A 288,358-nucleotide genomic window follows, 5' to 3' on the forward strand; every position below is an offset into this window, starting at 1 on the left:
TGTAATCCATAGGATGTTATGCTAGTGATGGAGAGTGACTTCCAAGATGAAGTCATAAAAGATAGTGTGACTTCTGCCCTGCTCTTTCTTGGATCACTCTCTCCAGAGAAAGCCAGCTACCATGCTGTGAGGACACTCAAGCAGCGCTATAAAGAGGTCTACATGGTGAGAAGCTAAAGCCTTCTGAGCAGCTAGCTGTATGAGTCCATTTTGGAAGTGGATCCTCCAGCCTCCAGACCAACATCTTGACTGCCATTTCACAAAAAATCTAATACCATTGACCTTATCTCATGCATTGCAGGCTGTCTGGTTACTCAGCTGCCTCTCTGACTGGCTGTGAGCTCCTAGAATCCTGAGCCTTGAACTTGGTCATTAAACTCTGTCCCAACACAGCAGACAGATGAAAGGCTCAAAGAGAGTGCGTTGGATGAATGATGACTGCCTTCTACCCAAATGAATGAATGTTGGAGTGAAAGTGTGAGGGAGATTCCCAGGGTTCTTAAGTCAAAAAGCAGAGACTTCATCTAAGGGTCTTTCTGAAAAACCAGACCTAGGTCTCATAATAGCAACATCCAAGGGACAGACTACTTTCACTTGGACAGACTGCCAACACCGCCCCCCCACCCCACCTCCACCAACCTCCGCCCCAAATAATGGACAGAGGGGAGGAGTCTTCAAGTGTCACTGCAAGAAGAAATGTCACTTTGGGTAACTGTGCGTGGCAAAGCAGGATTAGAGCAAGGAGATAATAACTACCCTATTAACACCTCACTTCATCTTACTCTTCCAACCGTTTTCTGAGGGATTCAGAGATAGGACTGTAGTTTCATTTTGTTGAAGAGAAAACTGAGAATTAGAGAAAGAGAGCAATGAGCCCAAATTCACATGGAAAGGAAATAATCCTTGTATTTCAAACAGAATTGTTACAAGACTCTCCAATGTCCTTCTCAAAAGACTCTTGTCTCCTGAGACTCGGCCCAAGCCTGCACTCACCGAAGACTCCTAGGCAGAGATAAAGTAAAAAGTAGTTTCTTTCTTGCTGAGAACACTTTCAGCCTATTTGCAAAGAAATCCCAACAAACCAAGTGTGAAGGGAGAGGGGTGCAAGACTTGTGAAATGGAAGGGAAAGGATTGAAGAAGTTTCTGGACGGCAGAATTCAGCTATAGTTCATTAGAGTCCTTTCCTCCTCTTGGAAGCCAGCTTGGGATGATGTTCTGAGCCTGAAATTCCCGATCCTTTTCGCTGAGTTCATTATGAATGTTGGGGAGTGATGTGTTGGGGGAGCAGTGTTGTGGGAGGGAGGAGGGCATTGTTTGGATTTCGCCAGTTGACATCACTTATGCCCCCTTCTCTATGCTTGTGATGCACTTTATACAGGCTTCTATCATGTGTCTTAACAACCCACCTCTGTCTAAATCTTAAGAACTCTTTTCTGGGATATTTGACAAAGAATGAATGATTTCTGCAGTTTCTCAGGAACCATCTGATCAACATTAATAATTGAGATGAGGATGAAAGAAGAGAATATTGAATGTCAGTATTTACAAATGCTTCTGCCTCCTCTCTTTACCCTCTCACCAGGAGAGTAACAGAAGCTGAGAGGAGACTGGACTGCTTTTCAGGAAAAAGAATGGGAGCAGGGAAGGAGGAGAAGGGAAATCAGTAGAGGTTGAGGATGTGAAGAGATGGAGACTGTCAAATGAACTGTCACCCGAAACAGTGGAACTGTAGGAGCAGAGCTTTGTACGAAGGATTTTCAGAAAATAGCTGTATGTTTTGTGATATAATTCCTCTCTGTTTTCAAGGATATTTCGCAAAGATTTATACTACTTTTCAATGCTTTTCAGAAGTTGCATTTCTTTAATGCATCACTAACCTAATTTCGTCCTCAAAGCAATAAGATACATTTAAGTAGTAATACTTTCTTTTTCTTTTTTTGGTGACACCACACTGCTTGCAGGATCTTAGTTCCTTGACAAGGGATTGGATCCAGGTCACAGCACTGTAAGCACCAAGTCCTAACCTCTGAACCACCAGGGATGTCTCATAACACTTTTGATATTATTACTACTAATTGCAACTACTCTTTATTGAATGCCTAGAAAATGCCAGGTCTAGACATTCTGTAGAATGATCACAGAGAATCACTCATTCACTGCATTTAAATTTTTTTCTAATTGACTGCAAATAATTTCATATGGTTATCGATTCATACATAGAGAATTGCCCTTATACTCTATTCCTGGAGTCATAAACTCACATGTCTATGGGGATCAGAATTGATATTGACCATGGGAGTCAAGTGATCTAAAGGAGGAACAGAGACTGATGAGATGGAGATTTCATGCCCCTAGGAGGGAACTTCTGCTTAGTCTTAGTCAATTTTATCCTGAGAAAATGTGGTCTCATTGTTACTGGACTTTGTGTAATTTTTCCCAGAGAAGCTAGAAATGCCTTTTGTATATTCCTGATTTTTAAATGTTGTGTTCTTTGAAACATGTAAATATAAATCTTTAGGGTAACTACCTTATGTCCCCTATTAAAATAGGCCAAAGAACAAAATAAAATTAGTGTCATTGATAAGAAAAGCTTAAGCCACTTGGTTCTTGAGAAAAAATGGAGGCCAGAATGAGGACAGGGTTTATGCAAAGTTTCCATAGAAACTTGGTTTCTTTATTACCCAGTTTGTGTACTTTAAGTCTGTACTTTTATAACTGAACCCTGGTTTTCCCTAAAGGAACTGTGATTCTAGATAAGAATAATATAGTGAAATCATGAAGCAAGCACTCAAATTTAAAAGATAGGCTGTATTCCAGCTGCTGCTAAGTCACTTCAGTTGTGTCCGACTCTGTGCGACCCCATAGACGGCAGCCCACCAGGCTCTGCCGTCCCTGGCGTTCTCCAGGCAAGAATACTGGAGTGGGTTGCCATTTCCTTCTCCAATGCATGAAAGTGAAAAGGGAAAGTGAAGTCTCTCAGTCGTGTGTCCCACTCTTCGCGACCCCGTGGACTGCAGCCTACCAGGCTCCTCCGTCCATGGGATTTTCCAGGCAAGAGTACTGGAGTGGGTTGCCATTGCCTTCTCCTAAATCAAATGCTACATACCATCATTATCAACAAAGGGAGAATAAGGTTTAAATTAACTGACTCTTGCGATCCCATGGACTGTAGCCTGTCAGGATCCTCTGTCCATGGGATTTTCTAGGCAAGAATACTGGAGTGGTTTGCCACTTCCTTCTCCAGCTAGGGGAGACAATCAGATCTGTTCTAGGCTTCTCTCCATTTCCAACTACAGTGATTTCTGGGACTAGATCCTATTGGTAGTCCAGAGGCGAAATCCATTTCTTAATCCTTCCGCCTGCATGGTGCACTCTAGCTGAGTTCTGTGTCCTCAGGTTAGAGAAGAGAGTAAGAATGGAGAAAAAGAGTGGGGGTGGGAGAAAGAGAGGGAGGTGTAGAGTCTCAGGCTCAAATGATGTCAGAGTAAGGAGGAACCTTGGATAGCAGTCCAGTCCAATTTTCAAAAATCCTTTATTTTTTTTAATATTGTGAAATTAAGATATTCTCTTCTGCCTTCATTTATAGATGAAAGAACAAGCTCATAAAGCGGCTATGAACGTCATAGTGAAGTGCAGGGACAGCTTTCACAGAGACAGATGCTAGGATTGAACCAGATTATCACCAATAGAAAGGGAAGAGGCTGGAATGTTGGGAAGTTTCATTCAAGTATCTCTTTTTATGTCTGGTAAGAGACTGGAAAGAAAAAGACAAGGACTGTGTTTAAGTATATGTGTGTGCTCAGGCTCAGCCACTTCAGTTTTGTCCGACTCTTGGTAACCCTATGGACTATAGCTCACCAGACTCCTCTCTCCACATGGTTCTCCAGGCAAGAATACTACAGTGAGTTGCCACGCCCTCCTCCAGGGGATCTTCCAGACTTACTATGATTCTGTGCTCAGAGTTCTATATTGCTATTTTACTTAAGTATTTTGGTATAGTTATTCTCATATTACAAATAAGGAAATTGGGGGTCAGAGGGGTAATTAACTTACCCAGTGTCACACTACGAGAAATGTGGAGTAAGTATCAATAGAACTCAGGTCTCTCTGACCCTCAAGTTTCAATCCCATGTCCACTTAACCTCTATGCAGTAATAGTTTATGAAAAGAATGATGATATTTTCATTATGACGACTGTATTTTTCCTTTTTTCTTTTTCTTTTTTACAACTTTGCAAACTTGCTTTCTATTTACAACTACTACAAAATATTGGCTATATTCCCTGTGTTGTACCTTACATCCTTGAGCCTATTTTACATCCAGCACTTTGTACCTCCCACTCTCTTACCCCTATATTGCCCCTTTCTACCCATCTCCATGGGCTTCCCAGGTGGCCCTAGTAGTAAAGAACCCAATACAGGAAATGCAACGGATTCAGTTCCATCCCTGGGTCAGGAAGATCCCCTGCAGGAGGGCAACACACTCCAGTATTCTTGCCTGGAGAATCCCATGGACAGAGGAGCCTGGCAGGATATGGTCCATAGGGTCGCAAAGAGTTGGACACATCTAAACTGACTTAGCACGCATCCCTCCCCACCCTAACCACTAGTTTGCTCTCCATGTCTGTGAATCTGCTTCTTTTTTGTTATATTCACTAGTTTGCTGTTATTTTTTTAAATTCCATATTTAAGTGATATCATATAGCATTTGTCTTTGTCTTATTTCAGGTTAAGCGTGTATTAATTACATAATTTTCCAATTTTTATTCTGAAGTGGGAGAATGGGAAATAAGTACCTACCGTGCTGCAGCCCATGGAGTCACAGAGTCAGACACAACTGAGCAACTGAACAACAACAACAACAACCCACTGACGAACTACAAAGAAAGAGAAAAGAGTCCTACTGCTCAGACACAGTGGCACCATATTTTGGTAACCAATGAAGAAAACCCAACAGAATTGGGTTCTAAGGCTATCTTCCACCATAATCTAGTCATTTGACTTGGTCTTGGTTTTCTCATATGTGGAATGGTACAAAGAAAGGATTAGGTCAAATGAATTATGAGTTTCCTTCCAACCCTACGGTCTATATTTCTAAGGCTAGATAGAGGTGCCCAGTGGGAAGATGTTTTTAAATCAGCAAGAAAGCTAACAAGCAAAAAAAAAGAAAAAAAAGAGAGTAGAAGACAGGTAGACTACAGAGAATATCTAATCTAGTATCTAAAACATTGAAAAGAGGTATCTAGTCTGTAGAAATGAGCCTTTGCTCCAGTGAGATAAGCCATGGCATCTTTGGCCAGTTCTGATGGCTAGAATTCCTTATAATGAGTCGAGGTTGCTTTCTTAGTCCTAGCTGTGCCATCGGGACCACACAGCCTATTTCAAATACACTTCCCCGAGTTAGTGCTACAAAATTGGAAAATAATGAGTATATCCCCTGAGTTATCTCTTCTCCAGGTTAAATATCCTCTGGACTGCCATTTGTCTTTCAACACACAAGGTGTCAAGTCCCTTGACCCAGGCTTATTCATTCAACAAACATTAGTCAAGCAATACACATGTGCCAGATTCTATGGGTTGTTGCTGTTGCTGAGTCACTAAGTTGTGTCCAGACTCTTTGCAGCTGCATGGACTATAGCCCGCCAGCATCTATATCCATGGGACTTCCCAGTCAAGAATACTGGAGTGGTTTGCCATTTCCTTTTCCAGGGGATCTTCACAACCTGGGGACCGATCTAGTACCTCTTGCATTGACAGTTGGATTCTTTACCTCTGAGCCACCATGGAAGTGTAACTTAGAATACAGAAGAGTGGCTTAGAGTAACTTAGAATGCAGAAGGTGAATAAGATGTAGTCCCAGTACTCAAGCGGCTTAAATACGGACCCAGTTCGCAGAATCCCTGAAAATTTACATCAGTAACATCAAAGATCACTGATCACAAGCTGGCATAATGAGTATAGTAATAATGAAAAATTTTGAAGTATTACAAGAATTACCAAAATAGATACTAACTGAGCTGTTGGAAAAATGGCCCCAATAGATTTCCTCAATGTACAGTTGCCACAAGCCTTCAATTTGTAAAAAAAAAAAAAAAAAGAAAAGAAAACTTCAGTGTCTGCAGTGCACAATAAAGTGAAGTCCAATAAAATAAGCCATGCCTGTATTATCTGATGGGAATGACAGACAAACAGAGAACCTCCTAAACCATTGTACCAACCCTAGTAGAAAGTGTGCAAGTCTAGGGGGAGTCCAAGAGGAAATAGTTCCGCCTAGGAGGTCAGGAAGGCTTGAGGAGGAGGTAAGAATTCTAAAGCCTCCATAGGTCCATGCATAAATCATTTTATCTTCCTCTCATCCAAGGACTTTACCTCCTTCTGTCTTCTTTTCTTGGCATTTCTCTAACACATCCTGTTGGAGTGTTATGTTTCAAGAAAAAAATTTAAAAATATATTCATCTGCCACCTTAGAAATGTTTTCATAAGAAAAAAATTTAGCAGCTTGTGACAAGAATGACTATTTCAGCACATAAAGTCTGAGATAATTTCACCAGCTCCCATTCTTCTGACAGTCCATCCAACCTGGCTTCCTCTCTTTCATCATTTACTTTTTCTTCCTGTCTCTTTCAGTCTTTCTCTCAATCTCCCTTTCAAGGCATTTTTATATTCTCATGGTTCTTCCTCACAACACAGCCCTTTTTTTAAAGAAATAAACTAAAAGGGGCTTAGCAAGGGGAACAAGCTCGGAAGTCACAGAAGTAGGATTTGAACCTATCTCCTCTGGTAAATATTCATATTTAGTTATGAGAAATAAGTCACAAGATTTCTACCTAACCCTTTGCTAATCCATTACATTTGAAAATATAATCGTTTCCATAACACACCAAAACTCAGACTTAACTCTCCTTTCTAGTTGCCCTCTAACTTTCTTGAATAGAATATCTTCTCCTAACTGCTTTTAACCTGTTTCTACTAAAGATACCTATGTCCAAACATTCCATCATCACTTTCACATCAAAAACTCAATACTGAGGAGGTAGATTTGTAAAAGTACTTTATTTTATCTTGGAGGGATGTAGCATGGTATAATAATCACAATATTTCCTAAACTTTAGTAATTTGTATACTTCTTTCATGATTTTTATCACATTCTTATACCAGTTGAACATCTTTTTAAAAATAATTCATTCACCTTTAAACTTAAATTTTTTGTTAATATTTATTTGTTTATATTTATTTATTTTATTTATTTGGATGTGCCAGTTCTTAGTTGCAGCATGAGAGATCTTCAATCTTCGTTGTGGCATGAGAATTCTTAGTTGTGGCATATGGGGTCTAGGTCCCTGACCAGGGATCAAACCTGAGCCCCCTGCATTGGGAGCCAGAGTCTTAGCCACTGGAACCCCTGGGAAATTCCTCAACTTAAATTTTAAAAGAAGCTTTAGATTACTATATAATATCCCTATCCATAAAATCAAAGTGCCTTTTATGTTTCCTAAACATTAAAATAAAGGCATAACTATTAGTATCTTTAAATATTTGTATTGAACTACTTCAAATAATCTCAGGAGCACATTGGTGAAACCAGGGCTGTGGCCATTTACATCATGGTCATGTCAGAGCTGTTCAGGGCACAGCCTGTGGCTGTACACATTAACCCTGAGTAAACCTTCAGTTCAGTTCAGTTCAGTTCAGTCGCTCAGTCGTGTCCGACTCTGCGACCCCGTGAATCACAGCACACCAGGCCTCCCTGTCCATCACCAACTCCCGGAGTTAAGAGCATCGAGTCGGTGATGCCATCCAGCCATCTCATCCTCTGTCATTCCCTTCTCCTCCTGCCCCCAATCCCTCCCAGCATCAGGGTCTTTTCCAATGAGTCAGTTCTTCGCATGAGGTGGCCAAAGTATTGGAGTTTCAGCCTCAGTATCAGTCCTTCCAATCGACACCCAGGACTGGTCTCCTTTAGGATGGACTGGTTGGATCTCCTTGCAGTCCAAAGGACTCTCAAGAGTCTTCTCCAACACCACAGTTCAAAAGCAATCCAAAAGTTCAATTCTTTGGCACTCAGCTTTCTTCACAGTCCAACTCTCACATCCATACATGACCACTGGAAAAACCATAGCCTTGACTAGACGGACCTTTGTTGGCAAAGTAATGTCTCTGCTTTTTAATATGCTATCTAGGTTGGTCATAACTTCTCTTCTAAGGAGTAAGTGTCTTTTAATTTCATGGCTGCAGTCACCATCTGCAGTGATTTTGGAGCCCCCCAAAATAAAGTCTGACACTGTTTCCACTGTTTCCCATCTATTTCCCATGAAATGATGGGAACTTTAAAAATAGTGGAAAATAAAGTGGGTATTTGGTGGGAGCCTGTAAACCTGTGCTCCAGCTGTGCACTGCCACTGATTTGCTGTGTGACTGCAAGCAATCCTCCCACCTCTCCGGACTCCAGCTTCCAGATCTAAAAAATAAGGTGGTTGAATTGGAAGAGCTATAAAATCCTCTTTTAGTCACTATGATCCTTTTTTGGATATCATTCTGTGGCTTTTAATCCCAAAGGAAAGCCTTGCTATTATTGTAATCCATTCAGATACAAATGAGTACTTATTAATAGATACTGAGGAAAATAATTTTCTTTGTCCTTTGCTCTGGAGGCAAGATCAGGTAAATCTTCCAAGATAGGATTCATGTTGGGCAAGAGGACAGCTCCAGGCAAAACTGTGGATTTGACATTATTGTTCAGAATCAGATATTATCACTATGGTTGCTATTTGTGAACTTTCCCCCCTCTAGACTAGAGAGTAAACTCTTTGAAGGCAAGGGTTGGAATCCTCACAGTACATTAATGTGGTAGGATCTCAGTGAATGTTTGAATATGGGAACAGAAAGGAAAGGAGAGAGGGGAGAAATTCGAGGGAAAGCAAGGAGATGGGACTGAAGGGCTTACCATTTAATTTCTCAGAATAAGGGAACTACCCTTACTCAGAATATTCTGAGAAAAGGTAGTCTCAGAATACCCTTTTATTTCTCAGATTTATTTCTCTAAATCATTTTGGTTCAATATGGGAGTGACACCTACATGTGAAGGGAATTTTTTCACTATTCCTGTTTCCTGTCTTAATTTTCAATGATGCATTGTTTCATACAGTGGAAATATCATGTAGGATGTTTTTCTAATACTTCACCATAGTTAAGACTATTTTGAGATTTCCCTTATGTATCTTTCTTTTCCCTAACGTACCTTTGACCTATTATTCATAAATGCACCCTATATAAATGATTTAAATGCAATGCTAATGCTTATATATTTCTGCTAATTCTTTCATCTATTACAGAAATATTTTTGAATCCCTACTATGTGTCAGAAACCATGCTAGATATTGTTGAAAATATGATGATGAATAAGAAATTGTTCATGACTTTAAAGGTTTCATAGGCTATTTTGGGAGACAGGTAAATTAGAACAGTCCCTTGACACTTGTGATTTACTATTCTTTGTTTCAGCTATTCAATTCACAAACAGCCTCAAAGATTCATGACATGAATTTAATTGTATTGAGAATAATTATTCTGATATTATGGGCTGTTGAAAGGATTAACTGAGATAATGCATTTTTAAACACCTAGGATGAATTTAAATCAAGAGCACTGTAAAAATATTGTATAAGAGGGACTCAGTTGGCTAGCCAAGCCAAACAGAGGGTAAGTAACTGGGATGAGTTGCAAGGAGGAGGGAATCTGGGCAGAATATCCCATTCTCCAAGTCTGGGTGAGAGATAACATTGCTAATAACCAAGAAAAATATGGTAGACCATGAAAAAAAATATTAATCGATCATAGGAACTGTAAAACATAAGTCATGGTCCAACTTCCTATGTGGCACTATCTTTAAAAATCACAAAGTACTTATCAAGGTTGAAAAGAAGAAGCATGAGCACATGGTGTAAATACAGTAAAGATCATTCCTCCTGCCATCTCCACCTAGGTGAAGTTTTGCTTCTCTGTCTGCATAAATATAGTTGTTCATATCAATACTTGCACAACTTTGCATCACTTAGAACACATATTTATAACTCTTCCTAACAATATTTGTAAACTCTGATGACATTATTGAAATTGTCAAAAGGAAAAAATTTTTTTTCTGTTTTTGTTTGCTCTCTGGCTTTCTTTCATTAGCAATGTTCTGAGCAACCTCTGTTCTCTGTCCATTTCTTTCTTTCTCTTTTTGCCCTGTTTTTTTCTTGCTGTTGCTTCTCTCTTGCTTCATCAGAATTGTTTAGTGAGTTGGTCAGATAGAATTGGTGTCTCAGAGACTGGAAAAAACAACCGTGTCCTAGTGTGCTTGAAGGTTCAGGACCTTGGACAGCAACACAAATGCCCTCCCCATTTAAACATTCTCCTCATACTCTGCGTATACACTTAATAACGAGCAGGAATCATAACGGTGTGTGTCAGGGGCCTGTTATAAGACTCAATTAGGTAAGTGTTATCTTAGCAGAGTAAAGAAAGTGCTGCAGGAGAACCAAAGAGGGAGAGATTTAACCTTCTTAAAGAATTTGGAAAAGTTTCATATAGAAAGGTGACACCATATTGGAACCTCAGAGAATAAAAGTCATAATATACAGCTGTTGGAACTAAAATGAATCTCAGTTGTCCTTTTATACAATTTTGGTTTTTAAAAAAGTTTTTCTTAGTGTAGCAATAGAACTGGCTGCATACAACAGAAAACCTAAATAAATAGCTTAAAAGCAAGGTAGAAGTTTGTAAGAGAAGTCAACAGTCAATACAGAGCTGATATGGAGACTTCACAGTCATTAGGAACCCAAGATCTTTATGTCTTTCTCTTCCACGTCCTTAGTGGATTCAGTTCTGAAGGCGAACTCAGGACCCAAGATGGCAGTTCAAACTTCAGCCATTTTCTAGGCAGAAAAAAAAGAAGAGGGTGATAATGTTATTGCCCTGTTATCTAAGTTAGCCTCTTTTAAGGTGATATCCTAGAAGTTCACCTGCAACTTCCATTCGCATCTCACTGGTCATCCCTAGCCACAAGAGAGATTGGACAATGTAATATTTTCGGTGGACATATTAAAGTCCATAACAAAATTAGAATTTTGTCAGTAAGGGAGAAGAGGAGAGGAAATATGAGATAGGCAATCTTCAGTCTCTGACACATTTAGTAAACTCCATAAGGGACCTTGGGGGTCATGTTCCCTGTATCCCAGAGCCTAGCACAGTAAATGAAAATGTGCATGAATAAATTTCATTTGGGGAAAATTGTGAGGCCTCTAGTTCTTCACGGAAGGTTCTCCTCACTGCACTCTATTTCTCAGAATTTCCACTCACTCGTCCTGGTTCCTCTCTGAGTCATCCTGAGCAGGTTGACCTTTTCCTTTCATGACAAGCATTTAGAAATCTGGAGACACTTCTCATGTCCTGTCCTCTTCCCCCATATCTTTACTTTGCCAGGACCATTTCTCATAAGACATGACTCCTGGATTCTCCCTTTTAATTTTTTTTTAACATAATTTTTAGCAATTCTTTACCTTTTTTGTTTTGTTTGAATTTTTGTTTGTTTTTGGCTGCTCTAAGTCTTCCTTGCATGCGGTACATGGTTTCTCTGTTGCAGCATGAGGGATCTTTAGTTGTGGCCTAATCAGGGATTGAACCTGGTTGCCTGCATTGGGACCTCAGAGTCTTAACAACTGGACCACTACGCAAGTCCCTCAGTTTGTTTTTATGGCAGTTTTGTCCCAGCCTGAAGCCAGGAATGAATGAATCCATTACAACCATGGGCAAGACTTAATTTCAGGTACTGTCTGGGCTCCAAATTGACCGACATGAGGCCTTATAAATTATGCTATTAAATTTCCTTGCAATTAAAACTCTTACAAAATAGATGGGGGAAAAAGAGAGACACATGAAAAGTGAAACACCATCAAGAGTAAAAGCTGTTACTTGATATTCATAAGCTATTATCTCCCTGTGTCTTCTACAAACAGTGCCTGGCACGGTGGAGGTTTGCCTTTTGGTTCCAGCCCCAGACGCTGCTTCCCTGTTTCCTTGGGAGTTGGACATCCAGGTCATGTACCCCTATTTCTCCTCTCTTCAAAGTCTTGGGTCTCTCTGATCAAAATACTATTCACACACTGTACCATGGGGCTTGCATTCTCTACCCCGCAGAATCAGTGGGGGCTTTTATAGAAGATACAGCCTCTAACCCAAGGCCTCAAATTTGCCTGATCTCCCATTAAACATCCCACCCAGCTTTGAGTCCAGTTTATCGTTCTGCTTCTGAATTTCTGGGTTAACTTTGCTTCACATATTTTATGAATATATACACTCATTCATGTAACTACCACAGACCAGGACATAGAATATTTATTGCTCCCTAGAAGTTTCCTCTGTGGGCTTCCCTGGTGGCTCAGCAGTAAAGAATCCACCTGCAATGCAGGAGACATAGGAGATGAAGGTTTGATCCCTGGGTGGGGAATACCCCTCAAAGAGGAAATGGAAACCCATTCCAGTATTCTTGCTGGGAAGTCCCACAGACAGAGGAGACTAGCAGGCTACAGACCATAGGGACGCAAAGAATTGGACACAACTGAGCATGAGCACAAATAGGCTCCTTTGTACTTCCTTCTACTCAATACCCACTCCTCAACAATTGGCACTACTCTGGGTAGTTTTGCTAGCTTTTGAACTTCAGATCAGTGGAATTAGCCTGTAGGTGCTTTTCTGCTTCACCATTATGTCAGAGAGATTCATCTGTGTCATGTGTAACAGTGTTTTGCTCTTTTCCATTGCTGTGTCCACTGTGGCAAATGATTCAAAGATTTCAATTTGAATCTAAGGCTTCCCTGGTGGCTCAGTAGTAAAGAATCCACCTGTCAATTCGGGAGACATGGGTTTGATCCCTGATCCGGGAAGATCCCACATGCTGCAGAGCAACTAAGCCTGTGTGCTACAACTGCTGAGCCTGTGCTCTAGAGCCCAGGAGCCACAACTTCTGAGCCCACGTGCCACAATTACTAAAGTCTGCTTGCCTAGAGCCCATGCTCTGCAACAAGAGACACCATCACAATGAGAAGCCCACACTAGAGAGAAGCTCCCACTCACCACAACTAGAAAAAAGCCCACGCAGCAACAAAGATCCAGCACAGCCAAAAATAAATGAATAAAATAAAATAATTTTTTTCTGAGTCTAGAATGTGGTCAAGATCGAGAACCACGGCTCTAGAGTCAGGAAAAAAACAAGATTGGACTCCTATCTCCACAACCTGGTTTTGTTCCTGAAATGTCCCATCATCAGATGCTCTTTGGGCTCGACTAGAAATTTAGCTTCACTCAGCTACACTCACTTGGCATCAGATTAATTTACAATGGGCCTGGATCAGAAACAGCATGCGGACAAGACAGCACCTGGTACTTCTCTTTATCAGGAGTTCCTGCAGTTATCCAGTAATCCAGCCCCCTGGGCCAAAGGAGACAAAAATCACATCAGTGAATGTTGTGACAACTTTAGCTTAGAAATGCCCTTGCCCCTGGACTGTCCTGGTAATCCAGTGGTTAAGAGTCTGCCTGCCATTGCAGGGGACACAGGTTCAATCCCTGCTCTGGGAAGATTCCACATTCAATGGGCAGCTAAGCCTATGCATCACAACTACTGAGCCTGTGCTCTAGAGCCCGAGAGATGTAACTGCTGAGCTCACATGACACAACTTCTGATGCCCACGTGCCCAAGAGCCCGTGCTTGGCAACAAGATGAGCCACTGCAACGAGAAACCCACACACAAGTGAAGAGTAGCCCCTGCTTGCCGCAACCAGAGAAAGCCTAGGCGCAGCAAAAAGACCCAGTGCAGTCAAAAATAATAAATAAATAGATAATCTATTTAAAAAAAAAGAAAGAAAGAAACACCCTGTCCCAAATAGGAATCAATATCTTGTGTCCCACAGGCATAACTTTCAGGTTCTCTGTGGGAGATGAACCTAGCTACAAGAGTCACTGTGCTTAGGGAGGCCCAAAGCCTTGGCTTCACATCAGGTACTTATATATCCTGGCCCAGATGCATTTTACCAACCAGGGGTTATTTTTACCATAATCAATGCTGCCTAATACTATAGCTTACATTTCACCTTTATTACATTTCCAGGGGGATAGAGCTATAAAGTTAGCCCAAATTGGTCCTAAGAGAAGGAGAAAGTAAATTCTCTATTCATACCCCACTTTAGCTAACATATTAACCCTTATAGAAAACCCAGCAAGTTCAGATTAGGTCTGAAAATGTCCTCTTTCCTTGAGTTTAAAACAGTATCTGGCATATAAAGGTGCTTAATAGATGTTTGTCAATGAGTAAATTAATGATAAATAACAACAAACTGCCTGACTAAATAATAAAACTACTTGACTTCTGTGTTATATTGGGCAAGTCTTACTTTCTGTTAAACCCTTGCTACCTCATTTGTAAAATGAGAATAATAATATTTCTCATCTCTATAAGATTGCCATAAGGATTAAATCAGTGAAGTATAGAAAAGATATTACAAACAGCTACATTTAAACTTTATTATTATCGATGGCGAGAGGAAGCTTAGGGAGAGCAAGGGATTTGCACCGCATCATAAATGGTGGCAGAACCGCTTAGGTTTCCTGACTCCCAGCCCAGTGCCTGTCTGTAGTACCACAAGGCTCCTTATCCAGTTTATGTGTAAAAAATCATAAATCACAAACCAAGAGAAAAAACATCTGTGAAAGTCCACTTTGCAGACTTAGCACCCATCCTTTACAGAACACAGTCCATTAAGGGTACTTCGCCTAGTGTTAAGGGTGAAATCAAAATTTTTCTCAAGGGCATGAGAGGTGAAAATTATGTTCTTAGCTTGCTGCTTATGTTCTTCGCTTGTTGTTCTTAGCAGACAAACAGCAAACAGAACCTCTAAGCATTCATTCTTGAAAGTTCTGGTTCCTTTTTCCTTTCCAACAACCACTGCAGGGAGGGGAATATGAAAAGCAATATGATCAGAATGCAATGAAGGAACAAATCTCACTAGGAGTCAAATACCATTGTTTAAAAAAAAAAAAAAAAAAAAAGCTACCATGGCAGAAGCCCAAAAATCAGAGGCTTCCCCCAGTGTTCTTTGAATCCGTTTTTTTTAAGCTGTTAAAAACAGCCTTAAAATAAACCTGCCATCTTGTGAGGACAGGAAGAAGGTTGCCGGTCTTTCCACCACCATCTGCAGGGCTAGCTCAGCTTTAGACTTCCTTGAGCCACACTCCCCCGCTTCTAGCCTGTTCGTCACAACACATCAGGGTGAGGTTGGTTGTAGTCTTTTTCCCTAACTTAGCAAAATTTAGTTACAGTTAAAATTTGAGGTGAACCAAGAAGAGACCATAGAGGTTGTAACCCATTTCACAATGCATTTTTTTCTTATAATTTCACTTTCTCTAATACAGTTGACCTGGGAGCAACACAGGAGTTAGGAGTGCCCACCCACCACACAACTGAAAATCCCTCTATAACTTATAGTCAGTGCTCCTTACCTGGGGTTCCTTCATACCAGGGGCTCCTTCATACTCCCAATTACTTCATAACTGATTCAACTAACCACTCATTCAACAAACAGTGAATCTGATGCAACTAACCATGCATTCAACAAACAGTGGATCCTACAGTATTTGAGAAAAAATATGTCATAAGATCTGTGCGGAGAAGGCAATGGCGACCCACTCCAGTACTCTTGCCTGGAAAATCCCATGGGTGGAGGACCCTGATAGGCTCAGTCCATGGGGTCGCTAAGAGTTGGACACGACTGAGGGACTTCACTTTCACTCTTCATTTTCATGCAGTGGAGAAGGACACAGCAACCCACTCCAGTGTTCTTGCCTGGAGAATCCCAGGGACGGAGGAGCCTGGTGGGCTGCAGTCTATGGGGTCGCACAGAGTCGGACACGACTGAAGTGACTTAGCAGCAGCAGCAGCAGCAAGATCTGTGCAGCTCAAACCTGTGTTGTTCAAATGTCAACTGTAAGTTCTAATGCTGTGCTTGATCTATTTTTATTTATCAGTCTGAGTTTGGGTCAGGTTAGTCAGTAGGTTCAGGGCTCAGGCCACATCTGACCTTAGAGGTTGGTCTGCTACTGGGGTCATGGCTCAGACTGTGATTGGTATCAGGATTCACTGCATAGCTGAGATGAGGCTCAGTCTGTGCTGGGCTATGAGTATAGTCTGTGATTAGGGAAGAGACCTGTCCGTGATCAACATTAGGGCTCAGACTGTACCAGCATTAGGTCTCAGCCTGTGGCAGAGATCAGATTTGTTTGTGGTAACCACTATGATTCAACCCACAGAGGGGCTTATAGCAGGAGAGGGCTCTCTTCCAGGAAAGAAGGCCTGGACGCATTGATCAGGAGTCAGAAAAGTCCACTGAGGGGTGGTTAGACCAGGTGACTGAGCAGAAAGGGAACCAGAGAACTGAGGCTGGGAGGGTGAGGCGAGATCAAGATAGAGTCAGTGACCCGCATCAAAATAGCTTATATTAAAAGAACTGATGATATCAAGTGTTGGGGAGGATGTGGAACACCTAAAAATTCTCATATTACTGGTAAGAGTATAAGCTGTACAACACCCAACAGCTGTTCGTCAGTATATATAAAGTTAGGTGTGTGTATACCCTGTGGTTCAGCACTTTCATTCCTGGAATGAACAAACAGCTGCTACCTACCATGTGGATAGGTCTCACAAAACAGTGTCAAGCAAAAGAAGCTAGACACTAAAGAGCAGAAATTTTATGAGTTCATTTGTGTGAAGTTCAAAAACAGACAAAATTAATCTATGGTGGCTAGGAGCCAGAATAGGGGTTACATTTAGGGGGTGGGATGAGCAGGAGGCGCCTTCTAGAAAGGTGGTATGGTGTTTATTTTGAACTGGGATGGTACACAGTTGAACATATTTAAAAATTCACTGCGATGAACATTTAATATGTGCACATTTTATCCCACGTGAGTTATTTCTCATCGTGAGAAAAAGAAACAATATGGAAGTGTGACTGGTAAAGACTAGTTGGGGAGTTAACTTCACAGTCCTGACTCTTCTGCCATGATAATTGTGATGTTACTGCCATGGTTTCTGGAGCCTGGGAGTTGGGCCTTAGGGGTTTGAGGAATGGCAGGGTGCAGCCCTTAAAGCAACCAGTTCAGTTTAGTCGCTCAGTCGTGTCTGATTCTTTGCAACCCGTGGACTGTAGCACATCAGGCTTCCCCGTCCATCACTAACTCGTGGAGACTGCTCAAACTCATGTCCATTGAGTCGGTGATGTCATCCAACCATCTCATCCTCTGTTGTCCCATTTTCTTCCTGGTATATAAACAGTCACAGACTTGGTATCAGGAGCCCTGAGTTTGGATCTTAACACTCTGCTCAGTATCTAACCCAGGAGGAAGCACTGGTGTGTGGTAATTGGTCCTGAGGTGAGTTACAAATTATTCATTGATAATTATAAATCACTGAAGCTTTTAGTAATTTTCTCTTAATTCATTTGAATTCATAATACATGTATTTGGTTAAAAAACAAATTAAATTTTATAGAAGAGTATACAGTGAAAAGTCCATTTTCCTCTCATCCCTGAGTCCAAACACTGGTCCCTCATTCCTCCTTTTGAGAGGCAACTACTGTCATCAGTTTTTAAAATACCCTTCCAGAGATAGCCTATGCATATTCATGAATGATTTCCTTGAAGAAAATTAGAGCAGTTTCAAGGTATGCATATAATAACATTGCTTTGCATACTGAATATTTTCAAAATGAAATTAGGTTTTCATTATAAAAATAATACAGAATCATTTAAAAATTATATAAAGTAAAAGTGAATGCTCCCTCCATTCACTCTGCCCACTTTTTTACTCCTCAATTACAGAGTTAACCACTGCGAACTCTCCTATATGGACTCACTGATAACTTGATACATGTGTAAACATACATAGAATATTATAGTAAGTGGTAAATTTACAATCTGATTTTTTCATCAATAAGGTATCAAAGATATAGTTCCACATGAATTGCATATAGCTCTCATTACCCTTCTTTTAAGGCTGTGTGACATAAAATACTTTATAATAGGCGAGAAAGGGATAAAGATATGGCAAGAATTACAGTGGGAAGTGTGTGCACCTGAAAGCATCATCTCTCAAAATGTCCCGGAAGAGAAAAAGTTAAAAGCAGCTGATTTATTCCATCTTAGTCTCAGTTTCTCATCTGCAAAATGGGGACAACAATGGAGCCCTGACTGTCTCACAAGACTGTGACAAAGATCACACAGGGAGAGAATGAATGCAGACTGCTTTGAAACCTGAAAGGTGCTGTGTAGACATGCTGCTGCTGCTGCTGCTGCTGCTGCTAAGTCACTTCAGTCGTGTCCGACTCTGTGCGACCCTGTAGACGGCAGCCCACCAGGCTCCCCCGTCCCTGGGATTCTCCAGGCAAGAACGCTGGAAGACTGTTACTCCTGGAAGAGAGAAGGAATGGTAGTTCCAGGGTCTAAAGTCTACACCCAGCACTACTAAAAATTGTTTTCCTGCCTTTCTTCACCAAATGAACTGTCCATGTTTGCATAATTGTGAACATTTATTGAGTTCTTACTTTGCCAGACATTCTTCTAAGATACAATTACAAATATATGTAAATATATATATTGGGCTTTGCAGGTGGCTCACTGGGGAAAGAATCCACCTACAATGCAAGAGACACAGAAGACTCAGATTTGATCCCTGGGCCAGGAAATCTCTTGTAGCAGGGCATGGCAACCCACTCCAGTACTCTTGCCTGGAAAATTCCATGGACAGAGGATCTTAGCGGGCTACAGTCCATAGGGTCGAATAGAGTCAGACATGAATGAAGCAACTTAGCATGCACGCACGCGTGATATATATTGTGAGATAGATACTCTTATTATCTTCATTTGACTATCAGGCAATCGAGGCTGACATGGTTGGCAAATGGCACTCTTATTGTGCCAAGTGAAAGTCACTCAATCGTGTCCCACTCTTTGTAACCCCATGGACTGCATAGCCCATGGAATTCTTCAGGCCAGAATACTGGAGTGGGTAGCCGTACCCTTCTCCAGGGGATCTTCCCAACCCAGAGATCGAACCCCAATCTCCCGCATTGCAAGCTGAGCCACCAGGGAAGAAGACCAAAAGCGCACGTCTCAAACTGTGTGCTATTCACTTTGGAGGCTTATCCATGCTTCAACTACATAATTAGGTTGAGACTTAGACAGGGAATATGACTATGCACTGAAGAAAGAAGGGGCTCATTCCACTGGTACTAAAAAATAAAAAGCAACTACGGACTCAAAATCTCGAGTCTCATAGGTAGTCACACAGGTGGTTACACTGCTACTTGCTCTGAAACCCTTCATGATTCCTCTCTGCTAAATAAAAGCCAAGTTCCTCAGCTTGGTGTTCCACCTCTTCCTTAGCTCAGTCAAGTAACCTTTCTAGGTCTTTGTTTTATAAGACAGGAACTTCTAAGCCCATCGTTGACACCTGTCTGGGGAAGTCACGAGAGGTTGAATTGTGTCCCCTAAGAAAATGTATGTTGAAGTCGTAACCCCCCAAACCTCAGAATGTGACTTTGTTTGGGAATAGCATTGTTGCAGATGTAATTCATTGCGATGAAGTCATAGAAAAGTAGGGTGGACTCCTAGCCCAATATAACTGATGTCCTTGTAAGAAGATGACCACATGAAGAGACAGTCGGAGAATGCCATGTGACCACGAAGGCAGAGGTTGGAGTTATTGAGTTGCAAGCCAAGGAATGCCAAAGATTGGCAGGAAAGGTGGCGTTAGATGTAAAGAAACTCCCTGCCAATGTAGGAGACACAAGAGATTCAGGTTCGATACCTATGTTGGGAAAATTCCCTGGAGGAAGGCATGGCAACCCACTCCAGTACTCTTGCCTGGAGAATCTCATGGTGAGAGGAGCCTGGCAGGTTACAGTCTGTAGGGTTGCAAAGAAGTGAAGCAACTTAGCATGCACTCACACATCAGGAACTAGGAAAATGCAAGGAAGGGTGCCCTTACAGGTTTTGCAGGGAGAGTGGTCCATCTAATACCTTGATTTGGGACTTCTAGCCTCCAGAACAGTGAGACAATACTTTTCTGATTGTAATACAGAAATGGTTTGTAATACTTTTTACCACAGCTCCAGTCAGCTATTGCAAGCCTCAGCCTTTTTACCCCCTGATACTGCATCAGGCCAAGATGTGTCAGGCCTTCTTTTTTCCTGTCGCATTCCTGTTCTCTCAGTCAGCCATAGCATCCTCGGCGGTTTGCTTGTATAACACAATCACACCCATGACATTCCCCATCTCTTCTGGTAGCAGCACACCAATGGTCTGTTTACTTCCCAACACACTCTGTGCAGGGCCAGTTGGGTCCCCTGCCCCCTGCTTCTTTCTGGCTCAGGGCCAGCCCAGCCCCTCTGGGGAGACAGGAGATTGAAGCCCCCTCCTGCGTTGCCTAGGCAACAGTGCCGTCTGAGTGCCCTGGAGCCAGGCAGCTGTGGCTGCAGGGAAGGGAGGGACCAAGGGAAGGGGGAAGGGAGAGAAGAGGACTACCGGAAAGACCCAAGGAGAGTCCTTAAAAGTGGCTCTAGTATAAACCCAGAAGGTAAAATTAAAACTGCCTCACCAGTATTATAAAGCAACAGGCAAGACCTGAGCTGGAGAGGAAAGACTATACTCAGAGCATTCTAGAAGGAGCTCAGTTCTGTGGGTCTTTCAATCCCAAACTCCATTCAAACCTATGCTTGAGACCTTTTGACAGCATGAGAGATCAAAAGATAACAACATTCAGGCAAATGGGGACTGGCAATTTGCACACCAAGGGCAAGTCTTCTGTAAATTGCCTTAAGATGCACAGTAAATGAAGAAAAAGATGAATGCGATTTTTAGTTCACCATAAGTAATGACTGCTGTATTCAGAAGAACAGGCAAGGTGCTGGTTAGTTGGGGAGGGAATACAGGGAGGAACAAGAAGTTTTACTTGCCCTCAAGCAACACATCGTCCTTCCTTCAATCATTCCTGCAAGGATGGACTTCTATAGTTGCATGCTGGAACATTTGAAGGCAATTTTTCTTATTCCATGGGGTTAGGTTGGGTTTCTAGGGAACCTAAGCAATCACGTTAATACATTGCCCTGGCCACAAATTGGTTCAGGGGTGGGCACATACCCAATCTTAGCCAGTGACGAGTAGTGAGTGTTGGTGGGATTGCTGAGAGGAACACATGATTTCTCTTCTGTACTAGGAGCCGGCATTACCATCTTGCCCCCACATGGAATCTTGCATGAAGCCAACCGGTGGCTCTCGACAGAGGATGCGATGGTTGGACGGCATCACCAACTCGAAGGACATGAGTTTGAGCAAGCTCCAGAAGTTGGTGATGGACAGGGAAGCCTGGTGTGCTGCAGTCCATGGGGTAGCAAACAGTCAGACATGACTGTGTGACTGAACTGACTGAACTGAACATGGTGCCAAGCACCATGAGAGATGGAGAAATATTGGGAGCTGGTGACACCATTTGAGCCCCCAACTCAAGCCAATAAATTCTGCATGTTTCTTAAATGTGGTGTCTGTTACTTCCAATTCAAAAAGTTCAATAAAAGATAAATTAGGAACCCTTTTAACTGATTGACCAGCCTGACCAATGTTTCTCATTCCCTACGTAAAATACACTGATTTGTGTCCTTGTATATTGAACACTCAGAGCCAATAGACTGTTCTGGTACTTTGTTCCCCAAACTGTTTATGTTAGCTATATTTATTACTGAAATTATGTTATTTAATTAACTATTAAGTAACTGCAGAAGCACAATGCTAAAGAAAAGACTTCCTGGTTGTATGAAAACTAATTTATAAAATGCTTTGGAAAGACTTGATATAAAGTGAGTATTTCAAAATTGCTTTGGGGTTAGATATGGATACACACATAGTTAAAAACGAAACAATAAAAATAAGGATGAGTTTTACACTCCACTTTGGAAGGGTCTTTAGTTCTTTTCCCTCTGAAGAGCCCAGTGCTGGACATAATGGATGATACATACTGGATGAGAAAGAAACCATTAATTGTCTCATAAGAAGCCTTGCAGTTTTGACCTGGGACACTTGGAATATTAACTCTAGGGGTAGCCAGGCGCTATGTAAGAAGCGGATCTATCCTGAGACCAACTAGCTATTAGGAAGCCCAGGCTAGCCACACTGAGAGAAAGAGAGACACCCTGCTAACCCCCAGCTGTTTCAGCCATCTCAGATTAGGGACCAGATGAGTAAGGAAGCCATCTTGGATATCTATCCTAATTGAACTTTCAGATGACTCTAGCCCTAGCTAGAATCTGACTGCAACCTTAAAAGAGATCCCGAGGAAGAAACACCCAACTGAACCCTGTCCACCCACAGAACCATGAGAAATAATAACTTACTATTTTAAACCATTTAATACAAAGTGGGTTTGTTATATAGCAACAGATAACCAGGCTTTTGTGGATGAAAGGAGAGAGTTACAAGAAAAAGGTGGCTTCCAATGTCAAATACCATAAAGAGATCATGGAGGGTGAGAAAAGACCATTGTGGTTAGCAATTGAGAAGTCACCGTTGTCTTTCAAGCATTTCAGTTTCAACAGAATGGTGGGAGCAGCAGGCAAATTGGAACTGTTCTAGGGCAAGTGAGTGGAAGGAAACTGATACAAAGGTAGATTGGTCTTTTTTCTTTTTTCCTTTTTCTAATAGTTTCACATTCACTGATGATCCTTGCCTGAATCAATTATCTTATTGGAGATTGCAAAATGGTGATTTTCTAATTTTATCAGTCCTACATTTATTAGTTGACATTGTTCTATAAAAAAGAGTTTTCCCTCATCAGTTGGGACTGAGCCTAATTTCTTCCAAAAATGGCAGATTAAACGCTTCATTCTTTCTCTTTAATTATCAATTTCCTGACAAAGGAGTTGGTGTTATAGTATTTCCATTGGTGGCAAATGGATTTTTTTCCTCCTTTCTCTCTTTGAGTATCATTATGAATTCATGTGTGGACTCATGTATCACATTTATTCAATGTGTTACAATCAATTACAAAGTAAATTAGCCTTCAAAGAAGCAATGGAGGATAGGGCTAAGGACGTGGTAAGAAAACTCCTGGAAGTACACAGTGGTTAAAAAATACACACACACACGCACCATTTATCCTTATCAATAATCAAAAAATGAAAATCAAAGGTATATAAAGGAGGAAAAAACTATAAAATATTCAATTCTGCTACTGACTACATAACACCTCCCAAATTCTCACAGGTCCCAATAATGGCATATAAAGGTATTCATATAAGTATCAGGTGGCTCAGCGGTAAAGAATCCGTCTGCCAGTGCAGTGGACACAGGAGACGTGGGTTCAAATCCTGGGTCGGGAAGATCCTCTGGAGGAGGAAATGGCAACCCAGTCCATTATTCTTGCCTGGAGAATCCCATGGACAGAGGAGCCTTGTGGACTACAGTCCATGGGGTCACAAACAGTCAGACATGACTGAGCCCACATGGAAGGAAAATCTGAAGATATTCACAGCAGTATTGTTTTTGGTTGTGGGGAGTTGGGAGATAATTTGCATGTCCATAACTGAAATTCTGGGCAAAATGTGGTGGATGGAGTATAATGCAGTAATGATAAGCAGTGGACTAGATCATAAAAACATATTACTGCAAGGAAGAAAAAAAAGGAAAAAATTATACTATTACTTATATAAGGAAAAAACATATGTGTCTAAAACAATGATACACATTACAAATAGACATCTTGAGACAAAAGGAGGTACACTAAACAGACTGGAATGATTTCCTATGGAGAGAAAGGGGGATGAGATTGGAAAATATGGAAAAAAGAGAATAATAAATAAAGCAATGTGAGAGGCTTTGCAAGTGAAGAATAGGATTGAGTCAACCCCCTCCATTTAAGTAAAAATAAATAAAAGACTATATAAACAAATTGCCACTACAATCATTCTGGAAAGTGAAATTTTAAAAACATTGACCTAACAATTCTACTTTTAGAAAACTAGCCTAAGAAAATAGAAACTAACACATATTCATGTTAAAACAGTGAGAAAAATACTCGACATGTATTCTTTTGCTCTCGCCCATACCTTGCAATACACATCCCCAGGTGCTTCAGGGCAACCTCAGAGGTGTTTCACAGGTGTTTGTCTTGTGTCTGTGAACAAGAATAGTCATGTGGTATTCATATTTAAATTCATCATCTCATGCTCAAGCCTTTTCCACTTGGTGTTGCTATTTCCACTGCCTTTGCTGGATATGGTTATGACTGTCACTGTCACTCATCTGGAATCCTTCAGCTGCTAAAGCTGCAGAATGTTATCCTGCATTGTAGCCAAGACTGTCTTGCTCTTCTCTTTGTTTTACGTACTATTAGAAGTCCATCACTTCCAGGAAATAACTCTTTCATTATTTTCTTACCATCTCCCTCCTCTGTTGATATCCCCACCCCAAACTTTTGCAAACCAAGTTGGAAAACAAATACAAGTAATAGACATGCTGGCCTTGAAAGTGAAATGGAAAATTCAAATCAAAACCACAGTGAGATACCGCTTCACATCCATTAGGATGGCTAGGCTAATATAAGAAAGATAAAACGGAAAATAACAAGTGTCAATGAGGATGTAGAGAAATTGGAAACTTTGCGCATTGCTGATGGGAATGTAAAATGGTGTAGCCACTGTAGAAAACAGTTTGGTGGTTCCTCAAAGAGTTAAATATAGAATTACCATATGACGCAGCAATTCCACTCTAACGTGGAATTCAACAGAATGGAAAGTAGGGACTCAGCAAACACTTGTACATCAATGTTCATAGCAATATTATTCACAATAGCCAAAGGTGAAAGCAATATAAATATCCACTGATGGATGAATGCATAAAGAAAACATGAAGTATACATACAATATAGTATTATTCAGCTTTAAAAAGAAATGAAATTCTGATACATCCTATAGCAGGATTGAACTGTGAAACATTACACTAAGTGGAATAAGCCAGACCCCAAAGGACAAATATTGTATGAGGTATTTAGAATAGGTAAATTCATAGAGACAGAAAGTAGAATAGAGGTACCAGGGACTGGGGGAAGGGAGAATTGGAGAGTTACTCTTTAATAGATGCAGAGATCCTGCTTGGGATGATGGGAAAGTTCTGGAAATGGATAGTGGTGATGTTTGAAAAATAATGTGAATGTAGTTGCTATGAACTGAATTATGCATTCCCCTATTCGTATATTGAAGTCCTAACCTTTCAATGAGATAGCATTTGTAGACGGGGCCTTGGGGAGATTTTAGGTTTTGAGGTCTTGAGGGTAGGACCCTCAAGATGAGATTAATGTCCTTATAAAAAGGGATACAGGGGCTTCCCTGGTGGCTCAGCGGTAAAGAATCTGCCTGTCAGCAGTGGAGAAACAGATACAGAGAACAGACTCATGGACATAGGGTCAGGCGGGGGGTGGGGGCGGGCGGCGCGGAGGAAAGGGTGAGATGTATGGAGACAGTAACATGGAAACTTATATTACCATATGTAAAGGAGATAGCCAATGGGAATTTGCTTTGTGACTCAGGGAACTCAAACAGGGGCTTTGTATCAACCTAGAGGGGTGGGATGGGGAGGGAGATGGGAGGGAGGGTCAAGAGGGAGGGGACATATGTACACCTTTGGCTGATTCATCTTGATGTTTGACAGAAAACAACAAAATTCTGTAAAGCAATTATCCTTCAATTAAAATAATAATAATAAAAGAATCCGCCTGCCAGTGCAGGAGGTGCAGGTTCAATCCCTAGGTTGGGAAGATCCCCTGGAGGAGGAAATGGCAACCTACTCCAGTATTCTTGCCTGGGAAATCCCATGGACAGAAGGACCTGGCAGGCTACAGTCCATGGGGTTGCAAAGAGCTGGACATGACTGAGTGACTGACCAATAGCAACAACAAGAAGGGACAACAGGGAGTTTACTCTCTTTCTCTCCCCACCATGTAAGGACACAGTGGGAAGTCAGCCATCTACAAGCTACGAAGGGAGCTCTCACCAGAAACTGATCATGACGGCATGTAGATCTTGGATGTTTAGCCTCCAGAATTGTGAGAAAATAAGTTTCTATTGTTTGAACCACCCGCCTGGTATTTTTTAAAGGATTTTTAAAGAGGATTTATTTAGTTAGTTCTTGGCCATGATGGATCTTCGTTGCTGCATTTGGGCTTTCTCCAGTGGCGGAGAGTAGGGCTGCTCTTCGTTGTGGTGCTTGGGCTTCTCATTGTGGTGGCTTCTCTTGTTGCAGAGCATGAGCTCTAGGCACACGGACTCCAGTACTTTTGGCTCATGGACTTAGGTGCTCTAAGGCATGTGGGATCCTGGACCAGGAATCGAACTGGTGTCCCTCGTATTCCAAGGTGGATTCTTAACCACTGGATCACCATGGAAGCCCTGAGCCTGTGGTATTTTGTAATGGCAGCTCAAACTAAGATATTAATAGTAGCTAATGCCACTGAATTGTACACCTGAAAATTATTAAAACGATAAACATGCTAGTAAAGTCACGCTCAAAATTCTCCAAGCCAGGCTTCAGCAATACGTGAACCGTGAACTCCCTGATGTTCAAGCTGGTTTCAGAAAAGGCAGAGGAACCAGAGATCAAATTGCCAACATCCGCTGGATCATGGAAAAAGCAAGAGAGTTCCAGAAAAACATCTACTTCTGCTTTATTGACTATGCCAAAGCCTTTGACTGTGTGGATCACAATAAACTGTGCAAAGTTCTGAAAGAGATGGGAATACAAGACCACCTAACCTGCCTCTTGAGAACTCTGTATGCAGGTCAGGAAGCAACAGTTAGAACTGGACATGGCACAACAGACTGGTTCCAAATAGAAAAAGGAGTACGTCAAGGCTGTACATTGTCACCCTGCTTATTTAACTTATATGCAGACTACATCATGAGAAATGCTGGATTGGAAGAAACACAAGCTGGAATCAAGATTGCCGGGAGAAATATCGATAAACTCAGATATGCAGATGACACCACCCTTATGGCAGAAAGTGAAGAGGAGCTAAAAGCCTCTTGATGAAAGTGAAAGAGGAGAGTGAAGAAGTTGGCTTAAAGCTCAACATTCAGAAAACGAAGATCATGGCATCCAGTCCCATCACTTCATGGGAAACAGATGGGGAAACAGTGGAAACAGTGTCAGACTTTATTTTTTTGGGCTCCAAAATCATTGCAGATGGTGACTGCAACCATGAAATTAAAAGACGCTTACTCCTTGGAAGAAAAGTTATGACCAACCTAGATAGCATATTCAAAAGCAGACATTACTTTGCCAACTAAGGTCCTGTCTAGTCAAGGCTATGGTTTTTCCTGTGGTCATGTATGGATGTGAGAGTTGGACTGTGAAGAAGGCTGAGCGCCGAAGAATTGATGCTTTTGAACTGTGGTGTTGGAGAAGACTCTTGAGAGTCCCCTGGACTGCAAGGAGATCCAACCAGTCCATTCTGAAGGAGATCAGCCCTGGGATTTCTTTGGAAGGAATGATGCTAAAGCTGAAACTCTGATACTTTGGCCACCTCATGAGAAGAGTTGACTCATTGGAAAAGACTCTGATGCTGGGAGGGATTGGGGGCAGGAGGAGAAGGGGACGACCGAGGATGAGATGGCTGGATGGCATCACCAACTCGATGGACGTGAGTCTGAGTGAACTCCGGGAGTTGCTGATGGACAGGATGGCCTGGCGTTCTGCAATTCATGGGGTCACAAAGAGTCGGACACGACTGAGCAACTGAACTGAAGTGAAAGTTACATATATATATATATATATATTTTTTTTTTACCATAATAAAACAAAATGGAAATAAAAAGTGAAAAGGGCAATTCTGCTATCTTGCCTCTCTTTGTAAGTTTCTGGGTACCAATCTTAGAAGGACTTTAGTAATAGTATAGTAGTGAGTCTAGATAAATTTCCTCAGCCCTTCTGCCTTATATGAATAGGAGAATGAGGGTTAGAAAAATAAACTGATTTAACCAAGTTTATAGTTCTCTGTTCCCCATCCAGGACTCCCCACCTTCAGGAATGGCACCACTCTCACCCAGTTGCCCAAGCCAAAAATCTCTGTCATCTTTGATTCTCTTTCACCTTTTTCAACAGCTATCTATGTCTTGATGAATTTACCACCTTTGCTGTTGCTGTTGCTGAGTCGCTTCAGTCGTTTCCGACTCTGTGCGACCCCATAGACGGCAGCCCACCAGGCTCCCCCATCTCTGGGTTTCTCCAGGCAAGAACACTGGAGTGGGTTGCCATTTCCTTCTCCAATGCAGGAAAGTGAAAAGTGAAAGTGAAGTCGCTTAGTCGCTTCGGACTCTTAGCGACCCCATGGACCCCATGGACCGTAGCCTACCAGGCTCCTTCGCCCATGGGATTTCCCAGGCGAGAGTACTGGAGTGGGTTGCCATCACCTTCTCCGTTACCACCATAATATCTCTCTATTCCTATCATCTCTGCCTCAGTTTGGGTCACTTTCATCTTTTGTCCGATAGGATAACTTTTTAGTTGGTTTTATCACCTCTCTTCTTATTCCCTTCCAACCTATTTTGTACACAGCAGCCAGAGTCTTTCCAAAATTGAATTTGATCACGTCACTCTCACTAAACCCTTCAATAAGTGAATTGAAGTCGCTCAGTCATGTCCAACTCTTTGCAACCCCATAGACTGTAGCCTATCAGGCTCCTCCGTCCATGGGATTTTCCAGGCAAGAGTACTGGAGTGGATTGCCATTTCCTTCTCCAGGGGATCTTCCCGACCCAGGAATCGAACCCAGGTCTCCTGAATTGCGGGCAGACACTTTACCGTCTGAGCCACCAGGGAAGCCTGATTATTAAATGAAGTTGCTCAGTCATGTCCAACTCTTTGCAAGTCCATGGACTGTAGCCTACTAGGCTCCTCTGTCCATGGGATTTTCCAGGCAATAGTACTGGAGTGGATTGCCATTTCCTCTTCTAGAGGATCTTCCCAACCCAGGGATCGAACCTGTGTCTCCCGCATTGTAGACAGATGCTTTACCGTCTCTTTAGTTACTTGGGTTAAGTTCAGATGCATTCAAGATTTTTTATGGTCTTCTGGCCTCCTGTTAATTCTCTTGTCTGATCTCTCTCAACTCTCTACCAGGCTGTGTTCCAGCCCTATAAAACTTGTGGTTTCCTGAATACATCATACTCATCTCCTTTCCCGATCATTGCTGGAGGACAGAAATTTTCAGAGATAAAGGTCACAGAACACATGGATGTCATCCATTTTCTTTTGCATCCCTTAACTGGCAAGATGAGGAGGCCCAGGGCCTAGCCTGGCCTTCTCCCTTGTTTCTTCTTGGCCTGCAATGAAGCCTCAATGGGTGCCTTTGATTACTGGGTTAAACTGCTTTCCTGCCTTTTTTCTTCTAGGGATAGTGTACAAAACATTTGACCAGCTGAAGTTGTAAGAGTTGCAACTGGAGCTTGGGCTTTGGAGTGGAAATAGGCCTGATTTCATGCAAGGCTGTGAGATCTATCAAAGGTGATAAGAGAAACTTCCCTGGAGGTCCACTGGCTAAGAATCAGTTCCCCGACTGGGTAACTAAGATCCCACGTGCCTTGGAACAACTAAGCCCAGGTGCCACAATGACTGAGTCCCCACTTCACAACAAGAGAGTCCATGTGGCATGATGAAAGATTCAAAGATCCCTCATGCAATAACTAAGACCCAATGCAGCCAAATAAATACACATTTTTAAAAAACTATTAAAAAAAAAAGAGACAGAGATAAGAATGCTATAGCTTACGGGCATTCTACAGTAGACATTGAGACCAAACCCAGCTAGTAATACGTTACCTGCCTCCTGGATGACCAGAAAGTTAAGGATGGGATTCAGATAATACTAAGTCCTTGAGCTAATTGTAACTTTAACATCTTCCCAGTCCACTTTCCTCCAATCTGCTCCACCTGGTAAATTCCTACTCATCCTTACATACTTTACTTCTAAGAATGTGTCTCATCAACCTCCAAGGAGACTGTAAACTCTTTGAAGGCCTGGACTGTATCTTTATCCTTACGTCTTTAGAGTCTAGCATTTGTCATGATTGTATAAATGAAAAGATCACACACTTCATTAAGTGTTAGGGTGGAATTCGAAATGTCTGTTGCCAAAGATTCATCTGCACTTCTCTCACCCAGCCAGCCGCCACTGTAGCACTGCGCCTTGTCAACTTGCAGCTCTCTCTCTCCCTGCTCAGTCCCCAGTTGGTGGCTGCATGTGAAGAAAGGCTGAGGACAACACAGAAATGATCTATTCAGCAGTTTAGCTGCACCCTCACCCGCATGGCTGTACTTAGAGGCACTCCTAGTACATGACTGAGATTATTTTGCTCCCCTATGGCTTTGATAGGAAAGTCAGAGAAACATGAAAGGAAAATGGGTTCAGTAACTAACATCACATCCAAGAAGAGGAGGGAGCAAGGGGGCATGAATCTGCGGAATTCTTCTCTAATAAAAAAAAGCTCTCAGCACAACTCAAAAGCCTTTCTGCACCGCACAGCCTCTCCTTTTGAGACTAGGCCCAGCCGAGTTGGATGGCTTCCTGCAAGTCTTTTAACAACAAGGGCGTTTAAAGTAGGAAAGAGGAAGAGAAAGTCAGAAAAGGGGCGAGGGGCCAGGGCTGAGCCAGATTTTTGGCTTCTGTTCATAATTCAAGATGGGTCTCTAGATTCAAAGAAGGCAGCACACCTCTATCCGTTTCGTTTCTGCGTCTGCTACCCTCTCTGGGTCCGCAGAGACTGATTCATCACTGAAATACACAGCCGAAGAAGAGAAGGGAGAGTTTCTGTCCTAAGTGTCTGAAAACGAAAAACTTTGAGAAAACACCCAACAGAGAGAGAGGAGAGGAGGCTGTGCTCTAGTGTGGGAAGAGGTGGAGGAAGGAGGCCAAGGCGGCACAACCCACGGAATGGGAGCCTGCGGGCGGGCGCGCTGGCGGGCAGCAGCTACCCGGGCCAAGCCCCGGGCAAACTCGCAGGAGCCAACGCCGGCGCCAGAGGCAGCCGCGACGGAGCCCAGGTGCACCCGGGCCTGGGTCGCTAGAGGCCTGGCCCCGGAGGCCCGCGGCCGCGCCCCGGAGGCGGACCGGGGGCGGAGCAGCCCCCGAAGCTGGGCTCTCCCGGCAGGCGGCCCTCAGCCTCCCCGCCTCAGCGAGCGGCAGCGGCAGAGGATGCCCCACGGCGCCGCCCGCCCAGCCCCAGAGCTTTGGTCTGCGGAGAAGCCCGCCGCCCATTGGCGGCTGCCGCGCTGCGTCCCCGCCCCCCTCCGCGTCCCCGCCCCCTCCGCCGCCGCTGCCGCTTCCCGGCTCCTCCTCCTCCCCCTCCGGGAGCCGCCTCTGTCGCCGCCACCGCCACTGCCGCTGCCGGCCGGGGCCCAGCCAGTGCCTGCCGCGCCGGAGTCGAGTCGCAGCCGGAGCCGCTGCCCGCGGCCCCGCCATGAGCGGAAGCGCCGCCGCCGCGGTCGCCGCCGCAGCCGCCTCAGCAACCGCGGCCGCCGCGCACTTCCAGCCTCAGTCGTCGTCTCCCAGGCCGGGCCCCGCCGAGCTCGGGCCCCCGCGCCGCCTGCGCGCCCCACCGCCCCGGCTCGAGCCCCCTGCCGCCGGCCGCCTCAGCCCTCCGGGCCACGGGCCTCTCCGGCCGGGCGCCCAGGGTGGCGGCGCCTGCGGCCGAGCGCCGGGAGCAGGTACGGGGTCCAGGAACGGGCCAGGCGGGGAGGGGCGTGGGTTGATCCCGGGGATGGGGGTGGGCAGAGGCGTGCGGTCCAGCAGCCCGGCCCCACGGAGGGGGTGGAGCGTTGTCCGGGTCAGGTTTGTCCGGCCCCGGAGCCCCTGGGAGTCCTGCGTCCTCGCTGTGCCGAGCGGCTCACAAAGCGTTTTCCCACCCAGTTGCTAACCGCCCCCTTCCTCCCCCCCGCCCCCCGAAGAGTGGGCAGGGCAGGACCTCTCCAGCTCTCCGCTGGGCGGAGGAGGAAACTGAGGCTTAGTGGGGGAAGTGACTTGCCCAAGGTCACATAGCCGGCGAGAGTCGTAGCCTGGCTGGGACCCAGGGCCCCTCTGGGCTGGCCCGGGCCCCGAGTAGGGGGCGCTGGAAGGAGGAAGAGCCCCCAGCCCCGAAGAACTGAGGTTGATCGCGGAGGAGGGGGCGCTAGGTCCATCCCCAGGCACGCCCACCCGGCGCTTTGGGGCTAGTTTAGGAGGAAGCATCTGTTGCGGGCTGGGACCGCGGAGCGGCGGCGGATTTGGGGGCTTGGTGGTGTGCTGGGATTTCGATTTGGGGATCCGCAGAAGGAGAGACTCCTGTGAGGTTGTGCTCTCGGGGAAGAGGGCTTTCTTGAGTGAGTGGGTCAGAGCTTCGGAAACTTCTGATCGCGGGGACCATTTGGTCTCTGCCAGGCCACCTTCCCCACCACTGCACGGATTAAACCAATCCAGCTGGAATTAATAGGAGGGAGGCCTGCTTGCTTTTGTGGAGACGCTGGTAAGGTGTCTTTTCCACGAAACGGCCCGAGTTTCGTTCATGCCCCAAACAAGTGTATATATGACCCTCGTAAAGGCGTTTCTGCTACAGAAAAACCAAGTGAGGTTTTCCCTGGTGGTCTGGACTTGTCACACTTGGGTAACCCTCAGAGAAAGAACAGCTGTCCTGGGCATGAAAAGGGGGAAGGAAGTGAGAGGATCGGGACTAGGTACACCCGCCTGCCTGGTATGGCACTGGGCCGTGTACCCCTTGGGATTCCCGTTTTTCTTTCGAGTAGGTTGTTTTTATTGTAGATACATCTTGGAAAGGAACTTGGGGTTCTAGAGGTGACAAAGATAGAGGAGGGTCCCGTGGAGCGAGAAAATGGAAGCTGTGGAATAGGGGGAACGGAGAGGGTATTTTGTCATTGTGGGGGAAGGGAGATGAAAGGGTTGCTGAAGGGAGGGAGACAGTGTCTAGTGTCGAGAAAAAGATTGGACTGTTTCAGAGAGGGAGCCAAAGGTATAGAGCTTGAAAGGAGTCCTAGAGGAGGATGGTGTCTTACAGGGTTGAGTAATAGGTATTGGTCGGCAATCACTTCGTTTTCTTTTGAGTAAAGACTGTTGTAAGTACTTTTACATAAATGTTTTAGCTGTTCTGCTCCCCACCCCCATTCTCTGTCGGCTTCTAAGGCAGGCCCATAGTATTGTCTTGGAAGTAAGGCTTGACAAAAGAGGGAAGGGAAAGGCTAATTAGCAAATGCATTAATTAGGGCCCTTTGTCCAGGATGATTCCTTGTTTAAGTCAGCTGTTTTCTTGTTGCCCTCCTGCACCTCAGTTTTCCAGTTGTAGTGGCTGTCGGCAAGGTTCTTTGGGAACAGCTCCCCTGATTCAGATAAGATGGTTACATTTTTTTAGAAAACTGAGAAAAACCTATTTGACAGATACACATAAAAGCATGAAAATTTACTTGTCAAAAACTTAAAATCAGGGAAATGCAAATTGAAACATCATTGAGATGCCATTTCACACTTATCAGATTGGTAAAAATTAAATGCTGTGATAATAAAATATTAGGTTATGAGGAAATCATCTATATACTGCTAGTGGGAATGTAAATAGATACAGCCATCATGGAGAGTAACATGATGTCTGGTTGAAGGAGGGCAGTCAAACCTATTTACCTAAAATGCCCATTTCTGGGTATATACTTTAAGAAATCTTTGCACACTTGTCCAAGAAAATAAGAAGAATGTTCATTGCTGCTTAAATGTCCACCAACAGGGAAATACATAAATTGTTAGATAGTCCCACACAATTGAGTATTATAGCACTGTGAAAAATAAACTGTAGCCGCATGCATTAAAATGGTTGAATCTTAACATAATATGGAGTGGGCGAGCAAGTAACAGAAGAGTTATTAGAGAAATGTTTCCACTTGCGTAAAATCTGAAAACATGCACAGTAATATTTTCTGTGTCTGTGTGCGCTCAGTCGTGTCCAACTCTGCGACCCCATGGACTGCAGCCTGCCAGGCTGCTCTGTCCATGGGAGGAATACTGGAGTGAGTTGCCTCATCCTCCTCCAGGAGATCTTCCCAACCCAAGAATTGAACCGGTGTCTTTTGCATTGGCAAGCGGATTCTTTATCACTGAGCCACCTGGGAAGCTCCCTGTATGTGTGTACATATGTAGTAATAGTATAAAAACATTCATGGTAGCAACACCAAATTCAGAGAAGTGGTTATTTCATAAGAGTGGATAAGGAATGGAATTGGTCAGGAGTACACAGAGGGACACACAGAGGGCTTTAATTATATCTAGTATTCTGTTATTAAATCTGAATCAGACAATTGCAGATTAAGATTTGCTTATCTTCAATGTAGGGTACAGGGATATTCATTATATTATTTTAAATTTTTTTTCAGATGTTTGAAATATTTCTCACATGCAAAACAATTTCTTGTTTACATAGCACAGGGGTTTTGTGCCATAATAATGAAAGTCTGGCTGCAGGCTCTAGCCCTGCGCAGCCAGTTAGGCATGCTGGCTGGTGATCTTTTTCTCACCCCTTTTTGACCTGCAAAGCTTAGATTTGTGATGGATGACTTTTATTTTGGAACAGCCGATAAGGCACGTGGAGGATTTCCCAGTCTTTCTAAACTTTCTGGGTAGACCTAGGTCAGCAGTTTGAGCTTTGTCAGAATATGAGTGTGCCAGGACATTTTCATCCATCAGATGTAGGGAGGGACCCAGAAATCTGATTCTGAACATGTTCCCTTGTAGATTCTGATGCACACTGGAGTTTGAGACCACTGCCTTAGGTTTCTTCTGACTCTGGGCTGTGGTCTTTCTCAGCTTTGCCCAGTCTATCCCCTGGACTGTCTTCTGTTGCTGCTCCTGCATGACTGGGACTAATTTGGACTCATGAGATATTTAGCTCTTTTGCAGGGCATAAAAGAATGATAGGGTTGGAAGCCATTGGATATTAAACCCTTCATAATCTGGGTTGTCTATTCCTCTTACTTTCATGCAGGTATCCAAGAGGCCCACCACCTACTAGGGCTCTTTATTGGGTTTTACAAACTTTAACCACACGTATCACTATATATAGTTTTATAGTTAGTGCAGAGGCAAAATAGTGTCTGACTGAGAAGGAAAACTAGCAAATTGGAGAAAGTATGCCCCCAGAGGTAAATGTATGTGATCTTGTCTTTCTCTGTAGATAATAGTGATTGAGTGTTTTAACTTAGCACATTCATTTGAAGTTCAGTTATTTGAACCTGTAGTCAAAGATTAGGGGCTTTAGGAACAACTCATTATTGCTCTGGACAGAAGAGTTTCCTTTCTCCCAAATTTGCTACTTTTCCTTCTTTCTAGACCCTTTTCCTCTAGTCCTAGTATGTTTATGAATGAATTTATATTAACGTGTGAGGATTTCTGGTGATGGAATATGTGAAATGCCTGTTTGCCATTGGTGAGGTTCTTTCTGGAAACCTATTTTAGAGGTGCAGTTTTGCCCCAGGTACGCTTTTGTAGGGCTGCTGATATAGGGTTGTATAACTTACGCTCAGCCCAGGACACTTGTTTTGTTTCTCAAGTGGGAGTACAAACCCATTTTGTGCTCCTCTTACCAAGATGCACATGTGTGGAACTGTCCCCTTAGTTGGACACCCTTTTCTAATCTTCATAAAGGTGCTCTCTGAACTAGCATGGCCCTGTGGCTTTGGAACTGTTGTTCAAGCTGTTACCTGTCTATACTCATCACAGGCTCTGCGGATAGGGCTGGTCACTGTTGGTCCTGGCTCTCTGCAAGAGTTTTCTTCTTGTGAACTTCTCATGGGAAGGGACTTACCACTGCCTCTTCATTACCAAGCTCAGTTGAACCAAAGAGGTCAGCTCAAAATTGTAAAATTTGTTATGGGTGTAGAGAAATGTGTACAGAATAAACAGTTTGAAAAATACCATTATTTGTGGAAAGACAATGAGAAAGAAATCATTGAAAAGACAGAAGCATCTGGTAAGCGAAGGAGAGAAAGTAGCTGTGTACCACGTTTGCTCTTGCATTCATATAGTGCTCATTTTGAGGGGAAATTCAATGCTATTTTTTTCTCTTCCTATTTCTCTCTACACTAGCATTCCTGAATTTCTTAGGACCTGAGGCTTTTTAGCCAGTTTGGAAAATATTTACCCATTTGTATTTTCCATTAAGTGGTTGTTTACGTTTCCTGCTGTTTCATTTTTTCTTGGAGAGAGAGGAAGGGGGAGTGCTGAACCAAGGACAAGACTGGACTTCCTACTGCTTCTGCAAATAATGGCAGTGTGTTTTTCAGAGCAGTTGTCATGGAAGAGTGCTGTTCTGCGGGCTCGAGAGGTACAATTTGAAATGGTTTCTGTTGCTGTTTTTATTATTATTTTTAAACGTGATCGAGGCTAATGGATAGAGGGTACCATTGTGCTTTTGCTGCTGTCTTAAAGAAAATTGTTAAAAAATGTATGCAAATAAAACTGAAAATGTTTAACAAAAGTAGTCTTCTGTCCATACAAGGAGAATAAACAATTCTTACCCGAAGCAGTTTCAGGTTTTTTTTTTTTTTTTCCTGTTTTTATTTTAAATGGATATTAGTGCTATTCTAGGGACTGCTTTGGCAGTTAACCAGAGTGATGTTGGGCAGATGGAGGAGAATGGTGGGATTATTGTGTTAGCCTTTAACAGCAGCTCCTTCCAGTCATGATATGGAAAGCTATCACTGCATTGTCAGCTTTTGTAATAAAATATGCATAGAAATGAGGGAGAGTGTGTAAGTTTTGATATGACCATTTGACCCTGTTGATAGAAGTGAAGAAATGATAAGAAGAAGTACATACATGGAAGAGAGAGCTGCAAGCAGTCAAGTAATAGAATATTTTGTAGTGCTTCTGGGATGTTCCTTGAGTCGAAAGTTACCTGTCAGTATCTGTTCTGCCTCAGCACCTTTGATTTCAATGTTTGCAGATGGTGCTCACTGATCTTCAGTTAAAGTCTGTTTTATTGTTACAGAGCTGGAAAGTGAGTGGTTTTGAAGACTTAGACTGAAGTAGTAGGGTGGGCATCATTTCATAATCACTTTTGCAATTAGGAGATAGGACTCATAATTAACAAAAATATTTTTGCTTGGCTTTTGGGCTACCTTTTTTTTTTTTTTTTTCATTTTAATAGATTTGTCTTCCTGTGTAGATTTCTGTTGATGCCTGAATACATGTTTGAATGAGCATTTGTTGGGTGGTTGCCAGTGATTCATGGGATGGTGGTGTCACTGTCAGAGACTTCATTACCTGAAGTACTGAGAATCACTGTCAGAGACTTCATTACCTGAAGTACTGAGAACAGCACAAAGGAGGATATTTCAGCCACAGCTTTCTTTTCTCCTGCTTTTCATGCTTCCTCCTGGGCTTGGTGGTGATCTCTCTGTCTGTCAGGATAGGCCCGGTCCTTTACTCTCCTCATGGGAGGGGTACAGAGGCTTTGCAGAACCTTTGGGCTGGACACCCATGAGTAAAACCCCTCAAACAATATTGAACCAGACCCGAGGGCCACCAGAATGGCCCCAGCTCCTCTTCTTTCCTTGCTGCTTATGTTGCCACCACCGACCCTTTGTTGTGGAGCCTGGAAGGTGCCCCCCTTCATCCCTAATTATACAAAAAGGCTTTGTGCTTGGAGGATGTTTTAAAGGAAGGATCACTGTAACTATAATTCCCTAAGCACAGCCAAGTAATGGGGGCATGCAGGGTAAAGATGGTATCCAAGTACTTGTTGGTAGGGAGAAGTCAGGAGGGGGTTAAAATCATCTGGAGACAGTACCAAAATGATGGATAATGGAGTGTTGTTGGTAATGCTGATGGGAATGTGTTTAAGTGAATACTTTTCAGGGTTTTAAATTCTAATACTTGCAAGATACTTGAAGCTTTAAAAAGCACAAGACAGCCAGAACTTTTTTCCCCCTAGTCTAAAATTGCAACTGAAAAGTACTTTAGAAGAAGGTATGTAGAAATCCAGGCCTACTTTGCTTTATGTTTGTGTTGCCAGAATGATTGATTGCCCAGGAAAGCCAAATAGATAACTTACTTACTATCCAGGGGGACTCTTGCTAATCTGTTTGTTTTTAAGTTTCTAAAAGTTAGCACTGACTGACATTTTGGGAAGCTGATTTTCCGCTACCACCACCAGAAAAAAAAAAAAAATCAATTAATATAGGGATATGTGCTTAGTAGGTCTTCCTTTGTGGCTTAGTGGTAAAGAATTGCCTGCCAGTGCAGGAGATGTGGGTCTGATCTCTGGGTTGGGAAGATCCCCTGGAGGAGGAGATGGCAACCCACTCCAGTATTCTTGCCTTGGAAATTTCACAGACAGAGGGCCTGGTGGGCTACAGTCCATGGGGTCACCAAAGAGTCTGACACACCTTAGCGACTAAACAACAAAATGTGCTTAGTAACCTCTTACATCAACCATCCTGTCATGGTACGCTTCTGAGCTCTGTTGGCAATCAGTCTTCTGGAGAACCCTGTTTACTATGTTAGCTATTAGTGTATTTCTTTAACTAGTTTCTTATACTTCTTTCTTTCTCCTCCTCCCTCCCTCCCTCTCTTTCTCTTCTCCTTCCCCATTTTTATTGACAAATAAAATTGTGCGTATTTAAACTGTGCAACATGATGGTTTGGTATTTGTCTGCATGGTGAAATGATTACAATGATCAGGTTAATTAACACATTCATTACCTCACATAGGTACCTTTTTTTTTTTGGTGAGAATGCTTAAGATCTATTCTCTTAGCAAATTTCAGGCAAAGTACTATTAACTGTAGTCACCATACCGTACATTAGAGCCTCAGAGCTTACCTATCTTAATAACTAAAGGCTTGTGCCCTTCAGCCAGCATCTCATTTCCTCCACTCCTAAGGCCCTGGTAACCACCATTCTACTCTTTGTTTCTATCAGTTTGACTTTTTAAATTTAAAAACAACAACAACAACAAAAAATAAAAACAAATATTTTTAATTCTGCAAATAAGTGAAATCTTATGGTATTTGTCTTTCTCTGTTTGGCTTATTTCACTTTACATTATTTCTTCCAGTTATATCTATGTTTTTGCAAATGGAAGGATTTCCTTCTTTCTTATGGCTGAATAATATTCCATTGCATCCATTTACCCAACTTCTTCATCCATTCATTCATTCATCAGACACTTGGGGTCCTTATCTTAGCTATTGTGAATAATGCTGTGATGAACATGGGAGTACAGACATCTTGAGGAAATCTGCCTTAAATTTATTATCACTTAAGAATACTGGGTAGTCCATACAAAGATATTGCCCAAATAATCCTTAAAAACACTGTACCTATTTAACAGCTAAATTTTGTGAGATTTGAAAATATACAGGGTTCCATTTTATCTACTTTTAATGAAATGTAAGGTTGATTTCTTCCACCCACCACCAGTTTTAGGTACATAAATTGCTCAGCAGTGACTTATAGTTTACCACTGTTACTCAGTTACTTCATTTGCTTCATTGATAATACATATTTCTTACAGTATATATGCAAATAGCCTCTGATGGTTTACTTCACTGCTCTCTGGTGGCCAGTAAAAGTAATGATAAAACATTTATTGAATGCCTACTATATACCAGGCACAGTGAGAATTTCAGATTTGATTCAGATATGCCACAGTTTAGCAGTAGACTCTGACTGTGTGTTAGCTGACCAAACAAATTTTTTGATCTGCTAACCCCTAATAAGAGGGCAGGGAACATCAAAATTGCATAAATAATAGTGATATGATATAATCATGATAATTAATATTGCTAAAGCACAGATCTAATCAAATCACAAACTTAAGTGATGGCCTTATAAGAAAAAGAAATATTTTTTGGTTTTGCATTTGAGGCCAGCATAATTGGGTCTTCATTATTCCAGTTGCTGCTGTTCTTCATGGATATTCTACAGGGAAGTTTAATACCCTGTTGTCCATATATTTGTGTATCACTTTTTCACCTCTATTCCTTTGTTGCTTCAGCTTGGAATGCCTGTCTTCCTCCAGTTTTTCCAAATCATACTAGTTTTTTAATATCTAGTGGTCATTTACTGGGTGCTTATTATGTGCAAGGCTCTGTTCTAAGTGGTTTACCTGGATTAATTCATTTAATTTTCACTACAGTCCTCTAAGATTGATGTTTTTATTATCCTTATTGTGCAGATGAAGAAACAAGATTGATATAAGCAAAGGTGATTACTCTCTTGGCCACTAAAGGGAATTTGCAGTCCCGTTTTACCTTTGCTCTTCCTGAGAAATATGCCCCTCCCCCCCTTTTTAAGTTCTAAATTTTTGTGTTGGGATTATTTATTATAATTAATTTCCTTTTCAGTCATTTATTACTTTCCCACATAACATGGAGTAGGAGTACGTACATTGGAGTGGGTTCACTTCAGATCAGGCATGTTTAAATTGCTTCTTAGAAAATCTCCCGTGTTCTGTGATTCTGAACACTGGCTTTAACTTGGTGCTTGTTTGGTCACTTAAGCAGATACAAAACTTTTCATGGAGAAGTTTGGCCCTACTCAGAATCCCACCTTTTTGTGGGATTTCCCTCTCTGAAATTAGTACAAGAATGGATGTTAGACTTCTTTTTAACCTTCTTAATTTCCATAATAAACTTTGATTTGTCACAAGCTAAACCATTCTAAACCATTCAGTGGTATAGAATATGAATATTTCAGGTGTCAGCTGGAGAGCCTGGTGCTGTGTTGATGCTGTCTGACAGAGTAGATTATATGGGGAAGATAATGTAGGATGGTGCGGTGTGGTTAAGTCCTGTCCAGCTCTTGCAACCCCGGGGACTGTAGCCTGCCAGGCTTCTCTGTCCATGGGATTCTCCAGGCAAGAATACTGGAGTGATTTGCCATTTCCTTCTCCACTGGATCTTCCTGACCCAGGAATAGAACCCTGGTCTCCTGCATTGCAGTAGATTCTTTACCTACTGAGCTATGAGGGAAGCCCTAATGTAAGATGCTGCTGCTGCTCAGTCGCTTCAGTCGTGTCCGACTCTGTGTGACCCCATAGACGGCAGCCCACCAGGCTCCACTGTCCTTGGGATTCTCCAGGCAAGAACACTGGTGTGGGTTGCCATTTCCTTCTCCACTAATGTAAGATAGTGGTTCCCAAATGAACTACTTAACTTAGTTGGTATGCTTGTTAAAAATATTCTTTAGGTGGCCTACACTTGGAATGTGAGATTAAATTTTTTTCAAGCAGTTACAGCGTTTCTAATATTATTTCATCTGTACTGTGGGCTTAATAGGCACTGGTGAGCCATCCATTTAGAAAATGTTCTGTGGGAAGGTGGGATTCTGAGGTCACAACCAGGTAGGATAGTTACAGACATTTGGAACATGTCATTTTTTTTTTTTTTCTCATGTCATGTTTTTGAGTTGAGCACTGCCAACTCAGTCTTTTTCTTCTACTTCATTTATGGATACCTGGAAAGGAAAATGAATTCTCCTTTCAAATTACTAAGCAATATGAAAATTCATAGGCGTAAGATAGTGTTTCTATTGTTGAAAATCACTTAGTCATGTCTGACTGACTCTTTGTGACCCCATGGACTGTAGCCCACCAGGCTCCTCTGGCCATGGAATTCTCCAGGCAAGAATACTGGAGTGGGTTGCCATTTTAAGGCAGAATAAAAGCTAATTAAATCCAGATAATTGAGGAATTTCCACCCACTTTCTGGTTTGCATTTCTTTCAGAAACTTAGCGTCAGAACATCTCAGAACATAGTTACAGTATGTTTGGGGTTCTAATGAAAGACATTGTTGACTGTCTTTGCCATATATGAGGAGTATGAGTCATGATATCTTGTGATCTGATCATCCAATGTTTCTTTTAAAAACTGCATATATTGTTGAAAACAGAGATTACTATTCCATGATATTTTTAAGTTTTAACTTTAAATAAAAGCTACCATTGTGTGCTTAACAGCAACAACAACAAATAAACCCAAAACTAACAAAGGCAACAAGTCAAAAGATATGCTTTCTTAAAGTGAATCTGTGTAGAATGCATGAGGTTATTAATATCTGTGAAATTAAAACTAAAGTACGAATTTGACTCTAGAATATTGTATATTCTTTGAGTCTAGCTTTTGGTAGAACAGTCTTTAAAAAAAAAAAGAATTCTCTCTCAGTTGACATAAATGGTATCAACAAACATCTGTGTGAGGTGGGGGTAGAAATCAAACTAGTTTTACCATACCAAAATCTTTTTATAGCACTTTTGAGATGTAAGCATGTTTCCTTTCAAAATAGAATTGTTTGATAGAATAGTTATATAATTTTTCCTGATCCTGTGTAATTAAAAACCCAAGGCCCAAATTCAATTCAAGAAACTTCCTTTCTATGGAAGAAGAATTATCAAGTTGAAAAGGGGCTTTAGAAATTTTGATTCTGAGATTTCTCTAAGATGGGAGAGGCCAGTCAAATTGGGTTTCAGCCCCACAGAATTGACCGTGTGACTTCCTAGGTCTGACGAGGTGGGGACTGTGTTACATTGGGGTGGGGCTTAAGCCTGGTAGGAACTAGAAGTGAAACTGGAAGTGCCTTAAAAAAAGCAGATCGTTGTGTTAGCCCGAGTTTGGCTGCCATAAACAGTGAGACAGAATGATTCTCAAGCACAAATGTATATGTAGTTACTTTGGCAGATTTCCTGAGAGAGTCAACATGTTTGCCTGTGACTCAGGACAGACCTGAGACTCAGTGGAGGAAAATGAGAGAAGAGCAAAGAAGAAGCTGAGTGAAATAGGGGCTTTAGGGTGCAGGTTTTGCAAGAAACTTTCTGAACCTTTGAGGGTGGCAGCAGGAAATTAAAGGTGGAATTCTGGGGACATTTTCCCTCCCTACAAGCTCTGTGGAGGTGGAGGCTGCAGCATGGAATGGAAGGTAGATAAATTTGTAAATGTTGATGACGTTATCCTTGTTACAGCAGAAAAGGTATATCCCTCCACCCTGTGCTTGTTTTGAAAGGATGGATTCCCACTGTATAGTATTAGTGATACAAGCAAAGGTTAGCTAGTCATATAATTTTATTATGCCTGGGGTTAACATTAACTTATTGACATTATTAATATGTTGTTAACAATGTTATTAACATTAACATTCACTTATTTTAAAAGAAAAACGAGAACTTAACAATATAATATTGACTCTTAAGAGCAATACATTTCCAGGGTGGTTTAATGGTAGTTATGTGTTATCCATCACGCACCAGAGATGACACTGCTAACATGCTCTACCTAACTAGAGCATGCTGTGCTGATGGTTTTCCCACAGGAGTGGTAGATTTAAATTCACAGAGGTTAAAAACCACTGCTCTTTCTGCTGGCCTCCCTGCTTCTCATCCCCAGAAACCACTGTTAGATACCTTGTGTGCAGATAGGTGCAGGTAATATGGATGAGGGTTAGGTTTATGACCCAGGACACTTTAATTTACTTATGCATCATGCTGGGATCTAGTTAAAAAGCAATTCCTAGCAAGGGCACAGGTGATGGAGTAGTGGAACTCAAACTTTAGCCTGCGTAGCAGTCATATGGAAGGCTGGTTAAAAGGAAGATTACTGGACCCCACTTCCTGATTCACTGGAATCAGAAACTAGGGAGGGTGTTTCAAACAAATTCCTAGGTGATGCTAATGCAGCTGTTGGAGGGGGTTTGTGGTTATTTTGAGAGCCATTGAGGATGAGTATAAATAACCCTGAGGAGACTCAAACTGTTCCTCTTGGTTTCTTGAGTATTATTTTATACTGAACTGAAAATGGTGACGGAAAAAAGGTTGCAGAAAGTAGTAGAGTAATTAATACTCTTCATGTTAAGCAAATAACGCTTCATAAAACAATTCTACATGTTTTGTTGTGGTGACTATGTGTCTCTCTGTCTAGAAAAAAGTCAGTGACAGACCCCATCAAAATGATGAGAATAAAGATGATTACTTTCGGAGAAGGATCCAGGATTAATGGAGGGTGGGATTTTAACTTTCTGTGTAAGGTTTTCATTTTTTAATGATGATATTGTACTTCTATTTATGTAGTTAATTTTACAGAAAGGTAAAATAAATCTGGGCCAGATACCTTGCATTTACTTCTTCAGGCCTGTCCTTCACCCATTTCCCCATGGCTCTTTGCCACAGAGAGTTCCCAGATCTTCTGGTTTCTGGTTGGGTTCAGCCTTAAGAGGAGATTGAAAAGGAGGAGAAGAATGAGGTCAGAAGGTTTATTCTCTCTCCTCTCAGAATAGTTGGTCTTGTATTACCTGGGTTCTGGTACTGTGTCCTGTCTTTTTTGGGGGCTGGAGCAATAATTGTTCTATTGCTAGCAGGTTCCTGTTCCTCCCCTGTGCTATCTATAGGCCCAACCTCCCAACTTCATAATTATTCCTTTTATAAACAGACCCCCTTCAGATTATCCTAATTTGAGTTTGCCATCTCTGCACTGTTAGGGTAATAACTGATAGACTCTCCCCTGTTATTCCTCTCCTTACTATAATCCCAGAGGTAGTATCAGTGCGATTTTGATGTGTGTTTCTTTCCAGATATTTGCTATACACAGCGTGGCTCTCAAACAAATGAGTAAATAAAACACAAGGGATCATATTATACTCCCTGTTCTTTACATTGGTGGTTTTTTTTTTAACATCATACTATATATAGTGTGATTATCTTTCTACATCAGTGTAATCTATCTCATTTTTAATAACTGTGCAATACTCCATTGTGCTTGATAATGGATGTACCGCAATGTAATCAGGTCCTTATATATTTAACATGACATTTTAAATTGTATACTGAATTTTCCTTAATACTTTAAATCTGTTTCTCACTCTCTTCTGTTGATCTGTCAGTATTCTGGCACCAATATTGCATGTTTTACTTATTGTGGTTTTATATGGGTATTGGCTTTGTCGGGCAACTCCTTGTAGTATTCTTATTTTGGAAAAAGACCTTTGCCTTTCATTACATGCTTTTCCCTCATCCAGGTATATTTTTTAAATGTTTTTGTCAGAGTTACTACAAAGTTTCCACTGGTGCACAAATTGGAAAAGCATTAAGTTTATTAAGTTGGAAATAATTGATCTCATTACACTGTTGTGCCTTTTCATCCATTAATATGATTTTCCACCCCCAATTTTTTTTTTGATGGTTCTGTGGCTTTACTGAACTACCAGCAGTTAGTTCTCATCCACATTGTAGATTTTTGAAAGTGGTAACAGGCACATAGGTACTGACATGTAGACTTGTTTGGTGAATCTTCATTATGTTTTCTGGACAACTGCACATGGGTCAGGTATGGGACGTTCTTTTTCCCTTTGGCCTAAACAGCTTTGTTGAGCCTAGTGTCCGTGCATGCATTTGGGGTTCTCATCTCCTTCGTGGAAAATTGCTGGATTTCTTTTGAGTGCCTGAGGGGCATGCTTCTTGAAACCTGCTTCAGGGATGCTGCCTGCAAATGTTGATAGTATATTATCTGGTCACCACCTTGGTGATGCTGACCCACCCTTTTTTGTGGGAGGGGTTGGAAAAGAAGTTTCCAATAATTAAAAAAAAGTATTTTTATTATAAGTTTGTCAAATGCCATTAGTGGAGTTTTGTAGTTTAATTCGCATGTCATTTCCATAGTATTTTATATTCTTCCTGCTTTTGACAGTAGGGTGTTTTTCATCATATTTTTTGAGGTTTGCTGATGTTACGGAAAGCTGTTAATTTTGTGTATTTATTTAAAAACCTGCCAATTTCTTGAGCTCTTTTAGCCATTTTAATAATTTTTCATAGGTTTTTCTTGGGCATTCCAATTGGACAACTCTGTTATTGGCAAACTTGCTAATTTAGACTCCTCTTCAATACTTCCCTCTGTTATTTTTCTTTGTCATTTCAACTGGCTAGACTGTAACATCCAGAAAATGTCATGTACTTGATTGTTGTCTAATGAGGCTGCCTCAGATGTGTTTCACTGTTCATTGTGGGGTTGACTATGGGTCTGAAACCTAGCAAGTTAAAGAAGTAGTATTTTTATTTATTATAAGTTTGTCTAATGCTTGCCAAACCTGTTGTCTACCTTTAGAGGTTATGTCTTCTTTTTATTTATTTATGCACTGAATTAACATTAATCCATTTTTATTTTTATTTTACTTTCAATTTTTCTATAATCCATTTTTAGTATGGAATTATCTGTAAATTTCTGAAATGGATCTCATAGTACTTGATTGACTTGTTCATATTTAAGGCTTTGGTTTATATTCAAGGAAGAAAAGGTTTGTAAATTTCCTTCCTTGTATCATCCTTGATATCAGGAGTTTGGAAGCATGGACAACCAGCCTTTTAGGAGGAGGGGCAGTAACCATTTTCATCTTGTTTTTTAAGCTTATTCCATTCAGTTTTCGGTTTTTGTTTTATTGTGTGTGTGGTAGGGAGGTAGTCAATTTTGATAAAAAATTTTTTAAGAAAAATTCTTTTCAAGCTTTGAAAAAGTATGAATGAATTCATTGTTGTTTTTTTAGAATTTTCTCTGTAAGTGATTTTGTGAGCTGTATTTTGTTCTGTTTTGATTGGATTAAAATCTCCTGACGTATTTCCTCATCTGTAAAATAGGTGTAATATAGGTATAATGAAAATGGGCCCATGTATGTGCCAACTATATACTAAGCAATCAAATGATGGTTGCTGTTATTTTTTTAAAAAATGATTAACTTTTAGTCTTGGATCTATTCTATATTTTTGTATACTGATTGAGGAATTTCTGTTCTTTATTAAATTCTTTTTGTATACCTTAAAATATTTCTTTAAATGTATGGGCTTCCTTGGTGGCTGAATCAGTAAAGAATCTTCCTGTAGTGCAGGAGACCTGGGTCCAATCCCAGGGTGGGGAGGATCCGCTGGAGAAGGAAATAGCAACCACTTCAGTATTTTAGCCTGGAAAATCCCATGGATAGAGGAACCTGGCAGGCTATAATCTATGGGGTCTTGGAGTCGGATACAACTTAGAGACTAAACTGCCACGATACATGTATTGTCTTCTAATTATAAAAATGCAGATTGCAAAAAATTCAAATGTTACAGAAATATGTATTAAGAGAAAATAAAGTCCCTTTATTTGAATTATTCAGGGATTAATGAGAATGGCTTGTTGTATATAATCGGTGTGTGTGTGTTTACTGTGCACATACATATATGTGTATGTGTGTAAATGTATTTAAAAATGGGGCCATCCTATATATATATTGTTCTGAAACTTGTTTCTGCTTTATATCTTGGATCTCTTTCCAAGTCAGTATTTATAGGTCTAGTTGTTCTTTGAGAAAAGCTTTATTTGACATGTGATAATATGCATAAAACATGCACATTTTGTAAGTTTACCACTTAGTGAGTCATCACAGTGTGAATACACTTGTGTAACCAATAGTCAGGTCATGAAATAATGTTATTACAGGGACCCCCAGGCACCTTCCATTGGGCTCCCTATCTCATTGTTCATACAATTTAACAGGCTTGTTGAAATATAACTCATATATCATGCAATTCACCCATACTAATTATACAATTCAATGGCTTCTGATATTTTGGTATATTCATAATTGTGCAGCCATCACCATTGTCTGATTCTAGAATCTTCTCATTCCCTGAAAAGAAACCATGTACCCATTGGCAGTCACTCTTCATTTTCTCCCACCTCAAGCCTAGGAAACAGCTATCTTCTTTTTCTATAGATTTGCCTATTCTGGACCTTTTATAGTGGAATCATACAATATATAGTCTTTTATGACTGGCTGCTTTCATTTAGCATAGTGTTTTCAGGTTCATCCATATTGTAACATATATCAAAGCTTCATTCCTTTTCATGACCAAATAATATTCACTGTATGTATGTACTGCATGTTATTCATCCACTTGTCAATTAATGGACATTTGGGTTGCATTCATTTCTGGACTGTTATGAGTAATGCTGCTGTGAATATTTGCATACTAGATTTTTTGTGTTTACGTTGGTTTATATTTCTTTTAGGTACACAGACTCACAGACAGACAGACACACACACACACACACACACACACACACACCCCAGGAGTGAAATTACTGGGTCAGACTGTAACTATGTTTAACATTTTGAGGAACTGCAAACTATTTTCCAAGGTGGTTGTACCATTTCATTTTACTAGCAATGTATGAGAGTCCTGACTTCATATTCTCATCAGAATCTGTTACGTCTTTTTTATTATAATCATCCTACTGGGGGAGCATTGGTAGTTCATTGTGGTTTTGATTTGCATTTCCCTAGTGATTAATAATATTGAGCATCTTTTCATGCATTATTGATCCATGTAGATTTTAGAAAAAGCTTTGAAACTTTTTCTAATTGTCAGAGGCAGAGCTTAGTAGTATCTTTAGTGTCCTCATACTTTTTATATAAGCATTTCAGTACATCTTTATTTCTCTACTCTCTTTACTGTTTCTTTATAATCCATAGTTTTATTTGTTTGTATATATTGCATATTTTCTTTTGAGAATGATTTTTTAAATGTTTCAGTGTAATTATATAGCCAGATTTAGAATAGAATTTTACATTGTTTTCCTGTTGCTTTCCTTTCTTAGCTATACAGTAACTGTAAATCAATTGATGGATGAATACTGTAGTTTCCAGGATCCATGTTTTCATAAATTATGTATAGGATTACATGAATTGATGACCTTTGTTGTTGTTCAGTCTCTTAATTTGTGTCCAAGTCTTTGTGATTCCATGGACTATAGCACGCCAGGCTTCCCTGTCCTTCACCATCTCCTGGAGTTTGTTCAAACTCATGTCCATCGAGTTGGTGATGCCATCCAACCATCTCATCCTCTGTTGTCCCCTTCTCCTCCTGCCTTCAGTCTTTCCCAGCATCAGGGTCTTTTCCAATGAGTCAGTTCTTCGTATCAGGTGGCCGAAGTATTGGAGCTTCAGCATCAGTCCTTCCAATGAGTATTCAGGACTGATTTCCTTTAGGATTGAGTGGTTTGATCTCCTTGCAGTTCAAAGGACTCTCAAGAGTCTTCTCCAGCACCACAGTTCAAAGGCATCAATTCTTCAGCACTTAGTTTTCTTTATGGTCCAACTCTCACATCCGTACATGGCTACTGGAAGAACCATAGCTTTGACTATACTATCTTATTGGCAAACTGATGTCTTTGCTTTTTAATATGCTGTCTAGGTTTGTCATAGCTTTCCTTCCAAGAAACAAGCATCTTGTAATTTCGTGGCTGTAGCCACAGTCCACAGGGATTTTGGAGCCCAAGAAAATAAAATCCATCACTGCTTCCATTTTTTTCCCCATCTATTTGCCATGAAGTGATGGGACCAGATTCTATGATCTTAGTTTTTTGAATGTTGAGTTTTAAGCCAGCTTTTTTCACTCTCCTTTTTCACTTTCATCAAGAGGCTCTTTAGTTCTTCACTTTTCTGCCATTAGAGTGGTATCATCTGCATATCTGAGGTTGTTGGTATTTCTCCTGGGAGTCTTGATTCCACCTTGTGATTCATCCAGCCTGGCATTTCACGTGATGTACTCTGCATATAAGTTAATTAAACAGGGTTGCAATATACAGCCTTGTCGTACTCCTTTCCCAATTTTGAGCTAGTCTATTTTTCCTTGCAAGGTTGTGACTGTTGCTTCTTGACCCGCATACAGGTTTCTCAGGAGACAGGTAGGATGGTCTGGTATTCCCATCTCTTTAAGAATTTTTCAGTTTGCTGTGATCCATACAGACAAGGGCTTGGTGTAGTCGATGAAGCAGGTGTTTTTCTGTAATTCCCTTTATTTCTCTAAGATCCAACGAATGTGGGCAGTTTGACCTCTGGTTCCTCTGCCTTTTCTAAAACCCAGCTTGTACATCTGGAAGTTATTGATTCGCATACTGCTGAAGCCTAGCTTGAAGGATTTTGAGCATAACCTTATTAGCATGTGAAATGAGTATAGTTGTGGGTAGTTTGAACATAGTTTGGCACTGCCCTTCTTTGGGACTAGAATAAAAACTGAACTTTTCCAGACCTGTGGCCACTGCTAAGTTTTCCAAATTTGCTGACATATGAAGTGCAGCACTTTAACTGCATCATCTTTTAGTATTTGAAATAGCTCAGCTGGAATTCCACCACTTCCACTCGTCTTGTTTGTGGTAATGCTTCCTAATGCCCACTTGACTTCAGACTCCAGGATGTCAAGCTCTAGGTGAGTGACCACACTATCATGGTTATCTGGGTCATTAAGATTTTTTTTGTGTGTGTAGTTCTTCTGTGTATTCTTGCCACCCCTTTTTAATCTCTTCTGATTCTGTTAGGTCCTTGCTCTTCCTGTCCTTTATTGTGCCCATCCTGGCATGAAATGTTCCCTTGATATCTCCAATTTTCTTGAAGATATCACTAGTCCTTCCCATTCTATTGTTTTCCTCTACTTCTTTGCATTGTTCATTGAAGAAGGCCCTTACCTCTCCTTGCTATTCTGTGGAACTCTGCATTCAGTTGGATATATCTTTCTCTTTCTCCCTTGCTTTTTGCTCTCTTCTTTCATCAGCTATGTGTGAAGCCTCCTCAGGCGACCGCTTTGCCTTCTTGCATTTCTTTTGCTTTGTGATGGTTTTGGTCCCTGCCTCCTGTAGAATATTACAGACCTCTGTCCATAGTTCTTCAGGCACTCTGTCTACCAGTTCTAATCCCTTGAATTTATTTGTCATCTCCACTGTACAATTATAAGGGATTTGATTTAGGTTATACCTGAATGGCCTAGTGGTTTTCTCTACTTTCTTTGATTTAAGCCTGAATTTTGCAATAAGGAGCTGATGATCTGAGCCATAGTCAGCTCCAGGTCTTGTTTTTGCTGACTGTATAGAGCTTCTCCATCTTCGGCTGCAAAGAATATAATCAGTCTGATTTTGGTATTGACACACAGACATTTGGTGATGTCTGTGTGTAGAGTTGTTTCTTGTGTTGATGGAAAAGGATGTTTGCTATGACCAGTGTGTTCTCTTGGCAGAACTTTGTTAACCTTTGCTCTGCTTCATTTTGTACTCCAGGGCCAAACTTGCCTGTTACTTGCCTGTTCAAGGTATCTCTTGAATTCCTATTTTGCATTCCAATCCCTTGTGATGGAAGGGACATCTTTTTTTGGTGTTAGTTCTAGAAGGTCTTGTAGGTCTTCAAAGAACCGTTCAACTTAAGCTTCTTTGGCATCAGTGATTGGGGCATAGACTTGGATTACTGTGATGTTGAATGGTTTGCCTTGGAAACCAGATAATTCAGTTATTTTTGAGAATGCGTCCAAGTACTGCACTTTGAACTCTTTTGTTGACTGTAAGGGCTATTCCATTTCTTCTAAGGGATTCTTGCCCAAGTAGTAGATATAAGGGGTCATGTGAATTAAATTTGCCCCATTCCGGTCCATTTTCGTCTGATTCCAAAGATGTCGATGTTCACTCTAGCCATCTCCTACTTGACCACATCTAATTTACCTTCATTCATGGGCCTAACATTCCAGGTTCCTATGTGATATTGTTCTTCACAGCATCGAACTTTACTTTTATCACCAGACACATCCACAGCTGAACACCGTTTCCACTTTGGCCTAGCTGCTTCCTTCTTTCTAGAGCTGTTAGTAACTGCCTTCTGCTCATCCCCAGTAACATACTGGACACCTTCTGATCTGGGGGTGGCTCATCTTCCACTGTCATATCTTTCTGCCTTGTCATGGTTTTCACGGTGTTCTCAGGACAAGAAGACTGGAGTGGTTCGCTCCTTCGGTGGGTCACGTTTTGTCGGAATTCTCCACTGAGACCTGTCCATCTTGGGTGGCCCTGCATGGCGTGGCATATAGCTTCAGTGAGTTACACAAGCCCCTTTGCCATGACAGGAATGTGATCTGTGAAGCAGTGATGATCTTAATGACTGATTCAGACGTTTTAAAGGTATGGTTCAGTTCAGTTCAGTCGCTCAGTCGTGTCCGACTCCTTGTGACCCCCATGGACTGGAGCACGCCAGGCCTCTCTGTCCATCACCAACTCCTGAAGTTTACCCAAACTCATGCCCATTGAGTCGGTGATGCCATCCAACCATCTTATCCTCTGTCGTCCCCTTTTCCTCCCTCCTTCAATCTTTCCCAGCATCACGGTCTTTTCAAATGAGTCAGCTCTTCCCATCAGATGGCCAGAGTATTGGAGTTTCAGCTTCAGCATCAGTCCTTCCAATGAATATTCAGGACTGATCTCCTTTAGGATGGACTGATTGGATCTCCTTGCTGTCCAAGGGACTCTCAAGAGTTTTCTCCAACACCACACTTCAAAAGCATCAGTTCTTCAGCACTCAGCTGAAGCACTCCAACTCTCACATCCATATATGACTACTGGAAAAACCATAACCTTGACTAGACAGACCTTTGTTGGCAAAGAAATGTCTCTGCTTTAAGGTTTTCATTTCCTTGTTGTAACTCGGAGCTTTTTGTTTGTTCTTAATTCATCAGGAGTTTCAAGGTAATATTTTTAGTCAGTTACCCTTCCAGGGAGAACAGCCTAAGATAGGAGGTTTGCAGAGAAAAATGATATAGTCTGTTTCTTCATTATCAGCGAGATGAATAGAGAAACCAGATGGACAGACTAGAGAGCATGGTTCCATTATTTGGAAGAATCAACTAATCCCAGAGCATCATACCTACTTGCCTTTGTTCAAATATAATATGTATGTATCTCCATATTTGTGTGATTCATCAGTACCACTCTTGCCTCTATGGCTCCTTTTCTGAGTTATTACAAATAGTTTATATCCAGTGTATTTTGCCTTAGCCAGAAGTTCATATTGAGAACAGTTCATATTCAAATCTAAATGGAAATACTCCTTGAAGAGTCTATAAGGGATGGCCCACAGGATGATATTACAGTGAGTTTTCCAAGGCATAGGGACTAGTATTCAATTTTATGGGCTCAGAAACTAGGCTTTTTTTGGCATGTCTCCAGGTGATCAGACTTACACTGTCCAAGTAACAAAAGGCTTATATCCAAACTGAAAGCACAAGTTTATTAATTTGTAAAGTGAAAGGGCCTTTTTAACAGCTTGGTGGTGATGGTTTATTCGCTAAGTTGTGTCCGACTGCTTGCAACCTCATAGACTGTGGCCTGTCAGGCTCCTTTGTCCATGGGGTTCTCCAGGCAAGAATACTGCAGTGGCTTGTCATTTCCTTCTCCAGGGGATCTTCTCAACCCAAGAATCGAACCCAGGTTTCCTGCATTGCAGGCAGATTCTGACTGATTACTGACTGAGCTACAATGCAACAGATAAATATGAGTTTCTACTGTGTACCAGGCCTACTTACTGGGTATACAGTAGTGAACAGAAACAGTTAAAACTTCTGCTCTTAAGATGAAGCTTGCATTCTGACGATGTGAGACAGACATTAATAAACACATAATATGTCATAGAAATGGTAAGTTCTAAGAAGATAAATGGAGGAGGGTAAGGAAAGATGAGCAAAGAAGGAAAGGATTGAGTGCTGTTTGAGTCCATTGGCCAAAGAAGGCCAGAGGAGTGCTTGCTGTCAAGGGGCAGAAGGGAATTCTGAGCGGCTAGAGAAGAAGGGTGACAGGAAGTGGGATGGTGGTCTTCTAGGCCATTATAAAGACTTTCTTTTTGGCTTTTGTTCTGAGTGAGATGAGATCACTGAGCAGAGGAATGATGAATGATGTGACCTTCTTTTTAGCTGTGTTTCTGGCTGCTGTGCTGAGGAGTGTAGGGAGGTTAAGGATTGAAGGAGGAAAAGCAGTTAAAAGGCTGTTTTGGTTGAGCAGAAGGTGAGGCGGTTTGCCTGCTTCTTGGTTGCAGCTAGGAAGTCAGCCCTTGTCTATGTAACTATTTTTCCTACTTTTTGAAACTGCTCTTGCCAAGATCAGTGATAGTGAGTTGATAAACCAATGGACATTCAGGTCACATCTCACTGTGTGTCTTATCAGAATTCTCCATAGAATTCTCCCTCTTTCTTGAATCATTATCTCTTGACTTCTTGGATAACCATGGTTTTCCTCTCACTTTTGTGTGTAATTTTTGTTAGCCCCTTCCCCTCAGTCGCTGCAGGTTTGAGTTGCTTAAGGTTTGGTTTTGTACCCTCATCTCTTCTGTTCTCTCTTGATGATATAATTTGTTCCCAAAGATTTTATATATCATTTATATGCTGAGAATTTCCAAATTTATATTTTACAAGGAACTCATATTTTACATGTCAAAATCTAAACTTATTATCCAGCCAGAACTGAAGAGAAACTGATCTTCCCCTGACTCCCCATTTTCCCTCTTAGATAATGACATCCAATTGCTTAACCTGGGAACCTAAGAGTCATTTCAGGCACCTTTGTTTCCCCCCGCCGTACCCCCTGCCCCCCATCCTTCACCGAGTCCTTTTCAACTCACCTCCAAAGTGTTTCTTGTAGCTTTCCATTTCTCTCCATAGAGTCCATCTCGCCTTTTCCCTTTCATTTGGTCCTCACACTTCTCTGGCTTTCCTCCCATTTTCTCTGCACAGCAGCCAGAGAGCTTTTAAAAGAATAGGCCGCACGGTTACTTAAAACAATTCATTGGCTTCCTGTTGCACTTGAACTTGTCCAGTTTTTCCTTTCCCTCTCACAAGCTGTTTTCTCTGCATAGACTTCTCATTCTGCCCTTTGCTTGGTTCCTCCTCATCCGTTAGCACTCAGCTTTCCTCTGAGGCCTTCCTTGGCTATCCTGTTCAAAGGAGGTTCTACTTCTCTGCTCTCTCATTACACTGTTTTTTCTTCTATAGCACTTAACCACAATTTACAATTACTCATTCATGGGTTTACATATGTGGCCCAGATACTTGTCCCTCTAAGTCTGGTGGAAGAGGTGGGTTTGTAGTTGCATTCAGAAGAAGCTGCAAATAATTTTTCACTTTGTCCTAGGTGAGTTCCCAGAAGCCCATTCTCTGATCTTCCTTTCTATGACGTCCCCCCCAATCCCCAAGAGTGGGGAGATCTTTGACAGCTGGTGTTCAAGCCTTGGTTGTCTTGTTCCTGGGTCCATCCAATAAGGTGGTTTTGATCATCATGTTCTTCACAAATGAACATTTATAGGACAGACCAAGACCTTCCTCTTATTTGGCTATCTCTCCTGATTGAACTTTGGTATATCCCAGAGTACTTCCTTCTGATCACCAGTTTGGCATTGGGAACAATGGAAGGAATGAAGGGTATCAGGTCGCCTTATCCTTCCCCCCAACCCCTTTAGAAATTGTCTTCCCTACTAGGCTGCAAGCAGCATAAGAGTTACTCTCTCCTGTTTTCACCATCATGATGTACCCAGCGCTTATGTAGTGCTTGGCACTTGGTAGCACTTATTGGCACATATTCTCTGTATAGGATATGCACAGAATGGAAGTAGAGCAAAAACAGGTAGCTCCTTTTGTGAGAATTTCATCTAAGTGATAGGAGGCTTGATGGAAAATCTTCCTCTTATCAGTAAATGCCTCTGGTATCCGGAATATTTGTCCGTGTCCTCTCCTCTCTGTCTGTCTCCTGGGCAGGGCTGGACATGACAAGAGTGGTTTTAGAATCTGTTTCTCATTGCTGATTGCCACCTTCAGGTAGCCTTTTGTTTCTTTATATGTGTTCATGTCACTGATTAAGTTAGTTCTTCTCCCAGTCCATTAAGTGTTCTGGGCCTAGGAAAAACCTATTTCTTACCACTGCATTTTGGAGAAGGAAATGGCAACCGACTCCAGTACTTTTGCCTGGAAAATTCCATGGATGGAGGAGCCTGGTAGGTAGGGTACAGTCCGTAGGGTTGCAACGAGTCGGACACAACTGAGCGACTTCACTTTCTTTCTGTAGTTCATTTTGGAGAAGGAAATGGCAACCCACTCCAGCGTTCTTGCCTGGAGAATCCCATGGACGGAGGGGCCTGGTGGGCTACAGTCTATGGGGTTGCAAAGAGTCGGACACGACTAAGCAAGTAACACACATACACGCACGCACACCACTGCATTTTAATTTACTTCACCATCTGAATCAACCCAGTTCTTGTCGTAGTGAGTAGTGTGGGGCAGGCACTTGGACCCCCATACTTTGTTGCTACTCTATTTAATTTTACTCCAGTATGTGTGTGTACTTGATAATTTGACTAAACCAGTAGAGATGGAAGAAAGTTCTTTTTATTCCTGAATTTTCTGTTTGGTTCCTTAAGCTTTGAGTTAGTTTCTTCCTACTTCTGGTCACTTATGCTGGAAAAGTAAACTATGAGGTTTACAGCTAATACAACCTATTCTTCCTTTCTTCCCTCATTTATTTAGAGGTGTCATGTCTTATTTATTTTGGTTTGTAATGTCATGTAAGTTTCATGTGTATAGCATTATATTTCTACTAATATATATACTATGGCATACCACCAAAAATTTAGTTTCCATCCATCATCATACAGTTGATACCCTTTGTCCCTTTCACCCTTCATCCCACTCCTTCCTCTCTGCTAATCGCTAAGAACAACCTATGTTTAATACTCTCCAGTACCTTCTATGGAGAAGGCAGTGGCACCCCACTCCAGTGCTCTTGCCTGGAAAATCCCATGGACAGAGGAGCCTGGTAGGCTGCAGTCCATGGGGTCGCTAAGAGTCGGACTCTACTGAGCGACTTCACTTTCACTTTTCACTTTCCTGCATTGGAGAAGGAAATGGCAACCCACTCCAGTGTTCTTGCCTGGAGAATCCCAGGGACGGGGGAGCCTGGTGGGCTGCCGTCTCTAGGGTCACACAGAGTCGGATACGACTGAAGCGACTTAGCAGCAGTAGCAGCAGCAGTACCTTCTATGTTTGTCAGACACCTGTATGGAGTTGTGGAGAAGGTGTACAGATAATTAATGGTGTGTGCTTATATCAAACAGTTATGCTGTGTCTTTACATAGGATAATTGATATTTCTAATGTATTTATTCATATTACAATTTTTAATTTTCAGTGTCATTTTGTAGGCAGTTGATCATGATCTTAAGAAACCACAAGAAAAATGGTTTTTTAATTACATGTGTGATCTTTAATTGAAAGCATTGGTTTTGGCCTTGAATATAGTTTTCATGTATTAAGAGACATGATTTCAGTGAATGAATGGAATTTCTCTTCCTTGTAAGTTAAAAAATATTTTTTTGCATGAAGATAAAAAATTTTTCCTCTGAAGTGTTGGATAGCAGTAGCCTAAAAACACATAGGTATAAAAGAGTACTTGTGCTGGCTTTACCAATCACTGGAGAATCCTGTGTTTACAGATTTCCTGACTGAATAATTCTGTTTTCTTTTGAAAGAACTGTGAAATCAGTTAAAACTCATTCTTAGCATTTTACATGGTAGTGGAAGATGAATATGAAAATAAAAATTTCAAAAATTCACAAACCTCTGAAGTGAACAATTTTTGTTTAGTGGTCGTGGAAGGAAAGGATTTCTGTGTAAGCAGCATAGAGTATTTAGAGTTAATGTTTTATGTGATCTGTATGTGATGGAGTATGTATACGTACTCTCTAATACACTCGCATATACTCTTCGCTTCCTCCTTCCTTCCCTCTCTCATATACATCCAAGATGTTAAATATAAAGTAATTCTTTATTCTTGGGAAACTCTTAAGAGGGTTTGTGATCACAACTTAATAAAATGATGATAATAGATTTATTCTCATAATACTAAGTATTCAAAATACCAAATGAGGACAGTATTCCATTCCCGATGTTTGACAAAGAGGTTTTATTTTGGGGCCATGACAGTGAAAATGCCAAATCCTAACCACTAGACCACTGGGGAGCTTCCTGTTTGGTTTATACAGCCCCTCCATGTTCTGGGAGAAAGCAAATACCTGTAATCAAGCTGGTCTTATCTTAATACAAGTTCCCCCAGCAGAAGTCAGGTTTTAGGATTTTGTCGTCTTATTCCTAGAAGGACTAGTGTCTCTGAATTTAAAGAATTTGGGTAAAATTTGTCCCTCTCAATGGTTTTGTCAGCTTGTGCCTTATCATATGATAATCTTGGAGAATGTGAATATTCATATAAGTAGCGCAGAAAGCACTTGGACTAGAAATCAGCAGTTCTGACTATTACTGTCTTTATGCCTCTAAATAATCCTGCGACCTTGCTGGGTCACTCCATCTTCCTGGGCTTTACTTATCTGTAAAACAGGAAGATTGAACTCTTATTGCTAAGATTCCCTTACCTTATAATACTAAAATACATCCATCATTAAATAGATCAACACAGTGGTCAAAACAGCCCAGTCTGTTGGTCTTCATACCTGGCACAATGTGGATATAGCTGTTCAGGACACATGGAGGTGTGGGGCATTTGAGCTAGCCAGGAGCAGAAGCAATGGGCATTTGTTAGATTGACTGAGTTCAGTAGGCGGGGAGCTGAATTGCTGGAAGAGGCCAAGAGAAACCCTCAGCTCAGAAGGGAAGGCAGTTTCCCTTGCAAGTCAGAGCTTAGGATAGGTCATTGAAGAGAAAACCCAAGAGCCTGGCATTCAGGAAGGGAAATGTCTAATTCTCCTTTGATTCTACAGCAGCAGACATCAGAAGTTGAAAATTGATGTTAGTGATGCTTGTGTATCCTGACAACTTTTAAATTAGTTTTAATGTTTTGCAAAGCAGAAGAATGCATATTATATTTTGAAATAATATCAGTAAATATGGTTGAAAAAAATTGTTTTAACTCAGCCGAATATCAAGAAAATTTACCCAGGTGTAGCTTCTACTCTATACTGATGTTAGAAAATTAAAAATTCCTGGGTTGACTTTTCTGTGATCTGATCAACTGGCAATTTTGGAAAGAAAGCAAGAATTAAGGAAAATGAGTGCAAGTTTAAATTGACTTGTTTGCCTCCTAGCTTCATTCCTCTGGAGATGATTAAGAGCCTCTTTTTAATTTGTGCTTATTATTAAAGAAACAAAATCTTCTTAATTGAGATTAAAGTCCAGTTTTGCACTTGCAGTTTCTCATAAATTTATTTCTGCATATATGTGGAAGTTGAATACTAATACGTTTGATTTTTCATATTTGTAGCAAAGAGGCTTCGTTGGTTATAACACAAAGTTTTTGTTAACTAGTATAAAGATGTAACCTTGGAAATCTGTCTAAGATTTAATATTAATGCATAATCAATACTTAGGTATAAAATATTTTCCCAGGTTTTAAGAATACCTGGGAAATATATATGTATAAAAATATATGTAACAGATATATTTTGTTTTCAAGGGTTAAAAAAGGTGTGAAATCTCTATATTTGTAATATTATAGGCACACTTTTTATATTTATTATAGTAAGTTTCAAACGTGTATAGATTTAGAGAGACTAGTGTAACGAATCCCTGTATAACCATCACCTGGTTTCAACAGCTACCAGACTGACAGTTTTATTTCATCTACACTTCCGCTTACTCCCCCTGTACCTGACTTGGATTATTTTGAAACCGTTCCCCATCTTGAGCAGCCATGATTCTCTCTTGCCACCTGGTGGCAGCATACCATAGTTTGAAAGTTATTAAGGCTTTTGAGGTTATAATTATAAAAAACAAAGGATAGGAGAACGAGGAACTATTGCTTAATGGTTATAGGATTTCTGTTTGTGGTAGTGACAAAGTTTTGGAAGTAGATAGTGGTGATGGTTGCACAACACTATGAATATAACTTCTCCCACTGAATTCTACACTAAAAAATGGTTAAAATGGTAAATTTTATATCATGTATATTTCACTATAATACAGAAAAAACAAAAAAGGGGGAGATAACCTCATGACTGTATTTGCTAGCATATAAATACATAAAGGGATCCAGTAGTATGGTTCTTGTGAAAAGAACTAGTATGTGTTTGTTATGCTGTCTTCTTTTTGAGGAGAAAGACCTAGTGAGCTTCCAGAATTTGAATAGCAAAACCATGATAAGTAACACACAGAATTCGAACTCCTTGGATATAGTGAGGGGTCTGGAAGCTTCTTCCATCTAGTTGAACAACTTCCCCCACTCCCACCCCATTATATGGCCCAAAATGTTTTAAACCATGGCAGATCTCTGAATAGTTCCTTTATGAACCCAAACCATTATTCATTAGAGTTAAAAGTATTTGTAGAGATCAGGTATTGGGTGTTTTAAGCGGTTTACTGTTTAGGTCTAGTTCAACCTGAGATAATCATACACTAAAAATTTTTATGGGAGGAAGGTATGGATGTAGGTGCTTTCTGGAGAACATTGCAGATGATAAGAAAACATGTTTAGTATTCTAGATGCTCTTTTTTAAACATGTGTAAATAAATTCCAGAGAGATTGGCTGGAACACTGCCTCACAGCTAGTCAGTCAGTGGTAGGGCTGGGCTCTTTGTGGTTTACCATCACTACTTTATAGCACGTCAAGAGCAAGATAGTGTTCATTCTGCTTTTTCCCTTTTCTTGTGTTCTTTTTCCTGATAATTGAGAGGTTTGGTTATTGAAGCCAATTTTTTGGTAACCAGAAAACTAGGTCAACTAGAAGATGCAGTTTTTCTGAGAAGTCTGCTTGGAGAGGTTTTACTATATTTGATCATTGCAGTTAGCATTTGCATAATACTTTGATACAGTTTATCGCAATAAACACACATTTAGGAGCTGCAGAGAGGTTTGGGGTAGTGAATCACTGACCTTAGTTGGCTTTAAGACCTGTTCTGCCCTTGCTCTGGCGTTAGCTCTCTGTATGCCTCAAGCCAAGTGATGCTCAGTGGAACTGGTAGAGGAGGATTTTTTTTTTACTTGTCACATCTCGCGGCTTGCAGGATCTTAGTTCCCCAGCCAGGAAGTAAACCCATGATCCTTGCAGTGGAAGCACAGATTCTTAGCCACTAGACCACCAGGGAATTTCCTAGATTTGATGAGCTTTAAAGGCTCCTTTCAGCAGTGCAATCCAGAGCTGTTAAGCTGAATGTGGGCTTCAGTATTGCAGTGAAGAATCACTCTCTTCCATGCTTTTAGTTAAAAAGAATTCACAGGGTAGAAGCAGCTACTTTAGGATGCTCATGACAGTAATTATGCACATAGCGAAAACAAACCCAGTTTTGAAGTTAACATGAATAAATTTTTGTTAAGGGCTCAATACAGTTATTAAATTTTTTGAATGTTGAAATCTTGGGCTTCTTCTTGGTGGAGGTCCTAAGGTTACTGGGTTTGAAAGAAAACAGAAGGTAAAAAAGGTAGTTGGCAAGACCATTTCCTTTCTGGGTTGACATTTCTGTTCCTTATACAATAGTTTTAAATCTCAAGCATGCTAAGAGGGCTCAAAACTTCAGAGTCTGTAAAGTACTTGTATTTTCTTTGCTTCTCTAGGGGCTTATTCCTTTCCTTGGTTATCTATTTCAACAGGTCATTGGTTACTCAACCTTACATCACATTACCAAATGCCCACACATCTAGGGCTAATTATTAGTAGTTATTACTACTTAATAATGATTGCCTGTGGCTCAGATGGTAAAGAATCTGCCTGAAGTGCAGAACACTTGGGTTTGATCCCTGGGTTGGGAAGATCCACTGGAGAAGGGAATGGTTACCCACTTCCAGTATTCTTGCCTGGAGAATTCCAAGGACAGAGTAGTAGCCTGGCGGTCTACAGTCTGTGGGGTAATAAAGAGTCAGACATGACTGAGCAACTGATCACAATAATAACTTACTTAGTAGTTATTACTAATTTAGCCAAAGGGGGGGAGATTTACATCTCTCCTTGGTGTCCCAGGTGGCACAGTGGTAAAGAATCCGCCTGCCAATGCAGGAAACACAGGAGACTTGGGTTCAATCCCTGGGTCAGGAAGATCCCCTGGAGAAGGAAATGGCAACCCACTCCAGTATTCTTGGTCTGGAAAATTTCATGGACAGAGGAGCCTGTTGGGCTACAGTCCATGGGGTCGCAAAGAGTCAGCTACGACTGAATGACTGAGCACAGAGATAGCAGAATTTGTCTTCTGAATTCAGATCGAGTATCGTGTCTTTCCATTCAGAAGTGTTTCTTTAATATTTATTATGTGCCCAGCACTGTGTTGGACTTAGTGTAGCAGAACATTAAGTCCTGGCTTCTGTTCTTAAGCAGTTCTTGGTCTAGAAGGAGAAGCAAATGTTGTGATGTGTTTTGACATGTTATGCGGGGGTCTGTGCAGCACAAGGGTATCTAGATCATGCTGTTCAGGCACCATGATGAGACTCTAGAGTCAAAATTTTTAACCAGACATGGTCACAAGAGCTTAATCTGTTTAATGTCCATGTATTTAAACTTAATCGTTTTTAGATTGCATTTTTATTTTAATGCAAAGAAATACAGTCGTTTCCAAACCATGTCCTTGTTCCAAATTTTCTTAACAAGAAGCATAAGAAAAAAAAGCATTTCATATAAACTGTTATATTGGACTTACATTGTTCTCAACTCTTGAGAAATTGCTGGGAAAATCTCACTGTGTTTATGAGCCCTTTATATTAACTCCTTGCCCTCAAACTCCAGGAAAAGAAAATAACACTTCATGTGATAAAAATCAGCATAACATTGCCAGAGCCTGTGCTCGAAGGGCCAGAGGTCCTGCCTGGAGGCTGTTAGCGTTATTAGGGCTCTGCAGGGCTGGCTTACTGAGAAACTCCCCGACCTGAGTGAGGTCCAGTTGTGCATGTGGGCCACACAGAACAGCGTGTGAGTTTTTAGTGCATCGTAGACTTTCCTATGCAAGAGCCAAAACTTTGTGGAGAGGGGAAGAAGAAAAACAAGGGCTAGATGAGAGGCAGAATGAGTGTAGGACTAGACAAAGCAAGTCGTAAATGATGGTTGTGTAGGATTGGCTCTCGTGTGCTGCTTCAAGGTGATGCGTTTCGAGCCCAGATGAGAGTTGAAAGGGAGGATTTCAATACATCTTTTCCTAGGCTGTCACTTCAGGAGACATGTTAGAGCTGTGAGTTGTTTCTGTAGAGGAACATGTTCACTGCTGGTGTTGGTTTTGCTGTTTTGTGGCAGTCCTCGAGTGCAGCTGATGCTCAGAAGTATTGAGTTGGAAACCTGGATTAAGGAGCTGTAGCTTTGCTTTCCGGAGAAGGCAATGGCAACCCACTCCAGTACTCTTGCCTGGAAAATCCCGTGGATGGAGGAGCCTGGTAGGCTGCGGTCCATGGGGTCACGAAGAGTTGGACACGACTGAGCGACTTCACTTTCACTTTTTACTTTTATGCACTGGAGAAGGAAGTGGCAACCCACTCCAGAGTTCTTGCCTGGAGAATCCCAAGGATGGAGGAGCCGGGTGGGCTGCCGTCTGTGGGGTCGCACACAGTTGGACACGACTGAAGTAACTTAGCAGCAGCAGCAGCAGCAGCAGCAGCTTGGCTTTCAGACAGCCGTGTGCTTCCGTGCTTTAGGAGACTCATTCATCTGGTTCTGTCTCTCACCCTCCCCAGGTATTTTCTGGTCTGTGGTTTGACTTCCTGCCTTAGCGTGAACTGTTCGCTTACACTTTGTCTCATCCCAACTCCATAATTTATTTGTAAGTGTCTCTATACCAGTGTTATAGCCTCCATTGCTTTGATACATATGGCAGCCAGTTATCCAATCTCAAATTGTGTACGTGGCTGACAAAGATTTCTCAATTTATAAAAACCATTAATATGAAAGAGAATGGAACAAATGATGATTAAGTTCATTTAGTTATACAACTAACAAGTTAACAGTTATTAGAAAGCAAAAATTACATGAAATCATATTCTCTCGAAGTTGGAGACATGGCCATGAAATCAACTTGTCTTAATATGACCATTGTCTCTTTCGCTGACCTTGTTCAATTTCTCTGCCACTTTCAGATTTTCTCAAAGAGCATCTCACAATTAATTTCTTCCCACCTGGAATTTATCGTTGTTGTTCTTTGCTTCTATTGAAGATTCTTGTTGTTAGGTTGTCTTTGAGTGTCCCTAAGTCACATTGTTTGTGGGTCTCTGTCATTCAAGGGGGGGAGCATCATCAGAACATGCTGCCCCGCGGTGAGGAGGAGTGAGATGGTCCACCCTTGTGTCAGGTGCTGAACCCTGGTGAGGCCCCGTGTAATGCTGAGTCAGCCAGTGTACTTTAGGAGATTTGAGCCTTTGTGGTCTGTGCAGAATCTGCTGAGGCCTAAGGGATACTGCAAGATTTTTTGAACTATCCATTCTGTGAGTTCTCAAAAATGACATTTTACTGAAGTATTTTGCTGCAAAGTAGCTAGCTGCCAGTTTATTGTCTCTTCCAGGCCTTTATTTCGTCAGTAACTTTCTAGTGAATTGAATTCTTTAGATACTTTTCAGCCTTGATTTTTAGTTGGAATTCCTCTTTGTCACTATTGAAATCCTTCTGCCTTTGCTTCAGTGACCTGTTCTGTCCTGATCATTCAGTCTTTCCTTTTAGGTGCTTTGGTGGCTTTTTCTTTGTTCATGCCTCAAATCAGCAATGGCAAACTGGCAATCTGTGGTTCAGATCTGGTTTGCTGACATGTTTTATTTAGTCCTTAAAGTGTTTTGAAAATGTTTATAGTAGTTGCCAATAATAAAAGGGTAATATTCTATATTAAGAATCTGAATGTAGCTTTTTTCAGGGAAATGAGCTGGCTGCTCTGGGTGGCCAGTCCCTTGTGGCAGTGTTCGTGAGGTCACTGGGAGGGGCGTGTGTCTGCTTCAGGGGCTGTGGCTCCATGCAGTGCACGACACTCATTTGTTCATTGCCTAGTCTCTGTACATTTGCATTTGCAGCTCACGTTCCGCAGCATCTGAAATCTGTTGTCTTCTCTCCATGTGCTGTCCCTGAGCACCTCTGCCTCATCGGCCGCAAAAGCCAGGTGGACGAGTCTGTTTGCCATCTTAAGGAATGGTTTTTCAGTTCAGTTTGTGCCTGCTTTGCGTTATAATCACGTTATTTTTGTTGTTTTCAGGTCTATAAGGTTTGATAGCTTGAAATAATTTTCCAGTTCTATATATTAATTGAAACCTTTTATCTGCTTGTAAGCAAGTAAGTAAAGTCGCTCAGTCGTGTCTGACTCTTTGCGACCCCATGGACTGTAGCCTACCAGGCTCCTCCCTCCATGGGATTCTCCAGGCAAGAGTACTGGAGTGGGTTGCCATTTCCTTCTCCAGGGGATCTTCCCAACCCAGGGATCGAACTCAGGTCTCCCGCATTCCAGGCAGACACTTTAACCTCTGAGCCACCAGGGAAGTCCTTATCTGCTTGTAGTGATTCCTAATTGCCATTCAAGAGTTCTATGTCCCAACAACTGGGTGGATGCTTTATTGTGCATAAAAATGATACAAAGATTGAGTCGCTTTGCTTTGACTTTTTTAATGTATGTATATAGTAGCATTGTCATTTTTCTTACTGTTGCGACTTTCATACCTTTGCTCTAACACCTTCGTGTGGCAACCTGTCTTTGAGGGTTATGCCACACTGTCCTTTATTCCTCTTTGTGATCATCCACTGAGACTCCGGGCACTGACGTTCCTCTCATCCCACTCCCCTCAGTTCATGAGGGATTTTGTCATCTGGTTCATAGTGTTGCTCTCCTCACGCTGAATCTTACTGCCTCTGTGGCTGTGGACAATCCGTTTAACATGCTGCCCTCTAGGAGCTTAAAATCTACTTGGAGATAATATACATAGTATGTAAAAACAGTAAAAGTCTTACATAAAAATAACATTTTAAGGCATCTACACAAGAAGTGGCATAGGTCTTTGTTTGATAAATTGCTGATAAAGTTATGTAAGCAGTTTTTTGAAGGGTTGAAGTCTCTTTCAGCCTGGACTCGTGTTTCTGTGCAGAGGTATTTCACCCCATGTAATTCCCTTGGTGGGTCTTTTTCTGGGGAGGAGTAGCTGATCTCATTAGAGAATATGGGCAAGGAACTAGTCAGGGCCTACCTCTCATTCTCTCTCCTCTCCCCTTTGCTGAACAGCCAGCCACTGGTAGCCTGTTCCTCTGACTTTTCAATAAGCAGACCTCCCTGTGGGGAAACCTGTGGTTTTCTATGACTGTGATGGAGCCAGTAAATTAGTTCAATTCAGTAGTGAAGTTTTAGGAAGACATTGTTGCTATGCCTTTAAGTTGCATTTTAAAACATGGGCTTTACGTGTAATAAAACCGACAGTTTGATCTCCATCTGTTTGGCTTTTCTGTCTTTATTTCTTAATTATTCCAGAAGTGGGTAGGATAGGTAGCTGGGAGGAAGGGATTTTATTTAATGATCCCTTAAACCACTGTGGTAACAATTGCTAAAATGTTCTTAGGGAACATGATTCTAGCTTTCTTGAGGTTTGAGTTGAGTATTGAGAGAGAACAGAATTCAGGTGGGATTTTGTTGTTGTTTTATCGTTTTATTTATGTACTTTTGGCTGTGTGGGCTCTTCTCTAGTTGCGGTGAGCGAGGGCTGCTCTCTAGTTGTGGTGTGCGGGCTTCTCGTTAGGTGCTTCTCTTGTTGTGGAGGATGGGCTCTGGAGCACAAGTCCTTCCGGAGTTGCGGTTCCTGGGCTCTAGAGCACAGGCTCGGTAGTTGCGGTGCACGGCTTAGTTGTCCCACAGCATGTGGGATCTTCCTGGGTCAGGGATCAAACCCGTGTCTCCTGTATTGGCAGGCAGATTCTTTACTACTGAGCTACTAGGGAAGCCCTCTGGTAGGATTTTGGAAGTGTGTTGACTTGAGAAAATGCAGGGAGATAAAGGTGAGTTCAAAGAACAGGAAGTTGATAGCTGGCTTGAGCAAAAGGCTTCAAAAGATGTTGGTAGTGATGATTGGCCAGGACAGATTGTATAGGACTTGGAATGCCTGATTGAGAAATTTGACTTTTAAATCTTTTAAGTAGCAGAAAGCAATTGATGGATCCTGTGTAGGGGAATGATAATGTTAAAGTGACACATTAGGAAAGAATTTTTTGAATTGATGTTTCAATATAATATAATACATAAAAGAATATATTATCATTAGTATCTAAGAGCCGGCTAACATTCAGTGGTAACACGTAATGTTCACTGTAAATCATTTTGGAAGCACAAATGATTTAATATACTAGGGAATAATCTTTTTTGAAGATAGTCATTCCTTAAGTAGCTGTGATTTCTTTGAACAGAAGGCTGCTTTACAAGTTGATTTAGATGGACTTGGTGTCATCTTTTAGTGTTAGAATTAACTTCCCAAAGCAAGCCTTTTTGAAGGAGGTGTACCTTTTTTTTTTTTTTTTAACTGAGGGATGTTTTTATTAATGTGTGTTGGACTGTTTGTAGTCTCTGGCAAAATAAAATGAGATGAGAAAAATAGTTTTGGAATCTGTCCAAGGTAATGTAATTCAGTATTAAGAAAGATTTGGCAGAGTAACCCTGAACAGGTAAAAAGCCTGCTAAATGAAATTACATAAATTACATCCTTACTTAGCAGCTGACATTCATGGAGTGGTTGGGTGCATGGCATAAATAAATGGCTGAGGTCACAATAGGTGCCTACCAATGTGGGCAAAGACCGTTTTGTAACCTCAACAGTACCGTGTGAAATAGAGAAGGGTGCTCCTTTTCCGCTGAGCTTTCTGTTTTTCATTATTTCTTCTGCTGCTTTCTCCTCTGCCCACTCCAGCACTTCATTCCCCTACTTCCTAGCCACTGTTGTGGTTATAGGGGCCATGCCCAGCTTTGCCTTGGCTGTGTTAGATTCGCTGGCAGATGAAACCAAAAATAAGTCTGTCTGTGGGATTTTCAGGACTGTCAGACCATGAGCTACTTTAGGAAGATAGGGTAGAAAGGTTAAATCAGTATCTGGGGTGCTTTGTGTGAGTAATTTTTATTTTGATTATACAGGTAATACTTTTTTCTTTTATTATTGGTTTTCAATTATGCAAGTAGTGCTTGAAGATGCAGACAATATAAAATATGTAAATACCTCCAGTCCCATTATCCTTTTCATGAATAACTACTGTTAACAGTTTGTATATATTCCTGGATAAATGGGACCTTTTTGTATGTGTTTATTGTTTTGCACCTTGCTTTTTTTCACTTTATGTATATTTGTGGTCTTTCTATGTCAGTAACTTTCATGAGGTCTGCATAATAAGTAGATCATAGGAAGGAATAGCAATGATTTATTTAGCCACTTTCATATTGATGAATGCTGGTAAGATTTTCCCAGTTACAGGCTATGCCAGTTTTTGGAGGTTTTCTTTGATATGTTTTAACAATAACCACTTATTAACTTTTTAGTGCCAGACAATGCGAAGTTTTCTATATACGTCATGTAAACTTTGCAATAACCTATATCATAGGTGTTACACCCCTTTCCAGATAAGGAAAAAAATTAAAGCTCACTTGGCCAAGGTCTCATGGTCCATGAATGGAAGAACAGGGGTTAAAACCCAAGCCTGTCCCAACACAAAACCTTGCTTCTTTTCTACTTTTCATTTCTAAGACTATATTAACAAGTAAAAAAAATGTTTTTCCAACAGTGCTGATGTTAGACTTAGCTTGAATATAATTTTTGTGTTCTAATTTAAAATTCATTTTTTGTTTATTTGTAGTTTTCCTCTCTGTTGCTTTTCATGCATAGCTCTGTTCTGCATAGATTTGAAATATGGCAATATGAAGTGGCCCTTGTGACTCATTATATCTGTTTCTTTCACTTTGTGGGTTAGAGAATAACAGTATACTGTGTAGCAGTATTCACAACTGAGAGAAATGTGTAGTGATAATTTTTTTTTCAATTCAAGTATAGTTAATTTACAATGCTGTGTTAATTACTACTCTACAGCAAAAGGATTCAGTTATATATACATTCTTTTTTGAAATTCTCTTCCCTTATGGTTTATGATAGAATATTGAATATAGTTCTCTGTGCTATACAGTAGGACTTAATATTGTTGATTCTTTCTGGATATAAAAGCTCACATCTGCTAACCTCAACCTCCCACTCCATCCCTTCCCCAAGTCCCTCCCCCTTGGCAACTACTAGTCTTTTCTCTATGTCTGTGATTCCATTCCTGCTTCATAGACAGGTTCGTTTGTGTCTCAGCTTAGAGTCCACACGTGAGTGATATCACATGGTATTTGTCTTTCTCTTTCTGACTTATTTCACTTAGTATGATAAACTGTAGTTGCATCCATGTTGCTGCAAATGGCGTTATTTTGTTCTTTTATTATGGCTGAGTAGTATTTCATTGTATATATGTACCATATCTTCTTTATCCATTCATCTGTTGATGGACATTTAAGTTGTTTCCATGTCTTGGCTATTGTGAATAGTGCTGCTATGAATGAAGGGATGAGCAGAACACGTAAGTAGACATTTCTCCAAACAGGAAATACGCATGGCCAATAGGCACATGAAAAGATGCTCAGCATCGCTAATTATTGTTCAGTCGCTCAGTCGTGTCCGACTCTTTGCGACCCCATGGACTGTAGCACGTCTTGCTTCTGTGTCCTTCACTATCTCCCGGAGTTTGTTCAAACTCATGTCCATCATGAGTTGATGATGCCATCCAGCCATCTCATCCTCTGTCGCCCCCTTCTCCTCCTGCCGTCAATCTCTCCCAGCATCAGGGTCTTTACTATACCTGTGGCTGATTCATGTTGAGGTTTGACAGAAACAGCAAAATTCTGTGAAGCAATTATCCTTCAGTAATAAATAAAAAACTACTATATGGCCAGAATGAGGTGCCCCCTTACACCAGTCAGAATGGCCATCATTAAGTCTATAAATAACAAATGTTGGAGAGGGTGTGGAGAAAAGGGGATGCAACAGTTCCCCCTCCTGTTAGTGGGAATGTAAGTTGGTGCAGCCACTCAGGAAGACAGTATGGAGGCTCCTCAGAAAACTAAAAATAGAATTACCAGGTGATCCAGCAGTTCCACTCCTGAGCATATATCCAGACAAAACTCTAATTTAAAAATTCTAAAAGACACATGCACCTGATAATAATTCTTAAGCTTCTGATTTCTGCATTATGAAGCTTTTTGCCTTGGGTATCGCTTTGCCCTTCCCTGGAGATGCTCAACATTGCTAATGACTGTTGTTCTAATAATTATCATACTAAGAGAGCAAGAGAGGGCATCTCTCCCCAAGCAGGGGAAGATGTCAGGCCTCATACCTAGCCAGTTGAATAGAAAGAACTTTTTTCCTTCCAGTTAGGAATGGCGTTGACAGTTCCCCCCCTTCCCTACCTCTTTGACTTTGTGGAAGTAAATGTATCCGAGAATGAGTGTGGTTTCCTATCTCCAGGCCTTTGCCCTAGCTGAATGAAAGCTTTGTACTGTACTGTTCTGTATTGACTGTCTTGGAACTCTTCCTGCTTGTAAGTGGATTGGGATGAAGTATGGAGAGAGGAATCTTGAATACTTGGTTTAGAGCAGTGAATCTAATTGAGAATTATGGACTGCTTTGAAGATCTGTTTTAAAAAAAAAAACAACACTCACTGGATTGCCTTTGCACTTAAGGTCTGAGGTTAACCATCTTGACAAGCTATTTTAGGCTTTGTTTTCCCTTCGTGGGTTGAAAGTTGACTGCAGCTAGGACCCATGTTTTTGATGCTTTTACCCTCCTTCCAGCACCAAGCTCAGTCTGACAGCGGCATTAATTGGCTTATCACTCGTCAGATGATAAGTGGACACTGTTTTTTAGGTTGTTGCCCTTAGAAAGCTTTGAATTTGAGTGGAAAAGTTTAGTTACCCAGATGGAGGATAAACATTTTACAACCAAGGATGTGTGAATAATTTTAGGAGAGATAGCAACAGTAACTGACCCAAGTTTAGGTAGATTTTCCTCTGAGTTGGTTTTATGTACTGGCATTTATATTTGGTCTCAGTAACATATATGACCATCTGCTACTGGGTGAGAAATGGCATCTTGGGTAGTAAGGTTGACAGGTGAATTCTCTCATTCTTCTTGCCTTACTCAGCTGAAATGCCAGGAGAGGGAGGGAAGGGCTGGCCATGTGCCACTGCAGCCTGAGTGGCCTTTTAAGTAGCCACTCCTATCCTATTTGCTTCTTCAGTGTTCATCTGTGTAGGGGCAGCAAAAAGGGAAGAGGAAGAGCCTGACTTTTCGCTCCTCTGGTGGTAGAAACTGCTTTCTCTCAGAACTAGCAAGTCAGGAAACAGACTTCAAAGATTAGTGACCCAGGTTGCCATGGTAAGGCTGAAAGATGGATGGCTATTCATTTTTATAATATTTATTCTTATGTTCCCATTCTTTAGAGCTAATCTTACTGTGTCTTTTCCTGCTATTGATTGTGCTTCTGTAAATTAGAATATTTCCCAAACATTATAGAAGAAAAAAAATGGATGTAAATGAATCTAAGATGATTTTTTATCTATCGTTACTATTTTAATAATGGGCAGTCATCTTTTAGAAAAGGAACCGAGTGGTTTAACTCTTTCCAAATTGAATTGAGCATTCTTTTCATTTGGATTACCAGTTTAATGTCAGCTTTCCCATGGAGATCGTTTGGTGCATCCCCAGATACTTTACAGTGAACTTAACACAGGTTTTTACTTTTCTACTCACTCTTAACATTTTGGTACCTTCCTCATAAAAACAAAACAGAACACCCTGCTACCAGTCGGGAGCAAGAAACGCCTAATTTTAGTGGAAGATTCACCTACAAAACGTTATTACACAATTATGAATATACACACAGAAGGCTGTCTTTAGCATTAAGAGCTGACAGCATTATATGGGAAGCTTAATATTTAAATGAGTTGTTTTGTGATTTGAAACAGGTCTTTTTTTTTTTAAAGGCAATTCAGAGAAGTTTTTGAATTTTAGTTGATTTACAGTGTTGGGCTAATTTCTACTGTGTAGCTTATACACATATATACATTCTTTTGTATATTCTTTTCCATTATGGTTTGTCCCAGGAGATTGGATATAGTTCTCTGTGTTTAACCATAGGCCCTTGTTGTTTGTCCATTCTCTATATTAAACTTCGCATCTACTAACCCCAGACTCCTAGCCCATCCCTTTCCTACCCCTTTCCACCTTGGCAGGTCTGTTCTCTGTGTCTGTGAGCCTATTTCTGAAACAGGTGATATTTTTTAAGAACTAAAAACCTGGAAGCCCCAGTATATAAGAAAACACAGAAACCTAGCAAGAAATGAGGTTATATTTGTTGCCTAGAAAACTCTACTCTCCTTGGGAGAGCTTACTTATTTCTGAAATTTCTATGACTTATCATTTTGATCCAAACACAAAATGTGACATAACTGTGTTGGAGGACTGGATGAGATAGGAAGTGGAACAGGAGGAATGGAAGAGTTTAGTTGTCTGATAGTACTGTGACTGAAATTAAATAGTGAAAGTGTTAGTCGCTCAGTTGTGTCCAGCTCTTTATGACCCCATGGACTGTAGCCCTCTTGGCTCCCCTGTCCATGGAATTGTGCAGACAAGAATACTGGAGTGGATTGCCATTTCCTTCTACTGGGCATCTTCCTGACCCAGTGATTGAACCCAGGTCTCCTACACTGCAGGCGTGTTCTTTACGGTCTGAGCCACCCGTTCAGTTCAGTCACTCAGTCGTGTCTGACAAGGAAGCCCTATAAATAACATAAAATTTGATAGCCAAGCAATAGTCATATATGCATATTATGTAGGAAAATTGAGGTCAGTACTGGAGGGAATGCCTAAAAGATTTGATCATGCTTGCCTCTGGGAGGGGAGACTAGAGACTGGGGTGGGGTTGATAGTAGAGTTTTATTTTCATCATAAACCACTTCATTCTTTTTTATTTTTTAAACTTAATACATGACTAAGCTTACATTTACAAGATGACATTTCACAGAATTGACTGGGAAATGCGTCTTTATTTGTTAAAATATAAGATAAGTGAAAGGCAGAGAGAGACCTTTACTTATATATACCATGTCCCTAGTGCCTAGGATAGATCTGACACAGTGGGGTTTGATAAATATTTATTGAATGAATAAAGCAATTGCAGAAATGAAACTTCTGGAGTATGAATGAGATTAGAACCTGCAGGAGAGAAGGCAAATGCTGTCTGCTGAGCTGTAAACTCCATAGAGCAAGGGAGTTTTTTGCTTGCTTTTTGCTGTGTCTTATACATGGGTGTCTGCTACAGAGTAGGTACTCAGCAGATGCTCAGGGCTTGCTTTAAAATGGATTATTCAAGAATTATAGCCTTGAGGGCTAGAAGTAAGGGTACTTCCCTCAGCTTGTGTCTTGTTGCATCTATTCAGTTGAAGCATACTCCTTCCCTCACTTGATGGATCCTTTGTTAGGCATAAAATCAGAGCTAATCAATTGTGCAAAGTCTTTGTATTCAGTAAACTTTTTTAGTAGCGCTTTCTATGACCAAAACTTGGCATTAGGTTCTGCAGAGGTTATAAAGATGAATAAGGCTCAGTCTCTTGACTCCAAAGAAAATATAATCCAGAAGGGAAATTGAATTTCTATGCATTTAACTGTTATATACAAAACGTATTATGAGGCCTGAGCAGCTTGTGTGGGAGAAAGGATGATGATTCAGGAAGGCTTCCTTTCCTTTCTCTCCCCGTCTATTCCTACCACCCTGACTTTCACTCTTTTATTTCATTTCTACCTAACTTTGTTTCTGCGTTTACTTAGTGCCTGCCATGAGCCAGGAATTGTGCTCCATGCTAGAATATGAAAAGATAAATTAAGGATCTTATGGTCTGATTGGAGAGACACGTAACCAAAAAATGACAGTATGATCAGTGCAATCGAAGAGTTCTAGTGAAAAATTAAGGAATTAGGCAGTGTTTCACAGGCACATCAGCAGCCTTGGTTTGAATAGAAGTGTTATTCATAGCACCGTTTCTTGAATTCCTATGTGCCAGGCACTGTGCTGTGAGCATTTTCATATATTTAACCTTAGTAATGATCCTCAGAACAACTCTGAAGTAGATGTAAGTAGATATAACTATTCCCACTTTAGAGCTGAGGAAGGCATGTAATATGTTGAATGACTTGCCTTAGATCACGTATTCAGTAGATGACTAAACTGTATCTAGGTCTGACCCCAAAGTTCATTCTATTCAAGAAAGAAATAGAAATGTGTAATGATGTTAGCCACTTTAGAAAACAGTTCCTTAAAAGGCTGAGAAGAGGTCCCTGTGACCCAACAGTTCCACTCAAGAGAAGTAAAGCAAACATCAATGCAAAAATGAATGGCATAACAGCACTATCGACAATAGTACCGAAGTGGAAACAACCCAGATGTCCAGCAGTTGATGAATGGTTATCCACACACTGGAGTATTATTTTGTCATAAAAAGGAAATGAATTGATACATGTTATAACATGGGTGAACCTTGCAAAAGAACATTAAGCTAAGTGAAAGAAGTCAGTTATTGTACAAAAGCCACATTTTATGAGTTCTTTTATATGAAGTATCCAGGATAGGCACATACACAAGCTAGACTGGTGATTGTCCGGGGTTCATGGAAGGGAAAAATGAGGTGTAATGGCCTTAGGTTTCTTTTTAGAGTAATGAAAATGTTCCAGAATTGATTGTGATGATGGTTGCACAACTTTGTAAATATACTTAAAAAAAAAAAACAGCCTTTGGGACTTGCACTGCAGGGGCCTGGGGTTCAATCCCTGGTTGGAAACTAAGATCCTGCCTGCTGGGACTTCCCTGATGGTTCAGTGGTTAAGACGTTGCCTTGAAATGCAGGGTAAGTGGGTTCGAACCCTGGTCAGAGAACTAAGATCCCACATGCAGTGGAGCAAATGAACCCTCAAGCCACAGCTAGAGAATCCATGCACTACAACAAAAGAGCCTGAATGCTGCAACTAAAATCTGACACAATCAAATAAGTATTTTTTAAAAAAAGATCCTGCATGTCATGTGGTACAGCCAAAAAAAACCCCAACTTTTAAACTTTATACTTTAAATAGATTAATTGCATAGTATGTGAATTATATCTCAACAGAATTGTTTAAAACAAAATATCTTGGAACTCTGAAATTGAGTTTTCTGCTCTTGGTAGCTAGAAGTATCATTAAGATCTTATTGTAAAAGTAAGTAAGCAACTGAGTCACTTACAGAGTAAAACTGGCTTTTTCTTCACATGTCATTTATCAAAATTAACCTTACATTAAAATTACCTTACATTACCTGGGCTTCCCAGATGACACGAGTGATAAAGAACCTGCCTGCCAATGCAGGAGACGTAAGAGATGTGGGTTCCATCCCTAGGTAGGGAAGATTCCCTGGAGGAAGGCATGGCAACCCACTCCAGTTTTCTTACCTGGAGAGTCCCATGGACAGAGGAGCCTGGTGGGCTACAGTCCATAGGGTCACAAGGAATCAGACATGACTGAAGCGACTTAGCAAGCACACAGTTTATATTAGTAATGTCTTAGAGTGTATTAGTTAGTAGAGTTTGTCTGATAAGCTTTTTTTTTCTGTTTTGGTGGTCCTTTGTTCTTTTTTATTTTCTTATTTCTGTTTGACTGTGCTGAGTCTTCGTTGCTGCTCAGGCTTACTCTCTAGTTCCGAGAGTGAGGGCTGTTCTCTGGTGTCAGTGCATGGGCTTCCCATTGCAGCGGCTTCTCTTGCTGTGGAGCACGGGTTCTAGGGCGCGCAGGCTTCACTAGCTGCGGTTCCTGGGTGCCGGAGCACAGGCTTGATAGTTGCGGTGCAGGGGCTTAGCTGCTCTGCGGCGTGTGGGATCTTCTGGATCAGGGATTGAGCCCATATCTCCTGCATTGGCAAGTGAGTTCTTTACCACTGAGTCACCAGAGAAGCCCTGTCTAGTAAGTTTTAAATAAGTTTTCTAAAAATAGTGCAGTCTGTTCTGCAAGTTCATTTGGAGAAAACTTGAAACATTAAGGATAGATGAGTAAGTAAAGTTGGATTTTAACAACTGGGTGATACTAAATCTTTGGAGCGGATATCTTTTGGAAGTTATTAGTTGGTTGTTAAAACCTGGAACCTTTGTGACACTTTTCTTTGCAGCTGTGCTGTAGACTCTGGTCTCCCAGTACCAGTTGTGAAGGCTACTGCAAGTGATATGACTAAAACCCAGCAAGATCATGTTCTAGAGTGTAGCAGTCTCCAGGCCAAGGATTGGATATGGCTCAATATGTTTTCCTGTCCTACTATAAAATCAGTCACTTTTACTCTTTTGCCAGAGTAAAAGGAGAAGAGCCCTAAAAAAAGCAGTATATGGGAGCAGACCCAAAAAATCAGACTCAAGTGCTGAGAGGATCTTTTAGACAGTAATTACATTGACAGTAAGTCACAGTGACACTTTTCTCTGCAGCTGTGCTGTAGACTCTGGTTTCCCAGTACCAGTTGTGAAGGCTACTGCAAGTGATATGACTAAAACCCAGCAAGATCATGTTCTAGAGTGTAGCAGTCTCCAGGCTATTGGCAAAGTGCTGGGGCTGGCTTTTATAAAGTCTACCTCTCTCTCAGTATAGAGTGAACAAGACGTAGCTTAGGGTTTTGTTTTGTTTTGTTTTGTTTTTAATTGAGTTTAAATGCTTTTTAGTATCTATGCCAATTATTTGAATTGTGGTGGTTGGTAGGCTAATTAAGTTTTCAGAAGACTGATTTGGAAGGGTTGTTAATACCTCAGAAAACAGGACCAAATTTCAGAATAATTAAGTTGTATAGAATACCAACTATGTGAAGGACCTGTACCGGTGTCCTAAAGAATCTAGAAGCTGTGTAAGACCTAGCATCTTTTATCTAAATTTCACTGCCTCCTTGTGAGAACTTACAAATCCATCTGCCACAATCAAAGAATGAATTCTGCCTTGCTATCCTGTCTTCGGATTATCAAGGAGATTCTGTCAGGACATGACTTCCATCATAGCCCACTTCTGACCCAAGTTAATCACTTGACATCCTTGGGATGTATGGGAAATAACTGTTCCAAGCCTCGATCATAACCTTGTGTACTTAAGTGAAAGTTACTCAGTCGTGTCCGACCTTTTGTGACCCCATGGACTGTATAGTCTACGGAGTTCTCCAGGTCAGAATACTGGAGTGGGTAGCCTTTCCCTTCTCTAAGGGACCTTCCCAACCCAGAGGTTGAACCCAGGTCTCCCGCATTGCGGGGGGATTCTTTACCAGCTGAGCCACCAGGGAAGCCTTTGTGTATTTAATTGGTGTAATAAAAGCCCTGGTTAGATCACTGAAACATGAGGTTCAGTCCTTACCTGCCCATTGTTAGCCTCAGGCCAGGCCAGGTCAGTGATTCTATGTCTGTACTCCTAGTTCTTGGTATGTTAGAGAGACATCACCTTTGAGGAGTTTCATGAATGCGGCAGGCAGGCACTCATAGGTTGGTCTCAGCGGCTTTCTCCAAGGTATTTTTGTCACAAGTCATTATGGATTTGGGCTAGAACTTAATAACAAAATGAGTGGAGTAAAAATATCCCTGCCTGCACGTAGACTAACAGTTGCATCTTAGCAGAGATGCAACAATTGCCACCAAGATCATTTTGTAGACAGGGTCTCAAAGGAGAGTGAAGGTAAAGGGTAGTTCAACTCAAGAATCCTGCTTGTAGTCATGGGGGTGCTGTTGGAGCCCCCTGTATTGCATGGCTCCACTGTATGTCTTGTGGGAGCTTAGCTCCCCAACCAGAGATCCAACCTGTGTCTCCTGAAGTGGAAGTGCAGAGTCCTAACCACTGACCGCCAGAGAATTCCATCTTTTTTTTTTTTTTTTTTGAGTCTTTTTTTCTTGAATTTGTTTGTTCTATTTGGTCTAGTATTCCTAGGGATACTTGAAGCTAGGCCCCCCTTTTTAACAGATATCATGGAAAATCAGAATATATGGATGAACAAAGATAAGAAAAAATTTCCTCCTGTCACCCAAGGACTATCATTGTTATATCATAGTGTGTATTCTTCTGAATGTTTCCTTCATATATCTGTGTATCCATGTATTTGCTTAACCGCCATGAAATCATACTATTCATATTCTTCTTTACTCTGCTTCTTTTAAACATTTTTATTTCAGTAAATTTTCATCTCATCTAATTTTACCTTATTCAGATTTTTCCAATTATCTCCCAAATACCTTTTTAACTGGTTTATTTAAACTAATATGCAGTTTGGTATGCACATTGTATCTGATTATTTCCTTTAATTTCTTTTAATCTAGCACAGTTCCTATCTTTTCTTTTTCCTTTTAGAATAATAATAACACTGACTTACTGAGAACTCCTGCAGAACCAACTTTTGGATGAGCTGATTGCTTCCTGTGATGTCTATCCCCTGTGTTTCCTGTAAACTGGCAATCACATCCAATAGTTTGATGGAGCCAAGGAAAGTATTTTTTGCTTGATTACCAAGCAGAGGTGATGTCTGAATTTCACAGTGTATCACATCAGAAGTCACATCTGGTTGGCCCACTGTCAATGATGCTAAGATGGGTGATTGGATTAAGGTGATGGGATTTTATCTCTTTATGGTGTCCTTAGGTTCTCCCTGCAATGACAGATAGTGTTTCTTTGGCAGTTTACAAACTCCCATCAGCCATTCACCTAACGATTTTAGCCCTTGGTGATCCTTGCTGGAATCAACTACTGTTTTGTGCAAAGTGATGTTTTCTAATTTTGAAATTCCTTCTTTATGTGTCGGCACTCTTCTATAATATAGAACTAGGGCTGTTCATTTAGTCCAAAAGGTAGGATAAATGCATGCTTTTTAAAAAGGTACTATTAAGGAACTCCTAGATTTTCATGAATATGAAGTGTTTGGGTTAGTTACAGTCTTTTCTTATTTTTGTGTTTTTTTTTTTTTTTTTCAGTACTTAAACTGATACTTTGGCCAGTGGGAGCTGCTGCTTTTGATCCTGTAGAACAGGACTCAGAAAGCAGGTGGTACTTTGGTTGGTTCTGTTGCTCTTGCCATTGTCCACTTTTGTAGCTCAAAACCTTCACTTTTAAACACCTAAATCTTTGGAAATTCCTTGGTGATCTAGTGGTTAGGATTCTGCGCTCTTACTGCCAAGGGCCCAGGTTCAATCCCTGGTCAGGGAACCAAGATCCTGCAAGCTGTGTAGTGTGGCAAACAAACAAAAGCACAGAAATCTTTGTTTATGAGGTGACAACTGCTAGCTATTGAGTCTAGGCAATGCTTAAGAGAGGCCCACTTCATACTGCTAGATTAACACACTACCATTACAGTGCATTGAGGAATGATTTGAACTGTTCAGAATGCAGCATTCTCATGACAGCTTAAAGATCCCTAACCATTTTTAAAGAGCTGCGCACATTTTGCCCAGGCCTCTGCAGTTCAGTTTTGTGGTTTAATGCCTCTTCTTTTTTATACTCAGATTTCAAGGAATCTGCATGTATCTCAATGTTTTTTCTGCTGATGTTTATTTAAGAAGATTATATGTTTGTTTCGCAAACTTAATACATTTTTCTCTTCAAAGCAATGTGCTGAAGAGTTTCAGTTACATTCCAACTATCCTTGAGAGAAGATGACATTTGGAAAACCATGCTACATGACAGCAAAGGAGATGTGAGTTCTAGATGGGCCTGGCATTAGGAGACAATATTGCTGCGTATAAAGAACTGTTAATGGTCTTGTTTGACAATGTTTAAAGTATATAGTGGTGATGATTGACAGTGTTTCAAGTATATAACATACTAGCATGATAATTTGCTACAAGTGTGTATTTATTGTGTTTTTAGCTCCCTTTTAGGAAAGAAAAAGCAGTAGGAGATATGATCAGAAAGATCTAGGATACCCAGGTCATATGAGGCCTTGTAGATGAAGGAGTAAGGACTTTGGATTTTATTTTGAGTGGGAGAAGTAACCAAGGGTTTCAGAGGAGGAGTGACATGATCCATCTGAACCTCGAAAAGCGTCATTCATGCTACAACATGGAGAACAGACTTGGGAGGGGGTAGGAAAAGTTCATGGGGAAAGGCAGAACTAAGGAGACTAGTCAGGACACTATCACATTCGTCCAGGTGTTAGCTTAGGTAGCAGCGATGAATGATGCTGAGTAGTTATAGTTCAGGCATATTTTTGAAATGGGACCAACAGGATTTGCCAGATCATCAAATGTGGGATGTGAATTAAAGAGAGAAGTTGAGGGAGATGCCAGTGGTTTTGACCAGAGATGCTGGTGAATAGTTGTGCCATGTCCTAAAACTGGAGGTAGGCTTAGAGGACAAGATCAAGAGCTCAGTTTTAGACATGTTATGTTTGAGATGATGCTTAGATATCTAAGTGATATCAAATAGGTAGCAGGGTATAGAAGTCTGGATTTCCTTGGGGTGGGAGGGGGGAGAGCTTGGAAGTTAAAATTTTGGTGTCATCAGCCATGGGACTAGTTGGGATCACTAAAGGAGTGAATATAGATAGAAAAGAGAAGTCTGAGGACTTACCCTTGGGACATTCCAACCTTTATAAATTGGGGAGATGAGAATTGAGCAAAGGGGACACAGTCAGTGATGTAGGAAGCTTTCCTGAGGCCAAGTGAAGAAAGGGTTTCACGAAAGAGAGTAGGGTCAGCTGTTAACCTTCTAGAAGTCTTACACTTTTGTGTTTTACATTTAGGTCTGTGCTCCATTTTGTGAAAAATATGGTCAGTGTCTAGGTTCTTTTTTTTTTCCCTTTGGTATGTGGATGTCTGTTCATTTACTTTTAATGCTCTCTTTTGGAGGAGGTTTCTAAGTTGCTAAATTAGGTATCTTAACCTTCATTTTTCCAGGTTCATGGAGTCCAACTTTTTGACGATGATCCCAAATGGTGGTCTCCCCCACAGTTGTTAGATGGTATTATGTGAACTATTTCCAGCACAGTTTCGTTCTTCTTAGACTATGTCCAGCAGAAACACACATAACATCATACCTTAAATACAAGGGTTTTGCATAACGATAAGACAGGTGTCTGTTTTGGTACCTAATTGAAAGGTATCTAATGTATGCTTATATTTCATCAGTTCTTAGGATTCTTTTCACCAGTCTAATTTTAGTATTGCATGGTATTAGACTAATAGGAGACAGAAAGTATAATTTTTACCAATTTCTGGAGACACATCTACCAAATCTTTGACAGAATAGTTTGTTGTGACTAAATTTGTCATTCTGTATTCTCCCAGGAGATTTTAGTATTTGGAGATATTGTTGTGTATATATATTCTTTCTTCCAAATCATGGTTGTTGACTATTAAATATGTTAACTGTTATTATTAGTACCCGTGGGAACTCTATGGTTTATATTATTCTTATCCGTAATTGAACCTTTTTGGCAACTGGACCTTCTCCCACCTTATCCTTCCCAGAATTGTCATCCAGTGGCAAAAACTTGTTAAGCTTATTAATGTTTCTTTCTTTCTTTTTTTTTTTAATTGGAGGATAATTTCTTTACAATGTTGTGTTGGTGTCTGCTGTACAACAATGCAAATCAGTCATAACTCTCTCTATATGTATCCCCTCCCTCTTGAGACTCCCTCATACCCCCAATAAGTTTATTTCTGAAAAATAGAAATTGATAATAAATATTTGCAAATGCTTTTTCAGCATCTTTTGATGTGATCAAACTTTCTAAGATTGATTCTTATGCTAATACTTTGTTGATAGATTTTGTTGAATTAATTAAGGAATCAGGCTTTTCTAAGACAGACGAGCAGATCATGGTGACATACTTACTATATCATATGCAGTCAGTGTGCTCCAATATATACGCTTAACTATGTTCAGCATTTTTATTCTTGTGTTTGAGGTTAATTTGTTTTCTTATTTTAATCCTGTTTGTATTTTATAATCAGTATCATATAAAATGGGAGACAGTGGTTTATATTAGGAAGTTAGGAATGTCACTGGGATTATTGAATCTGTACATTTGAAGAAATTATGTTACATTTATCTAGTAAGGACTTTTTTGGCCATACTGCGCTTGTGGGATCTTAGATCCTTGGCCAGGGACTGAGCCTGGGCCCCTGGCACTGAAAGTGCTGAGTCCTAACCACTGTGCCACGAGGGAATTCCCTTAAGACTTTTTATCCTTTATAACTTTTAATAATTTTCTCTGTTATTGCCAATTATATTCTCATTTTCTTTTATGAATATATAAGGCTAATATATGATAAAAGTCTGTCTTTAAAGTCTAAAGAGTTATTTCAGTAAGTGCAAAATAAAAATTTTTAGTATTAAGAAAATGTGTCAGAGTTTAGTTGGTAGCATTCTTTCTCAAGGATGTGGAATACTAGGACATCTGAAATGATGACATTGTCAGTTTTATAAAATATGGTACCTATCAGTGTAACGTCCACAGGAATGACAGTGGGGTATCTTCTTAGGTTCAGCTAAACACTTGCACATTCAGACTGCTAAAGCCACAGTAGTTCTCACTTGGCAACACTATTCAGAAGGATATAGGACAGAAACTGTAACTCGTCTGTTAGATAAACTGTCAGACAGTGGGAGTCCATGCAGCAGTTCATTCTTTCTGAAGTACTCTTCTCACAGCTGAGGCTCCAAGGGATAAGATCCACGTGGGGTGGTGCAGGGAACTCCGTGGGCATGGTTTCCAGGGTCTTTTGCCAGGGACATACGTGCCTAATTAATTACATATCGCCACATTCAGAAGTTCAAGAACATGGCTTCCTACATTCCGTCTGCTTCCAGTCCAGATGCCGTTTACTAATTTGGTAGTTTCTGTCATAAACACTGTTGCCAGATAACATAGGTGGCGTGCTATCTTAATCAGGTTCACAAGCATTAACCCAAGGTTAAATTCTTACATATTAGGAGAAGGGGTTTTGCTCATTTTGGTCCACAGTCATGCTTGCTGATTTTTTCACTTATGCCTTCTTGTTTTATACAGTATCATCTTTTCTTACTCCAAGATTATTTTTTAAATTGGCATTTTCTTTTAAAATTGGTTTTATATAGATCTTGAGTCATCATTTTCTGTATGGTGAGGTAGAAACTAAAACTTTTTTCAGATGGCTCGTCAGTTGTTCCAGTCATTTATTGCATGGTCATCTGTTTTCCTATTGGTTAGAAATGTCACTGTTGTCATAGAGCAGTTACTAGGAGATAGTTCTTCAAGTTAACAAATGGTTGGGTATATTAAAAATGTATATTTTTTAAAGTAATAAAAACCTGCTTATAATTGTGTGATTGTGTATTAGATTGTGTTACTTGTATGCTGAGAATTTATAGTGTCAGTTTTTTTCCTTAAAGCAAGTATATGTAGTCTAAAAATCAGTATTCTTTTTTCTAAACAGAAGTTTGCCTTATTGAAGGCTGTTTTGCTTATTTAGATGGCCTTACTCAGAAAATTAACCACTCAGTGTAGTGGAAAGTGGTGAATTAAGGGTTTGAATAATGGGGTTCTGATTTCAGACCTGCTGTTTCACTGACTGCTCCTTTGTGCAAGTCAGCCTGTCTATGTTTTGTTTTGCTCAAACTGCTCGAATAACAATCCCTATCCTGCCTGTTTCCGAGTATTGTTGAGAATTAGATGGGATGATAGATATAAAAGCACATGTAATTGGTAAAGCAGGTTAAATGTAAGGAATTATTGCATCTTAACTTTTCCTCCCTTTCTCTTGTAGGTAGTGTTGGTGCTTCTTTTCAGTGCCAGTCCATCCATCACGACCACATTTGTCATGATGACAGTGACAAGGTGAGGTCCGTGTTGATGTCTACAATGTTGAAAATGCATGCTGCCCTGTATCACTGAATTCACTTGCATAACTCGGGATGTAGAGGCAGGAGAGTGTGACTTGGGGGGCACAGTGTTGAGATACAGAGGGCCTTTCTGGTTTGTTGCTGCGTTGTTAGACTGCTCCAGAAAACTTGCAGGTAATTCCAGGAGGTGGGCTGGACTCCTGATAACCCTTCCATTTCCTTACCCCCATTCCTGTCTCTGTCACTGCACTTCCTCTTTTCCTGAACAGCCTGGATGGATTATCTTAATATCCGAACAGGTGTTTCCAAAACTGATAACTATCTCAGCAATTTGTGTGTGTTTCCAATTTGAAATATCTTCCACATTCCAGTTTGGTCTGTTTTGTAGTTGACTATATTATGGCTTCTTCTTATACTTACTTTTTTTTTTTTTTTCACTCCGTTTCCAAAGCCCAATTTAAATATTGAGGATTGAGAATGGAACCTGTCTGATTCATGCCAAAAAAACCTGCTTTAGGCTTGTTTTGTTTATTTTTAAATCAGGTCCAGTCTTTTGGTATTTTGCTTCTGTTCTTTTATCTCTAAAGAAACTGATCTTTGGGGGCTTTTCAGTACTCACGAGCACCCATGATGGCCCAGGCCTTGACGTGGATACTAACGTGGGCTTGGTGTCTGGAACCTCTGGCTGCTGATATTGGAAGGGCTTAAATTCAGTCTTTTCCATCATCAGTTTCCAGTGGTTTCCCTCCCATTTCCTGTGTCTTGTGTACAGGAATGTATCGCTCCCTTGGTAGTTTCCCCAGGCAGACCAATCCAAGTGATGTTTTTCTCTGCTGTTTTAATCAAGATCCTCCTCCCTCATCCTGTTGGAGCTTGATCAAGAAGTTGGTTGAACATTGTGATTTTCCAAATGGCCTTTGTTCTGTGTGTTGATCTCTCTATGAGCTTTGCTCAGTCAGATTTTGGTCTGTTTATGGAGAGAGTGGTATACTTTTAGTATTCCAGATTCTCTCTTATTATGATAGTAATCCAGAGGCATGGGGTTAACTTTTAACTTCTTTCAGAAGCAAGCCTCTGAAAGAGACTTCCAGACTATATAGTTAGCTCCCTAAAATGTAGTATATCACAGATTTTAGAAATAAGCGTCTGAAAATAAGACCAATGATAGAGACAAAAGGCAAAGTCACTTTAGGTCAGTAATACTATGAGCCATTGTGTTACATAATTGTAAAGATGTGTGGGGTTTACATTTTCTTTCCCCTACTCAGTATGATATGCCTGTATCCATGGTTCACTTGCAGTGGAGAAGCCAGGTTTAGAGTCTAGAGATGAGATTTCTGTCCACCTCTGCCACATGTTGTCTACTTTAAAATGATTTTCTTCCTAATTTCTGAACCTTTGTATGACTGATTTTGTGCTTTTAGGATGGGGTCTCTCCTGAAATACATGGGGAAAGGGAAGAGAAATTTGAGGGATTTTGTCACTTGACCAGCCTATCAAAGAACTGTCAGAAACTGCTCTGCTCTCCTCTCTCTCCTGTCTACCATGCATATATTTATGATTGTCTCCCAGAGGGAAATGGGGAGAATGGATCAGGATCTCTTGAATATATTTATAATTTATTCAACTGAGTCAGTCAGCAAATAATATTTGTTGATTGGCAGCTATGTTTCTAGGCACTTAGGGAATACATCAGGATATAAAACAAATAAAGATTGCTGTTTTTTCATGAATGTGCAGTCTGACTGGAAGGGGGACAGGCAATTAAACTTAATATGTTGTACAGTATGTTACAGTAAGCACAGTGGGTTGCAGAAAATGTACAGCAGAATAAGTGGGATGAGGACCACCAAGAATTGGATGGTACAGATTGCAGCTTTGAATAGGATCGTTAGACATCATTCTGGGAAGGAGAGTGGTAGATAGGATAAGAATCAGATCATTATGTTTGTAGCAGCTTCTGACTTCTTTCTTTCTATAATAAATGGATATTGGTTTTGCAAAGCAGCAATGAAATGTGCTCCCTGATACATGCCACCTGGATTATGTATTCTTTTCTCTCTCTCTCTCTGAAAATTGACAGGATTATAGAGCACAGCTAATTCAACCCTGTTTTTAAAATAAACTTGGAAGCTGTAATCCCAGCAGAGAAAAGACTCCCATTCCAGGGAGTCACCCTGGAGTGCTGGGGCTAGACCAGTTCTTCTATCCTTGATATAAGCCATGTAAAATAATTGGTTATTTCTGAACACATTTTCAAAACACATTGATGCTTACTATCCTCACTTAACTTTCAGGCATGGTTCATTTCTCAGATTTGGAAACAAAAGTTGATGTTTTTAAAAGTTGTCTGAATTTTAACTAATGCATGTGTGATGGAGGTGAAACCAAGGAGTAAAAGGGCCATTTGTTGTACGTCCCTTCTATAGCCTTGCAAGTGGCAAGCCCTCAAATTCCATGATTGAGCTTGTTTTCCAACTTAAGTTTCTCTGCTGCTGTACCTCAGCTTGACAGAGCTGGAAGGAGCTGACTGCAGCTCTGAGGTTTACTGTTGAATACTGTGAGTTACAGACTTTCATGTTCAGTTTATATTGGGCATAACAATTCACACAAAGCCCTCTAGGAATATTTTTATATTCATTTGTAATGTCATATCCCATAACTTCCAAGTAGCAAACATCAATTATATATTTGAGTACCTACTGTTTTAGGCATTGGAGACAAGTACAGTGAACAAAACAGACAGGAGTCCGTGCTCTTAAGGAGCTTGCTTTCTCTGTAAATGGTTAGGGAGATGCCAGAACATAATTAAAGGTACTGTTAGTTCATTTGTGTTATGAATAATAATAAATCAGGTAAGGGATATAGAAGTATTTGGAGAAGATTGCCTTCCAAACACCCTTTGAAATAGGGACTGTTTTATTCCCATTTGTAGGTGAGGAATGTGAGACAGATTAAGTAATTTGCCCAAGATCACCCAGTTAGTAAGTAGTAAACAGGGATTCAGACCCAAGCTCCTTAATTCCAGTGTCTGTATTTGACCAACTAAAGAAATCTGTTCCTAACGTCGTTTTACATTCTCAACTCTGACAGGCTCAGAGAAAAACATATCTTCTAGTGAAGGCCCTGGAGAACCACAGTGAACCAAGTCAGTTGGCAGGCAGTTTGGGCCTGTCGGCTTGTTCTTGTCCAGCTCTTTTGACATCCGACAGGATTCATGACTGTTTGTTTCTCCAGGCCTCTCTAACCTGACAGCCCTGCTTCACACTCAGAAACCCCCTCACACTGTGTGCTGCTCTATTGCACTGGTCAGATGTGATGGTGACGACAGAGTTCTTTAAAAGTATAAAGAATAGGGGAAGTATGTGATTGTGATAGCATATGTGTGTCTCACTTAGGTATTGAAATTGACCTAACTCAGCTAATGTACCTGAGATACGTGGGATTAAGTAGTCATCTTCACGGTGAGAACAAGCCTGGCATGGGGGGATAGGTCTGTCCTGAGGATGAGGTAAAACATTGAGTAGTCTGATAAGAGGAGACTTCAGGTGAGAGGAATTCATTTGTAGCCTCAATGGTACACTTTTCCTGCGTGGCCTGGCAGTATGTCTGGGAAAGCTGGCCATTTGAGAGAAGGAAATGGGAGAGTTCTTTCAAAACTGCATGTATGTAAATGGCTGGTCAGAGCAGAAGTCCCTTCTGGACAAAACTTCCTTGTGCTGGCCTTGAGTCCTTTGGTCACGGAAGAAGGCACCAATCCGATTTGTGTACAGTCATCCTACACACACCGCTTTCAGAAAGGTGAGAGATGTGCTGTTCTCTTTCATGATTGCATACTTCCTTTTATCTTTTAAATATTCAGTTTTCTTTAGATACGTGGTGATTAAAAAAAATACGCGGCACTATGTTCAATCCCTCTCCCCAGAAGTTCGTAGCGATTGGAATTTTAGTATTAACAGGGTTTTTAAAGTTATATAGAGTGTTTTTCATCCTTGCAAACAGTGGTTTTTTAGGATATTCAAAGAGTTGTTCCTCTGTCTCCACCGTCTAATTTTAGAACACTTAGCATCACTACCCCCCAAGAAACCCATACCCTTTAGCAGTCAGTCCCCATTATTCCTTCCCCTCAGCCCCTGGCAACCACTAATCTTTCTGTCTCTGTGGATTTGCCTGTTTTGCACATTTCATATAAATAGAATTACCAAAAAATGTGGCCTTTTGTGTCTGGCTTCTTTCACTTAGCGTGATGACTTCATGCTTTGTCTATGTTGCAGCATGATTCAGCACTCCATTCCTTTTTATGGGTAAGTAATATTCCATTGCGTGGAGCTAGCACATTTTGTCTGTCAGTTCCCTAGTTAGTGGATATTTGTTTCTGTGTTTTGGTTATTATGAATAACACTTTTATGAACATTTGCCTGTAAGTATGTTTTTGTTTTTACATGATTTTAACATTTTGAGGAGCGGTCAAACTCTTCCAAAGTGGCTGAACCATTTTGCATTCCAACAAATGCCTGAAGGTTTCAGTTTCTCCACATACTTGCCAATACTCCTTTTTCTTGATTGTCTTTTAAACTACAGCCACTCTAGAGGGTGTGAAGTAGCATCTCATTGTGGTTTTAATTTTCATTTCTCTAGTGACTAACTATGCTGAGCATCTTTTTATATGTTTATTGGCCATTCTTAAATGTCTTCTGGTCAGTTAAAAAATGTCAGTTAAAAGTCTTTTTATTGTTCTTGCCCCTTGTGCTTTAAAACAAAAGAGAGAAAAACAAAACCAAATCTCCCTGTGCCCCATATTATTTAGTTACACGTGTTTATTAGGGAAATAGAAATACATTGTTATAAGTAGATAGATACACCATCTTTCAGTAGATAACGCTCTTAACATGCTTTTTTTTTCCTTTAAATGTTTCTTTGCATTCTTTGCACAGTTAAAACTAAACTGCACTGATTATCTATGGTTGTATAATTAATTATCCTAAAACTTAGTGGTGCAAAGCATATCTCTTAGTTTCTTTCATGGCTCTTGGGCTTTCTGTGTTCAGCTAGGTGGCTCTTGCATGGAATTTCTCATGCATTTGCTGTCAGATGGTGGCTAAGGCTGGGGTCATCTCAATGTCTTCACTCACATGTCTGATGGTTGATGCTGATTGTTAGGTGGGACTTCAGCTGGGGTCCTCAGCATGAGCACCTGTAGGTATCATGGGCTTCCTCACAGTATGGCAGCTTGATTCTAAGAGTGACCAAGAGAACGAGGCAGGTGCTGTATGGCCCTTTATGCCTAACTTCAGAAGTCATAAAGCTTCACTTCTACCATAGTCACAGACCTGCCCAAATTTAAAAGGAGGGAGAATTGATCCCACCACTGGGGAAGAATGTCTACATAATGAGAGAATGAAGGGTGGGAGAACTTATGGTCCTCTTGAAAAGTATAATCTGCACATTATATACACATGAAATATCAATTGGCTGCATAATGTTGCACTGTAAGGATACATGGTAATTTATTTAACTTGTCTATAACTGTGGAGCTTTAGGTCATTTTTTAAAAATTGTGCATTTATTCAGTTTAGTTCAGTTGCTCAGTCGTGTCCGACTCTTTGCGACCCCATGAACCGCAGCACGCCCAGCCTCCCTGTCCATCACCAACTCCCGGAGTCCACCGAAACCCATGTCCATTGAGTCGGTGGTGCCATCCAACTATCTCATCCTCTGTCGTCCCCTTCTCCTCCTGCTCTCAATCTTTCCCAGCATCAGGTCTTTTCAAATGAGGCAGCTCTCCGTATCAGGTGGCCAAAGTATTGGAGTTTCAGCTTCAACATCAGTCCCTCCAATGAACATCCAGGACTGATCTCCTTTAGGATGGACTGGTTGAATCTCCTTGGAGTCCAAGGGACTCTCAAGAGTCTTCTCCAACACCACAGTTCAAAAGCATCAGTTCTTTGGTGCTCAGCTTTCTTTATAGTCCAGCTCTCACACCCATACATGACTACTGGAAAAACCATAGCTTTGACTAGACAGACCTTAGTTGGCAAAGTAATGTCTCTGCTTTTTAATATGCTGTCTAGGTTGGTCATAACTTTCCTTCTAAGAAGAATGTGTCTTTTAATTTCATGGCTACAATCACCATCTGCAGTGATTTTGGAGCCCCCCAAAATAAACTCTGACACTGTTTCCCCATCTTTTTGCCAGGAATTGATGGGACCAGATGTCATGATCTTAGTTTTCTGAATGTTGAGCTTTAAGCCAACTTTCTCACTTTCCTCTTTCACTTTCATCAAGAGGCTCTTTAGTTCTTCTTCACTTTGTGCCATAAGGTGGTGTCATCTGCATATCTGAGGTTATTGATATTTCTCCTGGCAGTCTTGATTCCAGCTTGTGCTTCTTCCAGCCCAGCGTTTCTCATGATGTATTCTGCATAGAAGTTAAATAAGCAGGGTGACAATGTACAGCCTTGATGTACTCCTTTTCCTATTTGGAACCAGTCTGTTGTTCCATGTCCAGTTCTAACTGTTCCTTCCTGACCTGCATACAGGTTTCTCAAGAGGCAGGTTAGGTGGTCTGGTATTCCCATCTCTTTCAAATTTTCCACAGTTTATTGTGACCCACACAGTCAAAGGCTTTGGCATAGTGAATAAAGCAGAAATAGATGTTTTTGGAACTTTCTTGCTTTTTCGATGATTCAGCGGATGTTGTCAATTTGATCTCTGGTTTCTCTGCCTTTTCTAAAACCAGCTTGAACATCTGGAAGTTCACGTATTGCTGAAGCCTGGCTTGCAGAATTTTGAGCATTACTTTACTAGCCTGTGAGATGAGTGCAATTGTGTGGTAGTTTGAGCATTCTTTGGCATTGCCTTTCTTTGGGATTGGAATGAAAACTGGCCTTTTCCAGCCCTATGGCCACTGCTGAGTTTTCCAAATTTGCTGGCATATTGAGTGCAGCACTTTGACAGCATCATCTTTCAGGATTTGAAACAGCTCAATTGGAATTCCATCACCTCCACTAGCTTTGTTTGTAGTTATGCTTCCTAAGGCCCACTTGACTTCACATTCCAGGATGTCCAGCTCTAGGTGAGTGTGAGTGATCACACCTTCGTGATTATCTCGGTGGTGAAGATCTTTTTTGTACAGTTCTTCCATGTATTCTTGCCACCTCTTCTTAATATCTTCTGCTTGTTAGGTCCATACCATTTCTGTCCTTTATTGAGCCCATCTTTGCATGAAATGTTCCCTTGGTATCTCTAATTTTCTTGAGATCTGTAGTCTTTCCCATTCTGTTGTTTTCCTCAATTTCTTTGCATTGATTGCTGAGGAAGACTTTCTTATCTCTCCCTGCTATTCTTTGGAACTCTGCATTTAAATGGGTATATCTTTCCTTTTCTCCTGTGGCTTTTGCCTCTCTCCTTTTCACAGCTATATGTAAGGCCTCCTCAGACAGCCATTTTGCCTTTTTGCATTTCTTTTTCTTGGGGATGGTCTTGTTCCCTGTCTCCTGTACAATGTCATGAACCTACGTCCATAGTTCATCAGGCGCTCTATCAGATCTAGTCCCTTAAATCTATTTGTCACTTCCACTGTATAAGCATAAGGGATTTGATTTAGGTCATACCTGAATGGTCTAGTGATCTTCCCCACTTTCTTCAATTTAAGTCTGAATTTGGCAATAAGGAGTTTATGATCTGAGCCACAGTCAGCTCCTAGTCTTGTGTTTGCTGACTGTATAGAGCTTCTCCATCTTTGGCTGCAAAGGATATATAATCAGTCTGATTTCGGTGTTGACCATCTAGTGATGTCCATGTGCAGAGTCTTCTCGTGTGTTGTTGGAAGAGGATGTTTGCTATGACCAGTGCATTCTCTTGGGAGAACTCTGTTTATTCATTTAGCAAACATTTATAAGTGCCTACTGTATGCCAGGCATACCTGCGTCAACAGAGTACCATGGTGAAAAGACTGACAAAGAAGGTCCTTCTTCGTAGGGCGCTCTTTGTGGAAGGAGCAGAAAATGAACCGTATATTTAAACAAGTAAATAATCAGATACTGTAAAGTACTGTGCAATTAGTTGAGCAGTTGGCTATTCTAGTTAGGTATTGCTGCTGCTGCTGCTAAGTCGCTTCAGTCGTGTCCTTCTCTGTGCGACTCTAGAGACAGCAGCCCACCAGGCTCCCCCGTCCCTGGGATTCTTCAGGCAAGATCACTGGAGTGGGTTGCCATTCCTTCTCCAATGCGTGAAAGTGAAGTCGCTCAGTTGTGTCCAACTCCTAGCGACCCCATGGACTGCAGCCCACCAGGCTCTGCCGTCCATGGGGTTTTCCAGGCAAGAGTACTGCAGTGGGTTGCCACTACCTTCTCTGAGTTAGGTATTAGGGAAGGCCTTTAAGAAGGTGACACTTAGGCTAAGATCTGACAGATGGGAAAGAACAAATCAAGAAAATCTGGGCCATAGAACATTCTAGGGAATGGAAACAGCTAGTGTAAAAGTCCTGATAGAAACAAACAGAAGGAGAGCTGATGTGCTCCAGCAAGGCGCATGAGGGTAGAAGTGGTTGAGATGAGGTTGAAGGGATGGGTACAGATGAAACTAGTGGATCTTGGTGAGCCAGGGAAAGAAGTGTAGATTTTATTTTGCCTATATGGGAAGCCTTTGGAAGGTTTTAAGCAAAGGAGTGACATTATATATTCTTTTACAGTATCCCTTTTGCTGCTGTGATAAGAATTTTTAAAAATTATTGTAAAATCTGCAACACAAAATTTACCTTCTTAACCATTCATTTAGGTGTACAGCTCAGCAGTGTTAAGTACATTCACATTGTGCAGCCAATCCCTAGAACTCTTTTACATTGCAAAATGAAAGCTATATTCATTACACAATAACTTACTCTTCTCCTCCTAAGCTCTGGCAATCACTCTTCGACTTTGTCTCTTAATTTGAGTGCTGTATGTCCCTAATATAAGTGAAGTGATATAATAGTTGTCTTTTTGTGACTGACGTAGCATAATGTTGTCAACATTCATCCATGTTGTAGCATGCTTCAGAACTTCCTTCCTTTTAAGGGCTGAATAATATTCCGCTGTATGTGTATAGCACATTTTTAAAATTCATCCATGGATGGCCACTTGGGTTACTTCCATGTTTTGGCTATTGTGAATAATGCTGCTAGGACCCTAGGTGTACAGATACCTCTTTTAGACTCTGTTTTCAACTCTTTGGGGTATGTGCCTAGAAGTGGAATTGCTGGATCTTTTTTCCCGCTATTTTTAATGTTTTGGCGAACCGCTATTCCATTTCCTGAAGTGACTGCACCATTTTACATTCCCACCAAGAGTGTACAAGGATCCCAGTTTGTCCACATCCTTGTCAACATTTTTCTGTTTTTGTTTTTTGTTTAATAGTAGCCTCCTAATGAGTGTGAGGTAGTATCTCATTTTGATTTGCATTTTCCTCCTGACTAGTGATGTTGAACATATTTTCATGTGCTTATTGGACATTTGAACTTCTTTGGAAAAACACCTATTTCAATCCTTCATCAATTTTATTATCAGGTTTTGGTTTTTGCTTGGTTGTAGTTCTTTATGTATGTGTGCTTGTGTGCTAAATCGCTTCAGTCGTGTCCAGCTCTGCAACCCTGCGGACTGTAGCCTGCCAGGCTGCTCTGTCCATGGGATTCTCCAGGCGAGAACTCTGGAGTGGGTTGCCATGCCCTCCTCCAGGGCATCTTCCCAACCCAGGGATCAAACCTACCTCTGTTACGTCTCCTGCATTGGCAGCAGGTTCTTCACCACTAGCGCCACCTATAGTTCTTTATATATTCTGGATATTAACCTCTTATCAGATATGACTTGAAAATATTTTCTCCTATTCTATAGGTTCCCTTTTCACTCTGTTGCACTGATGTTTTTATTTTGAAGTAATCCAAATTTATCTGTTTTTTTCTCTTGTTACCTATGAGTTTCAGAATGGGATCTTCCTTATATGTATTCTAAGATTATACTGGTTTTCTTTTGTTGGAATAAGGAAAAGGGACTTCCTGGTCATCCAGTGGTTAAGATTCCGCACTTCCAATGCAGGAATCATGGATTGGATCCGTGGTTGAAGAACTAAGATCCTGAATGCTGCAGGGTGGCCAGAAAACAAACAACAAAAGATTTAAGGAAAAGGCAGAAAATCTGATGAGAAATTCATAATTACTAAAGAAATATGATTTCCAAGTTCAGTTGGCTAACGAGCAAATTCTACCAAACATTTAAAGAAGGCACATCACCAATCTTATAGAAACTCTTGTAGAGAACAGAAAAAGAATACTCCAGGATTCATTTTCTGAGGCTAGCATAATATCTGTGACAAGACTTGATAAGGATGTTACAAAGATGAAAAGTAACAGCTAATCTCACTTAAGAACACAGATGTAAAGATTGCAAGCAAAATATTAGCAAAGCAAATCCAACAGTGTATAAAAAGAGTAGCACAATATGGTGATGGTTTCATAGGAATGTAAAATCGGTTTAACCTCCAAAAAGCAATGTAATTCACCCAGCAACAGAAATTCTGTGATTATCTAACAGATACAGAAAATTTTGATAAAATTAAATATCCATTTTAGGGTAAACTTTTAACAAATTTAAAATAAAATAAACCTCCCTTGATTTGCTAAAGGGATCTACCAAAAACCTACTGCCAACATCATACCTAAAGGTGAAATGTTGGAAGCTTTCTAGTTTTGGAATAAGACAAAAATGCATGTTCTCACTGTATCTATTCAGCATTGTACCGGGAGTCCTAGCCAGTGCAGTAAGACAAGATAAGAGGAAAACACGTTGAAAAGATAGAAATTGAATGGTTATCTTGTGCCAATGGGATTATATGTGTAGGAAAGGCAAAAAAAATTAAGAAAACTATTAGAATTAATAATTATGTATAAAACTTAGAATAAACCCAAGAACAAATGTGCAAGATCTTTCCAGAAATCTGTGAAGCATTATTGAAAAAATTAACAACTCAGGTAAATAAATGATGCATCTTACTTGCAGTTTGAAGATTTAATAATATAAAGATATCAATACCATCTAATTCATCTAATTCATCTCGAGATCAATGTGAAAGTCGCTCAGTCGTGTCCTACTCTTTGTGACCCCATGGACTATACAGTCCATGGAATTCTCCAGGCCAGAATACTAGAGTGGGTACCCTTTCTCTTCTCCAGGGGATCTTCCTAACCCAGAGCGATATCTGCATGGCAGGTGGATTCTTTACCAGCTGAGCCACAAGGGAAAGCCCAATAAAAAATTCTCAGCAGTTATTTCCATGTATTAGAATGTTAGGACACCAGGGTAGACCAATGACCACACGCATTTGAAGTAACTGCAATATTTTCCTCTTTGGTAAGCAACATATATTGGTATATTTTTATTTTAGAAGTTGAGGGGACTTAAATGACCTAGATAACCCAGGAGGAACTTTTTAGTAGTCATTTACGGTTTTCACTTCTGTCATGAAAACCAATTTTTTAAAAAACCAATTTTAAAGGGCAGTCTTGGAGTCAGAATTCTCAAAAAGCGCTTACTACAAGCAACTACTTTTCCTGCAAGTGCTATACTGTTCCCTAGCCACATGTGGCTGTTTATGCAATCCTGGTTAATTCATTAGTTGCACTAGCCCCATTTCAAGTCCTCATTCAGTGGCCATGTATATGTAGATAATGGCTACCTTTTGGATGCTGCTGCAGATGTTGAACATTTCTATCATTGCAGAAAAATCCACTGGACACCTCTCCAACAAGGTTCCCTACCTTTTTGTACAGACTCCAAGTAAAATTTTAGGTGGACCAGGGAAGAGCAACTGCTCCAGTATAATTTACTCCCTACCACGCTAGGTGGTCGGTTGCCCACCTTACACCTTAACCCATTCATTGGGTGTTTTCTGGTTTAGAAAATCAGTTAGAAAAAAAAATTGCAGTACAAATTTCAAACTATTTGACCTTGAGATGTGGGAGCATTGTTTACCAGTGGACAGACTTCCTAGATCAAGTCCTCATACCCGGGTTAAGTAAGATCTCAACCATTTAAGAAGGGTTTTCAAGAGTTTGCCTGACAAAGGATTGGCTGAAGCCCAGGGGAAATGCATATACATTTAAGGATTAGGAACCCTGAAGGACTGTAATAGGTTTTTGCCACTGAGATTCAACACTTAAGGAACCTGACTCTTACAATTGGGCAACTTCCGGATGGTAATTTCCCTCCTTGTCCCCACCCCCCTCCTTTTTTCTTTCTTTTTTTCCTGTACTTCCCCCTCTCATTACATACCTGTATACAGTTAAACAAGAAAAGCTGTTTCAGGGTAGTCTGTATTATGTAAGGAAGCTTGTATGACAGATTCTGTTGGAAGATCTGTAATGCCAGGTGAATCCACAGCAGGAGACAGAGGTTAGAAGTGGATTACATTGGATGCACCTAAAGGTGTGGTTGGGATTTATGCGTCTGTACTATGAAATGAGAGGCGGGGACCTTAAAAGTTTTGATGTAAAGCCTTCCAAATTGCCTTGCTTTGGAAGACTGGCAGAGAGGGCTTTGAGGGGGAAGAGTGGCTAGATAACAGGGCTACATAATAGGGGTGTGGGGCTGGGGGAGGGGATGTGTTCATGGGGGCCTATTATCTCATTCTAGCTTTTCTCTGGAGAAGGCAATGGCACCCCACTCCAGTACTCTTGCTTGGAAAATCCCATGGACAGAGGAGCCTGGTAGGCTGCAGTTCATGGGGTCGCTAAGAGTCGGACACGACTGAGCGACTTCACTTTCGCTTTTCACTTTCATGCATTGGAGAAGGAAATGGCAACCCACTCCAGTGTTCTTGCCTGGAGAATCCCAGGGACAGGGGAGCCTGGTGGGCTGCCGTCTATGGGGTCGCACAGAGTCGGACACGACTGAAGCGACTTAGCGGCAGCAGCAGCAGCAGCAGCAGCAGCAGCAGCTTTTCTTTGTTAGGAGTTGTAAAAGCCTATGATATGATTACTGGAACTTTGAGTTCAGCAGTTGCTAAGTACCTGCTGCTGTGTTTCATGCTGTAGGTTTGGACTTTAGGGTTATAGTCAGAACAGTCTGATCGCTGAGTCTGACACGGGAGACAAATGTATTCAAATAATTGCCATTTTGTGTTATTCATACATAGAGGTTCAGAGGATCCTGGAACATCATTTTAGTCTGGTTCCCTAATTTTCTACCGGAAGCAGCTTTGACCCAGGGTAGACTGGTTTGAGTAATGCCAAAAGAACTAGAACCTGGTTTTTTTTGATGATTGGCCTGAAATATGGTCCCTATCTATCCTTGAAGACATATAATTCCTATCTACTTGAAACCCACTTCTTTGGTGATGTCCCCTTGACCTCCCTCTTTCCTTCGATATCACTTAAACTATTTTGTCCTTGTATTTACTGGGCTTTATGGAAGATCTTACATCCTCTTTTAGATCACGAATGTGGGATTATCAGGACAGGCACCATGCCAGCTTCTGTCTCCGTACCTGTCTCATTTCCTGTTCTCAGCACAATATAAATGTCAGGTTTAATTGAGCCTTACAGTAGGACAAATTAAGGTTGACTCTGGCTCTCCAGAGATACATTGGACAAAGACACCAGGACAAATCACCTGTCTCTACATCAATAAAAATTCCTAACATTTAGGCCACATGGATACATATACTGTATTTGGAATCTGAATGAAGTCAGGTACAATTTGATGGCTAAGTTTTGGAGGCGCTAGGCACGCACTTGCAACAACATTCTGGGAGAAATTGTGTACTATTTGGGAGGCTCGGCCCGCCGGCTGCCCCGCGTAGCGGCGGCCTTTCTGTGCGCCGGGGGGGGGGGGGGGGGGGGGGCGGCGGGACGGGGCGGGGCTGCGCAGGGGCGCTGCGCGACGGCTCTGTTGCCGGAACTAGTCCGAGTCGCGCGCCGGGACGCGCGCAGCCCGCCCCGCCCCCTCCCCGCGGGTGGAAACAAAAGGGTATCCGCGCGCAGAGACCAGCCGAGGGGGAGAGGGGCGGAGCGTCTGGAGGTCTTGCACCCTGGGCTCGCTAGGTTCGTTCCTGCGAGGGGTCGGAGTGGGCAGGTGGGCGACCCAGAGCCGAGTGTGGGAGGGCCGCGTGCTCGCGCATCTTGCGGCCTGGCGCCGGGGGGCGTCGCCTGCGCGCGCAGCGGAGCGTAGTGCGCCGGCGCGCGGCGAGTCCTGTCTTCGAGCACCGGGGCGGGGCGTGGCGGGGCGGGGCCCCTCGTGCAGCGGTGCGGGGCCGTGCGGCGGCCCGGGCGGTTAGGGCGCGGGGGCGGAGAGGATGGAGCCCCCGAGGCGTTAGCCGACTCTGTCAGCTCTGGGAGTGCAGCCGTAGTTTTGTGGCGCGGCCCGTGTGATGGTGCCGGGAGGAAGGAAGCGCCGTGATAGCGCCTGGGTCGGAGTTCGGGTTCCGGGGTTGAGAAGGCCCGGGAACGGAAGATCTGGCGAGCTGGCCGCTGGCTGGGCGAGCGGTCACAATAGGAGGCGGCGGCCCAGCGAGGAGCCGCGGGAGTAGCCCCGCAGGGCGGAGCCTCCCCTCGCAGGTACTGGCTGCCGCAGCCGTTGATTCCCGCGCGAGGGCGGGACTGACCGAGCCTCGGGCGGTTAGGAGCCTGCGGGGCCGCGCTAGGGATGTGGTTGCTTGATGTTCAGCGGGGCGCGGCCGGGCCGCCCGGCGCTCTTTGTTCCCCGGGCAGCGACGAGGAGGTGTGGGCACAGCCCGGGGGAGCGCCAGCCCACCGCCGACTGGTGATGGCCTGGCTCTTTTGCTCCCTCCCTGTTTGCCCAGGCGCAGGTGAAATGATGTCACTCAGGAGAACGCAGAACCCGGTCCGAAGGGTCCTCTCTCGCGTCCTTCTGCAGCCGCGGGTTTCTGAACAGGGTGCGTTTTGTTCTAGGGGATGGAAGTTCTTCCTTTCAGGGCTGAAGAATGAAAGAGGTTGGTTTTGAGCCGAGAGTTTTTCAAATTATTGAGGGATAAAGGGAATAAAGTTTTCATTTGCGTGTGTAGGACTTGTAAGACCGTGCTGTTTATTTGTGCTGCAAAAATGATGTATTAAGTTGGGTGTGTTAATTTTGCACTGTAAATAGAAACAAAATGTAATCTTTAATTGCCTTTTCTGATTTCTTACGAGGCGCACTTAACACAGGAAGGTTTAAGTGTATGCAACTCATTCACAATGGTTTATTACCTAAAATTGCAAGACTTTTTGGATCCTGTTTGGCCTTGATTGCAGGTACTGTTAACACAATTACCGCAGAATTCCTGTAAATAGCTCCCAGCCTTGGTAACTGGGCTTAAAGTTTTTTTTTTTAATCCATTCCCTCAGTTTTTAAGAAATCAAAACAATGAGCATCTAGAGACAGTTGGGATCAAATTAAAATTGTTTCTGTCTTCCATTAGGAAGAAATTTTGGGCTTCCTACATAAGTAACAATACAAGACCAAATATAGGGATCAGATTATTTGCATTGCAGCAGGCATGTGCTTGTAATAAAAAGATTAAATGAATTTTTAAGTAGAAATTGTATCCAGCTCTTGCTCGCTCATAAAAGTATTCGTGTAATATATTTGACTTTTTGAAGATCTGTTGAGCCTTGAATCTGTTAATTATAGGGGTTCAATTTTAAGTTGATATCTATAATTTTCTTTAAGGCTTGTTTCTAAAAGACTTGGTGGCCTTTAGAAGCTGTAGTTGAATAAATTTTGCCGGAAATGAGCTGTGTGGGCCTCAGGTTCTTATCTGTAAAATAGGAGTTGGATTTAAATTATCTCTGTTGTCCCTCCAGTTCTGATACCTTCTGTGACTCTGAAAGGTAGTGTGTTCCTATACTTGTTGAATTTCATATACTCATCCTATTTTTATAGTTAAAGTAAGTTGGAAGTTATTAATTTGAATAAATATTGAGGATTTTCTATACTAAAGTAACCTGATTTTTGAGGAGTGGATGGACAGAGGGTGACACAGTTAGATATACTTGAATATGTTAGCATCATAATGTGGAGTGTAGGCCTATTGTGTCTCTGCCAACTGCTTTGGATGAGGCTTAGTTACATCACTGGCCTGTTTTTATTTGTGCTCATTTTTTACTTTTCCCTGCAAGGCTGAGAGTGAGAAAAATGAGTGAGAAATCCTCAGATAAAAGTCTCTGAAATAATCGATCAGCATGGGAAGATGATTGATCTTTGCCTTCTACTTCAGTCTATCCCATCTCTTTCTCGCTATGCTGCCCCAGTTTTGTTTAAGCCAGCACCATTTTGTAATTCATTTTGCTGGTAAGGCAGCTCTTAATTAGGCCTGTGATTGTTGTGCAGTGTCTAGGTCTGCTTACTAGTTTTCTAGTTGTTTTTCTACTAACCGCATATATCAGACATCCGTTTTCATGTTGTCTTGCTTAAATCATAGCTTGCTTACTTTATTCTCTGGACAGAGTATATAGATTGTAAACACACGTTTGAACTCTGTAGTTGTAGTCTAGTTCATTTGTTCAACAAATGTGAAATTCTTAACATCACATTGTCTATCTGGAAATCAGGCAAATGCTTGAACTCTATAATAATAAACAAGTAAGAAATTGGAGCAAGTAGACAAAGAGGGGCCATATACACAGCCTTGTCTTTCCCCCTGCTCTAATGTCATTTCATGTTCCTTTTTAAAGGATCTGAACACTTTTCCTTCTCCCCTCTAAGTTAGGGGACCCTGTTACCCTCATTTATTTCTGCTGAATTTACCCCTTAGTAGACTGAATCTCTTTGAGGGCGAGAAATATTTCTTTTGTTTTCTTAGTATCTAGCATATGATAGATATGCAATAAATATTTGAATTATTATTTTTATTTAGTAAGACTTATGAAGAGCTCAGTCATACTTCATCTTTTTGAATGTTTATGTGGGTAAGTTTTTAATGATTTGGACTGTTCCTGGTTTAGGTATTTTCCAAATCCATATAATTCTTAGAAATAAATCTTGAAGAGATGGTTTAGAACACTTTACGAAGCGACAACAACTTTGAGGTTACCAGCTTAAGTAAAATGGTTTAGAAACACTTGCTTAAGGGGAGAATAATCCTTGTGCTGGTAAATCCTGGATTGTGAAAGTGAATGAAAGAAAAACTTAATAGTAGAATGTATAACTCTTATTTTTCCTAACGTTTATGTTCACCAGTTCAGTACATGGAGTGGTTAGAGACTTCCTTAGTTGCACCTTCTTCACCCCTCCCCATTAATTTGTGTGACTAAGGGGTGAGAAAGAAGGGTGGAGCCTTTCAGCTATTTTCACCAACCCTGATTTTGCTCTGCTCCCCTAAAGACATGGATCCAATTTGTTGTTGCCCTGACTCAAGAATGGGAATAATAATTTTTTTTTTTTGAAAGTATCCCAGTGCTGGAAAGTAATGATCCTTCTCAGGTAAGTAGTACCAGTTCTTAAATGGTTTAACAACTGCATAATAACACATACCATAAACTGACTTAACAAATACTTACTTGTTAAATGTTTAGATTACTTCTAGTTCCCTTTGAAATTGTTGCTTTGATGTGATCAACATACTTATGCATATAACTTTTCTCGTATTTTGGAATATAACCTGAGAATTTACCAGATGAAAGAACAGTGATTTGAACTGTTAAATAAAATCTCCCTGATTACTTTCCAGGAGAGTAGCATTTGCCATCGTGGAAGCAGTGAAAATATTTGGATTTTTATATAATTTGGATTTGACCTCTTCATTTTTTAGGTACCCAGACTTTGACCAAAAGGAGTAAGGGACTTGTTGGAGTCAACAACCAAGCACCTAACTCATCATCTTTTGTTCTTTCCTTTTTCCTGTTAGCCTATGATTTTACTGCCTTTGAGCAGTTGGTATGCAACTTGTAACAGTGAACAGTTGTGTGTGTTTTTTTTTTTTTTTCTGGAGAGTACTGACCATTTTGGAGAAGAAGGTTTGGCCTTTTGAGCAATTTATTTTGTGGAAAGTACACATTATTTAATACTGGCCTAGAGGTCATCATACACTTGTATAATCTCTACTTTTATGAGAAAAATGTAAATGAACGAAGAAGGAAGCTGTCATCAGAAGTGATTTTTGCCTGTGGCTGATTCACATTGTTGTATGGGCAGAAGCCAACACAATATTGTAAAGCAGTTATCTTCCAATTAAAAAAAAAAAATACCATACGAGATTTTGTTAGTTTTAAAGGAGTCATACATAGTAAGCTTCTAGCACAGTAATCAACCAACATAAACATCCATGGTAGCTTTTTTTTTTTTAAGTGATTTTGGAGGAAGCTGATTCTGGGACTATGTGGACCTAAGTCCTGTGTTATTTTTAACACAATAACTACTGTAATTTACCACAGTGATGATAATAATAGTACACTCTCTTAACACTGAGGTTAAGTTGTTGGTAGTATGGCTACCAGGCTGGGGAAAGGCCACATTAAATAGAAGATGGCCTTAAAATAGTAATGTGTTGTTGCTTAAAAGGTTAAAGTGTTTTTTGTAATTTCAGTCTTATAAAACAGGAAACAGTTATGCTGGATGAACTAATCATATTGTTATATGTAACATTAAAAATGCAAAGTGTGTGGAGTTACAGGCTCAATCCCATCTCAGGGATGTTTCATGGCGGGACTTCTAAAATACGGTTGCATCCTGAGAGAAGGCTGAAGTTACCATGTCTTTGTAGTGCTCGGCAGTTGGTATGTTAGGGGAAAATAGAACTGTGTTGATTTTCAGATACTGTATAACCTGACTAATTTTAACTGAGGGAGAGTTAGGGAAGTAGTAGAAGTCAGAAACAATTTCCAAGGAAACATTAATTTTTAAGTACTTAAAATAGCTTTAAGTAAATAGGCATTGTGGAATAGTTGCTAGTTACTAATCCAACTAGATAGATTACAAAGAAGAATGTTACTTTAAAAATTCTGCAATTAGAAGGTGGTTTAGTGGGTTGAGTCTGAGTCTTAGAACCAGATTATGGCTCTGGTATTTATGTTTCACTTTAAGCAAGCAAGTTGGTTAACCCTAACTTGTACCATATAAAGATCAGAAAGCCCAGTTTGATTCCTGGTGTGAAGTTTACTATTACCGAATTGAGGTTTTAAAAACTGCTGTATTGCTTAGGTTGTTGGTTTTTTTTTTTTAAGTTTTAATTTATGTCTTTCATAATCAAATTAATACAGAATTTTTTTCCAGAATTCTGGAGAAGAAACTTTGCTTGAGTATGGTACCCAGTTTTTATTCTGTTATGTACATGTTTGTTGTGCTGGTTTTCTGTTGTGTGTAACAGATTGCCACAAGTTTAGTAGTGTAAAGCAAATCTTGTTGCCGTACAGTTTCTGTGGATCAAAGTCCTGGTATGGGTTAGCTCTAGAGCCTCTGTCAAGGTCTTATTTGGCTGGGCTCTGATTTTATTAGGGACTTAATGTCCTCTTCCAAGCTCATTGTTGTTGTTATAACGTGGTTCTTGTGATTATAGGACTGAGGCCCCCCTGTTTTCTTTGAGGGGATCTTGATCTTAGCTAGCTATCAACTGATGACCACTTTTAGCTTGTAGCTGCCCTCAGCTGTCTACCATTCACATGCCTTCTCAGCACATAGCAACTTTGTCTGTAGGGTTGGCAGGAGAATCTCTTTAGGAAGTGCTCAACTTCTCTTTTGAGAGCTTTCTCTGATTAACTCAGGCCTACCCAGGATAACCTCCCCTTTGATTAACTTAAAATTCACAGGAATCTTAATTATATCTGAAAATCCTTTCACTTACGTGAAGGGGTTTGTATAATTTAGATCATGTAACTGAACCCAATCAGGGGAATGAAATTCACTGTGTTTACAGTCCTCCCCACATACCATGCAGGGTTGGAGGTACACCCTGGAGGTGGCAATCTTGGAGGCCGTCTTAGAATTCCCTCTTCCCTTCTCTCTCCTTTTCTCTCCCCTTTCCCCTCTCCCCTTATGTCTGCAAGGACCAGGGTTTGCCAGTTCTTTTATGTATTAACTGAAATTTGTTTTCCCAGCCAGCTTTTGTACTAGCAGTTTGTAAGCGTGCTGCTCACACTTTTTAAGTTTGTAAGACTGCTTAAGTGATAGTTGATGGTATGTCAGCTTATTAAAACACTCTTCAGATGTACTTATTGTGCAGATTATAAACTTGTAGAAAGAACATGAAGCCTGCATAAAGGAACAGGCCATTTTGAGAGAGAATTTCTTTAAAGTGGTAAAAGCACTCCTTAGATTGAATGAAGTCAGGAATGTGAAAAATACTTGTTCCTGTGAAATATTTTCTTACTCCTGCCCTCAGATAAACCCATGGCTCCTACCTCTGTTTTTTTTTTTTTTAAACAAAAATAAGCTCCTTGCGGGTGGGATCCTTGTTTTCTTTTCTGACATAATTCTTTGCTTATAGGAGGCAGTCAGTAAATATTCCTTGATTCAGTCATTCCTGCTTCATCACATTGGTAAAGGACATTAACACATGCATGTTTATAGTACAGAGGTGAGCTTTAGTTCATGTCCAAAGCATTTTGTGGAGCAGTGCTAATAAATTCTAAAATTACTGCCTTCAGTCCTCGGAAGGTCTTTGGAAGTAGTTATTTTCTTAACAACAGGCCTAGCTATCTGTTGATCAGGCTCATAGCAAGCCAGAAAGAAAAATTTCTAAAGGGGCTGACAAAGTTTATTATAGCAGCATTATTCATATAATTAGCCTGCCACTTTATGATCTGTCTATTCCTTCCTCTCTGGCTACTTCCTTACTGACCAGTTACGCTGATCATTTCGTAGTTTTCTTGACAACACAGTTTCTTACCAATTACCTCTCCATTGCACTAAAATGGACCATTACCACAGAAAGGTACTTTTTCATACTGTATGGTGATTTGCTTTTCTTTTTATTGCATATACTTCTTGAAGGTAGAAAATCATGACTGTGTTTTTGTTTAGTGCCTGTTAACAGGATAGACACTTACATGTAAGGGAATGATTGTAGCAATGAAACGAAAAACAAGACAGCCTTAAAGCACATGGTCTTTAGGGGCAAGCAGGTCCACAAACCTTAATCCCAAAAGGCAGTTCACTCCACAGCACAGTGGAGTTGTGATACTCATGTCTGATCAGAAATGGTACAGGTCAAGTATATTTACATATGAGTTTAGGGCATTAACTCACAGTCTAGTCAAGCATTTAAAACATGCAGGCATTTACTTTGAGGCTTATGATCTTGTCCTTTATTCATTAAGTAGGTTCCTAGGTTTGTGTTGAATAAAGCTGAGGTCTCCACAATATAAATCTTGTTTTTTATACCTGTGATCGCTATAGAAATTTGGCCATAGATGTTCTAAAATCTCTCTCCCCTTGCCTGATAATTTGGAAGGTTAACTAAAAAAGAGAATGAAAAATTAATCATAGCCAGGTTAGACACTAATCTTTCTGTACTTAAGTGATTTTTACTTCTGGTTTTCTTGACGTGAAATCTTATCTGTCATTTAAGATTTCAGAATTAATGCCAGCAAGAAAGATATTGATAGGTACTACATGGGAAACATAGGAAGGACTTGGCATTCTTGAGCCAAGTGCTGTTTTGCCTTTAAAGAAAGTTTTTATGAGAGATCCATTGCCAGAGGCAGTCTTTGTCTTCCTTTTGTTTGTTTTGATGTTTAAGATTAATTTTTTATTTCTTTTGCTCTGCTAACAAAATCATCAAATACCTAGAAAATCCAGACTGTCCTTCATAGGCATGATTCTCCACATTGGTGCAGCTAGCCATGAACTATCCTTTTCTTCTCCCTCTTTTTCCCAGATATCTCCCGGGGCCAATTCAGCACCTCTACCTGGCCATCCTAACAAGGTGATTTGTGAAAGGGTGAGACTTCAGAGCCTGTTCCCTCTCCTCCCAAGTGATCAGAACACTACCGTTCAAGAGGATGCTCACTTCAAAGCTTTCTTCCAGGTTCTTATATATTTACCCTTTGCCTTCATAGGGCTGAAAGTCACAAGATACATAACTAGGTTGTCTCTAGGAAGGCTTGAACCAACATTCTTGGTATCTTCCTACTTCTTATTTTCTGTTGTTTGTGGGAATAAGTATTCTTCTTAGAGGACATCTTTAACTATCAGCCAGCTTTTCTGAAGAATGTTTGTCTTCTCTTGAGCTGCTGTTACTATTTGACCACTTAATATTCTTGTGTTTTAATCTTTTGGTCTCAATCAAGTGTCCTAATAGGTCAAGTTCTGTAGGAAAGTAGAAGACATTACAGAATATGTGAAATTGTATAGAGAAAGAAAAATAGAAGCATGTAAGATATTTTTTAAAGCCATCACTGCTTTGATAGTAATGCACATTACAGACTTTGATAGATAATGCATATTTCAAAGAGAAAATATGGTAACTTGCCTTCTATGACTTTTGATATCTGTGGGTAAATGTGTTTAAAATTTCATTACATATGAAATGAAAACAAATTAAGGTATAAATGGATTTAAACTATCATTAGGTTATTAACAAGATTAGGAGGATGTGCTCACAGAAATCATTGACTACTGTATTTAAAATCCATTACTCCCCGAGATTCAGTAACGGAAGTCATCATTACCAGAAAGGAGACTTAAGTTACAGAATTGCTTCTGGATACTAGGGTTGTGGGCCAAGACATGTAATTGTACATGCTGAGGTAGTGAGAGTTGCTGATGAAAGCTAGGACTTCTGGATAGAGCCGGCTTACTTTCTGTTCAGGTGGGAGTGGTGGGCTGGGACTTGAAACTGCTTCTGGAAGAGAAGTGCTTGTGACACATTGGAGGGGTAGGGTTTGGAAGCTGATGCAGATGCGGGCGGGGATATAGGTGACCCAGGGCTCTTCAGGCTGCTAGTCCTTGTTGATACTGTGCGGCAGGTTCTCTGCTTCGCGTGTATGGTCTCCTTTTGTTTTTAGCCATCATTATAAAGTTCATCTGGATGGTTTTCTAGATGAAGAAATAGCCTCAGAGAATCTCACTGAGATGCCCGATTTATATATCTAGTTACTAACAGAATAGAGACTCAAATCCAACTTCAGTTATTTCTTATCTCTATCATACCACCTCATGGGTATTTCTGTCAACACAGTTCACTGTATGTTAAAAGATGTCGTTTATTGAATTGCATGACATAGTGACTGCTGTCTTGAATACGGCATTAGCTGCAAGAACTTGATCTTTAGTAGTAACTAATGAAATTGACTTCATACCTTCACTACTGCCTCCAGTAAACAGTTATTTGACACTTTCTGTGTTCTCTGTACTTCCTCTGAGTCTTTAAGCATTAAGGTAACATTAACTAAACTCAAAGAATAGCTGCCAAATGCAGTAGATTAAAACTGTATTTTGAAAATAAAACCAGAAGTTTAGCCAGTTCTACTTGAGTGTTAGCAGAAAAGTGAAAGGTATTATTTTTTTATTTATAGTCCTAATTTAACTTAAACCTTACTTTGCTCTAACTTAAAAATCAGGCCCTCAGTTTACTTTGCTCCCATGAGACTGGAGATTTTCTTTGTCCACTTATTACCCCTACTGCCACTGTTCCACGTGAAGCAAAGTAAATCCTTCTCACATCCCCTTTGAGATATTGTCAGGTACTTTCAACTAATTCTGACACCAAAATAGAGTGTGGTTTCCTAGTTGCAGTTATGGTTCTCATCATTATAAAACCTAGTTGCCATATAAAAAGGAGAGCCTGTGCAGCCGTATCCTGTCCTGAGAGCCGCTGCCTTAACTAACGCATTGTTTTCTCACAGCTTTGCTTCAAGCTGTTTTCCCTCCCAGCTCTTTCTACTTTTAATTTCCCTTTTTACTCCATCCATTCCAAACAGAATCACCTTACCTTTTCCATTTTTCCCCCTAAAATACCCCCTCTACTTCATATTTTAGCTGAAACTATTCTCTTTTGTAAGGACATCATTTCTCCTATAGCCTTCTCTAGGAGTTAAAGAAATGATTGGCTTTTTGTGCTTCAAGCGTGGAATTGGATGTGTAACGAGTAAGTAGGATGGTCACAGAGGTGAAGGCAAGTGTTAACACTCTCCTGGATCCTTGTTTGTAACCATCAGTCTTTGAACAAAAAGCTCATCCTATTTTTGATCTCTTTTTTGGACCTTTTATTTTCACTACTTAACCGAGTTTGTATCACTATCCTTGTTTATTACTTTTCCACTCTGCTCTTTTTTTGCTTATTTTTCTAGTCAAAATATTTCAAATTTTACATGCTTTTAAATTTTTTAAATTATGAAATATTTCACATATGCGTGTTGTAAAGTATGAAGATGTATGTATAATTTTCAAAAATCTACCATCCAGCTTAAGAAATAACCTATTAACCAATATTTTTGAACATTTCTATAAAAATGATGGTTTTGTTTTTCTTGCTTTGAATTTTTTTTTTTACCAAAATGGTTTAAGAAGCACATTTACATCTCTATAAAAATAAGCCTATATTTAAAATTAGCATCAAAGTGTTTCTTGTCGTTTTTTAAATTAAAATTAAGGCATAATTATAGTGGAATTCACCTTTTTGGGGTACAGCTCTCTGAGTTTTGACAAAAGCATACAGATGTGGAACCAATACAATCAAGATATGCTAGTTTCAGTACCCACCCCCACCCCCCCAAAATTCTGTCACATCTGTTTGCCATTCAACCCCCTACAGTTTTAAAATTAGCAGTTTCATATAACACAGGGAGCTCGACTCTGTGCTCTGTGAGGTGGGATGGAGGGGGATGGGAGGAGGTTCAAGAAGGAGGGGATATATGTATACATATAGTTGATGCACTTCATTGTACAGCAGAAATTAACATAGTAAAGCAGTTACAATCCAACAAAAGTAAAACGAGCAGTTACTGTACTACCAACCAATGCAGTGATTGTGAGCGAAGATCGTATGCTTTTATTAAAAAGTCGGGTGCATTGTGGAGAACGTGAATTTCAGATGTGGCACAGCCCTTGATTTCAGGAATGTGTGTGTATATATGTGTGTGTGTATTTAACGTATATATGTTATTTTTAATATCCTTTTCCATTATGGTTTATCATAGGATAGTGAATATAGTTATCTGTGCTATACGGTAGGAGCTTGTTTATCCATTCTGTATATAAAAACTTACACCAGCTCACCCCAGCCTCCCATTTCATCCTCCAGCCCTCTCCCCCTTGGCAACCACAAGTCTGTTCTCTGTGCCTGTGGGTCTATTTCTGTTTTGTAGATAGGTTTGTTTGTGTCGTACTTTAGATTCCACATATAAGTGGTATCATATGGTATTTGTCTTTCTCTGACTTTACTTATTATGGTAATCTCTAGTTGCACCCGTGTTACTGCAAATTGCATTATTATTATTAATCTGAGTAGTATTCCATTTTATTTATATATTATATATATATATATATATATATAAATCGTATCTTCCTGATTCATTTGTCTGTCAGTGGACATTTAAGTTGTTTCCATGTCTTGGCTATTGTCTGTAGTGTTCCTATGAACATAGGGGTGAATGTATCATCTTAAGAATTTTGCTGGATATAGGCCTATATGCCTCAGAGTGGAATTGCTGGATTGTATGGTAATTTTAGTTTTCTGAGGAAACTCAATATTGTGTTTTCAGTAGTGGCTGTACCAACTTAGAGTCCCACCAATACTGTAAGAGTTTCCCTTTTCTCAGGTGTGCATCTTAATACAGCTAGATAACAACTTTAATCTGTATATTTACTGAAGTTAGGTGATTGAAATTTGTTGATTTATACAAATAAATACATTGTTTCTGAAAGAGAAGACTAATTATTGTAAAAATGTCTATCAACAAGTTCATTGACATAATAAAAATTTCAGCCAAAAAATAAAATTTTTATTTTAGAACTTTACAATTATCCTTAAATTCATAAGGAAAATTAACAAAGGAAGCACAGGAACATTTCCCAAAATTGTCATAAAGGGAAATATACCATAATGATACTAAATCATATTGTAAAGAAATAGTTCCATGTTGTTTAAATACAGTGGCTATTTTTCAACCCTCATTCTATATGACCTCTTAATTAGGTTGGTGAAAAAGTAATTGAGGTTTTGGACTGTGAATTTTAAATCATTGTAACTAGGCTCAAACACATCTTTATTGATGAAAATAGGAATCATTACAATCAACAGATTTTTGCCAACGAGAAATAAGTTTGTTTATTCCCATAGCATGAAGATCTGTGCCTTGGGATTCGACTGACTCTTGGAAAGCATTTTCTGCCTCCTCCTGGTTGTGGAAGCATTTTCCCTGCAAAAAGATGTTGAGATGCTTGAAGGACGTGGCAGTCAGTTGACGAGAAGTCAGGTGAATATGGTGGATGAGGCAAAGCTTCGTAGTCCCAATTCATTCAGCTTTTGAAGTGTCGCTTGTAAGATGTGCGATCAGATGTTGTGGAGAAGAGTTGGGCCTGTTCTGTTGACGAGTGTTGGCTGTGGGCATTGCAGTTTTCAGTGCATCTCATTGATTTGCTGAGCATACTTCTCAAATGTAACAGTTTCACCAGGATTCAGAAAGCTATCATGGATCAGATGGCAGCAGACCACCAAACATTGACCATGACCTTTTTTGGTGCAAGTTTGGCTTTGGGAAGTGCTTTGGAGCTTCTTGGTCCAACCACTGAGCTGGTTGTATAAAACCCGCTTTCTGTCACACATCACAATATGATGAAAAATGATTTGTTGTGGTGGTGTAGAATAAGAGAAGACGACTCTTTCAAACAATATTTTTGATTTTTCAATCAGCTCATGAGGCATCACCGCCCACTTACCAAGGTTTTTCACCTTTTCAGTTTGCTTCAAATGCCAAACAACTGTAGAATGGTTGATGTTGAGTTCTTTGGCAACTTCTCGACTTCCCTGGTGGCTCAGACGGTAAAAGCATCTGCCTACAATGCAGGAGACCCAGGTTCGATCCCTGGGTTGGGAAGATCCACTGGAGAAGGAAATGGCAACCCACTCCAGTGTTCTTGCCTGGAAAATCCCATGGACAGAGGAGCCTGGCAGGCTACAGTCCACAGGTCACAGAGTCGGACACGACTGAGTGACTTCACTTCACTTCATGTAGCTGTAAGAGAATCAGCTTCAGTGATCCTCTGAATTGGTCGTTGTCAACTTGCAACTTCCATTGTGCTCGTTATCGTCAAGGCTCTCATCTCCTTTGCAGAACAAGAACCACCACTGCACTGTGTGTTCGTTAGCAGTTCCTGGGCCAAATGTGTTGATGTTGTGCATTGTCTCTGCTACTTTACGACCCATTTTGAACTTGAATAAGAAAATCGCTCCAATTTGCTTTTTGTCTAACATCATTTCCCTAGTCTGAAATAAATATAAACAGCAAGTTACAAGTTATTAGCAAAAAATTTAGAAATATTGATATATTTAAAATGATATATAACATAACCACATTTATTTAAGAATGTGTCTCAGTATTAAACAAAAGTGCAGCATTGCAGTTACTGTTGCATCAACTATTAGGTTGATGCAGTTCCTTTTGCATCAACCTAATAGTTGACTCCTTGAAACTCCATTCCGCTGGCTTTTACCTTCACACTCCATGCTCCTTTCATCAGCTACTCAACATAAAATGTTGGAGCTTCTTAGGGTTTAGCATTGGACCTCTTTTTCACTATATAAATCATTGATATTTTGAGCAGTTTGTCACTGCCTGCAACTTCTTTGACATACCATCTATCTGTTATACCAGAAACTCCTGAATTAACATTTCTAATTTGAGCTTCAGTTGTCTGCACAACTCCATGTGGATAATTCAGAGAGATCCCTTGATTTCAGGTTGTTCTTAATAGCTTTTCTGTTTTTGTTGGTTTCATATTTATGCTTCAGATTATTTTATTTATCCTTGTTTATAGCTTCTATGGAAGTAAATACAGCATTTGAACACAGTACATTTACAGCATCAAGATAAATCAGTTTGTGAACCAGTGGTGTTTTGTGTAATTAAAAATTAAGAAAAATCTAGGACTTCGGTTGTTAATAATTATTCAGAAGTTAGCCACAACAGGCCTCCCTAAACTCAGGAAGCCGCTGCTGGCCTAGTAGTTATGGCCAATGATACAGTAATTTAATATTTTCACACAGTATTTTATCCTCTTCATTATGGTGGGGACCGCATTAGTTATACCACTAGAGTACCTTTGTAAGCACTCATTGCACTCACAGTCATTCTGTTCTTTGGCCTTTTATGGGGGGGGGGGGGGAAACTTGGGCCATATCAGAAGCAAAGTCCTGATTTTTTTTTTTTAAATGTCTGCTGCAGTAACTTTTGAAAACAACAGTAAAAGCCTCCCTCTCCCCCATATCTTTAAGTAAAATAACATTCCAGGAGGATGGAATGGTTTAGAGTGGTTATGAAGTTGGATTTTGTTCTGAAACATTTTGAGCTGAGAACTATCAAAGCTGTACTAAGAAAATTAAAGTCCTGTGTGAATCATGCAAGACAGGACTGTGTATACCTTGTGTAGTTCGAAGGCAGTATTTCACTGACTTGTCTTTGGTACATCTTCACTAATAGAAACACATTTTACATAAATTTGCATGTGGTTTAAGTCAGGACTTCGGTTTGTGGAGAGTTAAGTGAGAATGTGTAGGGATGATTTTTAAAACATATTGTGTGGTTCAAATGTCAAGTTATTCATCTCCAGCGTTCCCCCTGCTTACTGTTTACAGAAAGGGGATTGTCTTTGGGTTTATTCTTCACTAGTTGCTTTATGTAGCGTGAGTGTTTCAGTTTTCTAATTGCTTTCACGTGTCTCAGTCTTCTAAGGAACCTCCGTACTGTATGCTCCATAGTGGCTGTATCAACTTCCATTCCCACCAACGGTGCAAGAGGGTTCCCCTTTCTCCACAACCTCTTGAGCATTTGTTGTTTATAGATTTTTAAATGATGGCTATCGTCATGTCTTTTATTTTTAATTAATAGAATTCAGTGAGTGTTTTTTCTGCATGCTTGCATGCTAAGTCGCTTCAGTCTTGTCTGACTTTTTGTGACCCCCGTGGACAGTAGTCCACCAGTCTCATCTGTCCATCGGATTCTCTAGGCAAGAATACTGGAATGGGCTGCCATGCCCTCCTCCCAGGGATCTTCCCTACCCAGGGATCTAACCCGCGTCTCTTGAGTCTCAAGCATTGGCAGGTGGGTTCTTTACCACTAGCACCACATGTGGAATGAGAAATTTAGTCTTTTGTCAAAAATGTAAGGCAAGTAGAGAAAGTCTGGAAGTTTAAAAGAGGGTTGGAAACTCATAAATCATGCTGTACTTACTTACTTGTGAGTCTGAGATAAAAGAGGGTTGGAAACTCATAAATCATGCTGTACTTACTTACTTGTGAGTCTGAGATGAATGGTGGTCCTAATTAAGGCCCAGGTGGATAGAGGACCAGGTTTCTGGAGATGTTACCTCTTGATTCTAGCTGCCCCCTTGTTCCCTTGAGAAGGAAGTCCTCAGGGCTCACTAGTAGTTGCTGAAGTCGGAGGCACCTTTCAATCACCATTTTAAATCTGAAACTTGGAACCTGGTTCTGCGTTGTGGAAGGTTTCCATTATCTTCCAAAGCTTCCTGATTGAGATATATAAATATATTTTATGTGTGTTTATATATGTACATATGCACGTGTGTTTGTGTGTATTTTTCCCCCCCATGGCATTGAGCATTTTAACAATTTCTGATTTGTTATTTTTGAAACCATGCAATACTTTCTTATGGGTTTTTTTCACTTCTAATAAGAATGTTTGGTTATAGAGATTTGGGGTTAGATAGATGTAATCCTCTATGCATTTTATTAGATGCTAAATACTGAGTTAGAGTTTCAAAGAGTACTCAAATTGATAAGGAATATGAAACAACATTGCATGTAATAAACTCTTTAATAATTCCCTGTCCCTAAATATCAATTTGTGGTTTCCTGTTACTTTGACTGAAAAAGTAAGGCTTATTACCATAGTGAATGAGCTCACTTCCATGTTATTTCCTAGTCTTTATCTCTTATACACTGAGAACCTTTTACAACAGAAAGAGAAGGGATGGGAGATTTTCTCAGTCATCTCCATTCTTAAAAGTAATAGCTTTGTTGTAAAATAAGAATATGCTAACACACAACTTGAACATCACTGAAAATATGATAGCCCAAGTTTTTTAAGGTTATTTTTGTGAATCTGTAGCATTCTTCTCAGTATCAATAATCTGAAATATGCAGATGACATCACCCTTAGGGCAGAAAGCAAAGAAGAATTAAAGAGCCTCTTGATGGAGGTGAAAGAGGAGAGTGAAAAAGCTGGCTTAAAACTCAGTATTCAAAAAACTACGATCATGGCATTCAGTCCCATCACTTCATGGTAAATACATAGGGAAACAATGAAAACAGTGAGAGACTTTGTTGTACGTGGGCTCCAAAATCACCATAGATGGTGACTGCAGCCATGAAATTAAAAGACGTTTTGCTCCTTGGAAGCAAAGCTATGACTAACCTCAACTGCTAATATGCTAATTAGACAGCATATTTAAAAGCAGAGACATTACTTTGCCAACAGAGGTCCGTCTAGTCAAAGCTATGATTTTTCCAGTAGTCATGTGTGGATGTGAGAGTTGGACTGTGAAGAAAGCTGAGCCCCGAAGAATTGATGCTTTTGAACTGTAGTGTTGAAGAAGACTCTTGGGAGTCCCTTGGACTGCAAGGAGATCCAACCAGTCCATCCTAAAGGAGATCAGTCCTGGGTGTTCCTTGGAAGGACTGATGTTGAAGCTGAAACTCCAATACTTTGGCCACCTGATGGGAAGAACTGCCTCATTTGAAAAGACCCTGATGCTGGGAAAGATTGAAGGCCGGAGGAGAAGGGAATGACAGAGAATGAGATGGTTGGATGGCATCATTGACGCAATGGACATGAGTTTGGGTAAACTCCAGGAGTTGGTGATGGGCAGGGAGGCCTGGTTTGCTGCAGTCCATGGGGTTGCAAAGAGTTAGACACGACTGAGCAACTGAACTGTGGTTGGAGAAGACTCTTGGGAGTCCCTTGGAGAACAAGGAGATCAAACCAGTCAATCCTAAAAGAAATCCTGAATATTCATTGGAAGGACGGATGGCTGAAGCTGAAATTCCAGTACTTTGGCCACCTGATGCAAAGAGCCAACTCATTAGAAAAACCCTGATGCTGGGAAAGATTGAAGGCAGGAGCAGAAGGGGATAACAGAGGACGAGATGTTGGATGGCATCACCGACTCAATGGACACGAGTTTGAGTGAGTTCTGGGACATGCAACAGTCCACAGGGTCACAAAGAGTCAAACACAACTGAACAACAACATTCTCCTCCATTTGGGCAATGGATTTTTAGAATTCAGAGTTCCATGTCTTAGTTTGCGTTAAGCTTTGAGGTACAGGTTATACATATGAGGGATCAGATAGTAAAGAATCTGCCTGCAATGCAGAAGACCCAGATTCAATCCCTGGGTTGGGAAGATCCCCTGGTGAAGGGAATAGCAACCTACTCCAGTATTCTTGCCTGGAGAATTCCATGGATAGAGGAGCCCGGGGGCTACAGTCCATGGGGTTGCAAAGAGTTGAACACAACTGAGCTACTGACACTTTCACCTTTTATATATATTGAAAGCCAGTGATGATACATCACTAGTATTTTGTACCTTAAAAAGTCAATGTTAATGAAGTCTGTTTTATGAAATTTGGCTATCACTTACTTCTAACATGTGCAGTTCATGTTTGAGTTTGTGAAGTCTTAGTTGTTTTGTCATTTTGTTTTAATCAGAATATCTAAATTTCAACGGTTATTTTTCGATTTTTAGGATTATCAAAACATAGCTTATTAAAATCAGGGGTTAAAACAAGTATACTTTTAATAGCATCATTAAGGATAGGGTTTCCCTGAAAGCTCAGTTGGTAAAGAATCCACCTGCAACGCAGGAGACCCCGGTTCAATTCCTGGGTTGGGAAGATCCTCTGGAGAAGGGATAGGCTACCCGCTCCAGTATCCTTGGGCTCCCTTGTGTCTTAGCTGGTAAAGAGTTTGCCTGCAATGCGGGAGACCTGAGTTCTATCCCTGAGTTGGGAAGATCCTCTGGAGAAGGGAAAGGCTACCCACCCAATATTCTGGCCTGGAGAATTCCATATATAGTCCATGGGGTCACAAAGAGTTGGACATGACTGAGCGACTTTCACTTAAGTATAGGAAGAAATAAGGTTAGTGTGGTGAGGAAAATTACAAGAAACTTGTATATGGTTCTGAAAACTTTCTATTTTTGTTATAATGACAAATTTGAATTATATAGGTTGGAAATGGCATGATTTTGTGAATATGTCAGCTAAATAATTTAGAATGATCCAAAGCAGTTTGCTTCATTCCTATCAGTTTAATTAATTGTTTTATATGCTTTATATCTTAAAATCTAATGTTGTAGTATGTAGCCTCAGGTATTCTTTAGCTAATATTAACATGATTTTTGTCTAGCAGCAGGTGCCAATCAGAAGTGCTCTAGGGACTTCCCCTGGTGAGCCAGTGGTTAAACCCCTTCACCTCCAATGCAGGAGGTGTGGTTTTGATCCCTGGTCAGGGAACTAAGATCCCACATCCTCACGGCACAGTTCCCTGCCCCAAAGTGCTGTGATACCCAAATAGAATTTGCATGAGTAGACTGGAGACAGGAGAGGCTCTTATTAGAAAACACATGGCCCTCATCAGACTTTGTTAACTTGCAATTTTGACAGTTTTGGTGAGACTCAATCGGAAGATTGAGTTATGTGAGGAATCCTGGAGAGTTAATAATTCAGTTAAGTTATCCATACCAATTTTGTAGATAGTAAGCAAGAAAGCTTGAGACTATGTTTCAACATTGACAGGTATAAGTTTTGAATTATCCACCTCTCCCATGATCTACCTGAAATGTCTTTCCCTAAGATACCCTTTTACGATATTTTAGTTAAGAACTGATGAAATAAATCGATTGACTGTTTTTTAATGTTTTAAGTAAATCTTACTTTGTCCACATAATTGCTTTAAAGAATAAATGTAATCACCTTAAACAGTGGGAATAAGGAGGTAGACAAGTGTGATTTAGAATCAAATCACAGGCCTACTTAAATTATACCTTCTCTTAAATGGATCTCTCAGCTGCAAACTAATGTCTAAAAGAGTAACAAGTAACTGATGGGAAGGCATAGTAGAATTTCAGTTAAAATTGGAGTTTCAAAGAGGTGGTCAGGTACCATTTGTTGTTTTTGGTTACTAAGTTCTGTCCAACTCTTTTGCAACCCCATGGATTGTAGCTCACCAGGTTCCTCTGTCCATGGGATTTCCCAGGTAAGAATACTGGGGTGAGTTGCCATCTCCTTCTCCAGGGGATCTTCTAGACCCAGGGGATCTTCTCAACCCAGGAAACAAACCTGCATCTCCTGCATTGGCAGGTGGCTTCTTTACCACTGAGCCACCTGGGATGCTCAGTCAAGTACAATACAAATTGCTGATTACCCTATCGTGTATGTTTGTTCTTACCTGATTGGTTTTATGATGAATTTAAATAAAGAATTATGTTTTCATTTGATCTTTCTTTCCTACCCCACCCCTCACATCTTTTAAAAAGATATTTAATTCAAGTTAATAGTGTATCTCTTCCCTCCTTTACACTCGGAGGTAAACGTACTTAAACATCTATGCATGTAAATAGTAATGCAAAAATCCTTTAAAACTCTTATTCTGTTGATTGATTTTGTTGCATTGGCAGAGTGAAGATAGTCCAAGTCCCAAGAGACAGCGCCTCTCTCATTCAGTCTTCGATTACACATCAGCGTCACCAGCTCCCTCACCACCAATGCGACCATGGGAGATGACATCAAATAGGCAGCCCCCTTCAGTTCGACCAAGCCAACATCACTTCTCAGGGGAACGATGCAACACACCTGCACGCAACAGAAGAAGGTGAGTTGGTCATATTACTTACTAAATTTTTGGTCATTGGTAGAATATTTTTAAACATCAGCAAGCATTTTTTCTGTAGGCATTTTATAAATATATCAACACTTTTGTCTCTGTACACTCGCACACAAACAACATTACAAGTACATTACATTACATCATGAGAATTCATTTAGCTTGGGATTAACAGATGTAGAAATTGTATAATAAGAGGCTAAAGTGATTTACTTAAAATCAATCCATACCATTATATATGAATTCAACTACCTCAAGGTTTAAGACATTTTGTGTGCTGACCTTCAATCCATATTACCAAAAAATACATTTTATAATTTACAGCAGTACTCCAAAATCCCTGTAGATGATGACTGCAGCCATGAAATTAAAAGATGCTTACTCCTTGCAAGAAAAGCTATGACAAACCTAGACAGTGTATTAAAAAGCAGAGACATTATTTTGCCAACAAGTCTGTATAGTCAAAGCTATTGTTTTTCCAGTAGTCACGTATGGATGTGAGAGTTGGACCATAAAGAAGGCTGAGCACCGAAGAATTGATGCTTTTGAATTGTGGTGCTGGAGAATACTAAGGAGAGGCCCTTGGACAGCAAGGGATCAAATCAGTCAATTCTAAAGGAGAAGAGTCCTGAATATTCACTGGAAGGACTGATGCTGAAGCTCTAATACTTTGACCACCTGATGCAAAGAGCCAGCTCATTGGAAAAGACACTGATGCTGGGAAAGATTGAAGGCAGGAGGAGAAGGGGACAACAGAGAATGAGATGGTTAGATGGCATCACTGACTCAATGAACAACCGTTTGAGCAAATTCCAGGAGATGTTGAAGGATAGGGAAGCCTGTTGTGCTGCAGTCCATGGGGTTACAAAAAGTCGGAACTGAACAGCAACAACAGTGGAAATATGGAAGTCTTAGGAATGAGCAGTCTCTTCTTCACTCCATTATTATCCATTCCATTCTTACAAATGAATAACCTCTCTCCACAGATACTCCTTTTGTATTCTCTAAGGCAGCTGTAGCTTCATTAAGTTTCTTTTTAAATTGCGGACCCTGTGATATGAGGCGTGACTGCAGTTTAGTACAACTTTCAGTCCTCTCTTCTCTGTGGGACTTGGCTCTTGCTTTTTCTTCTCCAGGGAATATGTTTCCTGAGCTGCTTCCTGTTAAGTAGTGGCCTGAGGTCATACCTTTCCTCTTCCAAGGAAAGAGAGCATCCTTGAAGTGAGACAGCTGTTTATATTTCCAGGATGTTGATAATCTAAGAAGTACTGATGATCTCAAAGTAGTAAGGTGTTATGGACTGAATATGTTTCCTGAATATCCATAGGCTGACGCCTTAACCCACAGTGTGGATGAATTTGGAGATGGGGCCTCTAAGGAAGTAATTAAGGCTAATTGAAATCAATCAGGACAGGTCCTTGATCCAAGAGGATTAGTGTCCTTACAAAACTCCAGGGAGAGAGCTTTCACCAGAAAGCATGCTGGCACTTTGATCTTGGACATTAAGTCTCTAGAACTTGAGAAAATAAATTTCTGTTGTTTAAGCCAGTCTGTGATATGTTGTTAGGGCAGCCTTAGGACACTTAATTTTGGCTCAGATGGTAAAGAATCTTCCTGTAATGTGGGAGACCCGGGTTTGATCCCTGAATTGTGAAGATCCCCTAGAGTAGGGAATAGCTACCCATTTCAGTATTCTTGCTTGGAGAATTCCATGGACAGAGGAGTCTGACGGGCTATAGTCAATGGGGTTGAACGAGTCGGACACAACTGAGTGACCAGCAGACAGGTAACTTAATACTGAAGAGATCTTAAAAACCCATCATTCATTGTTCCAGATCAGACAGGATAAACCTGTTCCTGAGGTATATTCTGTTGAGACCATTAAACTTTCACATTTCTGGTGCATTATTATCCAATTAAATGGGAATGTTTAAGTAAAATAATGTTATGCCAACCAGGTAAAATATTTCATAGCTGTTAAATTAAATAACATGAGGAAATAACGTCTGAGTACCTGCTGTAATATTTCCTACTCTTTTATGGTGAAATGTGCCATACATTCAGGAGAACTTGTAAAACAAGTATACATTTAAAAAGGATAACGCACAAGTGTGCCCTACACTTAGGTTAAACTAGAACATCAAAATCCCTCCTTCCTGGAAGATAAACCCTTTCCTGTGATTTGTTGTAACTCCCTTGGTACATGTTTTTAATACATTCTAAAACACTGTAAATACATTCTAAAAACACAGTTTTGCGTTTTGTAAGTGTATTCTTTGTTTACTAAGCAGTCTTTTTTAATGTGGGGAGTAGTAGTTCACTTATTGTGATATAATCTTCCATTGAATTAATGTGCCGTAATTTATGTACCCGCCTACTGTTGGGTAATAGTTTGGGTAATGAAGAGAGTTCTTTTAGGACCCTTTGTGTACACAACTCCTAGTGTGCATGTGCAAGCATTTCATTAAGATAAAAGCCTAAGAGTACAATCGTAGGTCATCAAATGTGTTCTGGACCAGAAAGGGCATGACAGTATCTGTTGCTGGATGGCAGAAGCTAGTTTTCAGGTTGAAAAGAAGCATCAATCTCCATGTTCGTCGAACACGAAGGAGAAATAGGGAGCACTTACCTAGAAAACAAGCTACAAATTCATTATGCCCAGCATTGTGTGTTATTTGTTACTTCCTTCTCACTTTAGTACTATACTTATGCTGCTGCTGCTAAGTCACTTCAGTCGTGTCTTACTCTGTGCGACCCCACAGCTGGCAGCCCACCAGGCTCCTCCATCCCTGGGATTCTCCAGGCAAGAGTACTGGAGTGGGTTGCCATTTCCTTCTCCAATACATGCATGCCTGCTAAGTTGCTTCAATCGTGTTCGACTCTGTGCAACCCTATGGACAGCAGGCCACCAGGCTCCTCCGTCCATAAGATTCTCCAGGCAAGAATACTGGAGTGGGTTGCCCTTTCCTTCTCCTTAGTACTTATAGGCTAGCTATTAGTTTAACTGTCAGTTTTTCTGCCAAAAGTAGGGTTTATAAGCAGATGCAGTATTCAGCAACAATCTGATACAATTTCAGATACAAAGATGAGCACACTGGGAAGTTAGCAAACATTTGAAGAAAGCCAACAAAGTGAAAGAATGTCTCTGAAACTCAAAGAAAGAACTTGAAGTAACAGTTAATAAAATAACTAAAACAGTTAAGAAACAAGTGGAAACAGTGTCAGACTTTTATTTTGGGGGGGCTCCAAAATCACTGCAGATGGTGACTGCAGCCATGAAATTAAAAGACGCTTACTCCTTGGAAGAAAAGTTATGACCAACCTAGATAGCATATTGAAAAGCAGAGACATTACTTGGCCAACAAAGGTCCATCTAGTCAAGGCTATGGTTTCTCCAGTGGTCATGTATGGATGTGAGAGTTGGACTGTGAAGAAAGCTGAGCACTGAAGAATTGATGCTTTTGAACTGTGGTGTTGGAGAAGATTCCTGCGAGTCCCTTGGACTGCAAGGAGATCCAACCAGTCCATTCTAAGGGAGATCAGCCCTGGGTGTTCTTTGGAAGGAATGATTCTGAAGCTGAAACTCCAGTACTTTGGCCACCTCATGCGAAGAGTTGACTCATTGGAAAAGACCCTGATGCTGGGAGGGATTGGGGGCAGTAGGAGAAGGGGACGACAGAGGATGAGATGGCTGGATGGCATCACCGACTCAATGGACGTGAGTTTGAGTGAACTCCGGGAGTTGGTGATGGATAGGGAGGCCTGGTGTGCTGCGATTCATGGGGTCGCAAAGAGTCGGACATGACTGAGCGACTGAACTGAACTGAAGTGTAACATGAGAGAAGTACAAGAGATTGTATCCCTAAAAATCAACTGGAAATCTTAGTTGGTAAAATTAATGAACAGGCAGAAAAAGCATCTTGGTCCCTGGAAGATCAAGTAAAGAGCTTTCCCAGAATGTAATGTGAAAAGGGAAAAATGGAAAAATGGGAAAGAAACTTAAATATATTGACAGTCATCAGTTCTAAATACATCTAATCATATTTCCAGATGGAAACAATAGAAGGGAACAGTTTTTACAGAAATAGTATAAAAATCATTTTCAAGAATTAAAGAATGGGTGTTGAGCAAGATCTTGGTGAAATTCAAGAATGTGCAGAAACATTCAGAGAGAAAGTTGAGCAATAAAAGATCTTCCCTGAATCATAACACCTTGATCAAGAAGGATTTATCCCAGCGTTGCAAGGATTTTTCAAAATTTGCAATTGAGTCTGTGATATACCACATTAGCAAATGGAAGAATAAAAACCATCTAATCACCTCAGTAGATATAGAGAGACAGCTTTTGATAAAATTTGACACCATTTATGATTTTAAAACTTTTCAGAAAGTAGGCATAGAGGGAACATACCTCAATGTGATAAAGGTCGTGTATGACAAATCCACAGTTAATGTCATACTCAACAATGAAAAGCTGAAAGCCTTCCCTCCAAGGTCAGGCATAAGACAAAAATGTCCACTCTTGCCACTTTTGTTTAGTATGGTTTTGGACATCCTATCCAAAGCAGTTAGATGGAAAAAAGAAATAAAAGAATCTAAATTGGAAAGGAAGAAATAAAACCATCACTGTTTGCAGGTGATATAATACTATACATAGAAAATCCTAAAGAAGCCACCAGGAAACTGGTTACTAGACCTCATCAATGAATTCAGTAAACTTGCAGGATACAGAATTAATATACTGAAGTTGGTTGCATTTCTACACATGAGCAACAAACTATCAGGAAGAGAAATTAAGGAAATAATCTAACTTACCATTGCATCAAAAACAATAAAATATCTAAGAATGAACCTGCCTAAGGAGGTAGAAAATCTTGTACTTGGAAAACTCTTAAGACACTGATGGAAAAAATAGTAGGTGACAAAAACAGATAGAAAGATATACCATGTTCTTGGATTGGAAGTATTAATATTGTTAAAAGGACTGTACTGCGCAAGGCAGTCTACAGATTCAGTGCAATCTCTGTCAAAATACCAATGACATTTTTCACAGAACTAGAACAAATAATTTTAAAATTTCTATGGAAACACAAAATACCCAAATAGCCAAAAAAATCTTGAGAAGAAACAACAGAGCTGGAAGAATCAGTTACTCCCTAACTTTCAGATTATATTGCAAAGCTATAAGCATCAAAAAAAACATGGTACTGGCATAAAAAGAGAAACATAGATAACTGGAACAGGATAGAAAACCCAGAAATAAACCCGCCTACTATGGTCAATCTATGACCAAGGAGACAAGAATATATAGTGGAGAAAAAAGCCTCTTCGGTGATGTTAAAAATGTTGGACAGGTACATGGGAAAAAATGAAATTAGAACATTCCCAAACACCATATAAAGAAATAAACTTAATATGGATTAAAGACTTAAATGTAAGACCAGATAACTATAAAAACTCCTAGAGGAAAACATGGCAAACTCTTTGACATAAATTGCAACAGTACTTTTTTGGACCTGGTTCCTAAAGCAAAGAAAATAAAATCAAAAATAAGCAATTGAGACTTAATCTAACTTAAAAGCTTTTGCACAGCAGAGGAAATCATCAGCAAAATGAAAAGACAGCATACTGAATGGGAAAAGGTATATGCAAATAATAGAACTGAAAAGGAGTTAACTGTCATACATATATAAACAGCTCATAACAGAAAAACAATTTGATTTTAAAAATAGGCAGAAGACCTGAATAGACGTATTTCCAGAGAGGAAATGTAATGGGCCACAGGCACCTGGAAAGATACTCAGTATCACTAATCATCAGGTTAATGCAAATTAAAACCACTGTGAGATAGCATCTCACCCCTGTTAGAACAGCTATTATCAAAAAGAACATAAAAAGCAAATGTAAGCGAGGCTATGGAAAAAAGAGAACCCTTGCACACTGTGGTTGGGAATGTAAATTCGTGTACCCATTGTGGAAAATAGTATAGATGTTTCTCAACGAAACTAAAAATAGAACTACCATATGATCCAGCAGTTCCACTCCTGGGTACATATTTTTAAAAAAGAAACTAATTCAGAAAGATATGCACCTTGATGTTCATAGTAGCACTGTTTACAATTGCCGAGGTATAGAAACAGCCTAAGCGTGTAACAACAGATGATGGATAAAGAATACGTAGGAGAAGGCAATGGCAACCCACTCCAATACTCTTGCCTGGAAAATCCCATGGACAGAGGAGCCTGGTGGGCTGCAGTCCATGGGGTCGTGAAGAGTCAGACACGACCGAGCGACTTCACTTTCACTTTTCACTTTTCATGCGTTGGAGAAGGAAATGGCAACCCACTGCAGTGTTCTTGCCTGGAGAATCCCAGGGATGGAGGAGCCTGGTGGGCTGCCGTCTGTGGGGTCGCGGAGAGTCGGACACGACTGAAGTGACTTAGCAGCAGCAGCAGTAGAATACTGCTCACCCATATAAAGGCTGAAGTTCTGCCATTTGCAAGCAGAATGGATGGACTTGGCATCATGCTAAGTGAAATAAGTCAAGAGAAAGACAAATACTGTATGTTATCACTTATATGTGAAATCTAGAAAGTACAACAAACTAGTGAATGTAGCAGAAAACAGATTCACAGATAAAACAAGCTAACGGTTAACCAGTAGGGAGAGGGAAAAAAGGTGAGGACCAATACAGGAATAGGGGATTAAGAGGTGCAAACCATTAAGTATAAAATAAGCTACAAGAATATATTGTACAACACGGGCAACATAGCCAATATTTTTTAATGATTGTAAAGAGAGTATAGCCTTTTAAAATTGTGAGACACTATGTTGTATATTTCTAACTTATATAATATTGTATGGCAACTATACTTCTGATTAAAACAGAAAACCTTTTTGAAAGAATTATTAAAAACTGTATTCTATCTAGGAAGTAGAAGAATAAATGCAGAAAGGATGATTTAATATGATTTGGTTAGGGAAGGAAAAAAGACATTGCTAAGTCTGAATAAAAGTCTCTTTAAAAAAAGATGAAAATTTTTTTTTAAAAATCTGAACATAAAATGGGGACAGAGCAGAGAGAAGTAAAAATGTGCAATCCAGATTTTTTTTTTTAAATGTAAGTATGTGTTTAAAAATATAAGTGTAGTCACTGGAAGAATAAAACTGGCATATATAGCTTTCACACAATGAAACAGCTGAACAGCATATAGTCTAGAAAACTCAGTCCAGCAAGGTATGTAAGTGAGCCGGGAGGGAATAGCCTTGTGCTGTTTACGAATGATATGCCTGAAACAAAGTGACAAAGTAGCATCTATCACTGATACAAAAGTCAACTGAGAAATATTTGTCCATCTGTTATCACTGTTTCTTATTTCTAGATTTTTAAATAATTATGGTTACTAAATGTTCTACCACAAAGTCATATATATAACATTTAATTAGAGGAAATTCAGGAAAGATAGGGACCAAAATTGTCAAGGAATTTACATTTCAGCACGAGGACTTGGGTCTTAATTTGTGTGAGTTTTGAGTTTCTGAAATTATGTTTGAGTAGGGAAGTAAGAGCAAGAAGCAACAATGGAATCAAATAATAATAAAAGGGGCCCTTAAAGTTTTTGAACAGGATGAGTGTTTTTCGGGAGATGATCTGGGCATGTATTTTGTATTTTGATTTTAAAGTGCAGATTTTTTCACATCATAATATCTACATTGATGATATGAAGTGAAGTGTTAGTTGCTCAGTCGTGTCCGACTCTTTTCAAGCTCATGGACAGTGGCCTGCCAGGCTCCTCTGTCCATGGAATTCTCCAGGCAAGAATACTGGAATGGGTTGCCATTCCCTTCTCCAGGGAATCTTCTTGACTCAAGGATTGAACCCGTCTCCCACATTGCAGGGAAATTCTTTACCACCTGAGCCATCAGGGAAGCCTGTAGCATAGTCTAATTGGCAGCTCTCTCCCTTTTTTTAGTGATACATTAAACGGTCCTTTAAAATAGTTGTACAGATACAGATATGTGCATATACGTAGATAAATTTTTTTGTTCTTTTCTCTTAGGCTAGAAACAGTCTCGCAGTTAGCACACCTAGCTTTTAAATACCATTCTACAGTTAAAGGAACCAAGACTCTTTGGAGTCTTTTTTGGAGAACTGGTTAATTCCAGAGTCGGTGTAGGGAAAATACTAGATGAGCCTAGAGCATATTGTGGTCCATATATTAAGGAAGTGCTCAAAAGCATAAAGACAATAGTAGAAGGTCACAGGAGCCCAAATGCTCCCATTGAACAGAGTTAAAATAATTTGAACAACAAAATAAAATGACTGTGGATTATCACCTAAAGAATAAAATAAATGTCCATTAGCCCCTACTCATAAATAACTAAGTGAGAGAGAAGGAGCAACTCTTCTTTATAGAACTGCAGTTGATATATATGGAAGAAATGAAGGGAGTAGAAAATCACCATTAGAATATCATAATAGAGTGATTGCTGAAGATCCATTCATGCAATTTAAAGTTATATGCAAACTTTTAGCAAAAGCAGAATATTTGCATGAATCAGAGTATCTCCCCAAGAAAATAAAATCTATCACTGCTTCCATTTTCCCCTTCTGTTTGTTTGCCATGAAGTGATGGGACTGGATGCCATGATCTTAGTTTTTTTATTGTTGAGTTTCAAGCCAGCCATTTTACTCTCCTCTTTTACCTTTTCAGTTCCTTTTCACTTGTTGCTATTAGAGTGGTATCATCTGCATATCTAAGGTTGTTGATATTTCTCCTGGCAACCAACGCCATGGACCGTAAGAAAATAGTGTCTTGGCAGAAACCTGTTTAGCCAAGTGATTGGTAATACATACGTAAGCATGCGTGATGCATATCAGTGTCATGGGGCCCTTTGTACAGTGCACTGAAAAGGGCCTGTCCACCCTGTGATATCCTTTCCAGTAATATGTAAGCCATGCAAGTCATGAGAAAACATCAGACAAGCCTGGGTTAAAGGGCATTCTGCAGAGTAAGTGTGTCTTCAGAGGTATCAAGGTCGTGGAAGACTGAGCTGCGTGGATTGGAGAAGACTAAAGAAGCATGACCACTCTGCAGTAATGGGATCCTGTATCGGATTCTGAAACAGTAAGGGAACATTGTTAGAAAACTTGGGTGAAATCTGAATACATTCTGTTGTTTAATAGTATGATACCAAGGTTCATTTCTTAATTTTGATAATTTTTTTTTCTAATGGAAGATAGTAACATGAGGGAAAGCTGGGTAAGGGTTATGCAAAGACTATATGAAAAGTATCTCAAAATAAAACATTAAAGTAAATTCTAAGGTAGATGGCACCTGAAAATCAATGAAATATAGTTTGTCGGTTTTGAAGCAGAAATGCAAAAAGGTTATGCTGAACATAAAGATAGAGGAAGCAATGAATGGAGCAGGAACCTTGAGGGTTAGTATTAAGAGCACTGGAGAAATTGATACTACAAAAGAGGGTCCCTTGTTCTTTTTAAGATTGGGCAGTTGAGAGAAGAAACAGATTTAGAGGTGCAGAGTACAACAATTAAGGGAAAGGTGACCTGTCCTCAGTAAAGACTGCTGGGATGGCTGTGTGCAGCTGTGTCTAGAGGGGGGCTGCTTTGCCTCTTGTGCCTGACGTGGAGTACATTTTTATTGAGGCCTGCTGTTGTTTCAAATTGCTACCCATGCTGAGCCCTTATAAAAAGCAGTGGAGCTGAATTGTGGAATTAAGGGATGTGGAAAATAGAAGTCTACTTATGGTAACAACTGTTACTTGTGTTTAACTATGTAGATGACAAGTGCATAGAGAGTGAAAGTGATTTCTTTCAGTAGCCAGTTCAATTCAGTCACTCAGTTGTGTCCGACTCTTTGCGACCCCATGGAGCACAGCACGCCAGGCCTCCCTGTCCATCACCAACTCCCAGAGTTCACTCAAACTCATGTCCATCGAGTCGGTGATGCCATCCAGCCATCTCATCCTCTGTTGTCCCCTTCTCCTCCTGTCCCCAATCCCTCCCAGCATCAGGGTCTTTTCCAGTGAGTCAGCTCTTCGCATGAGGTGGCCAAAGTATTGGAGTTTCAGCTTCAGCATCAGTCCTTCCAATGAACACCCAGGACTGATCTCCTTTAGGATGGACCGGTTGGATCTCCTTGCAGTCCAAGGGACTCTCAAGAGTCTTCTCCAACACCATGGTTCAAAAGCATCATTCTTCGGTGCTCAGCTTTCTTCACAGTCCATGACCACTGGAAAAACCATAGCCTTGACTAGACGGACCTTTGTTGGCAAAGTAATGTCTCTGCTTTTCAATATGCTATCTAGGTTGGTCATAACTTTCCTTCCAAGGAGTAAGTGTCTTTTAATTTCATGGCTGCAGTCACCATCTACAGTGATTTTTGAGCCCCCCAAAATAAAGTCTGACACTGTAGCCAAATTCTACCTAAAAATTCTGTATATCACTAGAGTATTTATGCTGACACTATCTCATAGTCATTTTCATTCTCAGTATTTATTGTTACTCAGTTATTTGCAATTGTAAATAGATTAAATGTTTTTTAGTTATTACTCATTTTTTTAAATTGTCATTTTGGGCATGTGGGAACTGTCTTTTCTATATGCCTTAGCCAGTAGACAAATATAAAATGCCCATTAGGCATAACTGGGATTACTGCCAAGATACATGCAGATTAAAATTTGTTTTATAATGTTTATAAAATAAAAGGGACAAATAGTAGGTTAAAAATAGTAGGTTAAATCATAAGAACTTACTGATATTTGTCTATAAAAAGGGCAATTTTATATAATTAAACCCCCACCCCCAAAATGACAGTGATTGGCTATTGATTTCTAAATAACTCTCAGAGCTGATTATTAATTTTGTTTTCTTCTGTTATTTTTTTTAAAAAACATGCATTCTATTTTGTGTTTAGAGCTGGTGATGAAACACAGCAATTCTTTAATACTATACTGCTAATGGATTACAAAGAGAGACAGTGCAGAATCCTGATGGATCACAGCAGTAAACATTATAACAACCTCTTTGACATTTTTACTATATTACAGTCCTCCTGTCAGGCGTCAGAGAGGAAGAAGGGATCGTCAGTCTCGACTTAATTCCATTAGTCAAGATGAAAATTATCACCATCTCCCTTATGCACAGCAGCAAGCAATAGAAGAACCTCGAGCCTTCCACCCTCCGAATGTATCTCCCCGTCTGTTACACCCTGCTGCTCATCCACCCCAGCAGAATGCAGTAATGGTTGACATACATGATCAGGTATAGTAACAGAATATCCAGATACAGATGCTCAAAGTTGGTAGCAGTTTATTTAGGTTGGTTATTTTTTGTTGTAGATTACTTTTACCTGAAAGGAAATAGTTTTACCTAAAATGAATCTATTTTGGATAAGTTCATCATTCTTCATTGAAGATTAAAATTTACTACACAGCTTCCTTAATGTTGAACTTAAAAAAAATTAAGATCAGGGTTATAAAAGCTCAGAATGATTCATTGTAATAATTGATTTGAAATGACTGATAGAGAATTTAATAGCAATGTCAGTCGGTCAGCTAGTGGTTTGAGGATATACTCCTGTTTTCTGCTTCCTTCCAGTTTCTTCTAGAGTAATCCAGTAGGCAAGACAGTTGGGTGCAGCTTTGCTTACAAGTTTTCCTAGGTCTCCACTGAGATGACAAGTACTGAGCTTTCTTTCCCTTTGTTCCTGCCAGGAACTGAGGAACTAGCTGAGAAGAGGGTTTGCCAGACCAAAAATTGACCAAAATTGTATGATTTTCTGAGGTCAGAGATACAAATCTAGACATATTCTTACAAAGTTCCTGGATTTTAAGGGTTAGGGAAAAAAAAAATCTTTCAAGTTTATAGACAGCAGAAATTACAATGGAAAGAAACTCAGACTAGCATTCAGTTTTTCTTTTTTTAAAAAAAATTACAGCACTGGAAGATAAAAAACAATGAAACTACCATATAGTGACAATTGAAAGAAAATACGATCTTGCACATACTGTGTAAAAGAAACCGGTCACAGAAAGCCCCAGTTTGTATAATTTCTTTTATATGAAATGTCTAAATTAGGCAAATCCATAGAAACAAAGAATGAAGTGATTGCTTATCATTAGAATAATAGGATAAATTATGATACCTTCATGCCATGGACTATAACTATTAGAAAGAATTACTTAGAATTATGCCAGGAATACCTACACACCATTGCTGAGCAAGAAAAGCAAAATTGAATTAAGTGTTACGTTCAGTTTTGTAAAACATAACAATTAAATATTTGTATACATAGGACACTGAACATAGAGAAAAATATGGAGAAAGATACACGAGGGTTGCGGGGTTGGTTAGTAAAGTGTAGGGAAAGAGAAGGTAGGTAGAGGTGGAATCAAAGAAAGAAAAGGTGAAGTCTTCAGAAGAGGTGGTATCTCATTTGTGTCATATTGCTTGAGTCAGTCATGCTCAGTTGTGTCAGTCATGTCCAACTCTTTGTGACCCTTTGAACTGTAGCCCACCAGGCTTTTCTGTCCATGGAATTTTCCTGGCAAGAATGCCGGAGTGGGTTGCCATGCCATCCTCCAAAGGATCTTCCAACCCAGGGATCAAACCTGTTTCCAGCATTGCAGGTGGATTGTTTACTGTCTGAGCCTTCATCTGTATAACATATACCACAAAGCTTGATGCAAACTAAGACACGGAATGCTGAGCCACCGGGGAAGCCCCTGAGTATTGAAACAATTGCATATGTAAATACTGGAAGAATGCAAGATACAGAAAACCTGAACAGACCAACAGCTGTGGAAGAAATTGAAGGCATAATTAAAAACCTGTTTATAGACTACATCTGAATTCTTATTTCTATAAAGAACTGAAAGCCATAGGTATAAATTTTCCAAGTATATTATGTGAAGCTCCTTAATAATAAAACCTCATAGACAGTACAGGAAATGAAACTTTTCAACTACTTTCCCTCTTTAAGTATAGATCCGGATGTTGAAATAATAAATGATAGCTAGTGTTATAGTAAAGTAGTCTATCCTGATGGTGCAGGATAAATTCAACATTAGGAAATCTTCAATATAAAGGGAAAATGCTTTATTTTGTTAATAGATGCAAAGATATAAAATTTTGCCATCATATCCAATAAAAGATCTTAAAATGGGAAAAGGGAACTTTATTTTCTAGAGCTGTCAGTCAGGATTATTGAGAGCATTCCCACTGATTAAGGACAACCACCATCTCCCAGAGTTTCCTCAGTTTCATGTCCATTGAGTTAATGATGCCATCCAACCATCTCATCCTCTGTTACTCCCTTCTCCTGCCTTCAGTCTTTCCCAGCATCAGGGTCTTTTCCAGTGAGTCGGGTCTTCATATCAGGTGGCCAAAGTGTTGGAGCTTCAGCTTCAGCACAATAAGAGTAACTGGCACCAGATGTAATTTGCAGTCAAATTCACATCAACTGTGAAGTTAGTCAAAGTATTTGGGACTGCAGGTGCCTAGAAGACATGCATGTTCTCTTTGGAGGATGAAATCTTCCTTCTAGTTTTCAAAGAATTTCCTCAACTAAATTTTCAAGGACAGTAAACATTAAACAAAGTTAACCAAATACATGAGGAAAGAAAGACTATAAATGAAAACCAATAGAAATAGATCCACAGTGAGTTCACATAACATTTCAAGCAACATAAGTAACGGTAAAACTTAAGAGTGCTTTCTTGCTGGTACCTGGACTAAGCCAGGGTGATGACTATCACTGCCTCTATTCAGTATCCTGGAATCTAAGCCAGGACTGGGGGCTTCCTAGGTGGCTCAGTGGTAAAAATCCACCTGCAATGCAGGAGATGCAGATTTGATCCCTGGGTGGGGAAGATACCCTAGAGAAAGGGAATGGCAGCCCATTCCAGTATTCTTGCCTGGGAAATCCCATGGACAGAGGAGCCTGGCAGGCTACAGTCCATGGGGTTGTGAAAGAGTCAGACCTGACTAAACAACAGGCCAGGACTGACGATATAGGGTAAGAATAAGAAAAGAGCAAATAGCGTCATAAGTAATTGCAGATGAGATAATCATACAGGTAGAAAATCCCAAATTATTAAAGCAACAATACAGCAAATCAGTTGTATTTCTTTATACTAGTCAGCATAATTAAAACATATATATATACTTATACTAAACAACTCAGTTTTTTCAACATATAAGCTGGGGCACTGAGGGTAAGGAGAAGAGATGAAAGTGGCAACTATAAATTTAAAGAGACATTCTCTTTGTTTGTAATATGTAAACCATTCTTGGATACTGATTGAGAAAAAGTAAAGAAAAGTTAAGTCATGTATAACTTTGATTATACAATTGAAGTTTTGAACACTGACTTCATTTTTTTTTTAGGAACTTTTTGTTAAGATATGTTGATATTGGCTGTGGTGGTTATTTTAAGTGTTGTCTTTTAGAAATAAGTACTGAAGTATTTGTGAAGCGATAGGTTCATAGAATTCAATAAAGTATAGAAAGGGAGGAGTTGATAGGATATATGGTCTTTTGGTTTTGGAGACTGTGATAGATACAGGGGTTCATTATACTATATGCATAGTACATATATATGTATAGTACATTATACTGTACATACATTGAGCATGTTTGAAATTCTCCATATCAAATATGCAAATAAGAAAGTACAACTGAAATCAGAATAACATGAAGGAAGTTAAGAGTCTTAACAAAAGATGTTCGAGTCCTTTTTGATTACAAAACTGTCTAAATAGATATTTGGCTTGAAAGATCCAAACTTGTAAAAACTGTCTGCTTTCAGAACTCACATACATAGAATTAGTATATTCCAAGTAAATTTCCAGTAAGCTTTTGGTGTAACCTGAGAAACTGATTCTGCTATTTCTACAGCACTTTAAAGGACCAAGGATTATCTAGAGCAGGAAAAAGCAAACTACTGCTGGCTGTTTTTTGTAGAGTTCTGTTGGAATACAGCTATGCTTGTTTGCTCATCTGTCATTTGTGGGTGCTTTGTGCGGGGACCAGGATGGCCCACAAACTTAAAATACTTACTTCTCTGGCTCTCAGTGAAATAGCTGGCCAACTGACACTTTGGTCTTGGGTCTCTGAGGCCAGGTGGTTCTCAAAGTATGTCTTGAATTTGCTGATCAGCAGCAGCAGCACCTGGACATTTATTAAAAATGCAGATTCTCAAACTATACACTAGACTTATCAGGTGTGGGACCCAACAGTGTGTTTTAAGCCAATTAAGAGAACTTTTGGTATATAATTCTGAAGTAAAGCAAGTTGGGCAGAGTAGCTCTTCCAGTTATTAGGATTAATTATAAAGCTGTATGAAGGCATTTTTGCCAGAATAATTAACCAATTTGGTATGGAAATAGGTAACCTATCAGCAGTATAACAAAGCCTCCAAACTTACAAAAGAATTTTGAGTAATAAATTTAGTAAGTGGTATTATTTATGAAGAAACCTAATTTCTTGGAGGTATAGTACTATAGTAGTGATCATGTAGTGACATGATATTCTAACAAAAAGCCTGAATATAAAATTGTTCTTTGTAAAATAACATTTAATACAGTTAATATAAATTAGGATTCCAGTGGATTTTGAAACTGAATAAAATTATTTGAGGTTATTTACATAAGAATAAATGTATAAAAATGGCCCAAAAATAAAATGAGAAGAAAGTATGATAATGAGAAGAACTTGTCTTACTAAATACTGACTTTTCTAGTAAGAGACTGTAATTGAGACAACACAAATTTGGCGCAAAATAGATCTAGGTATGTTTGGGAAGTTACTGAATAGAAAGAAAGAGGTAGTTCAGTTTAGAGGAAAGGGGAATGTTGATTTACCATTAAATAAAAGATTTATCAAAAGAGAGATCATAGACTGAGAAAATATTACATGTATCCCTAAGTAAAGAGCCAAACTATAAGTTAATGTGAATGGACAGCCTTGTAGAAAGTGGGCAGTGAACAAAGGATATAGATTATTTACATAAAAGGAAATCTAGGTGATAATAAGCATATTAAAAGGTGTTCAACCTCTCTAATCTGAGAAATAAAAATTTAAAGTAAACCCGGTAGATACTGGTTTTTCCCCCTTCCCCCATTGTAGTGTTTGTATAACAAGCAAGCATGCTTATTATGCAAATATTGTACATCTGCCTTGAGTGGAGGTGCTGAGAGTCTTGTTACTACCATTGGGATTGTGATTTAATCCATCCAGACTTTTGCTAAAGTTTAAAATATATTTACCCCTTTACCCAGTAATCCCTGTGAAATAAATGAAACTAATGTGTAAGGATATATGTTCAGTGATGTTTTTTATGGTTGTTTTTGGTATTGGTAAAAGGTGAATACAACTTAAAGTCCTTTATGAATGATAGGATTGTGTTAAAGTGATGACTGTATTTGAAATATCTTGTTAGTGTCAAAAAGAATGAATTGGCCTTAATTTCTTTAAAGATATATCTACAATATTAATTGGAAAAAGTAAGTTGCAAGGTAATATCTCATTTCTGTTAAGAACAAAAACAAGCATGACAGTAGTTCATGCTTATGTTTATATGCTCATGGAGAATGATACAGGAGGACATATTTTTAAATGTTGTTTGCTTCCAGATAGGATGGGAATAAAACTGACCAGGGGAGAAGGGAATTATTTAATTTTTTTAAAATGCTACTTAACATTTCACTAGTTGCAATTAAACAAATGGTTTTTTTCCCTCCTGTTGAATGTGATCAGGTTATTAGCAGACATGTTTCTTTTTTCCAGATTTCCTCCTTAGAAAAGTTTTCTGCTCTGTAGAGCAGGCTTGAAGAGTTAATATAGCAGTTCATTATCTCCTGGACTTTTCAAGTTTTTTTGAGCGAAGAGTCAGGCCCAGTTCAGTGGATATCATATACTGCTCTTTAAACAGTTTTTCTCTACAGTAACAAGAATATTTTGGTTGAAACTGTTGCAGAAGTACATTGTGAACAATCTGTGCAGTTAAGAGTAGAATCAATAAATGCCCAGATTTTAATTTTTAATAATTGATGTTTTATCCAAACTGTTAAAAGTTTATCCAAACTCACACTCAAGTCTTTCTGTTCTGTTTCTCTCTTCTAATAGCTCCATCAGGGCACCGTCCCTGTTTCTTACACAGTAACAACAGTGGCACCACATGGGATTCCCCTCTGCACAGGCCAGCACATCCCTGCTTGCAGTACACAACAGGTCCCAGGATGCTCTGTGGTTTTCAGTGGACAGCACCTCCCTGTCTGTAGTGTGCCTCCTCCAGTAAGTCTGTGCAGTGCTTCTATAGAGTGGCTAAATATGTTATATCAACAAAACGCAAGAAACTTGGAGCTTTTCACTTTCAAGTAAAAAAATGCAATTTTATTGCAACAGAAATCTCAGTTGCACCTGTACAGTAACAGTTCAGTAGAATTAGCTTTAAAACTTGATATGTTTTTATATTGATTAAATTACACATATTTTAACATTTCTTTGAAGGTCAAAGCATGTTCCTTCACATGTCTGCACTGTTTATAATTAAACCTTAATAAAGATTGTCCTTCAGGTTTTAACTTAGGATATTGAACTGATTAGTAATAAAGTCTCAGAGAATTTGGTGATCAACATTAATAGTCTCAGCACTTGCTGGGTTTTTAATAGGCACTTTGAGTTGCTTAGACTTACTTATTCCATACTATAGGAAGCCTGTGATGAAAATAGTACCCTCATTTTCTAAATGATGAAATTGAAAATGGTGTGCTTAATATCATAGAAGCAATTAGCATGAGAAAACAAGAGTTCACACTCAATTCTTTGCCTCTTATAAGCTTATACTTTATCCTTTACCAGCCCCTAGTTCAGCCCTCTTATTTGAAAAATAGGTTGCTGAAAACCAAAGTATTTAAATGACTTATTAAGGTCAATAAAGTCTTCAAAGTAAAGCACTTTGCTAAATCTTAATATAATCCTAATAATCTTGTCTGAATTTGGGATTAAAACAAACACATACAAATATACCAATTTAATAGATTAATTTACCCATGCATGGTTTCTCATTAATAGATTATAGAACCAGTGTGCTAAATTAGCAAACTAAAATATTGAGAGATCATAAAGCATTTAGTTGTGAATTGCGCTCTTAGAAATAAAAAAATCTACAAGATTGAAAAGGACAGCTTCTTGGAAAGTAGTAATGTCTGCTACATTTTAAGCCAAGTGGGAAGAGATTCCTTCTCTGGCACTTTCCCTTTATTTTCTTAGGTATTACAAAAGCTTAAGTAAAAGATAAGTGTTTTGACTGATTTGTAAGAGCTACGTAAAATCCAGAATAATTACTAGTTACCATTTATTTTACTAATAAATGCAAAAATGCACAAGTATCTCGTTACTATAGGTTATTAAGACATTTTTATGATTCTGGGAGGACTGTGGCAGTAACATTTCAATCTGATTGTATAGTATTTTTTTAAATTACTATATTCTGATACTCTCAACAAAAAATAATGATTTCTTTTACAGATGCTTCAAGCATGTTCTGTTCAGCACTTGCCAGTACCGTATGCTGCATTTCCACCCCTTATTTCCAGTGATCCGTTTATTTTACATCCTCCCCATCTTTCTCCTCATCATCCTCCTCATTTGCCACCTCCAAGCCAGTTTGTCCCTTTCCAAACACAGCAGTCACGATCGGTACGTATCTTTTTTGTCTTTTAACTTTTACAGAATGTTTAGATATAAAAGACAGATTAATTTAATAGATGTTTAAGTTATCATTTAAAAATTGTAACTATGACACTTTCCTGGTTCTTAAAAGAACTAAGAATCCCCACACATAGAAATATATATAAGCAGTAATTGTACCTACAGTTACTTGGTTTATTAAGTTTTTCTAGTTATTTTATATGAAACTTGTCTAATCAAATTTATTCTTTTGTATCTGCAATCCTTTGGAAATTGAATCTGGAAAAAAAAACAGAGTTCTAGTTTTTCCTTTCATACGTTTCTAAAATGGGAAAATGAAAATATTATAAAAATGTTTATACTTGTTAGAATAATATTTATATTAATTTAAGCAAGTAAGTAATCCTTTGAACCTCAATTGTTTTTTTCCAAAGTCTGGCTTTATGCTGTGTTCTGATGAAAAGTAGATGAGATACTCTGTTAGCATAGTTCACTCTGTACTGGAGCTGGAATATAGCTGAGAAGCATAATATTTCCAGGGCCTGGAGGGATCAGTTGGAGGAAACACACAGGAAGAAGACCCCATTGTATTCTAGACAGGCCAAGTTGAACATCTGAACCATGATTAAAGGAGAATAAGGGAGAGAACATATGGAAATGCTTTGAGTGGAAATGGCCTTGTGAATGGAGCTTGATGGTTTACCCTAACAGAGCCTGACCATGCTTTACTTAGGATTTATACACCATGCTTAGTCTCAAGAAGAGGTGAGATACGAGCTTACTTGGCTGCTTTCCTGAAAACTAGGAGCCAATTATGACAGAAGTTTGGCTAATCTGAAAAGTTGAAACTACTCCCACAAGAAAATCTTTTATTAGAAGCAGGACAGGATTCATGCCAGGATGTTCCTTAGGAAGCTTCCAGTACCTGGGAATTCAAGGTTAAAACTAAATTTAGCCATCATACAAGCATACATAAGCTTCCAAAGTAACTGTTAGCAGTTACTTGTATTTGAATAATGTGTTGCTGTTCTCTTAACTGTGGGAAGAAGTTAGACTAACATTTAAGAATACATGTTCCCAAGAGATCAGATTGAAAACATCAGCCCCAAAATGTGTACACAGATGTTCATAGCAGCATTATTCCTAATAGCCATAAGTAGAAACATTCCAGTGTCCATTAACTGATGAGTAGATAAACAAGGCATGGTATATGTATCCAGTAGATGACCATCCAACTCCAAAAAGAACAAAGTACTAATATACAAACTACAAGATGGATGAACCTTGAAACCATGCTAAGTGAAAGAAGCCAGATACAAGGGCCACATCCTGTGTGATTCCATATATATGAGATGTCCAAAATAAGCAAATGTATAGAAATATAAAGTACATTAGCAGTTGTCTAGAACTTGGGAAGGACTGAGGGAAATTAGATAGTGGTGATGATTGTACAACTCTTGTGAAGATACTAAAATCCACTGAATTGTACCCCTTAGCAGAGTGAATTTTATCTCAAGCTTTTTTTTTTTTTTTTTTTTAAGATTGAAGGGAGGGGGCAACATAGGCTATGTGCTTTGCAAAGCACTGTGTGCTTTCTGAACATTGTCTTGGTGTTCAAATCACACTTTGGAAGTAGGCTGTGAACATGTCAGTTCTACAGATGACAGATTAAGTAAGGTTCAGATTAAGTAATTTCTATAAGAGCCACAGGGCTCATTATTTACAGCACCAAGAGTTTGTCTAGTGCCAAAGCCCATAAGGTTTCTACTATAAAATAACTTCCTGCTGTGTTCTAAACTATTTAGCCCTAGTTCCCATTTACAGTGCACACCATCTTTGATTTCATCTGTTAAAGGTCGTGTCTGAAATTGATGTAGTTCAGTGTGCTATGACTTAAGTAACTTCAACTTTTATGTAACTGGTTTACTACATGACTTTTTGTCTTTCCTTATATCATTTTTAAGGGAAAGTTCAAATAGTGAAAGAAATGTATCCTTTAGTGAATAGTGGAAATGTGTAATAACATGTTTTGAGAGATTTTCTTATTGAAATTCAGTTAAAGGCAGTAAGATTTTACTGTAGGCTATATGTCCACATGTATGAATTTAGATTGATGTGAACATCAGGAAATGCATGACCCAAAAGATACCTTTGGGTTTTTTAAATTTTTATTATAAAGCACAGTCTGTCTGTCTAAACACTGGAAGTATATTTGTTTGCTTTTCCCCCCCCTCAGCCTCTGCAAAGGATAGAAAATGAAGTGGAACTCTTAGGAGAACATCTTCCTGTGGGAGGTTTTACTTACCCTCCATCTGCCCATCCCCCGACATTACCTCCATCAGCTCCTTTGCAGTTCCTAACACATGATCCTTTGCATCAGGAGGTTTCGTATGGAGTAGTAAGTTTTCATTCATTGTTATTAAGTTATTGCTTGCTTTGGTAACTAACTTGTTTTGAGTTCTGCTTCAGTATAACTCTACATGTTTCAAATTTTAAATGTATTCTTGCAGTCAGTTGGAAAATTGTGTTTAGAAGCACACCTAAGAGTATTCTTGTTTTAAACTAGTTGCTGCACCTTTGTTAACATTTAAGAAATACTAAATACCCTTGAACAATACCTAGGTTTTTAAAAAAGAAGAGCCTTTATTCAGCACCTGAAAAAGTTGTGGATATGGAATGATCTTAAATTGTCTTAACATTCTTTCTCTACAGCCTTATCCTCCATTTATGCCTCGGAGGCTCACAGGACGCAGTAGATACAGATCCCAGCAGCCCATACCACCACCCCCCTACCATCCCAGCTTACTACCATATGTGTTGTAAGTTCTGTCTTATTTTTTAATGAGTTCTGAGTTTTGACACCCTTGAGATACTCTTCCCTTTATGAACAGTTTTATGTGTCTTAGCTACTTGTTTTTATTTGATGTTAAGAGGTTGGGGTGGGGGTCCATTGAGCAAGGTCAGGGGAGAAGTGGGGGCAGGGGTGCACCAGAAGTCAGGTAGAGAAGCTTAAATGGTTTGCCTCTTTCACAGGAGGCATCACTTGCCGCTTTCCATGGTTATCTAGCACTTAATGCTGCCACTTCTCTCAAGGGAAGTGAGAGAGAGAAGTTATATCTGTGCCTTAGAAATACTCTGCTAGGATTAGATTTGTAACAGACACACCCATAGGTGAAACATCATAGTTCTTTTTACCTTTCTCGTGAAGTGAAGTCTAGAATTAGGTGATTCAGACATGGTCTGTTAGCTCCATAGCTCAGGAATGGGTCTGCCATCCTCAAAATTTTATGGCTTCCTTGCCTGGAAAATCCCATGGACAGAAGAGCCTGGTGGGCTGGAGTCCATGGGGTCGCTAAGAGTTGGACATGACTGAGCGACTTCACTTTCATTTTTCACTTCCATGCATTGGAGAAGGAAGTGGCAACCCACTCCAATGTTCTTGCCTGGAGAATCCCAGGGATGGGGGAGGCTGGTGGGCTGCGGTCTTTGGGGTCGCACAGAGTCGGACACGACTGAAGCGACTTAGCAGCAGCAGCAGCTGCATGATATAAGATGACTTCTCAGGCTCTGGCCATCACATCCACATTCTAGCTAGCAAAAATGAAACCGAATCTCTCTGCCTACCCGCTTCCTCTCAAGGATAATTCCTAGAAGTTGCATGTATGACTCCTGCTGAGATCCTAATGGTTAGAATCTAGACCCATGTCTGTAAGTACTTCTAGAAAGGCTAGGGAATGTTGTTTTTATACCAGAGGGCTATATGCCTATATCATAGTATTTTGAAAATTGTATCTTTATTATCTTAAAAACAGATACTATAAATCTCCCAATTTTGTTCTTAAACTGATTTTATTTAAAGTCTTTTGCATGTCTATATAAATTTTAAAACCAGTTTCTACTTGAAAAAAGCTGGAATTTGGTAGGGATTACGTGAAATCTATAGTGAGTTTTGAAAGGGAATTGACATCTTTAACAATATTGAATCTTCTGACCTACTTATATGGTATATTTCTCTCTCTATTACCTTCTCAAATTTGTCCTAGCAGTATTTTTACAATTTTTATTTTACAGGTCTTGCACATGTTTTGTTAAATTCATCTGTAATATTTCATGGTTTTTTTTATGCTGTTGCAAATGATATTCTTTTAATGTCAGTTTTTAATTGTTTATTGCTGGTAAAATCAGTTTCTTTAAAGGGTTGTCACTGATCAACACTGACCATTCTTTATCTCTGTAGCACTGGCCATGTTCTTCTCATCCTATTCATTGATATAATTCATTAATGTATCAATCCTTGTGTTGGTTATTTTCACTGCAGATCAATGCTTCCAGTGCCACCTGCAGTGGGCCCAACTTTCAGCTTTGAATTGGATGTGGAAGATGGAGAAGTAGAAAATTATGAGGTTAGTAGATGAACTGTGAGTTGATTTGGGGAACTTTGTATGCATAAAAATACTGTACTACTCAACTCATTCATCTAATTAAACACTAGGTAAATCCATTGTATATTTCAAGATACAAATATGTCAAAAATTATTTCAACATGTACCACACAGTTATGATAACAAGATAGACTGGTGTTCTCTATTAGAATTACATACAATTTCTGTGAGAGAATGTAAATGAGAAAATGATGAATTATGATTGGATGTTCTGAAAACATTTTGCGGCCACAGAAGTGTGAACAGTCAGTTCCTGAGGGATGGGAAAGCTTTTTCATGCCTAAGATTGAGGCAGGGAAATGCTGGATATTCTTGAGGAAGAACATAATATCTGGCTAAAGTGAGAGGAGAAACTGGAGATTTGATTGAAAAACTCAGCTGGTTGTATTTGAGTGCCCTGTCTTTCCCTGGTACAGAATGAACATAATTTTGAATATTATGAGAGGAAGGAGCCACTAAATATTTTGGTGTTTATCGATCAGATTGCTGTCTTAAAGAGTCAGAATTAGTAGCATGAAGAAATAGATGAAGTGGTTCAGAGTTGGTGGTGGGGTAACCAATTTTTACCAGATAGTAAATTATAAAACCATGCAAGTTCTGAACTATGAAAACTTGAAGTAGAAGAGAATACACTTTGTAAAACATTTTAACACTAGAATCAACAGGATTTGATCATTGAATGGTTTATGGTACTGTCAGGGTTGTGAGTGGGAGGGTTGCAAGAGAAGATGCTCTGCAAAAGGACGGCAATAGCTCATGAAGAGGGCTGACTCCAAGATGCCAGGGAAAATAGACAATACCACTTAATGTAGATGATGTTGACATTGTTACATTATTTGAGGTTTGGAGTACAGTGGTCAGTTAAAGGGTTGGAAGACATGTTTGGATCTGGAAATGTTGAATGTGAGTGTGACTTTGTCTGGGTACTGCTGGCTGGCTACTGCTTAGCCCAGCCTCACTCAATCTCTATACAATATAAATATTGGAACAGGTTTTTTGTTATTTGTTTTTAGGTAAATGGAATCTGGGTACAGAGAGGAAAGACACACACAGTCTCACAGCATCCCTCCCCCTTTTTAATGCATGTGGAAGAAATCAGGCCAAATGCTATATTCTTTTGTCGTTTTTAAAATGCTATTACGTTACTTTCTGCATGTACAGTCACACTTCAGTGTCCTTCGGATTCCAGTCTCAGATTTCTTGAGAAATGGGCTATAATAATTTTATGTTTCTACACTGTTTATGCTAGTTTTGAACAGAGTAGTAAGAAAAGGAGTTGGTGATCCTTTAGGCATTCTGTACTAAAATTATCATAAGTCATATTGCTGAAAGCAAGACAGCTCTCTTGTTAAACAGATCATATACATATCAGTGGTAAAAACTGTGATACCATCCCAGTAAAAGAAAAATATTTTGTGCTTGGCGTTAGAGTCTCTTTCTGAATTATATTTGGGGTTGACTATGTTTAATCTTCTGCAAAGTCGTACTTTAATCCAGTCAAGAACGTATTTGCTGTTTGTGGTTTTATTGCATAGTGTGCATGCCTCCAGCACTCCCTGTTCCAGAGTACTCATCATTTTTTGAGTCTCTCCTGTGTATCCTTGCTTCAGTGCCTTTACTCCCCTTGATTCTTCTTAAGAACTCTGCCCACTTCTTGCACATGGCTGTCTTTCAAGACCCAGCTAACGCTGCCTCTGTGATAGGCATTTCTGGTCTATCCCCAGGTCTGTATGAGTCTCTCTCCTCCTTGCCCTCATAGGTGTTATACAACTATGCCTAATTATTATGTCCTGCCTTCAGTTGTCTTGCCTTCTGATCATGTAGATTTGTTAAGGGCTCAATATAATTTTACTCTCCATCCAATAAGGCCTTAACATAGTAGTCATAAATTGTATTAGTTGACCTAAGTGTCCTGTAGAATATAAAATAGAGGTATAAAAGATATATCACCTATATCATAAATTTTATAGCTAATTGTAGTCAGCATCGATAAAATTTAACAAGTTACCATCTATTTAGCATTTAGAGACACTGAGGGGCATGCATGGGGAATGGGGACAGGGTCTTTTAGGTGACCCATTTGTCCAAACAAAGCTGTACCACAAGTAGCAGCAGTTACTACAGCACTGATTATTGAGTCTACAGAAAGTTCAACTTATTCCTCTCATTGTCCATCAATGTTTCTTTGTTACCTATTCTCTTAACCAGTGGTAGCCTTAAAAAAGGGGGTGGGGCAAGCAACCTGTACATGGCTGCCTGATTATAGAAAGCAAACGAACAGTTAGAACTATGGAAAACCAGGAAAATGGAGGGACTAGGGTAAAATCAATAAACATAATAGCTACAATGTGTTGAAACTTAGCACCTGAGTTAAAATCCATGAGTTCATGAGTGATACTTCAAAAAAAAAAACAATAGAAAATAAATTCGTTGGTCTTATCCTTCCTATTTCATATAAATTATGCAACTAAGTATAGTTTGATATGAGGCAGTTGATTAATATAAGAAGCATTTTATCTAATAAAGAGTAATAGAATATTACAATTTTTAATTAATGGATCCTAGGCAGTGTTCATCAGTTCTAACATAAAAACAAGACATGCTGAGCTGTATGATGGAAATAGTAAAACCTTCCAAATTTTAGGAAGTAGAGGGGACAAGGAATGTATTAAACCACAGGAATCGGTGTGGGGAGGTTCAGTCAGCAAAATTCAGACTGGGAACTTCTGCAGGCCATTGACCTGGTTTCTGTAACAAATATAAGAGTAAAAATAGATACTTGAGACATCAGGCGTTGGTAACATGGGTTTATTTGGATCCTAATTTGAATAAACTATTTCAAAGAGTATTGAAAATAATTGAAACAATCAAAGATATTTAACATTAAGGAATTACTAGTTTGGAGAGTGTAATGATGTTACTGTTGTTATATTTTAAATAGTCTTTTAGTTTTTAAAGTGCTGGTGGTTCTCAAACTGGGGACAGTTTTATCCCTTAAAAGGTATTTAGCAAAGTCTGGAGATAATTTTGTATAGACCATCACACATGGGCTAAGTTGCTTCAGTCATGTCTGCCTCTTGGCGATCCTCCTTGCCAGGCTCCTCAGTCCATGCGATTCTACTGGAGTGGATTGCCATTCCCTCCTCCAGGGGATCTTCCAGATCCAGGGATTGAATCCGCGGCTCCTGCATTACAGGCAGATTCTTCAGTGCTGAGCCACTGCAGATATTGTAAAGACGAGTGTTACTGCTGAACATCCTACAGTGCATAGGACAACCCCCTACAACAGAACTGTACCCAAGCCTCAAGTGTCCAAAATACTGAGGTTCACGGACTGCCTTAAACATAAAAGCAGAACTATTTTACCGGTGAAATACGATGTTTTAGGTTTCTTTAAAATAATGTGGGTGTAGGAGTGGACAGTGAAAAATGAAATAAAATTAGCCATGAACTGTTGAGCCTGGGTAATGGGCATATGGAATTAATTTCTTTATACTATTTTTCTACTTCAGTATATATTTGCAATTTTATCCATAATAAAGCTAGTTTTAGAAATATATATGTTGGAATATAAAATTCAAAGGAGGATATGCAGATATGTCTTTCTTTTCCTTTGTAGGCCCTGTTAAACCTAGCAGAGCGACTGGGAGAGGCCAAGCCTCGAGGACTGACTAAAGCAGATATTGAACAACTTCCTTCTTACCGGTTCAATCCTAACAACCACCAGTCAGAACAGACTTTGTAAGTACATTTTTCTGACATCTTTCTGTATTAAATTTCCTTTTCCACCTTCATGAAATAAAAGCTTGAAAGTCAAAGATAACTTGATGAAGGTAAGTTATGACTGTTTTCATAGTCTAAGCTTGTGCTGTCCAATAAGATAGCTGTTAAAGTTAAAATTTTTAGTTGTGCTAGCCAGTGATGCTATATCAGAAGATATAGGTATATGGCGTTTCTGTCACCTGAGAATGTTCTAGACAGTGCTATTCTGGATTTTTATGTTGCCTACAAATCTTACGGTTTTTAACTCTAGAATGTTTTATATTAGATCAAAAAGTCTCATACCTGTAAAATTTGAGGGATTTACCTAAAGATTCTGCTTATTAGAGCATCTTTCTTAATAGCAACTACTGAGATACAGTTCGCATGTAAAGTGTACAATCCAGGGGGTGGTCCTAAGATGGCAGAGGAATAGGACGGGAGACCACTTTCTCCCCCACAAATTCATCAAAAGAACATTTAAACGCTGAGTAAATTCCACAAAACAACTTCTGAATGCCGGCAGAGGACATCAGGCACCCAGAAAAGCAGCCCATTGTCTTCGAAAGGAGGTAGGAAAAAATATAAAAGACAGAAAAAGAGACAAAAGAGGTAGGGACAGAGCTCTGTCCCGGGAAGGGAGTCTTACAAAGAGACAAGTTCCAAACACCAGGAAACACTCTCACTGCTGAGTGTGGCAAGCCTTGGAAGTACAGAGGGCAACATAACAGGGAGGAAAAATAAATAAATAATTAAAGCCCACAGATTACGAGCCCAGTGGTAACTCCCCCAGCAGAGAAGCAGTGCAGATGCCTGCACCTGCCACTAGCAAGTGGGGGCTGGGCAGGGAGGCGCGGGCTGCATTGCTTAGAGTAAGGATCTGGCCTGAATGCCCCGAGGGCAATCTGAGTGAACTAACTTGGGCTAGCAAACCAGACTGTGAGATAGCTACCATGTGAAAAGCCCTAAGACACCGCCAGGCCTGCGCACAAAACAAAGGACTGAACAGAACTAGCCAGCTGCAGACCATCCCCCTCCGGTGGCAGGCAGCCAGAGCCGGAAGGGGGGCAATCGCAGCCCCACAGAGACATTATCTACCAAACTGCAAGCAGGCTTCTTTGCTAACTAAGATATCTTGGGGTCCTGGACAGTCAACATCCGCCTGAGAAGGTGTGCCGGTTGTACACCCAGCAAACTGAGTGGCAGGGACGGGGGAGGCGATAAGTCGCATTGGCCGTGCTTGCCAAACACCTCATCACCTGAGCTGCTCGGACCTGGGAAGGGCACAAAACGCAGGCAAGTCTGCGCCTTTGAGGACTGCCCAAGTGCCTGAACCTGACTGGCTTAGACCTGGGAGGTACATGCAGCCCAGGGCCAGCCTTGGACAGTTCCCGGCAGAGCAACCTAGAGCCTTGAGCAGTGTGGGCAGGGAGGGCACACGCACCGTGAGCGGGGGCAGGCCCAGTGTGGCTGAGGCACTGCGAGCACTCCGCCAGTGTTATTTGTTTGCAGCATCCCTCCCTCCCCACAGCGTGACTGAACAAGTGAGCCTAAAAAAGTGTCCACCACCTCCCCCTTTTTATCAGGGAGGAAATCAGACACTGAAGAGACCAGCAAACAGAAGAAGCTAAAACAGAGGGAACTGCCTTGAAAGTGACAGGTGCAATAGATTAAAACCCTGTTGTTAGTACTGACTACATAGGAAGGGGCCTATAGATCTCGATAAATATAATCCGGACCAAGGAACTATCCGAAAATGAACTGACCCCACACTGCCCACAACAACACCAGAGAAAGTCCTAGATATATTTTTACTATTTTTATGATCTTTTTTTTTTTTTAACTTTTAAGTCCTCTATTACTCCTTTAATTTTCACTTTTATAACCTACTATTACTTTGCAAAAAAAAAGACCCTGTATTTTAAAGTAAACTTCATATATATATATATTTGACTTTTTTTTCTTTCTTCTTTTCTTTAATATTGTTATTTTTGAAATTCCAAACTCTAGATTTTTAATCTTTGCTTTTTGGTATTTGTTATCAATTTTGTACCTTTAAGAACCCAATCTTCAGTACCCATTTTTACTTGGGAGTGAGATTACTGGCTTGACTGCTCTCTCCCCCTTTGGACTCTCCTTTTTCTCCACCAGGTCACCTGTGTCTCCTCCCTACCCCCTCTCTTCTCTACCCAACTCTGTGAATCTCTGTGTGTTCCAGATGGTGGAGAACACTTAGGGAACTGATCACCGGCTGGATCTGGCTCTCTGCTTTTGATTCCCCCCTTTTATCCTTCTGGCCACCTCTGTCTCCTTCCTTCCTCTTCTCTTCTCTGTATAACTCCGTGAACATCTCTGAGCAGACCAGTTGTGGAGTGCACATAAGGAAATGATTACTGGCTAGCTTGCTCTCTTGTCTATCGATTCCACCTCATCTCAGTTGGGTGTCACCTCTGACTCCCTCCTCCCTCTTCTCTTCTCCATGTAACTCTATGAACCTCTCTGGGTGTCCCTCACTGTGGAGAAACTTTTCATCTTTAACCGAGATGTTTTATCAACAGTGCTATATAGAAGAAGTCTTGAGACTACTTCTGTAAGTAAAAATAAGACTGAAAACCAGAAGCAGGAGGCTTAAGTCCAGATCCTGAGAACACCAGAGAACTCCTGACTCCAGGGAACATTAATTGACAGGAGCTCATCAAACGCCTCCATACCAACTCTGAAACCAAGCACTACCCAAGGGCCAACAAATTCCAGAGCAAGACATACCATGCAAATTCTCCAGCAACACAGGAACACAGCCCTGAGCTCCAATATACAGGCTGCCCAAAGTCACTCCAAAACCATTGACGTCTCATAACTCATTACTGGACACTTCATTGCACTCCAGAGAGAAGAAATCCAGCTCCACCCACCAGAACACCGACACAAGCTTCACTAACCAAGAAACCTTGATAAGCCACCCGTACACGAGGAAACTCCACAATAAAGGTAACTCCACAAACTGCCACAATACGGAAAGCCCACACCAAACACAGAAATATAAACAAGATGAAGAGAAAGAGGAATACCCAGCAGTTAAAGGAACAAAATAAATGCCCACCAAACCAAAGAGGAAGAGATAGGAAATCTACCTGATAAAGAATTCCAAATAATGATAGTGAAAATGATCCAAAATCTTGAAATAAAAATGGAATCACAGATAAATAGCCTAGAGACAAGGATTGGGAAGATGCAAGAAAGTTTTAACAAGGACCTATAAGAAATAAAAAAGTCTATATATAATGAATAATGCAATAAATGAGATCAAAAAAAGTCTTGAGGCAACAAATAGTAGAATAACAGAGGCAGAAGATAGGACTAGTGAGGTAGAAGATAGAATGGTAGAAATAAATGAATCAGAGAGGGGAAAAGAAAAACGAATTAAATGAGGACAATCTCAGAGACCTCCAGGACAGTGTTACACGCCCCAACATTCAAATCATAGGAGTCCTAGAAGAAGACAAAAAGAAAAGACCATGAGAAATTACTTGAGGAGATAATAGTTGAAAACTTCCCTAAAATGGGAAAGGAAATAATCACCCAAGTCCAAGAAACCCAGAGAGTCCCAAACAGGATAAACCCAAGGTGAAACACCCCAAGACACATATTAATCAAATTAACAAAGATCAAACACAAAGAACAAATATTAAAAGCAGCAAGGGAAAAACAACAAATAACACACAAGGGGATTGCCATAAGGATAACAGCTGATCTTTCAATAGAAACTCTTCAGTCCAGGAGGGAATGGCAAGACATACTTAAAGTGATGATAGAAAATAACCTACAGCCCAGATTACTGTACCCAGCAAGGATTTCATTCAAATATGAAGGAGAAATCAAAAGCTTTACAGACAAGCAAAAGCTGAGCGAAATCAGCACCACCAAACCAGCTCTCCAACAAATGCTAAAGGATCTTCTCTAGACAGGAAACACAAAAAGGGTGTATAAACTCCAACCCAAAACAATAAAGTAAATGGCAACGGGATCATACTTATCAATAATTACCTTAAATGTAAATGGGTTGAATGCCCCAACCAAAAGACAAAGACTGGCTGAATGGATACCAAAACAAGACCCCTATATATGTTGTCTACAAGAGACCCACCTCACAACAGGGGACACATACAGACTGAAAGAAGGGCTGGAAAAATATATTCCATGCAAATAGAGACCAAAAGAAAGTAGGAGTAGCAATACTCATATCATAAAATAGACTTTAAAACAAAGGCTGTGAAAAAAGACAAAGAAGGCCACTACATAATGTTCAAAGGATCAATCCAAGAAGATATAACAATTATAAATATATATGCACCCAACATAAGAGCACCACAATATGTAAGACAAATGCTAACAAGTATGAAAGGGGAAATTAACAATAACAATAATAGTGGGAGGCTTTAATACCCCACTCACACTTACGGATAGATCAACTAAGCAGAAAACTAACAAGGAAACACAAACTTTAAATGATACAATAGACCAGTTAGACCTAATTGATAGCTATAGGACATTTCACCACAAGACAATAAACTTCACCCTTTTCTCAAGTGCACACAGAACCTTCTCCAGAATAGATCACATCCTGGGCCATAAATCTAGCCTTGGTAAATTCAAAAAAATTGAAATCATTCCAAGCATTGTTTCTGACCACAATGCAGTAAGATTAGATCTCAATTACAGGAGAAAAACTATTGAAAATTCCACCATATGGAGGCTGAACAACACGCTGCTGAATAACCAACAAATCACAGAAGAAATCAAAAAGAAATCAAAATATGCATAGAAACGAATGAAAATGAAAACAACCAAAAACCTGTGGGATACTATAAAAGCCATGCTAAGGGGAAAGTTCATAGCAATACAGGCATATCTCAAGAAACAAAAAAGTCAGATAAATAACGTAAAGCAACTAGAAAAGGAAGAAATGAAGAACCCAGGGTTAGTAGAAGGAAAGAAATCTTAAAAATTAGGGCAGAAATAAATGCAAAAGAAAGAAAAGAGACCATAGCAAAAATCAACAAAGCCAAAAGCTGGTTCTTTGAAAGGATAAATAAAATTGACAAACCATTAGCCAGACTCATCAAGAAACAAAGGGAGAAAAATCAATAAAATTAGAAATGAAAATGGAGAGATCACAACAGACAACACAGAAATACAAAGGATCATAAGAGACTACTATCAGCAATTATATGCCAATAAAATGGACAACGTGGAAGAAATGGACAAATTCTTAGAAAAGTACAACTTTCCAAAACTGAACCAGGAAGAAATAGAAAATCTTAACAGACCCATCACAAGCACAGAAATTGAAACTGTAATCAGAAATCTTCCAGCAAACAAAAGCCCAGGTCCAGACAGCTTCACAGCTGAATTCTACCAAAAATTTAGAGAAGAGCTAACACCTATCCTACTCAAACTCTTCCAGAAAATTGTAGGGGAAGGTAAACTTCCAAACTCATTCTATGAAGCCACCATCACCCTAATACCAAAACCTGAAAAAGATGCCACAAAAAAAGAAAACCACAGGCCAATATCACTGATGAACATAGATGCAAAAATCCTTAACAAAATTCTAGCAATCAGAATCCAACAACACATTAAAAAGATCATACACCATGACCAAGTGGGCTTTATCCCAGGGATGCAAGGATTCTTCAATATCCACAAATCAGTCAACGTAATACACCACGTTAACAAATTGAAAAATAAAATCCATATGATTACCTCAATAGATGCAGAGAAAGCCTTTGACAAAATTCAACATCCATTTATGATTAAAAACTCTCCAGAAAGCAGGAATAGAAGGAACATACTTCAACATAATAAAAGCTATATGTGACAAACCCACACCAAACGTTATCCTCAATGGTGAAAAATTGAAAGCATTTCCCCTAAAGTCAGGAACAAGACAAGGGTGCCCACTTTCACCACTACTATTCAACATAGTTCTGGAAGTTTTGGCCACAGCAATCAGAGCCAAAAAAAAAAAAAAAGGAATCCAAATTGGAAAAGAAGTAAAACTCTCACTGTTTGCAGATGACATGATCCTCTACATAGAAAACCCTAAAGACTCCACCAGAAAATTACTAGAGCTAATCAATGAATATAGTAAAGTTGCAGGATATAAAATCAACACACAGAAATCCCTTGCATTCCTATACACTAATAATGAGAAAATAGAATGAGAAGGAAACAATTCCATTCACCATTGCAATGAAAAGAATAAAATATTTAGGAATATATCTACCTAAAGAAACTGAAGACCTATATATAGAAAACTATAACACTGGTGAAAGAAATCAAAGAGGACACTAATAGATGGGGAAATATACCGTGTTCATGGATTGGAAGAATCAATATAGTGAAAATGAGTATACTACCCAAAGCAATCTATAGATTCAATGCAATCCCTATCAAGCTCCCAATGGTATTTTTCATATAGCTAGAACAAATAATTTCACAATTTGTATGGAAATACAAAAAACCTCGAATAGCCAAAGCAATCTTGAGAAAGAAGAATGGAACTGGAGGAATCAACCTGCCTGACTTCAGGCTGTACTACAAAGCCACAGTCATCAAGACAGTATGGTACTGGTACAAAGACAGAAATACAGATCAATGGAACAAAATAAAAAGCCCAGAGACAAATCTACACACCTATGGACACCTTATCTTTGACAAAGGAGGCAAGAATATACAATGGATTAAAGACAATCTCTTTAACAAGTGGTGCTGGGAAAAGTAGTCAACCACTTGTTAAAAAATGAAACTAGAATACTTTCTAACACCATACACAAAAATGAACTAAAAATGGATTAAAGATCTAAATGTAAGACCAGAAACTATAAAACTCCTGGAGGAGAACATAGGCAAAACACTCTCTGACGTAAATCACAGCAGGATCCTCTATGACCCACCTCCCAGAATATTGGAAATAAACGCAAAAATAAACAAATGGGACCTAATTAAACTTAAAAGCTTCTGCACAACAAAGGAAACTATAAGCAAGGTGAAATGACAGCCTTTGGAATGAGAGAAAATAATAGCAAATGAAGCAACTGACAAACAGCTAATCTCAAAAATACACAAGCAAGTCCTCCAGCTCAATTCCAGAAAAATAAACCACCCAATCAAAAAATGGGCCAGAGAACTAGACATTTCTCCAAAGAAGACATACAGATGGCTAACAAACACACGAAAAGATCCTCAACATCACTCATTATCAGAGAAATGCAAATCAAAACCACAATGAGGTACCATTTCACACCAGTCAGAATGGCTACGATCCAAAAGTCTACAAGCAATAAATGCTGGAGAGGGTGTGGAGAAAAGGGAACCCTCTTACACTGTTGGTGGGAACGCAAACTAGTACAGCCACTATCGAGAACAGTGTAGAGATTCCTTAAAAAACTGGAAATAGAACTGCCTTATGACCCAGCAATCCCACTGCTGGGCATACACACCGAGGAAACCAGAATTGAAAGAGACACGTGTACCCCAATGTTCATCGCAGCACTGTTTATAATAGCCAGGACATGGAAGCAACCTAGATGTCCATCAGCAGATGAATGGATAAGAAAGCTGTGGTACATATACACAATGGAGTATTACTCAGCCATTAAAAAGAATATATTTGAATCAGTTCTAATGAGGTGGATGAAACTGGAGCCTATTATACAGAGTGAAGTAAGCCAGAAAGAAAAACACCAATACAGTATACTAATGCATATATATGGAATTTAGAAAGATAGTAATGATAACCCTGTGTGCGAGACAGCAAGAGACACAGATGTGTAGAACAGTCTTTTGGACTCTGTGGGAGAAGGAGAGGGTGGGATGATTTGGGAGAATGGCATTGAAACATGTATAATATCATATATGAAATGAATTGCCAGTCCAGGTTCAATGCATGATACTGGATGCTTGGGGCTGGTGCACTGGGACGACCCAGAGGGATGGTACGGAGAGAGAGGAGGGAGGGGGGTTCAGGATGGGGAACAGGTGTATACCTGTGGCGGATTCATGTTGATGTATGGCAAAACCAATACAATATTGTAAAGTAATTAACCTCCAATTAAAATAATATTAAAAATAAAGTGTACAATCTAGTGGTTTTTAAGTATATTAATAAAAGTTTTGCAACCATCATCACAGTCAAATTGATATCATTTTCATCATCCCTAGTAGAAATACCTTATCAATTAATAGCCACTCTCCATTTCTCCCCAACCCTCCAAAGCCCTGACTCAGCCCCCCACTAATTAACTTTTATCTCTATAGATTGGCCTGTTCTTGACATTTCGTATAAATGGAACCAATATAACATGGGGTCTTTTGGGTCTGGCTTCTTTGATTTAGCATAATGTTTTCAAGGACCACCATATTGTAGCTTGTATCATTTCATTCCTAATGGGCTACACCGTTTTACATTCCCACCAGCAGTGTACAGAAGTTTCCTTTTCTCCACATCCTCACCAGTGCTTTTTATTGTCTGTCTTGATTTTAGCAGCCCTAGTGGGAGTGAAGTGTTATCTCTTAAGGTTTTGGTTTTCATTTTCCAGCTGGGCTAGTGATGTTGAGCTCTTACTATACTTACTGGCCATTTATGTATCTTCTTTGGAGAAATGTGTGTTCACATTTTTTTTTTATTGAGTTGTAGGAGTTACTTATATTTTATATATATAGGTTCTTGTAAGACACATGATTTTCAAAAATATATGTAATTCTATGAGTTGGTTGTCTTTTCACTCTAGATTTATAAAGCATCTTTAGTACCCCCCTTTATTTTAAAGGATAAAGTTCAATTTATCTGCCTGTTTTAGTTGTTGTTTCTTACGCTTTTGAACAATAGAATGGGAGAGACTAGAGATCTTGTCAAGAAAATTAGAGATACCAAGGGAACATTTCATGCAAAGATGGACTCAATAAAGGACAGAAATGGTAGGGACCTAACAGAAGCAGAAGATATTAAGAAGAGGTTGCAAGAATACACAGAAGAGCTGTACAAAAACGATCTTCACGACCCAGATAGTCACAATGGTGTGATCACTCACCTAGAGCCAGACATCCTGGAATGTGAAGTCAAGTGGGTCTTTCACTACGAACAAAGCTAGTGGAGGTGATGGAATTCCAGCTGAGCTATTTCAAATCTTAAAAGAAGATGGTGTGAAAGTGCTGCACTCAGTATGTCAGCAAGTTTGGAAAACTCAGCAATGGCCACAAGACTAGAGAAAGGTCAGTTTTCATTCTAATCCCAAAGAAAGACAATGGCAAAAAATGCTCAAACTACCACACAATTGCACTCATCTCACATGCTAGTAAAGTAATGCTCAAAATTCTCCAAGCCAGGCTTCAACAGTACATGGACCGTGAACTTCCAGATGTTCAAGATGGATTTAGAAAAGGCAGAGGAACCAGAGATCAAATTGCCAACATCTGTTGGATTATTGAAAAGGCAAGAGAGTTCCAGAAAACCATTTACTTCTGCTTTATTGACTGCACGAAAGCCTTTGACTGTGTGGATCACAACAAACTGTGTAAAATTCTTCAAGAGATGGGACTACCAGACCACCTGAGCTGCCTCCTGAGAAATCTGTATGCAGGTCAGGAAGGAATAGTTAGAACTGGACATGGAACAACAGACTGCTTCCAAATCAGGAAAGGAGTATGTCAAGGCTGTACATTGTCACCCTGCTTATTTAACTTATATGCAGAGTACATCATGAGAAACGCTGGGCTGGATGAAGCACAAGCTGGAATCAAGATTGCCAGAAGTATCAATAACCCCAGGTACGCTGATAACACCACCCTTATGGCAGAAAGTGAAGAAGAATTAAAGAGCCTCTTGATGAAAATGAAAGAGGAGAGTGAAAAAGTTGGCTTAATGCTCAACATTCAGAAAACGAAGATCATGGCATCTGGTCCCATCATTTCATGTCAAGTAGATGGTGAAACAGTGGAAACCATGAGAGACTTTATTTTGGGGGCCTTCAAAATCACTGCAGATGGTGACTGCAGCCATGAAGTTAAAGACACTTGCTCCTTGGAAGAAAAGTTATGACCAACCTAGAAAGCTTATTCAAAAGCAGAGACATTACTTTGCCAACAAAGGTCCGTCTAGTCAAAGCTATGGTTTTTCCAGAAGTCATGTATGGATGTCAAAGTTGACCATAAAGAAGGCTGAGCACCAAAGAATTGATGCTTTTGAACTGTGGTGTTGGAGAAGACTCTTGAGAGTCCCTTGGACAGCAAGGAGATTCAGCCTGTCCATCCTAAAGGAAATCAGTCCTGAATATTCGTTGGAAGAACTGATGCTAAAGCTGAAACTCCAATACTTTGGCCAGCTGATGTTAAGAACTGACTCATTGGAAAAGACCCTGATGCTGGGAAAGATTGAAGGCAGGAGGAGAAGGGGACGACAGAAGATGAGATGGTTGGATGGCATCACCGACTCAATGGGCATGAGTTTGAGTAAACTCTGGGAGTTGGTGATGGACAGAGAGACCTGGTGTGTTGCAATCCATGGGGTCACAAAGAGTTGGACACGACTGAGCGACTGAACGGAACTGAACTGCCTATTCCAAGGTCATGAAGATCTACACTTGTATTTTCTTTAAGAGCTGAATAGTTTTTAGCTCTTACATTTAATGGTTTTTCATTTTTTAGTTAATTTCATATATTGTGTGAGGTAGGAGTCCAACTACATTCTTTTGCATATGAACGTCAAGCTGTTTCAACACTGTTGAATATAATAGTAGCTTCGGTATTACGGCTGGGTTGGATGTTAAACCAGAAATTTTCTTGATGATCTCTCACTAAGCAAAACAAAACACTCTTACTAAATGTCTTAACATCATGCTTGTTTAAAGGTATTTGATAGATTATTTTAGTTTTAAAATTTAGATGGTATTTTGATAAGTGAGATAGTAAATGGCTTTATGGTTTCTATAGTTGTAACAAAATAGAAACTACTTGGTTTTATGGTTAAACAATCTTTCTGGTTTATTTCAGGTGTGTAGTATGCATGTGTGATTTTGAGTCAAGGCAGCTACTTAGAGTTTTACCCTGTAACCATGAGTTCCATGCCAAGTGTGTCGACAAATGGCTTAAGGTAAAATGATGGCATCTGAAAAGAATGACATTGAATTTTCTCCTACTGATCATAGTCTGTGGTTTGGTGGAGGGTGATTAAATTGAAACACAGCTTTGATAATTCTGACCATTTTCTCCTTTGTGTATATGGGAGGGGAAATTCCAAAGACAAATTCTGATAGTATGCCAGAGTGAAATTATTTCAAGGACTTTAATATTAGGATAAAGGGACTTCACTGGAAGTCCAGGGTTAAGATTGCCTTCCAGTGCAGGGGGCGCAGGTTCAATCCCTGGTTGGAGAGCTAAACACATGCCGTGGGATGTAGCCAAAAAAAATTTTTTTTAATAGTAGGATGAAAATGTGATACAGTAAAATATCTTAAGTCAACTTTAGGGTTGGTTTGTTTTAGATTATTCTGAGTAGGAGATGATAATACTGGCTTAGATAACTTGACAGTTGGTGAGGAAGACAGATGAGTTAAAATAGAATCAGTCTTCCATATGAGCAGATTAACGGTACCTAGTTTTGTCCAAACTGAATCCTAAAAGTAAAGAATCTAAGCTTTCTAGAAAACGGAACTTATTATATATGCATAGCCCTGACACGTGAGAACAGGATGACCGGAAAAGCATGGGTTCCATGTGGCTGATGGCTAGAGTGTGAGGGAGAGTAGCAAGAGAAGGGGATTCAGAAGTAAAACCAGGAGTCAGCTTTTTGCGAAGTCACTGTGGAGTGTGCGAGAGTTTGGATTGGATCCTGAACGCACGTTTTAGAAAGATCACGGCTACTCTGGAGAAGGTAATAGAGGAGGCTGATGAAATAAGGACATACTGGGCCAGATGGAGAACAAATAGTAGAAGCTGGATGAAAAGAAGAGTACTTGACTCAAGAGCTATCATAATGTAGAAATGAGAGCATTTGATAAAAAATGCTTTGTAGAACATGAGAGCAGGTGTTGCTTATGTTTCTGATTTTAGCAGCACAACGAATGGTAGTGCCATTTGTTGAGATAGAGTTTTAATTTTAAGCCAGTTATTACATTTGTCTGAAGTGGTGATGGATAGTCTTATCTATGTTAAACCGAATAAAGAATTATTCATAGGCTATTATTGTTTTAGAGGTTTGTGGAGTATTTTTAAGAGATTAAATAATTGTACTTTCTTAAAGGAACAAAGAATGTAAAAACTATGTGGAAAGTAAAATAGCTCTGTTGCTTTTAATATGTTTCACAGTATAAGTCAAAATTCAGACAAGTGCTCTCTTTTTTGTTTTAGGCAAATCGTACTTGCCCAATCTGCCGAGCTGATGCTTCAGAAGTGCATCGGGATTCAGAATGACCAACCTAAGAGCACAAATTTAGTCTGGGTGTTCCTCATCACATGTATATACGGACTATCCATTGAACTTAATCTGTGTGGCTTCCAGCCCTCCCTTTACCAAAAGGGTCAATGGACCTTTCTTTGCACTGTGTGACTTAATCAACTATAAAAGCTTACAATTAGTCTTCACAATTATGGGATTGTTATACTAACCGTGTGATTGGAACTCCAAAGACTTTTTCTTTAGCTTAATTTTGTGTGTGCACTAACATTCCCTGGTTTTTGTGTGATCATTCCGAGTGTTGCTGCAAGATTACAGTGGACGTGATCTTTTAGCATGTGCTTTCATAAAAAGTGGTAGCTCCAGATGATATAGCAATCTACCTTATATAGAGCCTTCAGAAACTGTGAGTGGAAATGAGTGCAGCGTATGACTGTTGATGGTAAATGTGTCTGTGTGCGTGTGAGAGAGAGAACGTGTGAAACTACTTGTGAGAGGGCATGGTAGCTAACGTGTGTGTGAGATCCTATATACCAGCATGTACCAAGAATGTGTGTGTAGTTTTAATTATGCTGCAATGTATAATCTGGTGTGTTATTTAAACAGCACTAGTACTGTACACTGGTTTTTCCCCTTGTGTTTGCTGTTGCACACTGATTGCTAAGGGTGCATCAACTATAAGCATTGAATACTCCATCCCCCTCCCTCCCAGTGAATGGAATGAGAAAAGCCTTCTTCCTTTGCTTCAGGCAGCTGTCACCTTCTCTTTGTTGGTGGTCCCAACTGGGTCACTTAAGGAAAAAGTGTAATAGATTCTCACTCCATGAACCTGAAATTTTGATTTTTGTCGTGAAAAAGAAATTTTTAAATCTCCAACTTGCTGTTTCCAAAAAGAAGGTGCAATATCATACATCATCAGTTAGCAATATTAGCATTTCAATCAATGATTTGAATGTTGATACTCTCTTGGTTTTCCTTTACATTTTCAGTAAGCTTCTTAGCCGGATGTGCTTGTGATTTTTTTTTTTTCTTTTAATGTTTAGGTTTGTAGTCTATTCTGAAGATATTTGAGTAATATATTTCTAAGAATACCACTGGTCCCATGGAGTCTCACCTCCTCTACTTCCACCAGAAAAAAATCTGTTAACTCAGCTTGACTTCTGATATGTTATTTGTTCAAGCTCCCATAGGCAACTAAATTGTTTTAAGAAAACTGTGTTTCTGTTCTGCCAAGCTCCAGTTCTGAAAGTTGTCTAGTTCTCCCCTCAGTAAACGTGCTTCTCATTGAAACCCTCATTTCCAGGATGGATCAAGTGCTGTGACAGCTCGAGCTCCTTAGACCTGGTGTGCTTTGATGTTTTATCACTTTTCTTTTTTGTTGAATGAGAAAAAAATTAATATCACAGGTGTCCAGAATACTTGCAGTATAAATGAAGATTTGATTTTTGTATAAAAAATAATGCTGTAAAACAGGAATTGACCTGCATTTAGTTGCTCTGAAAAGAATACATAGCTGTGTGGGTTTCTTTGTTTTTTTAATAGGTTCCTTGAGCATAATTCAGATCGTTTCAAGTCATTTTTCTAGCAGTGTTTGAATTCCCCTCTCATTCTTCTAGTGTCTTCACCATTGTCTGCCTTTTCCTGCGGTTAATGTCCTTGTTCTGTTTGCAGTAGCACAAGCTGCAATTCTCCAGTCAGGACTGTGATGACTTGCTGCCAACCTCAGCTTTCATTTGGCTCTGTGTCCGTTTTCTACTCAGACAGTGTTAACTACTTGTTACTGCCATGCTACTTGCCTTCCCTTGAAGACTATAAGCTCATCACAGCTTAGAGTTCAGTAAAGTCAATTCACACAGAAGCACAATTTTGCCCTTTTTCAGACACTGTTGCCTCTATCTAGTCCTACAAGTAGGATTTTGCATACTTTGTTTGCCCCTGTATTTGTCAGTGCATCAGAAATACATCTAAACAGTGGTAAAATGCACATGTTACTTTTAAATCATTAGAGTATTCCCTACCTGTTCCTAATGAATAAAGTGTGTTAAAGACCAAAATTACTGGCGTAATTATCAACTACATTACAAATCACGTATAGTTTAATCTTTATTTTTTTTAATTAAAAATCATGTTTAAAATGGCAAAAGCCCATCTTATACATAGACTCTTTTATATAGCTGCAAAAAATTTATATCTGTACAGATCTAACATAACATTACTACACTCAGTATTCATTTTATTGAAGCATGCAAGTAAAGCACTTTTTCTAATTTATATAGATACTTAATTAACAAGGCACACTGTACTAATGACTAGGAAAAGTAGCTCTTTCTTCCCTCTCTGGGATGGTGAATTCTTGTCATACTACCCCTTTTCCATTAAATTTTTGAGAGGCCGTTGGCAGTTTAGGAGGCAGCAGGGTCTATTTTGGTAAAATCCAGAATTGTTGCACTCTTGTGGCTGATTTCTCTTTGGGAATGTCTTTTCTTCGCATGGGGCTCTTAGAGATGTGTGCAGATTTGCTTATTAAGTAGTTAGTGTGTGTTAGGAGCGTACATGCATGTGTTCCAAACCAGCTCAACCTAGCCACATTTAGCAACTGTGTGGCTAGCAGAAGAGAAAGAACAGTTGATTTGTACCCAGCTGTTGACTCCTTAGGTGATGCACCAGATAGCAGGCAGATGTTGGTTTCTTGCCTTCTTCCCCTTTCCTCCTAAAACAATATTGGCTTTACCACCTTAACTCTGCTGTGGTTTTTTTTGTTTTCCTTTGCATGAAATACCACCTTTGTTTGTTTTTAGCACCCCCTCTTCCCCAAAAAGAAAAAAACAAAAAACAAGGCCTCCAGGTATCAAGATCTCATTAGGATTTTCTGTCCTGAATTTTTTCAAGCAAAATCTAGAAAATGTGAAAGCCTATTTAGATTTTATACACTCTCTGAAATGTGATTTGTTAAGATTCTTATATTTGGGCCTCTTATAATATTTTAAATGAGATCTACCAACTCACTTATGAGAATATTTTTCACAGATATCTTTAGGCCTTTATTAGAAAGCTATTTTCCCCCTGTTGGTACATTTGGTTACCTCATTTTGCTGTTTGTTTCAGATTATGGAAAGCTCACAGGGGTATATTTTGGAATCATTTGCTGAGTCATTTCCTCAAATCATACTCCATTGTATCAGTTAACATATAGTTTTAAATGTACGTATTATAAATATCTGTAACCAAATCATTTGAAGGCTTGATAAATTTTTAACAAAGTTTGTACATTTTTTATGAAAGTTACTAGTAATGCTTTACTAAGTAGTGCAATGAATTTTTATTTTTAATCCCTGTGCCCAATTTTGGAGTTGAGAGGGTTGTTGGTAATAAATGTATGATGTACACTTAAAACATTGGGTTGTGTTTGGTGTTACTGTGTTAGGGAAGGGTAGGGGTCATGTGTGTTTGGAGGGAGGGATGTAGGGGACTTCCAGCAGGAAGATAGAGCTCTTGAGCTCCTAGCAGCCAAACTTAACTTTGAGGCAGTAATTCAGGTTTTGTTTCTGTGTTTGTGTCAACAACTTAGAAACATAAAAGCAACTTGCTTTATAACTCATGTGGCACATATTTATATCTTTAAAAAGGCCAAGAAGATAGCTTGAGTGTAGGCACATGGACATGGTATAGGCTCATTGAACAGTAAAGTTACATTAAGTGGGTGCCTGGAGTTCTTTCTATTTGTGTCAACCATAAGATGCAAAAGATAGTTGGGCAGATTGGTTCACATTAGCTATAGTATGTTATGGCTAACTTGTCCACAGAATATGGAAAGAGGAGCTCATCATTTTCCATACGTGTTTGTGTAATTGCTTTCCTTTGACCAAAAAAGGAAGAGAGTAAAGCCATCTACTTTATATATTATTACATGCTGAAAGTGGAAATAGAATGCCAAAAAAAATGAGGCTAAGTGATAGAACCCAGTTCTCCCTCTTTGAGGAAGCAGTACTTCCTTGACAGAAGCATTCAGAAAAGTGACCAATCAGGGTCACTGATTGTGTCCCTCAGTTTTCCAGCATACTTGAAAGAATGTTTGCATTTGAACTGTGAATGTCTCAAAACTTGTTCTGTCTTATATTACAGAGGCATTTGCTGCTCAGTCAGTACCTGTGCATTCTCTCCCACCTCCCTACCTGCTGCTGTGGGCAGCGAGTCCCATGCGGCTGGTTCTGACCAGGGGACCATAAGGGTAGGCCACACAGCTCTCTATTCTGCCGTGGTGATGGCAGCCCTGGATCCTGAGTCACTACCTGGAAGAGCCACTGGATTCCACGGGTTTTCTGTTAACAATAAACTGAGGTCCTTAGACTACTCTTTGTCAGGATTTTGTCTTTGCCAATTTATTCCCCCCATTCAAAAGACTTAAGTCTGTTTAGTCTTATTCTAACTACACTTTGATAATGCTAATCCTTAAGTGTACCAGTTAAACACCACTGGCTACAGTTAACTTTTAATAGGTCACAAGGTCAGATTTGCACCACATGATAAAATCCTTCCGAATGTTTGCTGTCAGGTCAGTACCAAGTATCTCAGGTCTCTGTGTGCTTCAGGCTAATGATAATGGAGCATCACCTTTGATATCCCTAGACTTCTCAATTTCTTCATTGCATGCCTTAATATACTACAGTATGATTAGAAATATTTTACTGTTTGTATAGTTGAACATAATTTATTTCTATATCAATACGTAAATACATAAAAAGCAGACTTAGTTTCTGTGAACATCATATATAGCTTCCCTGGCTAACATTTGAGAACAGAATTTCCTGTTTGTTAGTAAATTCCCAAATTAAACATTTGTTTATAGCACCTTCCAGATTCATACCTATTTAAAAAATTAACTTGCCAATCAGAGAATTGGGCATTCTGAAGAGAGCAACAAACTCTGAACCCATACAAAGTGTGTGGGGTAGACTCCTACTAAAATTGCTCTAAAGTGCACGTGCTCTTAACCTTTTTCATGTGGTTCTTCTGCCTCCCAAACTGGAAGGAACTGTAGGAATGAGAAAGATTGAAGGGGAAAAAAAGAACAGTGACAGCCAGGGATACTGAATGTCACCTGACTGTTTGGAAATGGGCTGTAGGGTCAGTATAGATGTTTCCTCACTAGAGAGATGAGAATTAACTCAGGATGAAGGAACCCATGTTCCCTTCAAACCTCTGTTTCTTGGTCTACACATGGAAAGTTTAGTGGCTGGTCAACAAAAGGACCTACAGCCTGCACACAGCACCCTGCATTGTATACAGTCAACATGTTCACCAGCTGCTTTCTTGACCTCCCTTTCAGTGTTAGAATCCCCTTCCCACAACCCTTCTGTAATAGTAAACTTAAGAGATGCTAAGGCATCCTCCCTCTTCCCACTACCCTAGCACCTTCAGGTTTAGATGAGAGTAAGTTTTATATTGGACTTCCCTGGTGGCTCAGACGGTAAAGTGTCTGCCTACAATGCAGGAGACCCGGGTTCGATCCCCGGGAAGATCCCCTCAAGAAGGAAAATTATCCATCCTTCTTGGTAGTGAATATAGACATTTCTGCAGTCAGTGTAAGCAATGTGGTATCCACATGTTTTAGTTGGTTCTTTTTCTCCCCTTTTACTCTTGGATATGTTCATACTGAACTTCAGCTAAATCAGAAGACTATAACCTTAACTCCATTACCAAAACAAGGCCAGCCTTGCCAAGAGAAAATGGATCACTGGCTATTCAGGCTTGCTGCTACTGCTAAGTCGCTTCAGTCATGCCCGACTCTGTGTGACCCCATAGACGGCAGCCCACCAGGCTCCCCTGTCCCTGGGATTCTCCAGGCAAGAACACTGGAGTGGGTTTAATTGCAGTAAGGAAGAGCATAGATTGCGTTTACTCTAATTCCAGAATATATAAAGGAAACTTGGATCCTCTGTCTAATCCAAGTTGCTAAATTTTAGTCAGGGAAGCAAATCAGAATGGAGAAATTGAGTTCAAGTTCAGTAAATTTCTGTTTCCCATGAAATGAGAGATCCAGGTCCTTCCTAAGGAATGTTCACAGCACAAATGTGTAGCAGCACAAATGTTCACAGCACAGCAGTGTAGGCCAGGAAGCCTTCAGAATCAGGAGTTCAAATACTGTGTGTATTTGTTTCCTCTGAGTGCCTCAACAGATTACCACAAATTCAGTGATTCAGAGCAATTTTAATCTTTCAACTTCTGGACCAGAATTTCAAAATCATTGCTTTTCATTGGAGGCGCTGGGTGAGAACCGTCCATGCCTCTGTCTCCGTGGAGTTCTTTGGCTCGTGTAGACACAGAACTTAAGTCTCTGCCTGTCTACACATGGGTCTTCACATCTCCCTTGCATCTCTTATGTGTCTTCAACTGAATGGAAGTTCCCACTCCTCTGCATAGAAGCCAGCTATGGAGGTGGCTTTAAGGAAAGCCAGGTTTGTCCGATCTCAGTAAATTGTTTGAATGTTTCAATGAATGAACTCAAGATTCCAGAATTTCTTATCAAAATGACCAAAATAAGTAAACTGTGAGATGTACCATCAGGTAAGTGAGCAAATTAGCAATTGTTGTTTTAAGGGTAATAAATAGGAACAAGCCGGGTAACCTGTGCCCCAGGTGTGTGGTTTGATCCAAGATGGCTCCTTTGTTGAATCAAAATCTGATGAATCTTGAAAACATGGTAAGTGAAAGAAGCCGGATGAAAGGCCACATATCAAGATACTCCACATCCAAGGTCAGGAGTGGCAGCAGTGAGGAGATAGCCCACGTTCAAGGTAAGGAGCAGCGGCTGTGCTTTGCTGGAGCAGCCATGAAGAGATACCCCACGTCCAAGGTAAGAGAAACCCGACGGTAGGCACTGAGAGAAGGCATCAGAAGGCAGATAGACCAAAACCACAATCACAGAAAACTAGCCAATCTAACCACATGGACCATAGCCTTGACTGACTCAATGAAATTAAGCCATGCCGTCATCCCACTCCAGTACTCTCACTTGGAAAATCCCATGGACAGAGGAGCCTGGTAAGCTGCAGTCCATGGGGTCGCTAAGAGTAGAACATGACTGAACGACTTCACTTTCAGTTTTCACTTTGATGCACTGGAGAAGAAAATGGCAACCCATTCCAGTATTCTTGCCTGGAGAATCCCAGGGACAGGGGAGCCTGGAGGGCTGCCATCTATGGGGTTGCACAGAGTCAGACATGACTGACGCGACTTAGCAGCAGCAAGCCATGCTGTATATAGGGCCACCCAAGACGGTCGGGTCATGGTGGAGAGTTCTGACAAAATGTGGTCCACTGGAGAAGGGAATGGAAAACCACTTTAGTATTCTTGCCTTGAGAACCCCATGAACAGTATGAAAAGGCAAAAAGATAGGACACAAAGATGAACTCCCCAGGTCGCTAGGTGCCCAATATGCTACTGGAGGTCAGTGGACAAATAACTCCAGAAAGAATGAAGGGATGGAGCCAAAGCAAAAACAACACCCAGTTGTGGATGTGACTGGTGATAAAAGCAAGGTCCTATGCTGTAAAAAGCAATATTGCACAGGAACCTGGAATGTTAGGTCCATGAATCAAGGCAAATTGGAAGTGGTCAAACAGGAGATGGCAAGACTTGGAAGCAGTGATCTAAAATGGACTGGAATGGGTGAATTTAACTCAGATGACCATTATATCTACTACTGTGGGCAAGAAGCCCTTAGAAGAAATGGAGTAGCTTCATAGTCAGCTAGAGTCCAAAATGCAGTACTTGGATGCAATCTCAAAAACGACAGAATGATCTCTGTTTGTTTCCAAGGCAAACCATTCAACATTACGGTAATCCAAGTCTATGCCCTGATCAGTAATGCTGAAGAAGTTGAAGTTGAATGGTTCTGTGAAGACCTACAACACCTTTTAGAACTTACACCCAAAAAAGATGTCCTTTTCATTATAGGGGACTGGAATGCAAAAGTAGGAAGTCAAGAAACACCTCGAGTAACAGGCAAATTTGGCCTTGGGGTACAGAATGAAGCAGGGCAAAAAGGCTAATAAAGTTTTGCCAAGAGACCACACTTGTCATAGCAAGCACCCTCTTTCAACAACACAAGAGAAGACTACACACGGACATCACCAGATGGACATCACCAGATGGCCAACACCGAAATCAGATTGATTATATTGCAGCCAATGATGGAGAAGCTCTATACAGTCAGCAAAAACAGGACTGGGAGTTGACTGTGGCTCAGATCACGAATTCCTTATTGCCAAATTCAGACTTAAATTGAAAAAAGTGGGGAAGACCACTAGACTATTCAGGTATGACCTAAATCAAATCCCTTATGCTTATACAGTGGAAGTGACAAATAGATTTAAGGGACTAGATCTGATAGAGTGCCTGATGAACTATGGATGGAGGTTCATGACATTGTACAGGAGACAGGGATCAAGACCATCCCCAGGAAAAAGAAATGCAAAAAAGTGAAATGGCTGTCTGAGGAGGCCTTACAAATAGCTGTGAAAAGAAGAGAGGTGAAAAGCAAAGGAGAGAAGAAAAGATACATCCACTTGAATGCAGAGTTCCAAAGAATAACAAGGAGAGAGAAGAAAGCCTTAGTGATCAGTGCAAAGAAATAGAGGAAAATAATAGAATGGGAAAGACTAGACATCTCTTCAAGATAATTAAGAGATACCAAGGGAACATTTCATGCAAAGATGGGCTTGATAAAGGACAGAAATGGTATGGACCTAACAGAAGCAGAAGATATTGAGGTGGCAAGAATACACAGAAGAACTGTACAAAAAAGATCTTCACGACCTGATTATCTTCAGATAATCACGAGGATATGATCACTCACCTAGAGCCAGACATCCTGGAATGTGAAGTCAGGTTGGCCTTAGGAAGCAGCACTACAAGCAAAGCTAGTGGAGGTGATGGAATTCCAGTTGAGCTATTTCAAATCCTGGAAGATGATGCTGTGAAAGTGCTGCACTCAATATGCCAGCAAATTTGGAAAACTCAGCAGTGGCCATGGCCCTGGAAAAGGTCAGTTTTCATCCCAATCCCAAAGAAAGGCAATGTCAAAGAATGCTCAAACTACCACACAATTGCGCTCATCTCACAGGCTAGTAAAGTAATGCTCAAAATTCTCCAAGCCAGGCTTCAACAGTACATGAACTGTGAACTTCCAGATGTTCAAGCTGGATTTGGAAAAGGCAGAGGAACCAGAGATCAAATTGCCAACATCCTCTGGCTTGTTGAAAAAGCAAAAGAGTTCCAGAAAAACATCTCTGCTTTATTGACTATGCCAAAGCCTTCGACTGTGTGGATCACTGCAAACTGAAAAATTCTTCAAGAGATGGGAATACCAGACCACCTGACCTGCCTCCTGAGAAACCTGTATGCAGGTCTGGAAGCAACAGTTAGAACTGGATGTAGAACAACAGACTGCTTCCAAATCGGAAAGGAGTACGTCAAGTCTGTATCTTGTCACCCTGCTTATTTAACTTATATGCAGAGTACATCATGAGAAATGCTGGGCTGGATGAAGCACAAGCTGGAAACAAGATTTCCAGGAGAAATATTAATAACCTCAGATATGCAGATGACACCACCCTTATGGCAGAAAGTGAAGAACTTAAGAGCCTGTTGATGAAAGTGAGAGAGGAGAGTGAACAAGTTGGCTTAAAGCTCAACATTCAGAAAACTAAGATCATGGTATCCGGTCCCATCACTTCCTGGCAAATAGATGGGGAAACAGAGGCTAACTTTATTTTGGGGGGCTCCAAAATCACTGCAGATGATGACTGCAGCCATGAAATTAAAAGACGCATTCTCCTTGGAAGGAAAGTTATGACCAACTTAGACAACATATTAAAAAGTAGAGACATTACTTTGCCAACAAAGGTCCGTCTAGTCAAGGCTATGGTTTTCCAGGAGTCATGTATGGATGTGAGAATTGGACTATAAAGTGAGCTGAGCACTGAAGAACTGATGCTTTTGAACTGTGGTGTTGGAGAAGACTCTTGAGAGTCCCTCGGACTGCAAGGAGATTCAACTAGTCCATCCTAAAGGAGATCAGTCCTGAGTATTCATTGGAAGAACTGATGCTGAAGCTGAAACTCCAATACTTTGGCCACCCGATGCGAAGAGCTGACTCATTTGAAAAGACCCTAATGCTGGGAAAGATTGAGGCAGGAGGAGAAGGGGATTACAGAGGATGAGATGGTGGATGGCATCACCCACTTGATGGACATGAGTTTGGGTAAAACTCCGGGAGCTGGAGATAGGCAGGCCTGGGGTGCTGTGGTCCATGGAGCAGCAAAGAGTTGGACACGACTGAGCAACTGAACTGAACTGAACTGATCATATGATTCCATCTATGTGAAATGTCAAAAGCAAATCTGTAGATAAGGGAAGTAGATTAGTGGTTGACTACAGCTGACTTAGGGTTGGGAGTGACCGCCAAGGAGTGTGGGTTTCTTTTAGGAGTAATAAAAGTATTCTGAAATTGCGATGGATGCAAAATTCTGTGGATGTATTGGCAGGCATTGAATTGTACAGTTTCAATTGGTGACTTCTATGGTATGTGAATTACATCTCAATAAAGCTGTTCTTTTAAAAAACACAACACAATACCTGTCGGAATGTCTATCATTAAAAAGATTAGCAATACCATGTGTTGGTGAGGACATGAAACAAACAGAATTCTCATACACTTGTTTTTTTCTTAATTTATTGATTTTAATTGGAGGCTAATTACTTCACAGTATTGTAGTGGTTTTTGCCATACATTGACATGAGTCAGCCATGGGTGTACATGTGTCCCCATCCCGAACCCCCCTCCCCATCCCATCCCTCTGGGTTGTCCCAGTGCACTGACTTTGAGTGTGCTATTTCATGCATCAAACTCAGACTGGTCATCTGTCTCACATATGGTAATATACATGTTTCAGTGCTATTCTCTCAAATCATCCCACCGTCGCCTTCTCCCAGAGTCCAAAAGTCTGTTCTTTATATCTGTGTCTCTTTCGCTGTCTTCTGTATAGGGTTGATGTTACCATCTTTCTAAATTTCGTAAATATGTGTTAATATACTGTATTGATGTTTTTCTTTTTTACTTACTTCACTGTGTATAATAGGCTCCAGTTTCATCTACCTCATTAAAACTTATTCAAATGCATTCTTTTTAATAGCTGAGTAATACTCCATTGTGTATATGTACCACAGATTTCTTATCCACCGTCTGCCAGTGGACATCTAGGTTGTTTGCATGTCCTAGCTATTGTAAACAGTGCTTCAGTGAACACTGGGGTACACGTGTCTCTTTCAGTTCTGGTTTCCTCAGTGTCTGTGCCCAGCAGTGGGATTGCTGGGTCGTATGGCAGTTCTATTTCCAGTTTTTAAAGGAATCTCCACACTCTTCTGCATAGTGCCTGTACTAGTTTGCATTCCCACCAACAGTGTAAGAGGGTTCCCTTTTCTCCACACTCTCTCCAGCATTTATTATTTGTAGACTTTTTGATTGCAGCCATTCTGACCAGCATGAGATGGTACCTCATTGTGGTTTTGATTAGCATTTATCTGATAATGACTGATGTTGAGCATCTTTTCATATGTTTGTTAGCCATTTGTATGTCTTCTTTGGAGATATGTCTGTTTAGGTCTTTGACCCATTTTTTGATTGGGTCATTTATTTTTCTGGAATTGAGCTTCAGGAGTTGCTTGTATATTTTTGAGATTAATTCTTTGTCAGTTGTTTCATTTGCTATTATTTTCTCCCATTCTGAAGGCTGTCTTTTCACCTTGCTTAGTTTCCTTCGTTGTGAAAAAGCTTTTAAGTTTAATTAGGTCCCATTTGTTTATTTTTGCTTTTATTTCCATTACTCTGGGAGGTGGGTCATAGAGGATCTTGGTATGATTTATGTCAGAGAGTGTTTTGCCTATGTTTTCCTCTAGGAATTTTATAGTTTCTGGCCTTACATGTAGATCTTTAACCCATTTTGAGTTTATTTTTGTGTATGGTGTTAGCAAATGTTCTAATTTCATTCTTTTACAGGTGGTTGACCAGTTTTCCCAGCACCACTTGTTAAAGAGATTGTCTTTTCGCTGTTGTATATTCTTGCCTCCTTTGTCAAAGATAAGGTGTCCATAGGTGTGTGGATTTATCTCTGGGCTTTCTACTTTGTTCCATTGATCTATATTTCTGCCTTTGTGCCCGTACCATAATGTCTTGATGACTGTAGCTTTATAGTATAGTCTGAATTCAGGCAGATTGATTCCTCCAGTTCCGTTCTTCTTTCTCAAGATTGCTTTGGCTATTTGAGGATATAACAATTATAAATATATAGGCACCCAGCATAGGAGCACCTCAATACATAAGGCAAATGCTAACAAGTATGAAACTGGAAATTAACGGTAACACAGTAATAGTGGGATACTTTAATATACCCCACTCACACCTATGGATAGATCAACCAAAGAGAAAATTAGCAAGGAAACACAAGCTCTAAAGGATACAATGGACCAGTTAGACCTAATTGATATCTATAGGATATTTCACCCAAAAATAATTAATTTCACCTTTTTCTCAACTGCACACAGAACATTCTCCAGGATGGTTCACATCCTGGGCAATAAATCTAACCTTGGTAAATTTTTTAAAAATGAAATCATTTCAAGCATCTTTTCTGATCACAAAGTGATCAGATTAGATGTCAACTATGGGAAAAAAACTATTAAAAATACAAACATATGGAGGCTAAACAACACACTTTTGAATAACCAACAAATCCTGGAAGAAATAAAAAAGGAAATCAAAATATGCATAGAAAAAAATGAAAATACGACAACCCCAAACCTATGGGATTCAGTAAGAGCAGTGCCAAGGGGAAGGTTCATAGCAATACAAGCTTACCTCAAGAAACAAGAGAAAAATCAAATAAATAACCTAACTTTATACCGAAAGCAACTAGAAAAAGAAGAAGAACCCCAGGGTGAGTAGAAGGTTTGAAATCATTAAAATTAGAGCATGAATAAATGAAAAATAAACAAAGGCTATAGCAAAAATCAACAAAACTAAAAGCTGGTTCTTTGAGAGGATAAATAAAATAGACAAACCATTAGCCAGACTCATCAAGAGAAAGGAGAAGAATCAAATCAAAATTAGAAATGAAAATGGAGAAATTGCGACAGACGATACAGAAATACAAAGGATCATAAGATACTACTATCAGCAACTATATGCCAATAAAATGGACAACTTGGAAGAAATGGATGAATTCTTAGAAAAGTATAACCTTCCAAAACTGAACCAGGAAGAAATAGAAAATCTTAAGAGACCCATCACAAGCATGGAAATTGAAACTGTAATAAACAGTCTCATACACTGTTGATGAGAATATAATTGGGATAACCAAGTTAGAAAACTGATAGCTATCTACTAAAGCTAAGCATACCCGGTAACCCAGGAATTTCTCTCCCAAGTCTTTACCCAACAGAAACACATGCTCAAAAAGGTATGTACAAGGGTGTTCATAGCAGACTCCTAATAGCTCAAAACCTAAACAACCCAAATTTTTACCAGCTACTGAACTGATAAATTATGGTTGATTTTTACAATGGTATTTTAGACAGCAGAGAGAATAAACTACCAATACACAGAGCAACATGGCTGAGTCCCAACAAATATAGTGAATAAGACAGAAAAGAATATTTCTGATTATTCCAATGATTGAAAGTTGAAAATAAAATGTGAGCAGTCATTCTCACCGTTATTCTTGGCAGCAGTGGTGGTAACCAGAAGGAGCAGAGTGTGAGGGACACCTGGGCTGTGAGGAATTTTCTCTTTGTTAATCCATGTGCTTCATTACACAGTGGTTCAATCTGATAAATTCATTGTAATCTATACTTAGGATATTTTCTTTTTATGTTTTGTTCTAGACTTTTGCCTTTTCAAATAGTTTTATTTTTATTTGAAGGACAATTGCTTTACAGTATAGTGTTGGTTTCTGCCAAAAATCAACATATTTTTGATTTTCCACATTTAACTCAATTTTCTGTGTATATAATTTTATGAACTTTATTTTTTAAATAAATGGTAAGTCTCATTCTGACCCTTTGAGAGAAGCACAGCTATACAGTGCGCATGGGCAAATAAATTCTTCTTTATTGGGAGTATAATTGCTTTACAATGTTGCGCTTCTGCTGTACAAGAAAGTGAATCAGCTATATATACATATACATACGCATATACAGAAGTTCCCTCCCTCTGGAGCCTCCCTCCCACTGCTCGTACCCCCCATCCCCCGCTCTTTGTCTTCACAGAGCAGAGAGCTGAGCTCCCTGTGCTATACAGCAGCTTCCCACTATGAATTTTTATCATTGGGTTTTGTTTTTGTGTTTTAGGCCACGCAGCTTGCAAGATCTTAGTTCCCCATCCGGAGATTGAATCTGGGCCTAGCTGTTGAATCTGGGCCTAGCTAACACCTGGACTGCCAGGGAACTCCCAATTTTTATCATCTTAAATGAGCCATACTAGCCACATCAATACTCCCAATGTTGCACCACATAAAACTTAAGCTCTCCAGGTTGAGCACTTCCCCCATGTAAAACATCTGTACTTTAAACTTGTTTTCAAGTTAAAGTTGACAGCAGCAACAATATTTCCAGAATATTGCCTCCATGCTAATAATGAGAAAGTGTGGAAGCATAATATTCACACCAGGGGGCACTGTTGTACAAAAGCAGGTTCCAAACAAAAGCCATGTCAACATTGCTGTGCATACAAGCATCCAAATGTACTTTAATGTTGCTTCTAGTAACAGAGAGCATAATATTAAAAAACCTGTTTCCCAGAATAATACAGGATCACTACAGCCCAGAGACTCCTCTCTTCCTAAGCAGTGTTGTGTTTATTCCATGCAAAAACAGAGCTGAAAGTTTAAACGGTTTTTTAATATCTAACTTACAGCCGTTTAAGTTTTTCTTTCTCTTTTTTAAGCTGTATTCTAAAATGTAGCTTTGTTTAGCTCTCAAGTTAAGTGCTCCTGATGTTGATCAAGACTGATTTCTGTGTGTGATTTCTGTGAACTTGACTCCTGCGCTGCTTCCACAACCACACAGGTCAGTGAGATTGGGGCTATACCATCTGCCAAAGCTGCCCTTACCAGTCCCAAGCTTAGCAGTGGTTCCTAAACCTCCAGTCGAATGAGTAGTTTCCAGTCTCACTGGGCTTCGCTATGGTTCCTGACGCCACTGTGGATCCTCGCTTCTTAAAGTGCCCTTGTCTATTACTGTCCTCTTCTGGCTCCACCCTCCTGTTTCTCTCTGAGTGTCCTCTCTCCCCTGGCTCTCTGTTTTTTTGGCCTGCCGCTCTATTAGTAGGGCTCCCTAGAACGCGTTCCTCACCCTCTGGTTTTCTCGTCCTGCACCCTTTCTCTGGAGTGACCATATCCTCCTACTGATCCAACTGTTTGCTCAGTCCTCCTGATCCAGAGGCTCACATCTCAGATCCCAGCTTCGCCCCAGAGCTTCTGCCCCCTGGGCTTGGTTCTGGCCTCAGTGCTTGACCCCCTTGCCTTGTAGTTTACCCTCTAACAGCAATAAAATTGCTTACGGTTTTCCAGACACACCATTTTTCCAGCTGCCTGCTGGACACTTCCTCCTGAACTCCCCTGCCCCAAACAGCCTATAGGTACTCCAGTTCAGTACATCCAAATATGATCCCATCCAGTTTCCTTCAAACTTGTGTCTCCTTCTGCATCCTCTTTATTTCTACTGCTGACCTCACCACCCACCCAAATGGCACAGCCAGAAACAGGGAAGTCATCTTTACCCATCTGTCTTCCGCCTCTATGACATCTCATCAATTTCCCTTTGTCTCCTCCCCTTCCTCCATATATAACCCCTAGTTCAGGTTCCATCACCAGCCTGTTTAAGATCTCTTCTAGCTTTGCACCCCATGCCACTCATATTCAGACCCCTCCGCAGCCTCCAAAATGAGTCATTCAAAATATCAATCTAACTCCCTTCACCCCCATCCCCACCCATGGTCTCAGACCCTTAAACAGCTATCACTGCCTATAGGTCAAAGTCCAAGCTTACAGCATGAGTCCTTCTCCAACAAAAGCCCCATTTGGTCTGCTGCTAACTGCGATTTCAGCCTCAAAGCTCCAGATCTCTTTCCCTTGTATTTTACCCTCTAACAGCACCAGTCTGCCAAAGGTTTCCCAGACACACTGTGTTCTTTCTCTCTACATTTTTTCAGGCAGACTCCTCTGCCTGGAAGGTACTTCCTCCCCTGCTCTCTCCTCTCATGACTCAGATCAGGTATCATCAGGAGATCTTTCCTTATCCTGTGAGTCAGATCAGATGCTCTAATTGCTTCTGTAATAGCCTTTGATGAACCATTTCCCTCCCCCGGGGTGTGGTCAGCACTTGTTCTTGTGGGGTTTCCACTGGCCTGTCAGTATCTGGAGCCTGCACTGAGGCATGTCTTTACCTCTGGGACCTAGCTCAGAACATGGCACAGAGTAGAGGTTCAAGGAATGTTTCCTGGGTGAAAGAACGGAGACTGGCTCCTGGCTTGAACAGTTGGGTGGCTGGTGGGAACCAACAGTCACCCAAGGGAAGAACCTGCAGGAGAAGCAGATTTTGGCCAAGTGAGGATGGAGAGCAGAGTGTGTGTGTGAAGGATGCGGTCCTGTAGATTCCTGGTGAGGAGCACACACAGGGGGCAGATGTCCAGTGGGCAACGCAATGACCAGGTCTGGAGCTCCCAGGAGAAGCCTGGGACATTGGGAGTTGGAAGTATTTAATTGTGTCCCCTAAGAAGACGGGGCTGACTTCAGGAGGGAGTCTGTTTGGGGCTGGCTGGGGGGCCCCCACACTGACACTCCTTTACTGAAATGTGTCAGGAAAAGGCTGCTCCAGCTGCCCAAGACTCTCCTAGTTCAGAATGAGCTACCCTTCCTGGATCTGTGTGTGGGGTGAAGTGGCTCAGGTCACCATTAACTTGGCAGGGGGAGCCACACCTTCATACTTGCCTCACTCGCTTGAAGACTGTGATCAGAGTGCGCCCTGTCCTGGGCACTAAACACAGAGGCCATCAGCTCTTTGACCATGCAGGGTCCAGCAAGGCTGACTCTCCAGAGAGGGCCTTGCTCGTGCCCTGGGGGCTGGAGTGTTATGAGCCCGCCTACATACAACCTGGAACCAGAGGCCATGCTGGAGGAAAGGCCTCAGAATTTCTTCACAAGGCAATGTGGCAGGAAACTCTGAGGTCCCAAGTAACTGTTTGTTCACAGTCTCTCAGTCCACTTTGTGAATTGCACAATGAACAGCCACAGGGGCGGCTTGGACCAAATCCCCACAGAGAGAGAAAGGAGGCAACCAGCAGAAGCTGTGAGCTCCAAGCCCCTTTCTCAGCAACTCACTAGCCGAAAGTTATGCTCCTAGGAACTGGTCTGCAGAGAAAGTTCTGATTCCAGGTTATCCACTGGCCTCACCATGGCCTTGCTTAGTGGACATCCATCCAGAAGGAGGCCAGGGGAGCGGCCCTTTCTTATAATGTCACTCACTCCCTGTGTCGGGGGTGTGCCTTCTCCAGGATTCACAGAGGAAGGAACGGACAGTACCTTAATGGCCGCCTCTCCTCCCTCAAGGCCTGGAGAAGCAGAGGACGCGTCTTCCAGAGCAGAGCAGAGGAGAATGAAGCAGAAACACAGAATGAGCAGAGATGGGAGAAAAGATTCTTGATGGCTCTTCAGCCCCTGGTTCTTGTCCCACCTGTGTCTCAGCCCTCTCCATGAGATGCCCGTGGATCTTTACAACAAACTTCCAGGGGTTTGACTCTGCTAAGTCCACTCCAACTCACTGAGAATCCTAAATAGTCCTGGGAATGTGCCAAATGAGCTCTGTGCCCATGGGTAATTAGCTTAACCTCTTTGGGCATCATTTCCTCATCTTTCAACTGAGGATAATAAGATTCTTCACAGAATGAAAGGAACTTAATTTAAAAATGTAGCTCAAGGGTAAGTGCTCACGATGGTACCACCCACATGGCAGGCTCGTGACTGACGATTTCCCATTGACTCCTTCTCTAAGACACCACAGGCCCCGAAAAGTTCTGGAGCAAAGATTCCAGATCATACACATACTGGTGATGGTTGGTTGGAACCCAGAATTGGATAAAAAGGTCAATCCTTTCTCCCCCTAGAGTAGGACCAGAGCTCTGAGCGTCTTCTCTGGCTGTGTTCCTACAGTGGCAGACCTAGATGCTTGTCTAGCAGATATTTGTCATTTCCTACCATTCCCTCTTCTTCCCCAAAGTCCCCACCACCCTCCCCACTCACCACACATTCTCAGGGGGAAATGGACTTGAGTCCTGGCTCTGGGTGACCCCTGGGTTGTTAAAGCCAATGAGAACATATATTTCCCTGGGCAGTTAGGGCTTTGAGGCGCAAGTTATGATGAACTTCCAGCTTATTTGGAATGTTGGTTCAGAAATGCCCTCTGTCCCCTGGATGTAAACATGGATGTATGTGTCCCTCCTAGCTACCCAGAGTCATCCTATAGGAATTAGCCGCAGAATGAAGCTGACCCCATGAATGCAAAGGAGATTCGGAAAGAAATGGGCCCAAAGTTCACCTTGGTCTGACTTCTGGCCATATGAGCCAGTAAAGCGCCTGTTCAATTTGGCTTTTCCGTAACTGGCAAAATAGGATCCTAACTGAAAGAACCACGCAGACATCTAGGGTTCGTGATTTCAAAAAGATGCCATGAACAGAGTCAGTGTTTAAACTGAAGCAGCAATGGTATTTGAGATGAAAGATTATTTATTCAAATTTCTCCCCAAACACTGGAATTCTCCACCCAGACAATTCCTCTAATCACACAGATTTGGCTATTGCTCATGTGTCAAATATCTCTGGTGGCTCAGCAGTAAAAGAATCTGCCTGCAATGCAGGAGACCCAGGTTTGATCCCTGGGTCAGGAAGGCCCCCTGGAGAAGTAAATGGCAACCCACTCCAGTATTCTTGCCTGGGAAATCCTATAGACAGAGGAATCTGGAAGGCTACAGTCCATTGAGTCACAAAAGAGTCAAACAGGACTTAGCAACTAAAAAACAACAACATATGTCAATAATGAATAGATCTGCATGTTCCTAAATCTCAGACTGGATATCCCTCAGGCAACTCTGAGAAAGAAGAGAGGTGCTCACGTGTTAATAGGCTGGAGAGTTGATACAGTTGAAAGGCCTGGGCTATTGATCAGGTCATCCTTCCAGAAGTTAACCGTTTCAGGTTGCAGTTGTCAGCAACAGGACTCCTGAATTTCTGACCTTATGTTAAGACCACATAGAAATATTTGGATAATATGGAGGCCCACAGCTGCCATGTTTACTTAAGTATAAAGTAGGAGAGATCAAGACAGACAACCTATAGTCAAGCTGTTTTATAAAAAAAAAAAAAAAAAGAAAAACTGTGTTATAAGGCAGGGCATCATTTCCCCCCTGCATAACAGATTATTCCAAAACTTAGAATCGTAAAATAGTGTACATATGTTGGGTTGACCAAAAAGTTTGTTCAGGTCTTTCCATATGGAAACCTCCTCCTTATGGGAAAACCTAACGAATTTTTGGGCGAACCCAATATTATATCACACAGTTTCTGAGGGTCAGGAATCCTGGAGCGGCTTCCCTGGTTCTGCTCCGACCAGAACCCGGTCTCTAATGAAGACATGATCGAGCTGTTAGCTAGGTCTGCAGTCTCTGGAGACTTGACTGAGACTGGAGGGTCTGCCTCCAAGCTCATTTTTGTGGTTGATGGAAGCCCTCAGTTCCTCACTTAGGGCCTTTCCATAGGGCTGCTTAACATGGTAGCTTGCTTCCCCTAAAGCAAGTGATGCAAGAAAGAGTTCAAACCGTTCATGACCTGGTAACCTCATAACCTCATCTTAGAAGTAACATGCCATCTCTTTTGCCATATGCTATTGGTTACACAGAGCAGCCCTGGCATGGTGTGGGAAAGGGCTTCTTAAAGGTGTGCACACTGGGAGGCAGGGATTAGAGGGGGCCTGCTTGGAGGCGGCACATTTCAAGATGTCCCTTGAGGCACCTCTAGGGGCACAGGAGGATAACTGCATCCCCTGAGGTCTGGCATCAAAGTCCTAACTGGCTCACTGCAAAAGAGGAATGTTTTTGATGTCTCCTGATTTATCCCTCTTGTATTAAATCCTGAATAATTATGTTATATCACCTCTTCCACCAAAACTTTTACATATATGAAGCGCTCTCAAAAACCCCACGGCATACATGGGGAATGTCCAGTGCTAAGCTTCTCCCAGTGTGAGAAACAGGGCAGGGAGATCTGTCTCAGGACTGGCAAGATGGCCTGGGGAGGCTAAAATGACAATCATTTAGATGAGTCAGCAGCTAAATTAAAAGCCTGACTGCAGTAGCTCGTAAGCATATACACACATACGCACACATACCCTGGCAACAACCCAATGCCCACCAGTGAAAACTGGTTAAATAAATGATGGTATATATGGCTGGACATTAACATGAGATTCTTTCTTTGTTTCGGTAGAGACCCCAAAGGCTGAGAATACATGATAGAGGCTTAATTTCCTTGTTTACCAAGAGAGGAGCCAGACCACACATACAGGATATGCCAAGGTAGTATAAAACCAGCCTTGCTGGCATTAATGCTCTCCCCAGCCACCCCACAAAGGGACAAAGGGCTGGAGAGTTACTGGAGTGCTGAGGCTCTCCTGCCCGCACCCCCCCCTCAAACCTCCTGCTTCCTTCTCACCTAAAGCTGTGTGAGGAAGTGTAGGGGTTGCGTGAAGAGGCTGAGAGCTGACTCATTTGAAAAGACCTTGATGCTGGGAAAGACTGAGGGCAGGAGGAGAAGGGGACCACAGAGGGTGAGATGTTTGGATAGCATCAGTGACACAATGGATATGGGTTTGAGCGGACTCTGGCAGTTGGTGGTGGACAGGGAGGCCTGGCGTGCTGTGGTTCACGCATTCGCAAAGAGTCAACACGACTGAGCAACTGAACTGAACTGAACTGAAGAGGCTGGGCAGGGCTGCAGACCTGAAAACCTGCCTTCCCACTGATGGTGCTGAACAGCAAGCCTGGGAGCAGACTCCCTACATTTGGAGGTCTAGAAGGACAGACACCAGAACTTCAGCAGTGACTCTCTCTGTAGTCGAGACTGGAATTAAGGATCAAGGAATGGAAAGAAACTGATGTTTCAATTCAAATTCTTCTATAATGTTCCAAATAAACATGTTTGTATATTACCAAAAAAGGAGATCAGGGCTTACTTGGCAGTCCAGTGGTTAGTGCTCCACACTTCCACTGCAGAAGGGCATGAGTTTGATCCCCAGACAAGGAACTAAGATCCTGCATGCCAAGAGGTGCTGCTAAAATAAAATATAAAAATAAAATAAAAATTTTTTAAAAGGAGAAATTGAAATTAAAAAAAGGACATGTAATGAACACATAATAATAAATTGCTTGCTTTTGGGGGTAGTACTAGGAAACATTATTTCTAGTGATTTCAGATTTTCATTATATTGAGTTATTTTATAATAAGTGCATTTTATTTTTAGAAGCAGAAAAAATATCCAGAGACAGCATTGAATGATTGGATGAATGAAAGCTTGGACCAGAAAGAACAGCTTTGCATCCCTCTTCTCTCTCGTTGAATGCAGGACTCTGACTAGTTGGTAGGACAACCGCTGGTCAGTCCAGTCTCTGCCTCGGGAGAGCTGCTAGCCCCAGAGAACTCTTTTCTCTGGCTGCCCACACCGAGGAGGGGACTTCCAGCCAGCACTGGGAACAGGTGTTCAGGACCAGTCACCATAAGGACACAAGTACTTTGAGAGTCCTGTCCGCCTCTGGCTGGAACTCTGCCACCTGCCCAGACCTCAAGGCTCCCTTGGTTCTGCCTGTGTGAGCCTGGCCCCCCAGACCACCCCCCCCACCTGCCCACTTGCCCTTCTTCCCTCTTTCTCGTCCACTTATCTTCAACCTTGGCTAACTTTCTGACAGGGAAACTAAGGAACCCTGAGACAAGGGAGTCACCCAGAGTCAAGCAAGGGGTGATAGGCAGGGTGGGGCTAGGATCCAGGTCTCCTTGTGGCTGCCAGCATGTTCATTCCATGAGTGGCTGTCTTGTATGTGGTGGGAGCAAGGGAACTTTTTCTTCCTTCCCTCTCCTTCAACCAGAAGTACACTTATTTTTTCTTCAACAAGTAAATGGGTTTGGCAGGGTTTGGGGGTTTTGATTTTATTTTAAACACTGGATTCCTAGGGGAACTGAAGAGAACACTCTTTACTTAGTCTGCCCTGTGTAAACCTCAGCTTCATCAGATGAGAAGCCCAGAGCTCTGTCACACAGCAATTATTTTCCTACACCCCTGCTCCTCCTTTATCCACACATTAGCTGGGGTGACTGGGGAAATATTCCTGGTGCAATAAACCCAAGGAAAGAGCTCTGCAGCCCAGAGCTTGGCATCCCCAAGAGTTGCCCCCCACCCCTAGAGCTGTACGCACCAGCCCTAGGACTAGTAACTGCCAGCAGAGCCTCTCCCCTCTGCTCCACATCCCTCCCTGTTGCCTCGTGGCCACACTCTTCCAGCCCCCATTCGAGGAGCGACTCAGAAAAATAGGGTGGTCCCAGAGTCGTGTCCCTGACACATGGCCAGAATAGCCTCTTAAGGAAATGAGGAAACTGTAAAGTTCAAGTGGGTGTTTACTACTGAGCTCTGGCTCATACAGCCAGTGATCAAACAGCAGGAGTCTCATCAAACAAAGACTGTAAAGTTCATCCCAGCCTTCTTGAGGAAAAGATGGGTGGGATCTGGGGGTTTTCAGGAGGCAGGGCAGGTGTTAGGAGCTGCTGCGCGGTGAGAGGTGCCCAAGGTTGCAGGCTCAGAGCCTCTGCTGGCTCAGCCCTGACTCACAAGCTTGGATTTGGCCGTGCGGCGTGCTGGGGGGTGGCAGTGGGGAGTGTCAGCCGTGACCTTCCCTTTCTGTGTGTCTCCTGGGCTTACCACCCACTCTGCTCCCAACATCTCCATCCTGTTCTCATTTGGGCCTTGATCAACTTTGGAGGCAAAAGACATGAGCAACAAAGGGCTTTGTGTTTTCTGAAAAGGATGTTGATACGGAACTCAACAAATCAAATACCTTGTGTTTTCAGAACCTCTCCTTTTCTGGCAGCTGTTCTTGGCTCTAAATCCTTCTGTGTGCCCTGACTCACCCCCTCTTGGCAGCAGTGAGTCTATGGACTGAGTCTCACAATGCTGATTCTAGTGTAGAATAAGCACAATACAGGGAACCAAGCATATTAGAAATGTAGTTATTAAAATATAAACAAATTTGTGATATGGAAAAAATGCTAGTTTACTAATGCATTAAATGACAAGATCTAGCAATAGGTCTAATTATGGCTGAGATTTTGAAGAAGTGATGGATGTTAGTGATATTTGAGGGTCTCTGTGATGACCAGAGTGTGATGGTGAAAGTGTTCAGTTGTGACAAAGTCCTAGGTTCTCTGAAGCGTGTGGTTTGTTGCCTACATGCTCACCTGAAGGGAAATGTAAACTGCAGTTAGAGGTTAATGAAAATCAGAGTGTAATTTTTTTCCTTAATGGTCAATACCGAAATCAGATTGATTATATTCTTCCCAGCCAAAGATGGAGAAGCTCTAAACAGTGAGCAAAATAAGACCTGGAGCTGACTGTGGCTCACATCATTAGCTCCTTATTGCAAAATTCAGGCTTAAATTGAAGAAAGTAGGGAAAACCACTAGGCTATTCAAGTATGACCTAAATCAAGTCCCTTATGACTGATTATACAGTGGAGGTAACGAATAGATTCAAGAGATTAGATCTGGTAGGCAGAGTACCTGAAGAATAATGGACAGAGGTTCATAAAATGGTACAGGAGGCAGAGACCAAAACCATCCCAAAGCAAAGAAATGCAAGAAGGCAAACCAGTTGTCTGGGGAGGCTTTACAAATAGCTGAGAAAAGAAGAGAAGCAAAAAACAAGGGAGAAAGGGAAAGATATGCCCAACTGAATGCAGAGTTCCAGAGAATAGCAAGGAGAGATAAGAAGGTTCTTAATAAACAGTGCAAAGAAATAGAGGAAAACAATAGACTAGGAAACGGTAGAGATTTCTTCAAGAAAATTGGAGATATCAAAGGAATAGTTCATGAAAGGATGGGCATGCTAAAGGACAGAAACAGTATGGACCTAACAGAAGCAGAAGATATTAAGAAGAGGTGGCAAGAATACACAGAACTGTACAAAAAAGGTCTTAATGATGTGGATAACCACAAAGATGTGATCACTCACCTAGAGCCAGATGTCCTGGAGTATGAAGTCAAGTGGACCTTAGGAAGCATCACTGCAAACAAAGCTAGTGGAGGTGATGGAATTCCAGTTAGCCAATTCAAACCCTAAAAGATGATGCTATTAAAGTGCTGCACTCAATATGCCAGCAAATTTGGAAAACTCAGAAGTAGCCACAGGACTGGAAAAGGTCGGCTTTCATCCCAATCCCAAAGAAGGGCAATGCTAAAGAATGTTCAGACTGGACAATCGGACTGGACTTGACAATTGCATTCATTTCCCATGCTAGTAAGGTTATGCTCAAAATCCTTTGAGATAGACTTTTAGCTGTACTTGAATCGAAAATTTCCAGATGTAGAAGCTGAGTTTAGAAAACGCAGAGGAGCCAGAAATCTAATTGCCAGTATTTGTTGGATCATAGAGAAAGCAGGGGAATTCTAGAAAAATGTCTACTTCTGCTTAATTGACTAAGCCAAAGCCTTTGACTATGTGGACCACAACAAAGTGTGGAAAATTCTTAAAGAGATGGGAATACGAGACCATCTTACCTGTCTCCTGAGAAACCCATACGCGAGTCAAGTAGCAACAGTTGGAACCAGACATGGAACTACAGACTGGTTCCAAATAGGGTATTGTCACCCTGCTTATTTAACTTATATGCAGAGTACATCATACGAAATGCCAGGCTGAATGAGTTACAAGCTGATATCAAGATTGCCAGGAGAAATATCAACAACTTCAGATATGCACATGATACCACTCTAATGGCAGAAAGTGAGGAACTAAAGACTAAAGAGCCTCTTGATAAGGGTGAAAGAGAAGAAGGAAAAATCTAGCTTGAAACTTAACATTCAAAAAACTAAGATCATGGCATCTGGTCCCATCATTTCATGGCAAATAGAAGAGGGAAAAGTGGAAACAGTGACAGATTTTCTCTTCTTGGGCTTCAGAATCGCTGCAGATGGTGACTGCAGCCATGAAATTAGAAGATGTTTGCTTCTTGGAAGGAAGGCTATGAATGACAAACCTAGACAGCATGTTACAGCATGTTAAAAGGCAAAGACATCACTCTGCTGACAAAGGTCTGTCTAGCTAAAGCTATGGTTTTTCCAGTAGTCATGTATAGATGTGAGAGTTGGACTATAAAGAAAGCTGAGCACCCAAGAATTGATGCTTTTGAACTGTGGTGTTGGAGAAGACTCTTGAGAGTCTCTTGGACTGCAAGGAGATCCAAACAGTCCATCCTAAACGAAATCAGTCCTGAATATTCATTGGAAGGACTGATAGTTAAGCTGAAACTCCATTACTTTGGCCATCTGATGCGAAGAACTGAATCATTAGAAAAGACCCTGATGCTGGGAAAGATTGAGGGCAGGAGGAGAAGGGGATGACAGAGGATGAGACGGTTGGATGGCATCACTGACTCGATAGACATGAGTTTGAGAAAGCTCTGGGAGTTGGTGATGGATAGGGAATCCTGACGTGCTGCAGTCCATGGGGTCGAAAAAGTGACTGAACTGAACTGAACTGATGGTCTTTCTAGCAGTCATGTATAGATGTGAGAGTGAGACCATAAAGAAGGTTGAGTGCAGAAGAATTGATGATTTTGAACTGTGGTGTTGGAGAAGACTCTTGAGAGTCTCTTGGACTGCAAGGAGATTAAACCAGTCAATCCTAGAAGAAAATCAATATTCATTGGAAGAACTGATGCTGAAGCTGAAACTCCAATACTTGGGCCACCTGATGCGAAGAGCCAGCTCAATGGAAAAGACCCTGATGCTGGGAAAGATTGAAGGCAGAAGGAGAAGAGAGCAGCAGAGGATGAGATGGTTGGATAGCATCACTCAATGAACAAGAACTTGGACAAACTCTGGGAGATAGTGAGGGACAGGGAGGCCTGGTGTGCCACAGTCCATGGGGTCACAAAGAGTCAGACATGACTTAGGGACTGAACAACAAGGAAAAACAGACCCTCTCAGTTCTCTCTGTGGGTCTCTGACTGTGAGTAGCCAGGTCAAGGCTTTTGCCTGTAGCGGTTTCTTGCCTGGCTATGCTGGCCTGGGTCTCACAGCCTGGCCCCCAATGTGTTCTTACCTCCCACTCTCTTTCTCTCCCCCCTCCTTTGGCCTCTCTTGGGTGCTATTCATGCAGGGCTGAGGGTTAACATTTTCAGATTAAGATTTACTTGGCAAGGGGCAGGAGTTGTATATATAATAACTCACCTGATGACCCCTGTAACATGGACAGGTAGTGAGTGTCAGACATTATTTTGTCAGTGTCCAAAATCAAGTTCTTCCCACTAGGCCTGGGGCTCTTTTCCCCAGGAAAGCAATGATGTCCCTGCCTCCCTCTGGCTCTAGAAAGTGTTCATCTAAACAAAGAGCTGGGCCTACGATTGTGGGATTTTCAAGGCTGCCAGTGTACCTCGGGCAGCAGGATGCTCCCTTGGCCTTGCCTATATTTTCAAGGGCTCTGGCCTGGCACACCCCAACAAGTTGTGTGTGGGGGGGTTTCCAAATGTCACTTTGCAAAGATTTAAAAGTGCCTTCACCTTCAAGGTCACTACCAAAACTGAAAAAAAGGATTCAACCCCAAACCTCCCACTCCCAAGGCCAGACTTGCTTGTGTTTATTGTCTCTGTGTCCTGCAAGCATTAATCAGAAAGCCTCTTTGGCTGGACACAGGGGAAATAAAGGTCGCACTGTCTCCCACAAGCAGAGCTCTGAGGCTGAACAAAGGCAGAACCACAAAGGCACACGTCTGCTTCTGTTCTCTTTGCCTGGAATTTAAAAACCTGTTCATTAGACCTTTTGCTGGATGGCTCACCAACCCCCTATGCATTTTATCTGAAGATGGTCACATGAGTTTTATGATATTTTTGCATTCTTGCCTTGCATGCATTTCATTTTGCTAAGTTATTTAATTCAGCCATGCCTAAGTCTTCTCTCCAAGTTCTGAAGGTGCTTCTTTGTAACATTTCTTACATCTGAACCTGGTTTTCAGTTAGCTCACACCTTGTCTCTTCCTCCCTGAGTATAACCATTTATTTAGCATCAAGTGCCTAAATAAACTGAGTGCCACGGGACCCATACGGTTTTCATTTGCCATAGTCTTGGGAATCTTGTGGACACTGGCCCCATTGGCTTTCAGATCTAGGTGTTCTGGAGACCTGTCCCTCAGGTAGGAGTCTTAAAATTTATGGGACTGGATACCTTGTTTCTAACCCAGTGGGACCCAGTTGGACTTCTAGCCTCCAGAACCCTGAGATGAAAGTTTGTGTTATTTTAAGCCACTAAGTTTGTGGTAATTCGTTGCAGCAGCAATTGGAGAATGATACAGAAAAGTGAAGGGGTGTTATGGAAACAGTTTGGAGGGGGCATGATGGCAGTCTGGAGAGGGCCCACTTGGCTCACAGCTTCTGTTCAGCCCTAGCCAGCATTTCTTAGAGGGAATAGAGGGACAGAATTGTCAGATTCTTCAATTTTTGAAATAAGGTGAAAATACAATTTCCATGTTAAAAAAAAAAAAGTTGTGGGGAAGGGGCTAGATGTGTGGTCCAAGTTATTCACTCCTCAAAAACAGTGAAATCACCCCCCTTTTAAAACTGAAGAACTAGAACATCAGCTTGTGGAAGCGAATCGCTCAAGGTCACATAACTTGCCAGCAGTAATATTCCTTCCTTCCAACCTGAGTTGCATTAGGAAAAAATTAACTGTATATGTGAATTTCAGAAGGCAAGACAAATTGACTTTCAAGTTACTACTCTCAATTACACCCAGAAAACAAATATGCCCAAGATAGTTTATGCCGGAAAGATCCTGGTGCCCCAGAATGTGTCAGGGCCATTCAAACATTGTACTTGAGCAAACAGAGGCCTGAAATTACAAAAGAAGTTCAAAAGCTCTGTTGGTTTAAAAAAAAGTTCCACATACCATAACCAAAACGTCTGCTTTTTGAGAAAGAGTTATTTACTGAAAGTCAGGACAGCCTTTACCCATTCATTTATTCTTTAATTTGTTCATTCATTCAGCAGAGTTCCGCAGACATCCCTTAAGGAGCTTACTTCAGCCATGGAGACAGGGGAGTAACCAGTAAATAAAAGCTATGTGAGATGGACTGAACTGGAAGAGGCCCCAGTAAAGAATTAGGAGAGGATCCAAAATGAATAATAATAAATAATCTTCCTGGGCACTCATCATGTTCCAGGCGTTTTCTAAGTGCTTTACACGTATTTGTTTATTTAATCTTCACAAAACCTTTGAGGACAGCAGTAGCCTTCTCCCTACGTTTACCTAAGAAAATTCATGCACAGAATGGTTTCATCACTCACTGAAGATCACAGAACAAATAAATGGGTTTAGACCGTCTGGCTCCATAGCCTGTATCTTTCATCATCTCACTCCAGCTGTTGGGAAGACAAGGCAAGTGTTGAGGCTGCTTCTAACCAGAGGGAGTGGGGAAGGCTTCGTGGAAGAGGTGGTATTTGGGTTAAGCCCTGAAGGTGAAGGGAAAGAGCATTCCAGGTTGAGAGGGGAAATATAGAGATGCAAAAAGAAAAAATTGTATTGGGGGTAAGCAGTTGCTGGCAGGAGTAGGTGGACAGAGTGGATGGGGAGGGTGAGATCTCTGATAAGTTTCATATTATTCTGAAGGTGTTAGGAAGTCAGAGTTTTTCTGAGCAGGGAAGGGCTCCGTTCTAACACTTTCTATGTATCCTTTCAATTAATTCTTACTTAACATCTAATTAAACACTTGTTTGAACAGTTAATTTAACACCTAATATTGAGTGCTGGTAGAGGGGAATTGTTTCTGCTATCAAAGAAGTACAACTTAATTGAAGGCACAGGAAATAACACTTCAGAAAACTGTACCACATTAAAAAATATAACAACAGGTGTTCCAAGGCAGTACATAAGGAATTGTTCAACAAACCATTTTGTGAAATTTGGCAAATTTCAGGGTCTGTTAGTTCTCTCTCTGGCTTGGGCTGAGGGTTTGCAAGGGCAAAGTAGGGGAGCAGTCTGGGGAGCTGGAGAAGTTCGTGGTGCCACATACACGGCTAGCCCTTGAGATACCAAACATGGGAACAAAATGGTTAATGTTGGATCCGGCTCCCTAGCACCTTCTTCCTAATCCACATCATGGCTAGGGAGAGGAGAGTTCCCTGTAATCAGAGGCTAGGAGGAAGGCACTGGCTAGAAATAGGAGCCTATTGATTTCCTTGATACAGAGTGAGAAAATTCCAAAGCCTCTCTTCTAAACTGCAGTCTGCTGCTGCTGCTGCTGCTAAGTCGCGTCAGTCGTGTCCAACTCTGTGCGACCCCATAGACGGAAGCCCACCAGGCTCCTCTGTCCCTGGGATTCTCCAGGCAAGAACACTGGAGTGGGTTGCCATTTCCTTCTCCAATGCATGGAAGTGAAGAGTGAAAGTGAAGTCGCTCAGTCGTGTCCGACTCTTAGCGACCCCATGGACTATAGCCTACGAGGCTCCTCCGTCCATGGGATTTCCCAGGCAAGAGTAGTGGAGTGGGGTACCATTGCCTTCTCCAAGACTGCAGTCTAATGATCTACATATCACTGGGGAAAACTGTCCAAGATTTGGAAATGGACAGGGGAGATTACTAGGTTTCCTTTCAGTGGAATGCTTATTACTGCCTACTGTAATCGCTGTGATTTTCTGATTCTACAGGTTTATGCAATTTGATTTCTTATTGGCCAGGCTATTTTTTTAATCTCTGGAGGAGTTGAAGTAAATTTGTAGAAAAAATTATAATAATGCAAAAGTTTCTTGTTTATAGCAATGCAAGTGAATTTTATTTGGTGAAGATACAACTGATTTCTCCTCTGTAGAAAAGGTAACCCCAAACATTACATTTTATTGCATGAAGATATTAACCAGTTTTACATGTATTAGCAGAACCATTTTATCTTTCCTCATTGCCTCTTCCTCAAATTCTCCTTTGAAACAGTCTTAACATCTTTCTGGTGCCTTCATTCATAACCCTAACCTTAACCCCGTAATTAATCTTTACTATGGGACCATTGTATTTTTCCACTAAAAAAAATGATTAAAAATCATGCTTTAACACTGTTAATTCATGCAGGTTTTCCAGCATCTAGGATAATCAGAAGAAAGGAAATGCCACAGTTTCCATTAGTGAGCCAAAAGTTGTTTCCAGAAATTCTAACTGAGATGCTTGTTGGCAATTCTTTGAGAATTTTAAATGGAGTTTTAAAACAAATGCTTTATGAGAATTTAGAAAGAAAAAGGAAAAAACATTTACTATTATATTGCCAATTACTGCATTAGGTGATTTATCTATATTATCGTAACCCTTGGGAAATCTTTGAAATATGTATTATTGTCCTAATTTTGTAGGTGAATAAACAGGAGATATTTGATTAAGTATTGTAGCGCCTATCTGCAGATCAAATCACATAAGTGGAAAATTATAGTGATGGTTCATAAACCACAGCAGTTAAAAGGGTACATGGTAAATAAGGGTATAAAATTCAATAAAGGTGAGTGAAAGGACAACCAGCAAGACTAACGTCCTAAACAAGAAAAACTGGTGGCGGTGCTTGGGCGGGAGCTCTTAAATACATGAGTAGGGCTTGAAAGCTTCTTTAGATATCCTGTTTCTTTAGACCTCACCTCACGACGGACCTGCCCACACATCCGCCCTCTGCTGTCTGCTGGCCTTCCTGAGCAAGAGAGAGGGAACTTAGGACCACGTCAATGCCTGCCTTCCTACATCACTTTCAAAGGGATTGTGTGGTCCACTCCCGCAAGGCAACCCCACTGACCACGTGGCTGATGGAGATGAAGCAGCTTCTTAGAAAGACTGGATCCACAGATCCACTGCATCAGCGATATTTCCTCTCTCAACTGCAAGATCTGATGCAAAATGGCATAATGCTAAAATTGTAAACCTGGGTTGGTGCATTCTTCTATACTTGCCTCTTATATCTCATACAAAATAAGTTTATCATTAAGTAAAAAAGGAAAATCTGGAGGGAAAAAGGTTTAATTTATTAGTTTTGGTTTTGAAGTGAAAGTTGCTCAGTTGTGTCTGACTCTTTTTGACCCCATGGACTTCTCCATGGAATTCTCCAGGCCAGAATATTAGAGTCGGTAGCCTTTCCCTTCTCCAGGAGATCTTCCCAACCAAGGGATCGAACCCAGTTCTCCTGCATTGCAGGCGGATTCTTTACCAGCTGAGCCACCAGGAAAGTCCAGTTTTGATCTGGAGCCATCCCTTAAGAGCAGAGACAGAGGCAGAAGGAAAGCATGGACGGGTCCAGGTGTGCCTAACAAACCTAATCAGCTGAGCCATATCACTGCCCTGCTGCTGCCAGACCTCAGGCTCTTCTCATCCGTGTGGCCTCCTGATCAACAGTGCTTTTTACTTCTACTTTATCAACACTCCTGTTTTTGGACACCATCTCCTCAAAATGCAGGACAACTTTTTGGGAGAACTTTCAGGCATAAGATCTGGGACTTCAGGCCCCAAGAGTCTCTTCAGTCCTCCTCTGACTCTCGAGTCCTGCCCCCAGGTGTCACCCACCCTACCGTCCAGCTCTTCTATCCCTCCTCTCTCTGCCTGCGTCCTGCGTGCTTTATTTTATATTCTCATGAACGGGTCCCCCATCAAAGACACATACACATACATACAGCCCAGACTAGTGTGTTAGGGGTTCTGCAACTTATTTGCATATATTTGTTAACAGAAACCAAAGCCTGGGGCGGGAATTTTGCCTGACGCTAACACAGCTCCTCTGCCTCTGGAAGCTGCCACTGTAATCAGGTAGATGGGAGCCACCTGTTCCTACTCCCGCATTACATTCTAGGGCGTCTGCTCAGGTGTTTGAAGGAATTTGGGCCTCCTGTTCTAGTGGCACTGGGACACAGCTCTGGGAAAGCACCCTTTGTTCCTCCCCAGGACGCCTGTTTTCTGAAGAGTGGAGAACCTTCTACTGGTTGCATTCAGAACCCGCTGCTATTTCAAGCAGGTATTGCCACTGTTTGATAAAAGGAGCGTGTGTGTAAAGGCCTCCAAGCTGGTGCAGTGTGGATGGCTGGGGGAGCCAGAAGCAGCGGCGGGGAGAAGGCCCTGCGCACGGGCTGTTCCTGGAACACTTTCCGGGGCCTCTGTCTCCCTGTCACTGTTGCTGGGCGAGGCTCACCCAGGTCGTCTGACACAGTCTGGTGCCTCAGGAGCCCTGCTTCCTCCCTGTGTTCCCTCCATGGGTGCTTAAGCTGAAGGCTTGACTTCACTCACACCTGGAGCCCAGGTTGCCTTCCCTTCCATAGTTTATGATGATAAGCTGTGACTGTCACCTCCTCAGCCCTGACCTAGGCACCCAAGTCTGTGCTTGGCCCCGGCAGCTCCCCAGTTGGCTCCCGGTCAACAGAGGCAGCGCGGCCGGTCTGCCACCCTGTTCTTTGTGAATCTCCTCATTCCTCGGGCCACCTGCTCCCAAGGCTCACACTTCTTTTCTGAAACTCTGAGCTGTTCCCGCCAGCCTTCCCAGAGGCCTGGTCATGAGGCTCTGGGCAATTCTGTTTTTAGTTCTGGGCTCTGAGAGGGGAGGGGAAGGCAGACTTTCTCTCTTGCTGAGGCCGAGGGCCGATGCTGGGCAGAAAGGGGGACACAGAGGGGCAGGAGAATATGAGTGTGGGCAACGGGAGGGCCAGACGGCCCGGGTCTCTGTGTGCCCTGGGCCTGCGGGCAGGAGGAGATGGGTTGGGAAGCCTTGAGATGGGGCAGCTTGTGGCCATCTGGTGCTGGTGGCTGGGGAGGGTCCACACATCCCAGGCTACCGGAGTCAGCGAGGCTCCTGGGAAGGTCACTGCTGGCTCTTAAGAGAGCCATTTCAGGAGTGTGGCAGGGCCTGAAGACAGATGGGGAAAGTCAGCAACGAGTGGGCAGTTGGCAGGCGGAGACCCTATGTGTACCTCATTCTCCCAATATGCTTTCACGAGGAGGGAGAGGCAGGGCCGCTGACATGCAGGGGACATTAACAGGGAGAACTGGTTTGCATTGGTTGTGTTTGTTTTTGCCCTAGCTGCTAAGTCGCTTCAGTCATGTCTGACTCTGTGCGACCCCATAGACGGCAGCCCACCAGGCTCCCCCATCCCTGGGATTCTCTAGGCAAGAACACTGGAGTGAGTTGCCATTTCCTTCTCCAATGCATGAAAGTGAAAAGTGAAAGTGAAGTCGCTCAGTCGTGTCTGACTCTAGCGACCCCATGGACTGCAGCCTACCAGGCTCCTCCATCCATGGGGTTTTCCAGGCAAGAGTACTGGAGTGGGGTGCCATTGCCTTCTCCATTTGCCCTAGAGACACATGCAGATACTCAGAGAGGAAGCCCTTGGAGAAAGGGACAGGCTGAAAAGGTGTTACAAAGGACATATTGACAAAGCCCAGTCCCCAGATCACACTGCAGGTGGGAGGGAGGCAGCCTGTGGAACCACAGGTGTGGCTCAGGTAAGGCCCACTAAGGCCCTTGGCTTAGAGTCTAAAGGTGGTACCTTCTATGCTCTCCCCAAAGCTAAGTCTCCCCCAAAGTTGAGTCTAACAGGGCCTTGCCTGAAGCCCAGGGCAGCCTTGTGAGAAGAATATGGGCCCCTCAGGGGAAGGAAGAGGGTGAGTCACACACACACACACACACACACACACACACACACACACGTATGACGGCCAAACCCACAGAGCAGACATGAGTCATGAATTTTCCTTTCAGTCACCTATAAGGAAGAATTAGATGGGAAATTAGAAAACACCCAGGGTTAAAATAGACCCCTGTCCTTTCTAACCCCCTCCCATTGCACAGGGGCAAATGCAGAGCAGAAGAAAGCCTCCAGTCGGGACTTCAGTGCACCCTGACTAGGTGCCTTGGTAAACACACGACAGAGCTTCCTAACCAGTGCAGCAGGTCATCCACTGACCCTCTCAGCCCTGGGAACGAGTGGGGTCTGGGGTCAACTGTCTTGCCTGCTGCTCAGAGCTTAGAGTTCTGCCAGGCTGTTTATACACATTGGATCGACCCAAAAGTTTGTTCAGGTTTTTCCATTAGATGTTATGGAAAAACCTGAATGAATTTTTGGGTCAACCCAATAAAAAGACACTCTAATACCTGCTGAATGAATGACTGCTTGAATGTATTCATTTTGATGCATATTAGAAAAAAGATCTGTAATTAGCATGTTAATCCTATTAAGATCATAAAAGGCACCACTGAATGAGTAACAAAGTATATTTACTGTGCACTGGAAACTATAGATAATTAGCAAGTTAAACCTATGGTTTCACAAATATTATCTAGGACAAGGCTACGTTTAGAAAAAGGATTGATTTAAAGTTGATTTCAGGAGAAGCAAAACAGCATAATTACAAGCAGATCGGACGGGCAGTCATCAGACGACATACACTGTCTCCACCACTGCCTGTATCACTCACGAGGGCCTTGCCATCATTCTGTCTGGGTCTGGGGAGAGCAAGGAAACTCACTGAGTGTCAGGGGCTGCGTGTACATTTTGCGCTGGTATCTCCTTCCACCTGGTACCAGCCTTCTGAATATCACCTCTTCAGAAGTACTATCAGCCTTAGAAAAGTTAAATAACTTGTCCAAGATCAGTCAACTGTAAATGACAGAGCCAGAATTCAAGCTTGGCTCCCGCTGGCTTCACAGCCCCGCTCCTGTCACTGTCTTCCAGGCACGAAGAAGAGTGAGTCAGTCTACAGCAAATGTTCAGCCTAGGGTAGGAAGGAGGAGGGAGTTTCCTTGGAAGGTTCTCTCTCTCCATGAAGTCAGTGATGAGTCCATCTGCTGAGCCACGGTGGGGGATTTGAAAAGAAAACACTCTAACTGATAGAAAATGAAAAGAAATAAAAGGACTGGGAAAGGAAGACCCTTAGAGAGGGTAGAACACCCATGGCGCCCCATGTCAGGAACTAATACTGTGGATTTGTTCTCTGCAAGATACCTTTACACTTATCCCCACATTCAGGGGGAAGTCTCAAGTTTTCACAAGTCCCCTCCTTTCCTAGAGTAGGTACTCATGTGGCAGGTTGAACGGTGGTCCCCTGTGTTGGTCAGGGTTCTCCAGAGAAACAGAGCCAATAGGATGTATTGATTTATAAAGAGAGAAAGAGGTTTATTTTAAGGAATTGGAAAATGTGATCGTTGGGGCTTGGCAAGTCCAGAATCTGATCGGGGAAGTGCCAGGCAGAGACTCGGGGAAGAATTGCAGTTGAGTCCAAAGGCAGTTAGGCTGGAGACTCAGGAAGAGCAAATACTGCAGATGAAGTCCAAAGGCTGTCTGCTGGCAGAAGTGTCCCTCCTGCTCTGGGGAGGTCAGCCTTTGTTTTATTCAGGCGTTCAACTGATTGAGTGAGGCCCAATCATGGAGCATGGAGGACAATCCCTGAATAATGTTTGAACACATATCTAGGCACCATGGACCAGAGAAACTGACACATAAAATTTACCCCCATCGTGTCCCCCAAAAGATAGGTCCACGTCAAATCCTTGGAACCAGTGGGTATTATCCTATCTGAAAAAAGAGTTTTGGGAATTAGGTATTTGGAGATAAGGAGATCATCCTGGACCATCAGGCAAGCCTTGAATCCAGTGACAAGGATCCTTACAGGAGACACACAGAGGAGAAATGCACAGGAGGGAAAAAGGCCACATGGAGACAGGAGACGGAGTGACAAAACCACAGTCCAGTCAGTCCCTAGAAGTAAGACAAGACTAAGAAAGTTTACTCCCCTGGAGCCTGCAGAGGGGGTGCAACCCTGCCAGCCCCCAGATTTTGGACTTACAGCCTCTAGACTGAGGGATATACTTATGTAGTTTGAAACCACCCAGTCTGCAGTGATTCCTTACAACCACCTCGGAAAACAAATTCAGCAGGGCAATGGTGAGTGCCCCCCTCCCTTGCTTGCGTGCTGTGGTTCCTCAACCTCAAACTTGCACACACAGAAGGAAGGCGAGAGGCAGTCTTTCTCCACTCCTTGTTCTTTTTGGGTACTTCAACTCCAGGCCCCCAGTCCCCTAACAGGACCCTTAGCCTCTCTTCTCCATCTCCTGCCCAGGCCCCACTCTGCCAAAACAGCTCAGTTCTGCTTCCCCACTGCTAGCTGGCATCTCTTGCCTGCTCAGCACCCCAATCCCCTGTGCCTGCTTCCTCCTAGACTGCCTGTCCCCAAGGACATGGTTCTGATTATCTCATTGGACCCAGGAGGACCTTCTACTCAGCCTTGGACCCACCTGCTATTACCGTCACTCAGGTCAGCAGCATTTGTCCTGTGTAATCTAGGAATCAGACCTCCTTCATACTTCTAGAGGTACCTAAAAGTCCCTGCCTTCTGTAAATTTACCGTCTGCTCAGTAACTTCCCATCTCCTTCTTTCCTGGAACACATAGCCTGTGGCCACCCGTTTCTAGCAGTCTGCTTTGTACCTGCTCCTCTGACTTTCTAGGGGCAAGGAGTCCACTGTGCAGGATATCAGGACCAGGATCTAATCATGGGCCCTCTTTGAAGTGTCATTTGTTGATCTTTGCCATGGAAGAAGCCATAGGCCAAACGGAAGTAAGGCAGGGGCTAAATTTAACACAGAGAGTTACAAATTGTTATTTCATCAAAGCTGTGTGTTATTTCATCAACACAATGCTTACCTATGTTTGTATAAGAAAAGATAAGAAACAATGATGTAATGTTTCCCAACCTAGAGTAGTTAAAATTTACATAAGTGTTAACAGGGTCACCAGAAAAACAGGAGGTGAGGCCTGATTTTAAATCTTATATCTTAAAAAAAAATTACATTGCAAAAGCCACTGTAATAATCAAGATATTTCATCAGTATAGATTTGTATTTATTTATCAATGTATCATATTCTTTGAGTACAAGTATGCTTTCTCTACATCTGAATTTCTTAAACAAAAAAAATCCTCTTTCATATCTTTGGTATAGTCATTCTCACTTTCAGTAATCTAAAACATGTTGAATCACTTTTAATAGTTCAAATAATCTACCCTAGACATAAATCATGAAGATTAAAACTGAACTGGGAAATTCCCTGGCGGCCCAGTAGTTAGGACATGGTGCTTTCACTGCAAAGTGCCTAGGTCCAACCCCTGATCAGGGAACTAAATTAAGATTCCTGATCTAAGAGAGCTAAGCCACCCAGTGCAGCCAAAAACACAAAAACAAACAAATAAAAAGACTGAACTGAACTTCAGCTCCAAAAAGGCCATTCTGTCTGTCTCAGCTTTCTTTTGCCATCTCATAAATACTTTATCCTAGCCCATTTTAATTTAATTCACAATTCATTGAATGCTACTATATTCATTGAGTGCTTCTAGGTACTTGGGGCTCCCCTTGTGGCTCAGCTGATAAAGAATCCGCCTGTGATGCAAGAGACCTGGGTTTGATCCCTGGGCTGGAAAGATCCCCTAGAGAAGGGAAAGGTTACCCACTCCAGTATTCTGGCCTGGAGAATGCCATGGACTGTATAGTCCATGGGGTCGCAAAGAGTCGGACATGACTGAGCAGCTTCGTTTTCACTTTCACTTTCATGTGCTTGGCACTATGCGAGATTCTGCAAATGCAAAGATGAACAAAATAGCTGTGGTGATCCTAAGGGGCCTACTCCCGGTGTCATCCTGTTGAACTGCTGGATACTGGAGCAGCAGTTCTCAAAGTGGTCTCAGGACCCTTGGTAAGGGAGGAGCGGTCCCTGAGACCAACTGTGTGTGAAGCCCCAATATATTTCTGTGTTCATCATAATACAGATTATTCTCTTCTTTGGTAGTACTCAGGGTCTATACAGTTGCTGTGAACGCCAAGGTAGTGAATACCAAACTGTTTATTGCATCTAAGAGAAGCAAAAGATTAGGTTCCTGCAAACCTCTGGTCACAACATTCTTGTCAACTGATTGATATATAACCTTGTTTGGTGTGTGTTTCTGTTTAAAAGACAACTTACTGCGAGAGAATGGGAAACTTCTAGGGCATCTCCCATCTACTTCCCTACATTCCCTGGGAGGATATCATGGTATGATTTCTCAGGCCTTCCAGGTTCTGAGGAGGAAGGGGCTTCTGCCCCAGTCCCCTTAAAATAGGGCTTCAGAATGTGAAGCTCCTTGCTGCAGCCTAGAGCAGGCTTCAGCAGTAAGATGTCCCACATTCCACATTGCAGTCAATGGGCCCTTTTCGTCTCTGTGTTGTCATTTTTGGTGTCTGTACAGGGACAAAGGAAGTTGGCACCCTAAAAGTAACTTGTTGTATATTTACCCTTCAACCAGCCAGGCCCATCTTTGGCCTGATGTGTGTTTAACAAATATGAGCAACCGAAGGGCAGCTGTCACCTGAGTGGCCTCCCAGGGACACTGCTCACAGCTGAGCCATGGGGCCCCCAGAGCCGCAGCCTGAAAACCAGCCATGAGACTGTTTCCCAGGTCAGCTCTCAGTGCTGGGCTTTACTGATAGAGACTAGAAAAGAAGGGAGAGGACTTTTTAAAACAAAATTTTTATGTGAGAAAAAGCAAACTGGATGTGAAGAGATGAATGGGAATGAAGAGTGGACATTAATCAGAAAATGCTGCTGAGGGTTATGTATACCCTTCATCATATTTGGGAAATATAAGAAAATTTTTGAGTTATTTTAGAATTACTCTTTGGTGGTCCAGCTGGTTTCTCTGGTTGCAGCACTGCTTCAAGACCAGACCATGGTTTGCTTCAGAGTCCATAAATACTAATATGTAATGATTAACTAGGAATTTCTGTGCCTGGGGGGGAATCCATGATGCCTAACACTCCTGAACTTCCCAACGAAATTGCAGGAGACAATTCTATTATTTTTTCTGTAATTATAAATTCCATAAGCTTTCTACATGTAAATATTTCAGTGGAATTTCTTAGTAGGAATATTCCCATCATTTGATATTGTGCTCAGTCATGTCTGACTCTTTGCAACCCTTTGGACTGTAGTCCGCCGGGCTCCTCTGTCCGTGGGTTTTCCAGGCAAGAATACTGGAGTGGGTTGCTATTTCCTCCTCCAGGGGTTCTTCCTGACCCAGGAGTCGAACCTGCAACTCTTGTGTCTCCTGCATTGAAGGCAGATTTGTAACTGCTGAGCCATCATTTGGGGCAGAAGAAATTTTTATCATGCAGAACAATTTCTGACATTGCAAAAAAGTTCTTGTCCAGTAAAACTAAAAGCATCTGTTGCTCATTGTCTCCCAGTACACATTTTGTAATATATCCCTTTGGGGTATGGAACTGCCTCCCTTGAGAATGATTGCCACCCAGCAGTAGACGGAGAATACCGGGGAATTTCAGCTCCAGCCTCCCTCAGCCTAACCCTGTCGTAAGGTTTATGTCACTCCTGCAGTCATCTTGATGGGCTGAGTAAAGGGGCCCCATCCTGAGAGGCGTTGTTATGAACTAAACGTTTGTACCCCCTAAACTCATACGTTAAACTCCCCCCAAACATGATGTCTTGGGAAGTGGGACCTTCACTGGGAAGTGGCAGTAGCATAAGAGGTTTTTGGTTTCACTGTCACATGTGATGCTTGCTCTGGATTTTGGTTGTTGTACTTTAATGAGTTAAGGAAGTTTCCAGATATCCTACATGACAAAAAGAGCTTTTCTCTTGGTTTCAGTTTTTTAAAATTGGAAACAGGTGTAGCAAACACTTTTTCAAAATCTAATTTTTGCAATTTTTCTCTTTTGTTAATGTAACAGATCATATCAAAAGACCTCTAAAGCTGGATCATCCTCACAGTCCAGAGACAAACATTTGGTCATTTGCTATTATTCTTTTCATACATCGTTAGATTTTATTTACTATTCTTTAAGTCAATTTCACTTCTCAGTTTGTGCCTGCCTGTGATAGTTCGGTAAATGTGCTAGCCTATGCTCAGCTATATGCTCCCCATTCCATTCATTCGTTTTTAAAAACAGCAGTATAGAGTGTTCTCTTCTTAAAAACTGATTATTTTTTTTGGCTGTGCAGCTTGCAGGATCTTATCTTCTCAAACAGGGATAGAACCCCAAGCCCCCACAGTGAAAGCCCCAGACCACCAGGAAATTCCCTCAAACAGATTACTTCTAATCTTAGCTTTCCTTAAGCAGAATGTACAGTTATGTGGTAGATAAGGCTAGGACGGTGATATTTCAAATGAACATATACCAGTGAAATTAAAATAAGCAAATCATCAGCCTATATCCCTTGCCACCCATCTGGCTATGGGGGGGTCCCTGAGCCCCTCAAATATAAGATTCCCCCCTTATAAAATGTATCAACAGTTTTCAGTCCTAATGCAGCTTAGATAAAGTGCAACAGTATTGATTTTCCTTCAGTCTCAGGAAATTAAGGGTTTTAAGTATCTTGAGGCCTGTGACTGTGAAGGAACCTTAAATCCTCTTGTTTAATCTCTTTATTTTCCTTCTTTGCTCTAAACAATGCATCAGTAAATGTTTTGCCTGTGTATGAAACCAATATGAAGAACACTACTGAGATTTTGATTGTAGATTTTTGTTTCTACCTTTAAGAAACTCAGGAGAAAATAATTTTTCTAGTGGAAAATAAAATCATCAGGTAGAATAGTGCATCCAAAACAGGAAACTAACACTCAGACACTGACTGTCCTACTTTTAAGCTACTGTCCAGGCAGACAGGAAGAGCTGAGAGTCACATTTTTTTTTTTCTTCCTTTTCAGAGAGGCGGAGCTCGAGATTTAGTTTGGAATTCAGACATCTATTTAAGACTGCTCTGTGGTAGTTAAACCAAGAAAACAAACGGCTGCTCTGCTCACTGATTCAAACACCAGGTACAGAGCTCCAGGATGGAAATTAACGTGTATCCTCACCATGCCTTGGGGTTTCCAGGCCCCCATGTAAGTAACTTAGCGATTTGACAGACTTTTATCATTGAAAATGCAATCAGGAAAAAAAGGAGAAAATGGCCAGGAGGAAGAGGAAAAGCTTTGGTTTTAAATCTATCACACCTAGCAGTTTTTTCTAATGTCTTTTTTTTTTTAAACTGCTGACTCCTGGTAGCAGTAATTCTCTGGTTGCTAGTTGTCTCTAAGCCCCTGTGTTGAAACTCACAGCCTCTTAACAATTCTAAACACAAAACCGAAAATGAAATCTTTCCATAAGATTCTTGATGCTTTCATCACATAAAGAGGGTTAGCTTTTACTTTTTGAAACATGTGCTTCATAAATGTAGTTTTTTTTCCTATAAGTGCAGTGTTTACTGCAGTTACTTTAATTTTTTCCTTAGCTTTTAAAACATGGTATATAGAGCTGCCTGATTTGTAGTTCTTTTTCTCCCAGCTATATACCTATTGACTGACTATACTGGTGAGGGAAGTACATTTATTTTTAATTTAATTAGTATCTGAGCCAAATTAAATGGAAATTACTTATGTTTATCAATATATTATGTATCATATCATATGCTATATTATAACATAGCTTATTTAACCTCAAATTTTTACTGAGAAATACGGAAATGCAGATGTTTCAGAAAATCATCATCACAATTCAATTTGGTGATTTATTTAAAAATATGTTTATATATATTCAATTTAAAGATCATTTATAGTTAAGGAATTGATTCATAAGCACCTTTTAATCAAATTATGTCATTCTTGCAATTATTTTCAACACAGTCTACTAGTTACATCACTAATGCCTAATTTCAATTTATCTTCTGAGAATTTTTTATTTTTTAGTAGCACTTCCCTTTAAATTCAGGGTCAGATTTTCTGACCTTCTAGTTGGAAATTTGTAGGGTTTTTTTTTCCTCACGTCATCAATGAAATGTGAGAAATGGTTGCCTCTGGTTATAAAGTTACTCCTATTTTTCAAGTGACTGCTATTTTAAAATGCACTTTGAAATGACCATTTCATCCATCTGCTTAATGTTTGGTCGCTCTACAACCACGTCAGTTGTGAAATACTCCATGTCTTTCACGTGGAGTGTGGCCTCTTTCAAGTCACTCTCCCACTTGATAGTCCAACCACGTTTTCCAATATTTCTCAACAAAACTTCTGTCAGGGCTAGTCTCAATCCCTCCTTATTATCTTCAACCACACCGAATTCTCATCTAGGAAAATGCTCATTTAAACTGTAAAATGGGTAGGATTTCATGGCAGACTGAGTTTGAGAAAGAAAAAAGAAGTCAGGAGCGGCTCCCAGGTTACTGGGAGGGTGACTACTATCACTGAAAATTAGAATGGAGAAAGGCCACGTGTGGGGGAAAGAGGAAAACTCCACTGCGGCAAACTGAATTGAAATGCCCATGGAACACATGCGGAAAAAGGTATCCTAAAAGGAGATGGATACTTGGATTTGGACTGAGAAGACTGGGCCACAAATTCTGTCTAGTCAAGGCTATGGTTTGTCCTGTGGTCATGTATGGATGTGAGAGATGGACTGTGAAGAAGGCTGAGCGCCAAAGAATTGATGCTTTTGAAGTGTGGTGTTGGAGAAGACTCTTGAGAGTCTCTTGGACTGCAAGGAGATCCAACCAGTCCATTCTGAAGGAGATCAACCATGGGATTTCTTTGGAAGGAATGATGCTAAAGCTGAAACTCCAGTACTTTGGCCACCTCATGTGAAGAATTGACTCATTGGAAAAGACTCTGATGCTGGGAGGGATTGGGGCAGGAAGAGAAGGGGACGACAGAGGATGAGATAGCTGGATGGCATCACTGACTCGATGGACATGTCTGAGTGAACTCCGGGAGATGGTGATGGACAGGGAGGCCTGGCGTGCTGCGATTCATGGGGTCGCAAAGTCGGACACGACTGAGCAACTGAACTGAAATGAAGAGGAGTTGGATATTTGGATTTGGACTGAGAAGACTGGGCCACAAATTCAGATTTAGAAATAATGTTAATGGTTGTTTTTTAAGCCCCGTAAGTGGATGAGATCACATTTGCACTAAAATGAGATGAAAGGAAGGCTAAATAGGGAAGCCTAGGAAACTTTAAGAAGGGGTTTGGTGACATATAGCAGCCAGAGAAATTGGAGGTAGGTGGAACATCAGGAGATATCATGAACCCAGGAAGAAGAAAGCTTTGAGAATAAAGCAGTGGGGACTTTCCTCGTGTTCCAATGGCTAAAACTCTGAGCTCCCAATGCAGGGGGGCATGGGTTCAATCTCTGGTCAGGGAAGTAGATCCCACATCCCACAAATATAGATCCCGCATGCTGCAACAAGGCCTGAAAAGCCTGTGTGCCGCAGCTAATAGTCGGCACAGTCAAATAAACTAACAACCACAACAGAAAAAGATAAAGCTGTGACCGTAGTGTCAAGAAGGGGTTAAGGGAATAGAAGGAGGGCAGAGAAGATTCTGTGCCTAGGCAGTTGGATGAAGTGAGCTGGAAAAGAGGGAACCTGGCCAGGAAACACCACGGTTTATTGTAACATAAGGTGCAATAAACTCGGTTTCCACGGAACTTTACTCCTCATGAAATTAAACAATGTCAAAGAGTCTATTTAAGACTTATATAACTACTCTATATAATATAGTACAGAAAGAGTTCTGAACTGGCCAAGAGTAAAAGTATAACAAACTGGGAGCCAGGAACATAATAAAAATCTGGTGAAACAGGTAGGACAAGAAATGTAGTTGGCTGCATTGGGCTAAGAGTGAACAGTGTATTTCAAGACAGATACACATTTTATTGGGTGAGTTGTGCCTATCACAGGTCTGTCTCTCCAGCCCATCTCTTGCTTCAGACCCTCAGTCACAAATTCAACATATCCAAATCAGATCTCACTGTCTTCTCACCTACTCCAGCCCATCCCCAACCTGCTTCTCTACTTTGGGGAAGAGCACTGCCAGCTACCCCACTGCTCACGGTGGGAACCTGTGCCATTCGCTCCTTCCCACTGTCTTCTCCGTCTCATCTCTGCCATCAAGTTATGTCCATTTTCTCTTCACATTCTTTTTTCTGGACAGGAAAGTAGGATTTATTGGTGGGCATGAGTCAGGAGGGAACAGTGTCAAGGCTCTCATGAGTGCAGGCCCGCTGTTTGTCCAGAGGGCCACGATTAGGAATGTGTTTGACCCCACAGTCATCCAAGATGAGCCGCTTTTCTGCCAGCATGTTTTCAAATCTGTCCGCATTAAACTGAGTAAATCCCCACTTCTTGGAGATGCAGGTCTCCTGGCAGCCCAGGAACTTGAATTTGGCCCTGTGTAGGGCCTCAGTTGGGCTTCCCTGGTGGATCAGACAGTAAAGAATCTACCTACAAGGTGGAAGACCTAGGTTTGATCCCTGGATTGGGAAGATCCCCTGGAGGAGGGCATGGCAACCCCCTCCAGTATTCTTGCCTGAAGAATCCCCATGGACAGAGGAGCCTGGACGGCTACAGTCCATGGGGTCACAGAGTTGAACATGCTGCTGCTAAGTCGTGTCAGTCGTGTCCGACTCTGTGTGATCCCATAGACGGCAGCCCACTAGGCTCCTCTGTCCCTGGGATTCTCCAGGCAAGAACACTGGAGTGGGTTGCCATTTCCTTCTCCAATTCATGAAAGTGAAAAGTTAAAGCAAAGTTACTCAGTCATGTCAGGCTCTTCGCGACCCCATGGACTGTAGCCTACCAGGCCCTTCTGTCCATGGGATTTTCCAGGCAAGAGTACTGGAGTGGGTTGCCATTGCCTTCTCCCAGTTGGACATGACTGAGCGACTAAGCACAGCACAGGGCCTCAATCACGTACACCTTGTTCTGCAACTTGGACATTATGATTTGGCCAATGTGGACCCTGGCCACTCTGCCCTGGGGCTTTCCAAAGGCACTACACACACCTGTCTGGAACCTAGTTTGGGGACAGCATGCCAATCATAAATGTCTACTGGAAAGGGATGTCTCCGAGGTAACTTAGGGCAACCTGTACAGGCTACAGGCTTCCAACACTACTAAGGAGGCTGCTGTTTGCAGCCCTTGCACACTAGGCCCCCATGGGGAAAAGAGAACAGTTGGCTCAATGGGCTGCAAATAGCCACATTCTTTTGACTCCATTCTCTCGCTTTTCAGTCCCACCACCCCCACTACCGTACTGAAATAGTGTTCTTAACTGGCCTACATTCTCCTAGTTCTTCCTCCTCTTCCCTATCCATCTCCCAAAACTCTAATGAAGTAAATCTGATCAGGTCCCTCCGTGACATAGCTGGCTGATTAATAAAACCTCCCAGTTCCAGTGATGAGAAAGAAGGTCTGACCTCCTTAGCATGACATCATGCTAACCAGCCCTGCCCTACATCTTACGTGACCCAGCCTAACCTGCTGACCCAGCCTTGCCCTATATCTTAGCTGCATCTCAAGACTTACTACCTCCTCACATCCACCTTAACTCATCATGTTCCTTTATATTTGATTTACGCTAAACCTGAGCAATAGTATTGTTCTGCTAAGATCATTATCTTGGGTGCTGGAGGAGGGCAGAATGGGAGAAGCTGAATATAAGTGATTAGGACCGGCCATAGAGAAAAGAATAGAGGTGGCCATGACCTTTGTTAAGAGATGTGATCCCGTATTGAACTCAGCACTTATTAGACTGTATTTCTTAAATAAATCACAATTCAAGGGAAACAAGTATATCTAATAGAGATAACTTCAAAGACTTTGTAATTTGATGAGAGAAATAAGACATAGAATGAGACAACTAATGTGACTGATTTTTCCTGGGTTCATTATAAAACATCAGATTACTTGCTTTACACTCATAAATATATCACTGACTCAATGGACATGAATTTGAACAAACTCCAGGAGACAGTGAAGGACAAGTAAGCCTGGCATGCTGCAGTCCACGGGGTTGCAAAGAGTTGGACATGACTTAGCAACTGAACAACAACAACATACATATATACAGACATTCAAAGATACTAGATAACTAATAATATATTAGTACAATAATAGTATAATTAATTGATCAATATACTAATCAATTAATTAGTACAACTAATTAGAATTAGTATAATAATAATATATTAGTCTTAGTATAATAATAATATATGTGAAACATGGTGGCAGAAAAATGGATCATCCTGGATGGCTGTGGGATCAAGACAAGTCCTACAGGAATTTGGAGGAAGACGAGTATTTGGGGATAGAGTGTTCAGGTTACGTTTACAACAGAGAGAAAACTTGCAGTCCGAGTAGGGCATGCGTAGCAGGAGGAATAACCTTCTAATTATGGGAAATGACACAAACAGAAGCAGAAGAGAATGTGTTCAGGGCAGAAGAATCTGGGTAGGGCAATTATACTGATAAGGACAGGAAGAGGTCAGGGTGTGATTGTGGGGTCCCTTCAATGTGTACTTTGATCCCCTAGGCATACCTACATACTTTACCTAGCAGAGAATGGGTACCACTGAAGTTGGATTTTTTTTTTTTGGAGGGGGGTCACACCTTGTTCCCTGGCAATGGATGAACCTGTGCCCTGCAGTGGAAGCACAGAGTCTTAACCACTGGACATAGTGAATGCAATCTTTTTTAATCAGACAGTAGTGTGCAGGACAGATTAGAAAAGAAAGGGAATTCAGGCTGAAAGAGCGGTAGCACAGTAATCTAGGTCTGAGATGTCATAGCTTTTTATTCTAAGACACTATTGAATGATAGGTTTTTGTAATAAAAAGCTCTACATTAAATGTCTACACTGATTATACAATTTTAGGTAAATAAAATTATTAAAATGCTGGCATCTCAGAATTAAGAACATAAGATAAAGATCTGAACTAAGATGATAATGAAAGGAATGAGAAGAGTAGATGCAAAAAAGAAAAAATCTTGAAGAATTTGGATATTAAAAGTCAGAGGAGGTTAAAATAAGACTCCATTGTTTTGAGTCTGAATGAAAGTGACCAATTGTTACCTGTAAATAAGCAGGACGGTCAAGAAGTAAAAAACCAAACTAAATTTTATGTAGAGTCGGAGGTGAGGAAATCTCTAGCAGACAGTTGAAGATATCGACTTAGGACTAGGAAGAAAGATCAGGCCAGAGTATTATCCAAGGAACTACCTATACACAAGTCATAGTCAGAATGGAAAGTCAGAGTGAATGACATTCTGAAAGACCAAGTGTGTAGAAGACCAGTGGGAAAAGGTGTCATTGCAAGGGAGTGCCCACATTTCAGGACAGAAAGGAGGGTAGGGGGAAAAAATTATTTGAAAGTTTCACTTAGATCCAGAGTAGGAGCATGGAAAACATGAGGAGAGGTTGAGGTCTTCTTTTCATGCTTAGAATTTATTGTCATTCACCATGTATATTTGAGTGGGTCTTAAATATTCACAGTCTGGGCTTCCCGGTGACGCAGTGGTAAAGAATCTGCCTGCCAGTGTAGGAGATGCAGGAGACATTGGTCTGATCCCTGGGTCAGGAAGATCCCCTGGAGGAGGAAATGGCAACCCACTCCAGTATTCCTGCTTGGAGAATTCCATGGACAGAGGAGCATGGCGGCCTACAGTCTATGAGGGTCACAAACAGTTGGACATGACTGAGCATGCACACAGGTATGAAGAAGCCCACAGTGGCATTCCAAAGGAACTTAGCTGGATGCCAAGTACTAACTGTGGGCTGCTCCTCACCTCCAGAGGTGCTGGACATATACCTGGGCTGGTTCCTCAGCTGTTGTGGAGAAATCATGAGATTTTTCCTAACGTTTATTGCTTAGCAGATCCTTTAAAGTCCAAAAGAACATACTTCCCACATTACTCTTTGATGAGCAGTTATTTAAGAATGTAATTTTGTTAATCCAACTTTTTATAACAGGGTCAAAGTTAAAAATGAACTAGTTTTGAACACTTTTCCAGTTCAGCTGGAATAACTGTGCCAGTTCAGCTTTCTGGATCCTGCTGGTCAGGGATGACTGAGCTCTCTCTGGGTTAGCTCATTGCCCTAGCAAGACAGATAAGAAATAAAAGTATTTATCAGTGCAAAATATGATACTTTCACAGCCCACAAAAATACATTAAGAAATTGTCCAATGAAGGGCAATATTTCACAAAAACACACGTATGGTTATTGTATTTATTTGTACTTTTCTTCTATCATTGGGAAAACTAGCACAGGCATGGCTCACCGTGGCAGGCACTCTAAAATGCTAACTGGCTGACATGATTAGTAACTGGGGATATGAACAGTGATGATATTATCCCAAAATATGAACCCCAAAAAGGCTTCTCTTCTTGTCACAAATATTTTAATCAGGATGTGTGTAAGCATGTCTTATAGTCTTATAGACTATAGTCTTATAGTCTCTTACAAACCTGAAGTTGACCCATACAGTTCGCTCACATTGTTACCAAATTATTTTCAGCCAGTATAAACTTAACCCTCACATGACTTTCCCAAGTGGAAAAGAAGTGCTTTCTCTATATAGGGAAGCCTCATCAGTGTCACAGAAGTAATTCTCTCTTGTGAGGAGGTACCCACATGACTTGGTTAGGCTGTAAGCAATCTGGCTTATGCAGTGATACTTGCTTTGTAAGCTGTGCTTTATCTCTTTATATACTCAAGAGACTCTGACAGTTAAAAGGTCATGGCTGAAATACAGAGTTGGGTAGAGGGAACAGCTAAGGCAAGGATATTTATTAAACAGAAACATCCAGATAATGTGGTGATTAATTACTCAGCTTTTCCCATCTGAGGTTGATTTCTTCATAATATGGGCCAAGAGCAGGAATGGCAAGTTCATGTCACCATTCCTGCCTCTCTTCCACACAGCCCCCACCCACCCCTACCCTCTCCCCCAAAAATCCACGTGGCAGACACAGCAATTTTCTTTTCCACTGGACTAAGTCTCAGAGTTTGGTGTTAGTATCTTCTGACTGCAAGGAATAGGGAACCTTAAGAAAAAGAGGATTTATTTTAAGGATACACAGTTTGAAGTCAGAGAGTTGCTTCAGGATCCAAGGCAAGTCAGAGACTGGATTCTTGCCCTATGGCCCCCCTGTTCAACCTCTTGTAACATATCTGTGCTCTCATTCCTTGACTGACCAATCTTCTTTGTACTCCACAGTCTAAATTCTTCAGAGAGTCAGTTTAACATGCTTCCTTAATTACCATTGTATCTATTACTAAGCATAGCTTTGGTTCCAGGTTTTGTCATGGGTCATGGATAGGCAGCTCTTGGTTAGGCAGCCCATGGATACTGGTACTTCTTGTCTTTATCTTAGTGGTAGTTATCAAGTGTGTTCACTTCATGAAAACCCAAAATTCAACACATGCTTGTTATGTGCAACTTTCTTTGTTATATTTTAATAAGTTTATTTTTTAATTATGCCAAACTGACCTCATTTTCTTTTTTGAAGCACATCAGGAGAATGTCATAGGCATATATGTTGATTTTAAAGATATCTTTTAAAATTTTCTAAGACCATTATGTGCAATTCAGAGAGATATGGGCTGTATAGCAGTTATGTGAATTCTTAACAACTTACCCAAAAATTGACAATTAAGATCACCCTGAAGACAGGTTTCTGTCATGATGTATGTGGGTTCTGCAGTACAGAGAGGAAATGTAGGTCGAGTATGTGGGATCAAGGGCTGGGGTTTTCTACTTAATAGCTCTTTGACCTTAAGGAATTTTTCCTTCTATGCTTCAGTCTTTCTATCTATGAAATAGAGTTGATAGAGTCTACATCTTAAGATGGTTAGGAGTACTGAGTGAACATAAAGTGTTCAGAACAGCAGGCTACTAACATGTATGCAGAGAGGCTTTATCATTAAGGCAGAGTAGAGGTAGAGGTAGGTAGAGTACTTTATCATTAAGTCACCAAGTTAAAGAGCAAGACAAGTCCCAGTTAGAATAAATGTGCCCAGAGTGGCCAGATGAGCGTCTGTCAGGGATGCTGGAGAGAGATCTCTTCTGTTAATGAGAAGGCTGAATTAGATGACCTCTCAAGGATTCTTTGACGATCTAATTGTGCCCTGAATCCTAAATTCTGTTTACGGAGTAATTCTATAGAGTTACTCACTAAGAAGGGCTGGAGTCACCCATAACAAAATGGGTGTGCTTTGGAAACATCTGAGAACCCGGAGAACCAGCAGCTCATCTTTCTAACGTTAGGTGAAAACATGAGAAAGTTCAATAGCCACAAGCTTGTGAAAAACACCTTCCTGTAAAACTGAAGAATCAAGAAAGAAACAGAGAGGTCTGTCTGCTTCATTTTTTCTTTAAAATGACCACCTGGCTTTAGCCATCATCTGGAATGTACTTTAGGTTCAAAAGGAACAAACATACACCTTCGGTGATTTGCCAAGAGTATCAAGGTAACTGCCTTGCTTTGTTTGCAAGAAATATTTCCTAAACTTTTAAAACTCTGATTTTATTACACTACAAAGCCATCAGTACTTTTCTGCAGTTTGTAGAGCCCTCAGATTAAAGCCAAAGGAAATCAAACCAAACAAAACATGTGACTTGAGGAGTGGCCAAGAAGATGGAGCAGGAAGACCTGGTGTTCACCTCCTCCCAGAGGCACACCAAAATTGCAGTTATTTACAGACAAAGTGTGCATAAGAGCACCCTGAGGACTAATGAAAAAGGTCTTCTAAAAGCTAAAGTTACAAAGAAGGAACCACAGTGAGAAGGGGAGGGGGCCGGAGATGCGGCTGGTCAAGACTCCTGTCCCCCAGGTAAGTGATGCACAGCTGGCAGGATAATTACAGTTGCGGAGGTTCTCCCCCAAAATCAGGGGGTCCAAGCCCTGCATTGGGCTTCCCATCCCAGGGATCCTGTACTGGGGAGACCAGCCCCTAGAACATCTAACTTTGAAGGCCAGTGACACTTTCTTTAGGGAGATCCGGAGAGTTACGGGAAATTGAGACTCCACTCTTAAAGGGCCACACACAAAATCTCACACGCTCCAAGATGCATGGCAGAAGCAGCCACTGGAAAGGAGCCTGGGTCAAACCCACTTGCTGACCTTGGAGAGCCTCTCGTAGAGGCAGGAGGCAACTGAAACTCACCCTGAAGACGTAGATGCAGCCATTTCGGGGAGGTCAACCCACCAGGAGGGCACTGGCACTGGCAAGCACCACTTGAGAGTCTTCCCTGTAGCTTATTAGTGCTGGAAACTATTTGCCCACCAGCCAGTCAGCACCAGTCCAGGGATGCCCCAGGCCAGGTGCCCCAGATGAGCAGGGTCTTGATCTTACCCCCTAGCAGAAAGGACTCCTTGAGGCTCCAGCCTTGTGCCAGGACACACCCTCACCTACCAGATGGCCCAGGACCCAGCCCCACCCACCTAGTGGGTCTACATCAACTAAAGAGCCTTCAGCCCCTCAGTCAGATATCCCAGGACTCAGCTCCACCTGTGGGTTGACACTAGTCTTAGAAAGAGACCTCACCCACCTCTGTAGACACCAGCTCCGTGAACACCAAGACTCTGCAGCCAACTGTGTCAGGACCTGGTTCACTAACCATTAGACTAACACCAGCTTCAGGAGCAGCAGGACCTGGCCTCATCCACTAGTGGGTGGGCACCAGCCCTGGGAGCCCTGGGCCCAAACCCCACACACTGATGGGCTGACCCACCCTGGGGTCACACGGACCACTGCCAGCCGTGTCAAGACCAGGCCCATCTGTTAGCAGGCCAGTGCCACTTCAGGGTAGATTAAAGACTTAAACGTAAGACCTGAAGCCATAAATTCTGGAAAGAAAATAGGCACTATACTCTTCGACACTGGCTTTAGCAATTTTTTTTTTCTTGGGTGTATCTCCTCAGGCAAGGGCAACAAAAGCCAAAATAAACAAGTGCGACTACATCAAACTATAAAGTTTTGCACAGTGAAGGAAACTATCAACAAAATAAAAAGGCCGCCTACTGAAAGGGAGAACATATTTTCAAGTGATACATGCAAGAAGCAATTAATGCCCCAAACACATAATGAACTCATACAACTCAACGTCAAAAGACAATTTTTAAATGGCAAGAGATCCTAAATGGACATTTTCCCAAAGAAGACATACAGATGGCCAACAGGCATGTGAAAAGATGCTGAATGTCACCAAACATCAAGGAAATTCAAATCAAAACCACAATAAAATAGCACCTCACATCTGTCAAAATGGTTAGCATGTGTTGTCAAAAAGATAACAACAGCTGTTGGTGAGGACTTGGAGAAAAAAGAAACTTTGTGTATTGTTGGTGAGAATATAAACTGGCATAGCCACTATAGAAAACAGTAAGGAGGTTTCTCAAAAAATTAAAAATTGAACTACCATACCATCCAGAAATTCCACTTCTGGGTATTTATCCACAGAAAATGAAAACACTGTTATCAGAAAAGATAATGCTCCCCTATAGCAGAGACCCAGAAATCCAGAACGGTAATCTTTACCCATAGAAAAGTGATCTTAAAAAGCCAAGAGAAAATGCTTCCTACAGCTTCTTGCTGCAACTTCATCTCAAGAGAACATAGGAGAAAATCCTAAAAAGGGATAATTTAGGGTTAAATGATTCTATGAACACAGAACTATTCAACTATATATGAAACTATAAAATTCTCAATATTGGTCAAAAAACCACAAAATCTACGAGTGGCTTAATAAGTGTACAAATTCTCAAAATTGTATTTCCTATTACTACAAGTATTTATATTTCTAGTTACATTTTCCCCAGCTATCATCTTAAGCATGAAGTATTTTAGAAACATATTGTACTTACAATATAAACACAAAAAGTGCACATACCTTAAGTTTTCAATATGAAATTTTACAAACTAAACACATCCATGTAATAAGCCACCAGATAAAAACTGAACATTAACACTGTTTTGATATTAATTTTTATTCAAGAAAAGAAAACTCTTGTTATGTTCTGGATAGGGTCTTCTCCAGCCAATTTGAAAGCATCAATTCTTCAGAGCTCAGCCTTCTTTATAGTCCAACTCTCACATCCATACATGACTACTGGAAAAAAAAAAATTGCTTTGACTATGCAGACCTTTCTTGGCAAAGTGATATCTCTGCTTTTTAATATGCTGTCTAGGTTTGTCATATCTTTCTTGCCAAGGAGCAAGCATCTTTTACTTTCAAGGCTGCAGTCACCATCCACAGTGATTTTGGAGCCCAAGAAAGTCAGGTCTGTCACTGTTTCCATTTTTCCCCCATCTATTTGCCATGACGTGATAGGACTGGATGCAACAATGATCTTAGTTTTTGAATGCTGAGTTTTAAGCATCAAGAGGCCCTTCAGTTCCTCTTCCGCTTTCTGTCATTAGGATGGTACTGCTTGCATATTATCTACTACTATCTGCATATCTGAGGTTATTGATATTTCTCCCAGCAATCTTAATTCCAGCTTGAGCTTCATCCAGCCCAGCATTTCTCATGATGTACTCTGCATATGTTAAATAAACAGGATGACGATATACAGCCCTGATGTACTCCTTTCCCAACTTTGAACCAGTCCGTTTTTCCATGTCTGGTTCTAACTTGCTTCTTGATCTGCATACAGGTTTCTCAGGAGACAGATAAGGTGGTCTGGTATTCCCATCTCTTGAAGAATTTTCCACAGTTTGTTGTGATCCACACAGTCGAGGGCTTTAGCATAGTCAATGAAGCAGAAGTAGATGTTTTTCTGGAATTCCTTTGTTTCTTCTATGATCCAACAAATGTTGGCAATTTGATCTCTGCCTTTTCTAAATCCAGCTTGTACAACTGGTAGTTCTCAGTTCATGTACTATCAAAGCCTAGCTTGAAGGATTTAAGCATTACCTTGCTAGCATGTGAAATAAGCGCAGCTGTGCAGCGGTTTGAACATTCTTTGGCATTGCCCTTATTTCGGACTGGAATAAAAACTGACCTTTTCCAATCCTGTGCCCACTGCTGAGTTTTCCAAATTTGCTGGCATATTGACTGCAGCACTTTAATAACATCATCTTTTAGGATCTGAAATAGCTCAGCTGGAATTTCATCCCCTCCAGTTCGTATTAATGCTTTGTTCATATTAATGCCTCCTAGGGCCTACTTGATTTCACACTCCAGGATATCTGGCTCTAGATGAATGATCACACTATCATGGTTATCCCGGTCATTAAGACCTTTTCGTACAGCTCTTCTGTGTACTTTTGCCACCTCTTCTTAATCTCTTCTGCTTCTGTTAGGTCTTTGCCTTCTGTTAGGTTGTTGTTGTTTAGTTGCTAAGTTCTGTTCAACTCTTTTGCGACCGCCATGGATTGTAGCCTGCCAGGCTCCTCTGTCCATGGAATTTCCCAGGCAAGAATAATGGAGAGGGTTGCCTTTTCCTTCTCCAGGGGATCTTCCCAACCCAGGTATTGAACCCACGTCTTGTGCATTGGCAGGCGGGTTCTTTACCACTGAGCCCCATCAGGGAAGTCTGACGGTAGCCTTTGGAAATTGGAAAAGGCAAAGATACAGATTCTCCCCTGCAGCCTAAGGAAGACAAAACTACTGATATCTTTTTTTTGTTTTTAATTGAGCTATATTTGACATATAACTTTACATTAGGTTCAGGTGTAAAACACAAGGATCTTGTGAAATGATCACCATGATAAATCTAGTTAACACTGATCACTACACATAGTTATAAATTTTTTTCTTGTGATGATATCTATACTGCTTCTTTTATTTTAGCCCCTCAAAAACCCGTTTCAGACTTCTAACCTCCAGATTGGAAGTTAATATATTTTTAAGCTACTAAGTTTTGTGTAACTTGTTATAGCAGCAGTAGAGTCCATCTAGAGTCCAGTGAATCTGTGTGTTCAGATTCATATATCTTTTGTATGCATAATTTTATTTATTTTTGGCTGCACTAGGTCTTTGTTGCTATGCAGGCTTTTCTCCAGTTGCAGGGAGTAGGGGCTTCTCATTGTGGTGGTTTCTCTTGTGGAGCATGGGATCTAGATGCACGTGAGTTTCAGTATTTGCAACTCCTGGGCTCCAGAGCACAAGCTCAACAGTTGTGGTACTTGGGCTTCGCTGCTCCTTGGCATGTGAGATCTTCCTGGACCAGGGATCGAACTTGTGTATCCTGCATTGGTAGGCAGATTCTTTACCACTGAGCCACCAGGGAAGCCCTAGATTCATGCATCTTATTGCCTTTATAATAGCTTCCTGTGGCTGTCTCATAGGCATCTCAAATCTAACACATCACAAATTACACCTTTACTTTTAAATCCCTAAACCTGACCACTCCCCCAGCTTTTCATCTTGGCAAATGGCACCAATGACCCAATTACTAATACAAGACATCTGGAAGTCAACCTTCCTTTTCTCTGTCATCCTTGCATGTATACTAAGTCACTTCAGTCATGTCCAACTCGTGACCCTGTGGACTGTTGCCTGCCAGGCTCCTCTGTCCATGGAATTCTTTAGGCAAGAATACTGGAGTGGGTTGCCATGCCCTTCTTCAGGGGATCTTCCCGTGTCTCTTATGTCTCCTACATTGGCAGGTGGGTTCTTTACCACTGAGCCACCTGGGAAACCCCATCCTTTCATACCTAATTCATAATTAAGTTTCATCAATTCTACTTCCAAACTAAATATCATATCCAATCATTTCAATCGAGTTTCACTGCCACCATTTTTTTTTACCATCAAATTTCTTTTCTTTGATATGGAATGTATGCATATACTACAAAATACAAAAGATATAAAAATAAATTCAGTGAAAAGTCTATCTCTTCCTAGTTCTGCCAAATGCAATTAGTGGTATGGGTTTTGTGTGTATGTGTGTGTGTGTGTGTGTGTGTGTGTGTGTGTTTCCTTTCAGAGATTTTTTTCCCGCTACCACCATTCTCAACTTTCAACCAGTCCATTCTCCACAGAATAGCAAAAGTGATATTTAAAAAAGAAATCTTCTGGTACTTGCTTGCAGGAAATCCCCTAATATCTGTCCTTTTGTAGCTGATGTGACTTGGTGACAACAAGCTAGCTGCAGGGGAACTAACGGTTCACAAATATTCTGTAAATTAGAGCATCATTAACTGAAATAAATTAAGTGCAAAAGTTTATTGGGCTTGAAATTCACTTTAGCAAGAACTGACAATGAATCATTAGGCTGTTTAAATAGTTTCACTTGCGGTAAGTTATTTACTAGCTGTAAAAATATTTTAATATACTGTATCACCAACTCAAAGCTTGTCAGTGGTGACTAAGGAATTTGAAACAATCATTAGAAACTGTTCATCAGGAGCTGTGTGAGGCCTTTCCCGCCACTTTCTCTGCCACCTCTGTGTTCCTCTCTGTAAGTGTCTGGGGCAGGACGGCCTGGGGGTTCCGCGCATCATAAGGATCAGCAGGTCTCCGCCTCGCCTTGGTCATCAGCATCCACAGATCCTTCTAGTAGACGCGGTTCTGGAGGGGCACGGCTTCACTCGGGAGAGAGCTCTGGGTGGACCGCCACACGACCGTATTGTTTTGGTCCTGCCTATGAAATGACTGCGTGAGAAGGCCCGAGACATTGCCTCTAGGGCGCAAGGCCAAAACAACTACCCGTAAGGCGCTCGGGTTCCGAACTTTCACTTGACAGGCGGAGAAGCTGTCCAGGGGCGGGAACACCGGCTGAGAACAAGAGCTGGTCGCCTGGGGGCTACGCCACGTTCACGGAAGGCGCCGCCCCGGCCTGTCCTCCTCGCTCAGCCAATCGCAGAATTCCTCGCCGCTGACGTAGGGCGCGTCGGCCGATTTGGCGCTCGGGTGGGTGTGCAGGGCGCGCGGGTGCGCTAGGAGCCGGTCGAGGCGAGTCATCGCTCGCGGTGCAGGGTGGCGGAAGCCGAAGGGGCGGTCTCGCGCCGGCCTACGTTCCGGATCGGCCCTCCGTTCTCACCCGCGAGGTCTGACTGCGGCGACGCGGGAGAAACAGCGGACCCGCTACTGGTGAGACCTGCGTGCCCGCCAGGGACTCGGGGAAGAGGGACGCGGGCTCGGGGAACGCCACCTGTCGGCCCCCAGGGCCTTTCTCTTTCGGCCTCCACCCGGAGGCCTCAGATCCCCGGCCGGCGGCTCCGCACTCATCACGCCGCAGGTCCGCACCCGGCCCGGGCCTGGCTGTCTCCCGTGGGCCTGCACGTCAGGGCCGCTCCTTAGTCCAGTTGTGGGCTCAGCCGTTGGCTGGTGCAGCAGTTTTGAGTGCGGACCCCGGATGAGTAACCCCGGAGTGGGGCTCGGGGTCTCAGAGGAAGGCCGGCTGCACTCTGTTCCTCCGGCTATCCTGAAAGACAGCGAGCAGCCGCTCACAGAGATGTGCAGGAGAAGGCAGGGAGCTCCGTGAAGATGAGTGGCCCTGGGATGTAAAGTGTCTGACGAAAGATGATCTTGAAGGTCTGCGCCTAACCCTGACTGTACTCTGAGTCTGAGCTTCCCTGGAAGCTTGATATGTATTTATTTCACTATCCCGCCCCCCCCCCACGCCCCCACCGCGCGCCGCAGCACAACACTTGTAAAATTGTTAGAGCACGAAAGTTTTGTTTTTTTTTTATGGAGAAGTGTCGTAGGGTACAGCTTGGCATTTAGAGATAACTGTTCGAGTCGACTGTGGAAGCTCTGGAAGGAGTCACACCCGAGTATAGCTCAAGATAGTGTTCTGAATTTCAGACCACTTTCGATAGACCTCTCCTGATTCTTGTGAGCCTCATCCGGTCTGCACTGAGGGAAGAGAGGGATTCATCATATGTGCCCTTCACTGCCGCGGTGCCTGGCAGGAAGGTTCTCACTCATGAGTGCTTATGAAATGAACAGGCAGGCAAACACTGGATATGAGCACTATCTTGAATGCTGATTTGGTGTTTGGTTTTGGCAGTTATTAGCCAATGGCTCCCCACTCCAGTACTCTTGCCTGGAAAATCCCATGGACAGAGGAGCCTGGGAGGCTGCAGTCCATGGGGTCGCTAGAGTCAGACACGACTGAGCGACTTCACTTTCACTTTTCATGCCCCGGAGAAGGAAATTGCATCCCACTCCAGTGTTCTTGCCTGGAGAATCCCAGGGTCGGGGGAGCCTGGTGGGCTGCCGTCTATGGGGTCGCACAGAGTCGGACACGACTGAAGCGACAGCAGCAGCAGCAGCTATGATTTGGGGAAAGTAAATTGGTTTTCACTGAGGTATGCCCGTTTGTAAAACAGGGCTGATAAGATAGGGCTGTGAGGATGAAGTGAATTAATGCTTGTAAAGCTCTTAACATGTGCTTGGCAATTGTTTACTTTGATGGTGTCTTCTACTCAGAAGGGCTTCCCTTGTGGCTCAGCTGGTAAAGAATCTGCCTACAATGTGGGAGATCTGGGTTTGATCCCTGGGTTGGGAAAATCCCCTGGAGAAGGGAAAGGCTACCCACTCCAGGATTCTGGCCTGGAGAATTCCATGGACTATAGTCCATGGGGTTGCAAAGTCCATGGGTTTGAAAAGGTACTCAACTGAGCAACTTTCACTTCACTTCTGCTCAGAAACTGCTTGAGCCAAGTGTCTTTTTCCATAGTTGAATGGGACCACAGTATTTATTTCCCTGGAAGGGGTCACTCACCTTTTTGTCAGTATTTGTAATAGTCTTGAGAGAATGTAGGTTTCTCAGATTGCCAGTGAGTTCGACGTGAAGGCTTATTTTCATACTAGTATCTATGTTTTAGTGGCTCTGGTTACTCTCATGGAATTGAGTGAAATGAATGTAAATATCCAGTCCATCTGCTTTCTGAGCTTTAGGCTTTAAGGACTGTGGACAGTGCATCTTTGTTGATCATTTAAAAGATTTCTCGTTTTCCATACAATATTTTATATATGCTGAAAAGGACAGAAGACAACATGACACCCTCTACCAATCCTCCAGATTTAACACATATTAATATGTTACCATGTTTGTTTCAGATCTCTACTTAAACGATTTTTTAAAAAATGTTTACATAGACAACAGAAACCCTCTAAGCCCTCTTTTCCTTTCCCTTCCCTCCTCCTTCAGAGGTAACTACTTTCTTGAGTTGCTGTATAAGTTTACTATAAATCAGTAAACAACATATAGTAATGTTTTACATATTTTTAGATGGTGCCCTATTGTATCTTTTTAGAATATGCTGTTTTCATTTAACATATTTTAGACGTTTATTAATATTGACACATTTCAACGTAGTCCATTTGTTTTCATTACTCTCTGGGAGTCCACTGTGTAAATAAAAAAGTTTTATCTTGTTTTACATTGCACTTTATGCAACTTAAAAACTCCTGGTATAGTTTAAGTCCATTATGTCACATTTATTCATTTCATACTCATCATGGAGACTCTGATCACAGTTCTTAGTGTGAAAATGGATGCTTGGACATGACATTTTATCCAGAACAAATAATAATTATACTGGGCAGTGAAAGAAAATTTGTTACTTTTCTTCCTCGTGCTTCTGTTGGGAAGGTGATCTATTAATGTGGCTTGGTGGCGTGTACTGGATTCTAAACTCCTAAAAACTAGAGGTGAGATCTTCCTCGGCTCTGCATCTCTGCTTTCTATTGCTCTGCACAGAGTCAGTTCTCAATAACTGTTTGTGACACTTTCACTCTCAGGGCTCTCATAGATTTGAAAAGTTGATGGCCGGCAATTTTCAAAATTGCAGTGTAAAAAATACAGTTTTATTTATTTATTTTGGCTGTGCTGGATCTCCACTGCTGTGCAGGCTTTTCTCTAGGTGTGAAGAGTGGGGGCTACTGTCCACTTGGGGTGTGCAGGCTTCTCATTGTGGTGGCTTCTCTTCTTGTGGAGCACTGGCTCTGTGGGACGTGGGCTTCAGTATTTGTGGCACATGGGCTCCGTAGTTGCGGTTCCCAGGCTCTAGAGCATAGGTTCCCAGGCTCTAGAGCATAGTTGTAGTCCACAGGCTTAGTTGCTCTGCAGCATGTGGGATCTTCCCAGACCAGGGATCAAACCCGCATCTCCCGCATGGGCAGGCAGATCCTTTATCATTGAGCCACCAGGGAAGCCCAGACTTGCACTTTTAGATTTCATATCTCTGACCTGCCTCTTGAGAAACCTATATGCAGGTCAGGAAGGAACAGTTAGAACTGGACATGGAACAACAGACTGGTTCCAAATAGAAAAAGGAGTACGTCAAGGCTGTACATTGTCACCCTGCTTATTTAACTTATATGCAGAGTACATCATGAGAAACGCTGGGCTGGAAGAAGCACAAGCTGGAATCAAGATTGCCGGGAGAAATATCAATAACCTCAGATATGCAGATGACACCACCCTCATGGCAGAAAGTGAAGAGGAACTAACAAGCCTCTTGATGAAAGTGAAAGAGGAGAGTGAAAAAGTTGGCTTAAAGCTCAACATTCAGAAAATGAAGATCATGGCATCTGGTCCCATCACTTCATGGGAAATAGATGGGGAAACAGTGGAAACAGTGTCAGAGTTTATTTTTTTGGGCTCCAAAATCACTGCAGATTGTGATTGCAGCCATGAAATTAAAAGACGCTTACTTCTTGGAAGGAAAGTTATGACCAACCTAGACAGCATATTCAAAAGCAGAGACATTACTTTGTCAACAGAGGTCCATCTATTCAAGGCTATGGTTTTCCAGTAGTCATGTATGGATGTGAGAGTTGGACTGTGAAGAAAGCTGAGCACCGAAGAATTGATGCTTTTGAACTGTGGTGTTGGAGAAGACTCTTGAGAGTCCCTTGGACTGCAAGGAGATCCAACCAGTCCATCCTAAAGGAGATCAGCCCTGGGTGTTCTTTGGAAGGCCTGATGCTAAAGCTGAAACTCCAATACTTTGGCCACCTCATGTGAAGACTTAACTCATTGGAAAAGACTCTGATGCTGGGAAGGATTGGGGGCGGGAGGAGAAGGGGACGACAGAGGATGAGATGGCTGGATGGCATTACCGACTCGATGGACGTGAGTTTAGGTGAACTCTGGGAGTTGGTGATGGACAGGGAGGCCTGGCGTGCTGCGATTCATGGGGTCGCAAAGAGTCGGACATGACTGAGCAACTGAACAGAACTGAACTGAATGCCTTTAAGGGCTTCCCTGGTGGCTCAGTGGTTAAAGAATCCCTCTGCCGATACAGGAGATGTGAGTTTGACCCCTGGGTCAGGAAGATTCCCTGGAGAAGGAAACGGCAACCCATTCCAGTGTTCTTGTCTGGGAAATCCTGTGGACAGAGGAGCCTGGCGGCTACAGTCCATGGGAGTCACCAAAGAATGGGACATGACTTAGTGACTAAAACACTACAACAACAATGTCTTTAAACTTTCCCATTTTACCACTTGATTCAGAAACGTAATTAAGAACAATTAAAAAGCAAGGTATGTGACAGTAGTTTGTAGAATATATTGCTAATTGCGTAATACACTCTATATATTTATAAAATATATTTGTATTTATATATGTGAAGAAATATATGTGTATTTTTTGTATATATAGTTTATGTAGGAGGATGGATAAGTGACTAGCAACTCTAAGCACCCAGGGAGAACTCCACGTCTGAGGACACAGATGAGAAGACTTTTAGAGCCTCTTGTGCCTTTTCAGTTTTAAACTGTGTGAATGTACTATCTAATCAAAAGTTAATTAAATTAAAACTTTTTTAAAAAGAATTCTCCCCTTAAAAAAGGACTTTTACCATTATTACACTTTTTTAAAAAAAGATTTAGCTTTTTTCTTTAAAAAACCTTTTGGTCTTAGTAACATTATTGTATTTTTCATAGTTTGTGTAATATGGCTACTTTCACTTTTGGTAGAATAACCTTTGAATTACCTGGTAAGCACTAAGTGATTTAGAATTGCAGGATAGAAAGTTTACTATTCTAAAATAAATACAAATTTACCAACCATTTGGTCAGTAACAAAATCCATTTGCTTTGCCTCACCTAGCAAATTAAATATCATCAGCAATTTATTCAGCTCAATTTTAATGAGTGGAAGAAGATTTACGTACCAGAACACTTAGGCCAGCTGGTTTTGGAAAAATATCTTTGTCTCTTTGGTTAGGTAGTGCTTGTGGGCAAAGAAAATGTGAAAGTGTTAGTCGCTCAGTTGTGTCTGACTCTTTGTGACACCATGGACTGTAGCCCACCAGGCTGCTCTATCCATGGGATTCTTCAGGCAAGAAAACTGGAGTGGGTAGCCATTCCCTTTTCCAGAGGATCTTCCCTAGTCAGGAATTGAAGCCTGGTCTCCTTCATTGTAGGCAGATTCTTTACCGTCTGAGCCATAGCTAGTGCTTAGACCTTACAAATACAACTCTCTTGACAGAATGTTCATTACACGATCTTATAAATGCTTTCCATTGGGTGGGATTAGTTCTTACTGGAGATTATAAATTCTGAGTGGGCCTAATGATGGGCAGTTTGTGTGATTATAGAAGTTCCAGCATAAGAGAGATGAGGTATCAACAGCAGAAGGTTACTGGCAGCATTTCCACCAAGTCTGGGTCTACCTTGATTGAAAAGGCAGCTCCCCTTTTAGTGGCACCCTTACTCAAGCTTCTCTGGATTCCTGATCACAAATTCTAAATGTCGATACACTTCCTGAGACCTAAGCATTGAGATTAGTCCATGAAGTTAAACTTTACATTGATATAAGGAAGTGTTAAAAACTCCATGAAACATAACTCTTACACCTTGTCCCTGGTTTTTACTTTTTGAACAGAGAGTACAGGATGGTGGGGGATAGGGGTGCAGAAGAGTTGAGCAGTAGTAGGTAGCTCAGTGGTAAAGAATCCACCTGCCAAGCAGGAGTCTCGTGTTTGATCCCTGGGTTGAGGTGGTTGCCTGGAGAAGGAAATGGCAACCCACTCCAGTATTCTTGCCTGGAGAATCCCAGGGGCAGAGGAGCCTGGCAGGCTACAGTCCATAGGGTCACAAAAGAGTCGGACACAACTTAGACTAAACAACAATCCACTTTGACAGCTGTTAGAATAGTTCTGACCTGAGGTCAGGTATTGGACTAGGAGATGTCCTGGTTGAGGGGGATAGAGAGGAGATAGATTTGAAAGATATTCAGAAGGTAGTATTGACAGGGCTGAGGAAGTACAGGGTGAGGAACAGAGAAGACAAGGATGTCAAGGCATTTGGATGAATGGGAGTTCATAACGCAGTTAGAGGATAGGAAGGAGGAACAGGTTTGGAAAAGAAAATGAGTTCATTTGGGCCAGTGACTTTGAGGGGCCTGTGGGGCAGGAGATAGCTGGTAGGCATTTGGAGTTGTCAAGTTTGTAGACACTGGCTAAGGATGTGAATGAGGCCTTGAAGGTAGGGGGTTTTGTTTCATCTTACTCATCTTTTCCTCAGCACTAATCACAGTGCTTTGTGTGTAGTGTGAGAGTGAGTAACTCATTTGTTATAGGATGTGATCTTGAATCTTGGGGAAGTAATTTCTTCCCCCAAGGCTTGTCTTTCTCTTTCTCTAAGTGGGGAAGCTGAACTAGATCAGTGGCTCTCAACCAAACTTTTGCTTTAGTCTGGTATGTTGGGATTAATTGTGAGGAATGGCAAGTAATTTTTAATTAATAATAAAGAGCTGATGTTTGCTTACTTTTTAAATGAGAGTTGATTTGTTACTCTCTTTTTAAGTAACAAACAATATTTTACTAAAATGTAAGATTTACAAAAATTTCCAGACAAACCATACAAAATGGTCACAAGCTTTTGCTTAAAGGGAGAATTCTACACTTGACAGTTAAATCAGTATTGTTAGTGAGTTTGTTTAATGTTCCCATTTTGGTTCAATCAAGCTTGTCCAGCTATAGTGTCTAAATAAAGTTAGACTTGATTAGAGACCATATTCTAAAGAACTGATTAGTTGCTTTTAACCAGTGCAATTAGATGACCATAAAAGGGGGGAAAGGAGCCCATAAAATTAAACTAAAACTATCTTTCCCTCACAAAAAAAAAAAAAGAAGAGAAAGAGATACAGTCACACCCTGCAACTAACCCTGACGACTACCTTCATTCACAGTGGTGGTGGTTCAGTCACCAAGTTGTGTTTGACTCTTCTGACCCCGTGGACTGTAGTCCACCAGGCTCCTCTGTCCGTGGGACTTCCAGGCAGGAATGCTGGAGTGGGTTGCCACTTGCTTCTCCAGGAGCTTTACACTTAAACCATGATGGGGAAAATGAATAAAAGCAGAAAGAGGCTATTGCTTTTAAACGTTTCACCACAATCCAGATGATACTTCTAGCCTCTGCTCATGCTAATTTACAACAGTGAATGAGGACAAGACATAAATTTGCTAATGTGCGTTTAATCAGCAAAGGACTGGCAGTGTCTGGGCTTTTATTCTGTAATGTTTCTAAGACTTTATCCATTAAATGCAAACAAAAAAGGAAGAAGTCTTGGCAGAACAGGGGAAGTGATGCGTACTTGATGATCGAGGGATTTGAATATTATCTGGGGCAGACAGCCCAGTCCCTGCTTCAGCTGTTTCTATGGCTGGGGCTCCGCCGGTCCTCCGCTGCTCCGCTGGTCCTCCGCTGTTCCGCCACATCATTTGTTAGTGGATCATCTGGACTGGGAGCACTTAACCAAGTCTGGATTGATAACAGAACTATGCACATCTGCAGTGCTGGGGACTACTTGTCTTTCAAAATATCTAAACATTCTTCCCAACTTGTCTACATTAGGATGATAGATTCTGGTCATGAAACATACTTTGGGGGCTGCCATTGGGTATTCTTCTGAAGGAATGGTTCAGGTTTAAAAGTCCCTCCCTTTATCACTATATTTAATGATGGTTAAAGATTTAAGACTGCAAAATTTTATGTTTATATCTTGGATCTATCATTCTGATTATAAATAAACTTTTTTCCTCTGTAATGTCTTATTATTGAAGTATAGTTGAACTATAATGTTAATTACTGTTGTACAGCAAAGTGACTCAGTTATACATACATATGTTCTTTTCATATTTTCTTCCATTATGGCTTATCACAGGATATTAATTTTTATTTTTGCAACTTCAGGAACTCTATTTTCAGAACCTCTCAAAAAGAAAACAAATCATGGAGAAGAAAGAGAATAACCGGAAGCTTCGGGTTTGTGTTGCCACTTGCAACCGTGCTGATTATTCTAAACTTGCCCCCATCATGTTTGGCATTAAAATGGAACCTGAGTTCTTTGAACTTGACGTGGTGGTACTTGGCTCTCACCTGATAGATGACTATGGGTAAGATGAAAGCGTTTTCTTATGATATTCTTCATTGCAACGTGGTGTACTACTGAGAACTTGGGTCCTGGAGCCATGTGGACCCAGCTTCAAATGCCAGTTCTACCACTTAGTCTTTAGGTGGCCTTGGAGAAGTTGCCTAGCCCTTCTGAGCTTCAGGTTCCTCAGTTATGAAACGAAGTGGAAACTTGTATTGCAGGTTACTGTGAGGAATGGAGATAGTGACATAAAATGTCTATATAGGGATGCTGCCTATTAGATGCTTGGTAAATTACAGCCATTATTATTACTATTATTTGCTACTACATTCAGAAGTTCCATTTATAAATGTATATTGTGTGACTGTAATGTGATTCTATATAATCTGTTTTGTGAGTTCTAATGCTAATCCTACATGAAAAAACTGTATAAAGTAGTAGACACTGAACAAGATTTTAAAAATCTAATCTATAAGATAAAGTAGAATTACCATTACCATTGATACTTATTTTGATGACATTAGGTTTGTTATTGATCACAGTCTAAATATTAAAGATGAAACTTGGGAAATCTTTGAGGGACAGAAAGAACGTATATACCAAAGATGGAACATTCATTTTGTTATGTGTTAATAATAAAGTGGCTTTAGTGCACCCTTGTGGCATGAAAACATTAATGCAGCCTCTGAAGAAGGTAAAAAATACAATATGAAAGAAGCTTGTGTTAAGGTAAAATTGTCTTTTTCAGACTGTCCTTTAACAATAAGATAATGACAGCAAAAACAAAAACATGCTTCCAAAAACAAATTTGGCAATTTGAGATAAGAAAACACTTTTAAAGACTAGAGAAGAAACTTATGCATAAAAGTGCATAGATTTTTAAAATGTGAAATGAATTTTGGCTATCTAAGAAAATCCGCTTGAGTGTTCTTACATTATTGAACAGAAATTGGACAAAGTAAAGGAGTTTTAGTTACAAACTGAGGTAAAAATCTAAGTGTGTTCTTTTACTTCTTTGAGAAAAGTTTGGCAGAAGACTGGTAGGGGAGGGGCTTTCAGAGAGATGGTGGTAGGGTTCTTACCTGCCTGCCACAGTAATTAAGGGGGAAAGTAGTGTTTGTCAGGTGAGACTGTTAAAATGGAAACTTGACTGGTACTGGAAATACTTGTCTGTAGTGTGTTCTCACACAAGAAACTGGTTGCTTATGGGGAGGAGCACTGGATGACTGGAAAACAAAAGTGAGAAGTAGCCTTTTCACTTGTAACCTTTTGTATCTTGCGTTTTAAACCATGGGATTGTATTATTTAAGAAGACGTTAGGGCTTCCCTGGTGTCTCAGTGGTAAAGAATTCACCTGCCGCTGCAGGAGAGGTGGGTTTGATCCCTGGTCAGGGAAGATCCCACCTGCCATGGAGCAGCTAAGCCTTTGTGCCACAACTGTTGAGCCTGTGCTTAGAGCCGGGGAACTGCAACTACTGAACCCTCGCGCTGCGACTACTGAAGCCCGAGCACCCCGGAGCCCACGCTCCACAACAGGAGAAGCCACCAGTGAGAGAAGCCTGAGCACGGCAGCTAGAGGAGAGCCCACGCAGCAGCGAAGGCCCCGCACAGCCAGAAACTAATGCACAAGCGAGACTGTAGGAGAAAAGAAGACATTAGATCAACAGAGCCAGTCAGCTACCTTTCTACCTCAACCAGTTGAATTTTTTTAAAAAACATCATTTTTATACTCTTAAGAATTGGGCAAAACAATTCAAATGCATAACAGACTCCTTAGGAATTCATTGGTTCATTTATTCAGCACATTTTTTTTTCAGATTGGTGTTATAGGTTTTTTTGGTTTTTGAAGTATAGTTGGTTACAATGTGGTGCTAATTTCTGCTATATAGCAAAGTGACTCAGTTAGATGCACATATACATTCTTTTTTGTATTCTTTTCCATTATCCCAGGAAATTGGATTTCGTTCCCTGTGCTATATATACAGTAGGATCTTGTTGTTTATCCATTCTAAATGCAGTAGTTTGCATTTGCTAACCCCAACCTCCCAGTCCATCCCTCTCCCTTCCCTGATCGCGCTGGTAACCACAAGTCTATTCTGAATGTCTGTGAGTCTGGTTTTTGTAGATAGGTTCATTTGTGCCATATTTCATTTCATTTATTAATTTGACCACACGGGATGGGCTTAATCCCTGACTAGGGATTGAATCCTGACCCTCAGCAGTGAAAGCACCAAGTTCTAACCACTTGACTGCCCAGAAATTCCCTGAATTACCTATTTCTTCTTGATTCAGTTTTGGTGGGCTGTATGTTTTATCTGTTTCTAGAAAGTTGCCCATTTCTCCTGAGTTGTCAAATTTGTTGGCATATAATTGTTCATAGTATTCTCTTAGGGGTTTTTGTATTTTGTGGTATCAGTTGAGATTTCTCCTTTATACTTCTAATTTTTCAAAAATTTGAGTTCCTGTCTTTCTTTTTGGTGAGCCTGGCTAAAGGTTTGTCAGTTTTGTTTGCCCTTTCAAAGAATCAGCTCTTGGTTTTACTGATTTTTTTTTCTATTGTTTTTTTAAATCTCTATTTTATTCCCTCTCTGATAAATTTATATTTTATTTCCTTCTTCTGACTTTAGGTTTTGTTTGTTCTTTTTCTGATTATTTTAGGTGGTAGGTTAGGTTGTTTGTTTGAGCTTTTTCTTTTTTTTTTGAGGAAGCCCTGTATTGTATGAACTTTCCTCTAAGAACTACTTTTGCTGCATCCCATAGACATTTGTATAGTTGTGTTTTCATTGTCATTTGTCTCAAGGTATTTTTAAATTCTGTTTCGATTTTCTCACTCACCACCCCCCCCCTTTTTTTACTAGCATGTCATTTAGTATCCATGAAATCATTTTTTTCCCTCTTTTCTCGTAATTGATTTCTAGTTTTGTGCTTTATTTCAAAGGGATTTTGATTATGGTTCCTGATTCAGATGGTTATGTATGAACATTCTGTAGGCAGGACAGTCTCAGAATTAAAGCTGTGTTGCAGTCTTAGAAGACATACCTGCCAGAGGTTTCCAAATTTACTATTAGAAAAAAAAAAACACAAAACCAGAAAAACCCAACATTGATGTACATATACAAAAAGGTCAACAACTCTTAGTAAATAAATACAAAGAAAACTACATGTTGACATAGCATAGTCAGTTTGCTGAAGACAAGAAAATCTTGAAAGCAACAAGACCAAAAATTATGTTTCTTACAGGGGAACTAATGATAAGAATAATTAACTCACTGACAGTGGAGGCCAGAAGACAATGGAACATCTTTAATGTGCTCAGAAAAGGGGAAAAAAACCTCTGCTAACCCAGAATTTTTTTATCCAGTGAAAGTGCCTTTTAAAAATAAAGTTGAAGTAAAGATACTTTCAAGAAAAGCTAAGCAAATTATCACCAGCAGGTATGTGCTGCTAAAAATGCTAAGGGAGATTCTTGAAACTGAAGAGAAATGATACCTGTTGGGAACTTACATCTACAGGAAGGAGTAACTACAAATGGTAAAATACATGCGTATATATAAAAGAAAGAATGCCTTTAAAAATAGATTTATTTTTAGAATAGTGTTAAGTCCTGCGGCAAAACTGAGCAGAAGGTACAGAAGTCACTCATATACCTCTCTTCCTCTATACAGGCATAACACCCCCCACTATCGGCATCCCCTACCATACCTCATTAGTACAAATTGTTCAAACGATGCACCTCCACTGACACATCATTATCACTCAAAGTCATAGTTTAATTGGGTTCAACTTGGTGGGGTAAGTTCTGTGGGTTTGGACAAATGTATATTGACATGTATCTACCATTATAGTATCACAGAGTCATCTCACTGTTCAGTTCAGTCAATCAGTCATGTCCAACTCTTTGTGAACCCATGGACTGCAGCATGCCAGTCCTCCTTGTCCATCACCAGCTCCCAGAGTTTACTCAAACTCATATCCATTGAGTCGGTGATGCTATCCAACCATCTCATCCTCTGTCATCCCCTTTTCCTCCTGCCTTCAATCTTTCCCAGCATTAGGGTCTTTTCAAATGAGTCAGTTCTTTGCATCACCTAGCCAGAGTATTGGAGTTTCAGCTTCAGCATCCGTCCTTCCAATGAATATTCAGGACTGATTTCCTTTAGGATGGACTGGTTGGATCTCCTTGCAGTCCAAGGGACTCTCAAGAGTCTTCTCCAACACCACAGTTCAAAAGCATCAATTCTTCAGTGCTCATTTCACTGTTCACTGCCTCCCAGATCTTCTCTTCTACCCATTCATCCCTTCCTCTCCCCCCAACCCATTTCCTGGCAGTAACTGATCTTTTTACCATTTCCATAGATTTTTTGCCTTTTCCAGAATGTCATATTGTTGGAATATCCTACATTATGTAGCCTCTTCTTTCATTTAGTAATATGCTTTTGAGTTTCCTTTATGTATTTTCATAGCTTGATAGTCATTTCTTTTCAGTGCTGAATAATATTGCATTGTGTGGATGTATGATAGTTTATTTCTGCTTTCTCTTACTGAAGGATATTTTGATTGCTTCCAAGTATTGGCAGTTATGAATAAAGCATATTTTTGTAGATTTTTGTGTAATGTAAGTTTTCAGCTCCTTTAAGTAGATCAAGGAGCATGATTGCTCCTTGTAAAAAAGTATGTTTAGTATTGCAAGAAACTGACAAACTGTCTTCCAAAATGGCTGCTGTATCATTTTGTATTCCCCCAACAGTAAATGAGAATTCCTGTTGCTCCTTATCGTTGCCAGAATTTAGTGTTGTCAGTGTTCTGGATTTTGTCCATTCTAATAGGTGTGTAGCAGTATCCCTTTTTAATTTGCGTTTCTTTGATGACACATGATGTGGAGCATCTTTTCATATGCTTATTTGCCATCTTTATATCATCTTTGGTTTAACCCATCTTTAAATTGGGTTGTTTATTGTTGAGTTTTAAGCTCAGGGGCCAAACAAGAAATCCTAAAGGAAATTAGAAAATATTTTGACCTAAATAAACAATACAGTATATCAAAATTTGTGGGTATAGATTAATCAGAGCTTATGGGGAAGTTTATCATTTTAAATATTAATACTCATGTGAAAAAAGAGGTTAGAGTCAAGGATCCATTTTCACTTTAATAAACAAGAAAGAAAATGAAGCCCAAAATAAGTAGAAGGGAGGACCAAGGGCCAATAGAGTCAAAATCAATGAAATGTAAAAGTAGACTAAACAATAAAGAAAGTTATTTGAGCTAAAAGTTATTTGTTTAAAATAAGAAAATCAGCATGCTTCTGCAGAACAAAGATGGGGTAACACAGAAATTCCAACATAGGATAACAAAGAGGATGTCACTACTGATCTCAGCATTAAAAGAATAAAAGGAGGATATTAGGCCAGTAAACTGATAATCAATTTAGATGAAATGGACAAGCTTTTGAAAAATACAGCTTACAGAATTTTTTTCTACAGAAAAGATAGAAAATCTCAATAGCTCTATATTAAAGAAATTTGGTTCATTGTCAAACCCTATAAAAATAACTTCCTACAGAGATACCTTCACTTTTGAATCCTATCAAACATTTAAGATCCCATTAAATTCCTATGGGAATTCTCACAGGATTTTCTTTATTTACAATGTCATAGCTTTTGTAGGAAAATCCAGAGAAATCTATAAAATGACTGCTAAGCCATCTATATGATGTATGTAAAAAATCCTTCATAATCTGAGAAAATATCATAGTGTTAAGTGGGTTAAATAGATTACAAAGTTGTACTATGATGTATTCTCAACCATTTAAAAATATTATGGGAAAAAATTATGAATAAAGTGGTTAGAAAGAAGGACTTCACTGGTGGTGCAGAGGTTAAGACTCCATGCTCCCGTGTAGAGGGTGCAGGTTTGATTCCTGGTCAGGGAACCAAGATCTCACATGCCGATGGTGTGGCAACAAAAAAAAAAAAAAGGAAGAAATCATGGTAATACTGATGGTGCTGAGTGGTAGGTTTATGCATGATAATTTTCTGTATTTTTCTAATTTTTAAGGAATGTTTTATATATTTCCAGAAACAAAGTCAGATCTTTTAAAATCTAGTCATAACAAACAGGAAACTTTAAAGCATTGAGAATTGCTGTTGCTGTTGAAGCATGAAACAGACCTGAAACTGCATTTCACAGCCAATTTAAGCCTACCTTTTCACCCTAGTCAGAATTATGCTGCATGAATGGTACCATACGAAAAGAATTCAGGAGATAATTTCCATCATTCAGAAATTGATAATATAGTACCATATCAGGTATCCCAGTTCCATACTACTTTTTTAGGAGCATTTATAAGTAACATTTTTTCTATTAAGTAGCATGATTTCTTTAAAAAAATTTTTATATAATTTTCAGTTCAGTTCAGTCCGTCAGTCGTGTCCAACTCTTTGCGACACGGTGGACTGCAGCACGCCAGGCCTCCCTGTCCATTGCCAACTCCTGGAGTTTGCTCAAATGAGTAAACTCAATGTTTCTTGAGTAGACTCATGAATTTACTCATGTCCATTGAGTCAGTAATGCCATCCAACCATCTCATCCTCTGTTGTCCCCTTCTCCTCCTGCCCCCAATCCTTCCCAGCATCAGGGTCTTTTCCAATGAGTCTGTTCTTCGCATGAGGTGGCCAAAGTATTGGAGCTTCAGCTTTAGCATCAGTCCTTCCAATGAATATTCAGGACTGATCTCCTTCAGAATGGACTGGTTGGATCTCCTTGCAGTCCAAGGGACTCTAAAGAGTCTTCTCCAACACCACACTTCAAAAGCATCAATTCTTCGGCACTCAGCTTTCTTTATAGTCCAACGCTCACATCCATACATGACCACTGGAAGAACCATAGCCTTGACTAGATGGACTTTTGTTGGCATATAATATTTTTAAAAGGAAAGAAAAAGTCATGATCACTGTAAAATTTAGTCTCTTTTTTCCTAATAAAAACATTCTCCCTCCAAAGTTCTCCCTCCGGGTGCTCACTGAAGCTGGGCATGGGTGAGACCTGCAAAGTGTGGGAGGTGTTGATCTAGGTGGTGACTACTGGGGTGTTTGTGTAGAAAAAGTAATCAAGTGATCTGTATATTTATGGCCTATGCTTTTAATTTTTGTGTGTAAGTTATACTTCAGTTTAACAAGGAAATTTTGTGAAATGTTTCTCCCTTCAGAGTTAATGTTGATGTTTTTATAGCCCTATATTTAAGAACATGCTCTCACATTTTAATTTCTCCCTGCTTTAGAAACACGTATCGCATGATTGAACAAGATGACTTTGACATTAACACCAGGTTACACACGATTGTCAGAGGGGAAGATGAGGCAGCCATGGTGGAGTCAGTAGGCCTGGCCCTTGTGAAGCTACCAGATGTCCTTAATCGCCTGAAGCCTGATATCATGATTGTTCATGGAGACAGGTTTGATGCCCTGGCTCTGGCTACATCTGCTGCCTTGATGAACATCCGAATCCTTCACATTGAAGGGGGGGAAGTCAGTGGGACCATTGATGACTCTATCAGACACGCCATAACGAAACTGGCTCATTATCACGTGTGCTGCACCCGAAGTGCAGAGCAACACCTGATATCCATGTGTGAGGACCATGACCGCATCCTGCTGGCAGGCTGCCCTTCCTACGACAAGCTGCTCTCTGCTAAGAACAAGGACTACATGAGCATCATTCGGATGTGGTTAGGTGTGTGCCAGACTTTATTCAGTCTAATGGTTGCTTTTGTGCCAAAGTATGGTTATGTCTCAGTCCTTTTGGTAACTGTTGTATAGAGAAGGTACCATTAGCAGTCAGAAGGCTAAATTTTAGTTCATGAATCTTGCCCTGTAGTATGACTTCACCTCTCTGAGACTCATCTTTTCTAAAAGATGGGCTTAATGGACTGAATTTTTAAAATCTCTGCTATTTTTATATAACAGAATGCTTTTCATCTGTTAAATACAATGTTGCAGGTGAATACTTAGTGACAGGGACAGATCCTGACATATCAAAAAGGGAAAAAAAGGAAGCTACAAATTGTATAATGTGATGCTGTTTTTATAAAAAAACAACAGCATAATAGAAAAGTTGGTAAGTATGTACACCATTTATAATATTTACTTCTGGTTAGTAGAATTATGGGTATATTTTTTCCTTTGTTTTTTTAGCACAATGAAAACAATTAGTTTTAATGCCTTATGGGCCTGTTGAAATATTCAGATGAGATAATGTTGAAAGCAGTAAGCCATAAGTACTTATAAGGGATTATGATTATTGTTAAAAAGCAGAAGTCATAGTTCTACGATTAGAGTTTGTTAGCCCTGTAAATAAGCCTTAAGGAAGGTTGTTTATTTATCTTCAGATCAATGATCTAGATTCCTGGAAGTCACTTTTTGCTAATCAGAGGCAAAGAAAAAAGGTTTGCAAACAATGTCAGTTGGTTAATTTATAATGAGTGTACTATCTTGAGGATAAATCAGAACTAATTATCTGTTTAGGTATTTAGGACTTTCTGTGAAAAGGTAGATCAGTTGAATAATGAAGTTAATAAATAGTAAATTGATCTAGTGGTTGTATAATTTAAGATTTTAAATCCAGATCACATTAGAACAGGAAAGAAATTGGATTTTTTTTTACTCTATAGTTTAGCCCATTCTGTGTATTTCTTATCTCTGGACAGATTCATAGTTGTCAGGGAACCTGTTGAGATAATGCTGATGTAACAGACTTCTGTCTCTCAGTCTCCCCTTTCTGCATGCTTCTAAGCAAGCATTCTTGCACTCTGTTCTGGTTATACTGTTAGCTCTGTATGTCTTCTGAAAAACTTGTGATGAAAGAAAATAACCCTTATAAAGCAGAATACAACAAATTTGTAATTGCAGGGCTTCAGGTTCTATTTGGAACCATTTAAGCAGTTTCTCCTACAGAAGCAGAAGATACTAAGAAGAGGTGGCAAGAACACACAGAAGAACTGTACGAAAAAGATCTTCACGACCCAGATAATCACAAGGGTGTGATCACTCACCTAGAGCCAGACATCCTGGAATGTGAAGTCAAGTGGGCCTTAGGAAGCATCACTGCGAACAAAGCTAATAGAGGTGACGGAATTCCAGCTGAGCTATTTCAAATCCTAAAAGATGATGCTGTGAAAGTGCTGCACTCAATATCTCAGCAAATTTGGAAAACTCAGCAGTGGCCACAGGACTGGAAAATGTCCGTTTTCATTCCAATCCCAAAGAAACGCAATGCCAAAGAATGCTCAAACTACCACACAATTGCACTCATCTCACACGCTAGTAAAGTAATACTCAAAATTCTCCAAGCCAGGCTTTAGCAATACGTGAACCATGAACTTCCAGATATTCAAGCTGGATTTAGAAAAGGCAGAGGAACCAGAGATCAAATTGCCAGCATCCTCTGGATCATCAAAAAAGTAAGAGAGTTCCAGAAAAACATCTATTTCTGCTTTATTGACTATGCCAAAGCTGTTGACTGTGTGGATCACAGGAAACTGGAAAATTCTGACAGACAGGAATATCAGACCACCTGACCTGCCTCCTGAGAAACCTGTATGCAGGTCTGGAAGCAACAGTTAGAACTGGACATGGAACAACAGACTGGTTCCAAATAGGAAAAGGAGTATATCAAGGCTGTATATTATCAGCCTGCTTTTTTAACTTATATGCAGAGTACATCATGAGAAATGCTGGGCTGGATGAAGCACAAGCTAGAATCAAGATTGCTGGGAGAAATGTCAATAACCTCAGATATGCAGATAACACCACCTTTATGGCAGAAAGTGAAGAAGAACTAAGGAGCCTCTTGATGAAAGTGAAAGTGGAGAGTGAAAAAGTTGGCTTAAAGCTCAACATTCAGAAAACTGAGATCATGGCATCTGGTCCCATCACTTCCTGGCAAATAGATGGGGAACCAGTATCAGTTTATTTTTTGGGGCTCCAAAATCACTGCAGATGGTGATTGCAGCCATGAAATTAAAAGATGCTTACTCCTTGGAAGGAAAGTTATGACCAACCTAGACAGCATATTAAAAAGAAGAGACATTACTTTGTCAACAAAGGTCTGTCTAGTCAAGGCTGTGGTTTTTCCAGTATGGATGTGAGAGTTGGACTATAAAGAGAGCTGAGCGCCGAAGAATTGATGCTTTTGAAGTGTGGTGTTGGAGAAGACTCTTGAGAGTCCCTTGGACTGTAAGGAGCTCCAACCAGTCCATCCTAAAGGAGATCAGTCCTGAGTGTTCATTGGAAGAACTGATGTTGAAGCTGAAACTCCAATATTTTGGCCATCTGATACGAAAAGCTAACTGTTTTGAAAAGACCCTGATGCTGGGAGCGATTGGGGGCAGGAGGAGAAGGGGATGACAGAGGATGAGATGGTTAGATAGCATCACTATCCAATGGACAAACTACCCAAACTCAATGGACATGAGTTTGGGTAGACTCTGGGAGTTGGTGATGGACAGGGAAGCCTGGCGTGCTGCGGTTCATGGGGTCGCAAAGAGTCGGACACGACTGAGCGACTGAACTGAAGCAGTTTCTCTGAAAAGAAGAATGACAAAATAGCAAAAACTGGATTTTGTTTTTTAAAGCCAGTGAGGGAAAAGAAGACATTTTCTCCAAAGCTTTTACCTGCTTCTCGACCTACAATTTCTGATGTTATCCTTCTCCTTATAGGAAAAATAGCATTGGGTAAGCCACTCAAACATGCAGCTTAGTAACCAGAATAGTAATAAATAACAGCCCTAATAAAAATGTTAGCAAAGTTGAAAAGACATGTTAACATTTCTAATAATGAAAAAAATACCATAGTAAATATAGAACTTTTGACACAAAACCAAATAATGGTACCATAATAGAAAGGCTTTAAATAAATGCTTTAAATGTGTGGAAGGACTGAAGCTGCTGAGTTCTGGAGACAAAGGCAGATAATGTCAAAGTCCTACATCACATTGAGGAACCAGTGTGGGATTTGCACAGAATATGTTGTTGCTAGGGATGGGTAGCTCCAGCTCATTGACCTGTGTTTTTTCATTTTTTTTTTAAAGATGTCTAGTTTTTGCTCTTCTGTTTTCCTTTTTTAATGAAGAAACTGCTTAAATGGCTCCATATAGAGCCTTAAGTTACAAAGTACAGTCCTGCTGCATTCTGCATTATAGGGTTATTTTCTGTATTCTACAAATATTTCTCAGTCGCACTTAAAGTAGAAGATAAATGAGGTGTGGAAAGCTCTCATGGGGTAAACTGCTGGAATTTTTCTTCCTCTTCACCTTCCACTTGCCCCTTAGCAGTAAGTTGTGTAGAATGATCCTCTGCGTGGGACCACAAAAGCTCCGTTCATCCCCACTCTCAAAGAACAGTTGCCACCAAAAAAGAAAGGCACAAAGACCAAAGAGACTTGCCCAGTAAGTGTTCTCAAGACAGAGTAAATGGGCAGAGTGAACTCCAAGAAAGACCATGGGGTGCGGGGCCCTTGTGACAATCACACTATTTCACCACAGCTTGTTGTCTACGTTTCCTTTAAGGTTTTTAGCCATCAGCCTTGGGGAATCATGAACGAATAACTCGACTACTGCATTAAAGGTTGACATCATTCCTCTGTTTGCCAGTCACAGATGAGCTAATTCACATTGTAGCAGTCACACACCATAGTGGGACTAACTTGTACCTGTGGCCAGATTGCAGCATATACCTAATGTTTCCAGATCTGTTACAGCAGACACCGCTTTTGTTGGTTTGCTTCTCCCCAAGTTTTTAATTCTCTTTGAACTAGTTTCTTTCTAATGGCCCTGATCTAGATCTAATATATTGCCTGAGTTTGTGTTGATGGCATCTTTATGTTTTTGATAGTCTTTTAGGCCTTTAGACCTTTTTTCTGCTTTGTACCAAAATGTAATGATATCCCCACGCCACCCCCAGTTTAGAACATGATGGGTCCAATAATTTTTTTAAATAAAATTTTGGAGCCTGTAGTCTTTTGAATAATACTGTAGATTCTTAGGAACAACTCTCTGTTACTATTACATCATAAACAATAACTGCTACTGGTTGAATTTGGATTAATGATACACATAGTTCATGATAAAGTTGGTCATTGAAATTAATATCACAAAGATATATATTCTTTCATTAAAACTTAGTGAGTAGGAGCTTCCCTGGTGGCTTAATGGTAAAGAACCGGCCTGCCAATGCAGGAGAAACAGGTTTGATCCCAGGTCTGGGAAGAGCCCACGTGCCACGGAGCAGCCTAGCCTCTGCACCACAGCTACTGAGCCTGTGCTGTAGAGCCCAGGAGCTGCAATGATTGAAACCCGAGTGCCCTAGAGCCTGTGCTCCGCAACAGGAGAAGCCTGAGCACCACAATGAAGAGTAGCCCCCGCTCGCTGCAACAAGAGAAAGCCTGCTGAAACAATAGCAGTTGCTGCCCAGCGCAGCCAAAAATAAATAATTTTTTAAAATTAGCAAGTAGAACTAATTTCCAGTTCTATGGGATAATATAGGTACTGTTGCAAAATGGTTTGTATTATTTGACATAGCACTCTTCATCCAAATTTTTACACTTTACATTTTTGCTGAGGAACTGTCCTTGAGATCCCTGAGGATGAGTGAAGCCTTTCTTTTGAACAGAGTTAGAAACACTGGCATTCTATTGAATCTGGTGAGTGAGAGTGGGGAAGCTCCTGTGTATTACATGAAATTTATTTAATGCTCAGTCAGTCTCTGAACCCTCTGATTTGCAACACATTATTACTCATTGACGATAAGTCATTAGAAACACCAGTTAGAAACTGGGAAGAGGTGCATTTTTCTAACACTTTAAAATATTTTGGATTTTAAAACAATGAAGTGTAGTGTCTGCTATTTAAAGTTTTATATTTTGTTTGTGGTAGCAAGCACCTTTGTAAAATGTTAAGTGCTGAAGAATCCTTGGACTTGTTGCTAAAAGTTCTTATTGTTAGATCCTAATTTGGATGCCCTGCTTAGATTGTGACAAGCTGGTTTTTCCTTAGAATTTTTAAAAGCATAGACCTGGGGGTCCTGCTGTTCAGAATTTGCTTCTTCCTCCTGTAAGATTCTTAATTAATGAAGCCATGTAATTTGATTTTCTTTAAACAGGTGATGATGTAAAACCTAAAGATTACATTGTTGCACTTCAGCACCCTGTGACCACTGACATTAAGCATTCCATAAAAATGTTTGAATTAACATTGGATGCACTTATCTCATTTAACAAGCGGACCCTAGTTCTGTTTCCAAATATTGATGCAGGTAATTGAACTTGAAAATATGCCACCTACCTTTCCAGTTTTTTGTTTCTATCATGTCTTCTTTTGACTGACATTCCTGTCCTGCTCATCTTATCATTGAAGGCCATTCTATTCTGAAAGTATTCTGTTTTCAAAGGGTCATGACCAATTTTTCAGTCGATTGAAGAGTTTGTGATATTATTGTCAAGTCTAGTAGAAACTTAATAGGAAAGAAATACTTCTAAATCTCCACTCTGTTTTCATGTTTAGTCTCTTCCCTCCAGAGAAAATGCAGCAGCCAAGAGATACAAACCTTAGAAGTTGAGTGTCTCTTGGAAACTAGTGATCCCACTGACCACAGTAGAATAGCCATTAGTTATTTCTTGTGAAAAATTTTCCTTTATCTTGTAAACCATTTAACAGTTGGTTCTTTCCATAGGGAGCAAAGAGATGGTTCGAGTGATGCGGAAGAAGGGCATTGAGCATCATCCCAATTTTCGTGCAGTTAAACATGTCCCATTTGACCAGTTTATACAGCTGGTTGCCCACGCTGGTTGTATGATTGGGAACAGCAGCTGTGGGGTACGAGAAGTTGGAGCTTTTGGAACACCTGTGATCAACTTAGGAACACGTCAGATTGGAAGAGAAACAGGTATTTACCTTTATCTTTCAACTGACTAGGCTTACTACATTTGTTTGCATTGTTACAGGTATGCATGTATCAGTGCTGTCATATGTGTTTATGAATAAATGAGTAAATGAGGTTAATGACCAACTGTAGCCTGAAACCTGCAGATAGCACACATATTACCAAAGTTTTAGGGCCCTACGTGTATTTTTATTGTCTTTGTAAGAGCAGAGCTAAAAGTTTCTTAGTTAATTATGGTCTTTAACAGTTGTGTTTGAGAATGTGATTGAATGTTTTAAGTATATGAATGCTAGCCTTTCATCTTCCTGGGTCCAGTAAAATGAAGGGAATCAACAATACCCTTACACTCTTGGTTTGAGCCGTGGGGGTTCTCTCTCCTGATACGGAGGACCCTGAGGAAGGAACAGTTTGGGAGGGGGTAGAATTAAGAGTTCTCTGCGCTGCGCTTAGTTGTGTCTGACTCTTTGCAACCCCATGGCCTGTAGCCCTCCAGGCTCCTCTGTCTGTGGGGATTCTCCAAGAATACTGGAGTGGGTTGCTATGCCCTCCTCTAAGGGATCTTCCCATCCCAGGTCTCTCGCACTGCAGGCAGATTCTTTACTATCTAAGCCACCAGGGAAGCTCAAGAATACTGGAGTGGGTAGCCTATTCCTTCTCCAGGGAAACTCCCCGACCCAGGAATTGAACCAGGGTCTCCTGCATTACAGATGGATTCTTTACCAGCTAAACCACCAGGCAAGCCCAAGAGTTCTCTGATGGCCATGTTAAGTCTGAAATGCCTTTGAGATATTGGAGTGGAGATGGCAGGTTAGCACCTATATTGTTCCAGGAAGAGCTGAAATTGAAGATACAAATTTGAGAGTGATTGGCAAATGGGTGGTGTTAGTTAGGATATCAGTTCAGCTGCTATAACAGACACAAGAATATAGTGCTCCAAATAGATTTTCTTTGTTTCTCACTGGTAAGTCATCAGAGACTTAACTTCCATCTCTCTCTTTTTTTTTCTGTCTTCTTGATGGTTGCTCCAGCTCTTGCTCTCACTTGATACACTGGCACATTTTAGCCATTGGGGAAGGAGGAGAGGGGAAGACTCCCTTCCTCCTAAAAGCACAACTTGGAAGTTGCAAGTATTTCTTCCTACAGCTTAGAATGTTGTCACATGGCCACATCCAAGGGAAGCTGAAAAATATGTATAATCTTTAGCTGGGTGATCAGATGCCAGACTAAAACTTCTGCTACTGGTACAAAGGATATTGAGGATAATGGCACACTCTGCCAGGAATGATACTGACATTTAAAACCAAGGGATGAAGTGAGATTACCCAGGGAGGAACATGTCAATAGGGAAGAGAATGGAGGCCAAGACCAACCTCTGGAGTCTTTCTGATGAGGAGGGAAGAGCCAGGAAGAAAGACTGAAAAGGAACTGCCAGAAAATCAGGAGTGTGATCTCATTAAGGCCCAGAAAAGAAAGAGTTTCAAGGAGATGGTGTTGAATGATGCTGAGAGTTCAAGTAAGACATGAATAGAGAGTTGAACACTGGATTTGGCACCAGGGTCATCTAGCAAAAGCAGTGTGTCCTTTCTGCCACCACACTTACACAAACACATGCCCTCCATCCTTTCCTTCTTACCTTCTTTACACTGGAGGGTGTAGGGTATGGGGTCACCCCTGCCTGTCCATTGTTTAGCCTTCTGTGTTCTAAAGCCCCACCCTCCTGCCTTCGCAAGGACTATCAGTCATCCTTTCTCTTCCACGTTGCTTCCTTAGCATTTAAACATGCCTACACCTCTGTTATGTTAAAACTACAAAACAACCCCTTCTCTGACCCCACACCTCTCCCCAGCCACCACCCTTCTGCTCTGCTCTTCCTCATAGCCAAGTCTGTTGAAAAACACGTCATTGTCACTGTATTTACTCCCTCAAATTGGTCGGAAAATGTATAGAGAGAATGTGACTGCATCAACAGCTGACTGGCTAACTGACTGATACCCTGGCCTGACCAGATCCAGCAACTGGCTGAGTGGATGGAAGTCAGGGCAGATGGGGAGAGTGGATGTGCTGGATGACTTTATGAGTGACAAGTGGATACTGGATTAATTACCTTATTTATTTCAATAAAGAAACCAAAGTTTTATTTATTCTCTTTGGGAATAAAGGAATCTATGCCCCTCAAGTATTTGATATATGGAAATATTGCTGAGAGTGCTTGCAAAGGTATAAAGTAGAAAAGTTCATTTCTCTAATAGAAGATGACTTGTTTGAAGCCTTCTGGGTTCAGGACTAATGAGCACGACACACTGCTCATTTCTGTCTTCTCTTGTTTCTCCCACTTCTGAATCACCATGACATCACTGGACTTACCTAGGCGAGAATGTCCTTCACGTCCGGGATGCTGATACCCAAGACAAAATATTGCAAGCATTGCACCTTCAGTTTGGTAAACAGTACCCTTGGTGAGTGTACACTTTTAAAGTGATTTAAAAGGGGAGTTGCCTTGGGCACTATTTTCAAGCTGTTTATCCTAACAGCATTCTCATTCTGCATTCTTAGGGGTCCCTGTCTGCTGGTGAGATAGGGCTTGTTAATACCCGCTATGACTCTACCAAGGGTTCCAGTGGAGAATAATTTATTTGTCTTAGTTAATTAATGTAGCACTTCTACCAGGAAATATTGCTTTAGCCTATCTGAATTTATGTATTAGAAAATAATGTAACTGATTTTCTTTAAAAACAGTACATTTCAGCATTTTAATTTAGACTCTCCTTTCTGTTTCAAATTAAAGATGTTTTCCTTTACTTGAAACTTTTTTTCTGAAAATAACTTTTTCCCCATAAAAGTAAAGATAAAAAGCAAAAAAATATTTTTATTATCCAAAACTATGATATATTGGCTTAAAAGAGGTAATTTTCCTTTGATCTTATTGGCATTTTGTTAATGATATCTCAGGCTGGAAACAGTTGTATTTCAATCAACAGTAGTTTTAGATATTCCATTGATAATATGAAGGTACTTAATTAAGTGTTGCTGAAGAGATCCAGGTATTGTTTTATATTTTAAAGGGAAAAATCCCAAACTATGAATTACCTGAAGTTTCAGATTCCAATAATACCATGTCCTCCATATAATTTAATATGTGCAAGAGAAACATTTTATTTAGTTGACTTTTTGGACATTGCAGTTCAAAGATATATGGGGATGGAAATGCTGTTCCAAGGATTTTGAAGTTTCTCAAATCTATTGATCTTCAAGAGCCACTACAAAAGAAATTTTGTTTTCCTCCTGTGAAGGATAACATCTCTCAAGATATTGACCATATTCTTGAAACTCTAAGTGCCTTGGCTGTTGATCTTGGCGGGACGAACCTCCGAGTTGCAATAGTCAGCATGAAGGTAAAATAACACCTAAGGTTATAACTTTATATCCCACATGAGTAGTTGATTTTCTTAAAATATGGTTGGAAGGTGGGACTATAAACATACATAAGAGCTTGTAATCATTTGCCAATAGTATTGACTTACAGTCCATTACAATGCTTGTCTTACTATTTTACTAATCACTAACATTTTAAAGAGGTAAAATTCTCAAGGAATTCAAGTTTGTAGACTTGAGCTGACAATGGGAGACCCATTAGACACCAGAGAGGGCATCTACCATGCAGGAGACCTGAAATTCTATACTCAGTAACAGCTTGGAGCACGGAGCATGTTGATTACTCTCACTGCCCTGGGGAGGGTATCTTCAGATGGTGAGGGGAGTTGCTTCTCCTCTGGATCATGATTTTAGTTGAGTTCAGCATACGTTCAGTCTCTTAAGCAAACCAGCACCATAGCGTTGACAGAGCCTTTATAAAACACCAAGACATCCGTGATAAAATAATCTTTGATGATGTGACAAGGAAGAATAAAGTTACCAGAAAAATCTTTGAAACATTATAGGTGTATGACATTTCAGGAGTCCATGAGAAATATAAAGGACTTTAAACACAAAGTCGTTTAGATCAATTTTTAAAAAGGCAAAACAAAACATGATTTTATCTAGTGAAACCAAAGGGCCTCCTTTATAAAATTTTTTTGGGGGGGCCACACTGCGTGGCTTGTGGGATCTCAGTTCCCTGACTAGGAATTGAACCCAGGACCTTGGCAGTAAGAGTGTGGAATCCTGATCACTGAACTGCCAGGGAATTCCCTATAAAAGTATTAATAGGGAACTTCCTTGGTGATTCCTTCCAAGAATATGCCTGCCAATGCAGGGGACATGGGTTCAGTCCCTGCTCGAGGAAAATTCCACATGCCTTACGAGCAGCTAAGCCTGTGCACAGCTGCTGAGCCCAAGTGCCACAGCATCAAAGACCCAGAGCAGCCAAAAACTAAATAAATTAATTTTTAAAATATTACTAGAAAAATGTTTTCTTAACATATGATGGTGATGATGATGTGAAGTCGCTCAGTCGTGTCTGACTCTTTGCAACCCCATGGACTGTAGCCTACCAGGTTCCTCCATCCATGGGATTTTCCAGGCAAGAGTACTAGAGTGGGTTGCCATTGCCTTCTCCAGGGTTCTTCACATATATTCCATATCAATGACCAACACCCTCAATAGTGGCAGGTCTAAAGATAGTCTCACTAAAATCACATGGAAAAGAAGGATATTTTCTGGAACATTATTTAACATAATTCTCAGAGTTAGGAAGGGAGTAAAGCAAGGAATGAACAGCAAAAATGGCGATTGTGCACAGGATAAAAAAAAAAAATTATAGATAATATGAATAAACCAACAAGCTTGTAGAATAACACAATTGAGTAAAATGGTTAGATATTATGATAAATATGTAAGTGTCAATAACTTTTACTTATATGAAATTGCAGATAAAGATTTGAGTTTTTCTGTAGGTGAGTATTTGTCAACCCTGATTGCACATTATTAGTGTTACATGGAAGCTTTAAAAAATTATACGGATGCCTAGCTTCCACACCAGACTAGATAGATGCCAGTCTCTGGGGGTAGGGACCAGGCATCAATATTTGTTCAAAACTGTCCAGGTGATTCTGATGCACAGTGAAGGTCAAGAAGCACAATGAGGTTTATTTTTAATGACAATCATTAGTGACAGTTTTAACCCTTGTAAATGGATAAAAAGCCATTAATTGGCCTCCCTGGTTGCTCAGTGGATAAGAATCCACCTGCCAATGCAGGAGACATGGGTTTGATCCCTGCTTTGGGAAGACCCCACATGCCAGAGCAGCTAAGCCTGTGCACCACAACTATTTAGACTGTGCTCTAGAGCCCGGGAGCTGCAACTACCGAAGCCCTATAGCGCCCTAGAGCCTGTGTTCCGCGAGAAGCCCCTGCAACGAGAAGCCCCTGCACCACAACGAGGGAAAAAGCCCACTCAGCCATGAAGACCCAGCACAGCCAAAAATAAAAAAAAAAATTTTTTTAAGTCATTAGTAACAGAAGAATGGAAAAAGAGATCATATTTAGAACAACATAACTTCTAAGAAAAATCTACACCAGAAAACTATGTGACCTATATAAAGAACATCTAAAAACTATAAAATAGAAAGCCTTGAAAAATCTCCTGGATGGGAGTGCTGAGTATTTTTTAAATGCCAGGAGTTTCCAAATTGAATTGAGTTTAACATAATTTCAGTCAACATTTCAGTGAGGCTTTTTAAAGTTTAACAACATTATTCTGAAATTTACTTAGAAGACACAAGTGGGAAGAGCACAGAAAAAAAAATTTAAAAACAAGAATAATTAGGAGGGACTATGCCTGATTGGTATTGAAACATGTCACCAAGCACTGTAATTTAATAAACACCATGGTTCAATACCATTATTGGCTTCAGTTATAGGAGATGATTAAAGTTTACTTGGCATTTTTATTTAGTTGCTTCAGTATTTAAACAAGGGAATTTTATCAACCTGAAAGAGTAAAATATGACCTTTCGGTGAAGATGCGGATTAGCCAGAAGAGAGGGCCCATCTGGTTGGCTGTGGAGTTGTCACTGCTTCAGTGGCCATATGCCAGGTTGGCTTCCTGGAAACTAGTTGGGTGTAACCAAGGGCTGGCCCAAGCCAGCAGGGGCTCTCTTCCCAAGCAGTCATCTGAGTCTGCAGTACTGTGCTAAAGCAATGTCTGATTTATCATGAGAATGGTCAGAGATTCACTGTATACTCCTCAGCTAAGACCAGTGAGACAGATCTGGTTTTTCTCTTTCAGGGTGAAATAGTTAAGAAGTATACTCAGTTCAACCCTAAAACGTATGAAGAGAGGATTAATTTAATCCTACAGATGTGTGTAGAAGCCGCAGCAGAAGCTGTAAAACTGAACTGCAGAATTTTGGGAGTAGGTGAGATTGTGAATTACATATCCAAGCATGTTCATTCCCATATACAAAGTTTGCTAAGTTCTGATGCATGACACGGAACATCAGGTCACTGTTGTGTGTGTAGATGGCTCCAGTCCTGTTTGTGGGCCCTCAGCAAACATTGTGAAAAGTATTGATGGAACTGTCAGTCTGTGGGGAGGCACAGGTTTAGCCTTACATTACCTTGCAGTCCTTGGTAATGTTTGTTTTAGGAGATCTTGGGTGAATAGTTTGTGTTCTAAGCCCAGAAAGCCAGCATAGTCTTCTGAGATTGCTCAACAGAATTATCTTCCTTGTGTTTGTCGTGGAGCTCAGGCATTTCCACAGGTGGCCGTGTAAATCCTCGGGAAGGAATTGTGCTGCATTCAACCAAACTGATTCAAGAATGGAACTCTGTGGACCTCAGAAGCCCCCTGTCTGACACTTTGCATCTCCCCGTGTGGGTAGACAATGATGGCAACTGTGCCGCCCTGGCAGAAAGGAAATTTGGCCAGGGAAAAGGCCTTGAAAACTTTGTGACACTTATCACAGGCACAGGTAAGAGTAGAGAAGGCTGCTTCGGATCTTGGTGTGTGTTGGGCACGTGCCTTTACCTTCAGGCAGTTTCACCTTCCCTTCCTGCTTCAGTAAGGCCTGAAGGCGAGAGCTGAGAATACCCAGGTCTTTTCTGAGCATGTGCCCGGCCCTGGGCGTGAATGTGACCTTCTGAATTGCCAGGAACTGTCAGAGCTCTTCAAAGCCCTTATTCCGCAGAGCTTCTCATTGCTAGTTCCCCAGCCTTTCTTCCCACTCTCTTTGGCTAGTATATTGTTTGTCACAACTATCATCCATTGCCTTAAGCAGCAGAAACCAGTAAGTATATCTTGCCTTTAAATGTCTTTGACAAGTGCCCCCTGGGTAGCCTCTCAGCCCTTTGAGCTAGAGAGTTCTGAGGAGGGTGAGATAAAGACCAGCCCTTTGAGCTAGTCCTCCAGGAACCACCAAGCAGGTCTAAACAAACCACCACAGTGTTTTGAGAATAGTTCATTCTCCTCCCTCCAGTATTGCCATCCGCACTGGGAATGTAGGCTGTTACTCATGGCCATCGCCAAGCTGGGAGGTGAAGGGTAGGGGTGATGGGACCAGAAAATGCCAGAAATCTCTAAGATTCAGCTGTTTTCTCTCAATTCCCCTGTTTGCTGTAAATGTTTGGTTAGTTTCCAGAGTTCCAAAAAAAGTTGATTCTGACATTTTTTGTTAGTTTATCAGTGCCTTAGTGGAGGGGTGGACTTCTGGAGTTCCTACTTTGTCACTTCTGCTGATGTTCCAATTCGTTTTTTAAATGAGGAAATGGATTCAGCTAGTCAGTGTTAGAGGCAACACTTGGTCTCACATTTCTCCCTTCAAACCCTGTGTGCTCTTCAATTCCATGTCAGACTCCCTCCACGTCAGACTCCCACCCTAAACGGATCACGCACTTAGTCTCAGACACAGTTTAACAGCTTGGATGTCATTTCCTAGTTCAGAGGAGTACATGCTTAGTCACTTCAGTCATGTCCGACTCTGCGACCCTAGGGGCCATGGCCTGCCAGGCTTCTCTGTCCATGGGATTCTCCAGGGAAGAATACTGGAGTGGGTTGCCATTTCCTTCTCCAGTAATAACCTGCAAATTAGAGGAGTGCGGATTGAGGAGTAGGTGCCACAGAAAGTAAGAGAGGGCAGCTCTAAAATGCAACACCTATTAAGGCCAAATGCCCTTTCTAATTCCTCAGCTCCATGACAAAAAAAATTCACTGATATTCACAATTATTGAATCATACATTTTTAGACAAGGTGGCATTAAGAAGAGCCAAAACTATTTAATATTCTGTTTAAGAAAGTGAAAGTGAAGTCGCTCAGTCGTGTCTGACTCTTTGGGACCCGTGGACTGTAGCCTACCAAGCTCCTCCGTCCATGGGATTCTCCAGGCAAGAATACTGGAGTGGGTTGCCATTTCCTTCTCCAGGGGATCTTCCCAACCCAGGGGTCGAACCCAGGTCTCCCACATTGCAGGCAGATGCTTTAACCTCTGCACCACCAGGGAAGCCCTTAAATACAAGAATACAGTCTCTCAGAAAACCTCCTATAGAGACACAGAACTTCAGATCCAGGTACTAACATCAAAGATTTCAAGGGAGGAAAGGAAGCCAGGTTGAAAGAAGGGGGAGGAGGCCGGAGAGAGGGGGCAAAAGGGGTGGCCTTACAGACATCTCCTGCCACCTACAGATGCCCAGGCAGTATGGGACTTTTCCCTGGGCCTCCAGAGAAGGGAGGACTGGAACTCAGCCCTACCAGAAATCGGACCAGACCAGAACCAGAATTCGAGTTCTCTGCCAAGAGAAGGTGATCAGTTTCCAACCCTCAGCTCAGGCTGAGGGCCCTTTGATCAGATTCCTGCGTCCAGGACTGGGGGACTAGAAAAACAGGGAAGGATAGGAAGGGTTAAAGAGAGGAAAGAGAGAGGTCAATAAAGTCTCTCGTTCCTTACCAGTCGGGGCACTCTGGCCAGTTGTCCACATCAGGAGGAGACCAGGGACAAAAGGGTCCCAGTTGGGGCCACTGGGTCTGGTCCATTTGCAGGCAAGCTGGCCCCTGAGTACCCCGAGTGGTCAGGATGTCAGTCTCAGCGAAGAAGAGTCCCCGCCAGAGTTGCCATTTGTTGCAGGAAGAGGGACCCCTTCCAGGGCCCGAAACTGGGCTCTTGTCTAACACTCGGAAATGAATTGTCCGAGGAGACACATGTGCTGACAAAGCAAGAGTTATTGGGAAAGGGCACCCGGGTGGAGAGCAGTAGGGTAAGGAAACCCAGGAGAACTGCTCTGTTTAAGAAAGCAGGTGTTAAAAAAAAAAAAAAGCAGGTGGTATATGAAACCTTTTAAAAAGATTATCTTATCTCGGATTTCCCCCAAAGCAGAGCCTGAAGCAAGGAGTTTGGTGTGGGTACTTTATTTTGGAGGTGATTCTGAGACACAGGACTGAGGCGGTGGGAAGAGTGGAGCAGAGCAGGAGAACCACTAGAAGATGCATTATCAAAGCTACCTTGGAAGCCTGTAGAATCCACCCAGAGCTGCCCACTACATCTGTTGGCTCCTGTCTCTCCTTGTTGAAGGTTGCCTCTGGGCAACGTGCTCCCATGGCTGCTGGCTCTTACTTGAGTGCCAGAGAAGACCTTGGTGAGAACCAAGCTGAAATCATAGTGATTCCAAACAGATGCAACACAGGGCATCAGAGGATCACTAAATATTTCCATCCAAAAGGAGTCCAGATGAAGTTTTGGTACTTGGTCAAGTTTTAGCTATTTAAGGAAGTAGGCACCATACAGGACCTCACATTCCAAAGTCTGCTAACAGAGGAGGCATCGCTGTAGCTCAGGTTTCTGTTTCAGGTGCAGAGCCACTTCAGTGATTGTCGTCTCTCACTATAGGAATCGGCGGGGGGATCGTCCACCAGCATGAACTGATCCACGGCAGCTCCTTCTGTGCTGCAGAGCTTGGCCACATTGTGGTGTCCCTGGATGGGCCTGACTGTTCCTGTGGAAGCCACGGGTGTATTGAAGCATATGCCTCTGGAATGGCCTTGCAGAGGGAAGCAAAAAAGCTACATGATGGTGGGTTTCTTTCATCTGAGGGATAAATAGCCAAGGGGTAGATATTTTCAAAGTAAATATTCCAAAAAGAGCTGAATCCTGGAAGCCAGAACTTTCAAGCTTTTCACTCTCTAGAGGAAAATCAGGACTCCGCATACTGAAGCTCAAAGCCTTTCTGGTCCTGACCCCTATTAACACTCTTCCTCTCCAGCAGTGGACAGGGACTAGGGTCTTGAGCTCCAGGAGAGCAGGGGAGATTTCTTTCATTTTTGTCTTCTCAACCCCTAGCACAGGTTGGGTATCTTAATACAGATTTAATGGAGAAGTAAAGGGATAAACATACAATTTTTCAAGTCTGAGTGGTCTTTTGAATTACAGCTGTTTCTGGACATGTTATAAATATCAGGATGGTTTCCAGTCTAATGTAAGAGGGAATCATTTAATATCATTATAATATGGTGTGTCAAGTGCAACGAGAATGATGGCCAAGGAACATACATGCATATAGGAAGGACACCAGTGTCCCCTCCCTGCCCTCTCCATACAGGGAAGGGAGCATTGGGCTGTCTAGTGGAAAGGCAGAGGGTAAATAGAATTACTGAGGCAAGTTCAGATGAGCCAGGCAGCACTTCCAAGCATAGGAAACAGAGGTGTTGTTGCATAAGGGCAAGGCAGGGTATAGTGTAGCCAGAGGTTTGCCAGGACCAGCAGCTAATGGAGAAGCCACTAAAAAACTTTAGGGAAAAGACAGATCTGAATTTTAGGTTGTTCACAGAACTTGTTTTCTAGGAAGACGACGATAGTTGAGTGGAGGATGGCTTTAAGGGGGACAGTGTTCTGTATGACTTGCAGTTCTCTGGTTGGGTAACTGTGGTTGGGAATCTAAGAGAAGGAATAGAGTCTGGCAGAAGATGATGGTTGGGAACCAGTGGGATGTGCAGGAGCAATGGACAGAAGGCAGCTGGCCACAGGGATCTGATGCTCAGGAGAGGTGATGGGGCTGGACTTGGAATCCTTGGCATTGAGGTAGTTATTAAGCCTGTGAATGAGACTTGGAGTGAGATGAACTGAGGGTGGAATCCTGTGAAACATCAGTACTGGTAGGCAGGGAGGAAAACCAGGAAAGGGTAAAGCCACAGGAACCAAAAAGGGAGTGGTTCAGGGAGAGAGTGGAGGGTAGTGTCAAGTGCTGAGCAGAAGGCAACCAGCAAGTTCATTGGTTTGACCCTGAGGAAGGACCCCAATTGAAGCCATGAAAACTGTTGATTTTCCACCTCATTTTTATCATCAACCCCACTAAGAAGTCTAAATGCTTAGACACTTTTTCCTAGTCATACCACCCCATGAAACTTGAATACCACAGAAACATTGGTTATTTAAGTATTCTCTGTATAAAATTTTTTTGCCACTAAGGATCAGTTTTTGCCCCCATGGGGATAAATGCTCATCTTAAAGAAAGAAGTTTGGTCAGGTAGTGGGAGCAGAAAGCTAACTACCCTGACTAGGAGGGAAGAATGCCTTGAGGGCGAGGCATCTGGGTGCCCGCACGGGCGGAGAGGAGACAGCGAGGGTGCAAGGAGATGTGGGAGCAGAAGTGGGGGTTGAGAACCCAGGAGAGGATCGGAGAGGGGCCCATACAAGGCCCTGGGGCAGCAGGGAGGAGTGAGCTACAAAGCCCAGGTTGGGGGTGTGAGAACACAGGAGAGGATCGGGGAGGAGCCCGTACAGGCCCTGGGGAGGCAGGAAGGAGGGAGCTGCAAAGCCCAGGTAGGGGGTGCGGGAAAACAGCCCTGTTCATAGGCAGGGGCAGAAGAGTAAAGGGAGTTCCTGCCTGGAGGTGTCTTCCTAAGAGGCCAGAGATATTGACAGTGGGGGCAGGGAGAGACAGTCTGAGGAGATGAAGGCTGAGAAGGGCCCTGAAGGGGACTGGCAGAGTGGGCAGGGCAGCTGTGAGGGCCCCTGAAGATAGGAAGCCCCCAGCTTTTGTCTAGGTAACCGTCTTCTCGGTTGGGATTTTCTCCCATCAGAGATGGAGTAACAGCCGATGAGGAGGGAGAGTGATCTAGGTTGGTGATTCGGCAGTGTCAGGGCAGAGGACAGGGACTGTAGATAACAGGAATACTACATTCATTTAGCATTTCCTCTGGCCAGCACTTGGAATCCTGCTAGGGTAGGTATCGTTACCCTAGTCTTAGAAGAGAAGTGCGTGGAGGTGACGCGTGTGGGCAGGGTAGTGCAGCCAGCGGGGGCGGAGCTGACAGCTGAACCTAGGTCCGTCAGCTCCGGAGGCGCTGGGCCTTCCTGCTGCTGTGGGGCACTGGCAGCAGCCTTGCATCTCAGCTAGACAAGGAAGGAGATGAATGCAGAGGAGTGCTGGTAATTTGCAGGAAAAAACACTTCATGACTGTTTAATACGGAATGGAGAAGCGAGGGAGGGTTTTCTAGTTAAAGAAGTTTTGGATGATGTATAGCCAGGCAGCAAAGGCCTCTTTGGCAGATGTAGTATATGGATATTTATGATGACTGCAAAGTGCGAAAAAAGATGATCATCTTCCCACTTGGGGGCCTGCTGCCCACAGACACAGTTCTAAGTGTGGCCTTCCCACGGGGCTGCCGCAGCTTGTGAATGACTGCTGCTCCTTCTCGCCTCTGCCCAAACAGAAGACCAGCTCTTGGTGGAAGGGATGTCAGTGCCAAAAGATGAAGCTGTGGGCGCACTCCATCTCATCCAGGCTGCAAAACTCGGTAACGCGAAGGCCCAGAGCATCTTGAGAACAGGTGAGCACACAGCTCTGGGCAGCTCTGCCTGGGGGCAGCCCGGAGCTCCCGCAGGTGCCCAGCTGGCCTCAGGACCAGTGCTCCGTCATGTTTGTCCAGAGGTAATTTTTGTGCTTACTGAGGCAACAGGGAATTGCATTCAAGGTATTTGGTAGCACTGCCTTTTTATTTTTTAATTGGAGTATAAATGCTTTACAGTGTTGCATTATTTCCTGCTGTACAACAGTGTAAATCAGCTCTAAGTATATAAATATATATATCCCACTTCCCCCATCCTTCTGCTCTAGGTCATCACAGGGCACCAAGCTGGGCTTCCCACCAGCTGTCTGTCTTACACATGGCAGTGCAAACGTGTCAATGTGTTCCACCTTCTCCCCTCCCCAACCCCGTGTTTCCACAGATCCGTTCTCTGTCTGCACTTATATTCTTGCCCTGCACATAGGTCCATCAGTACCATTTTTCTAGATTCCATATGTATATGTTAATGTATGATATTTTTCTCTTTCTGACCTCACTCTGTATGACAGACTCTAGGTTCATTCACATCACTACAACTGACTCAATTTAGTTCCTTTTTATGGCTGAGTAATATTCCATTATATTTATGTGCCACAATTTCTCTACCCATTCATCTGCTGATGGACATCTAGGTTGCTTCCACGTCCTGGCTGTTGTAAATAGTGCTGCGGGGAACACTGGGGTACATGTGTCTTTCCGATTATGGTTTTCTCAGGGTATATGCCCAATAGTGGGACTGCTGGGTCATGTGGTAGTTTTATTTTTAGTTTTTAAGGAACTTCCACTGTTCTCCATATTTAATTTTTTAAAGACCTTCCTTACTGTTCTCTGTAGTGGTTGTATCAATCTATATTCCCACCAACAGTGCAAGAAGATTTCCTTTTCTCCACACCCTCTCCAGCATTTATTGTTTGTAGACTTTTTGATGATGGCCATTCTGACTGGTGTGAGGTGACACCTCACTGTAGTTTTGATTTGCATTCTGTAGTGATGCTGAGCATTTTCTCGTGTGCTCACTGTCCATCTGTATGTCGTCTTTGGAGAAATGTCTGTCTAGGTCTTGTGCCCATCTTCTGATTGGGTCATGTGTAGCACTGTCTCCCGCTCCCTTTTGTGTCTGTGTCGGGTCCTCGGTGCTGCTCAGGCTCTCTCTAGTTGCAGTGAGGCTTTTCACTGCAGTGGCTTCTCTTGAAGTGCAGGCTCTACGGCACACGGGCTTCAGCAGTGGCAGTGCATGGGCTTAGCAGTTGTGGCTTACGGGCTCTAGAACACAGTCTCAGTAGTTGTGGCACAGGGGCCTAGCTGCCCTGTGGCGTGTGGAATTTTCCCAGATCAGGGATCGAACTTGTGTCCCCTGCACTGGCAGGCGGATTCTTAACTATCAGATCACCAGGAAAGTCCATAAAGAGCTTTAAAAGCACTACTTCCCATGAGGCTGTATAGGTGAACTATTCCTGGCTAGTGCCCTTTTTCACATTCCTCTTTGACTTTGGATTGGGCTCTCTCCCAAGAACTTATTTTAATTTTTGTTTTCCTGTAGCTGGAACGGCTTTAGGTCTTGGGGTTGTGAACATCCTCCACACTATGAATCCTTCCCTTGTGATCCTCTCTGGAGTCCTAGCCAGTCACTACATCCACACTGTCAAAGACGTCATCCGCCAGCAAGCCTTGTCCTCGGTTCAGGACGTGGACGTGGTGGTTTCAGATTTGGTGGAACCTGCTCTGCTCGGCGCCGCCAGCATGGTTCTGGACTACACGACTCGCAGGATCTACTAGGCCTCCCAGGAACGCAAGAGGACAGAGACTCGAGAGCTCCTTGGTGGAATCAGGCTGTCTTCTAGATGAGCACTTCTTATTAGGCAATCTGGCAGGTGACTACGGCAGAGAAGTTTTTGCTTTTAGTCTCCTCTTCCAAAGTCAGTTTTCCCAACCTGATTTTGTAGATGCTGCTCCTCCTGGGGTTATTTAAGCTCAAACCTTGTCATACTCTTCTGTGCCAAAAGGAGCTACAACAGTAGCCAAGGACGCCTTAGGATTCCATTTACTAGATGTACCACTCAGACCTGCAGGCCTTGCTCGGGGTGGGACCTTGATACTGGAGTTTTGAGTTATTAATCCTTCCTCCTCTGACCCTAAATTCAGAACACAGAAAGGGATCCAGTCAGGGAATGGAAGGAAATCTCACCACGAAAGGCTTAAGTAAACTCTTAAAAAGCAGTTTTATTGAGGTATTTTTTTAAGTGCACAATTTGGTAAGTTTTGACATCTATATGAAATCATGGCCACAATCAAGACATCAGGCGTATCTCTCACTGCTGCACATTACTTGCTGAAAGATGTCATTTGCTATTACTCTCTCAGAATCTTGAGCAACTGTAGATCAGAGGTCTGAATTACAGTGGCCTTAGTGACCTTGTCCTTATCTTCTTAAGGACCGCTGAGAAGCCACTAGGACTTACAGTCTCTGAAAGATTAACCATCCCAGAAGGATCTTTGCTACTGAGAACAGACACGTCTCTCTCCAGTAGCTTTTCACATTGTGTTGAATATGACTGGAGTACTGATAAAGGCAGTGTTTATTGTGTGTTATATACCTAGAGCCCTGGTGGCTCAGACTTACCATCTGCCTACAATGCGTCTGCCTACAAAGCAGGAGACCTGGGTTCAATCCCTAGGTCGGGGAGATCTCCTGGAGAAGGAAATGGCAACCCACTTCAGTATTCTTGCCTGGAGAATCCCATGGATGGAGAAGCCTGGGAGGCTACGGTCCATGGGGTCGTGAAGAGTCAGACATGACTGAGCGACTTCACTTTTGCTTAGAGCCCACATCTGTGAATCTGGATTCTGGCTAAGTGAGATTCCATGTTTGTATTGGTGTCAAGATGCAGAGGCCAAGGTTCTTGCTATCAATTTCAACCTGGAAGAAATACTAATAGCCACCACTTATTAAGTGCCTATTGTGTACCAGGCTCTGAACTTGGTGCTTCATATACATTATTCTAAATTCTCACAACCAGTAAGGTAGGTGTTTTAATTCCCATTTTATAGAGCCCCAAACTAAGTCTTAAGTGGTGTGCCTAGAACCACATGGCTAATGAGTCTTAAAGATCAGATTTGAGGCAGGTCCCTCTGTGCTTTTTCTGCTAAGCTACACAACCTCTAGTCATATCAAAATCTTCCAAAGTGCAAATACATTCTGATTTACTCCAGGCTACCGAAAGCTTTCACAAGAATATCTCAGTAGCAAATGAACTGATTTATCCTTGACACTATCTCTCAGTGGTGAATTTAATAAAATATTCTTGTATGCTGTGGAAATTTTGCCAATATAGTATTTCGTCTAGTGACAGGTTTTTATGGGTACTTTTAAACAATCTATAAATTAGCATATGTTTTTCAGATTTATTATTTTAGGAAAACCTGAAGGTTTCTACAACATATTATTTCACTTGTTCACATGTAAAGGAATCAAGATTGTATTTGAATTCCTTCCTTCCTGGTGGGTTAATGTGAAAAGATAGGCTGGCTGATTCCTAGAACTCTGTCAGCTCTGAAATAATCTCCAGGTCCTGGCTGAAACATTCCATGCTGATTCCTGGGAAGGAAGCTTGCTGGCTTGGCCATCAGCGTCTGGGGCCAGTCTGTACTGTGAAGGGGCATCTGCTGTTCCTTGGTGAAATCTACAACTACTGTATATACCAGACAGTTGCATTGCTATCAAGTTTCATACCAAGTATTTGGAAGAATGGTACTGAATCTATAAAACCAGATCTCAGTTTTTATTAAATTCATGGAAAGGCTAATATATTCCAACATAATTATTACAACTAGCTAAAATGATCACATCTTAATTTATTTTAATGTAAATATTTTTATGTTACTGTTCTGAGCCAAATTCTAAAGAAAAAATAAATTATTTCCTTGTGGAAATCCTGACATTTTTCTATTTTGTTTTGTTCTTAATTAGCTCATTAGCTAAAAACATTTCCCTCCCCAAGAGATTTGTTATACTGCTTACTATTTGAAGGTCTTATAACTTCTTTAAGGTATTTAACATGGACTTAACAATCCCCCCAAAAGTTAATAGAAAGCATTGTTATATAACTTAAAATACATATATATTGCAAAATGATCACCGCACTGTTAAGCTAACATCATCACAATCCATAGTTAAGTTTTTTTCCTCGTGGTAAGGACTTTTAAGATTGATTTTAGTAGCAACTTTCAAATATGCCTTATGGTGTTATCAACTATAGTCACCATGCTGTATATGACATCCCTGTGACTTATTTTATAACTGGAAGTTTGTACCTTTTAACCCTCTACACCCATTCCCCACCTCCTAACCCCATCTGGCAACCACCAATCTGTTCTCTGTGAGCTGGGTTTTGTTTTTTTGAGATTCCACGTAGCACTTAGATCATATGGTATTTGTCTTTCTTGGTCTGATGTCTTACTTATTTAGTATAATGCCCCCAAGGTCTATCCATGTTTCACAAATGGGAGGATTTCATTTTTTTTTAATGGCTGAATACTATTCTGTCATCTATATTTACACCAGATTTTATCCACTAATCTGTCGATAGACACTTAAGGTTGTTTCCGTTATCTTGACTGTGTAAGTAAGGCTGCATATACTTCTTGGAGTTAAGGGCTTCTGTTTTCTTTAAATACCCAGAATTGGAATTGCTGGATCATATGGGAGTTCCATTTAAGTTTTTTGAGGACCCGCCATACTGTTTTCCATAGTGGCTGCACCAGTTCACATTCTCACCAACAGGGCGCAAGGGTTCCCTTTCTCCTCCTTCTCACCAACACTTGTAATTTCTTGTCTTTTGACAACAGCCATCCTAAGAAATGTGAGGTGGTATCTCATTGTGGTTTTCATTTTCATGATTAATGATACTGAGCACCTTTTTCCTTTACCCATTGGCCAGCTGTATCTCTTCTTTGGATAAATGTCTGTTCAAATCCTCTGCTCATTTGTAAATTGTTTCTATGCTATTGAGTGTATGAGTTCTTCATATATTTTGGATATGAACCCCTTATTGTATGTATGATTTGTAAATATTTTCACCCTTTCAGTAAGTTGTCTTGTTGATAGTTTTCATTTTGCTCTGCAGAAGCTTTTTTGTTTGATGTAGTCCTACTAACTGACCATATACATGTGAGTTTATTTCTGGACTCTTTGTTTTGTTTCGTTGATCCATGTGTCTTTTTTATGCCAATTATTATTTTGATTACTACAGCTTTGTAATATGATTTGAAATCAGGGAGAGTAATGCTATCAGCTTTGTTCTTTCTCAAGATTGCTTTGGCTATTCAGGTCATTTGTATTTCCATACAAATTTCAGGACTGTTTTATTTTTGTGAACAAAATGCCATTGGAATTTTGATAGGCTACATTAAACCTTAGATTGCTTTGGATAGTACAGACATCTTAACAGTATTAATTCTTCCAGTCCATGAGCATGAAGTCTGTTTAAATTTCTTTCATTGGTGTCTAATAGTTTTTAGTGTTGGTTATATTTATTTCTAGGTATTTTATTTTTTGATGCAGTTGTAAGTGGGACTGTTTTAATTTCTCTTCCTGACAATCTGTTATTAGTATACAGAAATGCAACAAATTTCTGTAATTGTTTTTATACCCTACAACTTAATTCATTTATTAGTTGTTATTGGTAACAGTTTTTAAGAGTTTAGTCATGTCATCTGCAAATAGTGACAGTTTTATTTCTTCCTTTCCGATGTGGGTATTTTTTTTTCTTGCTTAAGTGCAGGAACTAAATGCTGAGCACCACTGAGTTCTTGGACCAACTCCTTCCTTTTTATGAAGCCCCACGTGGGTACTGTAGGCATTAGAGACAATTCAAAGTTACCATTGCTGTGTAACAAACCACCTCAAAACTTAAGAGGCTTAAACAGTAATCATTTTCTCTCATGGTTTCTGTGGGTCAGGAATTTTGGAAAGGCTCTACCTGGCAGTTCTGACTCGGGGCATCTCATGTGCTTGCAGTTAGGCAGTGGCTGGGGCTGGAACAGGGCTGGCCATGCATCTCTCTTTGCTTGTAGTTTCAGGGTCTCTCCACGTAGGCTGGTTTGGGCTTCCTCATAGCATGGTGGCCTCAGGGTGGTAGAGATTTTTACATGGTGGCTCAAGGACTACCAGCTTGTTTGTTTCAATAAACCAGCCGTAAACTATGTCACCCTTTACAACCTAGCCTTGGAAACATATAGCATTACTTCTGTCATATGATGCAGTCACCTTAATTTGGAGAAAGTCAGACTTTACTGACATAACTGCCACATCTACCTTCAAGACACCCATCCTATGTGAGACGCAAAACCAGGCCAGATGACACCATCAAGACATTATCAAAAGGTAAGCTGTCCCATGTAGAGGGTCATGGGAACTCAGGGGAAAGGAAAGGCATCACGTAAGTGGCCTTTGAGCTAGTTCTTAAACCCAACTTTTCAATGTGATCTTTTCAATGACATTAGCAAGGCCTAAAAGCAACAAATGGTTGGTGAACAGCAGCAAGCAATTGCTTGATTGCAATCTCAGGTGGCTAAAGGGGCAGAAGAGCAATAAGACCAGCAATGCAGCCCAGATCAAGGAATGCCCAACTAAGTAGCTTGGCGAGGGGAAGAGAGGCAAAAAAGTAAACACTCCTGTCCCTACCAGACATAATTACCACACAAGAGACGATGGACTTTCCTTCTTGGCAATGGCAAGACCTAACCCTGCCCACCCACCTCCTGAGTGTGGCACTACAGTTGTTTACATCAGCCTGCATCCTGGAACTAGTATCAGGTAACTCTAGTAGATTTCTGAAATATGGTTTTATTAGTCACTCGATCCATCACCTGTAATGTGACAGGTTCTGAGAGCAGTAGTGAACGTGCTGATGCCTGAAATGGAGCACAGCCTCCTACAGGCACCTGTTATATGGATCAGTGTGGTCCAGAATGTTCTGTGATGATGTAAATGTTCCATAGTCTGCCCTGTGCAATCCAAATGCATCCTAACTACATGTGGCCACAGCGCATGTGAAAAGGAGCTAGGGCTAGAATGTGTTTTTAATTCTGACTGATTTAAATAGCCACTGTAGCTACTGTACTGGCCAGCAAGGTCTAAATGAAGGATCTGACAACAGGAATATGAGCAAAGTGCTAGGAATTCACAGATCTCAGTGTGTACTACAGGGATTCAGAGAAACAGGGCCAGGCATGCTCATGCCATCCCGACTCAGGTTTACTGGCTGAATCCAGAGGAGGAAGTGTCTCACTAGTTTCTACTGCCCAGGGAGAACCCTGCTGAAATACACTACCCAGGCTCCTACAGTCAGGACAGTGACAAACGAGCCACCTGGGAGAAACCGCCCAGGGTGGTGAGGGGATTCGTAGCTCTATCTTCAGTGGGCAGTGAGAGGTGAACTTTCAGGCAACCTTAGTCCCCTTTCAAATGGAAAGGTCCACAGACTCCCACTACAGACAGTGGAGACACAGAGCTGTTTTAGTTCAAGGCAGGGTGGGCACCCAATGGCTGTGCCTCCTTAGCCCTAGAAAGGATAAAAGGAAATTCCTCACTGACCTCACTCCCAACTGCAGCACACCTTGAGATCAATAATGAAGCTTCATGTTTATTTCTTGGAACAGAAATTTATTCTCAGAATAATGCACAAAAGCATAGGTTGAGGCTGCCGTTGGGAGGCCTCCCTCCCTTCCTCTGCCGCCACCTCCCCTCCTCTTTGAATGCCAGGGAGAACACAGTTGAAGGAAACATGCAATCACAAACAATGATCAACTCTAAAGACAAAAGGTTTGGTCCAAAAGAACTCAACATAATTAATCCAATTACCGTGAAGAGCTTCACTGAGTAGGATTAAGATATTGCAGATGTAGTGTTTCCACAGGGTGGCTCTTCAGTGCACCAGGGGGGCCTGCTTGAGGGAGATGAGGACAGAACGCATGCGGGAGACATCTTTGGCCTGCTTGCTGGACTTGGGGTTAAAGTCACACAGCCGGGCCACCCGTTCCCACTCAGTGCCTGGGGACGACTCCTCAATGTCATTTACAAAGGCTTCTTCTGCTGCCCTGAAAGCAACAACAAAAGATGCTGATTTAACGCAGACTCCCCATGAGAGCTACCTAGTGGCTACCTTGTCATGGAAACAACTGCCTCTGTATGCCTGACCTAAAAGCATTCTGATTTTCCGAAGACTAACAGCCCTGGCCCAGGTCAAACTCAGGAGCAGACACATGACCAGCTTTCCTAGGCACAGGGTGCCCGGACTGCTATGTAAAATGTTGGAATACAGGTGTTTGGTTCAGGGCTCTCTCCCTTTCTGATGATACAGAGAATTAAGGCAAGTCCTTAGCCAGCTACTCACTGCCTTCATTAGCAAGGGCAAAACAGCAGGCTGGCCAAGAACTTGAACAGTGGTTTATGCTGGCCTGTACTGAATTTCAAGTAAATTTAGAGACTTCAAAAGAAGCCCACAGGTCACTCTGCACAATAGCCTCTGGATTTATTCCAAAGGCTGGAGACAAACAGGGCAGATCAAAAAGTAATTCAAGAGAAAGCACCCATGCTAGCAGGCACTAGAGACTAAAGCCATTCTAGAAGGGTTTGTTAGGACATTCTCCAGTTCAGCCAAAAGGTTTGCCATTTTCCCTCCAGCCAGGTGCCGTGGGCCTCTCGGGACACTCTGGCAAGGGTGGGCACCCAGCGGCTGAGAGCCGATCAGTGTGAGTTGCTTTTTGGTAGGATGCTCTTCCAACATTCGTTCACACCAAGGTCAGCCCATCCCCAGCTGGGCACTAACTGGTAGGAAATACAGCCTAAAAGGACAGTGATAAGAGGAGGGAAGACATACTATTTCATCTACTCCAACAGGCATCACGGGCAAAGCAAAAGCAATGGAGATGACTGGTCTGTGGCAACAGAGGGGTGGCACTCTCACAGGGATGGCCGTGGCAAACACTGCTGAAGCCCAGAGCCACTACAACACTCGACTTCATGGCACACACAGGGGCAGTGGGGAAGGTTTACTTAACTGTTCTAGGCTGTAGCAAGGATGGTTTATGTTTGTGCTTAAAGGTGAAGAGAAGAAAAACGAGAAAAACTTTAGGTCAGATACAGAAAATGAGAATGAGCTCAATGCAGATGGTCAGTAAGCTAGACATGCCCTTGCCACTCTGTACTCTGAGGGACGTGCAGCTGGCTTTGCTTGGCCACCCTGCTGCCCAGCAAACCCAGACTCAACCTTTCTAGTCTCCATCTCTACTCCAGAGAGAATGTGCAAAAAGCAAACCCAACACCACCTGTAAGTCCAGCATTTCACAAGTCTCATTGCAAACGCACCCAGGGGCCCAAGAAACTCAGCTCTACCTCCTAGCTGGTTGACGAGCTCAAGGTCAAGGCCCTAAGAGGCTCTACCAGACCTCAGCCTGTGGTCTACCCTTCCCACAAGTTCTCTTCCTCCATTCCACCCTCACCTCCCTTATGTCAAAAGGCTAGTAGGCTAGTCCTAAAAGGAGGAAACACACAGTTGAGCAATACTGCTGTGATAACAGGAATTCTTAAAACAAACTCTCTCAGAGAAGATGCAGTTTTCTTCAGGGGTAAAGGCCACCATGGCCTGTATCAGACAGCTTTGGCTATCTGGCTATCTTGACCTCAAAGTTGGGGGTCTCTCTATGTCAGTGTGGGGGACAGGACATCAGAAGCTGGCAACTAAACAACTATTTCTGATATAAGGCCACAGAGAAACAACTGCGGACCCCCAGAGGAGACAGCCCCCTCTGCTCTGACTCTTCTGCCCGGAGGAAGAAGCAACCAACCCCATGTTCTTCAAAGGAATCAAGTATGGAAAATGCTGCCCACACTGGCTCCTAACCCAGGACTTTCCCCTCCCCCTCCCCTTCCCCTTCCCACCTGGGGCAGGGTGGCAGCAACAAGAGGTCAGAGTCCCCAATCCCCAATTCCAAAACCTTCCCAGATGAGATCACAAATGACCCACATTTTTAAAGTGTTGGCTTCCTTCCCTCCAAAAACCCAAAATGAAAAATGGCAACCAGAGTTGCAGAGAGATGTGATTCTGTGATAATGGAACATACCCCCAGCTTATCAACTCTAAGCAGCCCCCACAGTGCCAATCTGAAATAATTTAAAAAGCAAAGCAACTTGTGACATAAAAGGAGCATTAACTCTGAACAAAAAGTAGGAATTAAAACAAGAAAAGGAATTAGTTTTGCAACATACACATAACCAATCACGTCAGCGAAGGGTTGTTTGTAGAAAGCTTCATCTGCCACCCTAGACAGCAAGAGGTCCAAAAGGCAGGCAAGCAGGCAGGAAAAAAGAAAGAACATTGAGAAGCAGGAACATCTCAAATCCATAGTAGAGGCACAGTGCTCTGGGGAGCTGCTCCCAAGGCTCCATCCTAACCCAGCGAAGGCGCCAGCACTGACACTGCAGGGAAGGCTCCCTCTGGCCTTCCCCACAGGCTTCTGCAGACAGTGCTGTCAGCTTCACCCCCAGGCCTTACCCTAGCAACGACGAGCATCTCGTATCCACTGATGGGCTGAGCCCTTTGACAAGACGTTGTGTCCGTTCTATCCTCAACCCCAAACAACCTAGGGACACTGAATGTTACTTTACAGATGACGTGATAGGAAGGGAGGCCTCACGATGAAGCAAACCTGTTCAGCAGTAAGTGGCAAGAGGGGCAGCAGAGCTCACAACCAAGGCTGCCTGATTTCTTCCTTGTAGTTACTGCTGCTCCCCAGCTGGTCCACACTCGGGAAGCCACGCCCCTTCCTGCCAGCCTCAGTAAACATCCCTGGGCACCAATGCTGCCAGACACCAGGCATGCTAGGGCCCAAAGCCAGCTTAACCTTGGATTATCCAACTACTGCTTCCCCACACTGACTGGCTGGGACCAATCTTCTATATCCTGGGACCATGCAGTCATCTCAGAACGGCACCTTAAAGAAGAAAGCTGCTGGAGGCAAGCAGCGAGAGGCCTGCAGACAGGGGTCCTGGCTCAGGCACCAGTGGATTGCGGGTCCCTGAACACAACTGTCTGTCCACTCAGTTCCTGCCAGACTTGACTGCTTTGATGATGGACAGCCCAGAAACCAGCACCTCATCCTTAACTTTCACATTGGAATGGGTCAAAATGGGAACTCTGGGACAAGGAGGCAAGGGGTGAGCTGGGTGGAGGAGTTTACAAAGCAGGGGAGAGGCTCAGTCCCTGGGCAGCCCAGCCCCCTTGCCCAGCATGGGTGGACAGGGAACCTCCCTCAAGGAGTCTGACCCTGTCCTTTGCCTGGTGAGTTTGGGGCATAGGAGTGGGAGGGAGGTTTTTAAGGACAGTCATGACTGGTCATTAACCTAAGCTCACATATTTATTTGAAGAGAAATTCTAGTAATTTATTTTTAAACTCAGACCCTTGCTTTACTCCCATTTTGGTTTATACATAGGAGGTGTTTTGTGGAAATTTAAAGAAAGCCTGATTGTAACTCCCAAGTGAGTCAGGAGAAAAACAAGAGTAGTTTGTGGGCACACGGAGTGGGAGGGAAAGGGAAGGCAGGCCAGCTTGTAAACCCAATCCTTTCAGTTTACAGAAAGGCCGAAACCTAATCAATTTCAACTTGTGTCTGCCTCTACTGGGAGAGAATAAAGGTTTAATGACTCCTGTTCAAGGCGTGACTAAGACAACAAAAGTTTGTGCCAGGCTTTTACTCCTTTGCAGCTAGCTTGAGACGAAGGAGCTGCTGGTAACAGGACAGCACAGCACCAGAACGAAGGGAAAACCACACACCCCAACTCGGGCGCCCTTCCACCTGCTTTGTTCTTTACCCACCAGACAGAGGGCCTGAAAGCAGCAATCCTTAGGCAAGGCGGAAAAGGACCCTGAACAAGGAGGGCCAGCTGGGTTTTACCAAGTACTTAGAGCAGACCCAGCCTGAGGCAACTCACTAGGGTAAAAGGGGCGTCTCACAGTGTCTGTGCAAAGCACCCACCCTTCTTTCTTCAGAAATCTGAACTTGCACCTGGGGGGAGTAATCTTGAATGAGTACATTGTAAAGGAACCTGGGCCCATCAGCTTCAAACTAACCACAATCTCTCAGCAGGAGCCCCGGTGGCTAATGCTACTCTTAGCAACTCAACTCCAACTAGAAAGCAGCCCCACTGTATTTGCAACAGAACTGCAAGGGGAACCGGACAGCAGGCCTGCAGAGTCCACGCCCCAGAGGAAGGCGGCCAGGGCAGAGGCTCGAGCCCGGCGCCCGAGGGAGTGACAGAGCCGAGGAAGGCCAACGGGAGGCAGGCGGCGAAGGCTGCTGTGCACGCAGGCCACCTGTGCTGCCATGGCTGCCCCACAACGGCAAAGAGGCCAGCTCCCTCTTGTCCGGAAGATGTCCACCTAAGAGCTACCAGAGACAAGGGCACGAAGGTTCCTTCCCACGGAAAGCACGAACAGCCCCAGGCCGAATCTGATCTTTCTCTGCACTGCAGTGAGTGGAGTGACTGCAGTGACAGCCAGCTCCGGGTCTGGCAGGGGAAGCAAGCCCACTGCCTGCACCCAGGCAGACAGCGCTGCCCCTGCCTCTCTCTCTGAGCTGCTTCCAAGTGGACTCCGAGAGCTCAGAGCATTTAAAGACCATAGTTTCTGGCCGGTGGTCATAGGAGAGCGACCATGTTTACTCCCTGCAACTACTCAACCTTCAATGAGTGTGGAAATTCAGAAAAGAGCATTTTAAAAAGTCACCTCAAGATTTTCTTAGACATAGACGACAAGCACCTAGAGAACCCTTAATCCTGAAGTCACTGTGTGGGAACATCCTGGCCACCTGACAACGGAGCACACATCCCCACTACTGGACCCTTGAGGAGCAGCCCGCAGAGATCTAAGCTGTATTTAGTGGCCGTGACATGACGGAGTCTATAATCGTCTCTGAGGTACTGAGATCCTGGAATAGTGATGACAGCGGCCTTTCATTTCAGGGTTAGGTTGTTAGACACAGGCTTGATCCATGAGATGATACTGCCTTCTGCAGAATCACACCATTACAGGCGGTGCAGACTAACCACTCTCAGCTGCAGAGCCAGACTCACCCCAACTAGGGTGGGGAAAAACAGGCTGAGTTACTCTTGTGAAGACCAGAGAGACTTGCAACCTTCATGTTTCACATATATTTTTTAAAACCTGCAGACATTTCACACTAAAAGAGGCAGCAGCTGAAAACCTGCACTGGCTGGTGGAGATGGACCTGTCTGTACGGGAAGCAGCGTAGACTGACCTGTTGTTGGCTTTTGTCTTCTGTAGCTGCTCATCCTGCCTCGCGTACCACTCGTCCAGCTCCTTTATTGCTTTTTCTTTCCACTCCGCTTCCTGCTTCCGAGAATTGGCATCTTTAAGGAAAGGAAGAGAAAGACAATACAAACGAGGCAAAATGCAAACTGAAGTTCACTTCACTTCTTCGGGGCTTATTAACCTCGGTGTGTGCAGGTGCATGTTAGAAGGCGAACAGTAGGCAATGAAGATAAAATTCTGTTTTCCTCATTTGTATGTCCAGCTGCCTGTATCAGCAATTCTACGCAAGGTATTTCAGCACAATTTATCCCAGTCCACCTACACCCTAGTGGATCACTAGTTTGGGGGTTTGAAGTAGAGAGAAGTGGAAATACTGACAATTTCTAAAAAGGCTTTTGAGACACCAACTGGGTAAGAAGCAACTACAGATGATTCTTTAATAATGCTGCCAGGTCAGGGTGGACTATTCATATTAGATCATCTTCTAATAAAATCTTCTCACAAACTATATTCCACACCCCAAGTTGGATAATTAATGGTTTTGTGAACAGAAGGCAGCACTCTCTTCACCAGATGCACATTTATGGAGCAGGGAGATATCAAAAAAACTATTCGAAGTAGAGATGATTCCAGAACCAGGCAAGAGCAGAATATAGATGGAATTGAGGGGACCACAAAATATCTACTCCTGCTCAGACAGCAGAGTGAGTTTGTGGCAGAGCTAGGACAGAAGAAAGAGAAAAATCCCAGTGGGGAGAACTGTAGGGGTATTAATCGCTTTCCAAAAGGTTCTAGATGAGAGAGCGCAAAAGCACACCTAGGCCTGCCACCCTGGATCCTCAACCATGAAGTTCCTCAGAACTAAATATGAGTTTCCCTAAGATACTGAGCTAAAGACACATGTCAGTAAACGGTACAGAGAAAGAAATACAGGTCATACTACTGCCACAGCTGAGCCCTGAGGTCATCCTGCACCGTCACTTGAAGCACATTCTCAAGGATGTCCTCACTGGCAGGTTCCTTCACACACATCTCATTTAATTTTACAACAATCCCAAGAAAGCAAACTAGTTCCACAGTCAGCAGTGAGAAAAACTCCAGCTCAGCAAGTCCGAGTAACTTTCCCAACAGTTGTAAGTGGCCAAACCAAGATTCATACCAAGATTAGACTCTAAAGCTCACACGTTCTTACTTCATTGTGCTGTCTCTAGAGTGAGGAACGGAAAGGGAGGCAGACCCAACAGTAGTCACAACTGTGACCGCCAGCAGATGGGCACCAGTGATCCAGACTGGAGTCTGGACAATGCAGAGTCAGAGCCCAAAACGTAATGGGTGTCCTTGAGGAGAGTAGAAAGCAAACAACTTCTTGAAGGAAGAAATGATGCTTTCAGGGGCAATTTTAGGGCCTTTGCAAGAAAGGTCTTGCAGTAACAACTGGCAGAACACTGTAACTACTAGAAATAGTCTGGTAGCAGCTAACAAATCCCCCAAAGTTTCCTATTATAAGGAACTTTTACCCAGTTTTCTAACTTATCAGAAGGTGACCAACCTAATGCTCAAGAGAATTATCTCACTCAAAATTCTCCACTGGTAAGTATACCAGTGAACTTCTGATGTGTGTCTGTCCGTGGCGTTAAGTGTAGGTGCAGCGGAGGGCGCTGTGATGCAGGGAGAGATGCTGTGGGCCAATGGCACCCTGTTTGACATGAAAATGAAAAAAATTTTAAATATAAGGCCTCCTTTTCAGGAGTTGTTAAATTACTTCCAAAAAATTAGTTTTGGATTGGGGAGTATTTTCCTTTTGTGTCATCTAATGATTTTTTTTTAAAAAGGTTATATATTAGAATCAAAATATGGAAATGTATCCCTGAAAAAGTAGTCAAAAACTGTGTCTATTTGCACAGATTATAGTTAATGCATAATATAGTGCCTGTAAACCACCTTCTTGCTTTTATAGATTTAAGAAGTGGCACTGGCAATGAGAATTTAGAATTCTTAAATGCTTAGCTTGATGCAGCAAAGATCCCAGCTGAAATACAAGCTCCTTCTACCTGGGAGGGAGAAGGCAGAGCAGGGCTCACGGACAGCCGTCTTCTCTGGTCATGCTCATTACTGTTCACAGCAAAGTATTGGAAAACACCTCCCACAGCCAAGCTGAAAACCATGGCTACTGCTTATCTATTTTTAGCATCTTGCACTTTCTCATAGTTCTTGCAAGGGAAAAAGGTGAAACTGCAGAAACACCTAATTCATGGACCAACTTAATTCAATTCCATTGGAACATGAGGCCAAATATTTGACTTCCCTCAGGAAGGCATCTTAAGAAAACAACACTTTGTGGAATATTCCCAAAGAGCCCAAATTGTTAACTGAAAATGAAAATGAAATTTTTCCACACACCAAAGTATACTCTTCTCCATGTAGAAGTCAACTTTGCTAAACTTTGGGGAAAGAGAAAAGATATATCTGAGTTCTGCAACACGAAGAAGATTCCAGTAGCAATAATAGTTGCTACGTCAAGTCTTGCCTCAAAGTCTACTCAGAAGAGATATTTAAAGAATAGCAAGGAGCAAGGCTGCTAGCACCAGGAAGACCAATCTTCACCTTTTAAAAACTACACTATCCAGTACAGGGACTACTAGCTTCATATGGCTATTTAAATTTATTAAAATTAAATAAAATTTAAAATTCAGTTTCTCAGTCATACTAGCCACAAGCAGCTAGTGGTTACATTCAGAACAGCACTGATACGGAACATTTACATCATCAAAGAAACTACTATTGAATAATGCTGAGAGATTAAGTGTGCCCGCTGTTTGGAAAGCCACATAAATTACACTGGAGAGACACTAATTGGCTGTATTATCTGGGTCAAGTCCTTTCCTATTTCTAGGTGTCAGTCACACCATCTGAGTCATGTCTTCACTAGTTCAGTCATTCTCAAGAAGGAATAATAATGCTGTCACTGTGGTTACAGACGCATATTGCTATTTCTAGATGTACAATAAAATATTTATGCATAAAGTATCTGGTGTTTGTATCTGAATGGATCAGAAAAAAAAATTATGTGTATATTCACAATACACATAAATGTGTAGGCATGTGAGTGGGCTTCCCTGGTGGCTCAGCTGGTAAAGAATCCGCCTGCAATGCAGGAGACCTAGGTTCGATCCCTGGGTTGGGAAGATCCCCTGGAGAAGGGAAAGGCTACCCACTCCAGTATTCTGGCCTGGAGAATTCCATGGACTGTATAGTCCACTGGGTCGCAAAGAGTCAGACACGACTGAGCGACTTTCACTTCACTTTCACATTAGTGTATAAAACATATACAGGATTTCCCTGGTGGTCCAGTGGTTAAGAATCCACCTTTCGATGCAGAGACATGAGTTCCATGCTTGGTTGGGGAAGGAAGAATCCACATGCTGCGGGGTAACTAAGCCTGCGTGCCACAACTAAAACCTGCCATAGACGAATAAATATTTTAATACCAAAAAATAAGAACGTATACACACACCTCATTTATATAAAGAGCCAAATATGGCAAAATGTTCACTACTGAACCTGAAGGAAGGGGCACGTTTTATTCTCACTCTATGTTTGAAATTTTAATAAAGAGTTGAGAAGAGTACTCCACGGTTAACATCCCCTGCCCCACCACACCTTTTCAACACCCATGGACAGATACCAAGTCTCTCCTAATCTTGACCAACAGCTGACACTCCATGGAGAAGGCTCTTCACCAAAGGCCAGGCTGACTGGCACTGACCTTGGGCTTGGCCTGCCCTCAAAATGCTGTAAGCTAAGTGCAATGCTGCTGAGAGATGGGTATGGATTCTGAAGCAGGGCAGACTTAAGCTGAAATTCTGACTCTACCACTTTTAGCTGTGTGATTCAAAAACTTACTCTTCCTATGATCCTCCTTTTCCTCACCCATAAAAACTTAAGAACTCACAGGGATGTTAGCGTGAGAAGACCCAACTGTACATACTTCCTAACATTCCTCTCACTTTCCTCTTAAGCATTACCTTAAATTCAGCCTTCAAATTGTCAATGGACTGTGCAGTCCCTCGCATGGATATAACATCTTCAGGTTTATGAAGCACTTTCATATATACCATCTCAGACTACCCTTGGGGTTGGTAACACTGATCTTACTTCACAGATGAAGAAACAGGCTCTAAGGTTTGAGCAACCAAGTGCCCGCAGCTAGTAAAGAGTTACGGTTTGACCTGGAACCCAGTCTTTCACTCCAAGACTCTATCCACAGCACCACTCTGCCCTTTCCGAGAAGGGAGGGTGCACTTGTGACTCTGGGCTTGTGATGAAGCATCTCCATGTAGGTGGTGTTGTGATCTTCTCATTGTGAAACATACCCTCTCCAAAACTGGACAAGGACATTACGGCTAATTCATGTTAAAAATGGGTAACAGTAGAGTCAAGGTCAACTATTCCACTGAAAACAGACACCCGAAGACAGAAAGGGATTCCTTACCAAGGGCTTCCAAGCGTTCCGTCTGCTCTTCTCTCCATTTACGGATACTTTCAGGCTCTGACTGCAATCGATCCACTTGTGAAATAGCTGCGTAACTGTCTGTCGGCCCATTACTCTCCTTAACAGAAAACACAGTTGTGCTCTATCAGTTCCAAAACCTCCTCCCCGACATGCCCTTCACCCAAGTTAGAACCCCTGGTTACGTGCCACACTGATGGCTGCTCTAAATGTGAAGGAGCAACAACATCCTTACATGCTGGTAGGAAGCTTTCAACGTGATGCACTCAAGCCTTACAACCCACAAGGTAGGCAGAGTAGCTGTTATCCGGCTACTAAATGAGACATGAGTGGGAGAAAGCAAAGTTGGGGAAGTGGGTAATGGACTTACTAGGAAAACAGTATCATCAACTTTGTTTTCCTTACTTGACAAAGAGACTATAATATCTTCAAAGTAACAAAGGTAAATACATGATACAGTAAGACCTAGAACCTGACACTTCCAAATGCTTATTATACAATACAGGGAAAAGTTCACTGTATACCACCTAGGCAAACTACAGTGAATTCTAGGGAAGAGAGTCCAAAAGAAAATGCATAGTTAGTACAGTCATACCAAGAAAAAGAAAAAAAGGCAGGCAAATGTGAATCAGTGTATGTGGCAGTGGGTAGGAGGGAGCGGGTGGGTAGGGGGCTGACTCTTCTTTATAGTGGCTAAGATTGGGGAGCTAGTAAACAAGTTGATAAAGATTCAAATGGAATTTAATCTTTAGAGAATTACTGCACCTACTGAACTAGGAACATTACCAGCTTAACCTCAGCAGACTATAAACAAAGATGGAAAGCAAACGATTTACAGTAGTATTCACTTATTATTAGAACCGTCCATGTTTCAGCCACATGAACCCTTTATCTCCCAAACACCTTGCAAGGCAAATTTTTATTCCCATTGCACAGCTGGAGGATTAAACTGAGACCCAGGTAAATGACATGTCCAAATTCATAGCTAGTCAGAGAAAGAGTCAGGACTGAACCCCATTCCATCTCCCTCTAAAGGCCAAGCTCTAAACCAGGGTTTGGAAACTATAGCCAGCTCAGCCACCTATTTCTATAATTAAATTTTATTGAAATAGAGCCATGACCATTTATTTATATACTGTCCATGGATTTTTTTGGTATAGCAACATAATAATCTGACACAGAACTTATGCTCTACAAAGCTTAAAATGTTTACTATTAATATCGGTCCTTTACAGAAAGTTAGTCCACTCTTGGGATAAACCAATTAAGACTAATCTCATCCTTCTTGACAGTTAACTGGTTAAGGCTGCGCAGAAACCCAGGCAGAGGCAAAGCACCAAGCTATTTCCCTGAACTACAGTGAGAAGGGAAACATCTAGTCAAAAGGGAACCAGAGGACTTTTGTTGAGTGGTTGGGAGAAACCCCCTGCTGTTCTAGATGGTATGACACGCCCATGCTGAGACCCGAAGTGCTTGCAGTCATTCTGCCACCATGAAAGAGTATAAAACTGCACAGTCAGCTAGCGGAACCAGAACCCTAGAGGAAGTGAGTCAGAATCCTGGTTCGAGGACCCCTGGCCTATCGGAGTTCTTTCAATTCTAAGAAATAGTAAATTCTCTGTATTTAAGCCCATGTCAAGTTGGACTGGTGGGCTTCCCTGGTGGCTCAGTGGTAAAGAACCTGCCTGCCAATGTAGGAGACACAGGTTAAGTCCCTGGGTCGGTAAGATCCCCTGGAGAAGGAAATGGCAACCCACTTCAGTATTCTTGCCCGGAGAATCCCACAGACAGAGGAGCCTGGCATGGTACAGTCCATGGTTTCACAAGAGTTGGACATAACTTAATAACTAAACAAGTTGGGCTGGTAACCAAAAGCTCAACAACACAGAGGGAAAATAATGGTAGTTATCACAAACACCAGCCACCCCCACCGTCACTATAATCTAAAAGCTAAATGGTTCAAATGTTGGTCCTACCACAGACTACCTTTGTTACTTTCAAACTCCTGGTTTCACCTCTGCATGCCTTATGTGTAAATGGGAATAACAATAGCATAGCCCCCTCAGGTTGCTGTGAGAATTAAAATTCAGTCCAGTGTTTGATACCGCATGGCACACTGTCAGCCACTGCCACCATCATGATGAAGGGTCATTTCTTGAGAATAAAGTTGGTACCACTAGGGCCAGGCCAATCACGTTTTAAAAGAATGCTCTATCAATGTCTCTCTTCAAATCCTTCCACTTTGGCAGGTAACATACCAGTTACTGATACACCCAGCAAAGTCAAAGGAGTGGCATCCTTTCTAGGTGAGTCAATTCAAATCACAGAGAAGAAGACTCTCAACACTATCATTCAACATCATCAGAGCTGTTGTACAGAGTCTGTACCTGGTAGTATTCTCCATTCGTCACTCCATCAACAGCATCTGCAAGACATAAGATTTCAATCTGTCAGTAAGTGCTGGGCAAATGCTAGGTCAAAGGGTTATAAGGTAGGACATAGTATTATGTGTTGTTAGTACTTTAAGTTACTAAACACTATCCCCGTGTGAGACACCAGGGAGAACAATGGACAACTTTCTATTCAATGAAACCAAGATGTGCTTATACACAAATGACTTCACCAAAATGTGGACAAATCTGTCTAAAAGCTTTTCATGAATATCTTCTGGCTTACAGAGATAATACTTATAAGCCTGGCAGGAGAGTCTCACAGAGCAAGTTTCTCTATGAAGGTTCTAGAGAAAGCAAAGGTATGAAAGGGTGGCCTAGAATCCTTTACAGCAAACAGATATGCAGCTTTGTGTTTCAACCAAGGTGCTTTCTTGGGGGTCAGGACTCTCCATCCTTTGGCTGGAGTAGGTTTGGCACCTGAGGGTCTATAGTTGAGACTTCTTGCTAATTCCTCTAGTTCTCTTGGGAATTAGTCCAGAACAGTAAGATTTGGGCATATCAAAATAAAATCAGTGTTTTCAAGGATGCAAGTTACAAAAACTCAAAGTATCTGATCTTATTAGCACAACTAATTATTCATGAGCTAAATGAGAAAGTCCATCTCAGAAATATGAAAAATGTCTAAGACCTCGAGATTTTCAATCCATACAGTATAAAATGGAGGTCCACAGGCTGAACATATTTTCTTTAAAATACAAAGTACTTAATCAGGAAATTCCACAAAATCAGGATTTCGTGTGTGTGTGTGTGCGTGTGTGTGCGCGTGTGCACGTGCGTGGATGTGTGGAGTGGGGGAGGGTGCACAGACAAGATCTGGTGATACTGGGCCTACATTCCTTAATGAAGGCAGCCTTTATGTGCAGCATGCTCTGGACAACCTGCCAGTCCCCACTGGCCCCATTTTATGTTTTTAACCCATTCTGTGTGTCACTAACTCAAGTTACCTGATTGGTCCAATAAGCATGTGTTTCTAATCCATGCCCTGACCCAACAGCTATCACGGAGAGTCTGTACAGGGCCGCACAGCAGCCCGTAGCCTTCCCCTGAAAGCTTCAAATATAGGCACCATAAAAACGCAGTGTCCACCTACATACTCTACGTATTCTTTATCTGTTGGCTGACTTATCTTTACTGCCTGCTATGCAGGACTTCTAGTATTCTGCCCAACTGTTTTCAAACTACCATGACTGTGTTACTGTGTAAGAGAGAAGAGATGAACCTAACAGACACAAGAACCCAAGGGGTAAAAGGAATGCGGAGGAGCTGGTGTGCGCCACCATCACAAGGTCCTCAGGAACATCCGAGCTTTTCCGAGCAGCCAGAGGCAAGGTGCCCTCAGCCACATTCTTTCCTTTGACCAGGCAGAGATTGCAAACCACTCCTCCAGTCGTCTTGGTTTCTAACTATAATAATTAAATCCAACTTAACTGCCTATTTTCCAAATCAACTTCATTCTCTTGCTTCTCCCAATTACCCTCTGCTCGGCTTTGGGAGTACTGAAAACTTTCATTTCCCCACTTAAAAAAAAAAAAAAGGGAAAATGGAGACGAAAGAAAAGGCCACATAATTTCATTACTTGGTCTACTAGTTTCTATTTTTTTTAGTGTATCTAATGCATATACATAAAACTTCTTTGAGCAAAATCAGACTCCTATAACAGGTGCTTCTAGTAATCCATTTATCTATATCATTAAATTCTCAACTTTTTAAGAATTAAAACACCCACTACTTATTGCTTCCATGTGCCAGGCACAATGTTAATTAAACACTTTCAATACATTAAGTTTTAATCTTCACAACAAATCTCTATGTATCAGCAATTGACAAATGACCTTAAAATATGTGTATAGCTGGCCCCTTGAGAGGTAAGTAAGGTGTTCTTGAAGGAGCAGGTAACTGGTGACAATGTTTTCTCTCTTAAATTTACTTTTGAGTTTCAGCATGTTTTAAAATTTTTGCTAAGGTGACAGCAGGAAAAAAAAACTTTAAGGTGCCCTGGTTGTGCCAAACTTCTATCCTGAGGTAATCAACCTGACATCTGAATTTCTTCTTTACTAAACTGCCTGAGTTTTGGCCATTTTTCTGCTTTTGATCTCTAAGTATTCTTTCTGTATTAATTATTTGTTCTCTCACATTACAAATATTTCCCCCATTATCTTTTTGTATGATTATAATAGCTGATACCTAGAACTACTTAACTTGTATGAGACAACATCAGGCTTTTTTTCCTTTATGAGTTCTTTATCTGTTCTTATGATAAAGGCCTTTCCTACTCTTAGGAAAATAAAAAGGTATTTACTTTTCTTCTGGTACTTTAAAAAAAGCCTCTTCCATCCACTTGGAGTTTATTTTTGTATAAAATTTATAAAGCGAAGTAACTGTAAATCTTTGAGCCTCAATGGCTAGTCCAGCCAGGCCTACTTTCTGGTTAGTATATTATAGTTAACAATTATCCAGTTAATATAGTCCAACCTAGGGCCATTGGCAGTGGGAGAGACTTTGATCACTCCTCCAGACACAATTCTCACCCCATAGCTCCAAGTCACATGTTGCTTGTCCTTTAGGTCTGAAGACTCACCCAGCGTTGGCAAGTCCTTTGAGCTTTCATTAGTTACTTTTCTACTGTACTTACTGACATTCAACTGGCTCAAATGAAAGGCCTGTCTGTTGCTATAGAAACATGCAGAAGAAAGGCCACCCCAGGGCCTTGATGCATTAGGACAGCTAAGCTAGGCAACTTAATGCTCCAGAAGGAAACTTTCTAGGGACCTCAGACAGAAACAAGGACCAGAATACATTTCCAGAGAGGAAAGACTATCCCAAACCCACTTCAACTTTCACTTTCCCCAACCACTGGAAGTCAGGAAGACCTGGGTCTGAATTCCTATGGAGTCCTCCTGTATTAGCTGAACACTGCTTAATTTCCACAATGATCAATTCTCCCCTGAAACAGAATGACACCACCACTCCACCCGCAGAGTTGCTGCATGGATCTGAAAGTACAGGGCACTGGGGCACAGCAAATGTGCGAATCACTAAGTATCATGCCTGCAATTTCCCTGAGCTTTCCTCCACCACTGCTACCAAGAAAATCACTCTCCTTAAATGTACATGCCTCTCTTACCATGAGTGCCTCACTGCCTTACTCTCTCAGCAGCTCCTTGACTGCTTCTCTTCTCCTCCTCCATCCATAGCCCTCAGGATTGAGGGCTTTTCCTCAGCTCTAGACTCTGCCTTTTCCTGACCACGGGTTCTTCCTCAGTATCCAGGAGCCACTTCACTCAGCTGGTTACCTCCCACCTCTAAACTTATGTTTTTCTCCGCATCTACTAACAACTGAGGACATCATCCAAGGCTCAGGCTGAGCCCCTCCTTCATGGAAGTTTTCCCCCAGCCTGGGGGAGTTCAGATATGTTCCTCTTTCCTCAGTCTCTGCTACTGCCTCCGCCTGCATAGCTCTGCACAGTAACACATCAGATACAGAGTTCCCTCCTAAAATCTGTTTCCTCAGTGCACCCCAAAGCCTCTCGGCTTTGTAACACCCTTCTCACCCCACTCCCAAGGAATAATGTGTAGACACATCATAATAACGTGTATAGTAATTACTACACACAGCAGGAACTGTGTATAGTAATAACATACCAGGTTCTGTGTGTAAGCACTTTACAGATGCTCTCCAATATAATCCAACCCTGTGTGGTGTTTATCTGCACCTTTTACAAAGAACATTGAGGCAGGGCAGTAGCAGTGGTTATGTAAGTTGTATGGGACCACAAAGCTAAACCCACCCTCAACCAGTCTAGGCTAGCACAGGATCTTAACCACTAGAGACAGAGAAAGAGCGAGAGAGAGAGGAGGAAAAAGAGAAAAAGAAAACATGTCCAACTAGTGCTCTAATCCCTAAGGGAAGTGCTGACCACTGCACGTTGTTGGTTTTTTTTTTTCCCCTGACCAATGCACTGTTACCAACCTCAACTACGCTGTCAAGAGATCTGGCTTTAAGTCTCTAAATGCTTAGTTCACTAAGAAAGTCCTTCCTAGGAACTAAGTCAGCAATCATCCCTTCCTTCCCTTTGCGAAAGCTTGATGACCAAGGGATCCATGTGTCCAATTATACTCTCCCTTTTACCTCTGCAAACTGCCATCGCCAAGATCCGCCATTCTACCCAGGACCTCTGCAGCTGGATGTGGAGTTTTTGCACATTTCTGTGTACATACTGTGTGCCTGCCCTCCTTCCTACTAACTGGTCGGTGTAGGCTCAGATTTGCCTTAAGTCTGGCCCAGCTGCGCCAATGCGGTTACGCCTCTGAGGCCAGGCTCAAGGCACAGCAATTGCTCAAGGAAAAGTTCCTGAACTGAATGGGCTTCCTCTGGCTCCTAAGCTTGTCATCCCGTTTTCTTGGCTTCTTCGGCACGTGCGTGCCCATGAGCGCTCAAACACACTCTTCGGACGGACTAGGCCTGCCAAGCCTGGGTTTCCGGATGACTGGGCCGGGGGCTCGTTTCCTCTTCGCACTCCTCAACCTCCCGGATGGAGAGGCACAAGAGTTACACAGAGCTCTCAGACCCACTGTGGGCCGAGTTTCCGGAGCAGCGCTTCCGCCCCGAAAGCACCCGCACTTACCTGGAATCCCCGGCGGCTCGCCGTGAGGCTGGGATCCGGGGGCGCCGCCGTCCAGGATGGCGAAGGCCTCGTCGTTCTCGATGCCCGCAATCTCGCTCTCCTGCTGCGCCAAGAAGGCCGCGGCAGGGTCCTCTTCGCCGGCCACTCCGTTCCCCAGGGCGGGACCGCCAGCGGGGACGCCGAACGGATCTAACTCAGCCATGGCGGGAAGTTCGACGGCACCGACTTTCAGAGAAACACCAACCGACCAGCAGATACGACGTCCGGCAGCGGCCGCTGTGCTTGCGCCTGCTATCAGAGGCAAGCTGGAGGAGGGAGAAGGCGGAAGCGGAAACCCGGCCCCAATATCCGGTCGGTCCAGGCGGTGTTGGAGAGCCGAAAAGGTAATACCCAATCAGAGGGCAGAAGTAGCTCCAGAGTTAACAAATCAGCAAGAGGAGAGGCGGGCCCCCGAGTAACACTCGTGACTCGGGAAGCACCTGCGTGGAGGGCGCTGAGCCGAGCCAGCATTGGGCAGGCGGGAGAAGTACGTGATTTAAGGTAGCCTTGCTTGATCCGGCTTTGGGGCTGTACTGACCCGGGACCGCCATCTCGGACGGGACTCGCTTGCTGAACTGGGAAGTGAGGTGAAGTTAGGGCGGCGATGATTGGCCGACTGCAGAAGAGTCAAGCCACGTAGGCTTTCTGAATCTCAGTTTCCTCATTTGAAAAATAGGAACAAGAATCCGGCAGTACCTCCCTCCTAGGATTACTGGAAAAACGGAATCCTTTTATGGCTATGTACTGGCTTTCTTAAAAAAAAATTTGTTTTTTCCTGTTAACTCGTTGACTCCTTCTGGGTGGTTTTCTCCCTTAGAGCCGCCTGACTTAAACGTAATCAAATCCACTCTGACTTTTCTCCCCCATGGTATTATTATAGGGCTTCCCTCGTGGCTCAGATGGTAAAGAATCTGCGTGCAGTGCAGGAGACCCAGGTTCAATGTCCGGGTCAGGAAGATCCCCTGGTAAAGGAAATGGCAACCCACCGCAGGATTCTTGCCTAGAAAATTCTGTAGACAGAGGAGCCTGGCGGCCTGCAGTCCATGGGGTTATAAAGAGTCGGACGCGACTGAGCTAGTAACAGAACAGTATTATTATAAAAACACGAATATACCCCCCTTTTACAAAGCCCTTTTGCAGCCGTTAGTCTTTTCAGAGCTAGACTGAAGTTTCTAAAACTGAAAAATTCCTTAAGGATCATCTGGTTCCTAGGAAAACTGAGTTCCCCCTCCCCCCGCCGCCCCCGATGTAGGAAGGAGTCAGTCCCACAGGAATTCAGTGGCCAAGAGGAAACCTAGGTTTCCTAGGCAATTCCAAATGGTGCTAGCCACAACATCTTGAATATATACACACGTTTCCTACTTAAGGACAGCAGGAATTTTGTTTAAAAACAGTTCTGTCAGTATGTTAACATGTATGTTAACATGGATAGTTAATTTTGCCTATAATATAGAGAGGATGATCCAGTGATTTCCAGTTACTCATATTCATGTTGAGGTGGGTGCTTATGCACTGGTGAAAAGAAGGACCTTTCTCTTTCACCACCATCACGCCAAAAAATAAAAAGTTGAAAACAGAAACAAACCAAAAAACCCTCCAGAGGTCTAAGTTGCCTCCAGAGGTAGTCAGCAAAGGACAACCAAGTGGTTTCTAAAAATATACACTAATACTTATTGACACAAAAGGGTAATTGTTTCCTTAATACGTGTATTACCTTTAAAATCATTTAAAGTATGGAGTGTAGGAAAGTTTTGAAGAAAAACATTTAAGAACATAAAATTGTAGGACCTGAAATTTACTCAATTCCCTACTCCCTTTTTGTTTTAATGCTCATCCCTGAACGTGAATTGGCTCCTCTCTAACATAAATTTGCAACAATGCATGAAGCAGTTTCATATTCATCTTCTCTTTGAAACAATATATCCTGCCCCTGTTACGGGGATAAGGAAGAGGGACTACCCTGAGGGGGTCCAAGGAAGACAACCTTTGGCTGCTTACAGCAGTAGTAGCTGAGGGACAGACAGCATTCTTTCAAAGGCAAGGGCATAACTCTGGGGAAGCCATCCGGAGAGTTACTCGCTAAAGGAGGAACCACTTCTCATCATGCAAAGCCAACAGGTGTTTATACAATCAAAATTGGGGAAATCAGCTGAGGGGTTTAGGGATGACTTCACAGGGGAGGTGGCTTGGACCTCAGGTATGGAATTTGGTTGAGATTTAGAAGATTTAGAAGAGTTTTCCCAAAGAGAGGCAATGGCAAAGAATGCTCAAGCTACTGCACAGTTGCACTCATCTCAGTTCAGTCGCTCAGTCATGTCCGACTCTTTGCGACCCCATGAGTTGCAGCACGCCAGGCCTCCCTGTCCATCACCAACTCCCGGAGTTCACTCAAACTCACATCCATTGAGTCGGTGAACTATCCAGCCTTCTCATCCTCTGTCGTCCCCTTCTCCTCCTGCCCCCAATCCCTCCCAGCATCAGAGTCTTTTCCAATGAATCAACTCTTTGCACGAGGTGGCCAAAGTACTGGAGTTTCAGCTTTAGCATCGTTCCTTCTAAAGAACACCGAGGACTGATCTTTAGGATGGACTGGTTGGATCTCCTTGCAGTCCAAGGGACTCTCAAGAGTCTTCTCCAACACCACAGTTCAAAAGCATCAATTCTTCGGTGCTCAGCTTTCTTCACAGTCCAACTCTCACATCCATACAAAGGTCTGTCTGGTCAAGGGTATGGTTTTTCCAGTAGTCATGGATGTGAGAGTTGGACTATAAAGAAAGCTGAGCGCCGAAGAATTGATGCTTTTGAACTGTGGTGTTGGAGAAGACTCTTGAGAGTCCCTTGGACTGCAAGGAGGTCCAAGCAGTCTATCCTAAAGGAGATTAGTCCTGGGTGTTCATTGGAAGGACTGATGTTGAAGCTGAAACTCAATACTTTGGCCACCTTATGCAAAGAGCTGACTCATTTGAAAAGACCCTGATGCTGGGAACGATTGAGGGCAGGAGGAGAAGGGGACAACAGAGGATGAGATGGTTGTATGGCATCACCAACTCGATGGACATGAGTTTGGGTAAACTCTGGGAGTTGGTGATGGACGGAGAGGCCTGGCATGCTGTGGTCCGTGGGGTAGCAAAGAGTCAGACACAACTGAGCGACTGATCTGAACTGAACTAGAAGAGTTACTCCTTGGTGGCATAATACTACACTTGTGTAAGGTTTCATAGCTTGGCATGTTTGGAGAACAGAGAGTAAGTTAATTTTGCTGGGCCTGAAGGGCTTAAGAAGAGGAATAATTGAAGGTAAATTTAGAGACATATGCTGGGGCCCTGAATGCTAATAAAACAAGGAGTCTTTTTAGCAATGGAATTCTGGAAGGTTCCAGAAAAAGGAATGCTTTGATCAACGTGCTACTTAGGAGATTAATCTTGTCCCTATGTGCAGGATGGATAGGGGCAGAGGCTGTGGGAAAGAAGTTGAGGAATGACATGATGAAGGTCCAGGCCGGGCAATAGTACAGAGCTGGATGGGGAGCATTGATGGGAAGTCCCTACTACCACAGGAAGTAGGGACTGGGAGAGATGCGAGGAGGAAAGAATGGTCATAAAGCATATCTGCAGTCACCAAAGCCACTAGTTTACTGCCTCTGGGGAGTTCCAGTGATTGACAGGAGACAGAGAAGACCTAGGAGACACACAGGCGGTAGCTATAGGTCTGCACAAGGAGGGGAGCTCCTGGCCTGGGACGGGAGAGATGGGCAGAGGGAAGTCCTGGGTGACACAGCTGGGAAGAGCTCTTGGTTCTGGGGAGAGGCAGAAATGAGACTGCACAGGTCCTTCATCAGCACTCTGCCAAAGCCTGACCAAGGGCCACATGGTGACATCTGAAGGGTCTCTGTTGAGAGATTAATACTCAGAGCTCACTCTCAAAAGCCAGAAAGGATCTGATCCAGAAGAAGGGTGGTAAGAATTGCATGTGTGCTAAGTCGCTTCAGTTGTGTCTGACTCTTTGGAACCCTGTGGACTGCAGGCCACCATGCTTCTCTGTCTGGAAGCACTGGAGTGGGTTGCCGTTTCCTCCTCCAGGGGATCTTCCCAACTCAGGGATTGAACCTGTGTCTCTTACGTCTCATGCTTTGGCAGGCGGGTTCTTTACCACTAGTGCCACCTGGGAAGCTTTGCAAATTACTACACGATCGGTGCAGATGATGGTGCAGGAGTGTGAAGAGGACAATGGTGAGCAAGCAAAGAGCTGAAAAGGCAGAAGGGAGGCAAGTCATATTTGAGAAGTCCTAGAAAAGTTTCATACAGGAGATAAGTTCAGTATCTGTTTCTCCCACTAGACCTTTAGGGGAGGGCAGGGGCCATGTATGCCTTACTTATCTTTGTATTCTCAGGGTCTTGCATTATGCCTGGCACATAGCAAGTGTTCAGCAAATATTTGTTGCTGGACTTGAATGTCACTTGAGATGGGTCTCAAAGGAGACAGGTTGTGCAATATATATGATGGAGAGGAAGAAAGGCAGGCTATCCTCTGGGAATGATTCGGCTAGATGATGGAAGAGAAGGAAAGTAAATGGGTACAGCTGAAGAAAGTGTGTGGGAGTCAAATCATGGAGGGCTTGAGTGCCAGGTAAGAGTCACTAAATTTGCAGAAGCTGTGAGGAGCCTTTTAAGGATTTTCCCCGGCCAGGGACTCAGTCAGAACCCTCTTCTGGAAGCTTAGGCAGTTAGCTAGGAGAGGATTCTGAAAGCAGAGAAAACAGGAAAGACTGTTTCTGTGGCTCAGGAGGAGAGGCAGGGGGCCAAGGATGATAGGTAACAGATTCTAGGTAACAGAGCAGTGAGCTTAGGTGGAAGGAAAATAATGCAGATAATATACATAGTATTTGGTAAGTGGGAGGCAGAAGCAGAGATTAATATTTACAATGTATTAGAAATTATGTCCCTTGCAACTAAGTTTTGAAAAAATTTAGATGTCACTTTAAAAATTCATAAGAAGCATGTAGATTTTAAACAGTTCTTTTAGGGAGGGCACTTTTTATCTTGTTTGGATTTCATGGTGATTCTCTTGAATCTGTGGTTTGACTTCCTTTACCAATTTGGGAAATTCTCAGCCATTTTCTCTTCTGCCATTGCTCCATTCTTTCTTTATTCTCCTTGCTAAAATTACATTACATTACATCATATCCCATTTTTTTTAATGCTCTTTTCTGTTTTTAGGAGGCAGAAAGAGAAAGGAGATTCACTGATAACTTTCATAGCTTGGAAAACCGTGAACAGAAATAGCCACAACAGGAAAAGCCGGTTGTGTGGAATGGGGAAGGAGATGAGACAAATGAAGAGGTCAGGTGTGGACGTATCTAGCACACGTGACCTGTGAGATATTCAAGAGATATTCCACAGGATGTTGGAAATCTAAGTCTGAGGTTTGGGAGAGAGGAGGATCTAATTGCAGCAATGGTGGGCAAGTTATTTAATAGTGGTTAGACATAGTTGAAAAGAGAATTAGTGAACCAGAAGATAGAGCAGAAAAATATCCATGCTGAAACAGAACTAAAAGGATGAAAAATACAAAAAAAGAGCATTTTTAAAAAAACGGTATGTGAGGGTAAAGGAAATCCAACCACGGATTCAAGAGAATCACCATGAACTCCAAGCAAGATAGAAAATACCCTCCCTGAAAGAATTGTTTAAAATCTACATGCCTCTTGTGCATTTTTTAATTGACATCTAAATTTTTTCAAAACTTAGTTGCAAGGGATATAATTTCTAATTATTGTAAACATTGATCCTTTCCAATAAAATTGTTGCATTGCTTTTTTAAATGTATCTGGTGGCATCTAAATACCATAGAAATTTTATACTCACCATAATCCATTTTAAAATGATAGCTTTTCATTAAGAAATTTCAGATTCTTACTTTTGCTCCATGAACACTTGTCCCATCTTCCTGATAACAAAAATATATAACATAATTAACTTTTAAAAATACCCCATTACTATAATAAAGCTCTGAATATTAAAATTTAGTTTTGCATTGATGTTGTTATTAGCAGTATATATTTAGTCAAAGCAACAAAATCAGAAAATTTTATAATTACTAAATATTACTAAATATAAAAAGTAAGACTTTATTAGAACTTCACATCTTAAAAGATCTTGATGGGCTTGTATTATCTATTGCAGTGTAATTAGAAATTAGTACCTTAAAATAACCAACATTATTTCTTACAATTTCAGAGGGTCAGGAGTCTACGGGGGATCTCACATGGCTTCACATGGCTGTTGTCAGGAAGCCTCAGTTCCTTGCCACATGGGCCTCTCTAAAGAGTTTCCCATGACACAGAAGTTGACACCCTCCAGAGTGAGTAATCCAAGAAAGAAAGACTGACCAAGATGGAGGCATGGTATCTTAATAACTTTATTGAGATAAAATTCACATACCATATAATTCACCCACTTAAAGTATACAGTTCAGTGGCTTTTAGTAAATTCACAGAATTGTGCATGTATCACCACTATAAATTTTAGAACATTATTGGTGGTGGTGGTGGTCTAGTTACTAAGTCATGTCCAACTCCTGTGACCACATGGAAAGTAGCCCACCAGGCTCCTCTGTCCATGGGATTTCTCAGGCAAGAATACTGGAATGGGTTGTCATTTTCTTCTCCAGGGGATCTTCCTGACCTAGGGATTGAACCAGGGTCTCCTGCATTGCAGGCAGATTCTTTACCGACCCAAAAAACTTTGAGCTTTTAGTTTCCACTTCTCAGTACTCTTAAATCCTCCAGCTCTAGACAACCACTAATTTTCTGTTTTCTGTCTCCACAAAGTCACCTATTATGTACACTTTATAAAAATGAAATTATAGAACATGTGGTCCTTTGTGACTGACTTCTTTCATTTAGGAAATGTTTTCAAGATTCATTCATGTTGTAGCATGTCCCAGTACTTTATTCTTTTTATGGCTGAATAATATTCCATGGTATGGATATACCACTTTTACTTATGAGTTGATGAACACTTTTAAACTGTTATGTATGATACTGCTATGCACATTCATGTACAAGCTTTTGTGTGCATATATGTTTATTTCCCTTGAGTATGTGCACCTAGGAAAGAAATTAATGGGCATGAACTCAGCATTCAAAAAAGTAAGATCATGGCATCTGGTTCCATCACTTCATGGCAGATACATGGGGAAACAATGGAAACAGTGACAGACTTTATTTTCTTGGGCTCCCAAATCACAGCCATGAAATTAAAAGCACTTGCTCCTTGGAAGAAAAGCTATGACAAACCTAGATAGCATATTAAAAAGCAGAGACGTTACTTTACTGACAAATGTCTGTATAGTCCAAGCTATGGGTTTTTCAGTAATCATGTGTAGATGTGAGAGTTGGACCACAAAGAAGGCTGAGTGCCAAAGAATTGATGCTTTTGAACTGTGATATTGGAGAAGACTCCTGAGAGTCCCTTGGACTGCAAGGAGATCAAACCAGTCCATTTTAAAGGAAGTCAATTCTGAATATTCATTGGAAGGACTGATGCTGAAGCTGAAGCTCCAGTACTTTGGCCACCTGATGTGAAGAGCTGACTCATTAGAAAAGACCCTGATGCTGGGCAAGATTGAAGGCAGGAGCAGAAGGGGATGACAGAGGATGAGATGGTTGGATGGCATCACTGACTCAATGCACATGAGTTTGAACAAACTCCAGGAGATGGTAAAGGACGGAATCCTGGCATGCTGCAGTCAATGGGGTCACAAAGAGTTGGACATGACTGAGTGACTGAACAGCAACAATACCCAGTGTGTGTGTGTGTATGTATGTATGTATATATATATATATATATATATATATATATATATAAACTGGTCATATGGTAACTCCATGTTTAATCATTTGAGAAATTGCCAGACTTTTCCAAAGTGGTTGTACCATTTTACATTCCCACTAACATTGTTTGAGGGTTCCACATTCTCACTAATACTTATTATCTGTCTTTTTTTAAATGTAGCTGTCCTACTAGGTATGAAGTGGTGTCTCATTATAGTTTTGATTTGCATTTCACTGATGGCTAATGATATTGAACATCTTTTCATTCACATGTTGGCCATGTGTGTATCTTCTTTGAGGAAATGTATTCAGATCCTTTGCCCATCTTTAAATTATTTTTTTCTCTCATTATTGAGTTCTAAGACTTCTTTATGTATTCCTTGTCTTGTATGTGCTTTTAAATTATTTTCTCTATGTGTGTCTTTTCACCTTCTTGATGGTGTCTTTTGAGGCACAAAAGTTTTTAATTTTTCTGATGGTTATTTATGGTTTTGGAATAATATCTATGAAACTATTGACTATCCAAAGTCATACAAGCACCTATATGAGACTCATAAAGGTTTTTTAAAAATTCAAAATCAGGAATAAAAATAGGATCACTGGAGAATCTCAAGACATTATAAAGATCATAAAAGGATATACAGACAAATGTATGTTAATAGACTTGAAAATGTAAATGAAATAGGGAAATTTCTAGAAAATACAACTTAAAAATAACATAAGGAGAAATAGAACTGTATATCCCTATGACTAGTAAAAATATTTTAATAAATTAAAACCCTTCAAAGAGAATTCCGTTTGGCCTCATTAGTGAAAATTTCAGTCTTCACAAAATTCTTCCAGAGAATTTTGAAAAGGGGAATATACTTCTCAACTCATTTTATGGGAAGCATAATCTTGATACAAAACACAACAAAGACAGTAAGAGAAAGGAAAATTATAGGCAAAGTCATTCATGAATATAGTTGAAAAAACCCTGAGCTGGGAGTAAGATGAAGTCAGCACGTTCCCCCTGGTCTTTCCCACTGAATGCAGATACAAAACCTAGCTGCATGCACAGAGCAGAAGCTATATGAGGACTCTGAAAAGTAAGCAGTGGCAGGCAAATCAAGGAAGACCAAAATATGAAGCCCTGAACTGGCAATGAGTTCATCATTTTTATCCTCTGGTCTTCTCCCACTTGATCTCAGATGTGGGCATGGCTATGAGAAAGTACATGGAAGAGTGGGCTAAATATAGCTCTAGCTTTTATTTTCTCTGGCTGGAGAACCAAAAAGAGTAACCACAGGGAACTGAAGAGTATAAGGGAGATCATGGAGAGTGAGGAGCTTGGGAGAATTTACAAATTCCTGGGCTCAACCCTTAGCTGTAGTTTGATTGATCTGATCTTAATCCGCATGTAAAAGACTTAGAGAACTGAATTTACCTTCAGTCATGTCCAAGGACAGAGAAGCCCCAGTGAGATGGTAGGCACTGGAGCCACTTTGAAGAGATACCTCATGTCCAAGGGCAAAGGAGAAGCCCCAGCAAGATGTAGGAGGGGCGAAATCACGTTTAGAATCACACCCCATACCAGCTAGAGGTGCTCAGAGGGCTCAAACACCCTGCGTGCACCAGCACACAGAGACCCCACAGAGACCCACAGGGACTGAGTCAGAACTGTGTTTGGTGAGCAGTGGACTGCTGCAGGGGCAGGGGCTCTGGGTGCAGCAGACCTGGGTACAGCATAAACCCCCTTGGAGGAGGTCACCATTAACCCACCATAGAGCCGCCAGAACTTATACAGGACTGGGGAAACACTCTTAGAGGGCACAAACAAAACCTTGTGTGCACCAGGACCCAGGAGAAAGGGGCAGTGACCCCACAAGAGACTGACCCAGACTTGCCCATGCATGTCCAGGAGTCTCTGGCGGAGGTGTGGGTCGGTGGTGGCCTGATGCAGAGTTGGGGGCTCTGAGTGTAGCAGTGCATGCATGGGACCTTTTGAAGGAGGTCACTATTATCTTCATTACCTCCACTATAGTTTGGCCTCAGGTCAAATAACAGGGAGGGAACACAGCTCCACCCATCAACAGAAAACTCTATTAAAGATTTACTGAGTATGGCCCCATCCATCAGAACAAGACCTAGTTTCCCCCTCAGTCAATCTCTCCCATCAGGAGGCTTCCATAAGCCTCTTATCCTTCTCCATCAGAGGGCAGACAGATTGAAAACCACAATCACAGAAAACTAACCAATCTGATCAAATGGACCACAGCCTTGTCTAACTCAATGAAACTATGAGCCGTGCCATGTAGGGCCACCCAACACAGATGGGTCATGGTGGAGAGTTCTGACAAAACGTGGTCCACTGGAGAAGGAATGGCAAACCACTTCAGTATTCTTGCCTTGAGAACCCTGTGAACAGTATGAAAAGGCAAAAAAATAGGACACTGAAAGATGAACTCCCCAGGTCAGTAGGTACCCAACATGCTACTGGAGATCAGTGGAGAACTAACTCCAGAAAGAATGAAGAGACAGAGCCAAAGCAAAAACAACATTCAGTTGTGGATGTAACTGGTGATGGAAGTAAAGTCCAATACTGTAAAGAGCAATATTGCATAGGAACCTGGAATGTTAGGTCCATGAATCAAGGCAAATTGGAAGTGGTCAAATAGGAGATGGCAAGAGTGAACACTGACATTTTAGGAATCAGCAAACTAAAATGGACTGGAATGGGTGAATTTAACTCAGATGACTGTTATATCTACTACTGTGGGCAAGAATCCCTTAGAAGAAATGGAGTAGCCCTCATAGTCAACAAAAGAGTTCAAAATGCAGTACTTGGATGCAATCTCAAAACGGCAGAATAATCTATGTTTGTTTCCAAGGCAAACTATTCAATATCACAGTAATCCAAGCCTAAAGAAAGAAAGTGAAGTTGCTCAGTTGTGTCCAGCTCTTTGAGACCCATGGACTGTAGCCTACCAAAATCTTCTGTCCATGAGATTTTCCAGGCAAGGGTACTGGAGTGGGTTGCCATTTCCTTCTCCAGGGGATCTTCCCAATCCAGGGATCGAACCTGGGTCTTTAGCACTGCAGGCAGATGTTTTACCATCTGAGCCACCAGGGAATGCACCAACCAATAATGCTGAAGAGGCTGAAGTTGAATGATTCTATGAAGACCTACAAGACCTTCTAGAACTAACACACAAAAAAGATGTCCTTTTCATTATAGGGGACTGGAATGCAAAAGTAGGAAGTCAAGAAATACCTGGAGTAACAGGCAAATTTGGCCTTGGAGTGCAGAATGAAGCAGGGCAAAGGGTAACAGTTTTGCCAAGAGAACGGACTGGTCATAGCAAATTCCCTCTTCCAACAACACAAGAGAAGACTCTACACATGGACATCACCAGATGGCCAATACTGAATTCAGATTGATTATATTCTTTGCAGCCAAAGATGGAGAAGCTGTATACAGTCAGCAAAAACAAGACCATGAGCTGACTGTGGCTCAGATCATGAACTCCTTATTGCCGAATTCAGACTGAAATTGAAGAAAGTAGGGAAAATCACTAGACCATTCAGGTATGACCTAAATCAAATCTCTTATGATTATCCAGTGGAAGTGACAAATAGAGTCAAGGAATTAGATCTGATAGAGTGCCTGAAGAACTATGGACAGAGGTTCGTGATGTTGCACAGGAGGCAGGGATCCCAGACCATCCCCAAGAAAAAGAAAATGCAAAAAGGCAAAATGGTTGTCTGAGGAGGCCCTACAAACAGCTATGAAAAGAAGAGAAGTGAAAAGCAAAGGAGAAAAGGAAAGATATATCCATTTGAATGCAGAGTTCCAAAGAATAGCAAGGAGAGATAAGAAAGCCTTCCTCAGTGATCAGTGCAAAGAAATAGAGGAAAACAATAGAATGGGAAAGACTAGAAATTTCTCAAGAAAATTAGAGATACCAAGGAAACATTTCATGCAAAGATGGGCTCAATAAAGGACAGAAATGGTATGGACTTAACAGAAGCAGAAGATATTAAGAAGAGGTGGCAAGAATACACAGAACTATAAAAAAAAAGATCTTCATGACCCAGATAATCATGATGGTATGATCACCAACCTAGAGCCAGACATCCTGGAATGTGAAGTCAGGTGGGCCTTAGGAAGCAGCACTACAAAGAAAGCTAGTGGTGGTGATGGAATTCCAGTTGAGCTGTTTCAAATCCTGAAAGATGATGCTGTGAAGGTGCTGCATTCAACATGCCAGCATTTGGAAAACTCAGCAGTGGCCACAGGACTGGAAAAGGTCAGTTTCCATTCCAATTCCAAAGAAAGGCAATGCCAAAGAATGCCCAAACTACAGTACAATTGCACTCATCTCATACACTAGCAAAGTAATGCTCAAAATTCTCCAAGCCAGGCTTCAATAGTATGTGAACCGTGAACTTCCAGATGTTCAAGCTGGATTTAGAAAATGCAAATGAACCAGAGATCAAATTGCCAACATCTGTTAGATCATCAAAAAAGCAAGAGAGTTCCAGAAAAACATCTACTTCTGCTTTATTGACTATGCCAAAACCTTTTATTGTGTGGATCACCACGAACTGTGGAAAATTCTGAAAGAGATGGGAATACCAGACCACCTGAGCTGCCTCTTGAGAAATCTGTATTCAGGTCAAGAAGCAACAGTTAGAACTGGACATGGAACAATAGACTGGTTCCAAATAGGAAAAGGAGTACATCAAAGCTGTATATTGTCACCCTGTTTATTTAACTTATATGCAGAGTACATCATGAGAAATGCTGGACTGGAAGAAGCACAAGCTGGAATCAAGATTGCTGGGAGAAATATCAATAACCTCAGATATGCAGATGACACCACCCTTATGGCAAAAAGTGAAGAAGAACTAAAGAGCCTCTTGAAAGTGAAAGAGGAGAGTGAAAAAGTTGGCTTAAAACTCAACATTCAGAAAACTAAGATCATGGCATCTGGTCCCATCACTTCATGGCAAATAGACGGGGAAACAATGTACACAGTGGCTGACTTTATTTTGGGGGGCTTCAAAATTACTGCAGATGGTGACTGCAGCCATGAAATTAAAAGACACTTACTCCTTGGAAGAAATGTTAGGACCAACAGACAGCTTATTAAAAAGTAGAGACATTACTTTGCCAACAAAGGTCTGTCTAGTCAAAGCTATGATTTTTCCAGTAGTCATGTATGGATATGAGAGTTGGACTATAAAGAAAACTGAATGCTGAAGAATTGATGCTTTTGAACTGTGGGGTTGGAGAAGACTCTTGAGAGTCCCTTGGACTACAAGGAGATCCAACCAGTCCATCCTAAAGGAAGTCAGTCCTGATATTCATTGGAAGGACAGATGCTGATGCTGAAACTCCAGTACTTTGGCCAGCTGATGCCAAGAACTGACTCATTTGAAAAGACCATGATACTGAGAAAGATTGAAGGTGGAGGAGAAGGGGACGACAGAGGATGAGATGGTTGGATGGCATCACTAACTCAATGGACATGAGTCTGAGTAAACTCTGGGAGTTGGTGATGGACGGAGAGGCCTGGCGTGCTGCAGTCCATGGGGTCGCAAAGAGTCGGACATGACTGAGCGACTGAACTGAACTGATGTTCCAGATTGGTCACTAGGTGGCCCAAACATGGGACAGATTCAAATACCGGTACAAAATCTTGGAAGATTGGAATCAAATTCTAACCACAGCCCATAGGTCAGTTAGAACTTATATCCTGAAACTAGTTTGGTCAACTATATACTAGTACAAAAATATCCACATTCTTTATAGGATTTTATAAGACCCAAAGCCTCATGTCATAGTATTCAAAATATTTAAGATACAATCTAGAATTACCTAGCATATGAATAACCAGGAAAATCTCAACTCACACACACACACAAAAGACAATCCACACATATCAATACCAAGATGGTTTAGATATTGGAGTTATCTGACAAAGACTTTACATCAGCTATTATAAAAGTGCTCTTACCAATAATTGTAAACATCCTTGGAACAACTGAAAAATTAAAAAGCTTCAGCAAAGAAATTATAAAGAATAACAAAATGGAAATGTTTGAACTGGAAACTTTTAAAAGCAAAAATTTACAAACTCAGATAGATCCCAAAGCAAAATGGAGATGACAGAGGTAAGAGTTACTG

At 41.3% G+C, this 288,358-nt stretch overlaps 3 protein-coding genes, 2 long non-coding RNA genes and 3 other non-coding genes across 34 annotated transcripts in view; 5 read left to right on the forward strand and 3 right to left on the reverse strand.

Moving 5' to 3' along the window:
* Positions 1 to 18,346: 18,346 nt before the first annotated feature.
* On the reverse strand, positions 18,347 to 31,225 carry LOC132659165 (uncharacterized). Its single transcript, XR_009599203.1, has 3 exons — positions 30,286 to 31,225; positions 24,184 to 24,251; positions 18,347 to 18,496 (listed from the first exon to the last, which is right to left on the reverse strand). It is a non-coding gene; the product is annotated as an uncharacterized LOC132659165 (long non-coding RNA).
* A 248-nt stretch (positions 31,226 to 31,473) lies between these two features.
* RNF38 (ring finger protein 38) lies at positions 31,474 to 160,579 on the forward strand. 22 transcript variants are annotated; one of them, XM_027964416.3, is made up of 13 exons: positions 31,474 to 31,831; positions 83,719 to 83,789; positions 105,631 to 105,780; positions 117,611 to 117,804; positions 128,890 to 129,103; positions 134,969 to 135,136; positions 136,373 to 136,543; positions 138,771 to 138,932; positions 139,247 to 139,353; positions 140,853 to 140,937; positions 144,596 to 144,717; positions 155,785 to 155,884; positions 157,141 to 160,579. In XM_027964416.3, the coding sequence occupies exons 1-13, from the start codon at positions 31,585 to 31,587 to the stop codon at positions 157,201 to 157,203; spliced, it is 1,854 nt and encodes a 617-aa protein (XP_027820217.2). In that variant the 5' UTR covers positions 31,474 to 31,584; the 3' UTR covers positions 157,204 to 160,579. The 22 variants fall into 22 exon arrangements, with proteins under 22 accessions (XP_027820217.2, XP_042099180.1, XP_042099181.1 ...); XM_042243246.2 differs by having other exon boundaries at positions 105,631 to 105,693; XM_042243247.2 differs by having other exon boundaries at positions 105,631 to 105,678.
* TRNAK-CUU (transfer RNA lysine (anticodon CUU)) lies at positions 79,105 to 79,177 on the forward strand. Its single transcript has one exon. It is a non-coding gene; the product is annotated as a tRNA-Lys (tRNA).
* TRNAC-ACA (transfer RNA cysteine (anticodon ACA)) lies at positions 110,719 to 110,791 on the forward strand. Its single transcript has one exon. It is a non-coding gene; the product is annotated as a tRNA-Cys (tRNA).
* Positions 160,580 to 185,937: 25,358 nt separating the features above from the next.
* Positions 185,938 to 253,326, forward strand: GNE (glucosamine (UDP-N-acetyl)-2-epimerase/N-acetylmannosamine kinase). 3 transcript variants are annotated; one of them, XM_015093147.4, is made up of 13 exons: positions 185,938 to 185,982; positions 198,297 to 198,473; positions 222,510 to 222,712; positions 229,968 to 230,419; positions 235,843 to 235,995; positions 236,413 to 236,625; positions 238,991 to 239,078; positions 239,804 to 240,014; positions 242,849 to 242,978; positions 243,312 to 243,533; positions 246,439 to 246,621; positions 249,262 to 249,378; positions 250,937 to 253,326. In XM_015093147.4, the coding sequence occupies exons 2-13, from the start codon at positions 198,423 to 198,425 to the stop codon at positions 251,170 to 251,172; spliced, it is 2,259 nt and encodes a 752-aa protein (XP_014948633.1). In that variant the 5' UTR covers positions 185,938 to 185,982; positions 198,297 to 198,422; the 3' UTR covers positions 251,173 to 253,326. The 3 variants fall into 3 exon arrangements, with proteins under 3 accessions (XP_014948633.1, XP_042099193.1, XP_004004308.1); XM_042243259.2 differs by lacking the exon at positions 222,510 to 222,712; XM_004004259.6 differs by lacking the exons at positions 185,938 to 185,982; positions 198,297 to 198,473 and adding an exon at positions 214,272 to 214,445.
* LOC114113372 (small nucleolar RNA SNORA70) lies at positions 202,462 to 202,596 on the reverse strand. Its single transcript, XR_003588413.2, has one exon. It is a non-coding gene; the product is annotated as a small nucleolar RNA SNORA70 (small nucleolar RNA).
* CLTA (clathrin light chain A) lies at positions 239,751 to 274,620 on the reverse strand. 4 transcript variants are annotated; one of them, XM_027964420.2, is made up of 7 exons: positions 274,314 to 274,620; positions 269,623 to 269,660; positions 267,218 to 267,335; positions 262,712 to 262,823; positions 259,664 to 259,717; positions 258,457 to 258,492; positions 257,039 to 257,493 (listed from the first exon to the last, which is right to left on the reverse strand). In XM_027964420.2, exons 1-7 carry the CDS (start codon positions 274,513 to 274,515, stop codon positions 257,322 to 257,324), a joined length of 732 nt encoding a protein of 243 aa, XP_027820221.1. In that variant the 5' UTR covers positions 274,516 to 274,620; the 3' UTR covers positions 257,039 to 257,321. The 4 variants fall into 4 exon arrangements, with proteins under 4 accessions (XP_042099194.1, XP_027820221.1, XP_027820222.1 ...); XM_027964421.1 differs by lacking the exon at positions 259,664 to 259,717; XM_042243260.2 differs by lacking the exons at positions 257,039 to 257,493; positions 258,457 to 258,492; positions 259,664 to 259,717 and adding an exon at positions 239,751 to 251,528.
* A 145-nt stretch (positions 274,621 to 274,765) lies between these two features.
* Positions 274,766 to 288,358, forward strand: part of LOC132659164 (uncharacterized) — a 13,722-nt gene continuing 129 nt past the window's right edge. The window contains exons 1-2 of the long non-coding RNA XR_009599202.1: positions 274,766 to 274,853; positions 280,589 to 288,358. The exon at positions 280,589 to 288,358 is cut by the window's right edge and continues 129 nt beyond it. This is a non-coding gene — a long non-coding RNA (uncharacterized LOC132659164). The remainder of the gene's footprint in view (positions 274,854 to 280,588) is intronic.

Source organism: Ovis aries, chromosome 2 (assembly GCF_016772045.2).
Source record: "Ovis aries strain OAR_USU_Benz2616 breed Rambouillet chromosome 2, ARS-UI_Ramb_v3.0, whole genome shotgun sequence".
NCBI classification, from domain to species: domain Eukaryota; kingdom Metazoa; phylum Chordata; class Mammalia; order Artiodactyla; family Bovidae; genus Ovis; species Ovis aries.

Excerpts from the sequence above, each read along its gene's own strand:
- CLTA (XM_027964420.2), bottom strand. The coding sequence starts at position 274,515 with ATGGCTGAGTTAGATCCGTTCGGCGTCCCCGCTGGCGGTCCCGCCCTG. Across the intron at positions 259,718-262,711 it reads AAGACAAAAGCCAACAACAG|GGTGGCAGATGAAGCTTTCT; the intron begins GTCAGTCTACGC and ends CTTGCTGTCTAG. Across the intron at positions 257,494-258,456 it reads CCTTGCTACAGCCTAGAACA|GGCAGCAGAAGAAGCCTTTG; the intron begins GTTAAGTAAACC and ends TGTTGCTTTCAG.
- RNF38 (XM_027964416.3), top strand. The coding sequence starts at position 31,585 with ATGAGCGGAAGCGCCGCCGCCGCGGTCGCCGCCGCAGCCGCCTCAGCA. Across the intron at positions 140,938-144,595 it reads GAGAAGTAGAAAATTATGAG|GCCCTGTTAAACCTAGCAGA; the intron begins GTTAGTAGATGA and ends TTTCCTTTGTAG. Across the intron at positions 155,885-157,140 it reads GTGTCGACAAATGGCTTAAG|GCAAATCGTACTTGCCCAAT; the intron begins GTAAAATGATGG and ends TTTTTGTTTTAG.
- GNE (XM_015093147.4), top strand. The coding sequence starts at position 198,423 with ATGGAAATTAACGTGTATCCTCACCATGCCTTGGGGTTTCCAGGCCCC. Across the intron at positions 240,015-242,848 it reads TTGCAATAGTCAGCATGAAG|GGTGAAATAGTTAAGAAGTA; the intron begins GTAAAATAACAC and ends TTTCTCTTTCAG. Across the intron at positions 246,622-249,261 it reads AGCAAAAAAGCTACATGATG|AAGACCAGCTCTTGGTGGAA; the intron begins GTGGGTTTCTTT and ends CTGCCCAAACAG.